The 288,358-nt window shown below is 42.5% G+C and overlaps 3 protein-coding genes across 3 annotated transcripts; 1 reads left to right on the top strand and 2 right to left on the bottom strand.

Moving 5' to 3' along the window:
• Positions 1 to 26,406: 26,406 nt before the first annotated feature.
• DNAJC30 (DnaJ heat shock protein family (Hsp40) member C30) lies at positions 26,407 to 27,607 on the bottom strand. Its single transcript, XM_073616575.1, has one exon. It carries the CDS (start codon positions 27,504 to 27,506, stop codon positions 26,643 to 26,645), a length of 864 nt encoding a protein of 287 aa, XP_073472676.1. The 5' UTR covers positions 27,507 to 27,607; the 3' UTR covers positions 26,407 to 26,642.
• Positions 27,608 to 27,849: 242 nt separating this feature from the next.
• BUD23 (BUD23 rRNA methyltransferase and ribosome maturation factor) lies at positions 27,850 to 49,778 on the top strand. The gene is made up of 12 exons (XM_073616576.1): positions 27,850 to 27,969; positions 30,220 to 30,257; positions 30,352 to 30,447; positions 30,556 to 30,638; positions 36,187 to 36,283; positions 36,458 to 36,554; positions 38,469 to 38,519; positions 40,515 to 40,600; positions 41,142 to 41,187; positions 42,842 to 42,903; positions 43,702 to 43,791; positions 49,232 to 49,778. Exons 1-12 carry the CDS (start codon positions 27,922 to 27,924, stop codon positions 49,284 to 49,286), a joined length of 849 nt encoding a protein of 282 aa, XP_073472677.1. The 5' UTR covers positions 27,850 to 27,921; the 3' UTR covers positions 49,287 to 49,778.
• A 21,038-nt stretch (positions 49,779 to 70,816) lies between these two features.
• STX1A (syntaxin 1A) lies at positions 70,817 to 277,321 on the bottom strand. Its single transcript, XM_073616574.1, has 10 exons — positions 276,928 to 277,321; positions 156,932 to 157,009; positions 153,015 to 153,114; positions 99,842 to 99,916; positions 92,875 to 92,948; positions 91,961 to 92,069; positions 83,169 to 83,242; positions 80,145 to 80,282; positions 77,439 to 77,549; positions 70,817 to 71,960 (listed from the first exon to the last, which is right to left on the bottom strand). Exons 1-10 carry the CDS (start codon positions 276,955 to 276,957, stop codon positions 71,883 to 71,885), a joined length of 867 nt encoding a protein of 288 aa, XP_073472675.1. The 5' UTR covers positions 276,958 to 277,321; the 3' UTR covers positions 70,817 to 71,882.
• Between the last annotated feature and the right edge of the window lie 11,037 nt (positions 277,322 to 288,358).

Below are 288,358 nucleotides of genomic sequence, written 5' to 3'. Positions count from 1 at the left end.
AAAATTTTCAACAGAGAAACCGACAACCATAAAAAGCTGACATTGTTTCTAGAATTACCCTCTGTGTTGCTGTTAGAGAGATTTCCCCAGATTTCCTGTCCTGGAGATATCCTTTTTCGCAGCCAGGAAGTGAAGGAATCTGATAGCAGTAAAACCTGACAGGAGTTCTAATACATCCCAACTCGATACAAAACTAAAATAAAGTTTTGGTTGTAGATTTAAATTTGCGGTACAAATATCGCAGTATTCGCATAATCTTTGTAATGTTTGTCAAATTTCATTTTCTATGTTTGCCCCTATGATTATCAGCTTCATTTTCCTGATTGTGGTATTTCAGGAAAATACCGCATTATGGCAAACTGATGGAAATGACAATTATAGGGAATGCATAAAAAATACATTTTCATATCAAAAACATTATTTATTCACCACAGTTTGTGTGAATGTTAAGACTTTCGCACAGCAAGATTTGTATAAACTCATAGAATCTGAGTGCATTTCTGGCAGATTAACAGGTATTTTTCTGTATTTGCAGGATCTGTAAAGATATAAAACACTGAGAAATGTTCACGTATTGCAGGGATGTTGTGCAAATGTTTTTTTTTTTCTTTACTTACACTTTACATTTATTATGAGATGTGGGAATGGTCGATGAAAAACTGGATCAATTTAAAAAATAACTACTGAAAACTAATGAGAAAACCCATTTCTCTAGCGTTCATAATCAACCTGAACAGTATTCAGAAGTATACATTTCATAAACTCTGTGTGGATTTGATTCTTTTATGTGTGTATGAACTTCTACATGAATGAATAGTCTTTATGGATATTTGTCCTTCATTACTTTGTAGTGAGCTCAGAGATCCGTAGGCTTTATTAATCAGTGTCTGAAAGAAGAACTATAATTGTCACCTGTATTAACCAGAGCCTTCCTTTCATTCTGTTATAATGTACTGTACTAAGAAAATGAAAGGGAGAATATGACATTTGCCAGACAAAGATTAATAAAGTGCAGTGTGAGCCATAAGTATAAAATGATTGCCATTCTGTATGCGTGCTGATGAATGTTGATGTATACCTGTGCTTTGCCAGTGTGATTTGGTGAGTACACAGTGACGTCTGCCAGAGTGCGGCAGAATCAATGCGCCTAGAATGTTGGTTTGGTGAGTGCAGGGTATGTGCAGTGAGGCTCTGCAGATGTGGGTTCAGATGCCTCTCCTCTTGTTTCTGTGTGTATACTGCGTGTCACTCAGTCTGCGCAGTAGTTTGGTTGATGTAACTCTTTATGATCCTCTGATATATACAAATAAATCCTGTTTCTTTCTCATTTTTGTTTCCAATTTGTTCTTGTCTGATTTCTTTTGGAGCAAAAACATAGCTAGAGAATGCACCCCAAATAGTCCTCTATAGAGGGATTTGTAACAGTGTTGTCTAGGTCTCTAGGTCTCCTCTGCTCACCTGTATGGTCTGGCCCATTTTCATTTTCTGTAATTGCTGCTCAGCTGTTTTTCCTCACTCACTGACTAATTAGTTTGGTTAATGATCTGTGAACTTCAAAAAAGGTTGCCTCAAACAACCATTATTCTGCCTCATTCCGCCTCTATAAATAGTTCTGCAAACTGACCACAAGTGACAGAAACCACAATGGTAATGCCTAGTACACACACAATCAAAAAAATGGATGGAAAATACTGCTTTCAAAGTGATTGTATGGTGATCGTTGGTACAAAGCTTAATAAAGGCGATCACGTCAGTTCATGCAAAATTATCTGAAGGGACAAACACGAAAAGGTTTCTCATACGATACCGGAATAAACGATTTTCATTGAATCAGTACAGTATTATTCTGAAAGAAATTGGAAGACCAAGACCACGCATACTCATAGACTAAAGATTACATTGCTATACAACACATTTTCATCACTTTCGAAGTTGTATTCTGTCGTTTGAGAATTTTCATAGCTTTAGTAACCTTTTAATTTTCAATATGGGACTAGCATGCAAAAAAAACAAAAATGGATGATCATTTTTCTAATATTCTCATCGTGTGTATGAGGCTTAAGACTGCACTGACAACCTCTCCATGGGTTGTTTTTCACAAGTATGGTACTAGTAAAAGAAAGTGTAGAAAAGTTGTAAAACAAAGAACCACAACAAGTTCCTTATTTTTTGTAGTTTTTGGGTTTGCACATTGCATAGTTCTATAAACATGTTAATATAATTCCTTGAGCTCTGCTTTATCCTAATTGTATAGTACAGGACACATGCTTGATATTCATAGACCCTGGGATATAGGCTGGCACCTTTTAGGTCAGGGGTCTCCAAACTCTAAGCAAGGGGCTGGTTTACTGTCCTTCAGTGTTTAGGGGGGTCGGGCTGTAGCCAGTGGGAGTAGACTATGCCCCTGCATCAGTGCACCATCATTGGTTTCAATGGGAGAAGTAGTGCCCCATTGATGGTGTCAGTAGAAGGAATCATGCCCTATCATTGGTGTCAGTTGGTGGAATAGTGCCCCAAGGGCCAGATAAAGGCAAGCGAGAGGCTACATCCGGCCCCCGGGCCGCAGTTTGCACACCACTGTTTTAGGTGATTGGACACTGGTGAAGCTTTTGCTAGTATCCTAAAGGTAATGGACCTCTTCTCCGCTATGGAGAAATCACTCAGTGCTTAACTCAAAGACAACTCTTACCTGTCTTCTAATACAACAGTAGAGGCAGTGCAACCTCAGTAAAACCTTGGGAGGCATAACGGGACCCCACTCCATGAGGACAGCCTTCAATGTTGCTTCAGGCAGTGGATCCTGCATGGGCACTCACCTCGTCGCTGCAACATGTGTAGTTAGTTGCATGATGCTATACAGGTCCAGAGCTGTAGTCCATGCCCTTGGAACCTAGATCATGAAGACTCCTTTGTGGATATGCCCACTGTGATAGGCAAAGCCTGGACCCAATAGGAATCAGTGACATGGACAGGTCAGGCAGAGTCATCCTGTTTCTTTCACTGTTACTGTCCCACAGCAAATATGATATAATATCTCTTTTACTTTACACTGTTTATGCTTATCCTGAATAGTATGCGTTTAAACTATCAGGAAACCAGGATTGTGTTTGAAACTTAATCACTCAGTGTTAAACATTTCAAACTTGGCACTAAGCTGCTTAGTTTCAGGTAGCTGAGCAAGTGTTACATCACATCACGGGTTGCACACTTTACTGCCACTTCCACCTAGAGTCCTTTATAAAGTACTCCTCCCACCCTTTTCACACAAGAACTTCACTACAGGACAGTTACCTCTGGGTTGCTGCGTCCTCCTCCGAACGCTTACTCCATTTCCGCACACTACTCTGTAAGTACCTGACATGGACACACAGGGGATCACCCTCGCTGATCGTAATGGCAGAAAGCAGGTGCAAGAGAAACACAGTAAAAGCTCTGCTGAAGGCCTGCAAAAAACGGCACACTCAGAGTGAAGATGCTTCCCTTGCACCATAGGATCCTATTTTATCCCCGGTCTCTGGCTCTGATTCTAGTTCTGTCTCAGGCACATTACAAGTAGCCTACCTACCCAAGGCAATTTTTATGCAACAATTCCTCAGACAACAAACCTCTTTATTACAGCCATCACTGTTCAGAGCACAAAAGTGCCAGGCTCCTTCTCTGTCTCTACCTGAGTCTGTCCAGATATGCTTGTTATAGAAGAGGTATACATGGAGGGGAATGAAGAGGACCCAGAAACTGTGTTAGAGGAGGCCGTGGAAAATTTCTCACCCCCTGTACACCTTATGTTATGGCTTCATGCAATATGCTTGCCAATGTTGAAATGCTTACTGCATTGTTCCCCATGGTTGTTCTATGTCGCGCCATGCCCCTTTGGGTACTAAGAGACCTGCTAAGTCTAAAAAGACATTTCCTTTTCATGAACAAATAAAATGGGCAATCACGATTGGGTCAATCCAGGAAAGATTTTAACCCTTAGAATCATTGCTGAACTCTATCCAGTAGAAAAAAAAAGTTTAGGAAAAGGTGGTCTGTTCCAGTAGTGGATCCTGCCATTTCAGTCTTAAACATCTTACTGTACCTATAGAATATATTCCTTAATTCAATGATTTTTCTGACAAAGTTTGAGATGCTCATAAAGGTTTTCTTTACTCTTGTAGACCCAGCTCTGCAACCAGCTTTTGCTGCAGTTTCGTTTTCAAATCCCAGCTAATTGAACACAATCCTGTATTCCACGGCTGTACTGTTTGAACAATTACAGAAATTACATTGTGCTTTACTCTTTTGTGTGGATGCTCTAAGCTAATTACATATCCCTGCTCTAGAACAAGTCATGGCACAAATCTCTAGACTGGCTCTGATTTCTATTAGAATATACAGAAGCTTGTGGCTCAAAGCTTGGTCAGCTGAAGCTGCCTGTAAGCCACCTCACATATACAGTATACCCCTTGAAGGAGGGTATCTCTTTGGTGAGGCACTTGGCATTCGTCAAAGGAGGAAAGGTCCTTCTTCCACAGCGCAAAGTTCCAAAATCTCTTCCTTTAGGGGCTTCTACCTCCTCAAAACACAAAGCATCTCAACACTCTTCCCATGCTTCAACTGTTAAGCCAAAATTCAGCCCTTCCTTTTGGCATAAGACATGGAACACAAAATCCACCAAGTCTATCCCAAAGCCCTTTTTCCAATGAAACACCCTTATTTATTATAGAGTTGGGAGATGTCTGTTATGCCACGTACACACGAGCGGAATGTCCAACAGAAAAAGTCAGACGGCAGCTTTTCATCTTCTATTCCGACCGTGTGTATGCCTCATCGGACTTTTTTTTTCCAAAATTCTGACGGACCTAGAAATAGAACATGTTCTAAATATTTCTGACGGAACCAATTCCTATTGTGAAAACCGCTCGTCTGTATGCTGTTCCGACGGACCAAAAACGATGCATGCTCTGAAGCAAGTATGACACGGAAGCTATTGGCTACTGGCTATTGCACTTCCTTTTTCTAGTCCTGTCATACGTGTTGTACGTCACCGTGTTCTGGATGGTCGGACTTTGGTGTGACCATGTGTAGGCAAGACCACTTGAGCGGAATTCCGTCGAAGTTCCGTCGGAGAAACCTTCAGAGTTTATTCCGATGGCAAAACTGGTCGTGTGTACAGGGCATTACAGTTTGCCTAAGGATCAAAGACATCTCAGATATGTGGGTTCAATCAGTAGTTTCAAATGGGTACAAATTGGAGTTCCAAAACCCAAAACAGGGGTATTTGTCCTATCCTGGACCTAAAATCGCTAAACAAGTACCTCCTAGTTCCAAAGTTTTGTATAGAATCTGCAAGGTCCACGTACGGAAAGGTTTCTTTACAATAAGAGCTGTGAAAATGTGGAATAGGCTCCCTCAAAAAATTCTGGCCAGCTCAGTGGATTGCTTTAAAAAAAAAAAAAAAAAAAAAAAAAAAAAGAGTTGGATCCATTCCCAAATGCAGAAAATACAATGGGATATTAACATTTACTGTATAGGTAATAACACCAGAGAGTGTTGATCCAGGAAATATCTGATTACCTCCTGAAGAATCAGGAAGGGTTTTTTTTCACCGCACTGGAGCAAATTAAACCATGCTTCATTGAGTTTCTGATTTCCTCTGGATCAACTGTGGGTAAAGGATTGTGTATATGGAGGTTTCTGTTTATTTATTTTGTTTCTATTGGTTAAACAAGATGGACTTGTGTCTTTTTTTCATCCTATGTAACATCCTATGTATCATCCTATGTAAGGTCAGTTATTGCCTCTCTGAGGCAAGGGGAATATCTGGCATCCATAGACATCCAAGATGCCTATCAGCATTTTCCCATTTACTCACCTCATCAGCGCTTTCTGCAAATTGGTGGCAGCAACGCATCTCAAAAAAGATGAGACATGGCCATGTTGTTTACTACAGTGTAGCATCCCCTTGTCTTTTAACAACACTGGGAAAATGTCTGGGAACTGAGACCAGTTTCTGGAGTTTTAGGAGAGGAATGTTGTCCCATTCTTATCTGATATAGGATTCTAGCTGCTCAACAGTCATGCTGTTGACATACAGTAAATGCAGTATGACGTTTAGCAATGTCCTGCTGAATTATGCAATGCCTTCCCTGAAAAAGATGTCATCTGGATGGGAGCATATGCTGCTCAAAAACCTGGATAATATATCTTTCAGCATTGATGTAGCCTTTCCAGATGTGCAAGCTGCCCATTCCATACGCACTAATACACCCCTATACCATCAGAGATGCAGGCTTCGGAACTGAGCACTGATAACAAGCCAGAAGTTCCCTCTCCTCCTTAGCTTGGAGGACACAGTGCCCATGGTTGCCAAAAAGAATGTCACATTTTGATTAGTTTGACCACAGAACAGTTTTCCACTTTGCAACAGATCATTTTCTGTTTCAATAGTTTTTATTCATTCAGTTTTAACAAATGGTTAATATGCAAAAGTTCTGCCCACTCGGGCTAGTATTGAAGTTGGAACAGGTATTCACTCATAAGAAGACCAAAAATAAAGCGACACAAGTAGAAAAAATGCAACAGTAGTAAATTCAAGTGTGAAGGATACCGTCAGGATCCAGGGGTCACAGAGAGGCTCCCCACAACTACTGCCCCCCCCCCTAGGCCCGCAACAGACCATTTTAAATGAGCTTTGGACCAGAGAAGATGGCAGTGTTTCTGGATCATGTTCAAATGGGTAGCACTCTCGCCTAGCAGTAAGAAGGGTCACTGGTTCGTATCCCAACCACGACACTACCTGCCTGGAGTTTGCATGTTCTCCCTGTGCCTGCGTGGGTTTCCTCCAGGTACTCCGGTTTCCTCCCACACTCCAAAGACATGCTGGTAGGTTAATTGGATCCTGTCTAAATTGTCCCTAGTATGTATGAATGTGAGTTAGGGACCTTAGATTGTAAGCTCCCTGAGGGTAGGGACTGATGTGAATGTACAATGTATATGTAAAGCGCTGCGTAAATTGACGGTGCTATAAAAGTACCTGAAATAAATAAAATAAATAAATATTGTTTACTTTGCATGATAAAGCTTTACAGTGGAACTTTAGTCAGAAAATAAGTCCTGTTAGATCACTTCAGGTTGGCCCCTTTTACAGGTATAGCTACGCAAAACATTAATAATAAGTGCCTATAGTGTTTAAAATTTAGTAATACACTGTCTCACCCAGCTTTGCACATGCTCAGTTGTGCTCTATTTTTAGGCAGCCTAAAGATTTACTACTCATCACGGGCTCTGGGCTTCAGCAAAATGCCAGCCTCCAGCAAGAATAAATAGGAACAATGCTGGAGGCAATTTGCAGCATACACTTTGGTAGCATAATTAATAATGTGTAATGTATGTTTCTTGCTAAAGTACATTATTTTTATCAAGTTGTTATGGGTTCCACTTCAACTTACATTTTTGGATGGCACGGCGAACTGTGTTAACAGACAGTGATTTTTTTTGGAAGTATTCTTTTTTTTCCCTTTTTTTGGAAAATCAGTTTATTACACTTTTCAAAAGGTACACACAAAACATAGTGCAAAATTACCCACACGGGGCGAGGCCATACAAAAGAAGGCCCAACATAGAATAAACAAACATAACAAGTTAACAAAAAACTAAATAAAACCCCAGTGAGGAATATGAGGACAGTACAAAGATTTGAAGGCTCAAACAGCATACAAAGAAGTATATCATGAGTAACAAATCATTGTAACCCTAAATAAGGCACTATAGCATTGCCTGAAATGCTAATGTACTTCATCCGCCTCTATTGTGGCCAGGAAGGTATCGCCCAACCAACAAGACCAGATTTTCTGGAATTTACGGGGGCACCCCATATTAGAATAGGTTTCTCGGTAAAGGGGCAAATTAGTGTTAATCAGCTGCATCCAGAAAGACAGTGTAGGAGGGAATGTTTGCTTTCAGCACATTGTGATTGCTTTACAAGTGTAAAATAAGAGGAGGCTAATAAGGGTCCTCTTGGCCACTGTCACAGCCAGCTGTTCCACTAGTCCTAGCAGACAATATTGTGGGTTGAGAGGTATAGTTCTGTGTTGTGTGACCAATCACTGCCAAAATGTCTTGCTCATATTGCACAATAGCCGGACAGGTCCAGAAGATGTGAAAAAATGTTGCCAGATTGATACATACATCTCCAACATGTTGGGGAGAGTTAGGTGACCATCTTATGGAGTCTGTGTGGGGTAGAATAGGCCCTATGCATTATTTTAAATAGAATTAGTTTGTTTCTGGCTGAGACTAGATTGGAGAAATCATTGTCGTCCAGTCTAGGGATATCCACAGTCCATTTCTGGTGCAGAGGGGATAGCTAAGGACTAGCAAGCACCAACAGATAACCATACAGCTCAGAAATGGGCTTTTCCAGGCATGGCGCTTGGAGAATAGCCTCCAACTCAGAGTAGGAATGGGATATTGGGTGACCTAAGAATTTGCAACGGAAGGCATGTGAAACCTGAAGGTACCTAAAGTAAAAATGAGAGGGTAGGTTAAATTGAGATCTGAGAATATGAAAAGGAGTTCCCAGCAATATGTTCCAGTGTCTTAATGTTGTATTTGGCCCAGACTTGAGGGTTGGGACTAGTAAGAAAGTGTGGAAGAGTGGGATTCAACCATAAAGGGGTATGTGAAGACAAGGTAGTATGGGGAGGAGATTCTAGGGCAGTTCCTACTTTCCAAGCCCGAAGCGTGGTGCACATAGAAGTGGTAAGGTCATGTGAGGCTTTAGGACCTCTGAATACCAGAGACTGCAGGGCCTCCAGTGATCTAACTATTGCCACCTCCAATACAACAGAGGTGTTGGGTAAATCAAGCTGCAGCCACCAGTAGACTGTTACAAGATGAGTTGCTAAAAAGTATTTAAAGCAGTCTGGGTGGTTTGGATGGCAAGAATACACAGAAGAACGATACAAGAAAGATCTGAATATCCCATATAACCACGATGATGCAGTCACTGACCTTGAACCGGATATCCTGAGGCCCACTTGAAGTGGGCCTCAGAAAGCATTGCTAATAACAAAGCTAGCAGAAATGATGGTATTCCAGCTGAGTTATTTAGAATCCTAAAAGATGATGCTGTTAAAGTGCTGCACTCAATATGCCAACAAAATTGGAAATCTCAACAATGGCCACAAGACTGGAACTGGTCTGTTTACATTCCGATACCAAAGAAGGGCAGTGCCAAAGAATGTTCAAACTACTGTCCAATCACACTCATCTCACACGCTAGCAAGGTTATGCTGAAAATTTAACAAGCTAGGCTTCAGCAGCATGTGAACCTAGAGCTGCCACAAGTACAAGCTGGATTTCGAAGAGGCAGAGGAACTAGAGGTCAAATTGCCAACATTCGCTGGATTGTGGAGAAAGCAAGGGAGTTCCAGAAGTATGTCTACTTCTGCTTTTTTGACTACAGTAAAGCCATTGATTGTGTGGATCACAAGATTTGTCAAATACTGAAAGAAATGGGAATACCAGACCACCTTACCTGTCTTCTAAAAAACCTGTATGCAAGTCAAGAAGCAACAGTTAGAACAGGACATAGAACAACTGACTGTTTCAAAATTGAGAGGAGCGTGGCAAGGATGTATATTGTCACCTTACTTATTTAACCACTTGACGACCGCCTCACGACGATTTACGTCGGCAAGGTGGCACGGACAGGCAAAATCACGTACATGTACGTGATTTGCCTTCCGCGGGTGGGGGGTCCGATCGGAATTTCCGTTCCGGCCCGAGGAGAGAAGACAAGTGAGTGAGTGCACAACACACACACACACAGTAGAACATGCCAGGCACACAAAACACCCCGATCGCCCCCCCGATCCCCCCCCAATCACCCCCCCCCCCTGTCACAAACTGACACCAGCAGTTTTTTTGTTTGTTTTTTTTTTTTTTCTGATTACTGCATTGGTGTCAGTTTGTGACAGTTACAGTGTTGGGACAGTTACTGTTACCCCCCTTTAGGTCTAGGGTACCCCCCTAACCCCCCCTAATAAAGTTTTAACCCCTTGATCACCCCCTGTCACCAGTGTCACTAAGCGATCATTTTTCTGATCGCTGTATTAGTGTCGCTGGTGACGCTAGTTAGTGAGGTAAATATTTAGGTTCGCCGTCAGCGTTTTATAGCGACAGGGACCCCCATATACTATCTAATAAATGTTTTAACCCCTTGATTGCCCCCTAGTTAACCCTTTCACCACTGATCACCGTATAACTGTTACGGGTGACGCTGGTTAGTTTGTTTATTTTTTATAGTGTCAGGGCACCCGCCGTTTATTACCGAATAAAGGTTTAGCCCCCTGATCGCCCGGCGGTGATATGCGTCGCCCCAGGCAGCGTCAGATTAGCGCCAGTACCGCTAACACCCACGCACGCAGCATACGCCTCCCTTAGTGGTATAGTATCTGAACGGATCAATATCTGATCTGATCAGATCTATACTAGCGTCCCCAGCAGTTTAGGGTTCCCAAAAACGCAGTGTTAGTGGGATCAGCCCAGATACCTGCTAGCACCTGCGTTTTGTCCCTCCGCCCGGCCCACTCAAGTGCAGTATCGATCGATCACTGTCACTTACAAAACACTAAACGCATAACTGCAGCGTTCGCAGAGTCAGGCCTGATCCCTGCGATCGCTAACAGTTTTTTTTGTAGCATTTTGGTGAGCTGGCAAGCACCAGCCCCAGGCTGCGCCAGATTAGCGCCAGTACCACTGACACCCACGCACGTACCATACACCTCCCTTAGTGGTATAGTATCTGAACGGATCAATATCTGGTCCGATCAGATCTATACTAGCGTCCCCAGCAGTTTAGGGTTCCCAAAAACGCAGTGTTAGCGGGATCAGCCCAGATACCTGCTAGCACCTGCGTTGTGCCCCTCCGCCCGGCCCAGCCCAGCCCAGTCCACCCAAGTGCAGTATCGATCGATCACTGTCACTTACAAGGCACTAAACGCATAACTGCAGCGTTCGCAGAGTCAGGCCTGATCCCTGCGATCGCTAACAGTTTTTTTGGTAGCATTTTGGTGAACTAGCAAGCACCGGCCCCAGGCAGCGTCAGGTTAGCGCCAGTACCACTAACACCCACGCACGCAGCATACGCCTCCTTTAGTGGTATAGTATCTGAACGGATCAATATCTGATCCGATCAGATCTATACTAGCGTCCCCAGCAGTTTAGGGTTCCCAAAAACGCAGTGTTAGCGGGATCAGCCCAGATACCTGCTAGCACCTGCGTTTTGCCCCTCCGCCCGGCCCAGCCCAGCCCACCCAAGTGCAGTATCGATCAATCACTGTCACTTACAAGGCACTAAACGCATAACTGCAGCGTTTGCAGAGTCAGGCCTGATCCCTGCGATCGCTAACAGTTTTTTTGGAAACTTTTTATTGAACTGGCAAGCACCAGCGGCCTAGTACACCCCGGTCGTAGTCAAACCAGCGCTGCAGTAACACTTGGTGACGTGGCGAGTCCCATAAGTGCAGTTCAAGCTGGTGAGGTGGCAAGCACAAGTAGTGTCCCGCTGCCACCAAAAAGACAAACACAGGCCCGTCATGCCCATAGTGCCCTTCCTGCTGCATTCGCCAATCCTAATTGGGAACACACCGCTTCTGCAGCGCCCGTACTTCCCCCATTCACATCCCCAACCAAATGCAGTCGGCTGCATGAGAGGCATTTTTATGTCCTCCCGAGTACCCCTACCCAACGAACCCCCCCAAAAAGATGTCGTGTCTGCAGCAAGCGCGGATATAGGCGTGACACCCGCTATTATTGTCCCTCCTGTCCTGACAATCCTGGTCTTTGCATTGGTGAATGTTTTGAACGCTACCATGCACTAGTTGAGTATTAGCGTAGGGTACAGCATTCCACAGACTAGGCACACTTTCACAGGGTCTCCCAAGATGCCATCGCATTTTGAGAGACCCGAACCTGGAACCGGTTACAGTTATAAAAGTTAGTTACAAAAAAAGTGTAAAAAAAATATATATATATATATATAAAATAAAAAAAAATAGTTGTCGTTTTATTGTTCTCTCTCTCTATTCTCTCTCTCTATTGTTCTGCTCTTTTTTTACTGTATTCTATTCTGCAATGTTTTATTGTTATTGTTATTATGTTTTATCATGTTTGTTTTTCAGGTATGTAATTATTTATACTTTACTGTTTACTGTGCTTTATTGTTAACCATTGTTAACCATTTTTTTGTCTTCAGGTACGCCATTCACGACTTTGAATGGTTATACCAGAATGATGCCTGCAGGTTTAGGTATCATCTTGGTATCATTCTTTTCAGCCAGCGGTCGGCTTTCATGCAAAAGCAATCCTAGTGGCTAATTAGCCTCTAGACTGCTTTTACAAGCCGTGGGTGGGAATGCCCCCCCCCCACACCGTCTTCCGTGTTTTTCTCTGGCTCTCCTGTCTCAACAGGGAACCTGAGAATGCAGCCGGTGATTCAGCCAGCTGACCATAGAGCTGATCAGAGACCAGAGTGGCTCCAAACATCTCTATGGCCTAAGAAACCGGAAGCTACGATCATTTTATGACTTAGATTTCGCCGGATGTAAATAGCGCCATTGGGAAATTGGGGAAGCATTTTATCACACCGATCTTGGTGTCATCAGATGCTTTGAGGGCAGAGGAGAGATCTAGGGTCTAATAGACCCCAATTTTTTCAAAAAAGAGTACCTGTCACTACCTATTGCTATCATAGGGGATATTTGCATTCCCCGAGATAACAATAAAAATGATTAAAAAAAAAAAAAAAAATGAAAGGAACAGTTTAAAAATAAGATAAAAAAGCAAAAAAATAATAAAGAAAAAAAAAAAAAAAAAAAAAGCACCCCTGTCGCCCCCTGCTCTCGCGCTAAGGCGAACGCAAATGGCGGTCTGTCGTCAAACGTAAACAGCAATTGCACCATGCATGTGAGGTATCGCCGCGAAGGTCAGATCGAGGGCAGTAATTTTTGCAGTAGACCTCCTCTGTAAATCTAAAGTGGTAACCTGTAAAGGCTTTTAAAGGCTTTTAAAAATGCATTTATTTTGTTGCCACTGCACGTTTGTGCGCAATTTTAAAGCATGTCATGTTTGGTATCCATGTACTCGGCCTAAGATCATCTTTTTTATTTCATCAAACATTTGGGCAATATAGTGTGTTTTAGTGCATTAAAATGTAAAAAAGTGTGTTTTTTCCCCAAAAAATGCGTTTGAAAAATCGCTGCGCAAATACTGTGTGAAAAAAAAAAATGAAACACCCACCATTTTAATCTGTAGGGCATTTGCTTTAAAAAAATATATAATGTTTGGGGGTTCAAAGTAATTTTTTTGCAAAAAAAAAATAACTTTTTCATGTAAACAATTAGTGTCAGAAAGGGCTTTGTCTTCAAGTGGTTAGAAGAGTTGGTGATGTGTGACATAAGCTTCTAAATGTTGTGCATAAAATGCCAGGACAGTTCAAAACCCCCCCAAATGACCCCATTTTGGAAAGTAGACACCCCAACCTATTTGCTGAGAGGCATGTCGAGTCCATGGAATATTTTATATTGCGACACAAGTTGCGGGAAAGAGACAAATTTTTTTTTTTTTTTTTTGCACAAAGTTGTCACTAAATGATATATTGCTCAAACATGCCATGAGAATATGTGAAATTACACCCCAAAATACATTCTGCTGCTTCTCCTGAGTACGGGGATACCCCATGTGTGAGACTTTTTGGGAGCCTAGCCGCGTACGGGACCCCTAAAACCAAGCACCGCCTTCAGGCTTTCTAAGGGCGTGAATTTTTGATTTCACTCTTCACTGCCTATCACAGTTTCGGAGGCCATGGAAAGCCCAGGTGGCACAAAACCCCCCCAAATGACCCCATTTTGGAAAGTAGACGCCCAAAGCTATTTGCTGAGAGGTATAGTGAGTATTTTGCAGACCTCACTTTTTGTCACAAAGTTTTGAAAATTGAAAAAAGAAAAAAAAAAAAAGTTTTTTCTTGTCTTTCTTCATTTTCAAAAACAAATGAGAGCTGCAAAATACTCACCATGCCTCTCAGCAAATAGCTTGGGGTGTCTACTTTCCAAAATGGGGTCATTTGGGGGGGGGTTTGTGCCACCTGGGCATTCCATGGCCTCCGAAACTGTGATAGGCAGTGAAGAGTGAAATCAAAAATTTTCACCCTTGGAAATCCTGAAGGCGGTGCTTGGTTTTCGGGGCCCCGTATGCGGCTAGGCTCCCAAAAAGTCCCACACATGTGGTATCCCCATACTCAGGAGAAGCAACTAAATGTATTTTGGGGTGCAATTCCACATATGCCCATGCCCTGTGTGAGCAATATATCATTTAGTGACAACTTTGTGCAAAAAAAAAAAAAAAAAAAAGTGTCACTTTCCCGCAACTTGTGTCAAAATATAAAATATTCCATGGACTCAATATGCCTCTCAGGAAATAGCTTGGGGTGTCTACTTTCCAAAATGGGGTCATTTGGGGGGGGGGTTTTGTGCCACCTGGGCATTCCATGGCCTCTGAAACTGTGATAGGCAGTGAAGAGTGAAATCAAAAATTTACACCCTTAGAAATCCTGAAGGCGGTGCTTGGTTTTCGGGGCCCCGTACGCGGCTAAGCTCCCAAAAAGTCCCACACATGTGGTATCCCCATACTTAGGAGAAGCAGCTGAATGTATTTTGGGGTGCAATTCCACATAGGCCCATGGCCTGTGTGAGCAATATATCATTTAGTGACAACTTTTTGTAAATATTTTTTTTTTTTTTTGTCATTATTCAATCACTTGGGACAAAAAAAATAAATATTCAATGGGTTCAACATGCCTCTCAGCAATTTCCTTGGGGTGTCTACTTTCCAAAATGGGGTCACTTGGGGGGGTTTGTACTGCCCTGCCATTTTAGCACCTCAAGAAATGACATAGGCAGTCATAAACTAAAAGCTGTGTAAATTACAGAAAATGTACCCTAGTTTGTAGACGCTATAACTTTTGCGCAAACCAATAAATATATGCTTATTGACATTTTTTTTACCAAAGACATGTGGCCGAATACATTTTGGCCTAAATGTATGACTAAAATTTAGTTTATTGGATTTTTTTTATAACAAAAAGTAGAAAATATCATTTTTTTTCAAAATTTTCGGTCTTTTTCCGTTTATAGCGCAAAAAATAAAAACTGCAGAGGTGATCAAATACCATCAAAAGAAAGCTCTATTTGTGGGAAGAAAAGGACGCAAATTTCGTTTAGGTACAGCATTGCATGACCGCGCAATTAGCAGTTAAAGCGACGCAGTGCCAAATTGGAAAAAGGACCTCTGGTCCTTAGGCAGCATAATGGTCCGGGGCTCAAGTGGTTAACTTATATGCACAGCACATCATGCGAAATGCCAGGATCCACAAATCACAAGCCGGAATTAGGATTGCCGGGAGAAAAACAAAAAAAAACGGCGGAACTCTGCATTAATAAGTGATTAAACAGTACTGACTGGCATATTCAAGGCTTTGGATATCTTTTTATATCCTTTTCCATCTTTGTAAAGTTTTATTACCTTGTTACGCAGGTCTTTTGACTGTTGTTTTCTACCTCCTCATGGCTCAGTTTCTAGCCTGCTTAGTGGATCCATGTGAGAGCTAACAAACTCATTGATTATTTATACACAGACACTAATTGTGATTTAAAAAGCCACAAACGTGGGAAATTAACCTTTAATTTAAATTAACAATTAATTTAATTTAACCTGTGTGTGCCACTTTATGTGTCTGTACCAAGGCCAAACATTTCAGGGTATGTAAACTTTTTATCAGGGCCATTTGGGTGATTTCTGTTACCATTATGATTTAAAAAAGGATCCAAAATGTGATAATAAATGGCTTCATGAGATTGCTCAGCTTAAATAAAAGACAGTTTTTTGGCATGATCAGTCATATTTTCATTATTAATGCCAAAATTTCACAATTTCTGCCAGGGTATGCAAACGTCTGAGCACGACTGTACCTAGATTAAGGTTTGATCTAGGCCAGTGCCAAGGTTAGTGTTTGGGTCAAGTAAGGGTAATTTTTTTTAGATTAGCAAGTCAGTCAGTGTGTATTAGGTAGGACAAAAAAAAAAAGCAAAATGCACACTATTGTTTTTGGGCTGTACTACGGGTACAAACAACAAATCACACACATATGTGGTAATCGCTGCAATCGTCGGGAGCAGGAATATTTATTTTAGGTTGTTCTTTGGTGGTAGGTTATGGCAGTAACCAGAAATATACAGCTAAATTTAAAGAAATATATATTGTTTTTACTATCTTGGTCCAGTTTTTCTTTGATAATCAAATAATTAAAAAAAAAAAAACAGGAGATATCCATAACCATTTACTACCAAATGAAAGCAGAATTTGTCCTGAAAAAAACAAGGTATAATACACCTGGATGCACAAAGTAGTTGGGATATGTACCGTTTTACTAACACAAAGTTGCAAAATTGTGCTTAGGCATTAAGATTTGTTTTACCCTTAGCAATGAAGGGGTTAAAGAAGGCAGTCCATAACCCTCTATTTCTTTTTTTGAGCCATTTCCTGGTGGACTTGCTAGTGTGCTTTAGATCATACACTATATTGTCAAAAGTATTGCGACACCTGCCTTTATACGCACACGAACTTTAATGGCATCCCAGTCTTAGTCTGTAGAGTTCAATATTGAGTTGTCTCATCCTTTGCAACTATAACCGCTTCAACTCTTCTGGGAAGGCTGTCCACAAGGTTTAGTGCATTTGTGAGGTCAGGCACTGATATGGACGAGAAAGCCTGGCTTGCAGTCTCCACTCTAATTCATCCCAAAGGTGCTCTATCGGGTTGATGTCAGGACTCTATACAGGCCAATCAAGTTCCTCCACCCCAAACTCGCTGATCCATGTCTTTATGGACCTTGTTTGTGCACTGGTGCTCAGTCATGTTGGAACAGGAAGGGGCCATCCCCAAACTGTTCCCACAAAGTTGAGAGCATGAAATGGTCCACAATGTCTTGGTATGCTGACTCCTTAAAAGTACCCTTCACTGGAACTAAGGGGCCAAGCCCAAACCCTGACAAACAACCCCACACCATAATCACCCCTCCACCAAATGTTTTAGACCAGTGCACAAAGCAAGGTCCATAAAGACATGGATGAGCAAGTTTGGGGTGGAGGAACTTGACTGGCGAGTAGGGTGGAGACTGCGAGCCAGGCCTTCTCATTCACATCAGTGCCGGACCACACAAACCCCCAAACATTCTGAGTTGTGCGCAGAATCGCTGCGATTTTTCCCACGATTCCAAATCACAGCAAAACGCACAACACATATTTAGGTGCCATTCATCATGAATTTTGCTGCGATTGTCAAGCTACAAAATGTGTGAGAATTGCAGCTAACCACAAGTGCAAAATCCCAGGAATTGGTCCCTGAGCATCTTTGGATCATTGGTCATGCACAGGGCAGCTCATTCAAGTGAATGGGCTGCCCTATGCGTGACACGCGTTTCCGTGTGAGAATCACGCTAACAAAACCACGAACTTGAGCGCAAGCTCCTGCTATACGTAGTGCAAACAAATGCCTTAGAACGGTTCTCTTTACAGCAGGGGTCTCAAACTGGCGGCCCTCCAGCTGTTGCAAAACTACAAGTCCCATCATGCCTCTGCCTGTGGGAGTCATGCTTGTAACTGTCAGCCATGCAATGCCTCATGGGACTTGTAGTTTCGCAACAGCTGGAGAGACGCCAGTTTGGGATCCCTGCTTTACAGGGTGCAATTGCTATCTAATCTAGGGCTGCAACTAATGATTACTTTCATAATTGAAGGCTGGAAAGCACTTGGGCTTTCACACTGAGACTGCAGGGAAGCCGTTTTGCAGGCACTTTACAGGCACTATTTTTAGCCCAAAGGCACCTGAAAAACGCCCCAGTGTGAAAGGGGTCTAACTGTTAGATTTTATGAGATGAAGGAAAAAAAAAAAAAAAAAAAAAAATGGTAAAAGAAAAAAAAAAAATTGGCCTAACATATCGGCCCAAAAAAAACAGTCGGGATCATATATCGGCCATTGCGATTTCTAAATATCGGCATCAGCCGGTCGACCTCTACTCAGAACCCCAAACATTATATTTTTTTTAGCAGAGACCCTAGGGAACAAAATGGCTGTTGTTGCAACTTTTTATGTCACACGGTATTTGTGCAGCAATTTTTCAAACATGTTTAAAAAAAAAACAAAAAAAAAAAAAAACAGTTTAATGAACTAAAAATAAAAACACTAAAGTTAGCCCAATTTTTTTTATAATGTGAAAGATGTTACGCCGAGTAAATAGATACCTAACATGTCATGCTTTAAAATTGCGCATACTTGTGGAATGGTGCCAAACTTCGGTACCTAAAAATCTCCATAGGCAGTGCTTTAAACATTTTTACAGGTTACCTGTTTAGAGTTACAGAGGAGATCTTGAGCTAGGATTGTTGCTCTTGCTCTAACGTTCGTGGGGATACCTCACATGTGTGGATTAAACGCCTTTTACATATGTGGGTGCAACGCATGTATGTGCTCTATTCTGTGTGTGAGCATGTAAGGACGGGGGCGCTTTACATATTTACATAGTAGGTGAGGTCGAAAAAAGACACAAGTTCAACCTATGTGTGTGATTATATGTCAGTATTACAGTGTATATCCCTTTATGTTGAGGTCGTTCAGGTGCTTTTCTAATAGTTACAAGAAACTATGTCCTCCGCTGAGACCACCGCCTGTGGAAGGGAATTCCACATCCTTGCTGCTCTTACAGTAAAGAACCCTCTACGTAGTTTAAGGTTAAACCTCTTTTCTTCTAATTTTAATGAGTGGCCACGAGTCTTGTTAAACTCCCTTCCGCAAAAAAGTTTTATCCCTATTGTGGGATCACCAGTACGGTATTTGTAAATTGAAATCATATCCCCTCTCAAGCGTCTCTTCTCCAGAGAGAATATGTTCAGTGCTCACAACCTTTCCTTATAACTAACTTTACATTTTTTTTTTTTTTATTGTTTATTTTACACGTTTTCTTAATTTTTTTTTTTTTGGATCACTTTTATTCCTTTTACAAGGAATATAAACATCCCTTGTAATAGGAATAGTGCATGATAGATCCTCTTTATGGAAAGATCTGGGGTCAATAAGACCCCACATCTCTCCTCCAGGCTGGAAAGCCAGAGATAAAAAAAACAAAACAATCTCGCTTTCCAGCCGAGTACATGGCAGTGTTTACAACTGCCAGGCCGGACATGACATCATAACATTGTGTCCGGGCCTCCAAGAGTCATAGAGACAGTCGGGGACCATCTGGTTCTCGGTATTCTCTATGGTGAATACCATAGATCGCACAGGCAAGCTGGTAGAAGCACCGGAGTTGGCTAATTGCCAGCTCCTATCTCTCCAAAGTGACTCACCTGTTAATGATATCCTGCTTGTCAGTCCTGCCTACTTAAGCCGTCCAGTCCAGATGATCTTTGCCTTGGTCACATCTCTAGAGATACTCTCCTGTGTTCCTGTTAAAGACTTGCTTGGCTGACATTCCTTCTGGCTGCAGATCCCGCTTGCTGTTCTACTACGCTCATCTCTGGCTCCCTGATGTTTTGCCTTGTCTGACTATCCGTTATGGTTCCTGAACTCTGGCTGTGTTTTGACTATGTTTACTCTGTTTACCATTATTTAACAAGTGTGATTTAACTGTACTTCTGTCTCAGTCCGATTCATGGTTTCTGACAACAGTCCAGAGTTCCCCTTCTCTTAACTGCAACTAGGGAAAGGGCCCAAAGTCTCAGGACTGAGATTGCCTTATGTTAGTTGTACAGAGGAAGATTACGAATGCCTAATCCAATATGGAATTTTTACTTATTTGCGGAGCGGTCCAGATAAGTGATGCCTGGTGTCTCCTGAAAAGTGTCATCTATTACTTGCCCGGTGGGACACAAGGGATCTGTGTAACCCACACTGGCTACTTTTCTACCCAGGTCTGACAGCAAATTTACCTTGGCATTTTCTCCACACTGCAGGCTCAGGGCCACAACTCTACATGCCATGTTCTCTCCAGGGCAGTCTCCGTCAGGGAAGGTTTTCTGGAGCAGTCGTTCCACATACTCTCCCGGTCAACGTATTCTATCCAGCACAGCATTACACAATAGCTATAGCATGTAGCCTCCAAAGCTCACACATTATTTAATAATACATTTATAAACCGCATTCACCCTGCAGGTCAGAGCCATGTCCACTGTTAGGCCCCATTCACATATGGGCAGTTTGGAGTTATGCGCAGAATCGCTGCGATTTTTCCCACGATTCCAAATCACAGCAAAACACGCAACACATATTTAGGTGCCATTCATCGTGAATTTTGCTGAGATTGTCAAGCTACAAAATGCGTGAGAATTGCAGCTAACCACAAGTGCAAAATCCCAGGATTTGGTCCCTGAGCATCTTTGGATCATTGGTTATGCACAGGGCAGCCCATTCAAGGGAATGGGCTGCCCTATGCGTGACACGCGTTTCCGTGTGAGAATCACGCTAACAAAACCACGAACTTGATTGCAAGCTCCTGCTATACGTAGTGCAAACAATGCCTTAGAACGGTTCTCTTTACAGCAGGGGTCTCAAACTGGCGGCCCTCAAGCTGTTGCAAAACTACAAGTCCCATCATGCCTCTGCTGTGGGAGTCATGCTGTAATGCCTCATGGGACTTGTAGTTTCGCAACAGCTGGAGAGCCGCCAGTTTGAGACCCCTGCTTTACAGGGTGCAATTACCATCAAATCCAGGGCTGCAACTAATGATTTTTTTCATAATCGATTAGCTGGCCAATTAATCGGATAATAACCTTAAAAAAAAAAATAAAATAAAAAAGTGTGGTGTATAATTTAGTTACTATGTAAAGTTTAAAAAAAAAAAAAAGGCAATGTATTCTTAAATATCTATATGCAGTGGTAAATATAAATAACCAACTATATGGTTAGGGAGCAAAATCTCTAATCCACTCTGAGCTGAGAGTAACAGACAGAAGAGACATACTGTATATACTATTAGAGGCCGAATCTGGTAAATATCAGATGACTCAGAGATCAAAAGTGTATTATGTATGACAGAGTCAAGGTGGCTTGATAAAAGCTCCCTGCACCTGCTATCACGTATGCTGGCCATACAAAAACAATGTCTTCCTTCAAAATATGTTTTTCATTTTAAGAATGTTTGTTTGATTTTCTAATCGTTATTGGGGTTAAATTGACATTCGTATTCAACCACAGTGACGGGAAAATTCAAAGGAGCAGAATAGAAAACTTCTTGGTCAAAGGAATTTTCGGACAGTGTATGTGGTTTTCATTCACAGATTACATTCATTTTAAAACTGTTAAAACTGAATGTTAAAAGCAAGTGAAATTTTCAAAACGAGATTCTTTCATTCAGTGAATTTACAAAAAAATTTGGTATGAATATTCTCGTCCGAAAATCAATACGTGTATGGCCAGCATAAGGCTCGGTTCACACCTATGCAGTTTGCTTTTGATCTGCAGTGCTTTTTGCTGTACGTTTTTGCAAAACAAATAATACATTCTGTATGCAGGCAAACTAAAGGGCTGACCAACTAATCGATTATGAAATTAGTTGACAATCATTTTCATAACTGATAATTTGTTTTAGCCCTAATCTAATCTTCAAAATGTACATTTCTGTACTGTGGCCACATTAGGCAGTATAAATTTCTCTTACAGTACCAAGTAAGATGACCACCTGAAATTCTTTAATCACTTATATGTTTACAATTTTACATTACTGAATATTTTTGGATGCAATATTTACAGGTATGACAATAGTCAAAGTGCAGCAGCAGTGTTGTCTAAGGATGCAAGAAAGGCACATCTCAGTTGTACATCCCTGACATACAGTAGCTAACTATGATAAACTCATAAAACATGTCACCCATGTTATAATGAACATTTAGTAAAATACTGTTTGATAAACAGGTCACTTATAACGTGGCTTCACTGTAAGGCCAGAAATGCAAAAGGGATTTATCATGAAGCATCAGATGGTAACTGCCACTCTTAGGCCTCATTCACACCATGGTGCAAAGACATCAATTTTTCTGCATGCGTTCTGCAAAGGCTCAAAGAAAACAATGGTTCTCTATGTGCCCTGTTCACACCACAATGTGTAGATTTTTTCTGTGCAGGAATCCACAATGTCTATGTAGTTTTCTACACAGGAACAAAACTGACATGAAATCAATATTGGTGTGAACAGGGCACATAACTGATGCACATGAAAAATGGGGCATCACACTGGTGTAGTGGGTAGCACTCTCACCTAGCAGCAAAAAGGGTCGCTGGTTCGAATCTCAACCACGACACAAACTGCCTGGAGTTTGCATGTTCTCCCTGTCCATGCGTGGGTTTCCTCCGGGTACTCTGGTTTCCTCCCACACTCCAAAGACATGCTGGTAGGTTAATTGGCTTCTGTCTAAAATTGTCCCTAGTATATGAATGTGAGTTAGGGACCTTAGATTGTAAGCTCCTTGAGGGTAGGGACTGATGTGAATGTACATTGTATATGTAAAGCGCTGAGTAAATTGACAGCACTTTATAGGAGTACCTTAAATAATAATAATAATATTATTAACTACTGTCAATGTGCATAAAAACTGACTGAAACACACACATGAAAACTGATGTAAACTCATGTTTCTGCAAGTAAAATCTGCATGGTTTTCCCATCAGTTTTCATGCACGTATGGTGTGAACGAGTCCTTGGACTCCCAAGTCACATATTAGTGACTATGAAATTGAAAGGGACTCCAGTTTTCTTCACCGCCCTGAGCCATCAAGCTGCCTGGAAGTCATAGAATGGCATATTGCATCTGACGTTCTAAAGATTTCTTTTATTTATTACACCCAACAATCTTGCAGCACCATACATAAATCTCAACCTATGTACTTTGGACGCCGAAGAACGTCAGGTTATAAAAAGTGCTTAGTGCCCTAAATCAATACAATGTGATTTTTTTCCCCCTCAAACTAGATGTAGCTCTGCTGTCATCTGTCTGTGCTGTAAATAACACAGTACATAAAATAATATATCATAACCAGTCATGTAATATTTTTTGTTTGTAAAGTAAACCTGTCACAAACCAAAACATATGATAAAAACATGCACAAGCAGAGATTAACGGTAAAAAATTAAACGTCTAAATGTAGATGCAGAAATGTAGGCAGATAAAATCATATACAAATCTCGGCTGCCCATCACACACATTACAACCAGACTGTACAATCCTTTAGCTCTTCTAAAAATGATGAGGTTCAATGGCCTGCTTGACTGAATAAAAACTGATTGGTGGGTATTTGATTTCCACAAGTACTCGCTCCAATTTCCGGTCAGATCGCCGCTGTAATCTAAGTGGACGTTGGAAGTTTGGCACCCCCCCCAGCCTGCGGGACAATCATTAGTCCAGTGCAGTTTGCGTGTTTTCAGCAGAGAGCAATTTGAAGTCCGCTCTCTGCTGACGTCACACAGATCAGTCCAGGCACCGCATCATCCCGACTCCGGGAGTCTGGATCCGCCAGGTGCCTGGACTGATGGGTGTCTCAGCAAGCCGCTGAGACGGCTGCTCCCCGCCCCTCCACAGCTCAGCGCTCCAGTGAGTGTGAAGGAGCAGAGCAGGAGAGCGGCTGATTGACATCGGTGGTGTTTGGTGGCTCGGATGTCAGTGAAGAGGCACCGAGGGACAGATGCAGCATCAGTCCCATGCTGTATCCACCTAGGTAAGTATGAGTCTACAATAACCCCCAAACCCATACTTCTCTTTTAAGAATACATAGTTTAGGTAAATCTAAATTTGATTTTACAAATACTGTAAACGTATATGGTGATCTAAAGGGGCCAATAATAAGACAGGGCAGGCTGAGATCCAAATGTAAATTGAGCTGTCTATTCTCTGGGCTACTGAACTTCCTGGCATACAGTTTCCACTAAAGGTAATCTCTGTACATGCATTTTTCATTAGAGTGAGTTGCTCAGGTTTGTAACAGGTTTACTACCAAGAGTAGGCAACTCGTGGCTCTCAATTTTTCACTTGTACTAAAAGTCCCAGCACCTTAAAAGCCACGTACAACATCTAAATGCCTTAGGGATCATGCACATGGCCAATTAGGGTGAACACTGCCCAGATCCGCGTATCCCATGCTGTGGTGAGAACAGCCAGGTGTTTCTGACAAGCTGAGGACAGGATACCTGTACAAATCAATGACGACCTGACACTATCCACTTGTAATCTCACATGAAGTAATTACATGTGAACAGACCTGGACAGTGTCAGCCTGTCATTGATTTTTACAGACTTCTTGTCCTCAGCTGATCGTAAACATCTGACTGTTCTCTCTGCAGGAATACACTGATCTGGGAGGTGTACAGGCCTAGTGAGTGGTGCATGTGACCCCCAAGGGGGTAAGAATAATTGGCAGCTGCCACCACATGCTGCAACTAGCATTTTTACTACACAATATGCCTCCATGAAGATGTACCAATGCAGACCCTTTTCTGTGTCTCCAATTACAGCCTGCATGTCTATCGTCAAAGACAACTACAGGGAAAAAGAAGCCACTGGACTAGTTAACTGTTAAAGTAAACTGCAAAATGCATTGGACACTGGTGCCTGTGTTGGAATTATGCCAAGTGTGACAGCATGAGGCTGGAATTTCATCCACATCAGTTGCCAGCACATCTGGGTCATGCTCTGCCCGCAGGACAGCCTGTTGACTAGCCATCAAAAGACAACTTGTGCCAGCCTCGCTTTTTTTTCTGTCTAAGACAACAGGAGAGGGGATAGAGACACGCACTGGATACAACATGCCTCATCTTGATCAATCTGAAGAGGTCAGCAGGCAACAAGTTCTCAGACAGTTTGCTTATTATTTTATGTGGTCCCAAAAAAAAAGGGCAGCTGGCATCCACAAAAATCAATGCATCCAGCAGACAGCAGCTGCTTAGAGTTAGAGGTGTTCCTCCCCAGTCCACCTAAAGGTGCATTTGACCAGAGGAATAACTTCTTCATGAGTGTTCTTCACAGGTGTTCCAGCAGAAACAATAATTTGTTATTTGTTATGGCAGCGTAGATGTGACAGCAGAATCAGAATTTCATTTTCGGAAAGGTATTTTCTGTTAGGCTTAATGCAGGCTGGGCTTAAAAAAAAAAAAAACCAAAAACACCAGTTCCCTTGGCAAAAAAAAAAAAATAGAGCATTTTTGTACGGAAGTTTAGGAGTGTTTTGCGTTATTTCTGCCAGAAAGCTCCAATCAAAAACACAAACCAGAAGGGTTTTTTTTTCCTGTCCCTAAAACTGAGCTTAAAATATGCTCCTAAACTTCATAAATGTGCATGGATACATAGGATAACATTGAACTACTACACACAAAACTCCTGTAGAAGCAGTGTTCTTTAAGCCAGTGTGCATGGACCCTTAAAGTGGAACTCCAGGAATTGCAGCACTTTTAAAAAAAATGTGCTGGCTAATAAAGAGTTAGGTCCAACAAGGTGTATGCCACCTTCTTTCTTTTATATACATTTTTTACAGATTGCCATGAGTACAGCTATCGCTATACTTACAACTCTTCAGCACTGGACCTTCAGACCTCTAATACAACAGCTGCAGAATTGTTTGTACCTGTTCTACCTGCCCCCTCCCCTCCTCTAAACCAATCATTTGTGAAGCCATTTACAAATTACAAAGCATTCAGTGAATGGACAGTGGGAGGGAGGGCACAGCGGCTGCTATGTAGCAAAGAACCTCTCTCCTTTCAGAGCGTCAGGGGTATAGCGATAGCTGCACACCCAGTGATCAGTAAAAAAATGTAAATGGTAAACAAAAGAGATAAGTCCATGAGGTGGCATTCACATCGCTGGACTTATCCACTTATAATCCAGCAAGTTCTACTGGAGTTCCACTTTACGCTGTATTTAAATCTAATTTGATTATTTTCTTTGGCAAGCACCCACCCATGCATCTCTTTAATTACTATTCTGTACTTAGATGTGTGCCGACATAGGGAGTCATCAGGAAAAATAAATAGTGTTATCAAAGCAGTCATTTTCCTTTCCTGATGCCTCTCTATATCAGCATATATTTCCCACTCTTGTGTATTTTTTAGACTAGCCAAGTGGAACAGCAAGCATGTCAGTAGTCAAGTATTTTGTTGGCTAGTCAAGAGGCTGTCCTGGAGGGTGGCACAGCATGACCCTGACGCGAGGAGGATGGAAAAATTATGGCATTTGATTTGAACTATTTTCTGTTACGATTTCACATTTAGCCTTCTTTATTGGGGTCTGAGAGAAGGACTGTCTCTGTCTTCCAAAGTAACCAATCAGAATCTCCGTTTCATTCTTCAATCTGCACTGGAAGACAGACAAGGAAAGTCAGATTGGCCGCTATGAGCAGATCTGAAGAGACGATGTTCCCCTTAGATACTAAATGGGCTCCAAAGCAATTTCTAATCAGACAGATTTAAAGACACCCAAAAAAGCACTAGTATCCGTAAACGTTTGGCTTCGGGCTTTAAACAACTCCAATAGAGGGATCATTGGTGTGGTGAACATGGCAGGCCGTAGTCAGCCCTTGAGGAAGAAGTACAACAAGAGGGTCGGTAGGAATATGAAAACAGCAGCCAGTTCAGCTGTCTTGTTCAGCTCCGATCCTATGTTCTTCTCTTTCCTCGCCTTCTCAATCTGTTCCCGTCTTTCCTTCCAGAGTTTCTCCCTCGCCAACTGCTCTCCGTAGTGCGCCTGGTAAAACGCGTCAAAGTCAAACATCTGCTTGGTAGGGGTGAAGGAGGACGAGGCACTGGACGCCTGTCTCTGGCCAGCGGCCTCTTTACGTGATGGGCTCTTCCCACTGGGCTTCCTGGCGGTGCGGACATCCTCCAGGCTCAGGATGCCCCGGTCATACTTCTTCCTCAGGCTGGTGCTGCCCAGGACATGGTAGGCCTCTGTCACCTGGCCAAAGTGCCTGCTGGCGGCCTCGTTGCCGGCGTTGCGGTCCGGATGGAAGCGGAAGGACTGCTTGTAGTAGGCGGTCTTGATTTGGGCCTGGGTGGCATTGCCGGAAACCTCCAGAATGTCGTAGTATCCGGTGCGGGACGTGTACAGCGGCTCCCCCGACTCCACCGCTCCGTTGTTATACCCACGACGGCGACCCCCAGTCTGGTGGAAGGATGCTCTGGGGCCACTCCCCTGACTGTAGAAGCGGGCCCCCAGTGTGGCAATCTGTGGCATGTCACCTGGCACACACCTACACTGGCCCCTGAGAACAGAGGGCCACAATGTCCGCTTCCTATGGCTGCATTCAGCTGTCTCTCTGTTACCTGCACAGAATGGAGCCAGCACAGCCTCCCGAGCCCGGCCACCCGGGATAACATCTTCTATAACCGGAAACTGAGCACTTCTCTGCAACAACCTCAGCCTGACCTCCGCCATGTCTACCGGAGCAGAGGCCGGTCTCCGACAGCCAGCAGCATGACACGATGCCAAGGAAGGCGGAGTCACGGCGGCAGACAGTCCAAGCTGACCAGCAATTGGTAGTCCAGTCACATCTCCCAACAATCTTAACCAATCAAATAAAGGATACAAATCCACAGCGAGGCTTGAAGCGCACAAATCTCAACGCAGATTACAAGAGTGCACTTCCTCCCATATTTCTCGTCTCCAAATATTAGAGCCAATGGAGGCCATTTTCTTGAAGACTTTTGTAGGTCTAGCCTTGGTTATAACCCCCAATGTCAAAATTGTGGAGACAAAAATGGCTCATACATTTCGCCATCTACCGACCAGAGTGCTGTGTGCCCTGACGTACAATGTGTGCGCGGACAGCACGAGTATAGAATTTGGTATCATGGCTGGGAGTGTGAGGAGGCCGGAGCAGACTGGACCCCCAGAACTGGTGAGAGGGGGATAAACATTATTATGGCTGGACAATTCTTTTTAACTAGTTCGCCGCTACAGCAGTTTTTTAAATTTTTTGCACACATGTAAAAATCTGCGTTTTTGGGCTATAAAATGACCATTATATATTTTCTGAAAGCAGAGGCCCTGTAGAATAAAAAGATAGTAGCTGCAGTCTTTTTTTTTTTGCATGATATTTGTGCAACGGTTTGCACATTTTCAGGAAAATATAAAATAAAATGAATTTTAGTGCAGACAAACACAATCTGATACTCAATTTTTTGCTAAAATATAAAAGATGAGGCTGCGTTGAGTAAATAGATGCCAAATGTGTCAAGTCTTAAAAATGCGTGTGCCCTAAAATCTCCATAGGTGGCATTTTAAAAACCTTTACAGCTCATCAGTTTAAAGTTAGCTGTGATCTATGGTGCTAGAATGATTGCTCTCACTCTGGGGATTACGGTTACATTTTTTTAAAATACATTTTATTATAATTCTTTTTTTTTTTTTAAATACGTTTGTAAAGTTTTTTCCTTTTAATATAACAAACATATACTTACCTGCACTGTGCAATAGTATTGGGCAGAGTAACCAAAATCCTCCTCTTCTCAGGTTCCCCGACGGCACTCCTGGATTCTTCTCCTCCTCTTGTCAGTGTGCCACAATAGGAAGCTGTTTCCTATGGTGACACACCTGCAGGCTCCATCCTGAGCTGCGCTGTCTGCCTCTATAGACACAGCGAGACTCTCCACTCCCGCTGGCTTGTCGCTGGATTTGACTGACAGTAACAGGAACCAATGGCTACTGCTGCCTCAACAAAGCCTGTGAGAGCAGGGAGAAAAGGAGAGAGATGGGCATAGCGCTGGGCTCACGTAAACATGAGGTGCTAGAACATTTTTTTACCCTAATACAGCGAATGCATGAAGGTAAAAAACGTTTAGGCTTTACAGCAACTTTTTAAAAAAAATTTATGTTATTTAACTTTATTGCTTTCACACGGGGTAAACAAACCCTGATGTGATATCATTGGGCAGAAGACATGTAATCATTATGGAGACATTGGGGGTCTATTAGTCCTCATAGTCTCCCTTACTCTCCAAAGCATCTAACCGAGCAGAGATCTACTTGGTTACGTGCCTCTGTGGCTGTATCGGTCAGAAAATGGTGGCTCCGAAACCAACAAAATCATCTTTGCTTTCTGATTCATTCCAGGCAGAGGAGATGATCAAAGAATTGATGTTCTTCATCTCCTTCCATTCGTAAATATGAAGCCCTTTGATGTGGTCCCGGGCTCCAGGTAAAAGCGAGAGAGAGTCCAGGAATCACACAGCGGGGGGGAAACCATGCTGCCTGGCACTGTGAAATTGATCGATGGCTATACAGCACTTTTACAGCTGGAGCCAGCTGAGAAAAACAGGCACATTGTCATTGTGCTTAAAGGAGAAGTATGGCCAGCATTTTTTTGGTCCTGGTTCTTTCTGCTATGGATCACAGGAGTGCAGTGCACTCCTGTGACCTATTTTCAGCCGACAGCGGGCTGACATTACTCAAATGGTCTAGGATCTCGAAAGATACCGACTTTACAGTCAGGATCTACCCAGGTGCCTGGACCGGCAGATGGCTCAGCCTCTCAGGGAGCTGAGCTGGTAAAGAACCTCTCCTATGTTCACTATGCAGCCGCTTGGCATGGGATCTAGAGGACAGCGGTTATCATTGTGTTAGCGGTGCCTACTACAGTGATTCTTCATTTCCACAACAGACCTAAAGGTATGCATTGCAATATGACTATCTCCTCTGGTAGAAGTTGGACCAATGTATCAATGCAATACAAGCCATACTTGGAGTTCAGCTTAAAAGGGGTATTAAACTCTGCCAAAAAAATTAAAAAAAGGCCCCATAGTACTGGGTGCTTCCATCTTTGACCAGTCTTTCTTCTGGGTTGCATGCATCTCTTCAACCTCTTGAATGGCTGGGCCGCACATGCGAGTCACATGACCACGGCACACAGTGGATGCTGTAAGTGTGGTCTGAATTGCACATGTATGGCTCAGATTATATTACCACTGACAGGCTAAGGTATAGCATTTATGACAGGGTTTCTTTTGTTATAAAAACCCTGCTTGTCAGCAGTTTTTCCAAATTTACATTTAATACCACTTTACTATATGTATGGTCAGAACACCATTTTCTATCTGTTGTCTACTTTGGAACTGCTTCAGTTCTAATTGTTTTGTTTTATTTTTTTTAGTTTTACAATGAAGATCAAGCAAGAAAATATACACAGAAGTAAGGAAGAAATGTGTTTTGTGCACTCAGTTTGGCAGACAATTATAGCTTTATGCTAAGATTGCTATTGCTTCTTTTTTTTTTTTTTACTTAGCTCTCGTATAATAGAGATCCAGTCACAGATGTCAGAGCGTGCGGTAGAGCTCTTGTGCTTGCGAGAAGATCAGCCGTGCTACCTGCTGGATGTGGGGTATGTTGCCTCATCAGGAATTTAATAGAATGTTCTGTACATTAAATTTGTGTATATTCTGTATAATACAAACTTTTCATTACAATCCTTCTCCCATTTATTCTGTAGCTGTGGCTCAGGGCTGAGTGGAGACTACATAACTGAGCAGGGACATCACTGGGTTGGAATAGACATCAGTACTGCCATGCTGGGTAAGATGTCGTGTATTCTAAGCTTGCCAGATTTTCAAAATGAAATCTGGGGACACCCTACTGACCATGCCCAATTTTAAACCAAACCTGCAAATTGCACTCCATTTGTAGCCACACTCTCAAATTCAGGCCCCTATTTTTAAGACACCCTGAAACAATTGGTCACAGACTTTTTAGCAAGAGTCAGACATTGAGACAGACACACACTGAGTGCAGAGGTCAGGAGTGTTTATTACACAAGTCAGTGTACACAGTAGAAACTGTGCACAGTAGAAACTGTGCACAGTAGAATCTGTTGTATAGAAGTGCATGATGCATGAGGTGCAAGGGTCAGGAGTGCGTAATGCATGAGGTGCGGGAGTCAGGAGTGCTTAATGCATGAGGTGCGGGAGTCGGGAGTGCGTAATGCATGAGGTGCGGGAGTCGGGAGTGCGTAATGCATGAGGTGCGGGAGTCGGGAGTGCGTAATGCATGAGGTGCGGGAGTCGGGAGTGCGTAATGCATGAGGTGTGGGAGTCGGGAGTGCGTAATGCATGAGGTGCGGGAGTCGGGAGTGCGTAATGCATGAGGTGCGGGAGTCGGGAGTGCGTAATGCATGAGGTGCGGGAGTCGGGAGTGCGTAATGCATGAGGTGCGGGAGTCGGGAGTGCGTAATGCATGAGGTGCGGGAGTCGGGAGTGCGTAATGCATGAGGTGCGGGAGTCGGGAGTGCGTAATGCATGAGGTGCGGGAGTCGGGAGTGCGTAATGCATGAGGTGCGGGAGTCGGGAGTGCGTAATGCATGAGGTGCGGGAGTCGGGAGTGCGTAATGCATGAGGTGCGGGAGTCGGGAGTGCGTAATGCATGAGGTGCGGGAGTCGGGAGTGCGTAATGCATGAGGTGCGGGAGTCGGGAGTGCGTAATGCATGAGGTGCGGGAGTCGGGAGTGCGTAATGCATGAGGTGCGGGAGTCGGGAGTGCGTAATGCATGAGGTGCGGGAGTCGGGAGTGCGTAATGCATGAGGTGCGGGAGTCGGGAGTGCGTAATGCATGAGGTGCGGGAGTCGGGAGTGCGTAATGCATGAGGTGCGGGAGTCGGGAGTGCGTAATGCATGAGGTGCGGGAGTCGGGAGTGCGTAATGCATGAGGTGCGGGAGTCGGGAGTGCGTAATGCATGAGGTGCGGGAGTCGGGAGTGCGTAATGCATGAGGTGCGGGAGTCGGGAGTGCGTAATGCATGAGGTGCGGGAGTCGGGAGTGCGTAATGCATGAGGTGCGGGAGTCGGGAGTGCGTAATGCATGAGGTGCGGGAGTCGGGAGTGCGTAATGCATGAGGTGCGGGAGTCGGGAGTGCGTAATGCATGAGGTGCGGGAGTCAGGAGTGCGTAATGCATGAGGTGCGGGAGTCAGGAGTGCGTAATGCATGAGGTGCGGGAGTCAGGAGTGCGTAATGCATGAGGTGCGGGAGTCAGGAGTGCGTAATGCATGAGGTGCGGCAGTCAGGAGTGCGCAATGAAAGGCGCGTGCAGGGGTCAGGAGTGCGTATTGAAAGGCGCGTGCAGGGTTTAGTATTTAGTGTTTTCTTCTATAACGTGTAAAAACAGTGTTAACCACCACGTCGAATAAAACAGTGGCGCTTAATTCAAACAAAGCGCTACACTCTTACCGTGACTAATTAAGCACAAAATAAAGTGTAAATAAAATCTAAACACAAATTATATAACGACACATATACCTTCATATATGTATAAAGTGAACTATATGCATACACATATACCTTCATATATGTATAAAGTGAACACCAGGTGATAAGTGAAGATCATATAACGAGTTAAATGAATAAAATTCCACACACAAAAAAATATATACCACTGTAAATCATTAATTCGCAGGAATCTTGATCCAAGACAAAAAACATTTAACAAAAAAAAAGTATTCATTAAATATTTGTGATGAAGTCCTTCAAAAAAAATTATAATGTCTTCCTTCCAACTTCCACCACACCCAGGTGTTGAGTGGACCCACTCCCAATGAAAAACTCACTCACCAGCTCCAATTGCCCCCACTTACGTGTAAGGCTATAGTGCTTAAAGTTTCCAAACAGGAAGGATTATGGTGATAAGCCAGCCATCCAAATATATATATATATATATATATATATATATATATATATATATATATATATATATATATATATATATATATATATATACAACCCATTCCACATGTGAATAAAAGAAAAGCTCCAATAGTGTAATTCGTACAACCAGTTTATTGAACAACACACAAGCCAAATCTTCAATGGTTAAACTCACACTTTTGAAATTCAAAAATAGCAAAGTGAAACTTCCACAGCACACTGCATTCCACTGCACAGCACAGCACAGCACAGCACAGCAACTTGTATAACACTTTCTAGGGGTTGCGGTCATGGCGGACCCGAGGTATGCAGGCGTCTGCTCGCTTATCTCACCCACTCCTCGTTCGCCCCACCATGGGATCCCATAAAGAAGTCACAGGCGTGACGAAACATGTCGGGGCGTGACCGAGTGATGGTGGACACCAGGAACGAGTGACGCGGAGAGAGACAAGCGTCGCGGTTGAGCCTATCAGGAGAGGGGACCTGTCTAAGTGGTGGGGCGAACGAGGAGTGGGTGAGATAAGCAAGCAGGCGCCTGCATACCTCGGGTCCTCCGTGACCGCAACCCCTAGAAAGTGTTATACAAGCTGCTGTGCTGTGCTGTGCAGCGGAATGCAGTGTGCTGTGGAAGTTTCACTTTGCTATTTTTGAATTTCAAAAGTGTGAGTTTAACCATTGAAGATTTGGCTTGTGTGTTGTTCAATAAACTGGTTGTACGAATTACACTATTGGAGCTTTTCTTTTATTCACATGTGGAACGGGTTGTACATATATATTTGGATGGCTGGCTTATCACCATAATCCTTCCTGTTTGGAAACTTTAAGCACTATAGCCTTACACGTAAGTGGGGGCAATTGGAGCTGGTGAAGCAGTTTTTCATTGGGAGTGGGTCCACCCAACACCTGGGTGTGGTGGAAGTTGGAAGGAAGACATCATCATTTTTTTTGAAGGACTTCATCACAAATATTTAATGAATACTTTTTTTGTTAAATGTTTTTTGTCTTGGATCAAGATTCCTGCAAATTTAATGATTTACAGTGGTATATATTTTTTTGTGTGTGGAATTTTATTCATTTAACTCGTTATATGATCTTCACTTATCACCTGGTGTTCGCTTTATACATATATGAAGGTATATGTGTATGCATATAGTTCACTTTATACATATATGAAGATATATGTGTAGTTATATAATTTGTGTTTAGATTTTATTTACACTTTATTTTGTGCTTAATTAGTCACGGTAAGAGTGTAGCACTTTGTTTGAATTAAGCGCCACTGTTTTATTCGACGTGGTGGTTAACACTGTTTTTACATGTTATAGAAGAAAACACTAAATACTAAATTTTCATATAATGTGGCATCTATAGTTAAGTATTTGTATCAACACTTATCACATAATATTAATATCAATTGTGTGTATACTCCGAGGCGCAGTGGTGGTAAACAAGGTATAGGTGGGCAGTAATACTTTGTGGACCAATTGACGGTGTGCAGGGTTTAGGAGTGCGTAATGCAAGGAGAGCACAGGGGTCAGGTGCGTGTAATGCACGAAGTGCGCAGGGATCAGGAGTACCTAACATCCAGGCCAGTGCAAACAGTAGAACAAAACATTTTCTCCACCTTCCCAGTACATAGGCAGGGGTCAGGAGTGCGGGGGGTGGGGAATGCGTGACGCAAGCAGTGCGGGGGGTGGGGATTGCATGACACAAGGAGTGCAGGGGGTCTGGAGTGTGTGACGTGCGGGGTGGTTGGGAGTGTGTGACGTGCGGGGTGGTTGGGAGTGTGTGACGTGCGGGGTGGTTGGGAGTGTGTGACGTGCGGGGTGGTTGGGAGTGTGTGACGTGCGGGGTGGTTGGGAGTGTGTGACGTGCGGGGTGGTTGGGAGTGTGTGACGTGCGGGGTGGTTGGGAGTGTGTGACGTGCGGGGTGGTTGGGAGTGTGTGACGTGCGGGGTGGTTGGGAGTGTGTGACGTGCGGGGTGGTTGGGAGTGTGTGACGTGCGGGGTGGTTGGGAGTGTGTGACGTGCGGGGTGGTTGGGAGTGTGTGACGTGCGGGGTGGTGGGGAGTGTGTGACGTGCGGGGTGGTGGGGAGTGTGTGACGTGCGGGGTGGTCGGGAGTGGGTGACGTGCGGGGTGGTCGGGAGTGCGTGACGTGCGAGGCTGGGAGTGCGTACCGCACGGGGTGCAAGGGTCAGGGGTGGCTTCCCTTCCTCCCGATACAGTACTCTTCCACCTGCCAAACTCATCCAAGCACCAGTGTAGACCTTTCCTCCCTAGTACTGACCTCTACCCACCCCTCCTTCCCCTGTAAAATGATTGCCTACCTAGTGCAAACTTCTTCCTTTGAAGTCCACTCGCCAGACTTCAGATACAGCCACAGGGCACAGTGAGTGGGAGGTCAGCAGTGTCATAATGCCCCGTACACACGGTAGGACTTTGTTCGGACATTCCGACAACAAAATCCTAGGATTTTCTCCGACGGATGTTGGCTCAAACTTGTCTTGCATACACACGGTCACACAAAGTTGTCGGAAAATCCGATCGTTCTGAACGCGGTGACGTAAAACACGTACGTTGGGACTATAAACGGGGCAGTGGCCAATAGCTTTCATCTCTTTATTTATTCTGAGCATGCGTGGCACTTTGTCCGTCGGATTTGTGTACACACGATCGGAATTTCCGACAACGGATTTTGTTGTCAGAAAAATTCATCTCCTGCTCCCCAACTTTGTGTGTCGGAAAATCCGATGGAAAATGTCCGATGGAGCCTACACATGGTCGGAATTTCTGACAACATGCTCCGATCGGACATTTTCCATCGGAAAAACCGACCGTGTGTACGGGGCATGAGATATTGCGCATCAGAGCCGAGGAGGAAGCTAGGAGGAGCTTTATGTGGCCCTGTAAAGCCACTGGGGTTGATTTTACCAAAGGCTAATCCACTGCACTACAAGTGCACTTGGAAGTCCAGCCGCTGTAAATCTGAGGGGAAGATCTGAAATCAGGGGAAGCTCTGCTGTTTTTATCATCCAATCATGTACAAGCAAAAATGCTGTTTATTTATTTTCCTTACATGTCCCCCTCAGATCTGAATAAAAGTGGATTTGTCTTTAGTAAATAAACCCCACTGTGTCTGATGTCTAAAGAAGCCAGAAACTTCAATGCAGTGCCAAAACAAAAAAAAGTAGGGCTATCATGGTGTCCATATCTGCAAGAGATTGTCAGTGCCCATCACCAGCAAGGCCACTGCATTGCACCACCCAATGGTCGGAGATGCTTGTTTTCCTGGGACAGACCCCTTCAAAACAGGGACCGTCTCTGGGAAATGGGGACACTTGGTAACCATAATGTATTCTCTCTTTGCCTTTATGCTGATGATTTAGTATTTGCATTTACATTTACTGTTTTGCTCTTGGTTTCTACAGATGTGGCATTGGATCGGGAAATTGAAGGGGATCTGATCCTTGGTGATATGGGTCAAGGTATCCCTTTTCGTCCTGGGACCTTTGATGGTTGCATAAGGTAATGATGAGTGTATAGAAAGTGTTCTAATTGTGTTGCGTATATTATTGGTGGCTTGTAATCTTTATGGCATGAGACTGTCAATTCTAGTAATGGTCTGTGAAATAAAGAGAGTCATAGTTTTAGTAAGCATGTCTGAGGGTTGGCATTGACACAGATTGTTTTATTCATCAGCATTTCAGCTCTGCAATGGCTTTGTAACGCCAACAAGAAAACCCACAATCCCCCACGCCGTCTTTTCCGCTTTTTCACAACACTTTATTCTGCCTTGGTAAGTATAGTGGGATAGAAAATGCATGAGAAAAATAATTGTAATATTTAGTATCTATACAGCGCTTGACCCAGCATAAACATAAAGTAATACTAGAGTTCTGCAATATTTGCAATTACAGCACATAGTGGCAAATAACCAATTTTTGAAGCTTTATTTGCATTGTCCGTTCTGATTGGCCTAATCAGAAACCTCAAATAAAGATTGTTTCTCGTTTAAAAATTGGCTTCATTAAAAGTCATATCAGAAGGTAACAAATAGGCCAAATAGGTGAACTAAAGGTTTCACCATGATACAACAAATTGACTATTATGTTACAAATGCTGCAACTGTGAAGTTCTTGCACCGCTCACCCGCTTCTTCCTGTCTCCTCAGTCATTTAACCACTTCAGCCCCGGAAAATTTTACCCCCTTCCTGACCAGAGCACTTTTTACAATTTGGCACTGCGTCTCTTTAACTGACAATTGTGCGGTCGTTCGACACTGTCCCTGAACAAAATTTGCGTCCTTTTTTTTTCCCCACAAATAAAGCTTTCTTTTGATGCATTCGTAGGAAGAAACGATATGGCTCTTCTCATCTGACAGCACAGGGATTTGTATGTTTACACACACAAATCCCCGTGCTAGCGCTCGCGATCGCACGTGGCCGGCGGCAAACGTGCCCTCTGGTGGCCGAAAATGGGTAGAACATACCTGTATGGGATTTCACCCTGGAAGAGCCATTGTGCCACAGTATATCTGCGTGGCACGGTCGATAAGTGGTTAAAGAACCACTATTCTACCAGAATGCAAAGCGTTCTGTGAATGGGCAAGGGAGATCCTACCATTCATCTGTCCCTCCTCCATTCATAGACTGTTGCATTTTGGGAAATTATTAGTAGGAGTTTTTTGTGAATGGCCAAGGGGACAGGAAGCAGGTAGCTGTCTTGAAGGTAAAAATACTGTGGAAAGCAGTGCACTTATTCATTTCTTAGGTTGACACAGGCTTAAAGTAAACCAGCATTTTTCCCATAGAAGGCAAAGCAAAAGTTAAGCTTATGCCACCTCTCTCCAGTTATACATACCAACTTTCCCTTCTCTCTTGCCGCTCTGTTTAGCTCCAGGAAATTGAAAGAAACACCCCTGTAAGCTCTGATTCATGACTTTGAATATATACAGAGCTGAAGACTACTTGCTTGGGCTGCTGTGGCTGAACAAACGCGAACCGCACAGCTATAACCTAGCCTAAAGTTGCAATTCTTGTGTGACAGGAGTCACTTTGGGTGGGGGCTTGTGAAACCCAGCTTACCTTGGAGAGCTCTGGAAACTCCGTGTCTAGCTCTCCTGGCCCCTCTTATGTGTAAATCACCCTGTGTCCATTAGGGGCACAGGGTGACTGAGAACCCGTCTGATCTGTGCAAGTCCGACTAGTTGTACAGCCACACTGGAATATTGTGTATATATAGTGTGTTATCTCATGCTGTTGTGGACTGTTTGCTGGGATCATTTTGGGTGTGGCTGTGTCCCATTGTTCTGTTGTGTCTGTCTGCCATAGGAGAAATGTATTATGGGATGGATGTTATTGTATTTGTGTTCCTGGCATGTGGACTTGGGAGCAGGGTGGAGTGGGGAGGGGCGAATTCCTCCAACAACTCTTCCTGCTGATTTGACAGTTTACCCTGCCTCTAATCAAAGGGAGGGGGGAGTTGTTCCCTGAGTGTATACCTGTGTTTGAATAAACAGTTTGATGTTTTTCTCCCTACATTGAGTTACGGCTAATGACTGGGTGAGCTAATGGGTCTTGAATAGTGCTGGTTCTGGACAAAGGAAGCATTTAGAGTGGACATAGTCCCGTTAAGTACAGGGGTCCGTCACAACTTCTATCCCATGAGATCTGTGGAACTTTTAACAGACTTTGTACTTCTTTCCTCGCAGGCTCGTGGCTCCCGTGCAGTTCTGCAGCTATATCCTGAAAATGCTGAGCAGGTTTGGGCATTTTATTTTAAATAATACTTTAACCCCTGTATGTCTGTATCTTGGCTGAGTTCACAAACCATAATAAAAAATAATTTATTTAATTGAGGTGCATCCTAAACAGAAAAATATTTGAGGCTGACTGGTTCTGCTGCAGAATAAGGTTGGATAAATGAATCAAAATGGATTTAATTTCCTATTAATTGAAAAGTAGTTCCACTACCTTTTTAGGCAAGCTCTGAGGTAGATTTACTAAAACTGATGCTCTCACAATCTGGTGCAGCTGTGCATGGCAGTCATTCGGCTTCTAACTTCAGCTTCTTCAATTAAGCTTTGACAATAAAACCTGGAAGCTGGTTGGTTTCTACGCAGAGCTGCACCAGATTTTGCACTCTCCAGCTTTAGTAAATAAACCCCTCTGTTTCAGTCTGAATGAAGAGTTCCCTTTTTATATAGAGTAAAATCAACCTAGATATTATGGCTTTTCTTTTGATTGTAGGGCATGTGACTTTTCACACGATAAAACATAGACCTTCCTTCAAAAGGGAGAGCTCTGCTTGTCCCCCCCCCCCCGCCACCTCATTTGGCACTTTTTTTTGGGGGGGACCTGGTTTTGACAGGTACCAGCTCCCACTTCCTGGTAAGATCTCTGTCATTTACGGCCCCTTCCCCCTCAGCTGCCTTCTGGGACACACAGAGGTCCCAGAAAATGGCAGGACCATTCAGAAAGCGCAGGCTTCACTTCCTGTTTCCCTTACTACAGATGCCGGCTCCTGCACCTGAAGCCGTCTCACAAATCAGCTAGGGGTGCTGACATTATGGGATCCCTGGACAGGTAAGTGTCCTTATATTAAAAATGTTAGCAGCTACAATATTTGTAGCTGCTGACTTAATTTTATTTTTTTTACAGACTGTAACTTTACGGTCCACCCTATAGCAGTTTTACTGCTACAGTGCGGTCCCTCTGCACCAGATCACGTATATATACACAGCAGAAGCTGATCAGCGGGTGCTGCGGACTCAGATGTCCGCTGGCACCCGCCAAACATCAGGCAGGAGGGAAGGGATGGATTTTGTGTCCCTGCAAAACATAAATTCCATCTCTTCCTCTAATAAAATCACCCTACACAATGTATTAAAACGCTAGCTAGGCACAGGGTAAGCCCTTTAATCTCCCCTGATGTTAACCCCTTCCCAGCCAATGTCATTAGTACAGTGACAGTGCATATTTTTTAGCACTGATTACTGTATTAGTTTCACTGGTCCCCAAAATGTGTCAGTGTCCAAATGTCTGCCGCAATATCCCATAGTTTGTAGACACTATAACTTTTGCGCAAACCAATCAATATACGCTTATTGGGATTTTTTTTACCAAAAATATGTAGCAGAATACATATTGGCAGTTGCAGCTGGTGAAGTTTTTGTATGGGGCGCCAGACCCTGCCCTTTCTTTTTGACCCACTCCAACCCCCCCCCCCCCAAAAAAAATTACATGGCATGTAAGGGTGTGAGGAGTGCTTAAAGCAGAAGTTCCACTTCTGGGTGGAACTCTGCTTTAAATAGTTCATTTGGACCACATTGGTTGATTTCCTCTGACTGGCTGATGCGGGAAGGTGGGAGGATGACATCACAATTTCCACCTTGGCCAATCGGGGATAGCCTTGTGTTTGGTAAAATTACAAAAAGGCATCTGCTGAATAGCGAACAAGCATTCATGCTGACTCTCTTTAATTCTGGCAGCAGACGGGCAGTCGCCCATACCACTGCCGGAACACAACGCCGCTTACTATATGTAGCTAATGCTACTACAGTGAATTACAGCGCACACAGCAGCTGCACAGTTATGTAATGGAAATTGATTGTTTGGGCCAGCTTGGAAATCAGGGATTCTACTTTAAATAAACTTCATACATGTAGTGCTGTAGCTGTAAAAGATCTTTTGTTTTACAAAGTCCAGAATAATTGGCTATAATTGTCTGCTGATTTGCTGTGTATCTTCTCTTGAAGCTGGAATTAGTGACAGCCCAGGCAATGAGAGCTGGATTTACTGGAGGGATGGTAGTCGACTTTCCCAACAGTACAAAGGCTAAAAAGTAAGTTTTATTATTATTATTATTATTTTTAATATAAATATAAATATATATACATACATACATACATACATACATACATACATACATACTTTTTTTTTGCACACAAATGTTTTTGTCACATGTTTTACTTATAAGGGCTCATGCACAATGGGCAATAAAAACCACACTTTTAGGAGCGTTTGATTTTATTTTTTTCTGCCTCTAAATGCCGCTCAATGTTAAGCCCATTTGTCCATGCACACAGAGGCGTTAACAGGCGTTTAGAGGTAGAAATAAAACCCACTGCCAGCATGTTCAGGAATAGCAGCACTTTGGCAGAAAAAACACCTGATGCTCCTAAACAAGTGTAAGCGTGTCCAAATATGCATTAACGCTAGGCATGTTTAGCACTTGAGTGTTAATTCATTTTAATGGCCAGATTAAATTTTTATTCTGTTGGCACTGTTATCTTAAAGGTGCAGATCTGACGAGTCACTCCAACTGCTTATTCATTCTTTTGCATGCATTTCCACACGCTTACTGATTTGTTTCCCCCCCCCAGATTTTTCCTGTGTCTGTTTGCAGGCGTATCAGGGGTGTTACCTAAGGTAAGTTTACCCAGACAGGTTCTCTGCATTGTGTATTAAATACAGTTCACGGGCCTAAGTGGCTGCAATCCTCTGTTCTTCTAAAATAAACACTATTGCAAGGTATCCAATAGTGCTAATCACTAAAGAAGAATACATTGATCTCTGAGTTAGATCTTTGGTGAGACCTCATTTAGAATATTAAAGCAAATAATCTGTGCACTGCAAGTGCAGTTGTTCTAGAGCTAAGGGGAACATGCAAGGAAAATAAAAAAAACAGCACTTTTGCTTGCAGATGATGATAGAAATCAGTAGAGCTTCCCCTCATTTCAGAGCTTCAGATTTAGCACAGCTGCACTTGCAGTGCACAGACTATTTTCCTTTAGGAAATCAACCCAATTGTGTCCAGTTCTGCAGACCTCACTTACAAAAAGATATTGATAGGATAGAACGAGTCCAGAGACGGGTAACAAAAATTGTCAAAGGTCTGAGGGATGAAACATATCAAGAGTGACTTCAGAAACGTATTATATTGTCTGGAGGAAAGGAGAGACATGATTTAAACCTGTAAATATATCAAGGGGGTGAATAAGGTTCAAAATGGCGGTAGTTTCAATATGAAACCAAAGACAAACACGGGGACATGACCTCAAACTAACTGGAGGAAAGTTCAAAACTAATCTTAGAAAGTATTTCTTTACTGAAAGAATAGTTGATGCTTGGAATAAACTTCCAGCAGATCGTATCACAATGTTCACTCTCCTGCGCTGTGCGGTAAGTCCCAACGTGTTATCAGACTCTTGCCCTACCATGTTAGTATATGTGGATAATGCACACTTCGCTGCCTTCCAAAGACTGGGGGAGTCCAAATGAACGGAAAGCATAGAAGAACACAGAAAGCACATAGGCCTAGCACAATATCCTCAATGCATGTTTCTGTTTAGTAAAATAGAGGTGAGTATACTCACAAACCAGTACCTGTGTCGTAGCATAAAATCATCTGCTTAAGTCCATATGCGAAAATCCACAACACTTGTGGTCACATCGGCTAACGCGTTTCAAGGTTTCCCTCTTCTTCAGAGCCTTGTGTAGATGTCTCTTCGTATTGACAAGGAACTTTTTAGTCAGGATCAGTGCTTTCTCTGTTTAGTGCTTCTGTATATAGCTTCCTTATTCCCCCCTAAACTTCCAGAAGAGGTAGTAAGCCAGTCAGCAGTAAGTGGTTTCAAACATGCTTGGCACAAACCTAGATCTGTACTCCTAAAAAATTAACCAAAAAAAAATTATACATAACAAAAAAAAAATGGGCAGACTCGATGGACCACTCTGTCTTTTTTCTGCCATCACTTTTTCTATGTTTTTAAAATGCACTCATACGCTCTTTGGATGACTTGGCATGCAGAAAGTGGACAAAATAAATATGTCGAAGCATAGATATGGGAGCTGCCGTTGTAGACTTGTTTTTAAGCATGCAAGCTTTGGGGTTTTCATTCTTATCATTGTTTCACCTCTTTTGGTGTTACTAACCTATTAACAAGTGCATATGAGGTGTTCTGACAATTTCAGTGGTAGCCAGCATTTTACTGTTAGCCTGCCAGCCCCAGTACCAAGTGTCAAGCACTGTGCATGTTTGTTATGGAGGGTGACTTTATCAGTTTGTGCATTTATGTGACAGGGATTGGGTGAAGAGTCAGCTGAACAAGGAGTAACACATCAAGCTTCATTTGTCAAAGAGAGGTAATTTTGTTGTATATGTACTTAGTTTATAATTTGTATTGTTGTGCACAGGTCTGTGGTGTTTGATATACAGCAGTAATGTGCCACACTCTATCCTGCGTTTTACAGCCCATTCATAAAATGCAGGCATTGATGTGGAGCCTGCTAAATGTCCATTTTTTTTTTTTGCTTAATGCAGCAGAGCTTTATAGAGCTGTGCTTTATAAATCTAGCCTTTTTATTTATTTTTATTTTTTTCTACTTTTAATTGCAGTGGTATGGCCTTAGTAAAGCCTACTGCTTCTTAAATGAACCCCCTAGTATTTTTGTAGATGTTTTAATCTTCAGATGAATTCATATTTTGCTGTTTTGTCTTATTGATCCTGATAGCTCAATGCCTTATGTGTTTCCTTATTGCTGGTGGTTACACTGTGCTGCCAGAAGATGGAGCTGCAGAGTCGTCATACACCTTGCCCGTTGGCACATTTTCTCTTCTCGCACCTTCTGCTTATGGCAGAATATCACAGTTGTCCTTTCTCACAATTAATTGGTGTTAATTTTTCCACAGTTTTAGAAGTTTAAAATAATGTGATTGTTTGTCCATTGAATCCTTAATGATTCTCTATGTGGAATATTAGTTGGTGTGTTGACACAGATGTCTGTCTACTTATGCTGGGAGGAACAGAATCCACCTTACAGCTTACAAGACAGACCATAGTAACAGAGGTTCTACGTCATGCCTGCTATTAGGCACTGGCATGTTTTCCTGCCTCTGACATTTACATGATAACAGAATAATAACCATTTCCTGATATACAGGATGAGATTTAAAAATGCCAAAGGGAAATCTGTAAAGAAGAGCAAAGACTGGATACTTGAAAAGAAAGAACGACGCAGACGGCAAGGAAAGTGAGTAGTTGTCATTTTATTTCTGATGATGTCAAAGTCTCATGAAGTAATAATCGGGCATTCCTGTTAGCTATAGTGGGGAGGATACTGAAACGAAACCTTAAAGGGTAACTCTACTTTCATGGAGAAAAAAAATATGTATATTATAGCATATGCAATTGCAACACAAGTCATATTGTAATTGAATGTAATTAAAAATGACCTTTCCTTTTCAATCTGCAGCTCTGCAGTTTTCTGTACTATACAATGCAATATGGCTACCTGGAGGTGTTCTGTACTCAGAATATGTACAGAACGCTCCCCAAATATGTAATTTCCTGCTTGTGTGATTGGCTCACTGATTTTCCCAGAGGTCTGAACCAGTGGCAGGCCCGTCCACTAGGGGCTCAGGGGCGCCACCCCCCCATCCATGCGCCTGGCCCCCTAAACTACATACAGGGCACCGGAACATGGATTCCAAAGGGTGGTGGTGGTGGGGGGTTCTTTGAAGCACGTGATTAGAGCGAGTGGCTCTAATAGGCTTCAAAAAAGGGGTGTGCTCGGGGCACAGGGCACTGCACTCCAAACCCACCCAGTTGTGTGACAATAGCGAATGAATATCAGATCCATCTGCCACCGTGGTAAGGTCCGTCTAACGCTCCCCCCCCAGCCACCACTGGTCTACACTAAGATACAAGTCAGATTTCAGGCATCCCCCGCAACAAAAATATCATTTTTCACATCTTAAGGGATGCAGACCCAGCAGCTTTCCTCATTAGAGATCTTTGCAGGTGCAGCAGCTTGTTGATTAATTAAGAAACCACTCCCATTAGACTCACTTTTGCACATGGACACAGACAAACACACTGGGATTTCTTCAGAATAATAAAAGGTACGAATCTGCAACAACATTTGTCAGAATCCTTGTAATGTACATAGATCACCCACAGGGGGAGTGTTTTTTTCTCAACAAAAGTGGAGTTACACTTTAACAGTTTCCGTAAGAAAATATTGTTTACCCCATCTCTGTGGTCCAGTCACTGCATCGTTTCGTATTGGGGAGCAGTCATTTGTGACCTCATTAAACACGTTCTAGGCAGGGATTTTGCTAGGTCTGCAAAACATCTGGGGCTAGAGCCCATAGCAGCGGTCACCAACCTTTATGCATGCCCGCGGGGGGGTGGGGTAAGCGGTTTTTCACGGGCGATGGCTGGTGTTGGCGCTTCAATCATCATGGCACCATGGTTGATATGGTGTCAGAATGATTGAAGTGCATTATCTCTATTGTTACATTCTAATATTTATTGAAGTGGTTCAACTCACCATACTGCAGAATCAGTGGGAGCCCTGGGCTTGTCACTTGCCACATCTCCTGCCACCAGATGCAGCGTGTCACTTGCCACTGTCGCCTGCCACTAGATGTGGATTGTCACTTGCCATGTCGTCTGCCACCAGATGTAGATTGTCACTTGCCACTTTCACCTGGCAGCAGATGTGGATTGTCACTTGCCACGTCACCTGCCACCATTTGCAGATTGTCACTTACCACATCACCTGCCACCATTTGCAGATTGCCACATCTCCTGCCATCATTTGCAGATTGTTACTTGCCACGTCTTCTACCACCATTTGCAGATTGTCACTTACCACATCTCCTGCCACCATTTTCAGATTGTCACTTGCCACATCTCTTTCCACCATTTGCAGATTGTCACTTGCCACGTCACCTGACACCATTTGCAGATTGTCACTTGCCACATCTCCTGCCACCATTTGTAGATTGTCACTTGCCAACTGATGTGGATTGTCACTTGCCATGCCAGCCAGTGCCACCAAATGTGCATTGATGCTGCATTGGTGGCATGCTAACAGCACTGGTCCGTTTAGTGAGAGCGGTGATGCGGGGCGGGCAGTGAGAGATGATGTCGTCTCGCTGCTCCCCATTGTACCTCTGACATTGAAGCAAGGGGGTCTGGCTGCAAAGTGGAGCTCCACGATGACAGGAAAGACGTGACCTCCTCTCCACCATGCTGTGAGGGCGGAAGAGCTCTGATGTGTGGCGGGCAGTGAGAGATGATGTCATCTCTCTGCTGCTTGCTGCACCTCGCTCCCAAATTGAAGAGGCCCAGCTGTGAAGAGCACTGATGTGGAGCGGGCGGAGAAAGATATCATCTCTGCTTGTCCGGCCGCTCGCTTCTTTCCTCTTCTCTGCCTCTCTCATGCAGCCAGCCCGCCCACCGTAGCAGCCACCACCCGCTGGTTAAGCAGGGACCCTGCGGCAAGAGACTCGGGGCTATGGGCCCCAGATTCGGGGCTATAGCCCCAATAGCTTCCCCCTAGCAACGCCCCTGGTTCTAGGTATTGTCTTCCTATCTGTGGCATTTCCCATCTTTTGCAGTTCATTGCTGAAAGAAGTTTGGTTACCAGGTTCATCCCTTACATGTGATAGTCTTCAGTTACCAGGTTGAGGATTGTTTGCCTAACATGCAGAGCACAACAAGCCAAATGCTTCTGGTAGAATGCTAAGCTTTGAAAGTCTGCTGCCTTAGTTATTATACCACAGATCAATACAGCTGATCACTTATGGTGGCCGTACACGGTGCATTAAAACCAAAGTGGTATTCTCAGACACTAATTTAGTAAGGCAAAAAAAAAGCATGACGGAGCAATGAGCGACAAATAGTGATGGTTTCAATTGACCTAAGTTAGTCCATTGTGGTGGGAAAAAAAATTGTAGTACAGGGTGAATCTGTGGCCTTTTTTTTGTGCCCTTTACATATAGATTGATTTGATTCACAAGTATATGAAAAATGGCATTAATGGTACATAAATCCCCCCCCCTGCAACCAGTCGACTTGAGCTTATTTGAAACTGCCACAGTCTGTTGACCATCCTTTGGCCATTCCATTTTTGTCTTGCTTGACCACTGTGCAATTCAATAGTTTTGTCGAATCGATCATTCAGTTTTATCGCACCATGTATGTCCGCCATTAGATTTATACAATAACTTTTACATTGACAAATGTATATCTATTGTACAATACAGAAGTTATACATTTTTTAGGTGTGACTATAAGCACACATGTAACTTGTGGGCATAGGTTCAAATGCAGGCAGTTCAAAAATGTAAATGTTAAAATTTATTTCAGCTCAAACTGAGCATATTGTAGTATATGCTGGGAATTTTAGTATACAAATATGAACACAATGTGCTTACTAGTTGAGAAATTGAAACAAATCTCAAAGTTGAACACACACATTGATGGCATGATATGACAAAAATCCAAACCTTCCTATCTCCCTGTTGAGGGAGGAAAAAAACGTTGTCCAAAGTTCTTCAAGGTAAACTCCATCTTTTTATTTTCAATCCACAGCTACTAAAACTTTCTGAAACTACAAAAAAATCCAGTGTTCTCTCTGGCATGTTGCTTCCTTGCAGTATGGCAAACCTGGGTGTGTTGTATACTGCGTACAGAAAGGCCAAAGAAATGGTGGTGAAACAGAAGGCAAACATTCACAATATACTGTTTTTTTTTTTTTTTTGTTTTTTTTTCTAAATAGGATTTTTTTCTTATGTTATGCAGTTAATGTACTGATGATGGAACTGTGCCATAAAAAGGAATTACAGTGCCTTGAAAAACTATTCATACCCTTTGAAATTTTCCACATTTTGTCATGTTACATCCAAAAACGTAAATGTATTTTATTGGGATTTTATGTGATTGACCAGTGATGGCGAACTTTGTTTTGAAACTACATTTCCCATGATGCTCATGCACTCTGCAGTGTAATTGAGCATCATGGGAAATGTAGTTCCAAAACATCTGGGGTGCCAAGGTTTGCCATCACTGTGATAGATCAACACAAAGTGGCACATAATTGTGAAGTGGAAGAAAAAAAAATGGCTTTCCAAAGTTTTTACAAAGTGTGGCGTGCATTTGTATTCAGCCCCCTTTACTCTGATACCCCTAACTAAAATCTAGTGGAACGAATTGCATTCAGAAGTCACCTAATCAGTAAATAGAGTCCATCTGTGTGTAATTTTAATCTCAGTATAAATACAACTGTTCTGTGGAGCCCTTAGAGATTTGTTAGGGAACTTTAGTGAATAAACGGCATCATGAAGGTCAAGGAACACACCAGGCAGGTCAGGAATAAAGTGGAGAAGTTTAAAGCAGGGTTAGGTTATAAAAAAAAATCAAACTGAGCACTGTTTAATCCATCATCCAAAAATGGAAAGAGTATGGCACAACTGCAAACCTACCAAGGCATAACCATCCACCTAAACTGACAGGCCAGGCAAGGAGAGCATTAATCAGAGAAGCAGCCATGAGGCCCATGGTAACTCTGGAAGAGCTGCAGAGATCCACAGCTCAGGTGGGAGAATCTGTCCACAGGACAACTATTAGCCATTCACTGCACAAATCTGGCCTTTATAGAAGGGTGGCAAGAAGAAAGCCATAAGAAGTCCCGTTTGCAGTTTGCAAGAAGTCATGTGGGGGAAACGGCAAACGTGGAAGAAGGTGCTCTGGTCAGATGAGACCAAGATTTACCCTTTTGACCTAAAAGCAAAACGCTGTGTGTGGCAGAAAACTAACACTGCACATCACCCTAAACACACCATCCCCTCCGTGAAACGTGGTGGTGGTCAGAGTTGATGAGAAGATGGATGGATGGAGCCAATTACAGGGCAATCTTAGAAGAAAACCTGTTGGAATCTGCAAAAGACTTGAGACTGGGGCGGAGGTTCACCTTCCAGCAGGACAACGACCCTAAACATACAGCCAGAGCTACAATGGAATGGACTGATTTAGATCAAAGCATATTCATGTGTTAGAATGGCCCAGTCAAAGTCCAGACCTAAATCCAATTGAGAATCTGTGGCAAGACTTGAAAATTGCTGTTCAGACGCTCTCTATCAAATCTGACAGAGCTTGAGCTATTTTGCAAAGAAGAATGGGCAAAAAATGTCACTCTCTAGATGTGCAAAGCTGGTAGAGACCTACCCAAAAAAACTTGCAGCTGTAATTGCTGTGAAAGGTGGTTCTACAAAGTATTGACTCAGGGGGGCGGAATACAAATGCACGCCACACTTTTCACATATTTATTTGTAAAAAAATTTAAAAACCATTTATCATTTTCCTTTCACTTCACAATTATGCTGGTCTATTGCATAAAATCCCAATAAAATACATTTACGTTATTGGTTGTAACATGACAAAATGTGGAAAATTTCAAAGGGTATGAATACTTTTCAAGGCAGTGTATAGAATACCACCAACATTATTCCTGTTGGACCAATTGGAGATACTCAGATTTGCTTGATGTGTCTATGGATTGTTCTCCTTAATTCCGGTGAATTCAGTGGATTGCAGTAAATGAAATTTGCTTAAAATTTTTTACACTTATTTGAAACTGAAGTTTTGTGCTTAACTGGCGTTCTTTGTTTTTGTCAATTCAGGGAAGTTCGAGCAGACACAAAGTACAGTGGTCGCAAGAGAAGACCTAATTTTTAATTATGTGACTCACTTTCTTGTGGGATGAATCCAGCTATACAGTGTGCTGCATTGAATAGAGTATGAGTGGGTGTTTATCCATTACATAAGCCTGGAATGTCACATGGAAAAACAGGTTCCTGTATCGTTTCTGATGCATGGAAGCAGAAGTGGAATCTGCCTGTACCGAGGACAATGCAGTTTAGAATACCAGACTGCACATCACTTTATTTGGAATCTGTGCCCTATCTTACAATCACTAGAGATGTGGAATCTGTTACCTGCAATTCAGTCAATAAGTACCTTTTAACGTTACTTGGAGCACCACCTACAGTTTTAAATTCACATACTATATTATGTCTGTATGGTCATACTTCTTCTTCTTGGGGCTTCTTGTTCTGGCCACTGGAAGAAATATTGGCTTACTGTGAATTTCTTAATATACCATCTTTCATACTTGTACTTATAAAGACTCTAATTTTATGTCGAAATAAAGTCTATGGATACTGTGGACATCTGATTGTTTAAATTTAAGTGGATGTCAAACTGGTGTACCATGACGTAAGCATACAGTTGCATGGTTACTGTTTTTTTTACCAGCGAGTACCAAATACTTTTGGTCAAGTACTAGCTGATATGGAGTACTGATACCTTTGCGGTCCGATTTGAGCCCATACAAAATAAATGGGCTCAAACTAGACTGCAAAGAATCGCATGCGGTTTCCCCCCACTGTTCCTGTGTGAACCAGTAAAGAAAGACAGGGAATCACCATCTAAGTGCAGCAATGGGCAAACGGTTTATTAAAAAAATGTTGTAACAACTCACATGTTAAAAGTACATATCTGTACTATGCTGAATTCAAATCTGCACGGCCATGCTGATGATGGAAAACCGCGGCTGTTTGCGGTGCTTACAGGGCTGGAGGAGATGTATAGGCAGTCCGCCCCCAAGCTCACATCACTTCCGCCCTATATTCACATTACTTCCGCCCTATAAGCATATGTGCACTCCAAGCTGGTTTACAGGGGTCCTAGAATTTCCTACATCTCCTCCAGCTCTGTGAGCACTGCAAGTGGTCGTGATTTTCCATTACCGGCAGCCACTATGACCATGTAGATTTGGATTTGACATATAACAGATATCTACTTTTAACATGTGAGCTGTTATAACATTTTTTAATAAACCCAAATAATTTTCCAATTGCACTTAAATGGCGCTTCCCTATCTTTCTATACTGGGTTCACACAGGAGCAGTGCCGGAAACCGTATGTGATTTGGACAGGAATCATACAACATCCCTGTTCATATCGCATGCGATTCTTTGCAGTGTGATTTGAGCCCATCTATTTTGTATGGGCTCAAATCGCACCGCAAAGGTACACGTGCAAACACTCGGTATTGGCACTGATATTGGTGAAACCCTATACAGTGGTAATATATTAGTATAAAAACCTTGGAAGGGGTACCAAATATTTCAACCTTTATGGAGTTCTAAATCCAGTATGTGCAGTGCCTTCAGTTAGATTATATTAAAATCAGTTAGTTCTTTGCATTTATTTCTCCATACAAATCAGTGTAAATGTGTGTCAAACACATCTCAAACAAGCTGTACCATGTATAAGGCTATAAAGTTGGAGCATGGGTATGGCAATTTTTACATAGTTACTATGGTCCAGCTTGGACCAATGTAAATATGCATGTGCCATACCTGTGGGTTTCCCCAGGAAGCTGGAAACCACTGTAGTAGGCACTGCTACTACAGTGATCCCCCACTAGTTTCTGGTTCCCCTGCCAAGTAGCTACATTGTGAACACAGGAGGTCGCTTGCTCGGCAAGAGCGCTTTTCAGGGAACGTTTTGCATTTGCTTAATGAATGCAAAGCATTCCTTCAATGGAGAAGGTGGAGAGGTGATCTGCACCACGATCTCCACCTAGTCCAAATAGAGAATACAAAATGTTCTCTGAACGTTGCCTGTGCTGAGCCATCAAGCTCCTGCGTTCAGTAAGCAGCAGGCCAGCTGCTTGGCTTGGGACCCAGAGCCAGTGGGGATCACTGTAGTAACTTTGCCTACTACAGTGATTTCCATCTTCCATAGAGTTCCCACAGGTATAGCACATACAGTGGATATAAAAAGTCTACACACCCCTGTTAAAATGTCAGGTTTCTGTGATGTAAAAAAGATAAGATAAATCATTTCAGAACTTTTTCTATCTTTAATCACTTGTCGACCAGCCGCTGCAGTTATACTGTGGCAGGGCGGCTTTATTCCGCGAGTCGCGTCGTGTAATAGATACAGTTGGTAGGCGGCTGAGATGTCTGCCGGCCACCCATGATCGCTCCAGAGAGAGGCAGAAAGGGGATCTGCCAGTGTAAAAAAGCGGATCTGTTCTGTGATCGTCTGTTCCTAGTGATTAGGAACAGTGATCGATCTCTCTCTCTCTCTCTCTCTCTCTCTCTCTCTCTCTGGTCCCAGTCAGTCCACTCCCCCCACAGTTAACACCTCCCTAGGACACACTTAACCCCTTGATGGCTCCCCAGTGTTAACCCCCTTCCCTGCCAGTGTCATTTATACAGTAATCCGTGCATTTTTATAGCACTGATCGCTGTATAAATGTCACTGGTCCCAAAAAAGTGTCAAAAGTGTCCGATCTGTCCCCGGCAATGTCAGTCCCACTAAAAATCGCCATTCCTAGTAAAAAAAAAAATGCCATAAATCTATCCCTTCTTTTGTAGACGCTATGACTTTTGCGCAAACCAATCAACCTCAATTTTGTTTGGGTACAACGTCGCACGACCACCAATTGTCAGTTAAAGCAACGCAGTGCCGTATCACAAAAATTGGCTTGGTCAATTAAGGGGGTAAATCCTTCCGGGCTGAAGTGGTTAATGTGACCTATAAACTGTACAACTCAGTTGAACAACAAACTGAAATCTATTAGGTGAAGGGAGTTAAAAAATTAAAAAAAATAATATGGTTGCATAAGCGTGCACACCCTTAAACAAATACTTGGTTGAAGCACCTTTTTGATTTCATTACAGCACTTTTTGGGTATGAGTCATGGCATGGAATTTTTTGCAAAGAAGATTGGGCAGTTATTGCCAAGTAAAAGATGACTTGGCAATAACTGCCCACTCTTCTCTGCAAAAACATTCCAAATCTGTCAGAATTCGAGGGCATCTCCTGTGCACAGCCCTCTTCAAAAGACCCCACAGATTTTCAAATGGATTCAGGTCTGTGCTCTGGCTGGGCCATTCCAAAACTTGAATCCTATTCTGGTGAAGCCATTCCTTTGTTGATTTAGATGTCTGCTTTGGGTCGTTGTCATGCAGAAAGATGAAGTTCCTCTTCATATTCAGCTTTCTAGCAGAAGCCTGAAGGTTTTGTGCCAATACTGACTGCTATTTGGAACTGTTCATAATTTCCTCTACTTTGACTAAGGCCCCATTCACACCTGAGCATTTTGTAGCTTGAAGCCTGAAGCTACAAAACGCTGGAGGGGAAAAAATCAATAATTCTCTTTGGAAATGGTTCACATCTCCACTCCAAAACGCCTGAAGCCAGAAGCTCCAAAACGCCTGAAACTCAAACAAGTTCAGGAACTTTTTTTTTTTTTTAGGCGGATTTAGGCGTTTTTCTGCTTTTTACATTGGTGACCTTTTGACCTGTACAAAATCGCAGCAAAATCACACAACTTTCTGCCTGAAAACGCTACACTCAGGTGTGAATGGGGCCTTAGGCCCTTTTTCCAGCTGAAGTAAAACAGCCCCAAAGCATGATGCTGCCACCACCATGTTTCACTGTGTGTATGGTGTTCCTTTGGTGCTGTGCAGTGTTTTTGCGCCAAACATATCTTTTGGAATTATGGCCAAAAAGTTCAACCTTGTTTTCATCAGACCATAACACATCTTCCCACATGCTTTTGGGAGACTTCAGATGTGTTTTTGCTAAATTTAGCTGGGCTTGGATGTTTTTCTTATAAAAAAAAAAAAAAAGGCTCTCCTTCTTGCCACTCTACCCCATAGCCTAGACATATGAAGAATACGGGAGTTTGTTGTTGCATGTTCCACAAAGGCAGTACTTGCCAGATATTCCTGCAGCTCCATTAATGTTGCTATAGGCCTCTTGGCAGCCTCCCTGACCAGTTTTCTTCTTGTCTTTTCATCAATTTTGGAGGGACGTCCAGTTATTGGTAATGTCACTTTTGTGCCATATTTTCTCCACTTGATGACTGTCTTCACTGTGTTCCATGGTATCTAATGCCTTGGAAATCCTTTCGTACCCTTCTCCTGACTGACTCCTATTTAACATGATTTTTAAAGTGATCGCTTAATTTTGAACACAGCTACATCCCCAGTTATAAGAGGGTGTGCACACTTATGCAACCACATTATTTTAGTTTTTTATTTTGACCCCTCCCCAAGATTTCAGTTTGTTGTTCAACTGAGTTGTACAGTTTATAGGTCACATTAAAGATGGAAAAAGTTCTGAAACTATTTGTCTCATGTTTTTATATCACAGAAACCTGACGTTTTACCGGGGGTGGGGCGGGGGTGTAAACTTTTCATATCTACTATACATATTATGTAAAAAAAAAAAAAATTGCCATGCCCAAACTTCATCTTTAATCTGTTTACATGCACGTACCCTTTTGTAGTTTTTACTAAACACATTTCTTCAGTAAGTGCCACTGTGTTTTTATGGCGAACTGAGGGTTTCCCACTATTTTTAGCTGTTCATCTGCAACAGGTTATTCCACAAAGATTTTGTGTTATATTCTGGGAACAACATTGGCATAAGTATATGAAACCTAATAAAACACACATTTCAGGTAAATATAGAAGCTGGACTCTTCCAGGAAATGTGCTGTTAATCACAATGGTAAGGTTTGTCTACCCCCCGGGAGCATTAAACAGTACAAGAAATCACATGAGAAAAAATATATACATTTATATTTTGATTTTGTCTGCACAAGGAAGACGTCACAGGCCTTCTGCGAGATCTTGGATAAGCTGAAGATCCTGAATCTTGTGAGTTGCTCCAGGACAGCGCCGGAGTATCTATTGGGATTCTCAGTTTTCCCAGGACCTTGCCAGAAGCCCATCTTCTTCACCAATATGCCATGGACAAAAACCAGAGTGTAAGTAAGTGTATATTTTTCCTAATGGGATTAATTTTTTTTTTTTTTTGGCTACATTTTTCTCCATGCAGACTTGTAAAATGTGAATAGAGAAATGTATCATCTCTACCACATGCACATCACATCTATATGTTTTGAAATGTGTTAATTATTTATCCAGGATAATGGGATTGGGTGTTGGAAAGTGCTAAGTAACCAAAATTGTGTTAATGACACTGGCAATAATAAAAGCAGCCAAATCCTAATTCGATAATGATATCTGTTTTCATTGGTCATTTTACTGTTTTCTTGGCTTACGTGAACTTACATACTGCACTCTCCTGTCGTGAACAATGTTATTTTCAAGTAGTAGCAAGAAGAAAGATGTGTCTGACTCCACAGGTATTGTTATTGCTGTTCATTTGGTGCTGGTCTGTCTATTTGTGTGCAGGTCAAAAATCAAACAAATTAAAACACAGCCATTAGGAATTAAAAAAAACACTGGTCAAAGAATGGGTGAACAAATGCGTCTATATTTGTAATATATACAGTTTACTCTATGTGTCCATAGTGGCAAAGAATGATTTGGCCTTGTTACTTTAACATAATGCTGATGACTGTCTTCACTGTGTGAGTCCATTAAAAGTACTTTAAATGTATTTTAATAGTATCTTGATGTGTCTCAGTACTATTTCCTGGTAATTCCATGCATCTTGATATGACTGCATCAGTAAGCTGCTGTTTCTTAAATTGCAGCCCTAACCAAGGTGCCTTGCTTTGACTGCAGCGGACAAACGGGTCAGGTCTGTGTATACTTTCTAGATGAGAAAGCGGAAAAGCATTACAGTTTTTGCTGCCAGTTAAGACCATTTATATCTATATTTTTCAACACTTTAGATTTTACTTACCTAACGCTTTATCTTTGCTTACACCTCTGGTATTCATTCATAAAGTAGATGAGAATTGAGGTCAGCTTTCTGTTTGTAGTACTGTATTTGGCCACAGGGTGTCTCCTTACACAGCCCACAGCCACAAGGATGCTCCTAGTCCCAACCTGATGTAGAAAATAGCTGTGCAGGATGAGCTCAGCTAATCTCAGTAGGTGCTGCATACCACAGATATGTTCCCCATGGCTCTCTCTGCAAGAAGATATGATTCAATGCATATATCCATAATGTTTTCGTCATTGTATTCCTTTCCCACCTCTTTTCTCTGATCTCCATTACTGATTTTACACTGCAACTCAATATTGTCAAGTCCATCGTTTTATGCATTTTCCTAGTGTTTCTCTTTTTTTGATGCCTCGTGTTTGGAACCCCCTGTTGACTTTATAACAGTAAGTCCTGGTTTAGTGGCCATGTGCCTGTTACTGTCATCAGGCCAGATAATTCATTGTGCAAGTCAGAACATGATCAGCATTCACTTGTTTCACATGGCACTGGTGTTGGCGTTTAACAAAGAGCAGATATATATGTGCTGACAAGGAGGGGTGTGAGGGATAAACTGCAGCATTTGCACAAGGAAGTGGAATGGACCTGGTAAGAGAGAAATGGCTGGATGTCCCCTTTGCACTGCATTACATTTTCCAGACAGTGTCTGGCAGTACCTCCCCCAGTGGCAAGAAAAAAAAAAAACTACTTGTGCTCATTTGTATATAACACACAAACTGTAAAGTACATGTAAACTGTACATGAATGATATTCGATTTGCTAAAGTGATGTGCAGCAAGAGCATGTTAAAGGGGGCTTCCAGATTCTGATAAGCCCCCTGCCCACTGACCCCAACAACCAACGGCCAGGGTTGTCGGGAAGAGGCCCTTGTCCCCATCAACATGGGGGACAAGGTGCTTTGGGGTGGGGGGGAGCAGGGCTCCCCCTGCCCCAAGCACCCACCCCCCTATGTTGAGAGCATGCGGCCTGGTACGGTTCAGGAGGGGTGGGGCGTTTGCTCATCCCCACCCCCTTTCCTGACCTTCCGGGCTGTGTGCTTGGATAAGGGTCTGATATGGATTTTGGGGGGACCCCAACGCCATTTTTTCAGCGTGGGGGTTCCCCTGAAAATCCATACCAGATTGAAGGGCCTGGTATGCTCTTGGAGGGGGGAACCATGCTAGTTTTTTTTCATTGTGCGTGGAGTTCTCCCTAAAGATTCATACCAGACACAGTTCCTGGTATTGTCAGGGATTGAAGTCGGACGTCATGTCGTACCAGTGTGAACCCGGCCTAAGGCTCGGTTCACACTAGAACATGAATCGGCTCACAGCAGGAGTCTGGTGCATCTCCATTCACCATTTCAGGTCCAATTTCAGCCCGAATTTTGGGCTGAATTTAGACCTGAAACAGACTAAGGCTGGGTTCACACTTGTACGACAAACGCTCCGACTTTGGGAGCTCATGCTGCATGACGTGTGAAAATCAATGTTTCCCTATAAGAGCCGTCTTAACTGGTCCAACACAAGTCGGTCCGACTTTGAAAATGCTCCCTGCACTACTTTGGTCCTACTTCAGCCCATTGAATATTGAAGTTGGATCAAAGTAGGATCCTTGTCCTAACCATCTGACTTGTGACATCCGACATGGTGATTACAGTGGGTTTACTCTGGGATTGTTTTGATTGGTCAAAGGACAAGTCGTACTATCTCAAAGTCGGAGCAAAATCTTATCTTGTTCATTCAAGTCAGATGGAAGTAGGACCTATGTAGGACAGATGTAGCAGGGCAAAGTAGCATAACAGTCGTGTCGTACCAGTGTGTGAACCCAGCCTAAAACACACACAGGACTCCTGTGCAATTTGCACCGGAGCCGCTGCAGAGATGTGTGAACGGGCTCCATAGAGATCCTGTCACAATCTCCTGCTATGCGATTTGGATGCGGAGGGAACCCACATCCAATTTGCAATAGTGTGAACCCAGGCTGAATCATTTATGGACTGTATACATATTTAAAATAAAAAATGGACTCACATAAGTTTGTTATATATAGACGATTTTTACACTGTAATATATTTTTATATATGCACTATAATTTGAATGCACTATATTGAAGGAGAGCGCTGCACTTTTTTTGTGAAAATAAGTTTGAAGGTGTTCAGCGTAGATGGTTGTGTATATACTATAGTAGGAGCTACTGTCTCCACTGTGACACCTACTTTTTTTTTTTTTGTGACTATAAAATTTAGCTTTGCTCCTAAGACTTTCAATGGTGTGTATTTATTTTTGCAACATGGTCTTGAATGAACTTGTTAGGAAAAATACTTATTGTGTGTGCAAATTAACAAATCTTGGTTCAATCAATGGCCCGCATTTGTGGGAGTATTTTGTATTACAGTGTCCCATAGAAAATGTTGATTCTGAAAGGAAAGTAAAGGTTTTCTTTTCGGGTGTACTCATTTATGCTGAGCACTGTAGCTGGCAGAATAAAGATCCTGACTCCTGCACACCTTCACTACATACTTGACTTGCATGCAGCTCTTTCACAGCTTGGCCAGCAGCAGTGACCCTTGTTGCACAATAAGGCCTTGTTTACATTGCTGTTTGGGAGGAGCGGTAAAAACACATGATTGAGCCATGTTTTTACTGTTCCCCCTTAGGCTGCAACGGCAGCAGAGGGGAAGTACATATGCAGTGGCTGTAATTCTTTGCATTGCAGCATGGCAAAAATGATCCCTGTTGGGTTCGGTAGAGTCTGCAGAATGTGACCTATTCAACTGAATTGGGGTGCTCTGCAACCCCATGAGATTCACACAGTTGTGGCGCACTAATGCGGGGTTAAAGCAGACGGTGGTGAACACCAAGAAGATTGGATTGCTCTAGTAGTCCCTGTGAGTACTTACTAGAAGCTGCAGTTCTATCCCTGATGAGTACTATTAAAGCATATCTATGGTAAAAATGTAAAATCAAATATTTTCCATGTTGCATTTCAAATATTTCTAACCCACTCCTATCAATTGAATGATCTTGATATTTGTAAACTTTTTTTTTTCTTTAGGGGAGGGAGTTACAGAGGAGTTAGGTGGGATATTGGTCAGGAGGGAGGGTGAGCCAAAATCATGGGGAGGGAATGAGGGGGGGGGGGCTACTTGGGGTTTTATTTTGTACTGGAACTGTGAAATATTTATATATGTTTTTTAAAAATATTTTTGTATTAGACTATAGCAGGTGTCATATTTGTATTTACTTTGTTTTGGCTTGCAATTGAGCTTTGGATCACCTCCCCAAACCAATTTGGGTTCGGGCATGTCATTTTTTTATGTAGTTATTCCCTGGCATATACACAACTTTTGTAATACTTTATGAGGATCCCCACATATTTACTTCCTTGAATTCTGTGTATGTCTTCACTATGCCTTGTGAGTAGGCACTGCTGCATCGCACATTTCACAGAGCCTGCCATATGAAACTACAGAGGTGCTGACAGGGAGACGTCAGTACCAGAATCACTGCTTGCAGGGAGAAAGGTACCATGGGATATGTAGTCCATAAGGCATTGAAAGTAAACAGCAGCGGTGAAGCTGCAAAGCATGAAGGGAATCCAGGAAGTTTTGGAAAGAGATGGCCAGGGTACAGGCAGAGCTCACATTATGACCCCTTTAACACTGGGGCGTTTTTCAGGCATTTTAGAGCAAAAAAAAGCATAAAAAGCGCCTCTCAAGCCTCTCCAGTGTGAAAGCCAGAGTGCTTTCACACTGGGGTGTTGCGCTTGTAGGACAGGGAAAGAAAAGTCCTGCAATCAGCATCTTTAGGGCGGTGCGGGAACGGTGTATACACCACTCCCACAATTCCCGGCCCATTGAAATGAATGGGCAGCGCCGCAACACGGGCGCTTTTAACCCTTTCTTCGGCCGCTATGAGGGGATTAAAAGCGCCTCGCTAGCGGCCGAAAAGCATCGCTATAATATCGGTAAAGTTTCGCTAAAACTAGCAGTGTTTTACCGCTAACGCCTGCACTGTCCCAGTGTGAAGGTACACTAAAGGACATTTCTAAAAGTAAGCTTAAATTGGATGTAAACCAAATTTTTTTTTTTTAAATTAAGGCTTGCACCTTGTACAGTATAGGATTTCATGTTATCTGTGCCCAGTCTTGCCACGAATAGTTAATCCAGCTCTGAGCAGTCCTCTTATCTTTTTTCAGTGAGATAAAAAGTAACAGACAGAGAAATATGAGTCAGTTCTTCCCTCTTGCTGTGAGTGACAGGTGATTTACATATCTCATGCAGGAGCCCGAGAGAAGCATTCTGAGTACTTCAGATCCCCTCCTTTCTTCTCCAGCTCTCCCAGGATTGGCTGCAGGGTTGTCAACTGCCAGTAAATTTACTGACAGTTTGTAAAAATCAGTGATTTTTTTTTTTTTTTACAACTGCCAGTAAATATCAGGGGCTGATCATTTCATGTTGTGTTGACTTTTTAAGTGTAAATCAAGCAAATTACTTTGTTATAGGTATTGTCAGTGTTTCCATATCATGCTTATACTGTTCAAATATTCACTGTGTTAGTTTTCAATAGGAGTTCTGTAATTTCTCAGGTTGCCAGTAAAAAAAGTGCTCCGCCAGTAAAATTTCCATGTTTTGTCAGTAAATTATGCTATAGGAGGTTGGCAATCCTGATTGGCTGCTCCACACCCCAGCATGATTGGGCATGCTGAAGTCATGTGGTGACTTTTCTGTGTTTTGACTGGATGTTAGCGATCATAGCAGAAGTTCAGAGAAATAAGAAATACACAAGAGAAAATGCGTGTTGACAAGGGGAGTGTAGAGGTGGGCGGGGAGTCTACTGACATCACGACTCCACCCACCAAGCTCCAGCCAACAGACCCACCCACAGAATATGCAGTTTTTCGGGTCTCATAACAGACAGAGGGGAGACATTTGACAGGTAAGGATACATGCAGGAGTCATGTATATCCTTATAGATAACCAATATGGTAGTAGTTTAGAAAGGATGAGAGTGGGCTTACTTCCACTTTAAAGTGGGGTTCCACCCAAAAAAAACAAAAATACTTGAAAAATCCTAAAAAACAAAAAAAATTTGGATATTTTTTTTTTTTAACTTACCTCTAAATGCCTGTTGCTAGGGGGTCCCTCGTAGTCTGCCCCTTCCAGTGCCTGGGCTGGTGACATCACTTCCCCCTCGGCACAGGAAGGGCTCCGCTCTGCTCCCTCGCTGCTGTCAATCATCTGGGACCCATTACAGGTCCCAGGTGACTGAGCGGCCAATCACGGCGCCGCTGAACGGAGGGGGAGATGAGCGGGGCTTCGATCCCCCACATCGCTGGACCCAGGGACAGGTAAGTGTCCAATTAAAAGTCAGCAGCTGCAGTATTTGTAGCTGCTGACTTTTAATTTTTTTTTTTTTTTACCCGACCCCCTGGGTGGAACTCCTCTTTAAATTGGATTGTCAAATATAACTATTGTTTGTATTACTATTACATTGTTGAAATTATAAAATGAAAGTGTAGGTTGTGACCATCAATTTTCTTAACCACTTCAGCTCCGGAAGGTTTTACCCACTTCCTAACCAGGCCATGTATTTGCGATACGGCACTGCGTCGCTTTAACTGATAATTGCGCGGTCGTGCGACGCTGTACCCAAATAAAATTTATGTCCTTTTTTTCCCACGAATAGAACTTTCTTGTGGTGGTATTTGATCGCCTCTTTGCTTTTTATTTTTTGCGCAATAAACAAAAAAAAAAAAGACAATTCTAAATAAAAAACAATATTTTTTACTTTCTGCTATGAAACATTCCCAATAAAAAAATGTTAAAAATTGAATTTCTTCATAAATTTAGGCCAATATGCTTTCTGCTACATATTTTTTTGTAAAAAAATCCCAATAAGCATATATTGATTGGTTTATAGCGTCTACAAAATAGGGGATAGATTTAGGGACTTTTTTAAAAATAGTTTTTACTAGTAATGGCGGGGATCTGTGATTTTTAGTGGGATTGCGGCGGAAAAATCTGACACTGAGTGACACTTTTTGGGGACCAGCGACACCAATACAGTGATCAGTGCTATAAAAATGCACTGATTACTGTGTAAATGACACTGGCAGGTAAGGGGTTAACACCAGGAGCGATCAAATGTTCCCTAGAGAGGCACTTATAAACTATGTGGGGCAGTGTCATACTGAAGGAAAAGAGAGATCCGTGATTCAGCTTAGCTGAATCACAAGATCTCTTTCCCTTCCTGACAGATTTGCCGTCTGCCTGTTTACACAGGCAGACGGCTGATCCATCTCTCCTGTAAACGATCAGCGGCCGCCGAACCCGCTGATTGCCTCCCTCTGAGTCCAATCACAGCGGGAGCAGCATGCCCCCTAGACCGCATGCACGGAATCACGTACAGGTACGTGATTTTGCGCTCCCAGGCCGCACTGCCGCAAAAAATGTACGTGGGGTGGTCCGTAAGCGGTTAAAGTGGTTCTAAAGTTAAAAGGTTTTTTTCTATCGTAATGGATTCTATGTATTAAGATAAAAAAAACTTTTTTGTGCAGCAGCCCCCTCATACTTACCTGAACCCCCTCTTAATCCAGCGATGTTGCACGAGAATCTCAGCTGTCTGGGACTCCCCTCCTCATTGGCTGAGACAGCAGCTGGGCACCATTGGCTCCTGCTGCTGTCAATCAAAGTTAGTGAGCCAGGAGCAGGTAAGTATGACATGTTTGTTATTTTTAAACAAAAAATTTAAAAAAGACTATAGTATCACTTTAAGGGACTGCTAGGACTTATAGTTCTGTTTGAATTTCTGGACTTTGCTCTCTCCTTGTTGTTGGTGTTGTGGTGCAACTTGTGCTCTGAGGATCTTGAAGGGGAACCCCATGTCAAAATAAATAAAAATAAAAAAAACGACATGGGGTCCCCCCCCAAGACCATGCCAGACCCTTCGCCGAGCATGCAGCCCGGCAGGTCAGGAAAGGGGGGGCGGGGCAGCACCTCCCTACTGGACCATACCAACCACACGCCCTCAACATGGAGGGGTGGGTGCTTGGGGGGGGTGGCTCTGCACCCCCCCCACCCCATCACACCTTGTCCCCATGTTGATGGGGACAAGGGCCTCTTCCAGACAACCCTGGGGGGTGGTTGTGGGAATGAGGGGGCAGGGGCCTAGTTGGAGTCTGGAAACCCCCTTTAACAAGGGCGCCCCCAGATCCTGGCCCCACCTATGTGATGGAGTATGGGGTATACTGTACCCCTACCCATTCACTCCAAAAAAAGGTAGTGTAAATAAAAACAAGAGACGGTTTTGACAAGTCCTTTGTTAAAAACCCTTCTCCAGTCTTCGCCGCTGTTGCTGTCTTCTCCACCACTGACCCGGTCCTCCTCTGACTCAGTCTCCCATGGTCGTGCCAGCTCCGCTCTCAGCTGGTTCTTATATAGCCATGGGGCGTGGCCATCTGTTGTTACCATTGGACCCCGCCCCTAGTGACATCATGTGCTGTCATAACAGCGAGGTCTAATAGTGACGTCACCTGATGGCCACGCCCAATGGCTATAGGAGAACCGGCAGAGAGCGGAGCTGGCACAATGACTGGAGACGACGTCAGAGAAGGACAGGGTTGGTAGTGGAGAAGGCCAGAGGAAGAAGACCGGAGGAAGATTTTAATTAAAGGACTTGTCAAAACCTTTTTTGGGGGGGAATGTACCCCATACTCATTCACGTGGTGGGGGGCCTGGATTCCAATAAGCTCCCTGCTTGCAGACCCCCACAACCACCACCTAGGGTTGTTGGTAAGAAGCCATTGCCCCCATCAACATGGGGACAAGGTGCTTTGGGGTGGAGGCACAGAGCCCCCCTTCTCCAAAGTACCCACCCCCATGTTGAGGGCGTGTGGCCCGGTATAGTCCAGGAGGGGGGGGGGCGCTTGCTCATCCCCCTTTCTTGACCCGCTGGCTGCATGCTTGGATAAGGGTCTGGTATGGATTTTGGGTGGGGACATGCCATTTTTATTTTGGCGTGGGGGTTCCCCTTAAAATCCACAGCAGACCAAAGGGTCTGGTATAGTCTTGGGGGGAACCCACATCGTTTTTCTTTTTTTTTTAATTTTGGAGGGGGGTTCCCCTTCAAGATCCTCAGAGCAAAAGTCGGATCAACATGAAATTACCGTTTAAATCAACGGGCTGAAAGTCGGATCAGTAAACACACAGCTTTCATAGGGAACCATTGATTTTCACATGTGAAAAAAAAAAAAAAAAAGCAGCGCCAAACGTTTTTACAGCTGTAACGTCAGTCCTCAGAACGCGCTGGCCCTTTCTTTTTTTTGCAGCTTGAAAGCGCCTATGCCACTTACAGTACATCTCCTAAAAGCCTGTGTGTGCATGAGGCCATAGAATAACATTGAGAGGAATTTTAAAGATGAAAAAAAAAACATCTGACACTGGTAAAAGCAGCTGTAAAAAAGCCCTGTGTCCATGGGGACATAACACTCGGCATGTGTGCTCTGTTTAAAAGCTTCTAGTTTATCACACCATGCTTTGTTTTTCCTTTAAAATACAGGTACTGTCATCATCATTTTTTTTGCATATCAGCACTACTACAGCCATGTCCTGTCTCTAGGTTCCCAACAGTATGACTCAGTCTCTATTGCTACTATGGCAAATACAGGGTCCCCAGAGTCTGAGTGTCCTGGGGGACAAGGACCCGAAGCCAAAGTAACAACACCTCAAGGGTACCCCAAATGCCAGGGCCCATAATCTGTAGGCAAGAGGCTCAAATTCAGTCCCCTCCAAAAGCCTCTATCCCGGGTGAGTCTGTCACAGCGCTGGCCCTGGGTTTTTTTTGCAGCTTGAAAGCGCCTATGCCACTTTCAGCTCCTAAAAGCCTGTGTGTGCATGAGGCCATAGAATAACATTGAGAGGAATTTTTAAGATGCAAAAAAAAACATCTGACACTGGTAAAAGCAGCTGTAAAAAAGCCCTGTGTCCATGGGGACATAACACTCGGCATGTGTGCTCTGTTTAAAAGCTAGTTTATCACACCATGCTTTGTTTTTCCTTTAAGATACAGGTACTGTCATCATCATTTTTTTGCATATCAGCACTACTACAGCCATGTCCTGTCTCTAGGCATACATTCCAGCAACTTTTATACATTATTTTCCTGGATGGATTTGCTGATGGCGAGAGTATAGAACCATGCCAGGGAAATGTGCATTGCAGGACATACAGTTTCCATTTGGACAGTGTGTGATAAGGTGGCAATGCAGGAAAACAACTGGAAAACAGGGATAGAGCTCTGTCACCCTATAATCGCAGGATCACCAGATATTATATCACTGAAAACTGCAGATTTAGAAATATTAAAAATTACAATAACATGTTAATGCAATTTGATATTTTAGTTATAGTAAGATATATATATACACACACACACAGTTATACATCCCATGATTGTGCTACTTTATTTTAGGTCGGTCACTTGCTAGTTTTGTTCTCTGTTAAAGTAAATACAACTTGGATCAGTATCATTTTACCATACCTTGGGTTGCATAACTCTACCAATTACCTGAAGTTGTGTCTTTTCATAAAGGAGAGATCCAGGCAGTACTAAAAAATAACTTTTGTTCTGCCCCCTCCCCCAGTTAATGAAAAAAATGCTGTACAAAAGTAGGGGATGAACAGAGTATTACTTGCCTTACTCCACAGTCCTGTGAAAGCCAGAAGTTTAGTTCTCTAAACTCCAGTGCTGGAATGCGAGTGGCGATTCCTTGGTCCTGCATTGTATATGATGATGTCGGTGAGAGGTGGTGATAAGATTGATCAAGGACCCACAAGAAAACAGGCTTCGGGTGACTGGTCCTCACTCCTCAATTGGAACTGGTGAAGAAGAATACTGCAGGACTGGGAACCATGTTAAATATAACTGTTTTACCACATCCTCTTGAAAAATGAGCAATATATTCTCACCTGTTGGAAGGAAGGGTGCAAATAATATATTTTAGCACTGTCCCTAGAGGTGAGCCGCTACTAGCTGACACAGGGGAGCCGAATCACGTGACCGAACTAGAGCGGCCTGAAAATAGATAAGTATATACACTGCTCAAAATGGTTCAAAATGGAACAATTTTTAATCAGAGTATAACATAAAGTCAGTTAAACTCCTGAGAAATTAAGGGGGTTAATCAGTTTCAGCTGCTTTAGTGTTAATGAAATTAACAACAGGTGCACTACAGTAGATGGGCAACAATGGGATGACCTCCAAAATAGGAATGGTTTTACAGGTGGAGGCCACTGACATTTCTTTTCCCTACTCCTCTTCTCTGTTTTTCACTAGTTTTGCGTTTGGCTAGGGTCAGTGTCACTACTGGTAGCATGAGGGTGTACCTGGGTACCAAGCAGTTGCACAGGCAGTCCAACTCCTCCAGGATGGCACATCAATATGTACCATTGCCGAAGGTTTGCTTTGTCTCCCAGCACAGTCTCAAGAGGATGGAGGAGAGTCCAGGAGACAGGCAGTTACTCCAGGAGAGCTGGGCAGGGCTGTAGAAGGTCCCTAACCCATGAGCAGGACCGGAATCTGCTCCTTTGTGCAAGGAGGAACAAGATGAGCACTGTTAGAGCCCTACAAAAATGACCTCCAGCAGCCCACTGGTGTGAAAGTCTCTAACCAAACAAACAATCAGAAACAGACTCCATGAGGGTGGCCTGAGGGCCCGACGTCCTCTAGTGGGCCATGTGCTCACTGCTCGGTACCGTGGTGCTCGACTGGCATTTACCATTGAACACCAGAATTGGCAGGTCCACCACTGGTGCCCTGTGCTTTTCACAGATGAGAGCAGCTTCACCCTGAGCAATTGACAGATGTGAAAGGGTCTGAAGAAGCCGTGGAGAATGTTATGCTGCCTGTAACATCATTTAGCATGATCGGTTTAGTGGTGGGTCAGTGACGGTTTGGGGAGGCATATCCATAAAGGGACGCACAGACCTCTACAGGCTAGACAATGGCACCCTGACTGCCATTACGTATCGGGTTGAAATCCTTGGACCCATTATCAGACCCTACGCTGGTGCAGTGGGTCCTGGGTTGTTCCTGGTGCACGACAATGCCCGGCCTCATGGCAAGAGTATGCAGCCAGTTCCTGGAGGATGAAGGAATTGATACCATTGAATGGCCCTCATGCTCTCCTGACCTAAACCCAATAGAACACCTCTGGGAAATTATGTTTTGGTCCTTCCATCACCGCCAGGTTGCACCTCAATCTTTTCAGGAGCTCAGTGATGCCCTGGTTCAGATCTGGGAGGAAATACCCAAGGACACCATCTGCCGTCTCATTAGGAGGAGCATGCCCTGACGTTATCAGGCATGCATACAAGCAGGTGGGGGCCATACAAACTACTGAGTACCATTTTGAGTTGCTGCAATGAAATTTCAGCAAAATGGACTAGCCTGCTGCATAATTTTTTTCACTTTGATTTTCGGGGTCTTTGAATTCAGCCCTCTGTAGATTGATCATTTTCATGAAACGATGTGGCATCCTTTCGTTCCTAACACATTGCCCAGTCTATATCAGTATAGATATTAAGCATGATATTCTTCCCCATTGAGATCTGATGTGTTTTCAAAGTGTTCCTTTGGTTTTTTTGAGCAGTGTACATGTTTCTTACATGGGGGGGGATCATTTTTAAGATTAGTTAGGTTTATCAAGGAATTCCACTTTAGGACTCGCATATCAATAGCCTGTATCCTTGGCTCTTCAGATATGTTTTTTGTCTAACAATTCTCTGATTTGTGTAGTCATAGCCAGGATTTTATCGAGAATTGTTTATTATATTTCAGTATACCGGTGACTCGCCTACTGTTTTTTCCTTATAGAAAAAATACATGTAATGAGGTCCCAATGTTTTTTATTTGTTGGTTTTGTATCTGAAAGTCTCCTGCAGCATGTCTGCAGTCTCTGAGCACCTCCAGTATCATGTCTGCAGTCTCTGAGCACCTCCAGTATCTTCAGATACAGAGTGTTTTTTCCTGAAGCTAGACACTAGTTATTCTGTTTTTTCATTCTGTGCTCAGTCTGAACTTGGCAGGTTTGTGGCAAGTCAACTTGTCCTGAATAAATACAGGCTCTGTATTGCTGACCCTTCCATCTGATCATACCAGCTCTCAGGCTGTCATCCAGTCCAATTGGCTGCAGTTGTTTGAGTCTCTGACCTGGACCGCTGTGCCAATCAGTAAGCGGACTCCTTTATCTCCCTAGTTGTTCAAATCAGGCATGGGTTCCCCTGTATTCTTTCAATAGATGGATCTTTTTATAGGATCCTGATTTAATTTGTTTCCTGCAGCGTGAAAAATAACCATTGTCTAAATACTGTAATGTGCAGCCCTACAGATTGTTTTCTGTATTCATGGTAGAGTTATAAATTTGATGCTTTCACAAAGACTTTATTTAGGTAAAACACATATGTCAAGAACCAGGCCATCGTACTATCATTTCCTCGCTTCCACTTAACTACAGGACACAATAGTGAGAAAGTGCTACTGAGCATAGCAGAGGAGGAAGCAGGAGAACAACACTCAGCTTCTCACCTAGTCAACTTCTCAACTACCATTCCTGTAGTCACACAGGAAGATTTCTCTTCAATGGAGAGGCATTCGGTGGTGGGAGAGGTAAACATTTGCTATCTTTTTGTTTGCACTGAAAGCTTTTTGACCACATATATTTTCCTCAAAGGGTCACGCTAAAGGAGATCTGTTATTAGAGACACATGCGGGTTACCATTGCTGACCAGCCAACTGGCTCTGCATCTGGACCGTTCCCCAGACATTAGATCATCCTACAACGATAGATGCACAAGTTGCTATATGCAAGATGTAATGAGCATTAAAGCAAATGGACAGGTAAAGTTGTCATTTGTTAGCCATCAAATATTGCTATATTACATATTCAGCAGGAACCAAACAGTGGCGGAAAGAAAGCATACTTATCAGTCCATAGCACTTCAGGAGGAAACCGTCATTATACAAATTGTAGAGGGAACCACCTGGGAAGCTAGTGAAAAAGGTGCCTGCAGATGCAGTCTCCTCTTTGTAGTGGTGTTCTGGCCAGATCACTGGACCCTATGGACTTTTTGATTATTTTTGGATTCACACAACTGGAATTTGTCACAATGAAGAGATGTATCTTTATGATGATATGAAGTTCCCTGTCATATTGATTACCATATTTATATCTTCATATGGTCGACGCTGATAAACCATTGCCATCAATTAGTGTATGGGCAGCAATTTACCCAGGAGCCACGTTGGTTTTGCCATTGGCTGATTTAACCACACAGTTATATCAGAAAGATATTCTTGTTGGATACCATATACAGTATTCTGTTTAATCATGGACCTTGTGGAGTTTAGCCTTCTTGGAGGGATACATAATATATATCATGATACAAGACAAATACACATATATATACCCAGTTAGCAGTGTTGTTGGTTTTCTTCTTGGCCAGGAATTTTAATTGTTGGTTGTGTTGTGGATGTTAAGTGAATAAAAGATTCAATTTTATATATAGGTTGGACTATCCTGGTTAGCTTTATGCAGATATTTTTTTTGTCTAAAAATTCTCTGATTTGTGTAGTCATAGCCAGGATTTTATCGAGGATTGTTTATTATATTTCAGTATACCGGTGACTCCCCTACTGTTTTTTCCTTATAGAAAAAATACATGTAATGAGGTCCCGATGTTTTTTATTTGTTGGTTTTGTATCTGAAAGTCTCCTGCAGCATGTCTGCAGTCTCTGAGCACCTCCAGTATCATGTCTGCAGTCTCTGAGCACCTCCAGTATCATGTCTGCAGTCTCTGACTATATCTTGTATTAAGTTCAGTCACTGACCATCCCGTCTCATGTCTGCAGTCTCTGACCATCCCCTGTCTCATGTCTGCAGTCTCTGACCATCCCCTGTCTCATGTCTGCAGTCTCTGACCATCTCCTGTGTTATATTCATTCTCTGACAATTTCCTGTATTAAATTCGCAATCTCTTGTATCACGTCCATAGTTTTTGACTATATCCTGTTGTGTGTCTGCTATCTCTAACATTTATATTAAACATAATATTTATTGGATTTTATGTATGGCCCTTTGGTGATGTTGGGGGTTGCACTTTAGGATCCCTATATCAAGAAGTTGAGCACTACTATTTTAAAGAATATTCAAACCCAAAGAAAAAAATGTAATCCTTTACAGTTTACCAATAATTAGATATCATGGCTGCAATAGTTTTCTGTTTATAGATTTCTTTTCCTTTATTTTCACCGGGTAATCCCGCCAATAACACACTTTCTGTCTTAAAGTTGCTCCTCAATCTATGAAAGGGCAAAGGAGACACCCTTGGACAGCAGCATTGTCTGGAGAGGGTAGTTTTAGATAAATTAGTGGATTTGCATAGGTTTTTTTTCCCTTCTGGGATAAAGGTTTTAACTAAATGAATAAAAGCTGACCATTGTAAGAACCCCCGCCAATGTTAACCTCTTCCCACGTGGTGCATATATGGTGCCTCTTGGCGAGTGGGCTTTAACGCAGAGAGGCCGCATATATGTGGCTTTACATAAATTGTTTCTGTACTGAGAGTGCGCCCTGCGTGCTCACTGGCAACGACCGGAAAGCTCCCAATGCATACTTGCTATTGTGAGCTTTTCGATCATGTGACCGCTGTGACAGCCAATCACATGACCCAAATGCCCACCTCTGCCTCCTGGCATTCCGAAGCTCTTACAGGGCCAGGAGGTGGCGGCGGGGTGGGAATTAAAGTTAAATGGTTTGTCTCAACCTTCAAGACTTACTGGCAAGATCAACAGGTTAAAAAACAACTAAGGGGAAACTCAAGAAAAAGGCTGCTTTGTTAAATGTTAGCAACAGACTGTGTAAGTTTTGATTTTGCCTTTAGTACCACTTTAGACACCATAAGCGGTTTTTACTCTCCTTCCCCATAACCGACCACTGTAACTCTAAGGAACGCACTACTTCCAGGTATGGGAGTATTTACAGAGCAAGCAATTGGAGAGAACACAATTCGTGTTTTAACTTTCTGAAGGTTGAAACAGGGCACCCTGGTTGTGGTCTGAGGTGGCAAAGAAGCATGGGGAGGCGAGTAGAGGTTGCTTATGGTGGCTCGTATAATGTCAACCTGTTCATTTTCCTAGTATGAGCAAAGTATCGGTTAACCTATAGTGCAACAGTGAGATGTGACCTTAACATTATTGACCTTGATATACTGTTCATTGGGGGATAAGTGCATCACATGCATATATATTTATTTGTGTCAACTGTGTATTTTACAGCCTGTATAGAGTTCACATTTGAAGGTGTCGATGACAGTGGCAGGTATGAAAGATTTATTGTATATTACTAAACTTTCCAGGATAAATGAGATCCCTTATTCCAACAAGAAAGCTTTTTGCTAGGATCATTTCTAGAAAAGGGTTTGGAACAAAATGCAAAACCTGACATTTTACTGTTCCCAAACTCACATCATTTATTAAATGCCATACAAGGGCTGCAGACAAAATACACCAGGAAGATATAACACCAAATATAAAATCTCTCCTCACAAAGCATGCTGGTGATTAATCCCTTCAGAGTTGTGAAAATCCGGAGATCTTTGCAGCTCTAAAAAGGGGTTAACTCCTGACTGGTACAAGCCGTAAGGCACATTAGGGCTTGGCCTCCCATCATCAGCTGGAATGATGGTGCTGTCCTGCCCCACTGTGACATCTCCACAGCTTTCAGTACACAGGAGTCTCCTCACACTTTTATTTGTCTGCATAAGTGGTCTTGAGAGAGACATACACACAAGTGGACACCTTGCTCACACAATTACAAAAGAGAATGTATGCACATAATACAAAAAAGGGGAAGGTGTGCCCCTCTCCTGGAGAGGAGTTGTTAAAGGGCAAGGATCACACGAAACAGAATCCAACCTTAAAATGTTTAACCAAACACTGAACCCCTGTCATGCAAAGGGGAGGCCAACATGGTCTGTCCCAGCGCGCTGTCCCAAGTTGTTGTTTATTCAGAGGGGGAGGGCTGTGGGGGTTACATCTAAGAAGTGAGAGTTGGCTACGCTTGGCACTTTGGCCCAACACTGGTGTCTAGTTGATTGTGGAAGAGACAGATCCTGCTTCAAACCTAAAAGGCATCTGGTGGGCAAGGGGACAGAATATAAAGGCAGCGCAGGAAATCTAACCCTATACTGATCCCTATAAAGCACCAAGCTGGATCCATCGCTGGAAGTCTGTTTTTCTGAAAGGAAGAATAAAGGGGCATCGCTTTGCATCCGATTTCAAGACGGAGGTCTGACTTTGTTTCTACCCCATCCTCCCCCTCCCGCACCAAATAGTCTCTCCCTGGGCATGTGCGCTGGGTTATACACAGGGTAGTCATGCAGAGGGGCTCTCCTCTCAGGAAGCGTATTTTTCGCTGTCAGTCCCCCACCATCAGGTGCGGCTTTGCACTGTTTTCCGCATATTTCCTGCTATGTCCTGAACATGCAAACTGTGGCTGCTGTCACACCTTCTATCCAAAAATCCCTCCGAACGTTGAAGCGATGACAATACCAAGCACTACACAGCAGATTATGATCATGATCTTCTTCTGTAGAAGAAAAAAAAAGAGATAAATGGTCAGCAAACTGTTCTAACACAGAACTATTCCTATTTTTAGTTTTGTATTGGTATATGATGCAAATATACCAATTATATGATGATGCAAATATACCAAATATATTATATGATACAATTATTTTCCATAGAAAGTGAGCATGTTAATGTTTTCTAGCAATTATACTGTATAAGCCAGTGATGAACAATTTTAAATTAGGAGCTGTTGCTGGGCACTTATCCTTAGCAGGCTCTCTTCATGCTGATCATAGGTAGATTTAGTTATGCATATATATATATATATATATATATATATATATATATATATATATATATATATATATATATTTATTATCTCACAAAAGTGAGTACACCCCCTCACATTTTTGTAAATATCTTATTATATCTTCTCATGTAACAACACTGAAGAAATTACACTTTGCTACAATGTAAAGTAGTGAGTGTACAGCTTGTATAACAGTGTAAATTTGCTGTCCCCTCAAAATAACTCAACACACAGCCATTAATGACTAAACCGCTGGCAACAAAAGTGAGTACACCCCTAAGTGAAAATGTCCAAATTATATATATATAAAAATTTGAATGGGATTGCTGCACAAACTATATTTATTTGAAAAAGTTCATCAAAAAGACATCAATAAGACATCCTAAAATTAGGCATACATTATGTATGCCTGATTTTAGGATGTCTTATTGATGTCTTTTTGATGAACTTTTTCAAATAAATATAGTTCGTGCAGCAATCCCATTTAAATTTTCTCTATATCGAAGCCTGTGGAAAGGCTTGATTGCACAACCAACTGTGGCTGACATGCACTTCACCCCTTGGACTGCATATATATAATATATATATAATATATATATATATATATATATATTTATATCTTTACCTTTCAGCCTGTCTGGTGCCACACAGCCTTACTTCCAAGATCTTCTCAGGTGGCCAGCCAATATGCCCGCTACACGTAAATGTTTGAACTCATTTAAATGGAAAGCACATCTGCAGTTTGTCACCCTGTTGACAGGTTATCCACTGAACTGTACACTGTAAATACGTGAGGGTGCACTGGTCATCCCCCTAATGGAGCCACACACAGCAATTATATCTGACTCATTCCCCCACTTTATCCTGAACGAATTAAACAAAAACTGGCTAAAGTTGGACTTAATTCTTGTGGTATGCTCATAATAAAAGACTGTTCATGCAGGGGTTTAGCTAGCTTCATGCCCCCTGTGTCCCTGCTGTTGAAGGGGGTATACATTTATTTTATTTGGACACAATGTAATAATCAAAATAACAGGCTCAATAAGTAATTTGTCATTTCCACATCACAGGACATTAGTATACATGCTACCGAGCGTGTGCACGAATAGTTCAAATCAAAATTCATTAATGTACGCTTTCAGGTGTGTTCTTTTGTTGAAAGTTATTTATTTTATTCATTTCTTTACAGCTGAGGCTTTGCATTACACTGATTACAGCATTTGTAGGTATACTCAGCACTGTGGTCTTTGTGTCATCTCACACATGTGGTGTGACTGAATGGGGGGGGGGGTCATTTACTAATTTGCCAGTGAATCCTCTGTTCTGTTTGATGTGCACCAATTAAAGTACACAGGGCTAAAAAAAAAATGATGTGAATGGCTTCTCAGTGACCAAAAGTTCTAATTAAAATGGGCTCAGAAATAGTTGCTGATGCAGGCTCTTCCAAAGGCACAATATTTCCATGTGCTAAGCACAACTTTACACTTAGTGGATTCAGCCACAGCCGCAGGGCAATGCCCTTTCATTTGTTGGTAGTGGACACATGGATTATGACCAAGAAGAGTCCGTACCTTAAAGAAAGGAGCTACTGAAATCCCTCAGGAAAACTCATAAACCTGAGTGGTGTACCAGGGGACAATTCAGCAGCAATGGCTCTGTGACCACTTGTCACTACTGGCAAAATCTATAAACAGTAATGTTGTGTCCAAGTGCCAAAAAGCTGTGCAATTTGCAGAAACAGCTGTCGTTAGAAGCATGTACACTGCCTCAGCGAGTTTTCGCAGAGGTGAAAACTGTAGGCAGGAAGTTTAAAATGGCAGTTCAGGCATAACAGTGCCTAGAGTAAAAAATACAGTTGCTTCCAACCGTACTCAGGGCATCCTCAAGGTCCATTCAAAGAAAGAATCTTCAACACAGCATAGCCTGCTATATCACAAAATTGAGTCTCCAGAGACGGGGACAGGCAGGTGGAAAACTGCCACAGTTTGGGTCCAAATAATTAAAGAAGGAATCTCCAGGTATACTGGTCTGATATGAAGCAGAAACCTGTGAAACTAGACACAGACGGGTTGTCACTGTCAACCCAGGACCATTGCAAAGAGAATACTTGGCTAACTGGGAAAAAACTGAGCTTGTTGGCTATCCAGAGAGACTCCCATGATTTCCAATATGTGGTCTAAATCTACTAGCAGCAGAAAGGAATTTCCAGTTCAAGTCAAAAAGACAGCAGAATGAAAGGAAATAGCCGTTATCTTAGGGGCACTAAGGCAGGCCATAGATTATGCGATTTTCTTTCCTACAATCATGGGTTCCAGGAAAGAAAACAGCTCGATTCCCTCCTGGAGCTACTGTCCCTACCCCGCGAACACAATAATTATTGCTAGCGGCTATAGAAGCTGGCAATAATCTCATGCTAAAAATCTGACATGCTGGTTGTACCCAAGTCAATCTATGGATCAACTTGGGTACAATCAGCTTGCCCATAGATGGATTGAATCTCTGCTCGTCCCTGCTGAAGTGGCCAAGATTCTAAACCATTTATGGCCGACTTAAACAAAAATAAGCAGGTGTGCTGTGGCAAGGCCTTCCGTTTTCTACATGCCTAGTGTCCAATTCTCCTGTACTTTGCAGTATACCCTAGATTGCTTAGTTACCCTCAAACTGTGTCCCCCGATAGACCATGGAGAAATTGAAACAGGCTGCATTTTTACACGAGATACTGTGTATACAACTACAAGACAGTCATATAAAAGCGAGAGCAATGGCTATAGATAGATGATTCTATTTACTGTACACCAACACCATAAAATACAACTAGTGTCCACACATTCGGGCAACATTTTAATGCGAGAGAGTACAGGGTGTTGTTACCAAGATGCAAATGAATGGCAGTCTGACTACTGAACTGCAATGATACAATTGTTGGTACTGATATATTTCTTGTATTCTAGCAGGGCCTTCATAAAGTATCTGTATTAATCCCTTGTTTGTGTGGGTGTTCTCCAGCTGAATGATAAAAACTGCTGCAGGGGGAGTAGCAATTATTACTGTCACTGATTACTAAGTCTGAACTTGTCAGCACCTGGACGCACCTAGTCCTGCCCACTGCTTTCTAAATTGACAGCACTGCCTCCAGTTACAGACTCCCTGTGAGCTGCAGTGGCTGGGAAGGGGTGCGTGTGAATGAAAGATCTGGCTCAGTCAGGGAAGGTAAAGGATGGGGGTTTAAGTTTCACACAATAACAGGTTTTGGTACTTCAATAAGAAAAAGAGGGAGGATGGGATTATTACGGTGCCACCAATGAAATAGAACAATTTTGTTTGTAAAAATATCTTTTTTTATTTTAATTGTATCAAAAGAGCTAAAAATGTACATTAAACATACATGTGTAGAAAATTTCAAGAACACAAAAATGCAAGTACAAATCAAGGTAATGACCGTCACCAATGATGTTGAAAGGTGATCGTTGGTCACTTGTTCCCAACTAGTTTCGCCAAAACATTGGCTTCATTAGGGGAATATGTAGATAAACACAAAGAGTAAAAACACTGAAACAAAAGAAAAAAATATATCATTAAATCCACATAATCTTGCATCGTTAAGGCGAACCGTCACATCGCAAAGCGGTCAAGATACTGTTCAACCATGTCCCCGGCCTCCCAGTCCCCACACCCAGAACATACCATGCGGGAATTCCAGGACAAAAGGGGGACACCACCAGAGCACTGAGAATAGTAATCACACTCAGCCCTATCTGATCTGCTCAGGTGGGGATTTTAAAAGGCAGCCACATTTCAGCAATTTATATCTACCTGCTGCGGGATAACTGCGGGGATCTGGTGATACTTGTTAAAGGTAATAACTTTACACCCCCTTCCCTCTCAGATGGCGCCTAAGCTTTTTTACCTTTACCTTTGTTGCTATATGCGGTTATGTTAGCTGGTTTCCATGCTGACAGTATTTTCACTTGTATTGATTTTTAGATTATCTAACTCAGCTGGTGTTATCTGAAGGATATGCTGGGGAGGTTTCAAGCTTAGCCTATACATTGGCGGAACCTCATGTTTAGGGCGCCCTTTTTTTTTTCCAGCCATATGCACCTTTTTGGTAAGCACTTTCAGCATATTAAATATCTATTACGCTCCCTAAATTTGCTACAAGTATTCGCCATTGATTTATTTAACTTATATGAAGTCCAGGTCATTTCACCAATACTATTATCTTGTTATCTTATATTTTTTCAGCTTTTCTGGTTATACTCAAATCCTGCGATTTTTGTATCTCTGCGCACCATTGAGTGCTCTTTCTTGCATATAATCAGGGTATGTAATTGAGGCTGAGTTCCCTTTATTAATCAATGAATATCTGAATATTTATATGCTAATTTTCATTTTTTTAGGTGCCTTTTATTTCCCCTGTAGCTGATTACTGGGCTGAGTGTGATTACTATTCTCAGTGCTCTGGTGGCGTCCCCCTTTTGTCCTGGAATTCCTGCATGGTATGTTCTGGGTGTGGGGACTGGGAGGCCGGGGACATGGTTGAACAGTATCTTGACCACTTTGCGATGTGACGGTTCGCCTTAATGATGCAAGATTATGTGGATTTAATGATATATTTTTTTCTTTTGTTTTACTGTTTGTGTTTATCTACATATTCCCCTGATGAAGCCAATGTTTTGGCAAAACTAGTTGGGAACAAGTGACCAACGATCACCTTTCAACATCATTGGTGACGGTCATTACCTTGATTTGTACTTGCGTTTTTGTGTTCTTGAAATTTTCTACATATGTATGTTTAATGTACATTTTTAGCTCTTTTGATACAATTAAAATAAAAAATATATTTTTACAAACAAAATTGTTCTATTTCATTTATGGCACCGTAATAATCCCATCCTCCCTCTTTTTCTTATTGAAATTTTCTCAGCAGGGATGAGGTGCCGTATCTATTAGGACATACCACCTATCACCTATCTAGGTTTTGGTACTTGTTTAGACTGTCATACAAGGAGCCTTTAGTTAGACTTTAAGGACACTGAACTCAACTGCAGCAGAGATTGATGTGAAATGTTGGAAATTAAATCTTCACAGTACTGTGCAATATGTATAATATAAAGGAAAGTAATATGTACTTTCTGCACTTCTTTATTACATAAGTTTTATATATGTGTAGCAGTGGCGACTCACCCTCCGGGCTTTACTCTGGTACTTGACAGCCTTTTTGGTGTCGGAGACAGCTCTTTCCACGTAATCCACAGCATGTTCCACATTATACTCTATGCGATCAATCATCTCTCCCTGATGGTGTGCAGAAATAGGAGGGGGGAGGGGAAAAACAGAAGAGGCCGAAAAGAAGGAGCCAGAGATATTCGGAAGACATCAAGAGAAAGTAACACAGAGAAGAGAAGTTGGAGAAATACAAAAAGCGACATACAAGATAAAAGACACATGCAAGTGAACACAAGCGCGTACATGGCGCACAGCAAACATGCAGCATTGGTAAGTGCATAAATGTATCATGGAATGGGTTGAAGAAATGGTTTACAAAGAGAGGAAAAAAGATTGTGGAAGAAGAGAGCAGAAAGAACCAAGAATACCGAGTGAAATAAAGAGTGGACAGCGGAGTGACAAGAGATGAATGAGACAGAAGAGATGGAAGATAGAATAAGAGTTTGGAGTACAAAGCAGACGAGTTCAGAGTGATTCATAGACAGGAGTAGAACAGCGCAGTATAGAGACAGGAAGAACGAGTGAGGGATAACAGAAGAGGGCCAGAAAAAGAAAGATACTTAATATCATTGTTGTTAAATTGCATTCCTTTGCATGTTACCTGGTCTTCTGTGGGTGACTTTCAGCCCCACTTGCTGTTCCGATCAGCTTTAACCTGCAAAAAAACAAACAAATGGGGGAGTTTTATAAATCATTTCAACGATATGTACCAGAAGACAGGATGACCACCAGATTAGTCAGATAAGAGAAACTTAGCCACAATTGAAAAGGAACTTCAGGATTGCCCAGCTATCTCATGAAAATGATATTGTTACTTTCTCGGGTCCTGGGACTCAGAAGACTTTATAGGGTAGGTTTGGGTAAACAGAGCTCTCTTGCTACTCAGAGATTATACAGCTTGTTGACAATCATCTTATTAGCAGTACAGTGATTTCAAGGTGTTGCAATTGAAGTGACTGCCAATAATGGGTTCAATTCTCACAAGAAAGATTAAAAAACTCCATGCAGCCCTAGACTTAAAATGACCATACAAATTAGAAACCAATTATATTGTGGGGGCCTGCCTAAAACATCTATTCTGTTTGAATCCAATCAGGGAGGCCCTTAAACTACATAATTGTTGAGTGATCTAAATAAATAAAGGCTGAACACAGACGGTTCAAATCTCAGCAGGCTCAGCGGGAACAGGCCGAGATTCAAACCATGTCTGATCGATCAACTTGGGTGCGACCAGCCTGTCATATTTTACATGTGACTATAACAGCTACAAGCAATAAGGTTCCTTTAAGCTGTGGCTGATGAACCACCTATTTGATGATGCCTACAGAGTTGAAGGTTCAGCACTACTTAGCAAAGCCAGCAGCATGACACCAAATATCGTTTTAGCTGTCTTTAAGGGTGGCATTCTGAGCACCACTTTAAGGGGGGCATTCTTCCTATTGACCACCAATATAAGAGGCATTGTTCCTATTGAGTCCTGATGAATTGGTTTTAGTAAGGGTTCCTCGAGAAATGAAAATTATTTTTGGGGTTCCTCTAGGGTTAAAAGGTTGAGAAAGCCTGCACTACATCGTTGGACCCACTGTGGTGTTGTATATTGGTGATGCTGAGCACTGGCACAAGTCTGTTGAATAGACTGTTGAGAAAAGGATTTTACTGTTCAGTGATCACTGCGATTTTCAAACATGCAGCATTTTCAGCAACAACTGCTCAAACTAAGTGCCGGTTCACACAGGGGCGACTTGTCAGGCGACCTAGTTGCCTCCCGTTCTGTACAATGGAACCGTTCTAATAGGAGCGACGCAAGTCGCTCCGACTTAGAAAAAGGTTCCTGTACTTCTTTTGGAGCGACTTGAGGCGACTTGCATAGACTTCTATACAGAAGTCTTTTTGCAAGTCGCCGTGGATGTCGTGTGCAGGTCGCCTCGGTGAGGCGACCTGCGCCCCTAGTGTGAACCGAGCCTTAACCCTACATTGCCATATTTAGGCACATCTCAGTAGAGGGTAGGAAGCAATATTTTGTCAAGCAACCCTATAGAAGAAACTACCAACTGTCATTCTATTCCCTTCTTTTGCCTCCAGCTGACAGAAAACAGCTGTCGTCATGGCAAGATAAGCAAATGTAATAGGTCTATAAATCTCTCTGGCTGTGGTCATTTAAGTCTTATAGGGTTTCTCATCATTCATAAATCATTATTTCTGCAAATTTTGAGCAGTCATCGAGGTATAATCTTCCTTGACAATTAAATTGATAATACATATTTTTAAAAACTGCACAGAAAATAAGCTGAATTAGAGCCGCATAGAAAGATTTGAAGAGAATGCGAGACAGACAGGGTACTGAGAGTCACATGGTTACAAAGCAGACATCAACAGAACAACATCACAACAGGTAAGTGGTTAGTACTTACCAGCTGAGCGCTCATCCCATATGCAGCATGGGAAGTAAAGACAGGAGTGGGGGTGAGAAACCCATTGCCCAAGTGTAGTATTGACCAGAGCATTCCCATTTTTAAGTGTAAAAGCAGTAAATGAACTAGCAATCCTACTATTTTACAGTAAAAGTAAAAACATGGAATTTCATTATCATTCCTGCACATTATCAGTAATAATATACAGAGTGACATTTCCACTGATGGAATCAATGAGTGACAACGAACGTACCTGGCTCTCTACAAGCATCGCCATATCCATGAACATGTCATGGAGTTCTCGGATGCTGTTCTCCAGCTTAATGATCTCACTGTGCCGAGTCTCAATTTCATTCAGAGCTTGTTTCGTAATGTTCGAGTCCATGATGATCTGCAAGAAGACAGGAAATTATATTAATTGAATGCAAATCGGGTATTTGTTTTAGCTCAGTGGTGATCAACTTTCTTGATATGAGGGCCTCAAGTGGAATCTGTGGTGTTGGTTTATTTACATATCTCTTTGCTACATAATAGTCCAACACCCAGCACTAGCATTCTCATGCATATACTGTAAGTGTTTGAGCTATACTCTAACCTATGCATCACATTCTATGAAAGGGCAGTGCAGATCTTGTCATTGAACTGCTCTTCCTCCATTAACAGAAGGTGATGCATTGTATGGGGTGGGCGTAACGGGCGTTCGGAGAACCCGGAAGTGTCGACAGTTCCCCAGAGTTCTCCAGGAAGCGCTGGGAGGCTCTGGCCACATACTGTACTATAAACTGTACATCAGCGGCTTTACATGAATTAACACCAGACACCTCAACATTGTGAGTGTAATTCTTTTTTACATTAAAACTGTGATCCTTTTTTTTTTTTATCACCATAGAGGTACTGTACAATATTCCTACCATTGATATGAGCTACAGTACTGTATTTTGAAGTGCAGGTTAATTTTTTTTATTTTTAAGAGTACACTTTATACTGTATTTTGTATTGCCGTAATCATTTTTATATGAATAAATGGTTGTGGAACGAATCATCTGAGTTTCCCCTATTTCTTATGGGGAAATTCGGTTTGATATACGAGTGCTTTGAATTACAAGTACGTTTCTGGAACTAATTATGCTTACACTCCAAGGTATTACTGTAGATTTCAGCTTTAAAGAAAACCAGTAGAGAGGGAATATGTTAAGTGCCAATGTTAAGTCCCCTACTATGGCTTTTAATACTTATGTGTCTTTTAATATTTATTTTAACTGCTTCAATACTGGGCACTTTCACCCCCTTTCTGCCCAGTCCAATTTTCAGCTTTCATCGCTGTCACAGTTTGAATGACAATTGCGCGGTCATGCAACGCTATACCCAAATTCAATTTTTATAATTTTTTTCACACAAATAGAGCTTTCTTTTGGTGGTATTTAATCAGTGTTGGGTCTTTTTATTAAAAACAAAAATAGACCGAAAATTTAAAAAAAAAAAAAAAAAAAAAGGTTTTCTTAGTTTCGGTCAGTACATTTTGTAAATAAGTAATTTTTCTCCTTCACTGATGTGCGCTGATGAGCACTGATAGGCTGCACTTATGGGCACTGGTGAGGCGGCACTGAAGGGCACTGATGAGGGGGCACCAATATGCCACACTGATGGGCACTGATAGGTGGCACGGATAGGCGGCACTGATGGGCAAACCCGTATTTACATGTGATCGGATGTGACTGGACACAGCTGATCACATGGGTAAAGAGCCGTATCCTAGGGTCACGGCGTGACCGCCATGCTGCATGCCCTGCAGGCACGCGAGAACAGTGACATTGGGGTGACGTCATATCACACTGCCCTAGAACAAGAGGAGATCCCACTGTTATTTTACTATATGTCAGGCGGGAGGTAATTTATGTACAAAGTTAAAGTGGAAGTCCATGCTAAAACTAAAATCCCTGCATCCACAGACACCCACATTCTAACTCTAACCTATCTAGCTCTATAAAGATAAAATCACTATACATACCTTTTCTGAAGGCGATTCAACCTGATCTCCAGCGGCGGAAGCTCTGCAGAGGACACGGCCGACAACGGCTGTGAAATAAATGGGAAGGGACGTCACCCATAGACTTACTATGGGGCTTCCATTGTCAGACATGTCCTCTGCACCCGCCCACACAGTGAAGACAGCTCAGCGTGGGATCGGGTCTGATTGGTTGCAGAAAAGGTATGTATACTGATTTCTTCTTTACAGGGCTAGATAGGTTAGTGTTAGATCTATAGATGCAGGGATTTTAGTTTTAGCATGGACTTCCACTTTAAAGTGATTGTAAATGCAATTTATTTTTTTAACAACTAACAGATTTATACTTACCTGCTCTGTGCAATGGAATAACACAGAGTGGCCTTGAACCTCCTCTTCTCGAGTCGCCCACCGGTGCTCCTGGCTCCTCTTCAGCAAGTGGGCATCATAGGAAGCCACTTCCTATGGGAGCACTCATGCGGGCTTGCTCCCAAGGCCTGCTGCCTGCGTCACTGGCTTTGATTAACAGAAGTGGGAGCAAAAACTGTTTAGGCTTTATAACCACTTTAATTATGGCGGTTGCTACTGATGATCTGTCTTATATAAAATACTAATTGGCTATTATGCTGATCCAATGACTAATACTTACTCAATCACTGACCTTAACACGTATGCAGATCATGAGATCTGACCCCATTCTGACTGCACTTACTGTACATCTGTTTCTGGTTAGGGGAACAGCCAGGTAAGTTGCGTTTTTAGTAGAATGACTTCTCTTATTACAGATTTCCTTTAACTACATATAAAATACAGTATTTCCCCAGAATCTTGGCCATTCCCAGACTTTACATTTGCTTCTCACTCAGTGGAACTCACTTGACATAAGTAATCCGGTCATCTCTAATCCTATTCATTATTATGTCTCAGTTTCTGAAGCTTCAGCGGTGGCTAATATGCAAATCTCCTAAATCCAGCAAGCAGAATATGTTGTCTGTTCCTGCTCTGCTATATCATTGCTGGGAGTCAGTGGGAGTTGTTCTATGTCCTCCTCCACCGTTAAAACATCAAGACTAATTCACAAAGCAAAAAAAAAAAAAAGTAGAACTCTTACTGCTCTATGGAAGCAGAGACTTTTTATACTTTATATAGACCTGCTTGGCGATATCATGCTACATACAGATCTATTTCTTTAAGTTGTTGTTTTCTGCGCTGTATGCATGCCAAGCTACCACGACATTGTACATCACCATTACTGTTAGCTCTATAACATACCCCTGATGAGAAGATGGCGGGGTTTCCACTCTCCAGCATATCCTCCAGCTCCTCACTCGTTGTGGTTCTACCAGCTGTAAACAGAACAAAGCTTGCATTGCTTTTTTGTACCTCCATTAAAAAAATATAATGGGTTTTTTAAATGTGTTAAGAATAGCAATCATATGAAAAACACAGATGTTGGTTCAACTTTTTAAACCTTAAAGTAGAAGCCCAGTCAAAACCTTTAAACCTACTCCCCCACTCTAATGCCCCGTACACACGGTCGGACTTTGTTCGGACATTCCGACAACAAAATCCTAGGATTTTTTCCGACGGATGTTGGCTCAAACTTGTCTTGCATACACACGGTCACACAAAGTTGTCGGAAAATCCGATCGTTTTAAACGCGGTGACGTAAAACATGTACGTCGGGACTATAAACGGGGCAGTGGCCAATAGCTTTCATCTCTTTATTTATTCTGAGCATGCGTGGCACTTTGTCCGTCGGATTTGTGTACACACGATCGGAATTTCCGACAACGGATTTTGTTGTCGGAAAATTTTATCTCCTGCTCTCCAACTTTGTGTGTCGGAAAATCCGATGGAAAATGTCCGATGGAGCCCACACACGGAGCCCACGGAGCCCACACACGGTCGGAATTTCCGACAACACGCTCCGTGTACGGGGCATAAGCCCTTTGCTAACTACCCCATAAAGCAGGGGTAGGCAACCTCGGCCCTCCAGCTGTTTTGAAACTACAAGTCCCATGAGACATTGCAAGACCCTAACAATCACAGGCATGACTCTTAGAGGCAGAGGCATGATGGGATTTGTAGTTTCACCACAGCTGGAGGGCCGAGGTTTCCTACCCCTGCCATAAAGGAAAGATGTGTATACTTACCTAATCTAAGGCCGCTCCGATCCGTTCACGTGATCGGGTCCCAGCATCGGCTGCAGTGTAGAGGAGAGATGGTGGACAATGGATGCCTCATAGTAAATCTATAGGTAACGTTACCACCCAGGCTCTGCAGCTGCTGTCACTGCACTCTCTCCTTTTTACTGAAGCTGGCAGATGGGGAGTTCATGTGAACGGACTGGAGCCCCCTTAGATTAGGTATGTATACACATCTTTTGTTTACAGGGTAGTTAGCATAGTTAGTTAGGGCTTAGAATGAGGGTGGGGGAAGGTTTAAGCTTAGTTTGGGTTCAACCTGACTTCTACTTTAACTTAAATAACTTGAAGAAATACTTACAAGTGCCTGTTCCTTTATTATGTAATTTGGAATGCTGGCAATAAATTACTCTGGATTTTGAATTTCAAGCTCTGGACACACTCTTCTGGGGTAAGATGCATACTTTTGGCACTTAAAATGAAAGGGAGTAAAGGGATAGGGTCGGCAAAGCTGTGAACTCTGGTCAGGAAATCTCACCAATGGATCCCCTTAGAGATATAAATTAAAATTCCACCAATTGCAAAAAATTATAAATGCACCCATTTTTTTGCATTTGAACCTGCAAAGCATTACAACTGTGATCACTGGACTTTTCCACTAGCTCCTGGTCCATACTGAGGTACAGACATTACTACAGGTATGGAGCTGACATTACCGCACTAGTTCTCCATTGAGAACTACTTAATTTACAATTTGCTGTGAATTAATGAGGGAGCTGTTAAAAATAAACAAGGAAAATGTACGATCTCTCAAGTGGTTTCACAACATTCTTTAGTTCCCCTGCCTCAACTTTTCTTTAACTGCAATATTCTCATGCATTATCTTATTCGTTATTTACAGCTCTCCCATGCCTTCACTGCTCAATTCCTGCAGTCCTCCTGTATGGTTGTCCAATCGGAATTGGAACTGGTGCTCCACTCAGAGTGTGATAAAAAGCCCACCTCTCATCTCTACTCCCATTTCATCTTTGTGTCCTTATCTCCCCTAGATGGGCTTTGAACCCATTGGCAGCTTGACATTCTAGAACTGAACATCGATGATTGGGACGATGTTTGGGATCTACCCTTCTGGACCTTGGTCTCAATACTACTTCACCCCCTAAAGGTTCCACAAGATGAACCCATCCAGTTCATCAGCGTGTTGGAGGTGCGGTAACTCTCTGGGGGACTTCTCCCACATTTTTTGGTCTTGCCCTAGTGTTGTAGGTTACTGGGAAGAGTTGCTGGCCTTGGTTAACCCGGTTACATCTGTCACCATACAACCCTCCATGGGAGTTTGCTTGTTAGGCCTAGTTGAATCTCTAGTATCAACTGTAGCAGAGTGAACTGATCTTTTTTACGCTAGGAAGTCCATTACGATGAAGATTTACAGTTTTTATTTTTACTTTGACTATTGTTTTTTAAGGTATTTATGTCTGTTAGTATAAGCAGCACCCCCACACCTATCACAGGGTGTAACCCTTGCCTCTCTGACCTGATTTCTATAATCAATGTCACGTTTGCCTGTATGAGTTTGTTTAATGCCGCGTACACACGGTCGGACTTTACGGCGGACTTTGCCCGGCGGATTTTTCGACGTACTTTCCGACGGACTTTGTGAATGAACGGACTTGCCTACACACAATCCACCAAAGTCCGTCGAATTCGTACGTGATGACGTACGACCGGACTAAAACAAGGAAGTTCATAGCCAGTAGCCAATAGCTGCCCTAGCGTGCCTTTTTGTCCGTCGAACTAGCATACAGACGAGCGGACTTTTTGACCGGACTCGATTTCAACGGATAAATTTTAAACAAGTTTAAAATCTAAGTCCGTCCAACTTTTGAGAAAACAAAGTCCGCTGGAGCCCACACACATCGAATTGTCCGACGAAATCCAGTCCGCCGGGCAAAGTCCGCCGTAAAATCCGCTCGTGTGTACGCGGCATAACTGTTGTTTTGGTTTATGTTTATTAACTTAATAAAAAGATTTTCAAAAGAAAAAAAAAAAAAACTAGAAAGATTTAGGGACATGTGGGTGGGATGGATGTACTACTCCTGTAATTGCAGATACTTGACAAACATGTGTACTGGGAGTATTCAGGCCTTTCATGGCAACATAACTTTTCTCCAATATCTATTGATACTTGAAACTGACCATAGAGTAGAGCTCACCCACACAGTTCATTTAAGATGGCCGTTAGTCTTAGGTCTCATGACCATTACCAGTGCTTCCTGGCACATGGTACTTGTTCCATTTCTGTACATGTGTTCATGTGCACTTGTTACTTCTCCTCGTACTAATCTTATCACTACATTGAGTTTCTTGTCGATATTGATATGCTTATAGCTTAGACGACATGGTTCAGAGCACTCGAGTTTGTAATTTGGAGAGTGCTCACAATAAACCCGTTGCAGGTCATTCGACTGTATTTCTTGTCAATGCCAGATATTGTTATGTAAATCTACCTTGTATAACGAATGTCAAATGTATATCCATATATTTTTTAAACCAAATAAAGCTGCAGACATTGTCCTGGTATAATCACTTAAAGTCCAGTGACGTACCGGTACGTCGATGAAGCTAAAGTGTTAAAAGCAAGTAGCTCCTAGGGCAGAGTATGGAACTGACAAAAGGCTCAAATGATTATAATGGATTATTTTAACTCCACTCAAAACCTTGTCGTAGTTTGTCACCAACTCCAATGGCTACTTTCCTGATTTAAAGTCACAGATATCCCCAGCCTCAAGCTAGTGTTATTTTAAGCAGTAATGTTTGTGAATTGACTTATGTGAATTTCATCATAGGAACCATGAAAAAGGCGGTAAATATCATAATAGCAGTAGTAGTGGTAAAACAACACTGCTTACAGCACATGCTATATGAAAAGCATGTGGTTCACCTTGGGAAATATATTGGTATATCAGGAAAACTGCCGAGCTAGATAAAAACAGCCTTGTGAACTGAGCCTAAAATCCTGAAAGTTCCAGAAAGCCATGGAAGCAACGGAAGAGTATAGCTCTTTTCTGAGTCTTCTCTGGGGGAGTATGGGGGAATTTTATAACACAGAGATAAGCAACAATCATTAGCACCATGCAAACCTTTTGCCTACAGGGTGATCTACTTATTAGTGCTCCAACTCCATGGTATTCTATGGCATTAACAGGATATTTCTCATTCCTGATATAAATAATACACTAGCCCTGCAAACCTTAGTACAACCTCTGGCAGAGCTCAAGGGCATAATCAGTCCAGAGGGACAGCCCTCCTTCTCCTCTTCTCCCTTCCAGCATCGGGCACCTAGCACACTGTCACTTTAGATATGTGCTCTTGCAGGAGTGATGTCTCCTTTGCTGGAAACCAATCGTCATTTTCTCAGCTGACTGATGTCTTCCAGGGACATAAGAGTGCTTTAAAAATTAAGGAGCAGTGGGGTGCTATAACAGCCAATAAGTTAAAGGCTTGTCATTGTTTAATGGGAATCTATATTCTGTTTAATTTTGGATATGTGTGCGTGAGAATGTGCTTAAAGGAGATCTTTGGCCTATTTTAACCACATCAGCCCCGGAAGGTTTTACCCCCTTCCTGATCAGAGCACTTTTTGCGATTCGCACTGCGTCGCTTTAACTGACAATTGCGCGCCTGTGCGATGTTACACCAAAACAATTGACGTCCTTTTTTTCCCCACAAATAGAGCTTTCTTTTGGTGGTCACCTCTGTGGTTTTTATTTTTTGCACTATAAACAAAAAAAGAGCAACAATTTTGAAAAAAAAAAGCAATATTTTTTACTTTTTGCTATAATAAATATCCCCAAAAAATATATAAAAAACACTTTTTTACTCAGTTTGCACTATAAACAAAAAAAGAGCGACAATTTAAAAAAAAAAAAAAAACGCAATTTTTTTTACTTTTTGCTATAATATCCCCTAAAAATATATAAAAAAAAACAATTTTTTCCTCAGTTTAGGCCGATATGTATTCTTCTACATATTTTTGGTAAAAAAAAAAAAAAAATCGCAATAAGCGTATATTGATTGGTATGCGCAAAAGTTATAGCGTTTACAAAATACGGGATAGATTTCTGGCATTTTTATTATTTTTTTTTTTAGTAATGGCGGTGGTCTGCGATTTTTATCATGACTGCAACATTGCGGTGGACACATCGGACACTTTTGAAACTATTTTGGGACCATTGTCAGTTATACAGCGATCAGTACTATAAAAATGCACCGATTACTGTATAAATGACACTGGCAGGGAAGGGGTTAAACACTAGGGGGCGATCAAGGGGTTAAGTGTGTCCTAGAGAGTGACTGTAACTGCGGGGGGGATGGGCTCACTACAACATGACAGAGATCACTGCTCCCGATAACAGGGAGCAGTAGATCTCTGTCATGTTGCTAGGCAGAACAGGGAAATGGCTTGTTTACATAGGCATCTCCCCGTTCTGCCACTCCGTGATACGATCACGGGACACCGGCGGACACAGAGTCCATGGGTCCCGCGAGCACGGTCACGCAGTACGCGGCAGGCGCGCGCACCCACTAGCCCCGCAAATTAAAAGGGATGTACAGGTACACCCATTTGCCCATCGCTGCCATTGTGCCGACGTATAACAGCGTGCGGCGGTCGGCAAGTGGTTAATTAGTTTTATATAAAGTTGACTTCTGTCCATCCCATCCTGAGATTTACACAGCCCTATCACACAGCACAGTCAGTCAGCATGGAGACAGGATTTTTATCTGCTGCAGTTGAGCCAAACTTTTTTTTTTGTGTTGAATAAAGTACAGACAAGTTACTTATTTCATGTTTAGAGGATGGACATTTTGTCTATACACACTCACACATTTACCATGTCTTTTTATTATTTTTACCTGTGAGAATTGTAAAAGGACCAACACATTTTATCAGAATAAAAAAAGAAAAAAAAAAAAAAAAAAAAAAAAGTATAGATGGGTTAAAACCCGAAATTTGTTGCCTTCTTTGTCCAACTGGAGAGATTTCAGTTTACTTCCTGTCCTAAAGACACAACAGGAGATGAGAGGAATTCTGTTCCTAAGCTGTTGTCATGAGAACTAGTGTCCCCATTGGAATATTTTCCCCTCGCCTCTTGTTCTTTTAAGAACATTTTGATTTTCCATCATTTATGGTCTGACTGAGAATGGTTACCGGGACTAAAGTAGCCCATAGATGAGCTATTTTTTTTGTTACACCTGCGAGTTCATTATTCTGAAAAGATTATGGTCTTAAAAGAGGGGGAGACTGGCTGGTGTATCTTATATTGGAGGGTACTTGGGTATTCATGATGATCAGCCAGTTATTTTTTGTTTATGGCTATATGAGAAATATATATGTGTTTTAGTGTTTGGTATATTTCAATTGGATTTTTTCTTCTTCTATAAGAATGATTTAAGAGGTTATTTGGATAATTGCATTTCTAGAAGGTTGTTTGGATAATTACATTTCTAGAAGGTTTATAATTATATTGATATTTAATTGTAACTGAGAAATTGGATTGCAGTTGTTGGTATTGTAAAAGAAATGTCTAAAAACAAATACAAATGATTGCAGAAAAAAACCTGCAGGTTGAACAAAAAAGAAATGACATTCCCCAATCCACGCACTTGATGTGGATGGGGGTATCTTCTCGCTGAACCTTTGTATTCTGACACCAGGTAGACTTCCCCACCCTCAGAATACACCATTAGTACAGAGGTCAATCAGTAGATAGACTTCTGTACAAACAAAGTGCCCATACATGGATTGAAATTCGGCCAGTTCAGTAAGAAATTTTGATCCATGTATGGCCTGCTTAACAGAGGAATAAAACTACCTAGCCGGAGACACAGACAACAGTAAAACATGACAGTGGTTCGAAAGCTGGCCATAGATGGATCAAAATTGGGCCAGTTCAGCAGGGACTGGCTGAATTGCAATCCATCTAAGGCTGTACCCGTTTAAGAGCAATTGATTTAAGGACCGACTGCTCTCAAATGGCCTTGTTGGAAAATGCTTTCTAGATCGGCGCTGTAGGGCTGATCAGTGTATTCTGGTGGTGGGGGCGTCCGCACTGTCACAATACAACGACGCAACGAGGAGGATTCCCTTATCCACCTGAAAAGTGTGGATGGGGAAATCGTTTTTTTTTTTTTTTGGATCAGCCTGCTGGCTGATCAAAAAACAAACAATCGATCCACCTATGGGCCAGCTTTATTCTTCCCTTTTCCATCCAACAAAAATAAAAATGTTGGCTTTATAAACACTTTACACACTACCCAACCTGCAATGCCTCAAACAGGAGACTGTTAAGGAAATGGCCAGAGTCTGAATGTGTCAATTAACAACCTCCTTCCTGTCCAGGCCATTTTTTAGGTTTCAGCACTGTATAGTTTGACTGACAATTACTACTACTTTTTTTTGAGACAGATAAAGCTTTCTTTTGGTGGTATTTTATAACCACTGCAACTTTTCTTTTTTTTTACCATACAAAGGAAAAAAAATAAGAAAAAAATTGAAAAAAATGTTTTCCTTTAGTCTGTTATAAAACACATCAAAAATAAAAATGCCAAAATAGGAAAAAAAAAACACCCCAAAAAATCACCTCTTTTTGGAAAGTAGACATCCCAAAGTGAACTGAGTTTTTGCTACAATTTTTTGGGTAATGAACAAACATGCATGCATTGAGGTGGTTACAACATGGAGCTTGTTGCACTAGACACTTTAAATGTATAGGTCATACACAGAGAGATCAGAACATGAAGGGGTTCATATACAGTTCACACATAGTAGGAGGATTTCTAAAAATCTAACAGATTCCTCAATCCATCTACATCTAATCAGATGCAGGCGAAGTTTAGTTGAAAAAATTCCCATCTGGCTCCTTTGATTTTCTGATTCAGGGATGTTAGATGGGAAGGGAAAGAGAGGGGCACTCGTATTTTGAATTTCAGACAGTTCCTTAGGGACCAGCCAAAATTCACATATGTATGGCCAGTTTATCACCTGCTCTCTGTCTTGTTTCCATCACATATATTGCTACTGTGGAAAACTCTACATAGCTTAGTTCTATTAGATGTATTATCTTGCCTATCTATTTGATCACTATAGACTTATTACATGCAACTAAAAATCATTATACGTAAATTATATGCCACTACAAATTTTAATTCAGGCAAAAGATATCCAAGTTTCCACTGATTGCTAAGGTTTATTGCAAGTCATTGCAATTTACACCATTTAATTAAATGAAACCTACTGTGTATTAAACCTTTTGTCATTTACATAGCTCTGCAAATGTTTTTAAATAGCACAACAATTCTATGAAAATAATATGAAAGGATAAGTACTTTGAGAATTACCCTGCATTATTGAAACAGAAATTAAAGTCATAATTAAAAAAAAAGTATATGCACTGCCTCTCTCCTCAAAAAAATGTTTGGATATAGATATTCCTTTACATATAATATATAAAAATTGGCATTTTTCTACAAATATTTAGGCTGACCATACACTATACAACCTGATCTAATATGGATATGTCCTAAAATGAAATGTAAATGTAAGCAAAGTATTATAAAAATTAGTATTATTTAACACATTCATCTTTTTCTGGCATTTTCCTAGAAATAATTTGTGCATAGGTATTTCTCAAAAAATATTTAAACATTGGTATTCCACTTGCAATTTTATTCAAGTCTAGATCTCCATGTTGGTGAAAAATGTTTATTCCTGTGATTAAAAATGTCAACATTACATTGGTCATAAGCCTGAGCCCTTTCACATTCCATCACCATACATCTTCAACTTGTGGGTTCTGTACAACAAACTGGATAAGTGAACTTGTGTCAAATCGGAAGAGTCAAAGGACTAAAACTTACTGATTTCTAGCTGTCTCTGGATGCGGCCTTTGCAGCGTTCACGATAATCCGACTGCGTAGCATTATATTCCGACATCACTTCTACAAACTTACGAGACAGTGTTGAATGCTGGAAAGACAAAAAGTTAAAAATAATCAATTTGGTGGATAGAAGAAGCTCTCCAAGGATTGGTGGCCTCTTTGCTCAAGTAGGAACTGTGTGTTCAAGGAGAAAAGCAGAATGTATAAAGTCCAGATTTAATTTCATTCATAGAAAACCAACATGTTTCAGGGGATCAAAGGGTCCCCATTCATTGGGGCTTAGTAATGTTAAACGAAGCACGTATTGGGCTGATAAAATTGGAGGGATCCTGAGTGGCAATTAGTAAAATCGCTTTAGATTTTGGTCATGCAATATTTTTTACGGCAACACATTAGTGTGAAAGAGCTCAAGATCCTGCCTTCCACAGTAGTAGTGCACTTTAGCATGAGCAAAGGTACCTTACAAAATATTGGTACATGTAAGATATTGTGTGTTTTACTGCCCACATATTTTTTCTATGGCCAGCCTTTCTAATGCAGCCTGAAACGAATAAAAAAGTATGTCAAATGCATGTAAAACAAATGATAATTTTCAGAACAAGCGTTTATGGGGTTTAATATACAGCAAGCACAATTCATGTAATTTTTAAAGATATTTTTTTATGTGCTAATAGTTTAAAAACTCATGTAGCATGGCAGTAATACCAAAGCTCCTCTATATAAAAATTGTCAAGGGTTTTACACTTGAGATCAACCTTGTGGAAAAGCACCATACAGGTCCTTGTTACTTCTGTATGACAGGCATGCATGGTAAGGTCACAACAGATGGAAGTTACCAGATAAATCATTCAAGTACACAAGTGGGATTTTCAGACACAACCCTGACCTAATACCTGTGTCTTCCTGATGCGCAAATCAGCGGAGGAACGGTTCAGGGCTTCCTCTTGTTCGATACTTTGTTCAATATCTGGCAGAGAGGACACAAGGTTCTAGTTCAGACAGGAATTTCAAGTCATTTAAAAAAGGATGTCTACAATAAAAGCTGTCTCTAATGTATTTTTATTATAAAATATGGATCTTCTTATGAACCTCCAGTAGAGCACAAATGTCCCATCAAGAAGGGTTTTAAAATGCAATTTATTAATACTTTCTTCCTTTCCACCCTATCCACCTCATCACTGCTAACAGTAAAAATTATGTCCCAAGCACACACACTGCCTGCTTTACTGCTTTACCTGCCCAAGGCTGAACAGCATTTACAGCCCTCAGGTCACATAAGTCTCACTATGTGCACGAGCCAGTTGCTGCCACACAACGCAATAGCCATAGTCAACATATGGCATCCAGGAATTCCATAAATATCTACACTAGCATCCAGCACATGTGCATCATAGAGTGTATAGTGCTGGGGTCAAGTCAGGCCAGGAAGTATGTATGCATGTGAGGTAAGATTCCAAGGCTCACTTACACCTCACCATTGTAGAAGTTCCTGCAACACATGTAAGGTGCATTAGCATGTTGTGGTGCTATTCACAGTCATAGCATTCTAATGAACCAACAACGACCATGCATTACAGCGTACCACAACATGCAGTAACGCCCTTGTTAGGTTGTGGTGCGCTGCATACTGTAAGAAAAAGTTGTACATGTCCAATTTTTTTAGTCCATTCTGGTGCATTCGCAGCCCCATTCATGCAAATGTGTGCCCAAATACAACATGTGATACATTGGAGGGTTGTTAATCCTGTTGTTCGCAGTCATGAGAAGGGATACAAAAGGAAGTATAACAAGATGGACACTTTAAAGGGTCAGAATCTTTAAAACATAATATTCACAGGAAAACTGAACTATGATTAATTTATATAACCCCCCATTCCATCTGAATCTACACCTAGTACCTAAAAGGCAGGTTTGGAGAAAGTAGGGTCAGGTTTTGTTTGCCATCAGAGGGATTCACTCTGTTTTGGTGACCATTGTCACCAAGACAGAAAGTGATTGGAGATCCAAAATTTTACAGTTCACTGCAACTAAAGGTGGACATCGGTTTCAGTGACAACCATCTAAAGCCTAGTACACATTAGTAGAAAACCAGAAAAAAATATCAGTATTCTGAATAATTGTTCGATTTCTGTTTGCCAATATCCTGTTTTCAAGAGCCGATATCGACTGTTCAGAGCTAACTACGTTCATTTGACGAAACTTTCCAAAGAAAGATACTAGGAAATTTTTCTTGTTAGCAGAACAAAATGATTTTTGTTTAACGATTACAGTATTTGTCCTTAAAAAAGTGAATGAGCAAGACCGTGCATGATTGAAAACAATGATCTACCCTGAAACGTAGCTACATACATAGAAAGATTTCCCCTGTTGTTCGAAAATTTTCGTACCAGTGATGGCATTCTCGTTTTTAGCATGGTACGAACAATCAGGGGAAAGTCAGACAACCGTTCCTCTGATTTTCTAATAACGTGTACTAGGCTTAAGACAAGACTTTCCCTCACTTTGAAAAGATTTATTCTATTTTCCTGTTGTGTCTCTGTGAAGGGAAATCTCCCCAATGGGACACAGACTAAAAAAAAAAAACTAAGAGGCGTGATAACTATTCCCTACTCTAAAAAGTTTTTCCTTAATGTAGTTTATTGTAGCATAATGGGTCAAACCACTTAGCAATTCATATTCAAAAACCTTCAGCATTCCCATCTCCACCAGAAAAGCCAGCCTTTCCATGTTACAAACTATAAGGGATAAGTTCACCTTTAAAAAAAAAAAAATGCATATTTTTTTGCAGTTAAAAAAAATGTGCATTTATAATTTTTTTGTATGGAGCCTGCAGAGCATTGTACCCATAATCAGCAGAACGCAGGTTCTCCTGCAGACTCTCAGCATAGCTGTTTGCTCGTACCTCGTATGGGCAGGCAGTCACCGGAGAGCACAAAGATCAATGGACTATGAGCACAAGCGCTCTTGTAGTACGTGGAGAACTACAAGCTGCAATGGCTGACAGTATTTTTAGGCATTCATTCACAGGAAACTGTAAATAAATGACGCGGCCAAGTGGGCAGAGCCCCGGACGACCGCGCTGTTTTCAAATTCTGACAGCTAGTACGGCAAAAGGATCCCCAACTGTCACAGGGGGTGGGGTGGGGGGAGAGGCTGCAGATGCTGGAACATGTTACATGTTCCACTCTAAAAACGGATTGAACATGTAACATGTTCTAAAGGTAAACTTATCCTTTAATTTTCTACTAAGCTTATCTACTCTTCCCCTATTAGACACTATTCATTTTAATTACTGCACTTTTTTTTTTTTTGCAGCAGAGAAAAATATCCTAGCAGTAAGTATTTCCTAAAATTAAATTATACAACTAAAGCCAAACCTTTTTTAAGTTTTGGATGTTGTGGTGAGGTTTTGGAATCCCTGCCAGGTTTTTATCACTGTCTGTGTGGTCGCTGGGAAGATTTAATCTCTCTACATGTCCTGGTGACCATTTTCACTGCCAAAAAGCAATGAGTTGTCATCAGAACAGGAAAAGACAGCAAAGTCTTGAATTGGGACACGTGTTCCAGTGATAAGAGGGGATTTCCCTAAATTTGGAGTGTTTTCCTCTCACTTCCTGATGTGTCTCTGGGACTGGAAATCTCCTTTGAGATTCAGACAAGGGGAAAAAAAAACAAACAAAAAAAAAAACGACATGACAAGGGCTCAATTAAAGTGGTTGTAAACCCCTTACATAATATACCCAGTGAAGTGACTGGCAACAGGTGAAACACAGAGATGAAACAAATTCCCCTACATACTCTGTACCTGTTTATCTGCAGTCTTCTCTTCTCTACATCCGTTCAAAGTCCACAATTTATAAGCTGGTCAGCATTTAGAAAAAAGGGGCGGAGAGCTTAAGTTACACTCTGCAGAGCACAGGGAGGAGAGCTCAGAGAGCTGATAGGAGGGAAGGGATATACACCCCCTCCACACAGCACATAGGAATAGAGCTGAGGCTGTGAATTAGCTGGAGCTTCCTCCCCTGCCACCTTTTTTCTCTTGGTGTCAGGAAACATTTTCAGAAGTGATTCATGCTGATAGCAGAGGAACAAAGCAGCTGACAGAAATGACACTTAGTGCTTTTAATTGAGACAAGTACACTAGGGAATTGATTTGTTCATATTTCATGTCTGAGGTTTACAACCACCAAGATTTGGCTTTATATACACTTTAAATTCAAGCCAAACTTTCAGCCAAAATCCATGCTATGCAAATGTACGTTTCAGCGAACACAACACACTAGGACAGATATTTCAAACCTGACAGGTCCACTTTAAACTAATCTCACATTTAATACAAGAGTTAAAGTGGATGTAAACCCTTAGATATACTCAGTGAAGTGAACAGTCTCAGATGATAGACAGAGACGAAACAAATCTCCCAAATAAGTTTTACATGTATATCTGCTATCTTCAGCCTTCCACATTCTTTAGAAAGTGCACATCATGTTAGAAATCTTTCTTCCTGTTTCAGCAGTGGGAGGAGAGTCTGGGCTTACACTGTGTGAGAGCTGACTGGAGGAAAGACCCCCCCCCTCCACATGGGCAGAGGAATGAAGAAACTTGCAGAGCTGTGCTGTGAATAGACAAGCTCTCTCACTTATCTCTAAGTTACCTCCCCAACACAAATTTCTCCTGTGTCAGAGAGCTTGTCAGAGGTTATCATGCTGATAACCGAGGAATGGAGCAGCAGAAAGATACGGGACTTAGAGCTTTGGAGAGAGATAAGTAAACACTACAGACAGATGCGCCCAGGTCAGATTTCATGAATCGGGTTTACATCCACTTTAAGGCTTACATTTGTGTGGTGTGTTAACGCATGTTAAGTTGCATGTTAATGCAAACCTCCCAACATTTTGAGATGGGAATGAGGGACACCTACTAGCAAACATATGTAGGCATAGCGCATGCCCCCTGCCATGCCCCTTAAAGGGGACATAACCAAAAAAAAAAAAAAGTTAATAAAATCCACAAGTGCTTTTTTTTACCACTAATATTCCTTTATATTGGCTTTTAAAATTAACAGTTGCAGCAATTTGGAATTTGGATGAAAGGTTTAGCACTGGGAAACACTTTTTGAAAGATAAAAAGTGCATTTTATATACAACTATTTAGATCAGACCAAAATGAGGGACAAATGAGGAGGAATGAGGGACAGAGTCACATTGCGCCAAATCAGGGACAGTCCCTTGAAATCAGAGACAGTTGGGAGCTATGGTTAATGTGTATTGCATTAAGGCGGCCTATTAGCTTCTGAAGCACTAAAGGCCCGTACACACGATCGGACTTTTTGACAACAAACATGCAAATTAGCTGTTTTGGAGCAACATCCAACCGTGTGTACGCTCCATTGGACAAACCTTTTCTGTTTCCTTCAGACTTTTGTTGGCTGTGCGAACGGACAAACTTTCTGGCAACAAAAGTCTGATGGAGCAAAGTCTGATTGTGTGTACACAAAAGTATCAGACTTTTGTACAAACTACAGTACGCGGCCGCGAGAATGTTTCCAGCGCGAACCCATCGCGCTGGTTCTCGGCGACAGGGCACTATACATCTCACGCTGGCTGCAATAGGAAAAACACATTTTCCTACTGCAGCGAGCGTGAGAGGGAATTCCCCTCTGGGGGCATACCAGGTCCTTAGGTCTGGTATGGATTTAAAGGGGAACCCCCTACGCCGAAAAAACGGCATGGGGGTCCCCCCCAAAGTCCATACCAGACCCTTATCCGAGCACGCAGCCCGGTCGATCAGGAAAGGGGGTGGGGACGAGCGGCGGACGAGCGGCGCCCCCCCCCTGAGCCGTACCAGGCGGCTAGGGTTGTCGGGAAGAGGCCCTTGTCCTCATCAACATGGGGGGGTGGGTGCTTTGGGGGAGGGGGCGCCATGCGGCCCCCCCCACCCCAAAGCACCTTGTCCCCATGTTGATGAGGACAAGGGCCTCTTCCCGACAACCCTGGCCGTTGGTTGTCAGGGTCTGCGGGCTGGGGGGTTTATCGAAATCCGGGAGCCCCCTTTAATAAGGGGGCCCCCAGATCCCGGCCCCCCACCCTTTGTGAATGAGTATGGGGTACATGGTACCCCTACCCATTCACCTAGGGAAAAAAGTGTCAATAAATAAAACACGCTACACAGGTTTTAAAATTAATTAGGCAGCTCCGGGGTCTTTTTCCGACTTTGGGGGTCATCTTCTGACTTCGGGGGTCTCTCCGGCATCTTCTCCCTCTCTCCGGTGTCGTCTCCGCGCTCTCTGGTTCTTCTCCGGTGCCTTCTTCCTTCTGCCGGGCTGCTCCGCTATCTTCTGCTCTTTTGCTAGCAGAGGAGCCCGGACATCTGGATCGTCTTCTTCCCTCTTCTCTTCCAGAGATGTTGACACGACGCTCTCTCCGGCTGTAATGCTGTCTGTGCGCTCTGCTATGACTTATATAGGCGGTGACCCCGCCTCCCTATGACATCACAGTCCCGGGGCATGCAGGGACTGTGAGGTCATAAGGGGGCATGGTCATAGGATGACATGATACTCATTCACAAAGGGTGGGGGGCCGGGATCTGGGGGACCCCTTATTAAAGGGGGCTCCCGGATTCCGATAAGCCCCCCGCCCGAAGACCCCGACAACCAACGGCCAGGGTTGTCGGGAAGAGGCCCTTGTTCTCATCAACATGGGGACACGGTGCATTAGGGTGGGGGGGGCCGCATGGCGCCCCCTCCCCCAAAGCACCCAATCCCCATGTTGAGGGCATGCGGCCTGGTACAGCTCAGGAGGGGGGGCGCCGCTCGCTTGTCCCCACCCCCTTTCCTGACCGGCCGGGCTGCGTGCTCGTATAAGGGTCTGGTATGGACTTTGGGGGGACCCCCACGCCGTTTTTCGGCGTAGGGGTTCCCCTTAAAATCCATACCAGACCTAAGGACCTGGTATGCCCCCGAAGGGGAACCCATGCTGTTTTTTTATTTAAAATTTGGCATGGAGTTCCCCCTCAAGATTCATACCAAACACAGTGCCTGGCATTGGCGGGGATCCAAGTCAGATCCCCGCACCAGTGTGAACCCGACTCGCAAGGTGTCAATCTCGCCAATAAAAGTGGCGAGATTGACTCAATACAACAATACAGAAGTTGACCAAAGGGTGGTGGTAAAGAGCTGAAAAACCACATGATTTGTTGAAAGTTGGCTGGAAAAGTCCTGTCGTCTGTATGAAAGACAAACTTCTGGCCAACTCCCTTTGTACAAAAATCTAAGGGAAAGTTTGTACAAAGTCCTATCGTGTGTATGGTGCTTAAAACATCCCAAAAGTTCTGACATGCCATAACATTTTTGCACAATATGGTATGTTGCAGCGACGCATGTGCAATTGGGGTGCTATTCAAAATGGATAGCAACTCAATGGGGTTGATTTACTAAAACTGGTAGAGTGCAAAATCTGGTGCAGCTCTGCATAGAAAACCAATCAGCTTCCAGGTTTTATTGTCAAAGCTTAATTGAACAAGCTGAAGTTAGAAGCTGATTGGCTACCATGCACAGCTGCACCAGATTTTGCACTCTTTAGTTTTAGTAAATCATCCCCAATGTGTCAATGCATGTATTGTGTGCTGCTGCAAATTGCACTAACCCATGCATTCCTGCAATGCATAGATGAGAATCGGCCCTCATGTTTTATTACATATTAGAATTCACACAGTAGAAATAAAGAAAGTGATCGTTTTTTTTCACTCATCCCTAACCACAGCAGTGTATGAGAGGCTACACTGCAGAAATCAGTACTCCTCACACTTGTACATCTTGTATATGCAAGAACAAAGGTGGAGAGAGAAGTGGCGATCACTCACTTTTCAGCTTGGAGCGAACCTTGTTGGCTGTCTTTTTGATGTCCGACATCAACTCTTCCAATTCTGCCTTGGTTTCTGTGGAGAGAAGCAGCAGGCTGAGAACATGTGATGACAAGCAGCAGCTGTCCTATTATATATACAGGAAGCAATAGCAGCAAGAGGCAGGGAGAGAGTGCTGAGAGACGAACACAGCAGCTCTTTTATACCTGTGCATGCTTCAAATACACAGCATTAATATATGCATGAAGTATGGTACATTAGAATTGGATGAATGCACTATAGGATGTCATTACCTATTGCTACTGGGCATGTCATCACTTCAGAGTTTACTCAGATTCGGGCAGAGCCCTCATGTATCCCAAGATCAACATATACCCTGTCCGGTCACCTTATCTTTAGTTTACAAAGCAAAAACAGGTTTTGTCATTTTTAATCGTTATATCATTTACAAGCAGTGGTGACTGGTGCTTTTTTTGGGGGGTTGGGGGTGGTAAACAAACACCTCCCCTGCCTGCCCGCTGTCTGCCGGTCGGTTCAGCACTTACCCCATCTAGGTGGCGGGGTCATTCCTGACATCACATCACATGCCTGATGAAGGGGTCCTGCGTGGCTCCGAAATGTTGCACTCTCCTTGTGTTGTGATCATGCAATAAACTATCCATTTGGACGCTACTTTGTGTCGATCCATGGTGAGCTGGCAAATACGGTATCTACTTTGTGACTTAAACCAGTGTCCAGCTGGTTAATGCTGCAGCACCCAAACTTTGAGAGCTTATCCAGGAACGTGTGCGATGGGAATATGTAGTATTACTCTTCTCCATCAGGGTGACTTCCAACATGTGTCTCCTCCCCTCCTCCTAGGCATCCAACAGGATCGCCTGTCCTTTTAGCCAATTGGGTGATGGGTCTCAAGACCTGCTTCCTGATTGGCCGGGAGGAGGTTCAATGTTACAAATATTCATTTCCTATTGTAACACACCTGGGCGGGGTTGTTTGCATTCTCTGCGCCCCCGAGCCCACCCTATTTTGAAGCCTATTAGAGTCTTTGGATAGGGGCTGGACGCATGGATAGGGGGGAGGCACCTTTGCGTCCTTAAGCCATCCCTGTTTACAAGTTTAAAAACACACACACATATATATATATATATATATATATATATATATATATATATATATATATATATATATATATATATATATATATACATACATACATATACATATATATATATATATATATATATATATATATATATATATATATATATATATATATATATATATATATATATATATATATATATATATATTTATATTATTACTTCCATTAAAAACTTTGCCAAGCATGCGGGGCTTTCTAAAAAAAAAAAAAAAGTACAGCACTCTTTTCATACTTGTTAAAGAGGAAGTAAACCTTGATGGGTTTTACTTCCTCTTTTGTTCCCTGCAAAGTAAAAGCATAATGAGCTAGTATGCATGGCATTCTAGCTCATTATGTGCCACTTACCTGCAAACGAAGCCCGCAATGTCCCCGCTGGTGGCCGCATCCATCTTCACCCCTCTTCCTTCCGGGGCCGTGGACTCCGTGACCTCACTCCCATGCATGGGCGCGGGAGCCGACGGTCATGGCACGCTGCTGAAGAAAGGGCACAATTGTGTCCTTTCTTCAGTGCGCATACGCCGATGACGTCGGCTCAAGCGTATATGGCAAATATCTCCTAAACCGTGCAGGTTTAGGAGATATTTCCAGCACCTACAGGTAAGCATTATTATAGGCTTACCTGTAGGTAAAGGTGGTATGTAAGGGTTTACAACCACTTTAAATGTTTGTGGATAAGGCAGGCTATACACGGTGCAAATTTCTTTCCTGCAACCACAGGTTGCAGGTAAGAGCATAGCAGTAAATCGACTGCCCCCTATTTCTAACATAGGTGGCTCTGACAACTCCAGGTCCCGCTGTCAGAATGCAAATTTCTCCAGAGGGGAAGCCTCTATCCACTTTGTGTGGATGAAGGAATCTGTTATTTATCGTTCAATAAAAGGAGGATGGGCTGTGTGTCTCTGGCTATCCCGTCCAACATGAATCCATAGAAATCAAAGGCCGGCACACGATCACTTCTTATTATTAAATTTTATTTTGCACTAAAGCAGTTACAATGCTAGCATTTCAAAGATGTTGTAACTGCTTTGGTGCAAAATAACATTTCATAAGAAGGAGCGATCATGCGTCAGATTTCTATGGATTCATGTTGGATGGGATAGCCAAAGCACCGACACAGAACCCATGATCCTTTTATTGCGGTAGAGCTTGGGTGAGTTCTTATACTTCATTTTTCGTTCAGTCTCCCAGCTGAACGAAAAAAAAAAAAAGAAAAACTGAACCGTCTATGGCCAGCTTTAGAATTTGATAGACTCAAACCATGTATGGGCAGGCTGAATCTACCCAAGTTGATTGATCAACTTGGGTACAACCAGCCTGTTGGATTTTATATGCGATTATCAATAGCGGCTGCTGGGAGAACTCAATGGCTCTGCAGGAGGGATTCTCCTGTCAACACTTTTAGTATTGATGGGGAATCAAGCCAATTTCTTTCTTGCAACTCGTTGCAGAAAAGAAATTCACTCTGTCTACGGCCGGACTTAGTTGTAGCCCTACCTACCTCGTAGAGCACTGTGGAATTTCAAATAGTCATTATCTACTGGATACAATAATACCAAATTGCAGGTAATATTTCACAGAAGACCCAAAGACCAAACACAGAATGAAGCTGTCACTGCTGCCTAATCAACTGTGGCCAGGAAATTCCCTGACCTGCAGCTGCATGTAGACCTATGGCCTAATTAGGTCAATGATGTCACAAGCTTCCCTACCACTTTGTGTATATGCAACTTAGGGGCAGGAAATGTCCTGGCAGTAGTTGGCTGGCTGGCATTGACAGCTTTCTTCCGAGTTTGGTCTGAACCCAAGTTCTGACTAAACCCGAGTTTATCCCTACTGGTGACTAGTGTGAGCATCAGATAATGTGAGGGCTTGCATGGCTTAATGTGTCCCATTGATTTTAATGAAGTAATGTAGACGACACTTAAGGGCAGCCTTCATTAAATGGTGGACCGAGGTCCACACTCGGACCAAGTGATGCTCCCATCCAGACCGTCAACCCACCAATTTGTAGCGCTGGATCCCCGCTGCACCACCGTCATTGATTGTTATGACTGAAGGGGTCCTAGCAACCAATGACATCACTCACTCTGCCCTTTTCCGCAAGTTTCTCCACCAAGCTCCTGCCCCCAGCAGCACGCTTCTTCTTCAGTGACTACAATCTTTCTGAGTCATTGCGAAAACTTGAGATTTGGACCTCAGCTGCAAGAAAACGTTAGTGATCGGACATCCTTCAATTTTAATTCAATGCACCTGCTTTACAGGCTGCTAAAGTTGTGTTTGTTCGAAGGCAGCATGTCCTATTGTGGCGTGTTTGGATTGCAGACAAAGTAGATTATAAGCAACCTTTTCTCATCAAATGCTGCATTTTGCATTTGAATGTATGTGTTTGGGTAGCAAAAAAATGTTGCCATAGTCTGTTAATCTATTCTGTAAGCAATTTGTAAAGGCACAGACATTCAGGGGACTGCAATTCAGTAAAACAGAAATGCTACTGAGAGCAATTCTAGCAGCACAGTAACAGATTAACTATTCTCACATTGTGCCCAAGACAAATAGAGACCTGTATAGGGGCTTTCTACAGGCGATCTATAACGTACACAGGGAATTCCAACATATACCCAATTCAACTTAAAGTGACACTAAAGGTCATTTTTTTTTTTTAAATAACAAACATGTCATACCTCCACTGTGCAGCTCGTTTTGCACAGAGTGGCCCCGAACCTTCTCTTCTGGGGTCCCTCGGCGGTTGTCTCCGCTCCTCCCCTCATCAGATAACCCCCTAGGAGAAGCGCTCTCCCGGGGGATTGCCTTGCGGGCGCGCACCTGAGTCCAGCATTTGGCGTCCATAGAGGCCAAATGCAGGACTCGGCCCCGCCCCCCCAGCGGCCATGTCACTGGATTTGACTGACGGCAGCAGGAGCCAATGGCTGCACTGCTATCAATCTATACAATCAACAGCCGAGAACCCAATAGCAGAGAGAAGGCTCGTCCCCATGGGACAAGTTCAAGGGTTCAGGTAAGTAAAACAGGGGGTCTGGGGGCCGGTCACTGACAGGTGTTTTTTCACCGTAATGCATAGGATGCATTACGGTGAAAAAACACCTTTACAACCCCTTTAAAACGAACCCACCCCCCTCCTAACACCTATGCTAATTAACCTGCAGAAGAAAGATTTATATTGATTTTCAGGCTGCTCCAGTCTGGTCATGTGATCTCCTGTGTTAGCTAGGAGCAGCTGCAGGGGAGAGGAGAGAGTGTTCCAACAACAGCTAGTGAAGTCTGGAGTGATGACCAATGTCTTCTTTCAACCAGACTAACCAATCTGCGTGCTTCCAAATGATGTGACATCACATGTGGTAATCACATGGGTTTGTTTGTAAACAGCTGTCAGTTACATTGACAGCTGTTAATGGGATTCCTTCTCTGAACACTCTTAAAGAAAACAGTACAGTATTAAAAAAAAATGATAAAAAGTTAACAAAAAAAAAACCAAACTATTTTTTTTCAGCCTAGAATAAGAAATTTGAGCATCTTTTTAAACAGTGTATCAAAATGATGTCCCTACAAACAAACAATGTAAAAATTGTTTAGTTTAGCAAACAATTAATATACTGTTAATGTGTATGTATGTAACCCTAAACTCCAGCTCACACTTTATAAGCTGTTACAGCAGTTTTTTTTTCCTTTTGGGATAAAGATTTTGCATAAATAAAAGCTGATCATTGTAAGCACCCCTGCCATTTTAGAATGATTTGTCTCATCCCAGTAACTGATACATCTGCAAGAGAGCTTGTTCTTTTTAAAATCTGACTTACTGTGATGCCTAGATCACCAGATGAAAACAGAAGAAAGAAAGCCTAAATAAGAAAACTGATGCAGCCATCACATCTAAGAATTGGTAAGCTGCAAGATAATAAATGTTTGCTTATGGGTTTAATACCACTTTAGGCAGTGGCGGCTGGTGGAAACTTTTATTGGGGGGGGGGGGTTGTCGGCAAACAGTATGCCACCCTCCACCCCCCTCCCCAGTTGGAAGCACTTACCCCATCACAAGCGAATTACCCCTGCTCAGTGGCAGCGTCGGCCTCCCGTTCTCCTGCTCTCCATCACCGGCGGCTCCTCGGCAGCCAATTGTGAATCTTCTCTTTTCGGCCATTTGGAAAACGGGTGTCACACCGGCTTGTGCTTGGCCGGATTGAGGATCAGTGTTTCAACAGCAAATATTCATTTGCTGTTGTAACACACCTGGGTGGGCTCCAGGTCACATGCTCTGCGACCCAAGCCCACCCTATTCTGAAGCCTATTAGAACCTCTGTCTCTAATCAGGTGCTTCAAAAAGATCCCCTGCCACTGTAATTCATGTGGCTGGTGACCCGATGGGGCCAGACGCATGAATAGGGGGTGGCCACGGCGGCCATACTATGCATGAATCTATCAATTACCATATAGGGGGAGGCCTGGAGAGAGGGGGCGGCAACCGGGGCGCCCCTACTGGTTGGTCCGCCACTGATTTTAGGGCTGCTAAATTTGGCCTGAGCATTTAGTTATCAATTACCTCTGTCCAAGAAAGGGTTGATAACCATCACATTTTTTCTTCTCGTTATATAAATACGGCCAACGAATATACTTTTCTGACAGTACCCATAACCCACGCACAATTGTTATACAGTAATGATTTAATACTAGGCTGAAAAGCAGAAAGAAATATGCTATTTAGGAAATTATAGCTCAGCCATGGTAGCAGTCTTTGTGAAGATGTATGAATCATGTATTTTAAGAAATGATGTTCCATTATGTTCCAACGAAGGTAATTTTATTCACACTGCACTCTACTGAGCAAGTTGTCGCTGCATTGCAAAGAGATGGCCACAAAACAAAGGGATCACTCTGTCCATAGGACTATTTAAACCAAGGAAGATATCAGCAGAACACAATTAATAGATGAGCAGACAATAAAAGGATATTTCCGATATGGGTGGAATCACACACGCTGGGTATTTTTAGTTCTTAGGGACTCAGGTGGTTATATCTCACCAGCTTAGTTGTCTGATCTATTCCCTTTGCTATGTAGGCACACTCCAGCTGACTTCTTCATGATGAAAAAACAAATGGATGATCTTATATGAGGACAGTGAGACCTCCCACTAATAGCAACACAAATGCTGGCAGAAGACTGGGAACAATGTGAGGGGTTCTCACTGCCACAACCCCCATGGGATACGATCGTATATATATATATATAGCTGCATTGTTTTACTTTGCTGGCTAGCTTAGCGTTCAAATTTTTTGCTAGTTTTAAACGGATCTGAGCAGCTGCAGTTGCTTTTTTTGGATTTAGTGCAAAAACACACTGAAAGTCTTCAGCTGCCTTGCAAATGCGATGTCTGGGCTTATGATGTGCTGCTATACCTTTAAAGCTTCCCTGTTGCCAGACCATTCATTTCAAGATAAGATTATAAATGCATTCAACGAATTAATGAATGTTATTTACTTGTATCAGACTCCCTTGTGTAAACATTTAAAAGCCCGAGACTGGGGCCGGGCACCACCATCTTGGATGGGATGCCCCAGCAAACTCAGAGCTGTCACTTAAAGTAGAACTATAGGCAAAACTTTTTTTTTTTTCATTTTGGATAAGGCAAGGGTGGATTTTTTTTTCCCATCTGTGTCCCATTGCAGAGATTTAAGGCAAATTAAGGGAATTCCTTGGGGACCCCCCAGATCACCAGAACAGCGTCCTCATTGGAGGATTTCCCCCTGAGGACAACCCAAAATGTGGGGTTTTCTTTTACTTTCAATGCTAATAGTAACAGGACAAACGGAGAGGGTTAATCTCTCTAATGGGGACAAATACAGCAATTAAAACTGACCGTTGTTCTAATTCATCTCCACTCTATCCAAAAGTAAAACAAAAGTTTTGCCTTTACCTTTTGGCTAAGATCTAGTATCTGTTCTTATCAGTGTCCAGTAGGAGTGTTACACCATTATTCCTGCCTTATGGTGGGGATGATTGGCTGTATTGTACCCCTGCAGTGATAGAGGATCTGAAGGCTAGTACAGAAACCGGGGCACCTGCAGTCTGTCGGGGCACATTAGTAATTCCCCGGGAAAACAGGATGGGCCCAGTCCCTCCTGATTTGTGTGGATCTACCTTGTCTGGCCATTTTTGTCTTCCAGGCCTCAGGGCCTGGCCAGTGCACATGCACAGCCACTTATTTATTTTAATTCATTTTTCTCCACTGTTTGCCACTCTTTCACTTTTGTGAGTGTTTTTATTCACTAAGATGAAGGGTATGAGTCCTTGGGCTTGCCCTGACATTTAGGGGGAGGATGTGTGGCCTTTTGGTTCCTTCTTCCCCTGCCCTTGGGCGTCTCTCTTCATGAGCCGTGACTCAGAATAACATGGTCTGCTAGGCCTTCTGACTAGGCAGACCAGTAGTACCTTATGTCCCTATCAGGAGCCTTGTGCCCCAGGGTATCAGGGAGAGGTCCTACCCCTCCGGGGGGTGGATGAAAGCACACCATTAAGTGCACTTTTTAGTGTGTGTTTCACATGCATGTTTTTTGTTCACTTAATGGTTTGTCCGTTTCAGGTTTTTGCACCACCCCGGATTAAAAAAATAAAATAACGTAAAAATTATATACATATAAATAGTCGGGTCATAAAGCACTAAACTACTCTCTCCTTCCTTACTAATGCACAAAATGACCTTAAAAAAAATAAATTGTAAGCATGAAGGTCTCACTCAAAAGGTATGGTGATATTTCTACTGAAACAGTCAGTAATGGGGGAGTGAATAATTAAGTGAATGTGATTAATTGTGCTGATATTATCCTCTTATTATTACACCCTAGTGTGTAGCTCAATGAGTGGTTTAAATAAATAAATACTACCAATTAAAAATAAATTACCCTATCCATTCACCCATATAAAACACCTCTGAAATAAATACCACAATAATCCTTAATTGTATCTGCCCAAAAACATAAAATAAATAAATAAATGAATAATTTATGGGCGTCAACATTAAATGCTCAAAGTTCAACTGATAAGTTATATCCAAAATAAGTGAGTTCAGTGCCGATTTGCTGTAAAGATGTATAAAGAATATAGTGAAAGTTTTACTGTCACTCCATCGCCAATTCCGCTTTAATTTGATTTTCCGCTCATATTCTTGACATGCAAAATAAAGAAAAATACATCCATTACGCAGAGATCACAGTAGATAGATACTATATGCTAGGATACTTTGTTTCACTCACATATCCCCATTCACAAGATCGCATTACAATGATCAGCTGCATAGAGCTCTGCGCTAAGGCTCCTCATCCGTCGCCAGTGCTCACACACAGCTACTGCTGGAAACGTCACAGGCTCCTCCTCCCTACGCGTTGTGTCACAGACACGTGACTTTTTCAAGGGCCTTGCGAATGGGGATATGTGAGTGAAACAAAGTATCCTAGCGTATAGTATCTATCTGCTGTGATCTCTGCGCAATGGATGTATTTTTCTTTATTTTGCATGTCAAGAATATGAGTGGAAAATCAAATTAAAGCGGAATTGGAGATGGAATGACAGTAAAACTTTCACTATATTCTTTATACATCTTTACAGCAAATCGGCACTGAACTCACTTATTTTGGATATAACTTATCAGTTGAACTTTGAGCATTTAATGTTGACGCCCATAAATTATTCATTTATTTATTTATTTTATGTTTTTTGGCAGATACAATTAAGTATTATTGTGGTATTTATTATAGAGGTGTTTTATATGGGTGAATGAATAGGGTAATTTATTTTTAATTGGTAGTATTTATTTATTTAAACCACTCATTGCGCTACACACTAGGGTGTAATAATAAGAGGATAATATCAGCGCAATTAATCACATTCACTTAATTATTCACTTGTCATTCACATATTTATTGCAGCTATATTATTTGGTCATCTCTTATTAATCACATATTATTTGTGCTGGAGTTACCCAAGTCAGCGCTTTAGTATTTTTTAATCAGTAATGGGGGAGAAAAACAAATGTTCTTCAATCAAGATCAGAAAAACGCCAACCAACCAGTCTCATGGATCCTGCAGTTTCTACCTTCTTTATGATGAAAGTTAACCATGCACGAAAATTTTGTGTTACATAAACTCTTTTAGGCCTCATGCACACAAGACGCTGTTAAACGCGCGTTCAGAGGCAGTTGGACACTTTTTTCAACTGCCCCTGAACTCAATCAATGTTATCCTATGTGTCCAAGTACACAGTCTCGTTTTTTGGCCTTTTTAGGCAGTTGTGTTTAACCTCGTTTTTCCAGAAGCAAAAAAATGGGTTCAGACGCAAAAGTTTTCCACGTTTCAGACGCCAAACACCGCTACCGCGTTTAGCCACGTTTGCGTTTATAAGTGTTTTTAAAGGAACCCTATTTTTTTGGACCAGAAAACACAGAAATATGATGGTAAACTGCAGCAGAGAATTACATTTTGCGAGTTCCTAGCACCAAGTGGCCCTGAGATACGGGGCCCCAAATTCGGGTCGCAAAATGTCAAGCACTTTTCTGCAGCAGAGAATGACATTTTGTGACCTGAATTTGGGGCCCCGTATCTCAGGACCACTTGGTGCTAGGAACCCCAGCTTTGGATATGTTGTAGTGTTAGTTACACTGTGTTAGCACACCAAATGTGGGGTTCCTAGCACCAAGTTACCCTGAGATACGGGGGCCCCAAAACCAGAGAATAACATTTTGCGACACAACTTTGGAGCCCCGTATCTTGGGGACACTTAGTGCTAGGAACTCCAAGTGGCCCTGAGATACGGGGCCCCAAAGCTGGGTTGCAAAAAGTCATTCTCTGATCTGCAGACGCTTCTAGACGCAAACGCGGTAAAACGCAGCTAAACGCGGCATGCAAATTCGGCAAAACGGGCGTTTCTAAACGCTGGTTTCAGCTTTTAAAAACATGTGTTCAGCAGAGTTTGCGCCGGCATCTCGTGTGCATGAAGCCTTAGTTCAGTCATATGAAATCTAATATTATATACAGGAAAAATTTTAGGTGATTTCAAATTGTTCACTGTTGGCAGCTAACCTAGATTTATTTCAGCAAAGAAGAGCCAGCATGTTTACTACTAACTTGACGTTTAACACTAATTAAAGAGAATGTGAGCCACGCTGACTTAGGGTGACCTAAGTAATCCACTCGCCACAGGAGAAAAAAAAAAAAATAAAATAAAAAATCAGAAATAACATGGAACAGTGGGAATACAAAGTCCCTGAGGTGCTTAAATTTATATAGATTATGGCTTAACATTTAGAGAAATATTCAGATCTTGCATTCACTACTGTTGGTAGGGCCACTGACCCCTGGGCCTGGACCCTATCAGGTTGGCAGGGGTACCCAGGCCCAGCATGAGCTGCTTGTGGGCGGCCCCCAGTGCAGCATCATTCCAGCAGAGTGCTAAAGAATAGTGCAGTGTCCGCCTTACTTGCCTCCCCTTCCTATTGATGCATAATTGGGTGAGATTGTCCCAGAAAATGCATTATTCTGAACAATCATGAGTATTCTCAGGACAACGGAAATGTCAGTCAACTTTATCTCGCTTTTCAGAGTCCAGGCACCAGGCAGTGAGCTCTAGGCTGTGTGGACAGACAACTCGGGTAGCTCCCAGCCTCTGTGCTTACAGCAGCCCTATGTGGTATATGATGTGACACCAAGCATTGGGGTGGATGTAGAAGGAAAAACTGGGTGGCGATAACGTCTATGTGGAGATACTGGAGGATGGGCCTGTCAGGTAGGCTGTACGGGGCCCCATGATTTCAAATTGTAGCCCTGACTGCTGAATCAACTTTGTTGTACATGTTGCTCAATAAACTGTAAATGAAAAAGATATATTTGTAAATTCAATATCTTGGACTAGGAGTACAGGGCACAGGTTGGATACTGAAAGACCTGGGTTATAGGTTGCTACCTTCAGGTGACTGGACACTGGCAAACCTTCTGAACATGTCCCCCTTGGGCGTAACCTTATATCCCTACCCCACTTCAGGAGACATCAGTTTTTTTAGCAAGTAACACAGGAACAGAGAGGGAGGTGGCCTTTTTCCTGTACTGTACTCCAAGATATGGAATTTACAGGCGAGTAAAAATTCCTTTTATCTTAATCGTACAGTAAAGAACACAGGCTGGATATTCATAGACCCTGGGATGTCCCCAAGCAATGTATCAGAAGAGTGGGCAAGAACAAGGCAAACAGAACAGTGCCAATGGGCTCAGCAAAACAGTAAAGGGTCAAAGAGATATGCTGAAAGAATCTTGCAGCTGAAAGCTGCAGAGGCCTAAACATCCACCTTGTAGGACTTGGAGAATGTATGAACTGAGGATGAAAGCTGAGTAACAGACGCTGGATGTCAGAATGCAGGAAGTGCGTTCCAAGGAGCAGGGAATGACGTCAGTGCCACCGGAAATATGTCGACATGTTTCGGCAACCTACACAACTCCACTCCTGAGCTTCTCGGGATACCATCACATAAGCCTGAAGTGACCCCCAGACTGCAAAGCTGGGGGTCATCGCCATTTGGTGAGTGGGGACACATGTGGGGGTGGCGTTTCTGCACCTGAAAAGTCCTGGAGCGTCTGTGGTCCATTGCACTTCAAAAGTTTCTTCCCATTGCGGATCAGAATATTCAGTACATTTATTTGGACTTTATTTACATGTTTTTTGCTTTGTATATTCACATCTGCACTCATCTACACTTGGTCACACATGTCTAATAACATTTGCGAGCGCCACATTTGCATAATTTACATTTCTAGTGAGTAGCACTTTGTGTGTGGCAGCTGCTTTAGTTTTCTTTTTCACTGTTCTTTCACCATTCAGCACGAGTTTAAATTTGATAATTTTCGGGACTAAAGGTACACTTTAGTGACTAATAAGTCCTGCTAGATCACTTTAGGCTGGCCCCTTTTGCAGGTTAATGTAATAAATTAAAAATAAATTGCATTTACTGTTTAAAATCCAGTAATACACTGTCTCACACTGCTTTGCACACGCTCAGTTGCTCTCTGTTTTTGGACATTGCGCCGAAAATTGGAGCCACTAGAGGCCGATCTGTTGATGGTCTAAAGATTTACTGCTCTGAGTCATAATCCCGAATACCACCTTTTGACCCAGCTAGAATCGAGATCCTTTGCCCATGCCCACTCTGGCCCAACTTTGGTACTTATGCATAAAGTATGGCAGGAAGTGAGACGTATAATGAAATATGAGGGGGGCTTCGGAATATGCACCAATTTGGGGAAACAGAATTATGAGGAACTCTGCAAATTGGAGGGGTTTAAACGATGGCAAGCTCAAGGGCTTCAATATATTGCACAACTATATTCTCAAACTATCCTAAGGTCCTTTCAGGATTTACAGGAGTCCTACCATCTCCCACGACATAATTTCTTTAAATATCTACAATTAAGACATGCGATACAGACTCAGGTTAAATATGCCGAAATTGTCATAAGACCCATGCCACTTTTAACCTCTCTGGCAGCGGTTACTGAGAAGAAAGGCCTTATTTCATACCTGTATAGCCAACTAATGATTAACTACCAGGATACCTCTGCCACTCGAGCAATGAAAAGGACCTAGGGCAGTGATGGCGAACCTTGGCACCCTAGATGTTTTGGAACTACATTTCCCATGATGCTCATGCACTCTGCAGTGTAGTTGAGCATCATGGGAAATGTAGTTCCAACACATCTGGGGTGCCAAGGTTCGCCATCACTGACCTAGGGGCTATATCAGAAGACGAATGGCTGAGTATTTTAGAGAGAGTACCTTCTGTTTCACTATCACCTGCCCAATGTCTGACTCAATTGTTTATTATACACAGGACGTATAGAAAGTTGTTTAAGTGGGGCAGGAGAGACACCCTGGAGTGCCCATGTTGCCAACAATCCCCAGCTGATTTACTTCATATGTTGTGGAAATGCCCTAAATTGGTCAGATACTGGCGAGAGCTGGTGAATACAATTAATAGGGTTTTCCATACTCACGTTGACCTGGATCCTAAGATAGTATTACTGGGTTACATAGACAAGGCGTTATTTTTACCCGAATTGTTGGTCTCAATCTACAGATTATTGTTTATAGCACGTAAGACCATTGCTATGAAGTGGTTGTCTCCCAGCCCTCCCTCATTTGAGAAATGGTTTCTTCAGGTAAATGACACTCTCCTGAAGGAGCAACAGATTTACCGGAATAGGGGTACACCAAATAATTTGTATAGACTATGGGAGCCATGGCTGGCGGCCCCAGGTCTGGCACCATTTTCTTTAGTATCTTTCAGATTACTGCAATGTGGTTGATCCTGCCATGATATTGCATGCTCTCTTTACATATAAAGTAGAGAAATTACTAATCTCTACAATCCAGACGCTAGGTTGCCACACTTGGTCTATTAGATACTATGAAGGGGTTGGTCATATCTGTGAGATGACTGGGACTAATCTGTTTATTATAAATAGAAGTGCCACAGTTCTCCTATGCCTTGCACTCATATAATGCTTGCAGAGATGTTACCTGACATACGATGTTATGAAACCCTGTACTCATCTGCTCTGAATCATATATATCTGCTTGTTTGACTAAAAGCATAAATGCAGGGTTGGAAGTCTACTTGTTTCTACAATGTGATGGCATGTGACCTTTTGGGTTGGTGTTTGATACACCCTTACCTTCTTTTTGTTATTTTTCTTTTCTTTTTAAAAGTTTGTTTGGTTGTAAACATGCAAAAACTTCAACAAAAGTTATTGGGAAAAAAATAGATTTACTGCTGCTCAGGGGCTCTGAACCCCAGAAAAATGGCAACCTCTGGCAAGTAGAAACAGGAGCAATGTTTCTTGTTAAAAAATTAAGAAACAGGAGCAATGCTAGAGGCAATGTACAGCATTCCCTTTTGGTAGCATACTTATTAATGTGGAATGCATGTTCTTTGCTAAAGAACATTGTTTTTTATCAAGTAGTTATGGGTAAAGTTCTGCTTTAAGGAAAGCAATGGGGCAATCTGCAAGGTAGAAGAGGGGGGGGGTTGGAGCCTTCTGCTGGTGGAGAAGGATCCTGTGACATGTCAAGAGCTTCAAAGAGATGTCCTCCTTTAAAGAGCATAAAAATGAGGCATCTTTTGTAGGCAGCTTTAGCTTTTAACCGTGCAGGTTTAGGAGATATTTACAGTACCTGTAAAGGTAAGCTTTACAAGTGGTGTAACTAGGTTTACAACCATTTTAATAAATTCATAACAAAGTGCTTGGTGTCCGTGGATCAATTCATATGTAAAAATCATATATAAAAGTGCGTACCAAGGCCACTCCTGATGACATCAGTGTAATGAAACGCGTTTGACGGGGCTTGCTGGCAATACTTCTGCTTACCATTTCCGGTTTTTGGAACGCAGATGACGGTCTTTTGCCGGAACTACTATTGTACACTCTTATAGCCCCTGTGATGCGAGCACCATTACTATGCGAGTAGTATTTTATATGTTTTTATAAATTTAAATAAACTGTATCATGTTGTGGAGTATTGCCTGCCTTATATCACCCCTAACATGCACGCATGATGCAGTAACACAATAGTATTTATCCATCCAAAAAGAGAGCAGCAGGGATAGCTAAAAGAAAGGCTCTTTTTCATACACATACGCATTTATATCTTCAGGATCTGGTGAGTGTGGAAACAAAAGGAGGGGAGCACGGAGTGTCTTCACACAGATCATCAATTTGTTATGAAATCTGCAGCACTGCAGCACTGAGCACTTTAAAGCACAAAGGACTTTATATGTTTATGGACTTTAGTGCGTTTAGGACCAGTTCACACCACATGCAGTCCAGTGCGTTTATTTTCTGTATCAAAAACACATGGAAAGTAGGTTATATAGTTTTCAATGGCATAGTTCACACCAGTGCTTGCACCTAAACGCACTGGAACACACATGTCCTTATTAGGGTTAAGAAAAAAAGAGAAGGGAAAAATGCAGTGGACTGCATCAAAAACGCATGAAAAACATGTATGCAAAAAAGCATCTGGAACGTATCCGGACTGCATTTCTATGGTGTGAACTGGCCCTTAGGTAGAGCTGATACTGATTTGTTTACAGGCACGGAGCACTTTGCATATATGAATTTATATGATTTCTACATATGAATTGATCCACGGACGTGGAGCACTTTATGTTATGAACTGATTTATCTGTTTACAAATACTAGCACTGGACAGGTTACAAAGTATTAAAGTTAAGCACTTTATTGGGCAATATGCACATACTAAGTACACGTATTTATTAGGCAGTAGCGCTGCATACACGTGATTTAAAGTGTTTAAGTGTTCCACCAGACTTTAGTCCTGAAAGATAGGATTCCATTGAGTGTTCATCGTCCAAGTCTAATTAGCTGTGGTTTGACAAGTAGATATTGCAGCAATAGCTGGTTGCATGGCTGAACCTACAGGAGTAAAGAAATCCTTCAGAAGCGTCTTTTCTTTTTCTGTCTGCAGAATCTTGAATGTAGGCACATCTTCTATAGGACAATAAAATGTTTGTTTAAGACCGAGACTGCAGGGTCTACTACTGGAACAGTCCACTTTTTAGTGAATTCTTTCCACTGGATTAAGCCCAGCAATGATTCTAACGGGGGGAGAACTTTTTTTTTTAGAAGAAACCCAATCATCATAAACTGTCCATTCTTTGTTCATAAATAGAAAATGTCTTTTAGGACTCTATAGGTCTCTTAGTACCCAGAGCACCCTGACAAGACTGAGAAGAATCAAGTGTGAATATACTGAGGCTTCTGTGCACAGCAGAAGGGAGCATATCTACACTGGCAGGTTTACTTGCATCATGTGTGTGGGAGGCGGGAGAGATATCTTCTATGGTCTCCTCTAACACTGCCTCCAGATCTTCATCAAAGTTTTCCCTGTCTACTTCTTCTAAGGTAAGTAATTTCACTTCGGACAGATAGAGAAGGTTTAGGTAAAGAAGAAGCCTCCATCTCAATTTCATGTATCGATACACAACCTCTGAAGGCCATAGAATTCCATAGATAGTGGAAAAATGGTTTTCCTAGAAACTGGTCATTTACAAACATGTTTTCATGTACAGCCAGTTCACATTTCAAGTCTACCTCATACTTAGAAACTAGAATATACTTCACCTATTTGCACCAATGACGTTCTGTCACTCAGACTCTGAGTCACATAGTAATTTATTACTATAAAAGCATAATTATCTACAAACGCTACTACAGTGGCAATGAAATTGACAGTCGCCTCAGTTCCATCAAAAAAAAACTTGGAGATATAGCGAGAAAGCTTTGAAACGTATAATGAGAGAACTGTATGAGAAAGGGAAAGATTATGTGCTTGGTGGGGACTTGCAAAGAAATATCAGTAGTGAAAAATTGATGGTTAAATGAATAAAGCTCGAAAGGGAAAGGGAGAGACCCATTGTGACGTGGAAGGACAAAGCATGGCAGAGATTTTCATTTTAAAATTTTGAGCTGGAGCTATTCACAGTTCTAGAACATCAAATAATTCAGTGCTTACTATTAAACAAAGTTCTATAGACCACACTAAAACTCTGTTTTTTAATAAATATTATAGGAATTGGCAATCATTCAGCTTGCTAAATATATTAGAAATCAAGGACAATGTTATGATCCCGGATAAGATACTGGAGGGAATCCGACTTCTATTTAGAGGGCAAAGACATTAATGCTTAAAAAAATCAGATTGTAGTACACGGCAGTGATGATGGCCTTTTGCAGACATTGGTGAGCATAAGGAAGACATTCTTACCAAGGCACCGAATTAAAGGACTGGGTCAGATTCTACACTTCCAAGGTGGCCAAGAAAACCTGGACCAGATTCCACCTTAGACCCCTTTCACACTGGGGTGCTTTTCAGGCGTTTTAGCGCTAAAAATAGCGCCTGAAAAGCACCTCTCATGCCTCCCCAGTGTGAAAGCCTGAGTGCTTTCACGCTGAGGCAGTGCACTTGCAGGATGGGAAAAAAAGTCCTGCAAGCAGCATCTTTGGGGCGATGCGGGAGCGGTGTATAACGTAAAACAGCGCTTTTAATCGTTTCTTTGGCTGTTAGCGGGGGGTTAAAAGCGCCCCACTAGGGGCCGAAAGCGCAGCTAAAATGACGGTAAAGCGCCGCTAAAACTAGCAGCACTTTACCACCAACGCACCCCGCCCCAGTGTGAAAGTAGCCTTAGTTGTGATTTATCCAAAATGACTCAACGCTGCACTCTTTTGAAATCATAAACTACTAAAAATGTGATATAGGACAATCAAAAATAAAATCGAAGCTATAGTGTGAAGAAAAAATCCAGGTGTAGTGTACCTTATTAATTAGCATCGACTTCACAATCCTTGCTTCTTCTGTGAAAGTGAAACACCTTGTGCTACACACACCACCACCCTTAGCATCTCACCTTAACATTTGACCTTTAGAGCAGTGTTTCTCAACTGCAGTCCTCAAGGCGCCCCAACAGGTCATGTTTTCAGGATTTCCCTCAGATGAAACAGCTGTGGTAATTACTAAGGCAGCTATAGACCAATAGGTCAAATGCACCTTGGGATAGATTATGATTTGCCAAATGGTTAGACGACTCACGATTCAATTGGACTATGTATACAATCCCAAAAAATTCCAGAGGTAGTGCTCAAGAATAAAACATATAAACCATCATAGTGCTTTTCATATTAAAACCACACATTTATTAAAGCTAGGGATGGGCGAACGGTTTGGCCCGAGTATTAGTTCGGGCCGAACTTTCATTCTTCGGACGTTCAGCTAACAGCAGAACAAACAGGTCGTTCGACCGTTTGTTCGCGCCCCCCCCCCGAACTGACCACACAATGCATTTTGGCGTTGAACAGTGCATTGCAAGCCCTGATTGGCTGAAGCAGTGAAAGCTTCAGCCAATCAGGGCACAGAGCACTGTCAGACTCATGACTGTACACTGTCATCATGACTTTATCCAATCATGGCTCATTCCCGCCCCACAGTATAAAAGTATTCTTTCAATGGCAGCCATTTTCAGTGTGATTTTGGTGTGGAGAGAGATAGAACAGGGCTCTGTTCAGTGCTATTAGTGTGCTATACTGTGCTATTTTGCTTCAATTGTCAGTGTAGAATATTAGTTTAGTGTCAGTCTATGGATAGTGTGAGTGTAGTGAGGAGGACCATCATTCAGCTTTTCATAGCTAGAGTAGGGACAGCTCAGATAGTTTCAGTGTAGTGTAATGAGACCGTGTCAGTAATCTTGACATCAGTATATAGCTAGAGTAGGGACAATTCAGATAGCTTCAGTGTAGTGATGGTTGAACACAGTCTATTTGATTGTGTTACTGCCAGTTTAATGCCATATTGTTCTGTGTGTGTGTTACTGCCAGTTTAAGGCCATATTGTATTGCGTGCGTTACTGCCAGTTTAAGGCCATATCGTTTTGCGTGCGTTACTGCCAGTTTAACGCCATATCGTTTTGCGTGCGTTACTGCCAGTTTAACGCCATATCGTTTTGCGTGCGTTACTACCAGTTTAGCGCCATATCGTTTTACGTGCGTTACTGCCAATTTGACGCCATATCGTTTTGCGCGCGTTACTGCCAGTTTAACGCCATAAGGTTCTGTGTGCATTACTGCCAGTTTAACACCATATAGTTTTGTGCGTTACTGCCAGTTTAACACCATATCGTATTACGTGCGTTACTGCCAGTTTACCGCCATATTGTTTTGCGTGCGTTACTGCCAGTTTATAGCCATATAGTTCTGTGTGCGTTACTGCCAGTTTAACGCCATATAGTTTTGTGCGTTACTGCCAGTTTAACGCCATTTAATTCTGTGTGCCTTACTGCCAATTTAACGCCATATAGTTCTGTGCATCACTGTACATTTGCCGCATTATATTGCAATATATTATATTGTATCCGTGGAGTGTGTCTGTGTAGTGTGAGTACTCAAATTAAAGGGCACCAAACACCTCTTTACATTGATTAAAGTGCATCTACGTACAGATTTCAACTTCTCCTTTACATTTCCTTATAAGCACCGCTTCCTCCCTCCCTCCCAATAATGTCTAGGAGAACAACAAGGAGAGGCAGACGTTCCCTTGCACTGTAAGGGGGCCAGCAACAAATGTGTCCACAGGCAAAGGTGAACATGGTGGTCAGTCCTCAGGCAGGGCATCATTTCCTCTGTTTAGTGAGTTTGCCCGTGCTATCCAGCCACAGCATGCAGAGGAGGTGGTGGACTGGCTTACTAAACCTTCCTCATCCTCCTCATCCTCTGTCACACAAGCAGAGACAAGTGTGCAGTCCCCTGCAGTTGCCAGAGTGGATAAACCTGCCTCCTTGTCCACATCTATTCCTGCCATAGCCCTAACATCAGCCATTGAGGAGTCAGCTGAGTTATTTGACCACAGCGTCAGCCACTTGCTCCTTGATGATGCCCTGCCATTACTGGATATAGATGCTGATTCTGAGATTGAGGATGACAGGAACATGGGCCTAGAGAGAGGGAGGAACACTGGTAGACAAATTGGCATTCATGTTCCCCAAGCCGCAGAGTATTGCCAAGTTGTCTCCAGTGGTAATGATGAAGATGGAAGAGATGTAGATGATGATGATGAGGTCAATGATGCGACTTGGGTGCCAGATAGAGCAGAGGAGGAAACTGAAGGTGAGGCGGCACAACCCCAAGGAGGTCGGCATCAAGAAAAAGAGTAGAGAGCAGCCACCCTATTCCATCACATTCTGCAGCTGTTATCTCCCGGCCCACTCCCCAAAGCTCAGCTGTCTGGGCCTTTTTCAGCACATCTGCAGCAGATTGCACTGTTGCTATCTGCAAACTGTGTCACAGGCACATCAAATGTGGCAAAAACACCAACCATTTGGGTACCACATGCTTAACAAGGCATTTAACGTCCAACCACTCAGCCCGTTGGCAAGAGCACCTAAAAGCCACACAAAAGGGGCACAAATCTGTCCCTCCTTCTCCTCCTACTTACCCACTTCAGTCTGCCCCTGCAATACCAAGTCATTACCTTTCAGCAGCCTCCACTGACAGGGATGATGGTATAGCACAGGGTGTCCAAGGTCTTAGCAGCTCATCTACCAGCAGCACACCACCAGCTGTAGACTGTAGCCGGCAAATTTCTCTGCCCCATCTTCTGCAGCGGAAAAAAAAAAAATACAGTCCCTGCCACCCACATGCCCAGCGCCTGAATGCAAGCTTGTCAAAGCTGTTGGCTCTCCAACGTCTGCCTTTCAGCCTGGTGGATTCTGCCCCCTTCCGTGAATTTGCACAATGTGCTGTACCACAATGGCAGGTTCCCAGTCGATACTACTTTTCACGTAAGGCCGTTCCATCTCTCTACCATCACGTGGAAGGGAATGTTCTGGCATCGTTGGGCAAGGTAGTCAGCCGTAAAATCCACCTTACTGCTGACACGTGGTCCAGCAAACATGGGCAGGGACGATATATTTTGTTCACAGCACACTGTGTAACGCTGCTTGCAACTCGAAAGGATGCAGGACAGGGCTCAGTGCTGTAGCTTGTTGTGCCCCGTCTCCATACAGCTGGTGGTGATGATGCCAGACCTGTGAGCTCTACCCCCTCCTCCTCCTCTGCCACCTCCATGCCCTCCTCTGCAGAATTGTCCTATGAACATTAGGTACCCCCTAAGCGTTCAAAGGGCTTTTCCCAGAGTCAGGCTAAAAGGTGCCATGCAGTGCTTCAGCTGGTGTGTTTAGGGGACAGGAACCACACCAGAGCAGAGATTCTTGCAGCTCTGCAAGGACAGGCCCAGAGGTGGTTCACACCACTCCAGCTGGAGCCAGGAATGATGGTGTCCGATAATGGCTCAAACCTCCTGTCCATCCTTAGACAGGTAAAGTTGACACATGTGCCATGCCTGGCATGTCCTCAATTTGGTGGTGCAGCGTTTCCTAAGTACGTACCCAGGGTTGCAAGATGTACTAAAGCAGGCCAGAAGAGTCTGTAGCCATTTCAGGCGGTCATACACAGCCAGTGCTCGGTTGGCTGAAATTCAGCGGGAATTCCACCTGCCCGTAAACCGTTTGATTTGTGACATGCCCACCAGGTGGAACTCAACTTTGGGAATGCTGCAGCGGCTATACATGCAGCACAGGGCCGTGAACAAGTATTTGTGTCAGTACGGCACGACGACAGGCTTAGGCCGCTTCTGCTTTTTTCCCCCACCCCAATGGCTGATCATTAAGGATGCATGCACTGTACTGTCACCATTTGAGGAGGCCACAAGAATGGTGAGCAGTGACACAATCCCTGTTGTGTTCTTGCTGGAGCAGACTCTGCGTGGCATTATGGACAGGGCACTGGAGGCAGAGCAGTAGGAGGAAGAGGAGGACGTCCTTTCCTCTCAAGGCCCACTTTTTGCAGACACCATCATTCCTAGGTCACAGAACACACAGGAGGAGAGAGGGGAGGAGGATGAGGAGGAGGATTCTGGCACTTTCATATGCTTTGAAGAAGAGGAAGACATGCGTCAATCTGTAAGCGATGGCTGGCTGAGAGAAGGAAGTTCCAGATGCTGTCATCCTGAGTGACGTCGAGGAGTCTGCTTCTCAAGCCTCTGTAAATTTGAGGTGCATAGGCAACCTCATGCTTCAAAGCCTGCGAAAGGACCCAAGAATACGTGGCATAAAGGAGAAGGATGATTACTGGTTGGCAACCCTCCTTGACCACGTTATAAGGGGAAGGTCTCTGAACTCATCCCGTCCCCACAGAGTGCAGCGGATAAAATCTCTTGAGGACACATTAAAGATGATTTTATTTAATGTTTTTCCTGACTCTAGTAGGTGACAGCGTGGTGGAAAATGTCGTTTTGAGTCTTCCGTTGGTCAAGAAAGGAGCGTTGGAGAAGGTATCCGCCTAAGTGAGGCATTTCCAAATTCTTTTAGTCCTCGCCGCCCAGGGCTGTCAGCTTCCACATCCCACTGGCAGTGTCTGCATCACATGGTGGACGATTACCTCAGGGCCAAAACAGAGACGGAGAGCTTTCCAGCTGACGATCCACTGGCTTACTGGGTCATGAGAATAGACCACTGGCCAGAACTTGCCCAGTATGCTATTGAGTTTTTGGGCTGCCCTGCATCCAGTGTGCTTTCAGAACGGGCATTCAGTGCTGCAGGAGGTTTCGTTACTGATCATAAAACGAGTCTGTCCACAGACTCTGTGGATTGTTTGACTTTTATAAAAAATTAATCAGTCCTGGATTACCAGCTATGAAGCCCCTGATGCCGATATCACTGATTAAGTCTTTTTGGGATGTGGAATCTCTGCAGGACTTCGAGGCTGCCTAGCTTTGAGGGTGTTCAATCATTTCATCTGGAAGAATGTTTTTAATATAGGTTTCATGGGCACAATTAACACCCAAAGACCAATTTTTCTGCACCTGTCTGATAGGTGCATATCATTGCAATTTTTTACAGCAAGGCAAATTCTTGCTTTCATCAAGAGTACCTCTATAGGGTTACGGTGGGAAGGCACCACCGACGACCAAAGACCAATTTTTCAGCACCTGTCTGACAGGTGCATATCAATGCAATTTTTTACAGCAAGGCAAATTCTTGCTTGCATCAAGAGTACCTCTATAGGATTATAGTGGGAAGGCACCACCGACACCCAAAGACCAATTTTAACGCACCCGTTACTTCTATCTAAAGTCAAAGTGACACCAGAATGTATCCAGAAAATCTTGTTCCCAGTGCACTACATTGTGGCCTCTTCATACACACTGGCTCCCCAGCTGTTGCTGAGCAAAATAAAGGCAGCTTGCAGGAAAAATGTAATTTTTTTGGCTTTATAAATTAAATTATTGCTGCAGCAGATTCTAGACATGGTACAGATCTGCCACTTTACAGTTAGACTAAGGGGACCCCCCTCCCCCCCGGCACTATATTGGAAGGATTTTTTCTTTTTTTAGGCTTTCACTTTAAAAATCAAAAAATCACTGCTCATTTAAAAATTACGTTTTTCACAAACTTTTTTTTTATTGATCCATGTCCCCCAGGGCAGGACCCAGACCCCTATAACCATTGTATGCCCAATTATTTGCATTTAAGCCTTCAAAATGGGCACTTTTGATATTTGATGTTCGGGTCCAATTCACTTTAATTGGGTTTGTTGTTCGGGTCTGAACGTTCGCGGTGTTTGGAAGTTCTGGCCAGAACTGAACAGGGGTCCGTTCGGCCCATCCCTAATTAAAGCACAAAAAGGTGCACAGAAACTGATGCACCACAGGTTAAAAGCATGTATAATTCATTAGGCCACCACTGGGGGCATCAGATTGGGGCTGCAGCCTGTGGATATACAGTATTCACTTAAAGCGGGGTTCCACTCAAATTTTTAAACTTAATCTTACCTCCTTCAGTTAATTGCATAGATGTTCAAATGCCGCACAAAATTTTTTTTTATCGCTGTAATTACCTTTATATTGTACTTTATTGTGGCACTTCCTGTCTCTCCTCCCATGGGAGTAGGTGTGTTTATTGCCTTTCCCCGGTGCCGCACTGTCTCCTGGGAGCTTAGTTTCAGGCTTCCCAAGATTCAGTGCGGAAACAATGATGTGTGTGAACAAGCTGTGAATGAACAGCATTCACCGCATCCAGGAAATCAATGCTTGTGGGCTTCTTCAGTATGAAAACAGACAGAGGTGGAAATATTACACCCAAACTGTGAGTATTATTTTGGGGTTAGCAAAGTGTCTCAATGACCTAAAAAAAAAAAAAAAAAGATTGGTCGCCAGGCTCCCGCTTTAATGCATCTCCTCATCACTGTCCCCTTTAATTTGGATTTTGCTCTGTACTGTCCACAGTAAACCTCAGCATTACCTTCCACCCTGCTCTCCAGTAAAGATGTCTTACATCACCGGCTCCACCCCTAGGGAATTATACATGCTTTTAACCTGTGGTACACCAGTTTCTATGCACATTGCATTGTGAGTGTATTTTCATCTTTGTGTTTTAATAAAAGTGTGATTTTAATATGGAAAGCACTATGATGGTTTATTTGTTTTATTCTTGAGCACTATCTCTGGAGTTTTTCAGGATTGCATACAGTCCGATTGAATCTTGAGGAGTCCAACCGTTTGGCACATCAGAATCTATCTTCAGAATCTATCCATTTTTTGATTGTCCTACATCACATTTTTAGTAGTTTTTATTCTCAAAGTGCAGCGCTAAAGTAATTTTGGAATAAATCACTTGTTATAGGGTGTGAGGAACACTTTTTAGATTTCAGCAACAGCACATTTTTGTGTAAAACTTTTTTAGTGTGTTTTAGATCACACGGTGTGCACAGGGGTATTTCTGTTTATTATACCTTGGTTTCCCACATATGAAAGCATGCAGATGAGGCATACTGTGCCTCACCCACCTCACTATATATATATATATATATATATATATATATATATATATATATATATATATATATATATATACATATACACACACATATACATATACATATACACACATACATACATACACCTTTTCTTTCAAAGCGTCTTCTGGCCAGTCTGGTGACAACGTGGGTCCTGTCTCTTCTCCAGTGCCAGTTGGAGGTCTTTACTCCTGCACTGAACAGCATTCATGTAAAAAGGTGTGAGCACTTTTTAGTATAGTAGTGCTATGGATCCAGCTGGTGGCATGATGTTGGAAGCATGTTGAATAATGTTGACCCTTATTCAACTCTGAAAACCGGGTACATCTGTACTTGCCAAATATGCTGCAGAAATCTCCCTCCACCAAGTCTGGCTGCAGCCATTTTAACTGTGTAACTGAAGCTGCTGACTGTTCACTTCCTGGATTTACACAGAGGCACACCTCCAGCTCTGCAGCTTTCATTGGCCCTCTTATGACTCACCCCCCTCCCTTCCTGGAATACTCTCACAAGAGAGAGAGAGAGAAAGAGAGAGAGAGAGCGCCGTGCATGATGCCATAAGCCTAGGCTAGCGATGGCGAACCTTGGCACCCCAGATGTTTTGGAACTACATTCCCCATGATGCTCAACTACACTGCAGAGTGCATGAGCATCTTGGGAAATGTAGTTCCAAAACATCTGAGGTGCCAAGGTTTGCCATTGCATCACTGGCCTAGGCTAATGACCAGACAAGAAACAGGAAGTGGGCTGTATAAGGTATTTACTGGCAGGTTTTTATAGATGGAAAGATGAAAAAATGACTGAAGGTCCGCTTTAACCTGCTATACTACAAGCTGACAAACTAATGCACAGTGCATCAGCTTATTTATCTGGTTAGTCCACAACAGGCCATGTCAAGAGGGATGGACCTACTCCCACTCTGGTGGAACTGCACCCATACTCGAGGTGCATGCACAGGAAGATAAGGGGGACCAGTGCATCACAATACAATTGTTAAAAATAAGCATAGTGCATAAAATGATTTAGTCAAGGAAAATAGGACGCAAATGGTTTTAATTACATTATATTCTGTACATAATCAATTTTGTGCTGAGGGTTTAGTTACGTTTTAAATCTGCAAAGAAATAATTTTCTTGTGCATCCTTATCACAACGCAGGACTGGTACACAGAAGGCATTTCAGATTAGCAGAGCGAACTTTTTCTTGTCAACGCGTCTTTTTTTTCTAACCCCTTGCATCCAGCCAGACGTATCTTGGCTCAGCAACATTTTCAAGGCCTGCAGATTGTCCCTGAGAGAGATGACGCTGCACGGCCCAGCGGCGCTGCGTAGGAAGCTTTGTAGCAGCTGGGTGCCTATACAGTAATGTCGGGCCTCCCGCAGTGAGTCACAACCTCCCAGTGACATGTTCAGCAGCTGCCACCTGTACAAAGTCATGATTCATATACACACAAAGCCTCCGCCACCAGCCAGTATAGGGAACACCCACCTCTTGCCTGACATTGCACACGCTCCCCCCCCCCACTCCATGTACACTCATCCCCAAGCCTGGCTGCGTGGAATCCTCTTCTGGCATTTCCCTACATGCTTTTAGGATAAAACAAAAATATGTTTTGATGTCTCTTAAAAGAAATAAACAGCAACTGTTCTGTCAGAGATAATCCTGAAGCAGGGAGAGAGGCAGGGTGACAGCAATTTGTGGCAGTACAGTACTGATATGCAGTCATGTAGATGCAGAAATGGAGAACGGCACATGTCACATATATATCCTATTATTTCAAACTGCAGGAAAAAAAATACTGATTTATTTATGTGACAGTTTTGCACATTATTTTCAGCTTTCCTGTGTTTTGCTTTGTAAAACTTTCAAGGCTCTTCCGTGAATCTGGTTGTATATAATGATCAGATGTACCTGAATAATCTGAACAACTGAAGCCTTAGGAAATCTTTTAAGATACATATACAGTGCATCCGGAAAGTATTCACAGTGCTTCACTTTTTCCCACATTTTGTTATGTTACAGCCTTATTCCAAAATGGATTACATTCATTATTTTTCTGAAAATTCGACAAATACCCCATAATGACAATGTGAAAGAAGTTTGTTTGAAATCTTTGCAAATGTATTAAAAATAAAAAAAAAAAAATAAAAAAATCACATGTACATAAGTATTTTGCTCGATACTTTGTTGAAGCACCTTTGGCACCAATTACAGCCTAAAGTCTTTGAGTATGATGCTACAAACTTGGCACACCTATTTTTGGGCAGTTTCTCCCATTCTTCTTTGAAGGACCTCTCAAGCTCCATTGGGTTGGATGGGGAGCATTGGTGCACAATCTTTTTCTCTCCAGAGATGTTCAATTGGGTTCAAGTCTGGGCTCTGGCTGGGCCACTCAAAGGCATTCACAGTTGTCCAGAGCGCTCTGGAGTAAGTTTTCATCAAGGATATCTCTGTACATTGCTGCGTTCATCTTTCCCTAGATCCTGACTAGTCTCCCAGTTCCTGCCCCTGAAAAAACATCCTCACAGCATGATGCTGCCACCACCAGGCTTCACTGTAGGGATGGCATTGGCCAGGGGAAGAGCGGTGTAAGAATTTACAGCCTTTGCCATGACACTCAAAATTTAGCCCAGGTGCACCGTTTCCACTATCATTGAGATGTTTCAGAGTCACCTTTGCTAAATTCAGTTGATTGGACATGATTTGGAAAGGCACACACATGTCTATATAAGGTCCCACAGTTAACAGTGCATGTCAGAGCACAAACCAAGCCATGGAGTCCATGGGATTGTCTGTAGACCTCCGAGACAGGATTGTATTGAGGCACAGATCTGGGGAAGGGTACAGGAAAATTTCTGCAGCATTAAAGGTCCCAATGAGCACAGTGGCCTCCATCATCTGTAAATGGAAGAAGTTTGGACCCACCAGGACTCTTCTTAGAGCAGGCCGCCCGACCAAACTGAGCGATCGGGGGAGAAGGGCCTAAGTCAGGGAGGTGACCAAGAACCCGATGGTCACTCTGACAGAGATCAAACATTTCTTTGTGGTGAGAGGAGAACCTTACAGAAGAACAACCATCTCTGCAGCACTCCACCAATCAGGCCTGCATGGTAGAGTGGCCAGACGGAAGCCTCTACTCATTAAAAGGAACATTAAAGGCCCACTTGGAGTTTGCCAAAAGGCACCTGAAGGACTCTCAGACCATAAGAAACAACATTCTCTGGTCTGATGAAACAAAGATTGAACTCTTTGGCCTGAATGGCAAGCATCATGTCTGGAGGAAATCAGGCACCGCTCATCACCTGGCCACCTGACCTACAGTGAAGCATGGTGATGGCAGCATCATGAAGACTTGAGGCTGTAATTGGTGCCAAAGGTGCTTCAACAAAGTATTAATCAAAGGCTGTGAATACTTAGTGCTGTGAAAAAGTATTTTGCCCCCTTTCTAAATTTTTTTTTGCATATTTGTCACACTTAAATGACTCGGATCAAACAAAATATTTTTTTCTTACACAAAGATAACCCAAGTAAATACAAAATGCAGTTTTAAAATGGTTTCATTTACCAAGGCAAAAAAGCTGTCCAAACCTTCCTGGCTTTATGTGAAAAAGTAATTGCCCCCTAAACCTAATAACTGGTTGTGCCACCCTTGGCGGCAACAACTGCAATCAAGCATTTGCGATAACTGGGAATGAGTCTTTCACATTGCTGTGGAGCAATTCTGGCCCACTCTTCTTTGCAGAATTGTTTTAATTCAGCCGCATTGGAGGGTTTTCCAGTTAAGTCCGGGCTTTGACTAGGCCACTCCAAAACCTAAATTTTGCTTTGTTTGAACCATTTAGAGGTGGCCTTGCTGTTGTGTTTCAGATCATTGTCCTGCTGCATAACCCCAGGCCACTTGAGCTTGAGGTCACAAACTGATGGCCGGACATTCTCCTTTACGATTTTCTGGTAGAGCTCAGAATTCATGGTTCCATCAATTATGATAAGTCGTCCAGGCCATGAAGTTGCAAAGCAGCCCCAGACCATCACGCTACCACCACCATATATGACTGTTGGTATGATGTTGTTATGAAATGTTGTATTAGTTTTATGCCCGATGTAACGGGACGCACACCTTCCACAATGTAAAATTTTTGTCTCATCAGTCCACAGAATATTTGCCTAAAAGTCTTGGGGATAATCAAGATGTTTTTGGTAATTGTGAGATGAGCCTTTGTATTCTTTTTGGTCAGCAGTGGCTTTGGCCTTGGAACTCTCCCATGGATGCCATTTTTGCCCAGCCTCTTTCTTATTTTTGAATCTTACCTGAGGCAAGTGAGGCCTGCAGTTCTTTAGATGTTGTTGTGGGTTCTTTTATGACTTTCTGGATGAGTCGTCGTTGTGCTCTTGGAGTCATTTTGGTTGGCCGGCCACTCCTGGTGATGTTCACCACTGTTCCAAATTTTCTCTGTTTGTGGATAATGGCTCATGCCGTGGTTCGCTGGTGTCCCAAAGCCTTAGAAATGGCTTTGTAATCCTTTCCAGACTGATACATTTCAATTACTTTGTTTCTCATCAGTTCTTGAATTTCTTTAGATCACGGCATGATGTGTTGTTTTTTGAGATATTTTAGCGTGCTTCACTTTAGCGTGCTTCAACTGATTTTTTTTGATTCAACAGATCTGGCAGCAATCAGGCCTGGGTGTGGCAAGTGAAATTTAAATCAGCTTTCCAAAAAAGTGTGGTTAATCACAGTTCATTTATGATTCAGCATGGGAGGGGGCAATTACTTTTCCACATAGGGTCAAGCAGGTTTGAACAGCTTTTTTCCCTTAATAAATTAAATAATCATTTAAAAACTGCATCTTGGATTTACTCGGGTTATCGTTGTGTAATATTAAAATTTGTGTGATGATCTGAATCATTTAAGTGTGAGAAATATGAAAAAAAAAAACAGAAAGGGCAAAAGCTTTTTCACAGCACTATATGTACATGTGATTTTTTTCAATTTTAATAAATTTGCAAAGATTTTAAACAAACTTCTTTCACATTGTCATTATGGGGTATTGTTTGTAGAATTTTGAGGAAAATAATGAATTTAAATCGATTTTGGAATAAGGCTGCCTGTCACATAACAAAATGTGGAAAAAGTGAGGCGCTGTGCATACTTTCCAGATGCACTGTATATGGCCACACAAGGAGCACCTGGGTCTGCACCCCCCTCTGTACAGCACAGCCCAAATGAAGGCCTCATGTTATTTATTGATTTTCTTTAGGCTATATTCACACTGATGATTAGAGGCATACAGCAGATTCTTGCGGCTCGTATATGCAAAGAGCTGTGGCTGGGAAGCCTATACAAATGACAGGCGGACAGGAGCTGCGACTGTTCGCTTGTATCTGCGCATCCATCAGTTACCTGTGGTTAGGGACAGATTATCAGTCCTGGGTGCAAATTGTCTACATGCATGGTTGGACATCTGTCTCTAACCACAGGTAACCGCTGGATGTGTGCATGCACGTGAACAGCCATGGCTGCTCTTAAGTAGGCCATGTATTGAATAATTAGATTCAGCAGGGATCAAATGAAATCGATCCCTGCTGAACAGTCAAAATTTTTTATCCATGTATGGGCAGGCTGGTTGTACAGAAACCAATCTAACGAAAGACTTTTGTACAACCTCACTGTTGGAAAACTTCTGCTTTATCAGAGCCAGGGGGTATAGCTGGCAGTGCTGATCTGTGTATAATAACCCATGTGAAAGAAACTGTATGGCCCTAATCGCTCATGTGAATGAAGCTATATGGCCCTAATCGCCCATGTGAATGAGGCTGTATGGCCCTAATCGCCCATGTTAATGAAGCCGTATGGCCCTTAATCGCCCAAGTGAATGAAGCCGTATGGCCCTAAATCGCCCATGTGAATGAAGCAGTATGGCCCTAATTGCCCATGTGAATGAAGCTGTATGACCCTAATCGCCCATGTGAATGAAGCCCTATGGCCCTAATCGCCCATGTGAATGAAGCCGTATGGCCCTAATCGCCCATGTAAATGAAGCCTTATGGCCCTAATTGTCCATGTAAATGTAGCTGTTTGCCCTAATTGACTGCCAACCTAAACCAGTGCATGCAGCTGCTCAGGGCTGTAAACAATAAAAAGTTTAGTGGTCACAGCAAAAATTAGGGATGCACCGAAATTTCGGCCGCCGAAACATATCAGTCAAAAATGGCTTTTTCGGCAATTTGCCGAAAGAGAAAAATGGCCGATAATGGAGCCGAAAATGGGGCATGGCCTATGCGAGGTTCCGCCCCTGGTGCCGCCCATTTTGGGGGTATCCTATAGCGCAGAAGAGAGAGGAGAGCTGCCGCTGCCTGGTTGATTAGAGTGCCGGAAACATAACAGCTTTCATTTTAATAACTGTGTGTTCCCCGCCGCGCACCGTCACATACAGCCCCTCCCCCTTGTTTGGGGAACTTTGATAGACAGATCACCCGTCCCAGGATTGGAGAGGTGATCTGTCTATCAAAGTGCCCGGACAAAGAGGAGGGGCTGTATGTGACGGCGCACGGCAGGGAACACACAGATATTGAAATGAAAGCTGTTATGTTCCCGGCGCTCTAATCAACCAGGCGGTAGATCTCCTCTCTCTTCCCTCTCTTCCCCTGCACAGGCTGGCTAACTGGCTGCACTGGGGACACAGGCTGGCTAACTGGCTGCACTGGGGACACGGGCTGGCTAACTGGCTGCACTGGGGACACGGGCTGGCTAACTGGCTGCACTGGGGACACGGGCTGGCTAACTGGCTGCACTGGGGACACGGGCTGGCTAACTGGCTGCACTGGGGACACGGGCTGGCTAACTGGCTGCACTGGGGACACGGGCTGGCTAACTGGCTGCACTGGGGACACGGGCTGGCTAACTGGCTGCACTGGGGACACGGGCTGGCTAACTGGCTGCACTGGGGACACGGGCTGGCTAACTGGCTGCACTGGGGACACGGGCTGGCTAACTGGCTGCACTGGGGACACGGGCTGGCTAACTGGCTGCACTGGGGACACGGGCTGGCTAACTGGCTGCACTGGGGACACGGGCTGGCTAACTGGCTGCACTGGGGACACGGGCTGGCTAACTGGCTGCACTGGGGACACGGGCTGGCTAACTGGCTGCACTGGGGACACGGGCTGGCTAACTGGCTGCACTGGGGACACGGGCTAGCTAACTGGCTGCACTGGGGACACGGGCTGGCTAACTGGCTGCACTGGGGACACGGGCTAGCTAACTGGCTGCACTGGGGACACAGGCTAGCTAACTGGCTGCACTGGGGACACAGGCTAGCTAACTGGCTGCACTGGGGACACAGGCTAGCTAACTGGCTGCACTGGGGACACAGGCTAGCTAACTGGCTGCACTGGGGACACAGGCTAGCTAACTGGCTGCACTGGGGACACAGGCTAGCTAACTGGCTGCACTGGGGACACAGGCTAGCTAACTGGCTGCACTGGGGACACAGGCTAGCTAACTGGCTGCACTGGGGACACAGGCTAGCTAACTGGCTGCACTGGGGACACAGGCTAGCTAACTGGCTGCACTGGGGACACAGGCTGGCTAACTGGCTGCACTGGGGACACGGGCTAGCTAACTGGCTGCACTGGGGACACGGGCTAGCTAACTGGCTGCACTGGGGACACGGGCTAGCTAACTGGCTGCACTGGGGACACGGGCTAGCTAACTGGCTGCACTGGGGACACGGGCTGGCTAACTGGCTGCACTGGGGACACGGGCTGGCTAACTGGCTGCACTGGGGACACGGGCTGGCTAACTGGCTGCACTGGGGACACGGGCTGGCTAACTGGCTGCACTGGGGACACGGGCTGGCTAACTGGCTGCACTGGGGACACGGGCTGGCTAACTGGCTGCACTGGGGACACGGGCTGGCTAACTGGCTGCACTGGGGACACGGGCTGGCTAACTGGCTGCACTGGGGACACGGGCTGGCTAACTGGCTGCACTGGGGACACGGGCTGGCTAACTGGCTGCACTGGGGACACGGGCTGGCTAACTGGCTGCACTGGGGACACAGGCTAGCTAACTGGCTGCACTGGGGACACAGGCTAGCTAACTGGCTGCACTGGGGACACAGGCTAGCTAACTGGCTGCACTGGGGACACAGGCTAGCTAACTGGCTGCACAGGCTAGCTAACTGGCTGCACTGGGGACACAGGCTAGCTAACTGGCTGCACTGGGGACACAGGCTAGCTAACTGGCTGCACTGGGGACACAGGCTGGCTAACTGGCTGCACTGGGGACACAGGCTGGCTAACTGGCTGCACTGGGGACACAGGCTGGCTAACTGGCTGCACTGGGGACACAGGCTGGCTGGTCTAACTGGCTGCACTGGGGACACAGGCTGGCTGGTCTAACTGGCTGCACTGGGGACACAGGCTGGCTGGTCTAACTGGCTGCACTGGGGACACAGGCTGGCTGGTCTAACTGGCTGCACTGGGGACACAGGCTGGCTGGTCTAACTGGCTGCACTGGGGACACAGGCTGGCTGGTCTAACTGGCTGCACTGGGGACACAGGACGGCTGGTCTAACTGGCTGCACTGGGGACACAGGACGGCTGGTCTAACTGGCTGCACTGGGGACACAGGACGGCTGGTCTAACTGGCTGCACTGGGGACACAGGCTGGCTGGTCTAACTGGCTGCACTGGGGACACAGGCTGGCTGGTCTAACTGGCTGCACTGGGGACACAGGCTGGCTGGTCTAACTGGCTGCACTGGGGACACAGGCTGGTCTAACTGGCTGCACTGGGGACGCAGGCTGGTCTAACTGGCTGCACTGGGGACACAGGCTGGTCTAACTGGCTGCACTGGGGACACAAGCAGGCTGGCTGGCCGCACTGGGGACACAGGCTGGCTGCATCTGACGGGCACTGGTGAGGCTGCATTGATCTCTTGTATCATGTCTGCAGTCTCTGACCATCTCCTGTACCATGTCCCCAGTCTCTGACCATCTCCTGCACCATGTCCCCAGTCTCTGACCATCTCCTGTATAAAAATATTTAAAAAAAAATAAGTTTCAGTATTGGTTTCGGTTTTTAAGCCTAGTGTATTTTTCATTTTTGGTATCGGTTTCGGCACTGAAAAACCCATTCAGTGCACTACTAGCAAAAATTAAACAGTATTCTGCTTTCGGCAGGTGGTACTGCTGCCAAATGCAACTTATTCAAGTGAATAGGGCCGCTCTGCAACCAACATATCGTCTCCTCACCAACTGACAAATGCCCTCTAAAAAGCGATCTGCTGCGGACTGCTTTTAAGAGGGGCGGCAGTATTGCCACATGTGTGAATGAGCCCTTAGAATGGCATGGCTGTATGAGGGCAGAGGCCTAAGGAGAACATTTTGCTTAAAACAGGCAGTTAGAAGGCCTTTTAAATGTAATAATATTCTCCCACATGAGCAGGAGGGGCACAGTGCTTCTTCACCTCTGAGTCTCATACAACACAGGGTGCCTTACAATGAAACAATTATCCTGCTTTAATTGCTAATAATGACAGCCATTGGCACAGCTCCAATAAACTCAATTCACTGCCTTTTATGACTGGGAGTAAAGCACCAGGAGGCCGAGTATAATATACAAGCAAATGCGCCTGAGCGATATGTACGCACGCCCACTGGGGAAAAAGTGAATGAATACCAGGGTGTAATATAATCACACATGTATGGCCAAAAAACCTGGAGCAGCAATCCGCCATACTCTACTGCATACACACCGATTATAATAAAAGGAGAAGGGCATGTTCCCTTTGCAAAGTGAATATGCACTTAGCTACATAAATGAGCAGAAGCTGTGTTCACTTTAAATATATAATGATGTGCAAAGGAAATGTAAAAAAAAAAAAAAAAATAGGATATTTTGCACACGATTGAATAACTACCATACTATACAATTTATTGACTAAGCTGAGTGAACATTCGCTTAACTAAGTGAACAGCCTCTTCTACTCCTTTAGTAAATCAACCCCCTTGACTGATCAAGCTTCACTAGTTATAACATGAAACAAGCATTCATGTGCGATATGTTTGGCATCAGCTGCAGAAATGTTCAGGGTTTGTTCACATCTGAGTGCTTTAACAGTGCTTGGGATGATTACGACATACTGTACGAGAACTAGAGCATTTATTCAATGGCTCAGGCAAGATCTTGGCAGTTACATGTGTGTGCATTCCCGAATGGCTGCATGGAACAGTTGGGGGGGCACATTACAAAGAATACAACGATCCTCTAAGGATACATTATTATCGCACGGAAACGGCACCTTGAACACCACAGGTCTTTTTAACGCATGGCTTTCAGTGCTCAGATGTGAACAGCATCGAAGAAAGCCAGGAAATGACTCAAAAACAGAATTTACTATAAATATCTATGCTTCATGTTAGGGCCCTGTCCTCCCAGTGATTAAAGCTGGACTCCAGCTAAAAAATGATAATGAATAAAGAATAATAATAGTATTACTAATAGTTAATATTTAAAAAAAAAAAAAAAAAAAGCTTTTGCTGTAATACTGACTTTCAACTAGAAGCCATCAAGAGCAATTATTCTTTTCCACCACTAGATGTCCCCAGTCTTTTGGGTAAATGAGAGCAAGCATTATTCAATGAACTGCCCCTGAGTTCAGACTGTCATGGATCTGCTTCCTAGGATGGCATCATGACGCAGCCTTAGATCTTATGGCTCATTCACACAGGCGACCAGAGGACAGTAAAACTGGGCAGCTGAACCATGGTTTTAGCTCCCCTGACCACCCACTTGAACAAGGGAATGCAGCTGCTCAGGGCTGTACAAATGCTGCGTCAAAACTGAGATGACATGTCTCATTGAGGGGGGGCAATATCACCGCCAAATGAGACCCATTCAAATGAATGAGACCGCTCTGAAAGGCACACAGTTGAAGTGCAGTGGCTTGGCATTTTTCAGGGTTAAAAGAGATTGCAAAGAGGAAATATGTAGCCAATGTAGATCGCTTTTCAGGGGGGCAGCAAGGGCTGCCACACATAAGAATGCACTGGCTATACACACTTTTTTTTTTTCATTCAGCTGGATGGATTAATCTCCCACTGCAGCAATTGTGTTCTGACTAGTGGCGGCTTGTCCATATATGGGGCACAGGGGCGCCGCCCCCCTAATCCATGTGCCCTGCCCCTAATCTACATACAGGGCACCAGACGCATGGGTTCCAATGGGGTTTTTTTTTTTTTTTTTTTAGAAGCACATGATTAGAGCCCGAGGCCCTAATTGGCTTAAAAAAAGGGTGGGCTCGGGGCGCAGAGCCCACCCAGTTGTGTGACAATAGCAAATTAATAATTGCTATTGTCTTCCTGATTCTCCTCTCGGCCCATTAGGAAGCAGATCCTGAATCACCCGATTGGCCAAGAGGAGAAGCAATCCTATTGGCCGCCTAGGAGAAGGAAGGAGGTGACGCACGGCAGAAGCTGCTGTGATGCAGAGGAGGAAGCCGTCGCCCGGAGGAAGCACTGCCCATGACCAGCGGGGCTGGTGACCCGACCGACCGGGGGGTGTATTGTTTGCCACCCCCCCCAAGAAAATACCACCAGACACCGCTGATTCTGACAGCTGGCTGTCAAAATACACAAACAGTGCCTTGAACTGGATGCAGCCGCTGTTCAGCTGACAATTTTTTGCCCAACTCCTTCAATATTTCAGTTGAAGGATGTCAGGCAGGAGAGTTGCCAACTGGGCTACCCACTTAGCAAATTTCCGCCGATTTATCAAGAACCAGATGAACTTCACCCTGTGAATGGCCAGCTTTAGTGTTACTGCACTGAACAGCAGTCACACATCATTTTGTTCAGTGCAACAGTAAGGACTGGTCGCCGCCACAGCTGCAGAGGGGCATGTGATGTTATTGGATCAGCCAGAAGACCCTAGTTCCCCATACACACGAGCGGATTTTCCATTGGAAAAGACTTGGATGGTTTTTCCGACGGAATTGCGCTCAAGCTTGCCTTGCATACACACGGTCACACAAATGTTCTCCGAACTTTCGACAGCCAAGAACGCGGTGACGTACAACACTACGACAAGCCGAGAAAATCAAGTTCAATGCTTCCGAGCATGCGTCGAATTGTTTCCGAGCAGGCCCGGGAATTTTGTGCGTCGGAATTTGTACAGACGATCGCATTTTCGAATAGGAACTTTTCCCGACCGAAAAATACAGAACATGCTCTCAATCTTTTGCTGGCTGGAATTCTGCCAGCAAAAGACCGATGGAGCGTACACACGGTCGAATTTTCCGTCCAAAACCTTTCATCAGAGTTTTGCTGGCGGAATTTCCGATCGCGTGTACGTGGCAGTAGAGCTTGTTCAGACTAGTGGTCGGGGGTGGTAAAACCCCACAATTGAGACATACTTTTACCGCCACCCAGCCGTAGAGGCAGCGGCCGGGGGTGTACCCATTTGTGGCCTCGCAAGGAATGATACCCCCTATCGCAGTTGTGGCGCACTAGTGCAGGGCTCCAGGGGTTAAAGCAGGCAGCGAGGAGGCGATACACTGCCTGTCATATGCTCTCAGAAGAGCTATCTGAATGTGTATCACTCTTCAGAGAGCAAAGCAAGAGTGAATGAGCCCTTAGAAAAAATATATGTATATATTTCTTAATTTAGTGAGGGGGCTCAAAAGGGAGCGGGGTGTCTTTTTTTTTTTTTTTTTAATAGACTTCAACTTCAAAGAGCAGACGTCAGATCTTTGTTTGCATTGAGCAAAGAACAAGGTGCAAAATACAATACCCCAGTGCCATTCTGTAAATGCGTTTTATTGATTTGAATTTTCTAAAGGAAATCTGACAAACCGACTGGTTGCTATGGGTTACAACAGCCTGCCCATCAGAACTGCGCTTTCACTGTCTTCCTAAATAAATTCATATGCTTGATGATGGATAAGTATTCCTCACCCCAAGAACATGACATGATCAGATAGCTAATGTTCTAAACGAACATCCTGACTCATCCCTAAAGTCTACAATACTAGACATCTGCTGCGGTATTTCCAAATGGCATCACTAAGCAGAGCTGCCAGCAGTAGTTCTCAAGTACAAATTGAATTTGTGTGTACTGTTTACACTGTAAATAGGTTGACGAACTCACGAGTATAGCTCTTTGTATGGAGAATATTTATCTACAGGTCTGAAGACATATGTCTTGTAGTGCTGTGCCAACTATTCTCACAGGATTGTATCTGACAATGAGAAGAAACAGCCCCATGGATAAGCTAATATATAAAAGACTACTTATAATGGGCAGTGGATACCCCTAGCCACTCACTGATGGAAAACGCAATGCTCAATCCACACTGCGTTCTACATTCTACATGCCACTAATAAAATACACGCCGCGGTGCCTGCAGGAGTGCTCTCTGCATAATGCTGCAAAAAAACACTCAGTAATATAAGGACTGGACAGTCACGTGACTTTGACCAGTCATGAAATTTTCTTTTTCCAACACATAAAGCTCAATTCATAAAGTTAACTTGCCAGGATTCTTTCCACAAAAGTGACAGTTATTTTCAGTCCAAGGAGATTTGCAGTGGAAGTACCAAAAATTGATTGTGCAGGGGACTTCTAAGGTACAAAGAAGAGTGAGCAAGTCCCCAGTAACATTACCGGCAATGTATTAACAATGTTGTAGAAAATTATCAAAATTTATTAAACCTATTTAAATAATAATAATAATATATATATATATATATATATATATATATATATATATATATATATATATAGTGTGGTTGTAAAGGCTGCGTTAATGTAAAAATGCATTAAAGAAAAAACCTTCTGAATGCAGCTCCCCCCCCCAGCAGCGCTGGGACAAGGTCATCCTGCGCCCAAGGCAAAGATGCCAAACTGTGCCCCCCCTCCATTCATGACGTGCAACCTTGTCGGATCCTTCACCCAGTGGTCACTGACCTGTTAAAATCACTGCCGCTGTCACTACTCTTGTCAGCCTTGGAACAGAAGGAAGGCGCCCCCATCCCTATAGTAAACCATTGCTCCCAGGGCAACCGCCCATCCCATCCACCTCTTGTCCCAGCCCTGCTCCCCCCTTAACCACACCCTGACCAGCCGTCGTCATTATACTGCGGCAGGTTGGCTCTACTGCGCGAATCGCCGTAGCTGTATGTCGGTTCATGCTATAGATACAGTGGGCGCCGGAGCCGATGCGCGCGACTAGCGGCTGCGATGTCTGCCGGCCACACGCGATCGCTCTACAGAGAGCCAGAATGGGGATCTGTCAATGTAAACAAACAGATCCCCTTTCTGACAGGGGAGTAGAGAGAGACCGTCTGTTTCTAGTGATCAGGAACAGCGATCTCTCTCCTCCTCCAGTAAGTACACTCCCCCCCCAGTGAACACATTTAACCCCTTGATCGCCACTAGTGTTAACCCCTTCCCTGCCAGTGTCATTCATTCATTCAGTAATCAGTGCATTTTTTTAGCACTGATCGCTGTATAAATGTCACTGGTCCCAAAAAAGTGTCAAAAGTGTCCGATCTGCCCGCCGCAATGTCGCTAATAAAACTGTCGCTCTTTTTTTGTTTATAGAGCAAGAAGTAAAAACCACAGAGGTGATCAAATACCACCAAGAGAAAGCTCTATTTGTGGGAAAAAAAGGATGCAAATTTTGTTTGGGTACAACGTTGCACGACCGCACAATTGCCAGTTAAAGCGACAGTGCCATATCGCAAAAAATGGCCTGGTCTTTAAGGGGGTAAATCCATCCGGTCCTTAAGTGGTTAAACTTACCTGAGCCCGATTTTGATCCAGCAATGTGCATGAGAGCTATGGCTCATTATGCTATAGCCTCTCCCGCCATTGGCTCCCGTTGCTGTCAATCACATCCAGTAAAGAGGGAGCAGGGGGTGGGGCCAGGCCACTCCGGAGTGAGCCTGCACAAGTGCCCCCATAGCAAGCAGCTTGCTAGGGTGGGCACTCAAAGGGGGGGGGAGCCAGGAGTGTTGGCGGGGGACACGGGAAGAGGAGGATCGGTGCTGCTCTTTGCAAAACCATTGCACAGGGCAGTTATGTTTAATAAAAAAAAAAAAAAAGATCCTTTACAATCACTTTAAAAGAGTAACTCCACTTTCATGGGAAATAAAATCAGCAAATAAAAAAAAATATATATATGTATACAGTTGCGACACGGGTGATTGAATGCGATTAAAAATTACCTTTCCTTTTCAATCTGCAGCTCCATAGTTTTCTGTAAATGCAATGCAATATGGCTCCCTGGAGGCGTTCTGTACACAGAATGTTCCACAGTTGTAGAATGCTGAGAAACACAACATTCTGGTGCGAACATGACACAAAAAAGCAGGAAAAAGGCAGCTTAAAAAAGTTTTTTACATGCGTTTAGATGCGTTAAGCAATTGGGCATTCATTAGTTCCATTGACCAGCATATTAACTTATTCAGGCCTTAGGAATGAATGAATGCTCAAGTGCTAAATGCGCCTAGCGTTCAGGTGCATTTAGATATGTTTACATATTGTGGAGCTGTTGTAGCACAGCCCAATTCACTTGAATGGGTGGCGTTTGGCAGGGTTTCAGTTTTACCGTGGCCACAAAGGAAAGCACCACGTCCGCAGCAAGCATACATCTCCTTCTGCAGCAGGTATACATCCCCATCCGCAGCAAGCATACATCCCCGTCTGCAGCAGGCATACATCCCCGTCCCCTGCAGGCATACATCCCCGTCCCCTGCAGGCATACATCCCCGTCCCCTGCAGGCATACATCCCCGTCCCCTGCAGGCACACATCCCCGTCCCCTGCAGGCACACATCCCCGTCCCCTGCAGGCACACATCCCCGTCCCCTGCAGGCACACATCCCCGTCCCCTGCAGGCACACATCCCCGTCCCCTGCAGGCACACATCCCCGTCCCCTGCAGGCATACATCCCCGTCCCCTGCAGGCACACATCCCCGTCCCCTGCAGGCACACATCCCCGTCCCCTGCAGGCACACATCCGTCCCCTGCAGGCATACATCCCCTGCAGGCATACATCCCCGTCCCCTGCAGGCACACATCCCCGTCCCCTGCAGGTATACATCCCCGTCCCCTGCAGGCATACATCCCCGTCCCCTACAGGCATACATCCCCGTCCCCTGCAGGTATACATCCCCGTCCCCTGCAGGCATACATCCCCGTCCCCTGCAGGCATACATCCCCGTCCCCTGCAGGTATACATCCCCGTCCCCTGCAGGTATACATCCCCGTCCCCTGCAGGTATACATCCCCGTCCCCTGCAGGTATACATCCCCGTCCCCTGCAGGTATACATCCCCGTTCGCTGCCTTTCAAGCTTAAAGTAGTAGTAAAGTCCCATTGGACACTTCTACCTACAGATGAGCTTATAATTAACTGTGTGTTTTTACCCCCCAAAATACTAATGTAAACGAGTCAGCTTTCAGTTCGTTCCTAACAGCTTAGAAACACCTGGCGTTTGTTTACATTAGAGGGTTGGTAGGTTGCCAAGGTTCTATGAGGACACAGCCAGCATTTAATACCTGACAGATCCTTCCCCACAATTATTTGGTATGATGGAGGCTTTGATTGAGAAACCGATGCAATTAAAACTGGAGCAAGGGGCATGCAGAGATTTGATCAGTTATGAATTGTTAAACCGAGTTAACTTCTATATTAGAGTATAAATTGGTGACAAATAAAAATAAAAAAGAAAAGATCAATTCGGGTTTTTTTTTTCTCCTGTGTAATGCAGCTAAAAATGCTGTTCTTTCTGTTCCATTGCAGCAAACAAATTACACAAGGCTGCCCACACAGAAAGTGTCACTTTGAAAACAATGCTTAAACTTGGCACTTAAAAAGGTAGTTTTACCAAACAATAGCACAAAGAAGTTCTTATTACTTCAATAAACAGCAAGTTATTTTCTTGTCACTTGTCACTACTACAGCAGATAATTGCGGTGTTTTCTGTGACCTGTAGCAATGGCAAGGACCTCCGGTGGGCCAGAGTGAAACATTATGTGTCAGCCCAATTCCTGGATTCAAGGATTTTTTTTTCTCTTAAAGTGGTTGTAAAGGCTGGAGGTTTTTCACCTTCATTATCTGTATTAAAGTAAAAAAAAACTTTTAGGATCAGCTCCCCTTCTGTCCCCCTTAAATACTTAACAGAGCCGGATCTTAATTCAGCGCTGTGCCCGAGAGCAGTGGTGCTGCTCTCTCTCCCCCTCCTCATAGGACTGAGTGGGAGCATCTGGAGCCATTGGCCCCTGCTGCTGCCAATCAAATCCAATGAGGAGGGATTGGGGAGTGGGGTGGGGCAGGGCTGAGTCACATTAGATACATACAGTGTGGCTCGGGATCGAGCCTCCATGAGTACCCCCTCCAGCAAGCGGCTTACAAGGTCCTTGAAGGTAGGAGGAGCCAAGAGTGCTGGTAGGGGACCCCAGAAGAATAGGATCAGGGCTGCTCTGTGCAGAACCAGTGCATAGAGCAGGTAAGTTTAAACATGGTTGTTAAATAAAAAAAAAAAAAAATCCTTTACAATCACTTTATTATATACAGTGGGGAAAATCATTTTTTGATCCCCTGCAGATTTTGTAAGTTTGCCCGCTTACAAAGAAATGAAGGATCTATAATTTTTATCATAGGTGTATTTTAAATGATAGAGACACTGGTTGATTTACTAAAACTTGACAGTGCAAAATCTGGTGCAGCTATGCATGGTAGCCAATCAGCTTCTAACTTCAGCTTGTTAGGCCTGATTCACACCTATGCAGGTTGCAGTTTGCGTTTTTGAATACACGTTTTTGATTCATTGAAGTCTATGGAACCATAAACCAGGAAAAAGTCTCTGGCGTTTTCCGTAAAATGCAGAGATGTGAACTACATCTATAGGAAACCATGTTAAATGGACTGTAGTGTCTTTCTGCAAAACTGAAAATGCACCAAATAATGCATAGGTGTAAACCAGGCCTTAAAGTGGAGTTCCACCTCCCCCAACCCCCGCAAAAAAAAAAAAATTAATGTGCTTACAAATAAAATTAAAAAAAAAAAAAACATTTGGAGAAAATTTTTTTTATTCACCTCTAAATGCCTGTTGCTAGGGGGTCCCTCGTAGTCTGCCTCCTTCAGCGCCTGGGCTCCTGACGTCACTTCCCTCAGAGCAGAAAGGGAGATCACCTCTTTCCCCTCCCTCTTGTCAATCATCTGGGACACGTGACAGGTGCCAGATGATTGCACGGACAGTGGCGGCGCACGGCGCGGCTCGCGCATGCGCAGTGGGTGCCCAGCTGTGAAGCCACACGCGGGCACCCACAGTTAAAATGCCGGCGCTGCCGAGTGGAGGGGGGAAGAGCGCGGCTTCTATCCCCCGCATCGCTGGACCCTGGGACAGGTAAGTGTCCGATTATTAAAAGTCAGCACCTGCAGTATTTGTAGCTGCTGACTTTTATTTATTTTTTTTTTTTTTAAGTGGGAACCCCGCTTTAAGCTTTGACAAGAAAACCTGGAAGCTGATTGGTTTCTATGTAGAGCTGCATCAAATTTTGCACTCTCCAGTTTTAGTAGATCAACCCCAGAATATCAACCAGAAACAACACAAATGTTATAAATTGAGTTGCAGTTTAGTGAGTAAAATAAGTATTTGATCCCCTGACAACCAACAATAATTCTGGCTCCTACAGACTGGCTACTGTATGTGCTCATGTGGTACACAGATTAGTCCTGTCAATTTAACACGGACTGTGGAAAATGTTACATTTCATTTGGCAATCAAGGTCCCGGAGTCTGGAGGAAGAGTGGAGAGGCACAGAATCCAAGTTGCATGAGGTCCAGTGTGAAGTTTCCACAGTCAGTGATGATTTGGGGAGCCATGTCATCTGCTGGTGTTGGTCCACTGTGGTTTATCAAGTCCAAAATCAGCACAACCCTCTAGCAGGAAATTCTAGAGCACTTCATGCTTCCCTCTGCTGACTAGCTTTATGGAGATGTTGATTTCATTTTCCAGCAGGACTTGGCACCTGCCCACACTGCCAAAAGTACCAACACCTGGTTTAATGATCATGGTATCACTGCTTGATTGGCCAGCAAACTCGTCTGACCTAAACCCCATAGAAAATCTGTGGGGTATTGTCAAGAGGAAGACGAATGACACCAGCCCCAACAATGCAGACAAGCTGAAGGCTGCTATCAAAGCAACCTGGGCTTCCATAACACCTCAGCAGTGTCACAGGCTGATCGTCTCCATGCCACGCCGCATTGATGCAGGAATTCATGTAAATGACCCCTGTCCAAGTATTGAGTGCATACTATACTGTACATCAGGGGTCGGCAACCCGCGGCCTGCACCTGGCCTGCCACCGCTAAATGTCCGGTGATTAATTCACAGGCACCTGGCATGCAGGCATTTTCACTGCTCGCCTCTTCATTGGACAGCGGCGAGCGGCTGGTCTCACTGCTGGAGTTAACTTTTTACATTAAACGGCAGGTGATTGTTTGCCAGGTGTACACCTGTGTAAAGTAGGAGAGTTCTACCTACACAGTGTGTTTTTGTGTATGTGTGTGGGGAGGGTGCAGATGACACTACAGTGGGGGGGGGGTGCAGGAGACAAAGGACAATGCTTTGGGGGGCACAGGAAACTTGCTATGGGGGAGGGGGGAAAAGGACACTATGGGAGTGATGTGAAGGGGTACAGAGGCACTGCAATGGGGGGGACCCTATTAGGGACCCCTTCTCCCCTCGGGACAGGGACCCTTTCTCACCTGGAGATAGGGACCCCATCTCCCCTGGGGACAGTGATCCCTTCTCCCCTGGGGACAGGAACCCCATCACCCCTGGGGACAGTGATCCCTTCTCCCCTGGGGACAGGGACCCCATCACCCCTGGGGACAGTGATCCCTTCTCCCCTGGGGACAGGGACCCCATCACCCCTGGGGATGGGGACCCTATCTCCCTCAAAGGCAGGAACCCCATTTTCCCTGGGGATAGAAACTCCATCTCCAGACCATGCTGGCTGGCAGGGCTGGCGTCAGCCACCCTTGGGTGCCAGGATGGGGAAGGGGGCAGTAAAATCGGAATCCCCAGCCACATGCTTTTCAGGGTGAACTGGCTTTGTTTTCTATTAGTGAAGTACCTTAAAGTGAGGTAAGCCTGTACTGTTATTAATATGTTAGGATTATTATCTTCATTTATTAGCAGGTGAATTTGGCTCTCCAGGCATTCAGATACATTGAATCCGGCCCTTAAGTGGAAAATGGTTTCTGACCCCTGCTGTACATAGACATACTTTTCAGTAAGCCAAAATTTCTGCATTAAAACCCCTTTTTTTATTGGTCTTATGTAATATTCTAATTTTCTGAGATACTGAATTTTGGGTTTTCACTAGCCACAATAAAAAAAAAAAGAAAAAAAAACGTTTTGAATTGAATTACTGAAATAAATTAGCTTTTTGATGATATTCAAATTTTTGGAGATGCATATGTATGTACATATTCATGTATTCATATTTTTTTTACCAATAGATCCATTATGTATCTAAACAAATGAACAACATATTTTTTATATGAGAAAACGATGCTCTCTGAAAGGGCCCACAGAAATGAATGGAATGTTAAAGGCACAGTGGGGCACAAAATGGGAAATACAAAGGCACCGCAGGGGAGATCACTGATCTAAAATCACTTGTTTTAGTACGGTGATCTGTCAGGTTTTTTTTCCATTAAAGTCTGCTGGGTTGAACAAAAAAAAACAAAAAACTTATAGTGTGTACCAAGCTTTATGCTTTAGAGATTCCATCTTGTATTTGTTATACATGTAAATTTCTCCTCTATAGTTGCCTTTGCTTCAACTACCTTCTCATAGGTACACAGAGATAATATTCAGTATCATAGCCAGCACTGATCTGTTTGCTAGACATAGAACTGTATTCTGTTTCAGCCATATAAACCTGAGAAAAGAAATTTAAAGTGGTTTGTAAACCCTCAAATATACCCAGCAAAGTGACTGGCCTCAGGTAATACACAGAGATGAAACACATCCTTCTACCTACCTTGTATCTGTTTATCTGCAGTCTTATCTTCTCTACATCCATTAAAAGTGCTGAATTGTAAAGCTTTTCTGAGTGTTCAAAAAAAAGGCGAAACCTGGGGGGTGAGGAGATCTCCAAGAGCCAATTGGAGGGAAGGGACACACCCCCTTCACACAGCACACAGGAACAGAGCTGAGCCTGTTAATCAGCTGGAGCTCCCTCCCGTCACCTTTTTTCTCTTGGTGTCAGGAAAACTAGTCAGAAGTGATTCATGCTGATAGCAGAGGAACAAAGCAGCAGACAGAAATGTCACTTAGTGCTCTTAATTGAAACAAGTACACACTATAGAGGGATATGCTTTGTTCATATTTCATGCCTGAGGTTTACAACTACTTTAAAGCCGGCCATATATGGATCAAACTTCGGCTGGTGTATGGGCAGGCTGATTGTAGCCAATCCATCGATCGACTTGGGTACATCCAGCCTGTCCGATTTTTCTACATGCAATTGCTACCAGCAGCTGTAGCTGCTAGCAGTAATCATTGTATTCTGCCATCCGGGAAGGCTTCCCGCAACACCCCCAACCGGCAGAACACAATAGCACTGGGAGAAGCATTCCCATGGTAGAAGGAAAGAAAATAGAATCATCAATGGATGGGCTGCCTTACTTAAAGCCATCCGGTGTGTAAAGTCTCCTATGTACACATAAGGACATTTCTGTTTTTCTTTTTTATACAACAGACAGTTTCTACTTTAACAATGCTTAAACACATCTAGCATTTATGCATGTGGTTCTTTTCTGCTCTTCAGCTCCTCTCCTTAACGCGCCTTTGCTGCTTTTTTCCTGCCTCTTCCAATATGCCCATGATTGCCCATGTGTGCAGGAACACCTAGGCTTATATAAAGATGCTTTTACAGGCTGGGAAAAAAACACTCAACGGCTGTAACAGCTGCGTTTTGTAAGCTCCATGTGCATGAGGCTGGGACTGGGATTATACTGGGAGAGGAAGGCCATCAGTGTGAACCAATTATGCTCTATTGCATTGCATAACACTTTTAGCCTAACATGGGCAATTTGTCCAAAGGAAAGGACAGCACAGAAATAACCCCATTGTTATGCTGCTGGTACTTCATTGTCCAGTTAGAAGCCTGAAACTACGGCATTTTTTGTACATTCTATACAGTGGAACCTCGGATTGCGAGTAATGCGGTTTACGAGCATTTTGCAATATGTGTCATTTTTTTTTTTAAATTCTGTCTCGCTTTGGGAGCGTTCTCTTGCAAGACCAGCAGGATTCAAGCGTCTGGGGTGTGCAGGACCGCATTTGGCAAGAGGTGGGGGGGCGCCGGTGATGCTCGGAGACGCTCGGAAACACGCCGTTTCAGAGAGTCCGAGGGTCCCTGGCGCCCCCGCACCTCTGGCCAAATGTGGTACTGCATAGACAAACAGTGGCTGTGGAACAGATTATCTGAGTTTCCATTATTTCCTATGGGGAAAGTCGCTATGATATACGAGTGCTTTGGATTACAAGCTTTCTTCTGGAGCGAATTATGCTCGTAATCCAAGGTATTACTGTATTTATAAAAAAGCATCAGTACCAATTACAACTAGCACCAAACAACAGGGGTCTTATTAATTATTACACAGGTAATAATGGAAACAACCATGAGGCACAAGGGCATTCCATAACCCTGCACATAAAAGGCACTGGTGGCGTGATTTGTATGGATATCCAATGCTATATTTTTATACAATGAAAGTAATGAGAAGAGAAGAGAGAGGAAGAGGAGTCAAGTATTGAAGGAAATCTAGTTGGGGAGCACGGATGGGGGTGAACTGTAATTACAGCAAGAGGGAATGGAGGAGTGGGAAGACAAAAATGAGGTGAGGGCTGGATCTCCAGCCTTAAAGTAAGGGAGGAGAGGGGGGCAAGGAGGGGATGGAAATAAAATGAAAGTTGAGATTGAAACCTGACATGTGGAAGTAGGGGAGGGTTATTGACAGACTTAATGGTCACTGGTCTAAGTTGGGAGGCAGTTACACAACACAAGGTTAGGCTATTCCCTGTAGGGACTACACTGGGGGACTAAACCCTTCTGGCTACACAGCATGGCAGGGGTGTGAATCAAAAAAATGGCTGAACAGAATCATAAATATATTTTTGCATGTACAGTGGTAATACATTTCATAATATATACCATCTCATCCAGCTGTCTAAAAGAATCAAAATTATTGCTAAAACAACAACAGTGGTCACATCCACATGCGTTTCCTACTTTTTCACATCTGCATCATCTAAGCCAATAGTTCTGGGGTCTTATAACAGTGCATTTTTGCAGATTTCCTTACAAGAACATTGTAAACATTCTCAACTTAGTTCTATGACTAAATGCACCTGTGTTCTTCGGACAAAATCCAGAAAACATGCACTGTCTGTACAGACCACACTGGTCAATCAGCCCAGCTCCTTTCACAGAGCATGGTGCTTTTCAAAGCAGTCCTTTAGAAGGAGAGAAACTAACATCATCAGCACAAATCAATAGTTTCATCTAGTTTAGGGGTCTCCAAACTATGGTCTGTGGGCCAGATGTGGCCCTTTGCTTGCCTTTATCCAGGCCTTGGGGCAGTATCCCTTCCACTGATACGGGACACTATTCCTTCCACCAACACCAATTAAGGGGAACTAATTCTCCCACTGACACCAGGGATGGGCACTATTTATTCCTCTCACTGACACCAGTTATAGGGGCACTATTCTTCCCACTGAAACCAATGATGTCATTTTTTTTTTTACTCCCAGCGATGCATTTTCCACTCCCTCTACCCACAGTCCAGCCCCCCTAAAGTTTGAAGGGCAGTAAACTGACCCTTTGTTTTGACAGTTTGGAGACCCTTGCTCAAGTTGATCGGAAGCTGTTTAGTGCAATAGCTGTTGCCATGCTTTATCTAAACATAGAAGGAAGGACACATTATTTTTAGCTCATAAATGATAATGCGGATATATCTACTATACATTGCAATTCAATGCTCATTCAAGCAGTACTCATAATGGCAAATTTCTTTTTTTTGTAATTTCTTTATTTTATTTTAGCACGAAAAATGAACAATCTTTCCGTAATTAACATTTCACTCCTATATATTTACAACCAAAGATAAATCGTTACATTCAATGCCATTTAATCTTGCCCATTTCTGGAATTATGTCAAATGGGGGTAGAAGAAAGAAAAAAGAAAAAAAAAGAAGGGGGGAGGACTTCCCTTCTAGGTTCTATTTTCAGAATTGTACCCCGTGCTCGATCGGGGGGGCGACGCTACACCCAGATCCAGCTCGGGTGCAACTACTATCCCTCCTAATATTCCAGCTAAGGCTACTATTTGTAGTCCATTTTCCTCCTTTTCCTTACCCCCCCTCCAACCCCCCCCTATTGAACCATAATACACCCCCCCCCCCCGCAAGGCCCCCATCCCCTCTAGATTGCATCAATTTGTTTTTTTCCCTTCCTCTGAGGAAACAAAACAGTTCCATGTGACCAAATAAATTTCTCTTTTCTTTCTGGTTGTCCAAACTAGATCTTCCATTCGGTTTACTTCCTCTAACTTTCTTGAGCCACATACTCACTGTGGGAGGTTGTATCTGTTTCCACTTAAGCGGGATGGATGCTTTAGCTGCATTCAATAGATGGCACAGAATAGAGTTCCTATAGGTTTTCCCCAGGATCTCTGACAAATGTAAAAGAAATAAAGCCGGGTCTTCCCGTATTTCAGCTTCACTAAATTTTTGAATGATCTCCCGGACCTCCCTCCAGAATATCTTAATTCTGGGACAAGACCAGAAAACATGTAACAGAGTCCCCTGTTCTGTATGACATCGCCAGCAACTATCTGATATGTTCGGGAAACATTTAAGTATATCTGGGGTTCAATACCATTGAGAAAAAATGTTGTAGTTTGTTTCCTGTATTTTTGTGCATGTCGCTGTTTTAAATATGGATTGTATCATGTTAGTTTTTTGGTCCTCCACAAAGGTCCTCCCCAGATCTATTTCCCATTTTCGGAGGAAAGGCAGTTAGAAATTCTCAGATGGTTTAACCGATTCCCGACCGCCTCACACAGATATACTGCGGCAGAAGGGCTTGTACAGGCAGATTAACGTACCTGTACGTTTCCCTTTAAGAGGCGGCTTGCGTGCATGCCCGCCGGGAGCTCCGTGACCGTGATTGCGGGTCCCGCGGACCCGATGTCGGCGGGGTTACCCGCGATCGTCTCACGGTGAGGAAGAACGGGGAGATGCTAATGTAAACAAGCATCTCCCCGTTCTGCCTAATGAAACTGTCACTGATCACCGCTCCCTGTAATCGGGAGCGGTGATCAGTGATGTGTCACACACAGCCCCTCCCCCCTACAGTTAGAATCACTCCCTAGGACACACTTAACCCCTACAGCGCCACCTAGAGGTTAACCCCTTCACTGTCAGTCACATTTACACAGTAATCAATGCATTTTTAATTGCGCCGATCGCTGTATAAGTGTGAATGGTCCCAAAATCACGGCAAAAGTGTGCAATGTGTCTGCCACAATGTCGCAGTCATGATAAAAATCGCTGATCGCCGCCATTACTAGTAAAAAAAAAAAATATATCAATAAAAATGCCATAAAACTATCCCCTATTTTGTAGACGCTATAACTTTTGCGCAAACCAATCAATAAATGCTTATTGAGATTTTTTTCCCCAAAAATATGTAGAAGAATACGTATCGGCCTCAACTGAGGAAAAAATGTTTTTTTTACATATTTTTTGGGGATATTTATTATAGCAAAAAGTTAAAAAAAAGCGTTTTTTTCAAAATTGTCGCTATTTCTTTGTTTATAGCGTAAAAAAAATGCAGAGGTGATCAAATACCACCAAAAGAAAGCTCTATTTGTGGGAAAAAAAGGACGTGAATTTTGATTGGGTGCAACGTCGCACGACCGCACAATTGTCAGTTAAAGCGACGCAGTGCTGTATCGCAAAAAGTGCTCTGGTCAGGAAGGGGGTAAATCCTTCCGGGGCTGAAATGGTTAATCAATAGCGCATACATTTTAGAAATCGCATGCATGATTGGTTCCGTTTCCATACAACATTTCTCGAATGGCAGCAAACTACGATCCAGGGAACCTGGCAGTCCCCGCCTAGTATATAAGAAATGTCTTAATTGCGCCGCCTGCCAGAAATCTAATTGGAAAGGGTCATTTCTGTCTGTCAGTTCCTGCCGTGTTGGCCAGCCGCCTGGTCTCAAAGTGCGAGGCCTGATTCAATCCCTGTTTAATCAATACGTCAAAGGGTCCTTTCTGTATACCTAATAAAAATTGCGGGTTCTCCAATATGGGTACCAGAGGTGAGTCCTTTGAGGATAGCTTACCCTTAGATAGAAGATTATAACAGATATGTAGAGTAGGTCCTATTGTTGGGTGTGACTTAGTATTGATGCCAGGTCCCTAAAGCACCAAGGCGCTCTATGCAATAACTCCCTACTCTGTGCTAGCTCTAATCTTGGCCAAATTTTTAGATCACCATGTCGGCACCAGTCCAACAATCAGCCTAAATGAACTGCCTGATAGTATTTGTACATATCGGGGACCGCCAACACCCCATATTGTTTTGGCAGTGACAAAAGTGTTCTCCTGATCCTTGGATGTCTATGCGCCCAAATAAATTTTGTAAATAGTGTTTGGATGTTTCTAAAAATTTTTCTAAGGATTGCAATTTGTACTGCCTGAAAGAGGTATAAAAACCTTGGTAAAATATTAATTTTAATTATATTACTTCTTCCAAACCAGGAATGCAATCCCTTATTCCATCCCTCCAGTAAGTCACGTACCTTACTTAACACTGGCAAAAAATTGAGCTCATATATTTTTGAGGAGTCTGCTGAAATACAGATCCCTAAGTTCTTCAAAAATTGGTCCGCCCATTTAAATTTATAGTTTGACTTTATTGACTTTGTCATTTACTTCGGGACTACTACCGCCAGGGCCTCCGATTTAGAGAGATTTATCTTAAAATAAAATATTGTGCTATACAGCTCGATTTCCCTAAAAAGGTTCAGGAGTGAGATTATAGGGTTGGTCATTGAGAAAAGCATATCATCTGCATATGCTGCAACTTTATGTTGGATTCCTCCTACCGCTATCCCCCGAATATCTCTGTTGAGCCGTATTCTACACAAAAGGGGTTCCAAAGTCAATGCAAATAATAATGGGGACAATGGACAGCCCTGCCTTGTCCCGTTCATTATCACAAAGGGATCGGAGACTACTCCGTTTACCTTAACTTGAGCTGTGGGTCCTTTATACATGCTTGCGATCCATCTAAGTATTTTTCCTCCTAATCTTATGTGACGGAGAACCGCAAACATAAACCCCCACCCGATCAAAAGCCTTCTCTGCATCTGTTCCAAGCAACACACACGGAGTCTTGGTCGAGTTAGCTATATGCATTAAATTCAAGACTTTGATGGTATTATCTCTGGCTTCTCTTGTTGGTACAAATCCCACTTGATCTTGATGGATCAAAGAGGGTAGTTGATGTTGTAACCTTAAGGCTATAATCTTACTGAATATTTTCAAGTCAACACTCAATAAGGATATTGGCCTATAACTTCCACATTGCTTTGGATCCTTACCTTCTTTTGGTATCACCAATATCGTAGCTTTCACAGACTCTGAGTGGAAGGAGGCTGTATCCCCCAACTCATTAAACATTTTAACCAAATAAGGTCCCAGTACAGGCAGAAGTAACCTATAATATTGGACCGAGAAACCGTCTGGTCCTGGCGCCTTCCCAGTCTTTGCTAATCTTATTGCCCTCTGTAGTTCTTCTAATGCAATTGGTGACTCCAACTCCTCCTGCACAATAGTTGTCAATCTCGGCATTCCACTTGATGTTAAATACTCCTCCATCACCAATCGATCTGGTGCACCCAAATTCAAATTGTAAAGTGCGGAGTAAAAATCACCAAACGCATCGGCAATCTGTCTGGGCAACCCAACCTCCTCTCCATCCCTTTTCTGAACTGAGGGTATAAACGTCCTTGAGTGCATTTCACGCAGGGCTCTTGCAAGTTGTCTACCACATTTATTGCCCGAATCATAACTACATTTACGTCCTATTTGTAATGACATTTTGGCTCTATACTGTAAACGTTCAGTCACTTGTCTACGAGCATTTAAGAGTTCTCGTTCTACTTCCATAGTCGGAGCATGTTTATGTCGTGCCTCTAGACGCTGAATTTTTGACAATATAATTGTTAATTTTGCTCCCATCTCCTTCTTAATTCTTGCTTCATGCTTAATTAATACATAATGCTTTATGCGTTTTCCAGATTACTCCCGGTGAGCCTTCTGAACTATCGTTTGTCTGAAAGAACCATTTTACCTCCCTCTGGACATAATGGCAAATTTTTAAGGCTGCAGGAAAGGTCCACTTTAGCTATTAAGGAAAAAGAAAACTTACTCTCATCTGGGTTGGGAGAAGCAAGGATAGCACTGTGCTTTCTTTTTACTTCCTCTACATTCTCAGAAATTTTGTCAATGAAACCTCTGATTTCCTCCACCTGCAGACAAAGAGATAGACAAGACCACCATGTCAAACTATCCTTAGTCATATATATAGGCTATCACATCCTTCTTCTGGTACATACAAGCATTGGCCTGTAAACTCATATGAATTAGCAATTCTTTAAACAAAGTTAATTTATAGCGAAGTTATCAGCATTCTTGTCTTGTAGCCCTGGAGTCCAGAGTTTATTTACTGTACAGCAGGGATGAGCTCAGGTTTGTTCGGATCCTACAAAAGATAAATAATCAAAAGGGGGTGCACCACTCTCTATTACATTATCCCACAAAGTTTATTAAAATAACAGCATAAAATGTACTCACAAGTGCATAAATCAGAAATGCTCATCAAGCTAACCATCTATAGCGTAATAGTCACAGACTCTGTAGGCTCAATGGAACAGGGTGGACCTCTTGAAGATCCAAATTGGCTGAAGTGTTTAGAAGGATATACCTTCTTCATCATGTCCTTCAAAACACGTCAGTCAATTAGGATCTTTGCCGTTTCTGTGGAGCCTTCTGACTTTGTGACTTTTTGGCTGTGGATGATTCGCTCGATGAGCATTTCTGATTCATACGTTTGTGAGTACATTTTATGTTGCATTTATTTTAACCACTTAAGGACCAGCCTCGTTTTGGATTTTAGGTGTTTACATGTTTAAAACAGGTTTTTCTGCTAGAAAATTACTTAGAACCCCCAAACATTATATATGTTTTTTCTTCTAACACCCTAGAGAATAAAATGGTGGTCATTGCAATACTTTTTTTTGCACCGTATTTGCGCAGCGGTCTTAAAAGCGCACTTTTTTTGGAAAAAATTCACTTTTTTTAATAAAAAAAATAAGACAACAGTAAAGTTAGCCCAATTTTTTTATATTGTGAAATATAATGTTACGCCAAGTAAATTGATACCCAACATGTCACGCTTGAAAAATTGCCCTCAAAAATCTCCATAGGCGACGTTTAAAAAATTCTACAGGTTGCATATTTTGCGGTACAGAGGAGGTCTAGGGCTAGAATTATTGCTCTTGCTCTACCGGTCGCGGCGATACCTCACATGTGTGGTTTGACCACCGTTTTCATATGCGGGCGCTACTCGCGTATGCGTTCGCTTCTGCGCGCGAGCTCGTTGGGACAGGGGGGTTTTAAAATTTTTATTTTTTTATTTTTATTATTTATTTTGCAATATTTTATTTATTTTTACACTGTTTTTAAAAAAAAAAATGGTGTCACTTTTATTCCTATTACAAGGAATGTAAACATCCCTTGTAATAGAAAAAAGCATGGCAGGACCTCTTAAATTGAGATCTGGGGTCAAAAAGACCTCAGATCTCATATTTACACTAAAATGCAATAATAAAAAAAAAAGTCATTTAGAAAAATGACATTTGAAAAAATGTGCCTTTAAGAGGCGTGGACGGAAGTGACATATTGACGTCACATCCGCCCAGCAGTCTACTGGAGACGAGTGAGCGCCATCTTGTCCTCACTTGTCTCCAGACACACCACAGGATAGGATGCGATCGCCTCCGCCGCTACCGACGGCTCCGGTAAGCGGCGGAGGGCACCGTATCGCAGCGGGAGGGGGGCCCCTCTCCCGCCACCGATAAAAGTGATCTCGCGGCGAATCCGCCGCAGGGACCACTTTTATCTGGCAGCACAAAAACGGGGATACCGGGGTTATGGCAGCTAGCTGCTGCCATAACAACGATATCCCCGTTCAAACTTAGGACGTACATCGTCGTGCGGCGGTCTTGAAGTGGTTAATAAACGTTGTGGGATAATGCAGTAGACTGGTGCGCCCTCATTTGTTTATTAAACTTTTGTAGTGGCTACAGGACATCCCCAATTCTAGAGGGCAGCAGGGCTTGGAGTGATATTGCTTATGATGTGGAGTCCACAATAAAACTTGAACCAGGCTACACATTTATGCACAGGGAATTTGTTTGGTTTTCATTCTGATCCTTGTTTGGACCCACCTGTGTGAGCCTGTCAACAAGTTGTCACCTATGCTGGGCCACACATCTGTGGCTGGAGCATTCCCCATGCCACAGCCGAAAGTATTCAAGGGGCGTGTATATGTGTGGCAGTAGGGCAAGGAATGCCTTGGTTGCTTCTGACTGAACTAGTGATAGCTTCCTGACGGGTTTACTCAGGTGGCTTCAGACTAGGATCCGAGCACACCTGAACTCATCCGTACTGTATGATAGAGACTCTCCACAGTATATGGACTTTGTATGGTCTGTTTTTGTTGGCACAGGTTTCTTTAAGGTGTCTTTTACCTACTATAAACCACAAACATATCTTATCCCTGCCGTAGGTTAATCAGCTTCTGAACATATAGGTCCTACAGGTGTGAATGTGGGTGTACATACAGGGTTGTGGCAAAGACATTAGACCGTAACATCCCGAGACACATACTGATGTAAATGCATCTACAGTATGTTCTCTCTTCTGAGTAATATATCTTAGCAATAAATAAACATGTTCCACAGCTAACAATCTGACTGCATAATCTTCACAATTTCCTTGAAATATACTGACAACTGTAATTCGAGGGCCAATGTAAAAAGTCTTTTCAGTGCAATGTTCTGGAAAAAAAAATTAAAAAGACAGGTGCATTTTATTGGTCTATAAACACACATTTAGGGCCCATTGATAATGAATGGGCACAATCCATGGAACATATGTCAACATTCCTAAAAATGTGCGCCAACATGTGCTTGAAAACACATGCACAAATGCGAATAGGTCCTGAAAGATTGAACTGGAAAAAAAAAGGAATTGTACAACAGATGTACAATCCAATCCATCAGATAACCATGGGTCCAAATTTTCCAACCCACCCATTTGTTACCTCTCTTTGATTCAACTTACAAAAAAATGGCTTCAGATCAATTTTTGTAGATGCGATTGCAACATCTGAAGGTAATCTTAAAAGACCCACTCACGGCATTGCAGTGTGTTAATGTGTATTACATAATAAAAGGCCATTCATTTGAATGCCCCACAAAATCTGCATAAACCTTTACTGGCACAGCATGGCATCGCAATGCACAACAATGCATTGTTGCATGTCGAGCTGCAATGCACATCTGTCAACCAGGTGAGTTGGGGTGACATTCAGAATAGCACAGCATAGTTCCAATGCATGTAAGGTATGTTGCCGTACGTTCCCAAAGCAATGATGTGAATGGGCCCCCCAGAGAACCTCTTCAAAAAGGGAATAAGTCTGGGTTCACACCTATGCAAATTGGATGCAAGTTTCACCGCATCCAATTCGCAAGGTAGGACATTGTGACCGGCTCTCTATGGAGTCGATTCACATATTTCCGCTACGGGTCTGGTACAAATTTGCACTGGGGTCCTGTGCATCTTTTGGTCCGTTTCAGGTCCGAATTCAGCCCAAAAATTCAGGCTGAAATCAAGCCTGAAATTGTGAACAGAAACGCACTGCACCCCTGCTGTGAGCCGCAAGCGGCAATAGTGTGAACCCAGCCTAAACGACGGAGCAACAGATGCTTTTTCATTTTGACAGATGAATTTATTGTCCTATTAATTTTAAGCTGGAAAGTAAGTAGTGTCTGATGCTCTAGAATGGTGTAGCTTCTGGGATTATTCCTGCCTGAGCCCAGGTGCATCCATGAAAATAGCTGGCTGACTAATTGCCTATCTTTCAGTCCTTATTAAGCCCATATCACCGAGAAACCAGCGGTCTACTGACAGACAGGCTGGCATTGTTCTGATGTTTTCTCCTAATGCAGCAAGAAAAATTGGACTTTCTAGCTTCAGATATCTACATGGTGAATATCATACCTGTTCAAAAAATTCATCCATGAATTTGTCTCGATCCAGACTGACAGCCACTTCATCATCTTCATCACTGTCTTTAGCCTGCAAGACACAAAAAATCCGCAGTTTATTCATTTTGCATTTATTAATATTACTGTTTTATAGATAAAGTCGAAAAATGTTTTGTGGGTTGATGGGTGCACAGAATCTGAATTGCAGCTAGCTGCCATATGCAGGGCATTTTTGCCAATTTCCAGCATTCCGTGCTTCTTTAATCCTCTACTGATGTCAATAAAGTTGCTCTTTACAATAAGAGATACATGGCATGATTAATATACTTAATAGTGTTGTAGTTCTCATGGAGACTGAAGGATAGAAGCAATATACAACTGGACATTGCAACCCTCCAGGCAAGAGATGGTTGTGTGGAATGCCATCATAGCAGTTCTACCAGTAATGGCCATCTTTTCTATTTTACTAAATAAACAAACCAACTATATTAAAAAGTAATTTTTATATCTGGGAAATTAAATACACATTCTAATCAAAATTTCAATCAAACATTTACCCTTTTATCTCTTTTTCAAACAAGCACTCTTCAATACAACACGCATTGTTAATTAAGGCTCCCAGTGGCGTGTTGAGAATTAGGATATGCCATAAGAAAGATACATCTATAACAATGACCTTGACATTGAATTCATTTGTAATAGATGCCAGAAATTCATTTGTACCTTAAACCACATGCTTATTTTCAGTAACACATTAAAACATTCAGGCTTCCATGACCTAGTCCGCCAGACTAAAGCTGACTACTAGTAGATTTTCAAATGGATTGTTTATATGAATATTATTATTTTTTTTTTTTTAATCTTTATTTAAAAGAATGCGGTTTATACAAGTAAACAAGGAATACAACATGGCAATCAAGCGTTTCCGTTAATAGTTATTCACAAAAATTCAAGCAAGACAATGTACATTGGTGTGATAGCATTCAGGGTTCCATTGGAATGTGCTGGTGATGCAGAAAGTCGTGAATTAGCGACTTCAGTCTGCTTTATCTAGCAGTACAGAAGAGAAATCCCTCTAACCGGAAACAAGAATAAAATTAAACTAAACGTAGTTCCAATGGAGCTGCACCAATTATTCAGTATAACGAACTGGGGGATAAGTGACCTCTCAAGGAGTAAGACCTGCTTGTCCCTAATGGCCAAATATTACGCTACTATGTTTTGGTAATCTAATTCTAAACGCCGTATTCCCTATAAAGTACGGTTCTCAACCCTAGGAACATGGGAGCGATACCAAAATGGGATGCCGCAAACCAGGGGTTTTTCTTAATTATGGGGAAGAGGGGTAAATGATACCAGTGGTGTCAGAGAAAGAGAGAGAAAAAAAAAAGTAAAAGTAAATAAACAAATAAAAATGGGATAGGGATAAAGAGGAGCAAAAGTGGGGGAATAAGAAGGAAGGGGGGTGGGTGTGAAGCCCTGGCGAGGCCGATGACCTGTGACCCCAAGCCATCCAAGGACAGGGTGCCTAAATATAGGACTTGTACTCGTCTGAGAATTGAGACAGGTCCCAATGTGTCCATCGGGTGTTATGTTCCTCCTCCTTTTCCTTCATAGCAGCTGTAAGGCGCTGAATATCACAAACTCTAACAAACCACTCTCTAACTGTCGGGGGGGGGGGGGGGGGGACTGCTGTTTCCACATGCTGGGGATACACGCCTTGGCCGCGTTCAAGAGGTGTTTCAATAGGGATTTGCGGTAACGCTTGCTGGACATTGGAGTCAGATTCAGGAGTATAGCTGCTGGGTTGTCCTGGAGAGCCACGTCAGTAAGTTTGTGGATGATTCCCAAGACCTGTCTCCAGAAGGGAGTCAAGACCGGGCACTCCCAGAAAATGTGAAGTAATGTGCCGTTCTGTGTGCCACATCTCTAGCAGAGAGGACTATGTCCTGGGAATATGGATGCTAACACAGAGGGGGTCCTGTACCAACGCGTCAGAATTTTGTAGGTGATTTTATATGAATATTCTTATCAGTACATTTGATCATGTGAGTAATGCCATTCAAAAGTACTTTAAAAAAAGTTTGATGTTAACAATTGTAAAACAAGTGCTGCACTTAAAAACATCCATGCCCCAAAACATGTCCGAAACGTGCTGAAACACGTAGGCAAGATCAGACATTTGTGAATTTGTGACGTCATCACGCACCCTGCAGTCCAGTGACGGCCTGTTCGATTCCTGGGACTGGCTTGCATTACTATAGGCTTTACCTATTTTATGCTTGTGAGTAGATCGGCTGTTTCCATCAAATTTTTGAACCATACGGTTTTACATATGCGGTATCCTTGACATTCTTTTCATGATTATTGCTGAGCCTTAGAGGACATTTACCAGAGACCTGCATATGGGGAATGTTATACTGTGCTAGAGGATCCCTTTTATACAGCCATACAGGTATATTGAATTCTCTTAATTATAGGGTCAATTTATTCTGATAGGTGTGGTTTAATATATCCTGAATTATTCAATGTCAAGGCCATTTTGACTGTTTTTAAAGCACAGCACTTGCGACTGTTATAAATTTGTTCATTCGAGAAAACTTTTTCATCCTTCTCATTCAATTTTTCTCTCACCGAGGTCAAAAGCGAATGTCGATTTGACCTCCCTGACAATTAAAAAAAAAAAAAAAAAAAAAAAAAATACTGCATTACCAATTTAAAGGATAAGTTCACCTTTTGGAACATGCTACATGTTCCACCCGTATTTAGGGTAGATCATGTAACATGTTCCAGCAGCTGCAGCCATCCCCCTCCTTCCCCAGTGACAGCGGACGAGGATCTTCTCCGGGCGCCCGCTGTAATTCCCAACAAAGAACAAATCCTAGAAGCCAGGATCCCTAGAAAAGGTGCACAAAACCTGAAGTTTTCATCAAAACGTTATTGGCTGAAACAGAATACAGCCATTCTAGAAACAATTTACATTAGTGATGTTATACTCATTTAAGAACCTGTAGCTGTGGCAGTGAAAGTTTCTTAGAGTTGCCACCAGGGCACAGGTTAGTAAACCGGCAGTAATTAAGACCAGCTCTGAGCTGGTTTACGTAGGTACACAGGTGCTCAGAGTGGCGCATGTCTGGGCTGGGGAGAAGTTATGTAAGTGTCAACTTCCTGCACAGGAGGGCTGTATCCCTAGCCCCATTCATATGTCAGCTGGAAGATTCCCCAGCCGTCAATATGGTAATGCTCATGTTTGGGAAATTACCAAAGTCACTGGGTGGGTGGAGCTCGATGGGGAATTTAGAAACTAGTTTCCCCATTAGGTCTGCCTTACTTTTCATTGACAGTGGAAGGCAGCGGGCAGATTAGGAAGCTGCCACTTGATGTAATAGCAGCTATGGATCCAACTACTGCAGCACACTGTCATTCAACAGCAAGGTAGACCTGATGGGGAACTAGTCTCTCACATCAGGCTCTGTCCACCACACTACAAAACACCTCAGCTATGCGCCTGTCAGTGTGAACAGAAGTGGTGGTCGGGGCAGGAGCGCACTGAGGAACAAGTGTCCAGCATGAACACTGACTTCGGTTGGGCTCCCAAAGATTCACGCAACCGTCTCTGACACCCTTTATGAAATCCCCCCAAGTAGCTTTAGGCAGTTTCTGCAGATTTAATGGCTGCACCTTCAATTCTCTAGTTCTACCTCATCCTGAAACTGATGCTCTGCATGCCAAATTCTGGCCCAACCATCAGCATGCCACAACAGAAATCTAACTTCACCAGACCAAACAACAATGTCTATAATTGTCTGGTAGCCTTGTTTTTCAGTTGACAGACATAGACCCCTGCATGGGCCTTTGCACTTGTAGCTCATCTGTTTCAAGGGCTTATGTTTAATGTGCTCGGAAATCATCTTCTGCAAACCACTGCTGCTAAAAAGAGGTTGTATTAGCAGTTGCGTGGACTTTTTGTTAGGACCGGCCATTCTCCCCTCACCATGGTCATTAGCAAGGTGCCTATTTGCCTGAAAGTTTCCACTTACTGGATGTTTTTGTTATTTTAAACATCTATTAAAATTTCAGGAGGTCATCTGTTTCTGAACCTAAAACCACCCCGTCACCAACAGTTCCATGGACAAAGTTGCTCAGGTCATTCATTTTACCCATTCTCACTGAAGAGCAGTGTACCTAATAATGTGTTCATTGAGTACCCATATCTTTTTCTAGCTAACATTGTACAATATGCTTTTTGCCTTAGAGTATGAACAGGGAATCCTCTTGGAAGCCTAAGGGATGATATTTGTAACTCGGAAAACGTAGCTATATCACCCAAGATACAATGTATTTATAGCTATACCCCAGAGATCAACAATATGAGCTGCACTGTATATTAGCCCAAGGGACTTCGTAATTCTCCACATGATTACATAGACTTGTATGGATACTGTATAGGAGGCTAGTAAAGCTAGCAGGAATGATGTCATAGCTAAGTCTTGGTGAATGGCACAAGAATTATTTGCTTACACAATTTGATTCCCTGCAGAAGACAGATGCGCCAGTGACTACATGAGTATCATGGGAACAAAACAACTATTTACAGTGTAGTACAAAAGCTCATATTCACGTATCAGCAGATCATGCACATCCCTTTACTAACTGCTCTAACCTGTGGAAGTCCTTCAAAGCCCATTGACACTTTTTGTTTTGTTTTTTTTACTCAGATGCACACAACCCATATTCAGTGTCCACTTGATATTTAATATGTATACCCATGGTAGACAGCGAATTTGATGATGAGACAACAACGTTAGGAAATAATAAATAAGGTTAAAAGTGGAGGATACCCATACTACACTTAAGTTTTGGGATCCCTGGATTGCATACGACTTTCAAGTGAACATAGAAAGGACTTTACTTTCAGTTTGATCGTGCCTGGAGACTTGACATTTTTGTGACCTAGCTAGACCAAGTGGGAGAGCCCCCCCCCCCCTCAATTTTTCTCCTTTCTTCACTCTCCCTCTGCAAACGTTTGCAGATTTTCTCTCCTCAGCCCTCCCCCTTCTTTTTTCTTCCCCTTCTCTACACCACATTTTAAGGTGCATTGTTCTCTTTGGTTCTTACCTCCCTATGCATACCTAGGTAACAGTTTTGGCTCATCCTGGCTAATGCATGTAACTGAGACACTGTAGTTCCTGATGAGATGTGCCTTTCTTAACCACACTGTTTGTACTAACCCAATGTGCCTTTACTTGCTGTTGATTTCTCCTTATTGTTAAACTTGGAAAAATCAATAAAAAAATCTTTGTAAAACAAATACAAATTTAAAAGGACAAGGCCCATTTCACCAATGTAAAATTTAGCCATCTACATAGAAACATATGACACAATGATTTTCAGTTCATGCGATTATACATAGGAGGTGCCCAGGACTAACGCATTTCGCTATTAATTTGCTTCTTCATGGTCCACACATTTTGCATGTCTGAGAAAGTCCATTTTGACAAAATAAATGTGTCCTATAAATAATAAAGCATGGTACAACAAACGACATCACAGAAAAATACTATACATATGAGAGAGAGAGAGACAGACAGGCAGGCGAAGGCAGAGAGAGAGAGAGAGAGAGAGAGAGGCAGAGAGAGAGAGAGGCAGAGAGAGAGAGAGGCAGAGAGAGGGGGCAGAGAGACAGAGAGAGAGAGGCAGAGCGAAAGAGAGAGGCAGAGAGACAGGAGAGAGAGAGGCAGAGCGAAAGAGAGGCAGAGAGAGAGAGAGAGAGAGAGAGAGAGAGAGAGAGAGAGAGAGGGGCAGAAAGAGAGAGGCAGAAAGAGAGGGGGGCAGCGAGAGAGGCAGAGAGAGAGAGAGAGAGAGAGAGAGAGAGAGGGGGGGGCAGAGAGAAAGAGAGAGGCACAGAGAAAGAGAGAGGCACAGAGAAAGAGAGAGAGAGGCAGAGAGACAGACAGCAGAGATACAGAGACAGCAGAGAGAGACAGGCACAGAGAGAGAGAGAGGCAGAAAGAGAGAGAGGGGGCAGAGAGAGAGAGAGGGGGGGCAGAGAGAGAGAGAGAGAGAGAGAGAGAGAGAGGGGGGGGCAGAGAGAGACAGGCACAGCGAAAGAGAGGGGCAGAGAGAGAGAGAGAGGGAGAGACAGACAGACACAGACAGACAGAAAGGCAGAGAGAGACAGACAGACAGAAAGGCAGAGAGAGAGGGACAAGCAGAGAGAGAGAGAGACAGGCAGAGAGAGAGAGAGAGAGAGAGAGACAGGCAGAGAGAGAGAGAGAGAGAGAGAGAGACAGGCAGAGAGAGAGAGACAGGCAGAGAGAGACAGGCAGAGAGAGACAGGCAGAGAGAGAGAGACAGGCAGAGAGAGAGAGAGAGAGAGAGACAGGCAGAGAGAGAGAGAGAGAGAGACAGGCAGAGAGAGAGATAGAGACAGGCAGAGAGAGAGATAGAGACAGGCAGAGGGAGAGATAGAGACAGGCAGAGAGAGAGATAGAGACAGGCAGAGAGAGAGAGAGACCCCATGGTTGAAAAACATGTATGGAGAAGAGGAAAAAAAACATGATATCTATTCTGTATAGAACAACAAAATCTAATTTCCCCTCCACCCTATTGTGATTTTGGGATGTAAGGTGTTTAAGATAAGGATAGCAATAATCTATCACAAATAGACATATGAAGACACCAAAAATAAAATTGTATAATATATGATATTGGTTACAAATTGTGGCAACCTTACTTGGGAAAGCAAGGCTAATTATGGGGAGGAGTTGCACATTATGACAGATAATTGGTTGTGACTGTGGAATACATGTACATCTTTATCTCAACTGATCCCTCTTCCTTTGTTTACATTCTTCCTGCATGTGAGTGGGTGGATGTGACAAACAGATCAGCTATTCTCCAGCCTTCATTTCTAGGTCCTCATTAAACATGGCAGGTGTCTCTTGCACAATAAATCAGCCTGTTTAGTGAGTGACTGTGCACCATACAGCAGCAATACAAGTAGGCCCCTTGTGTTTAATTCTTCTCATATATCCTTTCATTCGCTTACCTTACAAAAAATGGTAAATCTGACACTTTGAGATCATTTGAAAACCAGCTAATATAAGATAAAATGCCCTGTCCCTGCAGATCTCCCCCCATCTCCTCCACTGAGAATAGAAGCTATGTAGTTAAGCTGAGGCTATCCAGCTCATGACCAGTTTCTTCTTTGCTACCATGCTGCTTAGTGAATTGGTTTCAGCTCCCCCTGAGACCTGTTAGCTACTTCTATTATCCATCTATTTTATATGACAGCCTACCTTCACATCACAGCGTTCTGCCTTGACCTGCTCAGATGTACATCTGGAACATCGCCGACTGAACCAGGAGATAGGAATTGATCATTTGCAGTGCTCTATGGAGATGTGCCTGTTCTGATGTGTGTATGGGATAACTCATTCTAGTTATAACCCCTTCTAAACTGGTTATACCTAGACATGCTTTAGTCAAAAATTGATTTATTGCTTAGAATAGAGGCATTCTAAAGTCTATAGTTTTCTATACTGATCATCTATGTAGGATCTTGCTGGCAGAAAGATCCTGCGTAACAAAACATCTATTAGTCCGTAAAGTGCTTGAATTTACACGTGTAAATTAGATGCGTAAATGTCCGTACAGTATTTAGGTACGCAAAATCCTACTACCATTCCATTAAATTTATGTCCATGTACATGCCTTTATATGCATACGCTAGGAAATTACTGACCTCAGATGAAAGTTTTTCTATCTTGATTCTACAGGTCTGAATGCAGCATGTTTACTAATGTTAAACGCACTTTATGCATGGGTCCATTGAAAAACTACAGATCTGCCTTCTGGTTCATAAAAAAAAAAAGTAGTACTGATAAAAATGCAGATTTTTTTGTGGCTGTATGAATAAACCCATACGCTTAAATTTAACTTTATAAAAATGCATTTCAAGATGAAATCCCATGCTCTTCTATTTTCTATGTGGCTGGTTCACAGCTATGTGCTGCGGTTTAATGTGTATTTAAGGGGTAACTATAAGGGGTTCATTCACACCTTGACCTTACTATGGTAAACTGCAATGTGTGTGTGTGAATGGGCTCTACAGTTTTTATTCAAACTGGGCGGCACAGTGGTGTAGTGGTTAGCAGTAAGAAGGGTGGCTGGTTCGAATCCCAACCACGACACTACCTGCCTGGAGTTTGCATGTTCTTCCTGTGCCTGCATTTGTTTTCCCCCCACACTCCAAAGACATGCTGGTCGGTTAATTGGATCCTGTCTAAAATTGGCCCTAGTATGAGTGATAGGGACCTTAGATTGTAAGCCAGGGACTGATGTGAACGTACAATATATAATATATATTTTATATATATATATATTTTATATATTATATGTAAAGCGCTGTGTAAATTGGTGCGCTATACAAGTACCTGAAATAAATAAAATAAAAATAAAGCGGACCTGCAGCCTTTTCTAATGTTCTTCTCTCGTACCTCCTACCACTCCCTATAACAAAAGTTAAAAAAATATAGATTTTGTTTTAACTAAACCTTTTTTTTCCACCAAAATCGGAAATCCAAGTCTTTAATTCTTGCTTAGGTGAAGATGATGTGCCTGAACCCTGAGCATGTGCAGGAACATCGCGAGTCACTCTGGGATCCCTTGAGCGTTTCTGCGCAAGCACGCGGTCCCACAAATTTCCCCCTTCTACTTCACGCATCCCTACAGGCAAATGTCGTGGGGTCTCTGCTGGCTTATAAGGGCTTGGCGTATCTGCTATTAGAAATGCACAGAGGGGTCTGGCACATGGACACACACATTGTGGGATCTGTCAGGTCTTGCAGACCAGGCAAAGATCCCTGTAGTGAGTCTGTGCATGCACTAAGTCTCTGCGCCAGAGAGGAGTAACATAGAGAGAACTTACCCTACAAGTAAGACAACATTGTACTCCATGAACGAATAAGTATGTTTTTTTCTTTCTTTTTTACAAGGACATGTTGCAAGATTTAAAAACTATTTTTGACAATAAGGGTCGAGTTCCTGAAGTAAGTCTGCAGATTTGCCAGGTCTCAATTCATGATGGTGATGCCAGATAGGAACAGTGTAGGGAGAACGTTCCCTACAAGAAAAGGATTTGCTAGAGATTTTATGTATATTTGTGATTCTCCCCCCCCAGCGTATTTTAGCGCTGCCCATTGTGACAGTTATGTGAGGATCCAAGACAAACTTGAGACAGTTCTGCAGAAATCGCAGTTTTTCTCTTAAAGCATACTACACCAAAGAACAAATTTTAATATATTGCAGAATACCTGGATGTGATGGCTACATTGGTTCTTTTTTCAGCTAAGAACATTTTCAGCAAGTAGAGAAAATACTTGCCAGTGTCTTTGTCATTTCCTGTGAGCTTAACTGGAAGCATCAAACAAATCTTTTTTGAGTAAACTACAAATCCCATCATTGTACAATACCTCTATAGAGATAAAGAAAGAAAGGAGTTTAAAGGGTGCCACTCATAACGCCAATGTAAAGGAAAAAAGCACTAGAGTATGTCATATAGTGAAAACAATTTACAAAGTTTATTAAACATACATCAAAACATGTTTTAAAAACTCCATAACGGATGTGTGACAACATCCCAAAAGGGGTATACTGAACTCCTATATTCTCCCTGACTACAATATCTAGCCGACACATTTACATGGTGTACCTTAATATTGAAGATACAGTATCCAAAGTGATATAAAGGTATTAACGGGCTGGATGAAGGAGCATCCAAACAAAGATCTTGATCTGTACGCGCTTCCCTACACGTTTCGCACCCGAGCAGCGCTGCTGCATCCTTTAACACAGACAGCAGGACTTGGCCCCGCCCCTGGGCGGATGTTGACACCTGAACATTTTTTACCTTAATGCAAGGAATTCATTAAGGTAAAAAATATTTAGGCTTTACAACCACTTTAATGAGAGCGTTTAATTATATTTTAAATATGATTGTGCAGGCTTATTTCTAATTTCTAATTGATATCCAATTTAGTTTCTTTACACCATTGACCATTTGTTGCCTGGCCTCACAAATTGAGACTGATTTAACTAAAAGAACAAAATTATCCAATCCCATAAAAAGGAAATTCCTGTTTACATACTTACACATAATTGTGTATTCACAGTGAACAGAGATTTTGCTATTCACATGATTGGATAATTGAAGAGAACATTCACATAATTTATTATCATGATCTACCAACTTCTAAGTAGGCCCTGTAGGAGGTTAGGCAGTTGATAGACATTTATAAATGAGGCTTCATATTACTACATACCTCTGACAGTTACTCGGTCTTTACTGAAATAACGCATCCTCTAATTCACAACTGATTTAATAATTTGCACATACACTGTCATGGCTTGTAAATGTTGGATAAAGTGATGAAATCAAAAGTGGAAGGGAAGCGAGTTGATCTATAATTTACACGTGGAATGGCTGTCATGGCAAAACCTTTGGGCTTTAGGTGGCGAGCAATCAAATCTGGTTTGTGGGCTATTATTGGTTTTGGATTTTAAAGCCACTATGCAAAACTATATTATATCTCTATATATAGATATATCTATATCTATCTATCGATATAGATATATATAGATATATATATACATATACATATACATACAGTTACAGTATCTCGCAAAATGAGTACACCCCTCACATTTTTGTAAATATTTTATTACATCTTTTCATGTGACAACACTGAAGAAATGACACTTTGCTACAATGTAAAGTAGTGAGTGTACAGCTTGCATAACAGTGTAGATTGGCTGTCCCCTCAAAATAACTCAACACACAGCCATTAATGTCTAAACCGCTGGCAACAAAAGTGAGTACACCCCTAAGGAAAAATTTCAAAATTGGGACCAAAGTGTCAATATTTTGTGTGGCCACCATTATTTTCCCAGCACTGCCTTAACCCTCTTGGGCATGGAGTTCACCAGAGCTTCACAGTTTGCCACTGGAGTCCTCTTCCACTCCTCCATGACGACATCACGGAGCTGGTGGATGTTAGAGAACTTGCGCTCCTCCACCTTCAATTTTTAGGATGCCCCACAGATGCTCAATAGGGTTTAGGTCTGGAGACATGCTTGGCCAGTCCATCACCTTTACCCTCAGCTTCTTTAGCAAGGCAGTGGTCGTCTTGGAGGTGTGTTTGGGGTCGTAACCATGTTGGAATACTGCCTTGCGGCCCTGTCTCCTAAGGGAGGGGATCATGCTCTGCTTCAGTATGTCACAGTACATGTTGGCATTCATGGTTCCCCCCAATGAACTGTAGCTCCCCAGTGCCCGCAGCACTCATGCAGCCCCAGACCATGACACTCCCACCACCATGCTTGACTGTAGGCAAGACACAATTGTCTTTGTACTCCTCACCTGGTTGCCTCCACACACGCTTGACACTATCTGAACCATATAAGTTTATCTTGGTCTCTTCAGACCAAAGGACATGGTTCCAGTAATCCATGTCCTTAGAATCTTTAGAAGACCCCCCCTCCACCCCTTCAGGCTCTGCAGCAATGCTGACAGCACTCATACGTCTATTTCCCAAAGACAACCTCTGGATAGGACGCTGAGCATGTGCACTCAACTTCTTTGGCCAACCATGGCAAGGCCTGTTCTGAGTGGAACCTGTTCCGTTAAACCACTGTATGGTCTTGGCCACCGTACTGCAGCTCAGTTTCAGGGTCCTGGCAATCTTCTTACAGCCTAGGCCATCTTTATGTAGAGCAACAATTCTTTTTCACAGATCCTCAGAGTTCTTTGCCGTGAGGCGCCATGTTGAACTTCCAGTCAGTGACCAGTATGAGAGTGAGAGCGATAACACCAAATTTAACACACCTGCTCCCCATTCACACCTGAGTCCTTGTAACACTAACAAGTCACATGACAAGGGGGATGGAAAATGGCTCAATGGGCCCAATTTGGGCATTTTCACTTACTGGCGCACTCACTATTGTGGCCAGCGGTTTAGACATTAATGGCTGTGTGTTGAGTTATGACGGACCCCCTTAAATGTTTCACTCTTTGTTATATTACAACCATTTGCTAAAATCATTTAAGTTCATTTTTTTCCCTCATTAATGTACACACAGCACCCCATATTGACAGAAAAACACAGAATTGTTGACATTTTTGCAGATTTAATAAAATAGAAAAACTGAAATATCACATGGTCCTAAGTATTCAGACCCTTTGCTCAGTATTTTGTAGAAGCACCCTTTTGATCTAATACAGCCATGAGTCTTTTTGGGAAAGATGCAACAAGTTTTTCACACCTGGAATTGGGGATCCTCTGCCATTCTTCCTTGCAGATCCTCTCCAGTTCTGTCAGGTTGGATGGTAAACGTTGGTGGACAGCCATTTTTAGGTCTCTCCAGAGATGCTCAATTGGGTTTAAGTCAGGGCTCTGGCTGGGCCATTCAAGAACAGTCACAGAGTTGTTGTGAAGCCACTCCTTCGTTATTTTAGCTGTGTGCTTAGGGTCATTGTCTTGTTGGAAGGTAAATCTTCGGCCCAGTCCAAGGTTCTAAGCACTCTGGAGAAGGTTTTCGTCCAGGATATCCCTGTACTTGGCCGCATTCATCTTTCCCTCGATTGCAACCAGTCGTCCTGTCCCTGCAGCTGAAAAACACCCCCACAGCATGATGCTACCACCACCATGCTTCACTGTTGGGACTGTATTGGACAGGTGATGAGCAGTGCCTGGTTTTCTCCACACATACTGCTTAGAATTAAGGCCAAAAAGTTCTATCTTGGTCTCATCAGACCTCATTTCTCACCATCTTGGAGTCTTTTAGGTGTTTTTTAGCAAACTCCATGCAGGCTTTCATGTGTCTTACACTGAGGAGAGGCTTCCGTCGGGCCACTCTGCCATAAAGCCCTGACTGGTGGAGGGCTGCAGTGATGGTTGACTTTCTACAACTTTCTCCCATCTCCCGACTGCATCTCTGGAGCTCAGCCACAGTGATCTTTGGGTTCTTCTTTACCTCTCTCACCAAGGCTCTTCTCCCCCAATAGCTCAGTTTGGCTGGACGGCCAGCTCTAGGAAGGGTTCTGGTCATCCCAAACGTCTTCTATTTAAGGATTATGGAGGCCACTGTGCTCTTAGGAACCTTAAGTGCAGCAGAAATTTTTTTGTAACCTTGGCCAGATCCGTGCCTTGCTACAATTCTGTCTCTGAGCTCTTCAGGCAGTTCCTTTGACCTCATGATTCTCATTTGCTCTGACATGCACTGTGAGCTGTAAGATCTTATATAGACAGGTGTGTGGCTTTCCTAATCAAGTCCAATCAGTATAATCAAACACAGCTGGACTCAAATGAAGGTGTAGAACCATCTCAAGGATGATCAGAAGAAATGGACAGCACCTGAGTTAAATATATGAGTGTCACAGCAAAGGGTCTGAATACTTAGGACCATGTGATATTTCAGTTTTTCTTTTTTAATAAATCTGCAAAAATGTCAACAATTCTGTGTTTTTCTGTCAATATGGGGTGCTGTGTGTACATTAATGAGGAAAAAAAACGAAAAAAACGAACTTAAATGATTTTAGCAAATGGCTGCAATATAACAAAGAGTGAAAAAATTAAGGGGGTCTGAATACTTTCCGTCCGTCCCCACTGTACACTGTTATACAAGCTGTACACTCACTACTTTACATTGTAGCAAAGTCATTTCTTTAGTGTTGTCACATGAAAAAAGATATAATAAACTATTTAAAAAAATGTGAGGGGTGTACTCACTTTTGTGAGATACTGTAACTGTAATAAATATAAATATTATATATATATATATATATATATATATATATATATATATATATATATATATATATACCCGTATTTATCGGCATATAACACGCACAGGCGTATAACACGCACATTCATTTTAAGAGGGAAGTTTCAGCAAAAAACTTAAATTTTAAATAAGGAACTTTGAAGCAAAATAAGGGTCAGTGCCCATCTGCAGCCTCACCATTGCCATCAATTCAGCCTGATTAATGCCCACCTGCAGCCTCACAAGTGCCATCAATGCAGCCTTATTAGTCCACATCAATACAGCCTCACCATTGCCATCAATGCAGCAGCCGCGCCATTGCCATAAATGCAGCAGCCTCGCCATTGCCATAAATGCAGCAGCCTCGTCATTGCCATAAATGCAGCAGCCTCGTCATTGCCATCTATTGACTTCCTATTACAGAGGCCGCCAAGTAAACAGGAGATTCTCACTGTATATAACCTGATGGCACTCGCCCCCCCCTTGCCTCCGAGACAGCTGAAATTGAAGTATTGGCGTATAACACGCACACGCTATTTGCAACCGATTTTCATGGTGAAAAAGTGAGTGTTATACGCCAATAAATACAGTATATATATATATATATATATATATATATATATATATATATATATATATATATATATATATATACACACACACACACACACACATATACACACACACACACACACACACACACATATACACATATACATACACACAAATATAAAAGTTTAGTTTTGCACAGGGGCTTTAAAATCCGAAATCAATAATAGCCTACAAGCCAGATTTCATTTGATCGCTTGCCACCTAAAGCCCAAAGGTTTTGTGTGGGCTATTATTGGTTTATAATTTTAAAGCCAGTGTGCAAAACCACCGATACATACTATAAACATGTATATCATTATACATGTTTTATGGGGAAGCTACATGGAAACCACTTGCTCCCTAAGGATCTATTAGCCCACATAAATCCAGCCTTCTAAAGGGTCCTGTGACCCAATTCCCAGAGGTTAACGAATGAGAGATTGCACTAGATGTGGCATTATTAGAACACAGACACGTCCATAAATACTGCAGTGTTTCCAGGGAAGAACTACAGTGCAGCTCTTGGTGGATTACCAGAGAGGAGCTGTCACTGGCTTCTTGATGTTATGTGGGAAGGCAGTGTCGCTCCCACCTCCCTCACAATACAACAAGAGAATTACTGGCCGTGAGAGAGCAGAGCTGACACTGTCATATATCATCCTCTCTACAAGAACTGAACTGCAGATGAATCTTTCCTCCCACTTATGTAGAACTGTGTATGCCGAACAAGAGGATGGCATGCCAGGGCAGTCAGCTCTACAGAGCACAAGATGAGATGAGAAACCATAAAACAAAGCATCACAGAATCACTTTAGACTGCAGCCAAGCAGGTGTCCCTTTAAAGATGGAACCCGTCTATTCCTGTCATGGTAGTCATTACTAGAAGCCATCGGGGGTGACATTTTCAACTGTCCATTAAAAGAAAAAGGATTTAAGCAAGCGATGATTATATTTTAGAGCTTCTCTGAAGAGTATTTAAAAAGCGTTACATTAGATGCAGAAGTGCCAACATTTCTAAATGACTGTACAAAAATGAAAAAAAGAGCAGCTTTTCCCGCAATACTTACCCTAAGGCCTCATGCACACTGGACTTAAAGTGGTTGAAAAAAAAGAAAAAACTAACACCTGCAAGACAAAGGCATAATGAGCTAGTATGCATAGCATACTAGCTCATTATGTTATACTCACCTGAGATTGAAGCCCACGCTGTGGTGCCTGTACACCGCTCCGGCGGCCGACATCACTCCCAGGGGTTACTTCCGGGTATTGCGGCTCCGGCGCTGTGATTGGCCGGAGCCGCCATGACGTCAGTCCTGCGCACGCGCGCAGCAACGGCACATACATGCCATTGCTTCAGTTTGTGTCAGTGCGCATGTGCAGATGACGTTGGCACATGCAAATACAGGGGATATCACATAAACCCTGCAGGTTTAGGAGATATCCTGGGTAGCTACAGGTAAGCCTTATTATAGGTTTACTTGTAGCACAAAGTGGTCTGTAAGGGTTTACAACCACTTTAATACGCTGTACAAAGCTGTAGCTGTAGAATGAGTTTTGCAGCGTTTTTGCAGTAGCGTTTTTTTTAGCGTTTGCAGTTTTTAGCTTTTTTTTTTAGCATAACTATACTCCCACAAAAGCTTATGGCTCAAAAACGCCAAATAGCAGCATTTTAGAGCGTTTTTACAGCTGAACAACTCCTCTCAAAACACACTAGTTCTGGGGGTTTTTTCCCAGCCAGAAAACGTCCCTGCCAAAAATTCTGATAACAGCTTATGTGTGCATGGATACATAGGATAACATGCTGGAGAGTTCACTGGCTGCAGAAAAAAACATTCAAAGCCAAAAACAGCAGCTGTAAAAACATCCAGTGTGTATGAGGCCTAATCTGGAGCAGTACTTCTTTACCACTAGTGCCTTGTTTCCACTGAGCGGATCGGTTCAGTTCGGTACGGTATGCTATTTTGGGTGTTTCCATTATGAAAGCGGCCCATACAACCGAACCGAACCGTTCCATTCAGGGTCCTGCTTCAGATGTGGGGCCATAGAAAATGGAACGTTTCGGTTAGGGCTGAGCTACGATACATTCCACTGATTGGCTGACAGAAAACCCTCTGATGTGCTATGCTGAGGCATTTTTTCTAAACCCTGTATGGCCCCTTGTGGTCCCAATTGCAGTGGAAACGCTCACCATAATAGACAGGACCATTCTAGGCCATTCAAACTGTACCGACCCGAACCGCTCAGTGGAAACGAGGCATAAATGTCCTTAGTCTTTATTTTTAACCAAAATTCAGATTTTAAAGTGGGAGTACACTCTTATCTCTGACTTGTACCTATAGGTAAGTCTATAATAAGGCTTACCTATAGTTACTGTAAATATCTCCTAAACGTGCACTGTTTAGGAGATGTTTACTGTATATGCAGCCGATGACATCATCAGTGCATGCGCTTTGAAGGAACGGCCACCCAGGCCATTCCTTCAGAGTCATGTCCTGTGATTGGCGGCTCCCCCACACATGCATGGGAGTGAAGTTATCGCAGCTCCGGCCAGTCACACGGCTGGAGTCCACGGACCCGGAAGGAAGTAGGATGAAGATGGAAGCGGCCTCCAGCGATGACAGCACTTAACTGGAGGGCTTAGTACTAGCACATTAAAAAATATTCGGGAGGGAGGTGAAGGGGCTGAAGTTCCTCTTCAAGTACCAGACAAAATTTTGCTCAGTGTACATCTAGTGTTGGAAGGTTGCATGTAGGCCATGGGTTCCAACACTGGTGGAAGCGGTCATACGTTAAATTTTTTGCATGGAACATTGCATTAGAGATCTCCTATGATCCAAGTGAATCTGGGCGGTGTGGGGGACTTCCAACATCTAGTAATGTTTTTAGTGACCAGCAAGATATGATTAGTATTGGATCTATCAATTTTATTGAAGTCTTCACTTTCTATATGTAGTATAGTGAGTTTGAAGGAGATACTGGGTTGCCTGTAATTGTGGAGATAAAGAGTAACATTTTGTTTCCATAAGGACCTTAAAGACTTAACAGTACTAATCAGTGAGCCTATAGTGTAGCTTATGCATTTTTCATCACATGCTTAGTTTGAATTCACCAGAAATGAGAAAGGTTTGCTTTAAGCTGTCAGTAATTGCTAAACAAACACGTCTGCAAACAGGACTCACAGTCACGAGTGATACACAATATTCTGACTCAAGCTTTTCCCGACTCCCCCAATACAGACTGCTGTACGTAACTATATTCTACATGTGACATAGAATTATTTCCCGACACTATTTCTAGCATACTTGCATAACAAGCAAATGTGAGTCAATGAGGAAACCTTTCATTATTCTGCCTCTTCCACATCTATGTGTCTTTGGGTTCTTTCAATCCTTCCACTTGTGTCTTGTGGGGATGACTGAACATGAAGGCATTGTTTTACTATGTATAAGTGTGTCCATAGGCCAACTAGGAGAGAGTGTTGATTTACAGACAGGCATTCCGGATGTATAGTATGATAGGAAGTGTCAGTGTAATGGGGCTTTCCATCGTCATTGAGAGCAGTGAAATGTGCGATTTGATGGCGGTTCCCTTCCTACAATGTCATTTTTTTTAAAAACCTGTGCAGCAAAGCTCTGTATATTTTTACCCATTGATAAAATCTAAATTTTATTTCTAGACCCCCTCCACACTGAAGGCGGTTTTCAGGCGTTTTAGCGTTAGAAATAGCGCCTTTAAAGCACCTGAAAACCGCCTCCCATACCTTCCCAGTGTGCCTTCACGCTGGGGTGGTGCGCTTGCGGGACGTTACAAAAAGTCCTGCAAGCAGCATCTTTGGTACTTTACTTTACTGTTAACACGGCGCGGCCCCAGTGAGAAAGTGCCCTAAAGCTTTATTATTTGTAATGTAACGTGTAATTTACACTTGCCTTCATAACATCTTTCAGTAGATATTCTACTGGGGGTTCTGCACTCCCATTGCTTGCATGCCTCCAGTCTATTCATCCCTCTCTGCATACAGCCACATAAAGGATAGATAGACAGCAACTTTATTCAGAATCAAGCATTGGACATAAGAGGGAAATGGGAAAAAGCACAGAAACACCAGCATTTACCACAGTCTGTATAGTCAAGGATGCCAGAGATGTGCAAGTATAAATTCCACTTGGATTCACAGAGTGGGAACAGCAAGAAAAGTGCCCCTTACATTGGTGGTCAGTGTAGAGACCTCTTGCTTTGGTAGTCACTGTAAAAATGAACTCTACAACTGGATGACTGAAAAATTTTACTCTTAACCAGTTCTGGACCGCCCTATAGCAGACTCATTGCTACAGGGTGGCCCTCCTGTGCAGGATCATTATATATATATATATATATATATATATATATATATATATATATATATATATATATATATATATATATATAATTCTGATTCTGCAATACCACCTACAGGGGGGTGCGTGTGTGCCGCCGACAGTCCGCTACTGCTGTGATTAATCTGAGCAAAAGCTGATCTGTGGGTGCCGGGCACTGGATGTAAACCAGCACCCGCCGATCACCGGTGAAACATGCAGAACAGAAATCTGCCTATATACTATATAAACAAGGCAGATATCCATTCTGACATGGGGGGGATGGATTTTGTGTCTCTGTGAAGCAGGGTATAAAATCCATCTCTTCCCTTAGTAAAAGCAGCACACACAGTGCGCAAAAACACTGGTTAGGCACACATTTAACCCTTTGATTACCCTAGATGTTTAACCCCTTCCCAGCCATTAGTCATTTGTACAGTGACAGTGCATATTTTTTGCATTGATCACTGTATTAGTGTCACTGGTTCCCATAAAAGTGTCAAAAGTGTCAGTTAGTGTCTGATTGTCCATCGGAATATTGCAGTCCCACAGTAAGCCGCTGATCGCCACCATTACTAGTATAAAAAAAAAATCCCATAAATATATACCATGTTTGTAAACGCTAGAACGTTCACGTAAACCAATTAATATACATTTATTGGGATTATATTTACCAAAAACATGTAGCAGAATACATACTGGCCTAAATTTATGAAGAAATTAGATTTTAAAATTTTTTTTATTGGATATGTTTTATATCAGAAAGTAAAAAATATTGTTGTTTTTGTTTTTTTTCAAAGTTGTTGGTCTTTATTTGTTTAAGACGCAAAAAAATTTTAAAAAAACGCAGTGGTGATCAAAAACCACCAAAAGAAAGTTCTATTTGTGGAGAAAAAAATTACAAATTTTATTTGGGTACAGCGTTGCATGACCACGCAATTGTCAGTTAAAGTAATGCCGTGCCGTATCGTGTCGGGGGGGGGTTAAATCTTCCAGAGGTCAAGTGGTTTATTTTGGTGGTAGGTACAATATGTTTACAGCAGCATTTGCATCCAAAGATAAGTATAAATTGCAGTTAGATCCCACGAAACTCTAAAGTATAACTTCCCAGTGTTTTTTTTTTGTTTTTTGTTTTTTTATGTAAAACTTCCTTTAACTTTTTTACCCAGGAAGAACACTTGAAATAAAATTTTAGGACTCAGGGAACCACTGCAAAAAACTGTCCATGGTACATTAATGTGATTAGTAAGTTGCAGAGAAAGAAAACATAGAAACAAACATGGTGCATCTTACTCCCACACTGCATCATTTATCAAAACCCTCTGGCTTTCTACCCCCCCCAAAGAAATCCACTTATATTCGTAAGTTAAGGGTTGTAATAATAATGAACATAAATAAACAGGCAATGAAAACTGTCCTTACAATAGAGATTAGAGAAATGTCCCCTAACATTGGTGGTCAGTGTAGTGCCCTCTTGTACTGGTGGTCACTGTAAAAGTAAACTTCTACAACTGCATGTCCGTGGAAGATTCTGCCCTTCATTTTTGGTGGTGGGTGAAACACATATGTAGCCAAAGATGCCAGAAATAAGTAAAAATGACATTTAGATCATTAGATCGTAGAAAACTATAAACTAGAACTTCCCAGCATTTTACTTAAACTAGTCTTTCTCTACCCCTCTACCCTGGAGGAACACTTGAAATACATTTAAAGACTCAGGGAGCCCTTGCAGAAAATATCTGGCAAACCAAGATACATTAGTGTGGTCATGAATGCTACTGCCAGACTCATCCACCTTACAAACTGCTCAGTGTCTGTTACCCCTCTCTGCCAATCCCTCCATTGGCTGCCACTCACCCAATGAATTCAATTCAAAATACTAACAATAAGTTACAAAGCCATCCACAACTCTGTCCCCGGGCTACATCACTAGTCTAGTCTCAAAGCACCAACCTAATCACCCTCTTCGTTCCTCCCAAGACCTCCTGCTCTCTAGCTCCCTCATCACCTCCTCCCATATCCGCCTCCAGGACTTCTCCCGAGCCTCGCCCATCCTCTGTAATTCCATACCCCAATCTGTCAGACTATCTCCAAATCTATCCACTTTTAGGCGATCCCTGAAAACTTCTCTTCAGAGAAGCCTATCCTGCCTCCAAGTAACAACTGTATTTTCATTTTCTTCATTAGATCATCCCCCACAGTTTCTTACCCTTTTGTATCACTTGATCCTCCCTCCTAGATTGTAAGCTCTAACAAGCAGGGCCCTCTGATTCCTCCTGTATTGAATTGTATTGTAATTGTACTGTCTGCCCTAACATTGTAAAGTGCTGCGCAAACTGTTGGCGCTATATAAATCCTGTATGATAATAATTAGGCTGCATAAAAAAGGAAACCTAGAATATGGCGTATGAAGACTATCTGACTACCCTCAGCAGACCATTTAAAATCTACTGCTCTATACCTCAAAAAAGTATTTTCACTTATAATCATAAAGTAAAAGAATAGTAATAATAATGCATGAAAATAAGAACAGACAATGAAAATTTCCGTGTGTCCTCACACGTGGTTAGTGGAGAAATGTCCCCTTACAGTGGTGGTCAGTGTAAATGTGATCAATACCATTAGTGTCGAATGTAGGTGGGAGATCAATTTGTCACTGCACAAGGGACCCCAAGCAACCTTCGGAAGAACTGTAGGGTTCCAAGGAATCCTGGTTGACCTAAACTAATAAATTTGCTTGCTCTCCTAATAGACTAAAAATGCATTCTTAGGCTAGGTGGTTTACCGTTTCAGGTCTGATTTCAGCCCGAATTTGGACCTGAAACGGACCAAAAGACACACAGGGCTTCCGTGCAAATTCGCAGCGAAGCCGCAGTGGAGATATGTAAACTGGCTCCATAGAGAGCAGGTCAAAATCTGCTATTGCGAATTGGATGCAGGGAACCCACATCCAATTCGCAATGGTGTGAAACCAGCCTGAGGATTCATGCAGCATGACGAAGAAACTTGTAAACAACTGGGCAGAAGCAGCTTCTACCTTCAGTGAGGACTACAAGTCAAAGCTGATAGTAACCAGAGATATAGGCAACTGAAGTTCTACACAAGTTTCAACTTTACTTGTTATCCATCCCCTTGTTCTCCTATGGATCCAGCCCCTGGCATCCATCTTTCCACCACACAGACATCATAGCTGCAGGAGATTCTGAACAACAATGAGGTTAAGCGTGTTTGACATGTGTGCCCAACGCTATAGGTTGGGTTCCATGTCCTCACGGATGCTGTACGGCTGATTGGGGGACAGATCATATGAATATATATGTTGTTTTCGGTTGTAAATATATGTAACAAGTGGTGGATTAAGTATAGCCAGCTCATACAAATAAGAGGTCCTGAAGAAGCAGCAATGTATTTCCGCAAAAAAAACCATCAACTCCGTATATAGATAAAAGGATACTGGAATAATGACAATAGGAACCACCAACAGTGATTTCTGTTATTATTTGTAAATAACACATTTGATCGATTTTATACGGCTTATGGAGAATATACTCTATGTGTATAAATAAGGGTGTTTTTGTAATGCTGTAATAAATAAACCTGTAAAAAACTAAGTATTTTTTTACATAAATAAATTTTGTGTCAGTTGGTGATGTATAACATACAGTGGATGCATAGACTTTGCATGCTGGAACGTCCCAAAACTTGGTAATAATGTGCTTTACTTCTAACAACTACAAAGCAAAGGGAAGATTTAAAGTGGTTGTAAAGTGGATTTAGACTGGTTGCATTAAGGTAAAAATAAAAAAAAACTTCTGCTGTCAACCCCCCCCCCCCCAAATTAATATTACTTACCTGAGCTTGATCTTGAAATGGTGCTGTTCTCTCTCTTTCTCCTTTCCCAATGGGCTCAGTGAGAGCAGCAGGAGCCATTGACTCCTGCTGCTGTCAATCAAATCTAGTGATGAGGGAGCAGGGGGCAGGGCTGAACCGCACTGTATGCGTCAATAGACAAACACAGTGCGGCTCGGGATTCAACCTGCATGTGTGCCACCATAGGAAGTGGCTTCCTATGGTGGAACACCAACAAGAGAAGAAGCCCTTAGCGCTGGCAGGGGGACCTGAGAAGGGGAGGGTCAGGGCTGCTCTGTGTAAAACACAGAGCAAGTATGTATAACATGTTTGCTATTTAAGAAAAAAAATAAAACTTTACAATCACATTAACAAAATGTAGAAAGAATGCGGATATAAAACAGAATAAGACAGTAATGCAGATCATACCTTTCGTTCTGATTACATTGGTTGGAACATATTAGGTATAAGCCAAGTAAAGTTTTCAGAATATTTGTGTCTATTTTAGAATTTTGTTAAACAGGTTTTAAGCCCACGTGTCCAGTACATTATTTAGGGTGGAAGCTAAAAGGTCACAATAAAGTATCCACATGGAGGCTACAAAACTTGTGTAGTAGTGGTCTTCCAGCATTTATTGCTTGAAATCCACATTAGTCTGGATGCAGTGGCGGCTGGTGCTCAAAATTTTATGGGGGGGCGCAAACAAACTAAAAAATTCTGGAAAAAAACATCAATTGCAGCCTCACTGTGCCATCAAATGCAGTCACTGTGCTGATCAAATGCAGTCACTGTGCTGATCAAATGCAGCCACTGTGCCCCATAAAATGCAGCCCCATCAAATGCAGCCACTGTGCCGATCAAATGCAGCCACTGTGCCCCATAAAATGCAGCCCCATCAAATGCAGCCACTGTGCCCCATAAAATGCAGCCACTGTGTCCCATAACATGCAGCCTCTGTGCCCCATCAAATGCAGCCACTGTGTCCCATCAAATGCAGCCACTGTGTCCCATCAAATGCAGCCACTGTGCGCATCATATGCAGCGCCTGTGCCCATCATATGTAGCCTCTGTGCCCATCATATGAAGCCTCTGTGCCCACCATATGAAGCCTCTGTGCCCATCATATGAAGCCTCTGTGACCCCCCGCTCGCCATCTGACTGGCACACACTTATCCTATCCTGGTGGCGGGTGACGGCGGCGAGCTGTAGGATCTGCAGCAGGTTAGAGCTCCTGTGTCCTCCGTGGCTCTCTGTCCTCCCATTCTTCCTTTCTGTTAGGTGTCCAATCAGGGCACCTGTGTCTTCAGCCAATCAGGTGACGGGTTTTAGATCTGCGCCTCCTGATTGGCTGAGATGCGGTTCAGTGTTAGCAAAGAAAATATTCATTTGCTTTGCTGACACACCTGGGTGAACTGCGAGCGCAATGCTTTGCGCTTGCAGTTCACCTTTTTTGAAGCCTATTAGAGCCTATGGCTCCAATCAAGTGCTTCAAAAAAAGAATCAAATTCAGGTGCCCAGCGTCCAAAAAGGATCCGGACACTTGAATAGGAGGCGGCTACAGTGGCCATGGATAGATTCATGCTATGCAGGAGCAGCTCCCGTGCGCCCTAAATGGACGCACCGCCACTGTCTGGATGGCAGAGGAGATATTCCATATATTGGACATCCAAGAAGCTCAGAAACAGAAAAGTGCAGCGGCAGGCAGCAGGTCCCGGAATTGCATGAGTGCTGCAGATATGAATTTCAGCAACCAACAAGTGCCCATACATATCTGCTAATCAGGCTGACCTTAGAGGCAAGACTTCAGCACTTCCTGTTAATTTTCTGAGGGCTCTTCATACTTGCAGCAATATGTCTCCCCCCCTCCAAGAGACACACCGCCATCTGCTCATTCAAGGACAGACACCCCCCACCCCCACAACCAGGAATACCTATCCATTTGTACTCCCTCATTGTCTCCCCACAGTAAGTCAACACTGTGAGTCAACACTGGATAAGCTTTGGTGTTGGATGTTGAGGAAGCTTACCTAGGTTGATAATTTTACTAACCCCCCCCCTCCCCAACGTGACAGTATTCAGGCCTGATGTTTTGGCCTGATGTCCAACCGACGACTTCCTCCAGCGCCCTGCAGTTTCAAGCCCGGGACACCGGAAACCACCGGCGCCACCGAGATAGATCCTACAACGCTTGCCTGGATGTTTGATCTTGGACCCTGTCGCCCATTTGACATTCTTACCTTACCTTACGTAAGTAAATTACCATTTATTAAACATGTTAACTTATTGCTGCACCTAGATTGGCGCTGCTTGTTTCTCCCAGAGGTTCTTCTACCCTTCAGCATGCTGCCTTCCCAATGCCGGCTACACTCCCTGTGGTAAACCACCCAAGCTATGGACTCCCACCAAAAATCTTTACACCTCTATCAGAAGTCCTTTTTATGCTAATTTTATTTATTGACTCTCTGATATTTTACCTTTCTGGATTTTTGGACTACATATTCAGATCTCAAACATTTTTACCCCACCCCCATCCCGCAGATGATACAGCCTTGTATGGTAAAAATACCTTACCTAATTGGTATACCTTACTGGGGTCAGGAGCACTATCACTTTTTCCTTTAAGGCTGCATTCAAACCTGAGCAGAACAATATCCAGGTGTTATTATTTGAGCGTTTTTGCGAGTGTATACAAGTGGTTTAAAAGCATATTGCAAGCATTTTACATGTTTATTCAAGTTTCAGGCATTTTCTTTTTGTAGTCAATAGAAAGCACTAGGGGAAGGAGATTAGTTCTTATAGCCCATAAAACACCTGAAATACGCCTGGGAAAAAAAAATGTTTAAAAATACTAAATTCAAGCATTTTTAAGGCATTCCCACTGAAGTCTATGGGTCCAAAAATGCCCGAATCTGTCTCAAAAGTAGCTTCAGGTGTCAAGCTACAGGCACCTCAATACTCATGTGAGAACAGTCACCATTGAAATACCTGGCATTAAGTATATTGAGCATTTTGGAGCTTTGGAGGTACAAAAGCTCAGGTACAAAATCAGGCCTTAAGATAACTACAATTTATCCACCACTTCCATCAAACCTGTACAACCAGTTTCTACTTCCAAGTTTGTTGTGGAGTTTCCATTTTTTTATTTCACATCATATAATTATACTAAAAAGTAGAAATTGCTATTGTTAGCTAGAAGCTATTTTTGACCTTCCTTGTCCTACAGTGTAAACTAGATTATCCAGTAAAAAAAAAAAAAAAATTATATATATATATATATATATATATATATATATATATATATATATATATATATATATATATGCGAGTTGGCACTGAAGGTGTTAAGCCTATTGAAATGCTCTGTGTTGGTTAAGGAAAATGAAACACCATCTGTCCCAGGGAACATCTGGTCTGGTTCCCCCGCCCCGCACTTCCCTGGCCTCCTGCTGCAGGTGCTCAAAGACACACCAGTCCAAGCAGACAATAATTACAACCAGGTAACAGAGAACAAAACAGGCCTCTCCCCAGTGAAGACTAGGCGAGCACATTCAATGACATCTAATCACACACAAACATCATCTTAATAGACGTACATTTTCCAAAGTCCCCCCTCTGGCTTGGTGTTAGCTTTAAATGTTTAATATCTATTTTACTTATAAAATCATCCGGTATTTTTAGTTATCTTTTCCTTCTGTTAGCCTGACCCAGTATGTGCCCAGAGCTTACTCGTACCAGTGCACAAAGATTTCACTGGTTAAATACTGGTTACTGGCTAAATTCAGTACAGTAAAACCTTGGATTGCGAGCATAATTCGTTCCGGAAACATGCTTGCAATCCAAAGCACTTGTACAGTGGGGACGGAAAGTATTCAAACCCCTTTAATTGTTATATTGCAGCCATTGGCTAAAATCATTTTATATGGACTATAAAACTGAAGGACCTATGAATAAATGGTTGTGGAGCTAATCATTTGAGTTTGCATTATTTCTTAAGGAGAAATTGGCTTTGATATACAGTGGGGACGGAAAGTATTCAGACCCCCTTAAATTTTTCACTCTTTGTTATATTGCAGCCATTTGCTAAAATCGTTCATTTTTTTCCTCATTAATGTACACACAGCACCCCATATTGACAGAAAAACACAGAATTGTTGACATTTTTGCAGATTTATTAAAAAAGAAAAACTGAAATATCACATGGTCCTAAGTATTCAGACCCTTTGCTCAGAATTTAGTAGAAGCACCCTTTTGATCTAATACAGCCATGAGTCTTTTTGGGAAAGATGCAACAAGTTTTTCACACCTGGATTTGGGGATCCTCTGCCATTCCTCCTTGCAGATCCTCTCCAGTTCTGTTACGTTGGTGGACAGCCATTTTTAGGTCTCTCCAGAGATGCTCAATTGGGTTTAAGTCAGGGCTTTGGCTGGGCCATTCAAGAACAGTCACGGAGTTGTTGTGAAGCCACTCCTTCGTTATTTTAGCTGTGTGCTTAGGGTCATTGTCTTGTTGGAAGGTAAACCTTTGGCCCAGTCTGAGGTCCTGAGCACTCTGGAGAAGGTTTTCTTCAGTTTTATAGTCCATATAAAAAGATTATAGCAATGTGACCAGGTTGTGCAACTATAAAATGTTCACCCACAAATGGCAGCCTCCATAAGGGGATTAGAAGCAAAATTCAGCAGGAGCTACAGAGTATAAAAGAGAAGATAGGCGACCCTAATGCCGTGTACACACGATCGCACATTCCGACAACAAAATCCATGTTTTTTTTCCAAAGGATGTTGGCTCAAACTTGTCTTGCATACACACGGTCACACAAAGTTGGACGGAAATTCCGAACGTCAAGAACACGGTGATGTACAACACGTACGACGAGCCGAGAAAAATGAAGTTCAATAGCCAGTGCTGCTCTTCTGCATGATTCCGAGTATGCGTGGAACTTTGTACGTCGGAATTGTGTACACACGATCGGAATTTCCGACAACGGATTTTGTTGTCGGAAAATTTGAGAACCAGCTCTCAAATTTTGTGTGAAGGAAATTCTGATGGAAAATGTCCGATGGAGCCTACACACGGTCCGAATTTCCGACAAAAAACTCCCATCAACATTTTACGTTGGAAAATCCGGACGTGTGTACGGGGCATATGTGTAGCAATATGTTGCTAAATGTTGTACCTTCATTAAATGTAATCATATTGCTACACTTTAAGGCGCCTCTCTTCTCTTTTATACTCAGTTGTGACATGATGCTACTTGTATATCAAGATATCGCTTGTATATCAAGTAAAAATATATAAAAAAAATGTTGCTTGTCTTGCAAAACGCTCTCAAAGTTACTCTCAAATCAAGGTTTTACTGTATCTACATTGGAAAAGAAACATGCAAGTCAGCCCAAGGATTCACCCCTGGCCTAATTCAAGCTTTTAACTTCCTGCCACATTAAAAACCTCCACTGCAAAACAGACACAGAAAATAGAATTATTGTTTGTTTTTTTGTTTTTTTTATGGATTGGCCCATTAAAACTATTATTTCAATTTTTGTTAGGTAAAGGAAGATAAAAAAAACTTGAGTTAATAGTTCTTCACACAGAAACCATTATGGGGACCTCCAATCTCACAGTTGGGATTTTTTATGTACTTTAAATTATGTTTGTTGCAACAGGAGATACTGAACCAAACAACGGCCGGTGGAAACAACCAAAACTCTTGGATGGACCAAAATAAAAGTTAAGAATTACAGTGGCCTCACCACTGACTGGGAACCCCAGGCTCCACGTATCTCTGTAATGTCACTTTGGGTGAACTTAACCTTTAATATGTAAAGAAATATGCAGCTCTGGTTCTTATTAACAAGAACCAAAAACAGGGGACTGTAGTAACCAAATCAACAAGCAACATGCACACACATGCACTTTTTTTTTTTTTAAATATACGTTTTTATTAATTTTCAAAAAACAGACAACAAACAAAAATGAATACTTGCAGCAATTAAAGAAACTATATACATAGAAAACAAAACACACACACAAAAAAAAAAAAAACCCCCGCATACATACAGTTTGATTTTAGAGAAAAGTGTTATCTTGTGTTACATATGTACACCTAGAGCCCAATAACTAATGGAGAGATTGCAAAGAGTCATATTCCTCTAGGAGGCTATTGAGGCTGTAGAGGGGTTCGTGAGCCATTTAGACCAAACCTTTTCATATTTGAGGAGACCACCCCTATTTATATATGTTTCTTTGTATAATGGTAAGCTATTATTAATGAGTTGTTTCCACAAAGTCAGCGATGGGGGGGTGGTTTTCTTCCAGCTGAGAGCTATAGCTTTACGAGCATAGAACAAAAGCAGCCCCACCAAAGTACACCCTACTGTCATAGGAATAAATTGCTCTATCAGACCTAGAATACATATTGGCATTGATCGTTGCAGTGGGATATATGTTATTTTGAATATAAAAGCTAGTATTTCTTCCCAATACCTTACGATAGCTGGACAAGTCCAGAATATATGGGTAAAGTCTCCAGGAATCTCCCCACATCGCCAACAACCAGGAGCAGAGTCTGAATTAATTTTATTTAATATATGGGGGGTGTAATATGCCCTGTGGACTATCTTAAACTGAATAAGTCTGTCTTTCAAGGAGACGAGAGAGTTGAAGGGAGAGTCCCATATATTATCCCAATCATCCTCATTAAGTTCAGGGATATCCTTAGACCATTTTGATCTTAATTTCTCTAAATCAGGGAGAGAGGCAGTTGTTAAGTGAAGATACAATTTAGATGCAGCATTCTTTGTGCAATCCAACCTAAGAAGCTTCTCTAAGGCAGATTGGACTAGTTGTAGAGGAGAGCCAGAGAATTGACAGCAGAAGGCATGGGAGTGTTGAAGGAAACGAAAAGAATACGACTGAGGGATATTGAAGTCGGAGATTAGTTGGGAAAAAGAAATCAAAGATTTATCCAAAATGATCTGTGTCACTGTTTTTATCTTAAAATTAGTCCAAGCATAGGGGTCGGGTAACGAATAGAAATGCTCCAGAGTGGGATTTAACCAGAGGGGAGCATTAGGTGATATTCCCTGTAGGGGATATCGTTCAATTTTGAGGCCCTCTCCCCATACACGTAGCGTGGTAAGCATAGAGGGTGTCAATGAATATGGAGCACGAGGGCCCCGAAAGATCAAAAATGTCAGCGCCTCTAGGGATCCCAGCACTGCTGCTTCTACCTGAGTAGCGGAATTTGAGGTATCTGGGTTAAGCCACCAGGCCGTAGTTACTAGCTGAGAAGCCAAGTAATATTTATGGAAATCAGGACATGCCAGGCCACCTTGGGAGGTCGGGCGTACCAATGTCACCCAGCTATACCTAGGGGGCGGGCTTTGATCTCCATATGAATGCTGAGAAAATACAATGCAAAGAAAGATTTAGGGATCCACTGGGGAGAGTGTCTAAATAAATATGTGAATTTAGGTAATACATTCATTTTTTTTAAATTTATGCGTCCTAACAATGAAAGGGGTAATGACTCCCATGCCTTCAGCCGTTGAGTCTCCTGGATCACAGGTGTTAAATTTAGGGATATATAGTCTGAAACCTGTCTGGAAACCACCACCCCTAGATATTTAAAATGCTCCACCCATCTTAGGGGGGTATCCATATCGGCAGTAGCACGAGCCGCAAAGTCTATAGGAAATAGAAGTGACTTTTCCCAGTTTACTTTAAGGCCTGTGACTGCGGAGAAAGAATTGAGGACCTGTAGGGCCCCCTTAAGTGATGGTCCTGCGTCAATAAGAAAGAGGAATAGGTCGGCCGCATACAAGGCGACCCTTTCCTCCAGCCAGCCAACACGCAATCCCAGAACATGGAGGGAAGTACGGAGAGCCTCCGCCAGCGGTTCCATCGCTATGGAGGGGGGCTGGAGAGAGGGGGCAGCCCTGTCGAGTACCCCTTGACAGAGGAAAAGACTGTGATAAGCTACCTCCCAACTTGATAGCTTAGGTGGGGTTTTGATAAATTATCTGTATCCATTTAATAAAGATCAGGGGGAACCCCATCCTTCTAAGGACCTCCCAAAGAAAAGGCCATTCGATAGTATCGAAGGCCTTTTCAATAATTAAGGAGGCCACCACCCTAGTACCTTCATTCAAATGCTTTGCATGTATATTAGTGAACAAACGTCTCAAATTTACATTGGTTGACCTGTTGGCCATGAAGCCAGTTTGATCAATATCTACAACAGATGGTAATAGTGGCTGTAGTTTGATGGAAAGTAATTTAGTCAAAATTTTAAAATCTGTATTAAGTAGGGCAATTGGCCTATAGGAGGCACACAATGAAGGATCTTTTAGATCTTTATGAATTAGTATAACATGGGCATGGCTCATAGAAGTTGGAAGGGCTCCATCTGTCAGGCCTTGAGAATAAAGTTGTGCTAGCTTGGGAGCGAATATATTCCCATGTGTCTTATAAAACTCTATGGGGAGGCCATCCGGACCCGGAGACTTCCCCCGCGGAAATGACTCGATTGCTCTCAGTACCTCTTCCGGGTTATTGGCCCCACCAGAGATTCTCTTTCTTTATCAGAAAGCCAGCCTAATGCCAATGGGTCTAGCCAGGATGCCAAATACTTGAGCTGAAAGTCAGAAGGCAACACAGAGGTGTAAAGAGAACTATAATATTGGCCAAAGACCTCTAGTATATCTGGTAATAAAGAAACTGATGCACCTGAGGCAGACACCACATTGGGAATCACTGTTGGAGGATAATCCGGCTGTGCCAACATCGCTAGAAGATGACCATTACGGTCCCCCTGTTCAAAGAACATTTGTTTATTCTGATGTAGATCTAATCTGGTGATCTCTGTGAGATGGAGATGTAGCTTACGTTTTGCAGCATTCAGGAGGTCAAAATGGGTATTAGTAGGGTCAGTAGTATAAATATCAGACTGACATTGCACAGTTTGCTGTAGCGCTGTTGCAACGGCTGCCTGTTCCCTGCGAATCCCAGCAATAGAGGAGATATATTGTCCCCTGGAAAAGGCCTTGAAGGCATCCCATATCATTGCAACAGAGGAGGATCCCTCATTAAACTCCCAATATTCCGCCAATCGTGGTGAGATATTGGTCGTCAGGTCTACATGAGAAAGCCAGTGGGTCCCCAATCGCCATAGGGCTGCAGTTCTAAAGGATGGGGCATGAATTTTAAGAAGTAATGGCGAGTGATCTGAGAGTCCGCTGGGTAGATATGATACATCTAATACATCAGACAGCATAGTCGGATTAGCAAAGGCGAGGTCAATACGAGAAGAGGTTTTATACGTGGCAGAAAAACAAGAATAGGCTCTAGTCTCAGGATGTTTCCACCTCCAGACCTCAGTTACGCCCATTACTTGAGCCCAGGTAAGTAAATCTGTAGAAAATTGTAACATGCACTTTTTAATGAGAAATATTAAAGAGTTAAAATGCTTCATGTATGTGAATTCCATGGCAAAAAGACATTTTACTAAAAAGACAACTTACATGGCATCATTTAGAGCGAACCAGGACACTGGTGCATGCTGGGAACTTTTTTCTATAGGTTTTGAAGCATGAACATACAGTACGGTTCCTAAACAAAAAATACTTACCAATATTTTTAGCTAGATGTAGAAGAATTCAAAGTAACAATTACTTATTTATTGGCATATAACGCACTTTTTCACCCTAAAAATCGTGTTCAAATAGCGCGTGCGTGTTATATGACAATACTTCAATTTTAGTTGTCTCGGAGGGGACAGGGAGGGGGGCGGGACGAGCGCCGCCAGATTACATACAGTGAGAATCTCCTTTTTAATTGGTGGGCTCTGTAATAGGAAGTTCGTCTCCTGGGCCGCCATTGGACCACTGTTCTGTCTAACATAGGAGATATTCACTGTATGTAATCTGTCGGTGCTCGTCCCACTCCCCTCCCTGTCCCCTCTAGGCTGCAGATGGGCATCGATCAGGCTGCACTGATGGTAATGGTGAGGCTGCTGCATTGATGGCAATGGTGAGGCTGCTGCATTGATGTGGACTGATGAGGCTGCATTGATGGCACTTGTGAGGCTGCAGATGGGCATTGATCAGGCTGCATTGATGGCAATGGTAAGGCTGCAGATGGGCACTGACCCTTATTTTGTTTCAAAGTTCCTTATTTAAAATGTAATTTTTTTCCCTGAAACTTCCCTTTTAAAATGAATGTGGGTATTATACGCCTGTGCGTGTTGCACACTATCAATGAAGTTTTAAAAATATCACCTGCATCCAACCTAATTGAACTTTAATGCATATAACAACATTGGTTGATTTCAGATCTCCCATGCAGCAATCCCGTGTGAGCGATTGGCCCTGAACGCAAGCAAGCCAGAGTCCAGGGTCAAGCACTCTCATTCGATTGCTGCATAAGCAATTACATGCGAGAAGCCGCGATTAGCTGCTGGAGCCAGCAGCCTGTCATTGTTTTTAATAGGGCTGCTTCTCACAGCTAATCATGGGAATCTCCCCCACTGGGCTTTTCACATGCAATCGGTCTGTGGTGCATTCCCAGGTGTGAATGCACCCTTATTAATTAAATTAATAAAAACTAAAAAAAAAAAAAAAAAAAAAAACACAGCAAATGAGTGCCTTTTCCAAAAGTTTATAGATGTATACAGATTACAGAAATATATTGTTTGCTCCAGGATTTCACCTCAGCAGGTTTATGTCATATGGGTCAAGGTTTGGAGATTTCTTTTCAAAAGTAAAGGTTAATCCATCCAACACATAAGTAAAATTCCTTGCCCTCTGTGATGTTGGGTTCCCTAGCAGACAGATATAAAAACAACCTACATAAGGGTGCCTTCCACATCTGACATTCTGTAAGCTGGGGGCAGTGAGGGCAGTGAGGGCACTCAACTCATTCCCCAAACTCAGAATTGCAAGTTACAAGGTTCTTCTTCTACCAATTTTTAATTTGTTTTTGAATTACAGAGCTCCATGTTGCCAAGAAAGTTTCGGCAACGCTAGGTAGAGAATATTCTTTTCCATGGATGTAGCTTTACCACTTCAAATGGAAAACTCCTTCAAATCACTAAATCATAGTAACATAAGGGTAGGAAGTTGGCTTTAGGGTATTCTATTTTTCTATTCTCTGTTACAGATAAAATATTTAAACTACAGGAAAAAAGATATAGCCATAGTTAAGGAAAAATGTGGCAAGTAATACGTACATCACACTTAATTATACCATGTCACAGTTTAAATAACGGTTACATGTTATATACAATGAATAACATGTCTCAGTATAACTGGTAATTATAGTAACATAAAGGATGCTTGCAGATATGAAAAATACTAAACAAAGTGCTCAAGAACAATATGACAATCAGCTTAATACGTTTTAGAAAAGGTAACAGTGTTTTATACAATTTAATGCACTATTTTTATTACATGAACATAATGTAGAATGCTACGGACATTTGTAGTTTAGCACACACTGACACTACAGTGCCTTGAAAAAGTATTCATACCCCTTGGAATTTTCCACATTTTGTCATTTTACAACCAAAAACGTAAATGTACTTAATTGGAATTTTATGTGATAGACCAACACAAAGTGGCACATAATTGTGAAGTGGAAGGAAAATGATAAATGGTTTTCAATTTTTTTTTACAAATAAATATCTGAAACGTGTGGCGTGCATTTGTATTCAGCCCCCTTTACTTCTGATACCCCTAACTAAAATCGATCACATAAAATCCCCAAAAAACACATTTACGTTTTTGGTTGTAGCATGACAAAATGTGGAAAATTTCAAGGGGTATGAATACTTTTTCAAGGCACTGTATGTATAGGAATAAAGACTACATTTGAGGAGATTTGCTAAAACCAGTGCACAGAGAATCTGATGCAGCTGTGCATAGTAACCAATCAATTTCTAGGTTTAAGCCTGACTGCGTGTTAGAAACCATACGAGTTCAGCTGAACTCGCACAATTTCAAACCAGCAATGCAGTCCGACTTCGGGGGCGATTTGACAGACATCTGTATGGGTTCATGCAAATCGCCCCTAAAGTTAGCAAAAGTAGTACAGGAACTACTTTTGGGAATCAGTGCGGTGTCGCACCGATTCGAACTGTGTCATTGCCGGCAATAGCCGCCGATTTGGCATGCAAAAACATAAATTTAACAAGCTGAAGTGATAAGATGATTGGTTACTATGCAGCTGCACCAGATTATGTGTGCACCAGTCTTAAAAAATCTGCCCCATTACTTTTTTAAAGTTGTTATTATTACAAACAATTGCAATTTTTCAACCACTTCCAGGCCACCATATAGCAATATGACGTGCGCAAAGTGGTTTAGTTATCCTGACCAGACGCCATATGATAGCGGCAATCGGTGGTGCAGCGTGTCATTCTGACACACCGCAACTCCGATCTAAGTAAAGAGTCTCTGACGGAGACTCTTTACCACTTGATTAGCTGTGTCCAATCACAGCTGACCACGGCGTAAACAGGAAAACCCGCGTATGAGAGGGCAAATAAGATGGGGGAAAGCCGGGAATCCCCATTGGTAGTAGACAGAAGTAGACCGCAGTTTATCTGTCAGGGGTTTAAGGGCCCTACGATGCTCCAAGGTTTCCCTAGCCAGATCAGGAAAGAAAGACAGGGTAACCTCATTGGATTCCAGGGTGGACGCCTCCCTTGCCTTCTGCATGATGAGCTCCTTCTCCTCAAAGTAGTGGACCCTGCATATGACGTCTCTCGGGGTGTCAGAAGAAAGGTTGCGGGGGTGGAGGGCTGCCGGGTTGCCCAGCAGGCCGTTAAAAATACCACGGATAGAGGCGGGGAGATCAGGCAGGCCTCTAATCCGTATATTGTTCCGCCTGTTGCGGTTCTCCTGGTCTTCAATTTTGTACAAGGCCATTCTGTGAGCAATGGATAGATTGCAGTAGTCTGCAGGTCTCTAATGGCTACCGCGCTATGATCTAGGCGCAGCTCTGATTCCTCCTCCACTCGCACCAACACTTGTGATAGGTCACAGAGGACCGCGGAGACCTCTTTCTTTATGGCCCTCTTGAGGCTGAGTAACATGGAGGCTATCTCCGATTTGGTAGGAAGTCCGCTTACCAGTTCTGCGACTTCTGAGTGCCTAGGAGAGCTCCTATCTTCGTCCGAGCCGGCAGAGGAAGCTGGAGACTGGCGTCTTTATTCCGGCCTGCGTCGGGAGGCAGAGCCACGGCCTGTGCCACGCGGAGAGCAGCCTAGGCCACCTGTGTCAAGGAAATCCCCCGGTTCCGTGGCCAGGAATCATTTAATGGAGCCCGTAGAGGGTGTTTTTCTTAGGTAGGGTCTTACCCCTTCTCTTGCCCATAATGTCCGTGCTGTAATAGCTGTTAGATATTAAGGTAATGCTGTTAATTCAGGTGCCCGCGCCGGAGCTCACAGGAGAAGCGTCCTCACTGCTTCATGCCGAAACCCCCTGCTCCCTTATAAAACTGACTGAACTATACCACCAAATGCTTCAAAAAGTAAAAAAGTAGTAGTCACTAGTAGTCACAAGCGAAAAGTCTTGTTAACCCCCTAATCCAATAGTAGTGACCACCTTTTGAACCTTATATATCTACATGGGGTTAGCCCTGGGACTTTGAATGAGGTGAATATGGTTAGTCAAAAAACATATCATGGAAATACAAAAATAGATTTATTACAATTGTTGTGCATCTGAAACACAACAGCAATAAATGCAGGCCAATAAAATATGCATACTATGTGAACATAAGACAATCCACGTACATGGTAAAACAGTGTGTACCAATATACAAACATCAGAAAAATGTGCAAGCATCAGTAATACCCAAGGTATTACTGCATTTACTGCAGATTTTGTCTTCAGATTTACCAAAACCATGTAGTGCAAGTGCCTGCCTGACTGCATACAAATTGAAACTCTTAAGGTTTGACCTCATATTATATGGGTTTTGGTAAATCTGAAGACAAAAATCTGCAGAAAATCTAATAGTGTGTATGGGGCTTAAGTTTCTTCACCCTTTTTTCTTAGCATTGTGCAATTGGGTTAGAATCTCGTAAAGGCAGAAGGTTTATTTATCTGAATGCATTATAATGCATACAGATAAAAAAAACCTGTGTGCAGCAGCCCCCTTCAGCCACCCAATACTTACCTGAGCCCCATCTCTATCGAGCGATGTCCACATGTCCCTTGGTCGCCTGGGACTCTCCCTCCTAATTGGTTGAGAAATAGCAGCACCATTGGCTCCCACTGCTGTCAAAGTCAGTTAGCCAATCAGGAGGGAGAGAGGGGGTGCGGCCAAACCGCAGCTACTTATAAGAATGGACACACAGAGCTACAGCTCTGCTTGGGTGCCCCATAGCAAGCTGCTTGCTGTGGGGGCACTTGACAAGAGGGAGGGGCCAGGTGCAGTGAAGAAGGACCAGAGAAAAGGAGGATCCAGGCTGATCTGTGCAAATTCACTGCACAGGGCAGGTAAGCAGAACATGTTTGTTATTTAAAAAAAAAAAACACAAGACTTTAAAATTACTTTAAGTTTGTATAGCTATCTGTGTCCTTGTAATTTATGCATACTTACTGTCCCTCTGTAACGAAGGCCGACCATAGATGGTTTGAATCTCGGCCAGTTCAGCCGCTAGCAATAATCACTGTCTTCTCCTGGTGGGGCCAGCCGGGAGAGTACAACAGCTCAGAGCAACACTGTCTGTGTTGAAATTTGCTCCGTCTATGGCCTGCCCAAAGCATAGTACACAAGATCAGAAAAGTGCTTTTGAAGGAATCCTACGATAATCTGATCGTTAGTACATAACATTCGGTAGCCGACTACGTCAGTTCATCCAAAATTATCCAAAGGGACAAACATGAAAATGTATCTCATAGGATTTTCGTTTATGCAGTACAGTATTCGTACTGCAAAAAAAAAAAAAAAAAATCGGAGGACCAAGACCGTGCATACTCGGAAACAAAAGAATACAATACAACACATTACGTCACTTCCAAAGTTGTATTCGGTCGTATGAGAATTTTCATAAGTTTAGTAACCTCTTCATTTTCGATATGAGACTAGCATGCAAAAAACGGACGATTATTCGTCCGATATTCTCATTGTGTGTACCAGGCTTAAAAGACATGCAGTGAGGGAAAAAAGCAATAGCAACTTTTAGCACCTACTCAAGGAAAGAATAGGGTAGCCTTATCTGTCTCGCTGTTTGTGTCTCCTGGGAGATTTCCCCTGCACTTCCCCCGTCCTGGTGATACCTTCTGAGTCAGGGTGTGACTCTTTTTTATCAACACAATTCACAGGCGTAAAAGAAAGTATATTCATTTTTGAGATTCTACAAATATATTTTCACCAATTCTATAAAAATGATATAAAAGAAAGAATTTTAAAAAAATTAAAGGAATTCCTAATACATTTCAAACCAAGTCTAAGACACTTCCCACGGCTTTACACTACATACATATTACACCTCCTACATCTTCTCCTGACCTTACAATATACTTCTCAGGCAACAGACTAATGGGATAAGAATCTTTCTAGCTATTAGTGAACAAAGTAGCTTACAGAGGATGAGGTAATTAATGCAATTAAGTAAACGGAGGTGCTAGCGGCGGAAGGCTTGTGTCTAGGGTGCCATTGTCCAGTTATGACAAATCCAATAAGGAACGTTTAGGGTAGAACCATTGTTCATGTTTGGACAGATTCATTGAGCCAAGTCACAAAGGGCAGAATGTGGTTATCTGCTAATTAAGCCTTTTGTTGAGCATCAGTAAGATGTGTGTCATGTGGTACCAATGAAAGACATGGTTCGATGACAATAGGATGACAGCTGTAAACAACCAAGGTTCTTCACTCCAAAAATAATTCATGATAAAATCTTCAATTATAGGCTAAATGTCTTCCAACGATGTACCATCTGCATGATATTTATATAATCTACACATCTCAGCCCCTTCTTTTCTTTGTTTTAACGCCCACAGATGCTGCAGCCAGCATTAATTTCAATGTGGCAGAGCCACATGGTCCAGTGCTCCTATACCAGGCTTTAGAGATTACTGCAAGTAAGCCAGAATTAAAAATCTTTTTTTAATGCCAAACTTTAGGCAAAATATATTTTTGCTCACCCCTCTAACTCAATCCTGCCAGGAATTATGCTTTACTTACCTGGTGAAGCCTGTCACTCGAGTCCACTATCCAGGTCCCGTGCTGATAGTTTCAGCACACTGGGACCACTACACTAATCCAGTGCCGCATGTTAACCCTCGTCACAAGCCGGTTCCCTTCACTCCTCCCGATTTGACCTCAGTCTTCTGAATCCTAAGAGAACCCCTCAGCTGGCCAGGCCAATGGAAATTTTCTACTGTCAGGCAGGCAGCCAATGACAATGATACCAAGAAAGAGGGCCCCTCTGGGAAGTAAACAGACAGGAGAAGGACCAGCGCTGGATGAACAAAGGAACTTTTAGAAATGTTTTGTACTGGTAATCTTAAAATAAATACTTTTAGATAATTGCAGGCTTTTTATTCTTTGCATACCTTATTTTTCCCCATTCTTCTTACGGTGGCTGTTTTCACTAAGGGCAGATGAATCCATCTCCCTTTACTTCTGGGAACTCTGCCTGGAACTATGGGCCTGCCTTTTCTTTTTAGTCAGCCATTCCCGAAAATGTAAATGTCATCTTAGCGGCCGATTTGCCACTGGATTACATTTACAGGTGGAGAGGGGTCCCCCCCCCTCCCACCACCTTCTGCGGCTCTCTCTGGCTGTCCTGTCCCACCGGGAGACCCGAGTGTTCAGCCGACGGTTGCGCTCACTTATCATAGAGGTGTTCAGAGACCTAATAGTCTCTGATCACCTCTATGGTATTAGAAACCAGAAGCAACCTGTATATGTGTCACTACCAGTGTCAGTGTTTTGTTTATCTATTGCCTGCTTGTACAAGCATCACATCAGACCAATCTTGGTCTGATGTGATGCTGTTAAGGTCAGAGGAGGCATCTGAGGTTTACTAGACCCCCAGATGTCTCAGTAAAGAGGACCGGTCACTGCCAATTGTTCTCACAAGGGATGTTTACATTCCCTGTGACAGCGATACAAGTGATAAAAAATGTAAAGAGACAGAGTAAAAAAAAAAAAAAAAAAAGAATAATAAAAATTTTTTAAAGTGACCCCATCCCCCTGTAGGCAAACACACAGGTTGGTCTTGCATGCATACGTAATCGATCTGAGATATCACCAACGTTATAGAGAGAGCAATAATACTAGTGCTAGGTCTCCTTTGTAACTCTAAAATGGTTATCTGCAAAAATATTTTGAAAGCATCACCTATAGGGATTTTTAAGTATTGTCATTTGTCGTCCGTTCCATGAGCGTGCACAGTTTTAAAGTGTGACATGTTAGGTATCTGTTTACATGACGTAACATCATCCTTTATATTGTACCAAAAAATGGGTTTTATATTGTGTTTGTGTACACTAAAATTCATTAAAGTTAATTTTTTTCCAAAAAAAAAAAAAAAACGCAGGGCAAATACCGTGTGAAATAAAAAAAAATTGCAACAGTCACTATTTTATTCCCTATGGCTTCTGCTTAAAAAGCATATAATGTTTTGGGGTTCTTAGTAATTTTCTAGCAAAATAATTATAGTAATATTTACATATAGGAGAGAAGTGCCAGGATAGGCTTAGAAAGCGAGTGGTTAAAGGGCCCCCTTCTGTTCCATTTTTACTTACTTTACTAGCACCCCCTCACTGCTGCATCTGGGTATGGGGGAGACTGTGACCTTCTACCATGTTTTAGTGCTTGGGTCTAGTATTTAATCTCTAGGGCCAAGGACTGTCACAAGAATAGGGAATATACCTCAACGCTTTCCTGACACAAGCGGACACCTTGGATTTTTTATACAAGCGGACTATTTGGCTTTGGAATTTTAAAGTGATCATTACTGCACTCCTTCTTTACATCTAACAAGTCACCATGCTGCTTTGACATAGCCAACTTGAACAGAGGCACTATGGATATTGAGTATTACAGAGTGTTTACGGAAGTTGCTTCCTGGCTTGTTTGGGAGTTCTCCATTGTATACCATTTGTGGCTATCCGAGAGGACGCACAGGCTCCTATTGAGTGGATCTGAGATCTAATTGAGCGCTGTCTGACCCCCCGAGTAAGGGTGGTCATTGGCTCTCTGGTTAGCCTTCAACTGTCTTTGTGTGGAGGGTGACACACTGGTGACTCTTCTGTGTCATACTTACTACACGGATCCTTTATCCTCAGCGGATCTTTGGATTATTCTATGGGACTTCTTTTTATGGACTTTAGTTTGATTATTTCCCATGTGAATATACTGATTATAATGATTTATGCACTTTGTAGCACTTTAATTTACGTATTGCACATTTGGCGCTGCACTTTGTTTATATATGTTCTATGTGCCTGGTATCTGGGTATAGTGTACAGCTGCTTGTTTCAGGTTCTGAGCACATTTTTTCTTTACCTTGGTTTTAGTGCCAGGTTTGACGGAGGCAGAAGCTACAAGGAAGCACTGGTATAACTGGATGAGGGGTTTACAAGTACATTGTCACTTTGCACTGCATTGAAAAGGTGCATGGGAAAGGTGACCATTATCTCTTTAAATAGCACTTTTACTTTATAATGGAGCAAGGTTTGCTATGAAAAAAGTAATGTTGTCAGTGTTTTAAGATACACTGAAAAAGATCAACTAGATGTGAATGCTCAAAATGTGTTAATGCTCTCAAAAGTTGTTTTTTTTATACATAAATTATATGTACATAAAAAGGCATACATATTTGCTCATTGCTTAGACAGGTTCTGCTTCCTGGTAATCTTTTCACCTCACTGATAAGGACTATTTTATAAAAGAAAACCTCTGCAGTCTCTAATGAAATGAGTTAATGCACCAGGCAATATCAATGCTTGCAATGCGAGTGCCAACATGGAAGCAGAACAGAGACTAACCTACTAAATAAGCGCTGTGCAAAATGTTGCAGCTTGTACACTCAATGGCCACTTTATTAAGTACACCTTGCTAGTACTGGGTTGGACCCACTTTTGCATTCAGAACTGCCTTAATTCTTCGTGTCAAAGATTCAACAGGGTGTTGGAAACATTCCTCAGATTTTGGTCCATATTGACATAATAGCATCACGCAGTTGCTGCAGATTTGTCGTCTGCACATCCAGGATGCCAATCATTCCACCACATCCCAAAGGTGCTCCATTAAATTGAGATCTGGTGACTGTGGAGGCCATTGGAGTACAGTGAACTTATTGTCATGTTCAAGGAACCAGTGGTGAGATGATCTGAGTTTTGTGACATGGTGCATTATCCTGCTGGAAGTAACCCTCAGATGATAGGTACACTGTAGTCATAAAGGGAGGGATATGGTCAGCAACAATACTCAGGTAGGCCGCAGCATTTAAACGATGCTCATTTGGTACTAAAGGGGCCCAAAGTGTGCCAAGAAAATATCCCTCACACATTACACCACCAGCATGAACCGTTGATACAAGTCAAGATGGATCCATGCTTTCATGTTGTTTACGCCAAATTCAGACCCTACAATCTGAATGTCACAGCTGAAATCGAGACTCAGACAGAGCAACGTTTTACCAATCTTCTATTGTCCAATTTCAGTGAGCCTATGCGAATTGTAGGCTCAGTTTCCTGTTCTTAGTTGACAGGAGTGGCACTCGGTGTGGTCTTCTGCTGCTGCAGCCAATCTGCTTCAAGGTTCGATGTGTTGTGCGTTCAGAGATGGTATTCTGCATACTTTGATTGTAACAAATGGGTTTTTGAGTTACTGTTGTCTTTCTATCATCTTAAACCAGTCTGCCCATTTTTATCTGACATCAACAAGGCATTTTCGTCCACACAAGGCATTTTTAAAAGCGGCGGACTGTCCTCTTTCAGATAAAAGTGGTCGAGATCACTTTTATCAGTGACGGGTGACTAGCATTTTAGTGTAAATATGAGAAAGAGGTCTTTTTGACCCCAGATCTCATATTGAAGAGGTTCTGCCATGCTTTTTTTCTACTACAAGGGATGTTTACATTCCTTGTAATGGGAATAAAAGTGACCCAAATTTTTTTTAAATTTACAATTTTTTAAAAGGACTTTAACTGTGCCAAGTTCAGAAAGGATCCTCACAATATTGTCAGGATCCACCTGGCTGTCTGACTGACAGCTGGCTCCGCCGATCAGGTAAATGCAGATTTTGACACGTATGTGAGAAGTGTTATAATTGTCTTGAGAAGCAAGTGGCTAAGGCTGGGTCCAAACTCTTCTGGTGCTGTGTGTTAACGTATGTGCATTTGCATGCGTTTTTGTAATGCACGTGCGGCACAGAAACACAAGTCCCAAAAAAGTAACATGTACCATTTTTTGCCAGCACACCACTGTGGTGCACTGCATTGCTTTAGTGCATTGTGGTGCTAAAAACATGCTAAACGCATGTAACATGCACATTACTGTCACATACCACAGTGGAAAAATGTGAACCCAGCCAAAAAGAACTAGAGAGGTCAGGGGTGGCTTGTTTTGAAGCTCTCTTACTGTTTGTCAGGAATATATAAAAATAGTTTAATGTGTATGGGCACAAGCATATCTAAAAACAAAAATGTAATATATTTCAGCTTATCAGGCTTTACATATGGTGGCTGCATTTGTTTTCATTTTTTTTCTGGTCGTTTTCCCCTTATTGTTCAGATGAGGATCCTGCCAGTAACAAACTTTCTTTCCTAGGGGTGACAACGCTCACTGTACTGTATCAATGGAAGAGCAGTGTTGTCACCATAAAACAGGAATTGTTTTAGGGCTACAGAACACCTCTCCCTCTCTTCATAGGGGGGGGGGTAAGGTTAATGTAGTCCATATAGAGATTTGGGAACAATGATAACCGATTAGGATCCTGGCAAAATGAACAGGTTTTTGTTATTTAGCCTTATTGACTATATCTAACAAAAATACTTTCCGTGGTATATTTAACACACTAAAAGGGGGCAAATAGGTGAAATTCATTGCTAGCACTCACATTCACTTTAAGAACATAAAAAACCCCTTAATTTCCCCTTCACTACAATGCATCTTGCCAAAACAGGGAAATTTCACCAAAATGCCACAATTTTTGCCTGCATTTTAGAACACATCTAACAAAAACACTTTTAGTGGTACAGTGGGTATAGAAGAGGATCACCCCCTTTAAAATAATCACATTTTGTTGCTTTGCAGCCTGAATTGAAAACAGACACCATTTTTGTTTTAACCAGCTGTATTTACTGAGTGCAAATTATAACATCCAAGTAAAAAAAAAGAACACCAACTGTCAGTCACCCCTCTCTGCCCCTTCCTTACTCACTGGAGCGCTGAGCTGTGGAGGGGACGGGAGCAGCCGGCTCAGGCTCTCAGCAGCTCGTTGAAAGGCTGAGCCGGGTGACGGTCCAGGCATGTGGGCAGATCCCGACTCCATCGACGCGATCTTGCCAGAGCCTGGACTGGCTCTGTGAGGTCAGCAGACAGCCGACTTCAGCCTGCTATCTGCTGAAAACGGGTCACAGGAGCTCTGAACGAACTTCACTCCTGTGATCCAAAGGAGGAACACGGCCAAACAAGATTTGGCTCTACTTCTCCTTTAACCAGCTGCTGCCTAAACTGGCTTTGCCGCGTCTGCACTTCTTTATGTGATAAGATCGCAAGCTCCACCGTGACAGGGGATTGCTGAAGACATGTCCTCTAACAGCTGGATTTCTGTTTCATTAATAATAGAAACCGTAATTATAAAATCGTTTTGGCAACAACAGAGTTAACTAGGCACAAGTGTCAGGTCTGTATTTCATTTATCAGGCTTCCATATCCCTCATGTATCACTAAAAGACTCTCATTTGTACACTTCCTCCAGATCTGCACTTTCTTCTTCTTCTTTGGTATACAGCCATCTGTTCTCAGTTTTTGGCCTTGCCTCCCCCAAGAAGCGAGGGGATTGCCGGCATCCTCTGTGCAAGCCTGCAGGATCTGCTCTCACCAAGCAGGCCTCTCTTGGCTTTCAGAAAGAAAGCAGCCTGTGACCTACTTCCAGCATAGCTGAAATCCAGCATGACAGGATCCTCCTATGGAATCAGCTCCATTAGTGTGTGTAGAGAACGCGGCTCTGTGTTCACAGCTGTATACATTCATTTAATTTAAACACTTCATAGCTTTGATCAATACGAACAGAGGTAAAACAGCAGAAACATAAACTCCACCGTAGCATCGATAAATATGGAAAAAAAAAAAAAAAAGAGCAACCGTAGCACAAGCTTGTGTACTCAAAACACAGCTCTGCACAATGAATACTATCTCTAACCCATGACACAAATGATTTATTTAAGAATATCAGTGTGTTTAAGATGACATCGTAGACAAAGTTGTCAATAATGCAGTCAGTGCTAGCCTCTGGCTCTTCGCTCCAAATGGGGCATCCTAATTGATGGTCCATTTTGGCCTTAAAAAGAAGGAAAATAAGGTTATTGTCTGGGGCTTTACCTAAACTGAAACAAGCCAGATTTTATTGTGTAAATGCTTCATATATAATAAATCACAGGTTGTAATTTATTTTAGTGAGAAACAGGAATAAGGATGTATAACTCAAATATAATTTGCCGCTGATTTCCATAGTCAATCACGCTCATAATAACAAATTAAAGCCCAACTTCAATTTAGGATTTGTTTTTTAATTAGTGCCCCAGCAGGTGTTTAAAAAAAAAAACAAAAAAAACAGCTATTGCTGCAATAATTGCCTCCTCTTCACAGTTGTCCCCTACAGGCTCACCAGCTAATGGATCCAGAGCCTTCCGGGTTGAATGACAGCAAGCATCACTTAACTACCTTCCGATCGTTTCAGGACATCATGGGCCCCACCTCGAAGGAAGGGGGTGTTGCCATGATGCTCTGCACATTGAAAGAATGGCAACAAGACCATTGTGCCAGCAACACTCTCTTCGTTACTGAGGACCGCCCAGCACCAAAGAAGGGAAGAAGACGAATCTGTGGTGTCACCTGAATGGCGTGCAGACAACTGAAAATGTCAATACATGAATAATGAGAAAACACAAACGAATATGGGGTCCGAGGGTGGAGTAGGGTATAAAACGTAATACATTACTACACTAGATATCTAGCTAGAGTAAATTGGTCAAAATATATGTTCAGCCAAAACCTTTTTTTTTTAATGTAGGCAAAAGTTAGAACCCCTGCCATGATTTTACTGCTAACCAGTGGGGGGGTGTGGGGCTGGGGCGGAATTTCCTCACACTTAGATAGGCTACTCAACAATTGCGGCATAATGAAATAAACATGGTTATCATATATATTGAGAGCATTCAGGCGAGATGGATTTGGAACTTCAAACAGCAGACCTTTGTTAAGTGTAAAGAACAAGAACAAGAGAGAGACAATCCGCATATGTCAACGCATCAGTGGGATCTTTAGTAAGGGGGTATTGAAGGATGGCACTTAACATTTGATAAGTGTTGGACCATAGGTTGCTCATTGGACAAAACGTCACGTAGGGTGGAGCCCGGAGATCTGACGTCACCACACTACATGTGCTGACCACGGCCATTTTGTTGGTTGGAAACAAATGTTAACCAAGGACTTTTTGTGTTCCTGAAATGCTCGTTTTAATTCTCCAAATATGAGTACCCTGTATGCTTTTTACTTAATAAAATCATCTTGAATTAACATACTGCCCTATGAGGAGCTGCTTTTCTTTTATCCTACATATGAGGGCCCGGCGTGTTGGTGTGTGGTGGAGGATTTCATAGTTCACCTTAGCTTGTCATATTTACACTGTGGGTGATGCCATTTCTTGGAACATGGACTCTTTACGCTCAATCACAGTGGATGTTTATAGTGGAAGCTACCGAGGAAATATTCAGCACTTTAGATTTGCTGTTGCTGATCCCAAGGCCTAAGATTTTACTATAATCATGGACGGTTTATCATAGGCATTGATAGGGTCTGTGAGGATAGGTAGTGTGTCATCCGCAAAGAGGTTTAGCTTATAATTGGTGCCTACCTGTTCTATGCCAAGGATATTACGATTTTTTTTTTCTAAACATATGAGCTAAAGATTATATGGCCAGTGTGAAGAGAAGGGGGGGGGGGGGGCAGCAGGAATCCTTACCTGGTACCAAAGATGTTGGAAATGGGGTCATTTTAATCCAGAATATCATAGGCATGCCGAGGGAGAAGAGTATAATAATGAGATTCATTATTTGGAGCCAAAATCCTATTTCCCTAGAACAGAAATAGGATAAGGCTTTGGAGACAGTGTTGAACACTTTCTGGGTTTCAACTTAAAGTAACATACTGTAGATGGGATGTTTTGCTTTCTAGCTGTGTAGGTAAGGAGAATCAGTTTTTGGATGCTATTGCCTGTCTTGTGGGCAGGAAACCCACATGATCTTATGTATAAAAGGTGTCCTTTACCAGTATTTAATCTAGTGGCCAAAACTTTAGTTAGGCCCATTTCACAAGGATGGACTGATCGGGTCCACCTGTCAGTTTTTCAAACGGTCCATTTCCATCAGACAGGCCAAAGAGGACAACAGGCTGTGTCCACTCTGCATTAGTGAAGCGGACATGGACCTGTCATCCACCTGCTCAGCAGGGATCAGCGAAGAGATCCCCTACTGGGCAGGTGGATCCACTGGCAGACTCCGCCAGTGTGAAAGAAGCCTTAGGAGTTTAAATGTACACATCAGCCTTTGTCAACCTTTTTAATACAGTGGAACCCCTGGAATAACTTTCCACTCTTTGGAAACCTCCACTAATAATTACTAGATCTACAGCTTAAGGTATCTTAACACAATGGTCATTGAGAAGATGGCTTCTTACATGTGTGGCCACTGCAAAGAATCTCCTCCTTACAGATAGCTAAAAAGCTCACTGATGTCAGTGTTTACTTATCTGAGTGGCAGAAATTGGTGATAACTCAAAGAACGCGCAGTATACTCTGGAGGAAAGGCTGGTCTAGAGTGAGCAGAGAAACGGGCCTGTAGTTAGAGAATCTGTATTTGGTTTGAAGAGCATACAGATACTGGTAGGCTAATCAGGGTGAAGGCTATAATGTTTTCTTTTTTAGCAGAGTTGAAGGTTTCCATAAGCATAGGGGCTAACGTCTAATACTTTTTATATGTAGCAGTGAAGCCATCAAGTCCTGGCTTTTTATTTTATTTGGTTAAAATTTCTTTAAGGCTTGCAAATTTTCAGGGATTGGGATTCCCTGTTCTAGTACGGTTCAGAAAGTCAGGGGTATGGTGGGAAGATTATTTATTTTGGGAGAACAGATTGTCTGCAGCACGGTGACTAAATTTGGTAGATGAGTTGTAGAGTTTGGTCAAATGTCTTTTGAATTCAGAAAGAATCTTCTCTGTTAGTTGTATATGTAATTTGATAAAAAATGTAGGGTCTAAGGGCTTAGTTAACACTCTATACTATTTTTTGCCCTTAAGGTACAATTTAGGACACATTCTATATGCTTCGAATGTTGTTTACAATGAGTGTCATGTCCAAATTAACACGTGTTTGCCAGTTAAAATCTGCAGCACTAATTAAAGGTATCTGGCTGTCAGAAGCTAGTATGATCAAAACTTGTTAGATAAGTATTTTTCTCAATAGTACTTAGTGATACCCATTTGCTTTTAAAGTACATGTGACTACATTGATAAAATAAATTAAATTGGTAAAATAAATAAATAAATAAATAAAACGCAAAACACATCCCAGGTGTTTTCTGTATTGTATACAGATTTTACCAATGGCCTCAACAATTTGATAATTAGATCACACAGCTTATCTAGTTCATTTGAGCTGAGCCCTCAGCCATTGTTCACATTCCTTCTTCCTATGAGTGTGCAGAATGTTCATGATGAACAGCCTCTCTTTTGCATTCATTACAAGAATTTACCAGGAATAAACCATTTCCTTGACAATCATGCTCTTTTACAGCAGCAATAAATCTCTCAGGTTCTACTGGCAAGTGACTTTAATTGATTTAGAAATGAGAATGCCATCTCTTATGGTGTCTAGCTTGTTGTCAATAACAGATCCCTAGGGTAAAACCGTTACTCTGTATCTTTTACATTAAAAATAGACATTACAAAATGCAAGTTCTAGTATACTTGCATTGTTTTTATGGTATTTTTCAATGGGTTACCACAGTTTCTCTCTACTTTTAGTACCATCCATGAATAATCATGTCTCCCATTGCTCTAATAGAGGGTCTGACACATTACACTGAATGTGTGTTCTTAAGATCCTCTGGTTGTGGTTATAACATTTGATTAACAGAGACTTTTTGTTCAGATTCTCCTATGTAAATTATCATCCATTGTTTATCATCTGAGTTTTGACCAAGGAGAGTCTTGAAAGTGCATGCCAGACAAAATACTAGACAAGTGTTTCATAAACTATAGGTTTGGACCCAAATTAGGTTGTGGATGTTTCCTCAAATGACTGTATATTACATATATTACATGTTGCCTAGTTTGCGCAGAATTGGTAGCGAGTGCTATGACGTACTTTATTTATCCATGTTTTAAATGACTGCAGTTAATACTCACAAAGTGGTCCTTACTATGGGATGAAAACCTGTGAAACAATAAAACTAATATGACTGACAGCACAGACAAGTATGGGTGACTAGAGTACAAGCAAGGCAAGGGTGGAGGGATATATACACAGGCAAGGTTGTAAGGTGAAGAAAAATTAGGCACTAGCTGGAAATGTCAAAAAGAATATATAACAAAGAATTCATATCAACTTTACTAAAGCCGAAATGTGGTATATGGTCAGTGTTATTGGTCTTTGCTGACATTTTGGTAATACAGGATTTCTCTTCTTGGGCCCAAGTATGGTAACTATTTTCTTATTTGGGTTCATGGAGTAAAACACACATTAATTCATGTAAATCAAGAAAAAATGTGGCCCGGTGTTAGCTGAGGAATAGATTAAAAATTGTACTTTTGGTAATTTCTTAACACCTTTAATCAATGACTACATTGGGAATGGTAGCAAGCTTTCAAGGCACAGTGAGACTTTGTCAGGCTGGTTATTATGCTGAAGATGACATCTGTCTTGAAAGCCTGCTAGGATTTCCACTACAGTCACCCATTAAATGTATTATCCTCGGTTGTGGTATTTTGGTCAGAGCTGTGAGTAATAGATGAAACACTGCTGTCTGCTTTGTTTTAGAACCTTTTGGAAAACACTATCTCCATTTATTGTTCTCTAGAGTGGGGACCAGAGCACCATTCGGCCTGTTGTAGGCCACGGTCCCTGAAGCAGGTCACCATGGGAAGGAGGTTACGTTGCAAAGATCAAAGGATGTGGGAAAGGTGGACAATATTTTCATTTTGCCTTCATGTCCAAGGAAAGGGAAAAGCAGCATCCTCAAGAGTCATCGCCTCTAGGATTACCACGGTGATTAGTTTGCCATACAAGGAACAAGGCCTTTCTCCTCCAGAGCAGATGTGAGCTTCGACCAGAGGGGTGGCAGGCTCTTTGGCAGCTTTTACCAAGATTTCGGTGGAAGATACATGCAAGACAGCTAGCTGGAGTTCTTGTGCGAACTTGGTTCGGAATTACAAGCTAGATGTGTGGGCAGCAAGTTCAAAGGTTGGGGCAGCGGCAGTCTCAGCTGCCTTACAAGAGAAATACATTATTTTTGTCTTTAGCAGCATTTCTTAAATGGGGTGTTTATTTTGATTGTGTTCTCTCCAGCCCATTAATTCTGCTGGTTATATCGGATTGTATGCTGATGTAAGATGGGCCAGGAATACGGAAAATTGTTACCAGATACTTACCATAATTTTTTTGTTTCTGGTCTATCCTCACGTCAGCACAAATTTTTTTCCCCACTCTGATGGCCTGTCCCAGGCTAGTTATCAAACACTGGGGGAGAGAAGGGGACTTCCATTTATTGCGCTAGGAAGAGGTGGTCCTGAGGGTTCTGATGGAGGAGTTAACCCATTATGTGCTAACGCGAGGACAGGCCAGGAGAGAAAAATGACGGTAAGTATCTTAACAATTTTCCATGTTAATTTAACCACTTGCCGACCGGCTCACGCCGATATACGTTGGCAGAAGGGCACGTACAGGCAGATTAATGTACCTGTACGTTGCCCTTTAAGAAGCAGTTTGCGGGCCTCTGTGAGTGTGATCGCGGGTCCCGCGGACTCAATATCCGCAGGGATACCCGCAATCGTCTCACGGCGAGAAAGAATGGGGAAATGCTGATGTAAACAAGCATTTCCCCGTTCTGCCTAGTGACACTGACACTGATCACAGCTCCCTGTAATTGGGAGCAGTGATCAGTGTCGTGTCACACATAGCCCGCCCCCCCACCCCCCACAGTTAGAATCACTTCCTAGGACACACTTAAACCCTACAGCGCCACCTAGTGGAAAACTAGAGGAAGAACAAACAAACGAACAGTGAGCATGCTGAACAGTGCACTTGCAGCACATTCAAACTACTCGGTGGAAGAGTAGTTTGATGGAGATCTGTGAATGAATGACCTGCTGTTTTCAAAAAGTGACAGCAGCTGTCACAGAGCGAGGAGCGCTAGTGGTGTGTGCATAGGAACATGTAACATGCTCCTAAAGGTGAACTTATCCTTTAACTGAATGTGTATAGATGCAAAATGTTTATGTTTTTGGAGGTCCTGCATGGCAATTGTTTAGGATTGGAGGTAAAAAGACTCTTTTTGACAGACACTAGGTCTTGGCATTTACTATGTCTAATCTTCTTGAGTATGTTAATCTCTCTACTTTCTAGCCTCAACCTTTACTTTGTAACTCTTTTCTTTTAAAGAACTCCAGGGAAAAAAAAAAAATCCTCCCTTGCATGGGGCTGTGCCCGCACTGCTAGGCTTAATTGATTATTTTGTCCAGGGGCTACTTACCTGATCCTTCAATCCTCTGGAAAACAGCACTCCCCTGCATCCAGCGATGGACTGTTCCTGCCACCCTAACATCCAGAGCCGGTCTGTAGGCGTGATGACATCAGCAACAGTCCTGTCCCCTTGCATGCCAACGGTCTTGTGCATGGAGCAGCAGGGACTGGTCTTGCGCTTGGGGATCAGCGGATTAGTCAAGTATATCTCCGCTCACCTCACCCCTGGGTAAATTTAGCAGTTAATCCATGCAATGTGGGCACAGCCCCACTGCATGGGAAAATATTTTTCTTCTTCTTCTTTAAAACTGTTCACCATAAGCAGAAGTTGTTTTCATTATCAATATCATAGAGCCTCAGCTCTACGTTTACAGCTTGTAATCGCTAGTTTGAAGAGAAATGTGTACAGCATTTAAAAAGCACTTGCAAAGCTTTCAGCAGCTTTCTTGAAACATCTAAAGCACCATTTGTCTCTAGTCTGTTAGGCTTGAACACAGATCCTAATGAGAGATGTGTCAGCTGTTGCTTTCCACAAGGTGTTAGCAGTGACAGCCAGCACTCCCATTAAAATGGCGTTCAACGCTCTCAGAACGGAGCTAAAGTGTGCTTTACAGGCTTTAAAAAAACTGCCTGAAGGTTTTTTGAAAACTGTAAATTGGCCAAGGAAAGCACTGTGAACATTTACAGGAGACCGCACTTACACCACTACCATAAGAGTCTTCTAATCCTCTCCTTGCGGTATGTGTGACATCCTTGGAAGTTCTTACGAACCTTCAGTAATCTGACTTGGTAGCTAAACAAAGATCCTGGGAAAAGGAGGGGTATGTACGCTCAAAAGTGTTTGGAATTCTAGTTTGGAAGTAAGCTGATGGACGGTTTGTTGTGCCCGGTCTTTATTTTTTTTTACCGGACTGCCATGTAACATGGTATGACACAGGTGTCAAACAGAGGGATGGTTGATTTGATACAGCATCACTGATATGCCCCTTAGTTGAAGTACTGTCAAGCAAATTTGACAAGTCCAGAGTTTAATGCTAGAAAACATGTAAAAATACCTTACAAATATTTGCCAAAAGCTCTGTACCCTTTCTAAGAGCTACAGATTGTTTTTATACAACTGCCTAAATGTGACTAATGCCGCGTACACACGAGCGGACTTTCCGGCAGAAAAGGTCAGACGGAACGAATGCGTTGGACATTCTGATAGTGTGGGGGCTTCATCAGACCTTTTCTGTCGAAAAATCTGACGGACCTTAGAAATAGAACATGTTTCAAATCTTTCCGACGAACTCTATTCCTATCGAAAAAAACGTTCATCTGTATGCTAGTCCGACGGACCGAAAAACAATGCAAGAGCAGCTATTGGCTACTAACTATTGAACTTCCTTTTCTAGTCCGGTCGTACATCATCGCGTTCGAAATGATCGGACTTTGGTGGAATCGTGTGTAGGCAAGTCCGTTTCGTCGGAATTCCGTTGAAAAGTCCTTCGCAGTTCAGTCCGATGAGAAGTCCGCTCGTGTGTACGCGGCATTAAAGAAGTATGTGCTTGGGTGCGTAGATGCTCTTCCCAGGTGGATGGAGGCGTGGTCAGTAAATACAGCCAATGGTACTGCCAGGAAGCTATTGTCGGAAATACAACCCCAATTTCAAAAAAGTTGGGACGCGGTGTAAAATCTACATAAAAACAGAATGCAGTCATTTTCAAATCTCATAAACCCATATTTTATTCACAATCAAAAATCTAAAACATATTAAAGCGGGGTTCCACTGTCTCCAGTGTTTTTTGTTTTTTTTTTGGCAAAATGACAAAGATTATGATATTTAAATGTATAACTCAGTTGTTCCGTTTTTAGTGATTTCTGCTGTCCATTTTATCACAATAAATAAACGTATACATTTTTATACTGCCGGTTGTCATCTTGCATGTGGGCATATGAAGCCCACAGGCATCCTCTTCCGGGATACTGTGCTGCTGATCGACCAGCATGCACCGCCCGTTCTATGCCTGATCTTGCACATGCGCAGTAACCTCAAATTGGAGCGCCGTCAACAGCTCAGGGTTGCGATCACAACGGGCGTCGTCGTAGGAAGTCCCGCCACGTTGTGATGGCAACGTAGATAATGGCGTCACTTCCGATATTGAAATCCCACGATAACTCGTGCCAGGCCTCCACACTGACTCATGGGAACAATGACACAAGCTCCCAGGAGTCAGTGCGGCTAAAAGGAAATTACGAAATAGCCACACTATACACGCCCATATCTGCAAACTCCACATACAGGAAATACAGATGAAGATCTGCAAAACTAAGGTACAGTAGAAAAAAAAAATTGTTCCGTTTTTAAATTAAAACATTGAGGGAATCGGCTTGAGCCAATGTTATAAAATCGGGTGGAGCTCCGCTTTAATTGTTTAAAATTAGATAATGTACCATTTTCATTAAAAAAAAATGTAATTTTGAAATTATTGGCAGCAACAGGTCTCAAAAAAGTTGGGACAGGGCAACAAAAAGCTGGGCAAGTAAGTGGTACTAACAAGGAAGAGCTGGAAGAACATTTTGCAACTAATTAGGTTAACTGGCAACAGGTCAGGAACATGATTAGGTGTAAAAAGAGCATCTAAGAGTTTTTTCTAGAATTGGGGTTGCAGTTTGTGGATTTTGGTAATAGCATCACAGCAGATTTGAGAATACACAAGCAATTCTACACCGCATTTCAACATATAGAAAGGTGGTTCAGTGGAGTGCTTCTTTACTTTGAAAAATAAAAAACAAAGGTTTGCAAGCAGACAAGGCTAAAATGGACCCAATCCCTGAGCCTGGCACCAACATCCACAAGGTACTACACACCCCATAAACCTCTGAACTTATTTCCTTCTGAGATGCTTTTTGGACAAGCTCCAAAGACTAAACTTTATTTTATTTATGATTATTATTTTTCTGTTATGTATGTGGCTTTTGACTGAACTTATAATACATTTGCATTGTCCACTAACCTGTGATCTGTATTTTTAAGCATTTATTGACACGATCCTAAGGACACACCACACTGCCCCAGTACTGGTAACTGAAGTGGTCAAACAGCACCTTGCCAAGCCTCTGCAGCTTTTCTGGGATGGGCCTTTCCAGATTCTGTTGACTACTGCTAAATCTGTCAACTTGGAGGGTAAACCCACCTGGATCCACACCTCCCTTTGCCATATTCTGATGTCAGCACTCCAGTTTCTGTGAATGGGTTACCTGTCAAGAAGTAGTAGTCACCATTCGGTGAGAAGGCCATCTCTTAACCCAGATGGAGCATTTCAACAGGGAGTTGTTGGTCATTTGCTGCTGTTAATGAGCTGCCTTTACCCGATGCTGCTTAAGCCCAACTGGCTACTTGTGTTTCTGCCTTAAGATGAGAACTTTGATGTTTGTGTTGTTTCTTTTAAATGTCCGAAGAACGGGCAACGCTTTGTGCCATCTTCATCATACTGCCATAAGAGATTTAAACTTATATGACTATAGATTGTGTAGCCATGTGTCAATTACTACTCCTGGGGGACTGCCTTTGATAGGCGTTCCTTTAAATTATTCAGAAAGATTTGGTTTTCTACATCCTGCTGATTTTGCCTCTGAATTGTACTGGAACATTTTATGCCATACGCTGACAAAGATAGAAGACATAATTGTTCAAATAATTAGAAAAGTTGAATCTTCTGATGCACTGGCAAAATCTCTTTAGAGATTCCACTGACTTAGGGTAACTTTGCAAAGAGTAGCAGATGATTATTTGCTGGCTGCACTAGGAGGTTTGTGTGCTTTACTTCTATTTCTGATAGTTCAAATATTGTAGTGGGTTGCCCCCAAAAAGATGGGTTGGTTTATTTTTTAAACACCAATTGTTTGTCTTATATGAGAGATTTTTTTATGTATTCTCACGTATTTTTCATTAGTGCACTTCAAAGACCCCTTATTTTCTTTGTCCCATAAAAAGGAGATCCTTGGGCCATAATAGTCAAGTGTTTTTTTGTCTTTGTTTTTGAGGTGTTAAAGCATTTCTAATTTGAACAAAAAGAGGGAGCTGATAAAGTAAATTATTTATTGTATGCTTTATTTATGATTTGATAATATTAGGCGCTTATATGTTAATGTTAGGTTCTTTATATAATAACAGGTTCACTTTTTAGAATGTCTTTTGTTTGTAGAAAGATGCTAATAAAACAATGTTCTTGGAAGGCCTTGTTGTGCAGTCTGTAGAGAGACTTATATTTTACAAGAGTCTAGGTCACAGTCAAGATAATAATGTATTCCAAAGTAACAGAAATGAATGTCTCTTGTCCTTGTCAATGTGTTGCCTGTGCAAATCATTAAAGTGACACTAAAGGTTTTTTTTTTTTTTTAAATAACAAACATATCATTCTTACCTGCTCTGTGCAATGGTTTTGCCCAGAATATCCCCGATCCTCCTTTTCTCGAGTCCCCCCATGCTCCAGGCCCCTCCCTCCAGCCGAGTGCCCCACAGCAAGCAGCTTGCTATGGGGGCACCCAAGGAGGATGCTCTGTGTGTCCATTCACAAACAGAGCGTGGCTCGGCCCCGCCCCTGCTCTCCCCGTATTGGCTCTCTGGCTGTGATTGGCTGAGACAGCAGCGGTAGCCATTGGCTCCTGTTATTGTCAATGAGGGAGAGCTGAGGCTCTTGTGCACATTGCTGGATCAAGAAGGGGCTCAGGTAAGTTTTAGGGGGGTTGGGGGTGCTGCTGTACACCGTTTTGTTTTACCTTCATGTATAGCTTTTACAACCACTTTAAGTAAATGCAAATATTTATGAAGGTTCTACATGGCGATTGTCCAGGACTGAAGCTTAAGGCTGGGTTGACACCATTGCGAATTGGATGCAGGTTTTCTCCGCATCCAATTCGCAATAGCACATTTTGACCGGCTCTCGATGGAGCCGGTTCACATATCTCCAATGTGAATTCGCACAGGAATCCTGTGCGTCTTTTGGTCCGTTTAAGGTGCGAATTCAGCCAAAAATTTGGGCTGAAATCGGACCTGAAACGGTGAGCGTGGATGCACCGGACCCCTGCTGGGAGCCGCACCGTTATTAGGTGTGAACCCAGCCTAAAAGCCTCCCCTTTTGCTGAAGACATGGCTCTTTCTATGCCTCTGTCCTTCATGCACATCCTAATCTCTATTCCTAAATCTTGACTTTTACTTTGTAACTCTTCTCTTCTAAATAAATTTATAGTCATTCACCGCGAGCAGAAGTTGTTGCTTTTCTTATCAATGTCTTAGTGGCCCAGCTCACCTAGGCTTCAGCTTGCAATTGCTAGTTTGAAGAGCGATGTGTACAGCATCTACAAAGAATTTGCAAAGCTTCTATCAAACTTCAAGCAGCTTTCTTGAAGACTTTAAAACACCTTTTGGCTCTAGTCTGCGAGACCTGAACACAGATCTTAATGAGAGATGTGTCAGCTGTTACTTTCCACAAGGTTTTAGCAGTGTCAGCCAGCACTCCCATTAAAATTGTGTTCAACACTCCCAGGCTGGAGCTAAAGTGTGCTTTACAGGCTTCAAAAAAGAAGATTGGAGCTTGAAGTTTCCTTAATGCTAGCTATGCACACTGCTCCTTAGACTAACTAATACAAGCTGAAGCCTGTGTGAACTAGGCGTACTGCACAGCAAGACCTGGCATCTGGGATAGGAAAGCCACTTTGCCCGAAATAACAGCATTCTGTGGGGTTTTTTTTGTTTTTGTTTTTTTAACACGGTGGTTTAATAAAAAAAGTTATATCATTTTTTGATGGATGTTTATACAGAGCCTTTAATTTACTAGCCTAATTAGCATAACACAACTTTATAGTGGGAGTATGATACTATAATGTATACCAAGTTTTAAAATATAAAGCCCTCCTACTTCCAAACTTTCATTAACCGCTTGACCTCCTGAAGATTTACCCCCTTTATGAGCAGGCCATTTTGTGCGATACGGCACTGCGTTACTTTAACTGACAATTGCATGGTCATGAAACGCTGTACCCAATTAAAATGTATTTCCATCTTTTCCCACAAATAGAGCTTTCTTTTGGTGGTATTTGATCACCTCTGTGTTTATTTTTTGCGCTATAAACAAAAAAAGATCATTTTGAAAAAAAAAAAAAAAAAAAACAAAACAAAAAAATCTATATTTTTTTACTTCCTGTTATAAAACATATCCAATAAAAACATGGAAAAAAAAATCTAATTTCTTCATAAATTTTGACCAATATGTAATCTGTTACATATTTTTGGTAACAAAAATTCCAATAAGCGTATAATTGATTGTAGATGTTATAACTTTTGCCCAAACCAAACTATGAGATATTTTTATTTTTTACTAGGAATGGTGGCGATCAGTGACTTATAGCAGGTCTGGGATATTGTGGCGGACATTCTGACACCGACACTTTTTGGGGACCAGTGACACTAATACAGTGATCAGTGGTAAAAAATATGCACTGTCACTGTACTAATGACACTGGCTGGAAAGGGGTTAACATCAGGGGCGATCAAAGGGTTAATGGTGTGCCTAGCCAGTGTTTATGCAAACTGTGAGAGGTGCTTTCACTTGGGGGAAGAGATATTGCAGGGACACAAATTCTATCCCTTCCCTCCTGTCAGAACGGCGATCTGCCTTGTTTACATAGGCAAATCGCCATTCTGTCTGTGTCTCTGCCTAGCGATCGGCAGGTGTCGGAGGACATCAGGTACCGTGCACCCATCGTTTGGCTTCTGCTGCGTATAATAACAGTGGAAGCATGCGTGCCCCCTACCCGGAAGAATCGGATCACATAGGGCGGACCTTAAGTCGTTAAACGGCCAATAAAAAAAAATCCCGTGCAAACATAATGGACTTATTTAATATAGCTGAATTCCAGGCACAAAAAATGTATTGAAATATCAGTAGCCACAAAGGATAAAAATCCACTTTGTATGCACCAAATGAATTTCCAAACCCAGTTATCACTTTGGAAAAGTAGCCATGATATCATTATAGTACTGCACATAACCCATGCATTGAGCAGAGCTGTGAGGGGGACCCAGCAGGTCCTTCCACTATAGGTGCCTGCAGAAAGCTACAGGAGGGGGCGGATACAAGACCGGTCACCCTACCCAGGGAAGGAGCAGCATTCACCAGTCCTTTACACAGGAAAACCATGTTCATGTTACATTTCTGCATGTGGAAGAAATACCAAGATTCAAGTACGAATACACACCACTCCTGTTTATAGGCAATATTTGTTTAGTCCAGATCTCAGCAGTAATAAAAACTTGAAACGTGTTATACAAATGTGTCTGTTCACTTTGCCCTCCCATGCAACCCTGCCTTCCCTAGTATACTTTGGCTTAAAGAGGTTGTAAACCTCCAACCCCCCGCCCCCCAAAAAAACTAAAAAAGCTGCAAGAAAGGCATAATGAGCTAGTATCATACATCGCATACTAGCTCATTATGAAATACTTACCTTAAAACAATAATCTGAATCGGTGCTGGCACACCAAGTGCACGGCTGACATCTTTCTCCTGAGTTACTTCTGGGTTCGCGGGCTCCGGTGCTGTGATTGGCCAGAGTCGCAATGACGTCACTCCCATGTATGTGTGCGGGAACCGCTGGTCACGGCACAGGCCCTGAAGAAACGGCACCAGCGGGCCATTTCTTCGGTGCGCATGCACCGATGACGTCGGCAAAAGCGTATATAGTGAATATCTCCTAAACTGTGCAAGTTTAGAAGATATTTACAGTACCTACAGGTAAGCCTTATTATAGAGCATTCAAGAAGTAGTAGTATCACCTCCTAATGCTTGGCTCTCACTGCTCTACTGTCCTTTGAAAATCCTAAAATCGGAGATCCACCATGGATAGCTTTTCAAGAAAGGGAGAGTGGGTAGAGAGTGTAACTAACAGTCACTGAAGTAATGAATTATGGGAGCATTTCTAGAAGGGAAAATATAGCATGGCCAATGACACACAATATGAGAAATGCTGGGAATTTTATAAATGAGCAGGATCATACAATCAACTGATTTTGGACCTTGAAGATTATGGAAAACAGGCTTTAAAAGTTGAAATTTTCCTTCTGCATTATAAGCCTTTTCCAGTACATTTCCACTGGAGAAAATGAAGGGCCCAGAGAAAATCAAGGCTGGATTATTTCACATACTTGGTATAGGTATACATCAAGCTGGAAGATGAAGGCTGTAAAAAAAAAAAAAAAAAAATAGGCCAAGCTATAAATATATTGATTAAAATGCCAGGTTATTTGTGCTCCATTTACAGGCAGGAGATGAAACGAAAAGAAATGCAGGCTTTGGGAGAAAAACCCTTGTAAGGTGAGTGATTAGACAGGGATTGAACATGTACCTCCCCCAGCTGATCTGCTACAAGCTTTACATGCAGCCGCTGTGTGCTAACGTGCCATGTGTCATGTGCTGGGGAGGAAGGAGCAAAGGGGAACAGCTTTGTTCTCAAATGCCTTTTAGTAGGTGAAAATATGGGTCAAAGATGTAAATAAGAATTGAGAAACAGAGGCGTTCTGGGAAGCACATATCACATCTAATTTGGGCTTGAACACGGCCCTTTCAGCACCTTGGACAGCACCAGATGATGTGCATACTAGTTGTACAAAACATTAGCTTGAGGCGATTGTAGCCGTCTTAGTGCACTTGCGACAGAAACAATTAAAGTGATTGTAAGGCTTTGTTTTTTTTGTTTTTTTGAATAACAAACATGTCATACTTACCTCCACTGTTCATTGTGCACAGAGTGGCCCGATCCCCGACTCCTGGGGTCCCCCGGCGGCGCTGGTAACTCCTCCCCGCAATGTATAACCCCCTAGGAGAAGCGCTCTCCTTGGGGGGGGTTACATTGCGGGCGCGCTCCCGAGTCCAGCATTTGCGTCCATAGATGCAGAATGCCGGACTCGGCCCTGCCCCCTGGCGCCTGCATCATTGGATTTGATTAACAGCAGTGGGAGCCAATGGCTGCGCTGCTATCAATCTATCCAATCAAGAGCCGAGACAACGGGCAGAGGGGAAAAGCGCGTCTCCGGCGTGGGAATTACAGGACTCAGGTGAGTAAAATGGGGGGCTGGGGGGGCCGGTCAGCGACAGAAGTTTTTTCACCGTAGCCTCCCTGGCGGTTTTCCCGAGTGTGGCTCGGGGTTAAAATTCAGTACCATTAGCGGTAACCCCGAGCCACACTCGGGATCGCATTGCAGGATCCTGGGGCGGCATTACTTACCTTGTCCCCGGGATCCTGCGATGTCACCCGCAGTGTCCGAGGGCTCCGTCCTCCTCCGAAGCCTCTCCGTGCCAGGCTCCGTTCCCTGCGAGCGGCGCGACACACGGGGGCGGAGCCTGGCGGCAAATTCAAAAAAATGTCAAAAGCATAACACATACAGTACTGTAATCTTACAGATTACAGTACTGTATAAAATGATTTCACATCCCTTTTGTCCCCAGTGCTTTGTCCCATGCCCTGCATGCAATTTTACATGATATACACTGTTCTTTCTGCCTGGAAACTGGAGATTGTCCATAGCAACCAAAAAGTGTCCCTTTACGTCAAAAGTGGCTTTAGACCAGCTAGAAAACAGCGATAGTAAATTAGAACACTTGCAGAATTGAGCGATAGTGAATTGTGGGGAAATTTATTACTATTTTTTTTTTTTTTTTAATTATTTATTTTTATTTATTATATTATAATTTATGTTTTTGTGTTTCAAACTTTATCATACCCGGGATATCTACTAGACTCTGGTTTGGACAGATTTAAGTGTGTTATTGTTAAGATTTACAGACCTACAATATAAAACGCCAAATTTCCATGCAAAATAATGGTACCGCTTTCAGCACCTAAAATCCGAAATAATCATACCGCCAGGGAGGTTAAGGCATAGGATGCCTTAAGGTGAAAAAACATGAGGGTTTACAACCCCTTTAAGTACTGTCCATGATACATTTTTTATTTGCACTAACATACAATTTTTGCAGGACAAGCTTTTGGGGTGTACCCCCTTCAAGGTCCAAGCACTAATAAACTGTTTAGTAATGCTTGGAACTTGAAGAAGGGGGTACACTCTGAAAGCTTGCACTGCCAAAAATTGAGTTAGTACAAATAAAAAAAAAGTATCACAGATAGAGGTACAAAACATTAGAAAACACACTTGCTTAGGCCGTTCAAAGCGCAATGGCCCAAACTAATCAATCCAAATACTGATCTGACTACATTAAACTGAAATGCGACTGCTTGCTATGGATTACTACACTGCACACATCATTATTGTTCCTTGTACTGCCTTGTTAAATAAGCTCTGGTGTTTTTCTTACAAAACTCTAAAAGGAGTCTAAAACACAATTCAATCAGGATACATCAAGTGCTCATTATTATTGATTATGGCATGTGAACAGCTTGAAAATGAATTTCAGATAGGTATAAAAGACACAAATGAACGCAGCTCTGTATTCACTAATATATCATTAAAGATTAATTGCATGTATGGATATTTTATACATGGTTACATTGGTCCTGGCTTGGTACATACCTGGCTGATGCACCTGGAAGCTGGGAATCAATGAAGCAGACACAACCACTCCAGTGATCTCTACTTCCTTCTGGGTCCCGTGTTGAGCAGCCGGCCTGATGCTTTGTGAACACAAAAGGTTGGCCACTTGGTATGGTTGCCATTCTGAGAATTGCTATGCTTTTTTGAATGACTGTAAAGCGTTCTCTGACTGGACTATTCCACATAACTTGCATAGATCAAACTGGCAGTGAAGTGTTGGTCTGCATGCAGTCTTGAAATGTATGGCAGATAATAAGCCACAAAGAGAAGTGTATCCTATTGCCAGTTGTACGCTTCCATGTTGGCACCATCTGCTTCGTAGCAGGAAGTTAAAACCACATTGGATGGCTTTTTGTTTTTTTTGGCTTTATTTACCTTGTTGTTTACATGGGTTAATCTGTTTTCTTCCCGTTTAGCACAGCTAAAGGTACGCCATTGCCTACGGCACCTTGGCTCCTGGGAGATGTGTGTCATCATTCCCAGGAGTCAGTGGGCATCGCCGCCTGTTAGCATTGCATTATTTCCCAACACGAAATGATGCAAGGCGGTGATAAGCGCCGTTGTGATGGCAACCTGATAAACAATCCATGCGCCGTGCCTTGTGCTTTATTCGCATGCGTGAGATTGGGAGGTTCATGCTGGGTAGCCAGCGGAAACCTTATCCTGGAAGAATACACTAGTGTGCTTCACATGCCTACAATTAGGATGGGAGCGTGCTGGCAAATCGAGAATAAAGGTTTGTTTTCCGCAAAATACATAGCTACAACAGCGGCACTGCATATAATTACCTTGTTAGACAGATATTAGTAAGAACACCACTGGTGTCTTAAAAAAAAAAAAAATGTAAGGCTGGAACTCCGCTTTAAGATACCAATTCTATAGTGGTGGCATTTCAACGGTCACTGCATCCGCACAAATACAGGAGTAATTCAGACTTTTGAGGAACCACCTATACATTTTTTTACATAAAAAATATATTTATTCTACATAAAATAATTTTATACACATGTGTGGTACCTCAAAAGTTTGAATTATTCGAATATATGAATTATTTCTGGATTAGCTGTATACCTCAGATGCATCCTGAGGTTTCTGGAACAGAAGGACAGTAATGCATTACATAGATATGATATGGCTAGCCCTAGTGCAGCACCACCGAAACCTACACCCCGTCAGTCTGACAGCTAATCGGAAAACTTGCATTGTAACTAGTATAAAGCTGAGGTGTTGCGTTTATCCACATTGTCTGTTCGTTACAAGAATTCAAAAACTGTGGCAGGGTGTTGGCCTAGGGGACAGCAGTAAGGTAATTATGGCCGGAACGTATTTTCTAGCCACACTACTTAGCATCCATCAATTAAAAATCAGATGCTGATTGCCACCGGATTCTGCTTATGGCTTCTAAATGCTTGGATTTTTGAACAATTAAATTAGCAGCAAGCATCTGTATGTTTTAATCTTGCCAAAATATTCAATTTTTGTAAACCGTATAAATTATCAAGGCATAATTGAATTATACAGGCAGGCATTGGATGGGGGAGGGGGTGTGAAAGGCAGCAAACTAGGCGGTAAACTATATCACACTGATTACAAGAAAGCTCCAAGTTAAACATAATTATTTATTTAAAGCGGAAGTAAAGTCTACTATTAAAAAAATGTTTTAAGGCTTCCCCAGGTGGGTTATGCCATAATGTACTAGTACGCACAGCATATTAGTACATTATGGCAGACTTACTTGTCATATGATGTCATTCAGTATAGTGCTGAGACCGATCCAGCAGATCCCCGGCGCTTCCATCTTCACCCGGTTTTCTTCCCAGGTCCTGTGCCTTTGGCCACTTGATAGGCCAGGCCGCAATGGTGCCTCTCCTGCGCATGCGCATGGGAGTCACATCGCTGTGGCACGGATCGGGCCCGTAAATGTTCACTGAGCTGTGCATGCACAGCTCAATAACCATGAAATGACAGATGACAGGCAGAAGGATACATTTATGGCAGAAGAGACCAATAGGGTCTCTTCTGTCATAAATACCCTGACTGTCAGCCACTTGTTTACAAAACAAGTGTTCCAGGATCACACCAGTTGACCATGCTAGTGGACTAGCACACTACAGCAATGACGTAAACAGGCTGGGCTCCCTGTATGTGTCTAAATTATTTATTTCCAGTTTTGGAAGAAGTTTGGCTTCATTTTAATGACACCAACAACAGCAATACCCCAGATGATGTCTATTCAGACGAAAAAACATGGAAATCGCCCTGGGAATTTGAGAGAGGTGAGAGGGGTTAGCCAATATTCATAACAAGAGTAAAAGAATCAAAATGTATTGCAAAATATCATGCATATATAAGCAACAGCAATAAATATAAATTTGCCAAGCCGATAGGTGTACATACACAGTAAAAGAATAACAATCCACATACAGTTGTACAAAAAATGTTAAAAAAAAGAGCAAGAAACAAGCATCGATGATACCCTACGCGTTTCGCAAGACCACACTCGCTTCTTCAGGGGTGGATGCATAATTATAGTATCTGCAATACAGGTAATAAGATCAATAAAGTATATGTTAACAGTGGAGGCATATGGGGTGAATGGTCAGAGAGGTCTACAAAAAAGACCTCATACTCACCAACAAACATACAGCATGGGAGCTGAGGAGGCGGAGCAAACAAAGGCCACAACAGGGGGACATCCGGTGGACCAACATGGCATGGGTGGTGGTGTGTGTCCCTATGGTTTCAACTTGTCCACATTGGATGACCACTACAAAATATATGTAAATATGTAAATGTATACGTGTCATAAGACACAGTAATGGCAAATAAAGCTCATTAAATAAAGCTACCGCTGTCTGGATACTCAGCGACTGGCAATTTGGCTCAGCCCATTGGTGAGTATGAGGTCTTTTTTGTAGACCTCTCTGACCATTCAGCCCATATATGAAAAAAATTGGTTCACCACAATCTCGCCCCAAGTGAACTCAAAATATCAGCGCTAAAGAAAACCCTAATCATAAAGTGACATATAGTGAAGAGTGAAAAACAAAAAATCAACCAGTAATATAATTATATCATCACTCCTCCCTATTAATGTGCATCAAATGATATGATCAAAAATTCACAGAAATAGTGCGCAAAACCAATTATGTGAATAACATATCTGTGCACACAAAAAAATTAAATATATAATTCAAAATATATATGTGTAAACCAATGTGAATCAATCCACAAATATAAATAAGTGTCCACAAAAAGTCCAAAAAAAATCCAAAAAATGTGTAGTTCCGTGACGTGATACAGTGCAGATCTTCACTTAAAATAAATCTTCCACCGCACCTCTGTGACTGTGAGTCCACTCCCATAAGCCCATATGCCTTGACTGTTAACATATACTTATTGATCTTATAACCTACTATTGCAGATACTATAATTATGCATCCACTACTGAAGAAGCGAGTGCGGTATCACGAAACGCGTAGAGTATCATTGATGCTTGTATCTTGCTTTTTTTTTACATTTCTGTACAACGGTATGTGGATTGTTATTCTTTTACTGTGTATGTATACCTATCGGCTTGGCAAATTTATATTTATTGCTGTTGCTTATATATGCATGATATTTTGCGATGAATTGAGATTCTCTTACTCTTGTTATGAATATTGGCTAACCTCTCTCACCTCACTCAAAGTCCCAGGGTGATTTCTATGTTTTTATGTATTGTATCAGGGATGGAGGTGTTATAGGGGTGACATCAGACCCTATTATTTTTCTATTCTGACGAAACACAACAAGCTCTGTTGGTGCCATTGTGTTATACTGACTGTCATTTGTGAGTGTTGATTTTACAATAAATTTTTATACCTATGGTTTTACGCTATGTGGAGCCTTTTTGTTTCTTTGAGTTATACCATCTGAGTGTCACTAGGAGATGTTGCCGGTCCTCATCCAGTCATCAAAGATTGAATTGTATCAAGGATGGATTTTCTCCTATTGAGACTAAGAAGAGGTGTTTGGAGTTTACACCTCCTGCCTGGTTGACCCATTGGGCATAAGCCTTATATAGAATCCACATGTTCCGGTAAGCCTTTTCAATATTAGTGGTATTGGACCCATTCTACGCGTGTTATTCCTGCTGCTGGCATTGGGATTAATTTTCCTTTTTTCTGGATTACTTTACTGAACATTTATTTTTCACTTGTGGATTTACTGGACTCTTTCTTTTTTCAAATACGTTTTGAGGTTATCTCCCTCTAGAGATTATATAGATATAGATAGATATAAGCATAAGGTCACATAATTTGTATGTTACTGTATAAATTGACATAGTGAGTGCACAAGAGACTTTGATTTTTGGCCTTTAATGTTTGGTCTATTCACTAGATTGTCCTGTAGTCATACGGGTTCTTTACTTTCAGTAAGCGCTGCACATACCCTTTCCACTTAGAACAGCAATATACGCAAAATACCTTTTTTAAGAGCAACAGACTCTGAAATGCAAAATATTAGGGATACACCAATAGATCAGCTGCCGAAAATAGGGTTATCGCCATTTGCTGATATAAAAAATGGTGCCGATAATGTCCACTGAAAATGTATGTGATTTTACCATGATTCTCATAGGTCATGTGACTCAAAAAATACATCAAAAATGCAACATGGGTACGCTTTTTGTGTGTTTTTGCTGCATTTTTAATGCATTTCAATGGGGAAGTGCATTACACCGCAATGGAAGCACAACATGTGACAACATACATAGACTTTAAAGCAATGTATTTTTCTTAAGCTTTTCTTAAATGCAAAAGCGTTTCAAAAACTATTAAAAAGTCGAATACAATACAATTATATATAAAAAAAAAATCTATATACTGTATATATATGTTAGAAACTGTCCATTTCGGTTTCGATTTTTGGCTAAGTGCATCTTAAATTTTCAGGCTCTGGTTCTAAATTTTGATTTCGGTACACCACTACAAAATGCATTACCTTGATTTTTCACTCCAATGTGCTTTTCACATACTGTACATCACAGATTTATCTTGCACCATTTAAAAATTGTGGGTAACTACTTCAAATATTAATGCAAAGATGCTGATGGTGAGGAATGGACACAAGAGGTTAACCTAGGCTTGGATTAAGTGTCTTCATCTGGTGCTGTTAAGATAAAGAAAGGCTCTTAGTGTGAGATGAGCCATCTTATCTAGCAGTATTCCACATCCTTCTTCCCTATTTTAAATCTCTGTACAAGACTCCAGTACTTCATTTTTGACTATAAGTCACAGAATCAATGAAAGTACAGAGAAAACCAATATGCAGCGGCACCATTGGTGCTAAGCAGAAGGAGTTTTAATCCAGCATTTACACATTACAATACAATGGAAAGAGCATAACAAAGGCTCTACTGCTGTATTTCATGGAACCATAGATCCTTTAAGCCAGGGGTGTCCAAACTTTTTTCAAAGAGGGCCAGATTTCATGAAGTGAACATGCGTGAGGGCTGACCATTTTGCCTGACTTTTTTTGAACCATTAAAATTAAATGCAAATTAAATATTTTATGCAAAGTTTATTGCAAATGGAATACTATTCATGTCGTAACATTGATGACAATATATGATGATATATAATACATATATCTTCTCTTCTCAGGGTAACAATGAGCTCAGGTGTGTCATGTTTAAAAAAAAAAAAATTATATATCTCTTCTTTAGCCTCTGACCAATCCCCAAGCACCTTTCGGGGGTAAGGATGAGCTTGAGCGTTTATTATTTTTTTAAATAATCTTTTCTTTAGCCAGCCTAATCCACCAGTGCCTCTCACTGACTGAAAGGAACCGCGTTCCGGTTTGATGTGGCCCCCACTTAGAATTTACATATATATCCATCTGTGCCCCCCCCCAAGTATATCCATCTGTGGCCCCCAAGCTCGAGCATGTTATGTTTTTTTTTTTGCTGTGAATATACCTATCTTCTTGATCTGAACAAATCCCCGAGCGCCGCGCTCATTGTTAAAAGTCGATGTGCCCGAGCCTGCAAGAAAGAAAGCTGACAGCACGCAGCGCACTGTGACATTTCCCCGATCTGTGGACTGCAGATGCAGAGATCGGGAATAGTCACAGTGCTTGTGATTGGCTCTGCACGCTGTCAGCTTCATAGCGGCTCGGGCACATTGACCAGCCACCCCCCCCCCCATCAACAATGAGTGCGGCGCTCAGGGATTTGTTCAGCTAAAGAAGATATATTCACAGCAAAAAAAACATAACACGCTCGAGCTTGGGGGGGCCACAGGGCCACAGATGGATATATATGTAAATTCCAAGTGGGGGCCACATCAAACCGGAACGCGGGCCGGACTTTGGACATGCCTGCTTTAAGCTTTGAAACCCAGTTGGGTTTACTGAATAACATAGCACCTAGTCAGAAACAATATCTTAACTCATGACTACAGTAAGATGAAATTTAATAGGGGTCTCCAAACCTTTCAGTACGAGTGCCACATTGAATATTTTATACATATTTGCGGGCTGAAAAAAAATGAATCAGAATTATATGAAATAAGTTTTACTTGGATTTTTTATTTTTTTGTAATCAGCATTATACGATCTAGAACAACATAATTAGCTTCAGTAAAACAAATGTAAAATAAAAATTCCAAATGAACTTGAATCCCCCTTACATCAGATTCCCCATCAGAGTCTCCACTTACATCAGAGGGACAGATAGAATCTTGCAGTGGGCTGTATTTGGTTCACGGGCCAGAACCCTGAATTAAAGTATAAACTCTCCCAACAAAACCCATGTTTTCCCAAGACATTGTATAAATAAAAAACAACTTTAAAAAAAAATTTCCAAAAAATTCACATATACAGTTACAGCCCAGGGCATGGCGCTGTGCAGTTTCTCTACTCCCTATTTGTGCACTCATGGCATAGCGGTGGGCGCACCCTGCAAAGCAATGATGGAGGGAACATAGATTAGCCAACAGATAAGCCACTGCCTGTCACAAAGGGTGTAGGGGGTGCAGAGGAAGAAGGTTTCTGTGCATTACAAAGCTGAACATGCTAAACGAACATTACGACATGACAATATTGCTCCAGCTTAGAGATCTACTTGAGCAACGGTGCCACCTTTACACAAAAGGATGCTGCCAAAGCTGTAAATGGCAGGATCAACGGAATGAAAAAAAGGACAATACACAGGAAGAAGGTAAAAACAAATGCATGTAATGCAGCGGATTCTAGGTTTAAATACAATTTAATGCACTCTGCTCATCCTCTTTGCTCTGTCTCACTAAATATTATGTAAGAATTCAAAGGCTGAAGCCAGTTAATATTGATAATTTTCTTTTTTTCCCTTTTTTTTTAAATTTTATTTTTTTTATTATAAATGTTATCAAGATGAATGGCACATCACATTCTTCGATTTCTTGTATCCAACAGCAAGGTCTCTGCACTTGATTGCCAGGCCTATTTCCATGCCACAGCCTTTACAATTAAAGTGATTGTAAAGTCTTGTTTTTTTTTTTTCTATAAAAATAACAAACATGTTATACGTACCTGCTCTTTTGCAGTGGATTTGCACAAAGCAGTCCGGATCCTCCTCTTCTCGGGTCCCTCTTCTGTGCTCCCTCCCCTCCTGTCGAGTGCCCCCATAGCAAGCAGCCAAGCCAAGTTGCAGCTCCGTGTGTCCATTCAATGGCGCCATTGCTGTGTCTCAGCCAATCAGGAGAGTGAGCCACGGACGGCCGAGACACTCATGGACATTGCTGGACAGAGATGGGGCTCATTTAAGTATTAGGGAAGCTGAGGGGGGCTGCTGCACACAGAAGGCTTTTTATCTTAATGCATAGAATGCATTAAGATAAAAACCCTTCTGACTTTGCGACTCCTTTAAGTATTAAACTGCCTGTTTTCTTTTTATAAAAGAGAGAAAACATCAGGAGAAGTAAGACTCTGATGTAGGAAAATAATTTAAACGTTAGAGCAACAGTAAAGAGCATTTCAAGCACTTGTAAGAAGACTGCTGTTACTGTATTGCTTCATATGCTCTTCCAAAAGCCTGTATTGACAGGTGTTGAGACCGTGTTCAAAATGCATTCGGCTGGCATTTGACATCAGTTTTAGATCCAACACAGACAAAAATTTCCCAGCACAGTCTAGCTGGTAAGTGTGCTGGGAATGTTTTGTCTGTTTGTGATGTGCATTGCTAATCCATGTATACCTTATTGCAAAGGCCAGTTATAAGTTGGGGTGGTTGCCATCTTTTTGTATACTTTTTTGCTGGATTTGGCATGGAGACACATTGGAAACCTCCAGCCACCATTGTGCTCTTGCTGGACATCCAACATGTTTCTGAGCATTTAAGGAAGGAGCGGTCTGCGGTTCAGCAGTAAAGTAATTTTTCAGCAAAGTAAAGCATGGAGACATGGATAGATAGGGGAGTTTGCTTAACCTCCCTGGCGGTATGATTATTTCAGATTTTTGATGCTGAAAGCGGTACAATTATTTTGCATGAAAATTTGGCGTTTTATATTGTAGGTCTATAATTCTTAGGAATAACTCACTTAAATCTGTCCAAACAAGAGTCTAGTAGACATCCCGGGTATGATAAAGTTTGAAACACAAAATCAAAAATTATAATATAATAAATAACTATAAATAATTATAACAAATAAAAATATAATAATAATAAAAATTATTCAATAATGTAATCAAATCAAAAACACAGAAATTTGCTCAATTACAGAATTGTCGCTGTCATTACTTTAAGTGTCTAAAGACGGATTTCCCCACAAATCACTATCGCTCAATTCTGCGAGTGATTCTAATTTATTATCGCTGTTTTCTAGCTGGTCTAAAACCACTTTTGATGTAAAGGGACGGTTTTGGTTGCTATGGACAATTTCCAGTTTCCAGGCAGAAAGAACAGAATATATAATATAAAAGTGCATGCAGGGCAATGGACAAACCACTAGGGACAAAAGGGATGCGAAATAAATGGATACAGTAATGTAATCTGTAAGATTACAGTGTACTGTATATGTATTGTGTTTTTTACTTTTTGAATTTGGCGCCGTTCTCCGTCCCCGTGCTCGCAGGGAACGGAGATCGGCGCTGTGATGAATCGAGCGGAGGACGGCTCGCACGCACAGCGGGGAGGACATCGCAGGATCCTGGGGACAAGGTAAGTTTGGCTGTACCTGGATCCTGCGATGCGATCCCGAGTGTGGCTCGGAGTTACCGCTTTTGGTGCTGAAAATCCACCCCGAGCCAGACTCGGCAATACCGTCAGGGAGGTTAAAGAGCGTCTTTGGTTTGTGTTGCTCAGATGCAGTATAGTTCAACTTTAATTTGTAAATCTTAACCCTAAGAAGGGACATCCTGGCTGTCTGGATTACCATACCAAAGTAGACTACTTCCTTTATGCTCTTACCATTCTCAATACCAAACAGAAGTCAAAAAATGTGGAACAAACAATCAAGGAATTCAGCAGTGATGTGGTCATTCTTGCAGCTCCATCCCATAATAGAAATACAAGTTTTGGATGGAGCATGTTTGAAGTATATTGTGTCCATAATCCATACAGTTTACCTACTGTATACAAAAAATAAACAAAGGAAGGAAAGGGGAAAAAAAATCTGTAATTGAAAAAAACAAACCAAATTCCTTTTGTTATACAAAAGAATAATGAATCCTCTTGTTCCATCAAGAAATCCATGCAAACAAATATGATAAATAATCAAAGGTTACTTTTCATGATAGTGTGCCACCTCTACCTACAAGAATAATTCAGCATTAATGTGTTTCTATACACAGGATTTGCCAAGCACAGTCCGCCTGTTCAATTGAGTTTACAATTTCCTTGAGATAAATTGACTTGTCCAAGGTCACTATTGTTCTGCTCTCAGTTTCTTTTTTCATAGTCAGTGATCTTAGCCACTGAGTCACTGTATTATCTAACATAATATATGCATCTTCAGGGTTTGCCTTAAAGCATAAGTATCATGTAAAGCTAAACAATGTTACACGTAAATTCATACAAATCATATTCCATAACAGCATCATTAGCGTGATGTTTATGTATTATTCGAGGAATAAGAATAAAATACATCTTTTAAATTCATTAGTGACTCCTGAACTCTACATATATGTTAATATAGTTTTTTTTTTAATTTTGAGAAAAAAAAAAAAAAAAATAATTATATATATATATATAATTATATATATATATATATATATATATATATATATATATATATATATATATATATATATATATATATATATATATATATATATATATATATATATATATATATATATTTTTTTTTTTTTTTACATACACACACACACACACATATTTATATACATACACAGCATAATATAATATTAGGGCATGTTCACATCAGTCGGGTCTGTGTAATTAATGAATCCATATTACAATAAGACAACCTTTTTATATTACTGGGCTCTCTAATGCGCCACAATAGACTGAAATTTGTACCTGCTGAATTTTTGCTAGAACAGCACAATGCTGGTGTGTTGTGGTGGCATTAACAATGAATGACACTGCATCACACCAATGAACAGAATGTGTGTTACCACAGTACACACACACACACCAATCAGTTCACTCCACAAACACGTCACGTGTTCCCATGCACTGCATCAGGTTGACCACAACAGACCATAAATCAGACCTTCCAAATATTGTGATGTGCTGCAATGCAGCTATGTTTTGAACATGCCCCATTCAAGTGAACAGGACTGCATTGGATCTGCAATGGAAGCGGTTGCAACGGGGCAGGATTTTCCCCAAAAAGCAGGCATCCAGGAGGTGGCACAACTCCTCCAAGCTGCCTATCAACTGGCTATGAAATATGATCCACCACAGATTGCTTTTTAAACAGGTGATAGGGACTGCTGTCTGTGTAAATGAGGTCTAATGCCCTGTACACACGACCGGTTTTGCCGTCAGAATAAACTCTGAAGGTTTTTCTGATGGAATTCCGCTCAAGCTGTCTTGCATACACACGGTTACGCCAAATTCCAACCGTCAAGAACGCGGTGATGTACAACACGTACGACAGGACAACACATCCGACGTCTCGTATTTGCTTCAGAGCATGCGTCATTTTTGGTATGTTGGAACAGCATACAAACGAGCTGTTTTCCCAATAGGAATTTGTTCCGTCGGAAAAGTATAGAACATGTTCTCTAAGTCCGTCTGAATTTTCGGCGTAAAAAGTCCGATGGGGCATACACACGGTCGGAATATATGATGAAAAGCTCCCATCGGACTTTTTCTGTCGGAAATTCCGACCGTGTGTACGGGGCATTAGACACTTTTGTTCATGTTCAAAAAGCTAATTTTATTTAGTCAATTTCATAATACACAAGACTGATTTATAGATCTGTCACATCTAATTTTTCAATGTCTGGACAGGAGACACTAGAAGAACAATGACAGTGATTTACTAAAGCGTATGCATGTATGCCAGCACATTGATTGCGCACAACCAGATTATATCCCTGTGGTATTTGCTATGCCCTTGCTATGTGCACAGATGCACACGCAGCAGTGTACGTACCCCAAATTTAGAATCTATGGACGTATGTTTTGCTATGGATTGTACGCTGGATAAAGGCAAGCTGAAAAAAATTGATTTCCTACCGTTCTTGGGTCTAACTACTGTCAATATGTTTAAAAAGGACACTGTCATACGTGGTATCCTCTGGTTCCTCAGGTTGGTGCCCCCCCACCCAACCCATCTTCTCCCATTCCCAAACCCTATTCCCATACCCTACATCTATGGCTTTTTCCCTACTTAGAAAAAGTTAAAATATGAGTGGCTTTACACCACATGCCAAAGTATACAGGTGCTCTTTACTCTAATATTGTCTGTCATTGGATTATGTAGACTTGGATCATATCATGTGGTCAGCTGCCCTGCGCTTTTTCATTGTTTGGAATTTCTTATGTGACCGCTAGTTGCTTTTTCCTGTTCTGATGAAACGCTCAATTAAAAAAAAAGAAAGCCAGACCCAAGCACCGTCATAGGGAAGGAGGTCACATACTCCTTCATACCTGAAAGTGGTGGGTATTCTGAACAGCTATGGCGGAGGAAAAAAACAGCAGCAGCGAAGGGGTGTTGTAAAGAGCCTTAATAGAAAGACAAGGGGGTTGATACTGCACACGAGAAACTTTGGGGCTGTCTACTGAAGTTCACACACCAAATCAATGTAGGAGAGTCCATATGGTGCTGATTGAAATGGGGATTCCAATAATAAATACCTGTAAATCTGCTACCTTTTTGATCCAATAGCACAGAGTATTTTTTTTTCAGAACTGCAGATATACAGTACTTGATGTATGTGCACTCCATTACTTAGAGCTGGTGACATTAGATTTTTTTTATCCAGGTAAAAAGCAGACACATGCACGCCTTGGTACATGCTTATTTACATGGCATATTAGGACCGCATTATATGAACTGGATTTGAATATGAACTGAACTGAATATAAATATCTGATCAGCTAGGCAGGTTCAGGGAAATGAATGCTGTGCTCATGTACATCCACATACTCATGCAAGCCCGTGATGCAAACATACCATGGCGATTTGTCCCTAGTCTTGTTCATCTGATTCAGTAAATCAACCCCCATGGAATCATTTTAAACAGGACTTTTCATAAAACTATGCTCTAAAAACTGTTAGAGTTGTTGGAGCAGAATTCAAAAGAAAGAAAAAGCATATAACTCTATGACTAATGTAAAAAAAAAAAAAAAAAAAAAAAACAGAAGTCAAACAGCCTTGCCTGATCAGAGATTTTTCAGTCAGACAATTCAGTTTTAATTAGCATCACTACTGAGATAAAATCTTTGTGAAGTCTGCAGGGCCTGACACTGACTGAGCAAATACATTTGACAGTAATGTTAAGGGCTGGCTATTTAAATCCTCTATGAATAGCCCCCTGTACATCCTGCTTGTTAACTGTATTCTGAATTTTTCAAGACAGGCCATGTGATGGACAAGTGACTGATATGCCCTTGTGTTTGACAGCAATATCCTTTTAATCCAGCTAGATGTATTATTAGACAGAAATGTTGGTAATACTTGTTCTTATAAACCAACCAAACCTATTTAACATCCACATTTTTTGGTTTCTCACCTTAGATGTAACAAGTTGTTAACTTGCCCTGTTATCTCCCACCTCAACAACTGCAACTCCCTCCTCATTGGACTACCGCTATACAGCTTATTCCCCCTTTAATCTTCCATGAATGCTGCTGCCAGACTCATTCACCTTACCAACAGCTTAGTGTTCGCCACCACTCTCTGCCAATCCCTCCACTGCCTTTCTCAAATAAAGTTCAAAACACTAGCAACATACAAAGCCACCCACAACTCTGTCCCAAGCTACATCACCAACCGTGTTTCAATATATCACCTAAACCATACTCTTCACTTCTCCCAAGGCCTCTTACTCTCTAGCTTCCTTGTCCTTTCCTCCCATACTCTCCTCCAGGACGTCTCTAATCCTCTGGGATTCCCTATCCCAATCTACCTGACTATCTCCTACTATGTCTGCCTTTAAACAATCTCTGAAATCTCTTTTTCATCTACAACTATTGTGAGCACATGTCATGTACAGGACTACCATGCATGTGCCACCCCGGAGTGGGTGTGCAGGGTGGGTGAGGTCCATGTTCCAGTCGCAGTTAAGCACACATCCAGGATAGCATCCCACATTGGCTACAGAGCATCATCCCATAATGGTAGGGATACAAAAAGGAGGGGACAGGTCACCTCCATTTACCAGGAGGAATACCTGTACACCCCCTCTGTAGGTGAGAGGACCTAAGGGGAACCAATCCTGAAAGTTAAGTGAGCTGGATAGATGCATTAGAATTACATTCTTATGCCCCGTACACACGGTCGGACTTTGTTCGGACATTCCGACAACAAAATCCTAGGATTTTTTCCAACGGATTTTGGCTCAAACTTGTCTTGCATACACACGGTCAAACAAAGTTGTCGGAAAATCCGATCGTTCTAAACGCGGTGACGTAAAGCACGTACGTCGGGACTATAAACGGGGCAGTGGCCAATAGCTTTCATCTCTTTATTTATTCTGAGCATGCGTGGCACTCTGTCTGTCGGATTTGTGTACACACGATCGGAATTTCCGACTATGGATTTTGTTGTCGGAAAATTTTATATCCTGCTCTCAAACTTTGTGTGTCGGAAAATCTGATGGAAAATGTGTGATGGAGCCTACACACGGTCGGAATTTCCGACAACAAGGTCCTATCACACATTTTCCGTCGGAAAATCCGACCGTGTGTACGGGGCATTAGAAGAGGAAATCTGTTTGGTAGTGGGATTAATAGCCGCTTGTTTTGCTATTAGCACAGGGTTTTAGCTCCAGTTGTTACTTTAGTTGGAGATATTTGATTATATATTAATATTTAATTAGACTCACAAATAATATGGATGTACCATGGCTTATTTGTTTTTTCAGTAATAAGAGGTCCAGGTATTTTAGGATGATATTGATTTACTGTATACGAATCATTTGTTTACAGACCTCAATATATCTAGAGGATGCCACTCATATATAGCCAAGAACCTGATGGGATACAGGGATAGGACTTCATTTGAGGAACTTCAACATAGCTAAAGTACTGCCTCTAAGGCTCGGTTCACACTGGGGCGACTTGTCAGGCGACCTAGTCGCCTGACAAGTCGCCTCCCGTTCTGTGCTATGGAACCGTTCTAATCGGAGCGACGCAAGTCGCTCCGACTTAGAAAAAGGTTCCTGTATTACTTTGGGGGTGACTTGGGGCGACTTGCATAGACTTCTATGCAGAAGTCGTCTCGCAAGTCGCCCCGGCAGTCGTTTGCAGGTCGCCTCGCTGAGGCGACCTGCAAGTCGTGCCGCCCATGTGTGAACCGAGCCTTAGACTTTATGCATACATACCTAATGATCTTTTGGTTGTGAAATGAATATGGAAGGAATCTCATGCAGGCATCTCACAGTTATGTGGATGTATGAGCACTAATTTTAAGTATGCAAGCACCATGTTTGACTTTGCCTGTGACTGATCAGTTTCTTTATTGTGTTATATTTCTAGACTTAAAATTTGTAGTATCTGAAGGTACTTCCTATGTATCTTTTCTAGTTTCCCTACAGTTCATGGGGCAGGCTTTGAGTGCAGTGTCTGAGAGACTGACAGTTGTGCACACATGTAAGTGAAGTCATAATGTGATATGTGGTTTGAAAAAAAAACTGAAATAAGTAACATAACATTTTTAATGTATTTTATGTACATTAAAATGAATGTTTTTATATCTTTTATTTTATTTTCATTTTGCGTGTGAATCTGATTGAAGTAGCACATGAAAAGTCCCAGTACCGACTATCAATGTCAGAGTTTTGTCTTTATTAGGGCTAGACTTACACTTACATTTGCCTCAAAACATGGCTTTGGACACTCTTTGTTAAAGCTCTCTGAACGCCAGTCAAAGCCCCTGTCACTAAATAAAATGGTTAGCTTATAGTCCCTGTTTACACCTTGTTTTGCTTGGTGCTTTGATAAGGCTTCAGTGGGGCTTCGATGAGGCTTTGGTGGAGCTTCGATGAAGCTTCGGTAGGGCTTCATGTGAACTTTGCCATAGATTTCTATGGAGGTTTTGAAGCACCACTAAAGCTATATGGGGTATAATTTTTGAAGCAAAGCAAAAGCAGGTGTAAACAGGACTGTAAGCCAACCATTTTATTTAGTGGCAAGGGCTTTGACTAGCGTTTAGAGAGCTTTAACAAAGCCTGTCAGAAGCCTTGTTTTGAAGCAAGTGTAAACTAGCCATTAATGTGTGTTGAAGCCGAAGCAAGTGTAAATGAGCCCTTAGGGATAAGAGTCAGTCCATATGCTTTATTTGAATTGATCTATGAAAACACATCTATTTAGGGAAGCCTATTCTGCCTCTGCCTAACAGCTGGAATTTTACTTTCTCCATCTGCTCATTCCTCACAGCTATTACATGTTGTTTTACTTGCACTTAGTTTAGATTGTAAGATATCATGAGCGATGCCCTCTGAACCCTCCTGTATTAAATTGTATTGTAGCTATACTTTTTTATAGTGCTGTGCAAACTATTGGCGCTATATAAAATATTAATAAAAATAATAATTATTAAAACTATAATAAGTGTATGGTGGGAACTGTTTGAACAACCATGTTCTACTATACTACCTCTTATAAACAAGTGACATCATCCTCAATGACTGTTTTGCTAACCATGGGAAAAAGAAGGTCACAATGAAGAACTACCTAAATAGAACATGCCATCTTTAATACTCAGAGGCATTACAGTAATTTGGAGAATACTTAAAATTAAGGTAACTTAAAAGAAACACAAAAGGCAACCAACTTCTGATCTCTCCAATTTTAAACAGGTTCTAATTGCTTACCATGGGATACAGAAGAAATAGCACCCAAGAAACAGAACTCTTTATTGAATAAAAAAGTGACCAGTGACCTTCATTGAAACACTGTTTTACTCATTACTAGAGTGCCAAAATATTCTTTAGAGCTTAAAGTGGTTGCAAGGCTCAAGGTTTCTACCTTCATGCATTTATTGCATGAAGATAAAAAAAACCTGTGTGCAGCAGCACAACAAGATCCCCTAAAACTTACCTGAGCCCCATCTCGATCCAGCGATCTGCACGAGAGCCAGGGCTCTGCCAGGTCTCTTCCTCCTCATTGGCTGAGATAGCAGTGGTAGCTATTGGCTCCTATTACTGTCAATCACAGCCAGTGAGCCAATGAGGAGAGAGCAGCGGCAGTGGCGTGAATGGACACACGGAGCAGCGTCTTGGGAGTAAGCCTGCTCGGGTGGCCCCATAGCAAGCACTAGGCAGGAGTGAGGGGTCTGGAGTGCCTGCGGTAGACCCGAGAAGAGGAGGATCGGGGCTGCTCTGTGCAAAACCAGTCCTGCACAGAGCAGGTAAGTATAACATGTTTTTTTTAAAACAAACACAAACCTTTAATGTCACTTTAACAGAGGACATAAGTCATTTTTGTACTGGTCTGTACCCTACTGAAGCTTATGGTCTACTGTCCTCACATAAACATACTGGAAACCAGTTGAGTATGTTTGAAGGAAATAATAGGATGAACTAGGCAAAAAGCCCATGGTGATGGAGAGAACATACTGTATATGTTCCATGTAAATAGGATATTCCTAGGAAGGGAGCCTAGAACTTCAGTACTGCAAGACATCACTGCTGAACACTGAGCTACTTTGCTGCTTGCATTGAACAGGCGGTGTATTCAGGTGAATGGCAGAAAACTGCTAGAAAGGCCACAAGGTAAATTATAGAAACATGTGAATGCCACACATTACAAGTTCTATTATATCAGTATCTACCATTGCTATGAATTAAATTAAATAATTAAATATAGCACAATAATCTAATTAAAGCAGCATATGTGTTTAATTTATAAATGTCAGACAAAAAAGTATTCTAAATAAGGTCCTCAGAGACCTTTTCTCTATAGTTAATATTAATTGTACTCATTCAAAAGGAGAAGTCGCTGGTGTACCCAAGTACATCAATTCAAAAAAAGCAATAAAAGCAAGGACAGCAAGTCTAAGACAGGTTTTTATTGCTTTTTTGAGTTTATATAATTTATAAATGAATACAGTTAGAAAATGTATATTCAGAGCTTGTGTATAAACATTTCTATTAATATAATTTTTTGAAAATTACAACCAACCTTGTGGACATATATCTTTAAAAAATAATAATAACTTGTCCCCACCATTGTATTAAAACATTAAACCTGTAAAAAAAAACATTTTCTGCAGCCTAATTCCAGCTGATCACAAAAGCTATTTTAGCCTTATGTGTCTTTGTAATGAATGTTTAGGCCAATTCACAAGGGAGAGAACACAGACAGACAATGCTATGAAGGTGTACCAGGGATGAGCTGCTTAGCCTACTTTCTCATCACCTAAATGAGAACACTATGTGGATCATCCTCTGTACTGACAATACATATTTTGTGAAAGAATTTCTACTCTATTTACTTCACTCACTTCCACTCTCTACTGTTTAAGGGTGACCAGCCTGTGATATTGATTGCCAACAGGGTTGGGTAACTATCTTAACAAATGGTAGGTGTTATATATTGCCCTGGGGTGCGCCATCCTGGATTTGTTTTTTTCTGGATTTAATAGCGCTTTTACTTCATTACCAGAACGACACTCGGTTCAGAAGAAGGGACTGCCCATCACTGCCACCGAGGAAGCAAAGGTGATGTCATGATGCCACCAGAATACTGAAGGAATTACAGTATGTATAGGAGTTTTTTTTTTCCATGGTTTCAATGAGGGCTTGGGGGGGTTCAAAGAGGCCTTGGGTGTCCTGCAAGCTGCAGTTATGCTTTAAAAGGCAACTAGCTACCAGTAGGTTGGCCAACTCACCTACTTCTTATAAATCTTGCGTTTCCCACAGTAGGAAAACTCTTCAATCTGGTCCCACAAGACCATAACAAAGGTATCACTCAAGGTAAAAGGTGACATTCTTTCATACAGCTGCTGTGCCCCAATTAAACATTTTTTCTAAATTATGGAAAATTCATCAGGAAGTGTGACACCATCACTTGGCCTTATAACAGTTGTGACAAGAGGCGGTACTGGACATTCTCTTGGGGGTCACTTTAATACACTGCAAACTAAAATAACAATTTTAGTTGGAGCGGGCTACAAGACTGTTTTCCTATATTAATGAGGATTCTCCTTTTTCCCCTCATTTACTAGTGACATTCTTTGCTTAATTTCCTAAACTGCCCAAGCAACGTGAAAAGGAGAAGCCGATTCGTTGAAAAAATGGACCAACATTCTTTGGTTCATAAAAGACCATAAAAAGGATCCTTTAAAATGACCTGTTATACTCAACCAAGGAGAAGAGCTTTCCTTTAGGCACATAGTAGTCCATGCCTTAACGATATCCGTTGTAATATTTCATCAAATAACTATCTTTGCTATACACACACACACACAAATTTATCTGGATTTGATTTGGGATTTGTACTGCGCCGAATGCGCTCCGTTTGGAGCGCATCTAGGCGCACAAAGACCCTAAAATCAAGAGAGATTTCCAAAAGAATGTTAAAAAAAGGAGCCTAGGGTGCCCAATATGAAAGAGTAGAGTAAAAACATAGAAGAACCGTGGGGGGGGGGGGGGGAACTAATCCTCCAGATGGGGGAGGAAAAAGAGCATACAAAATCCATGTTTTTGTACGATTTCTATTCTTCATCAGATTATCCGTAGGCCTGGGTAAAGATGAAGGTTTTTAAACCCTTCCTGAAACTCAGGAGGGAGGGTAAGGACCTTAGAGATGCTGGAAGGGAGTTCCACAGCTCATTGCCCTTTGTAACCAGGCGTCTGTTACCAGTAAATTTTAGTCTGCTGATTGTCAGTTCTGTGAGAAGCAAGTTGGCTGATCGGAGTGGTCTTAAAGTATATAAAGTAGAACTATAACCATTTTGGAAAGTAACGGAGGGTTATGTGTCCCATTGCAAAGATTTCCCTCCACTTCCTGTCTCATAGCCAAACAGGAAGCGAGAAGAAATCCCTGCAAATGAAGGGACTTCCTTGAGGACGCCCAGGTCACCAGAACTAGTGTCCCTATTGGAAGATTTCCCCTTTATTACTTGTCTGGGGATATCCCAAAATGTGGGGTTTTCTTTTACTTTCAATGATAATGGTAAACACAAATAGAGAGGGTGAATCTGCTTAACAGGGGCACAGACAGCATACAAAGCTGGCAGGGGTTCTAATCCCTCTCCACTCTACCCAAAACTTAAATATACTTTAAACTTTTATTTCTGTACACATACAAATACGGAATACAAATATGGGTCTACACACAATGGCCTTTTGAAAGGAAATGTTGAGGATTTTTTGTTGGCATTTCATTAGGTTTGTTATAATGTTCAAGACTAAATACAATAAAATTTTACATATATACTTATTTATTATTATGAAGTAAATATGACATTTTGCACATTAATATTTCAGATTTAGCAGTTGCAGCCAGCAGGAAAACCACTTGAGACCATTCTTTACCATTCGGAGTTATTTTACTTATGTGAATTGAATAGCTGTTTAGTTCTGCTCACAACAAACAGCTGAATGAGTCCTAGCATGGGGACCAAGTTGATGAATTACTTTAGCAGTCTGCTGCTTTGTTTATTGTCCACTCATGGGCTGGGGTTTGGAGGTGACCTAGATATATTTCTGAACTGCAGTACTGTAGAGAACCATATTCACAAATCTGGATTTATGTAAATATCAGCACTGTATTGAGAAAAAAAAAATAATTTCTAAATCCTTGGTGGGTAAAACAGCTTCCATATTTGTAATTCAACATAAAAAAGGTTTAACCTCTGCATACAGAAAGTCTTCTTTACAGTAAGAGCCATGAAAAACGGAGATAGAATTCCACAAGTGCTATTTCTTTCCAAGTCAGTAGATGCATTTCTAAATGAACAGAATATGATTACTAATAATTATAGAAACTAACACAGTAGAATGTTGATCCAGTATTTGCCTTTGAGGATTAAGGAGGATTTTTTTCCTATTCAAGCAAGTTGGATCATGCTTTACAAGGATTTTCTTGCCATCTTCTGAATCAACTTCAAATTTTGGTTTCTGAGGAAGATAGTTTTTTTTTTTTTTTTAAATTTGGTTTAACTTGATGGACATGTTATCAAATAACCATGCATTTGAGCTCATTTTTAAACTGTATTAAAAGGAGCCGTAAAGGCAGGAGGTTTTTTATCTTAATGCATTCTATTCTATTCCCTAAACTGCCTGAAGTGCTGCTACATGCTCAATGCTTATGCCCACCACCCCAATATTTAAAATAATGGCTTTCTGAAAGTCCGTATTTGCATAAGGCTAGGCACACCTCCTATGTAAGTTCACCTTACAGATTTTTCTTTAACCACTTGCTTACTGGGCACTTAAACCCCCTCCTGTCCAGACAAATTTTCAGCTTTTAGCGCTGTCGCACTTTGAATGACAATTGCACGGTCATGCAACACTGTACTCAAATGAAATTTTTATCATTTTTTTCCCACAAATAGAGCTTTCTTTTGGTGGTATTTGATCAACTGTGTGGTTTTTATTTTTTGTTAAAAAAATAGAAAAAGGCCAAATTTAAAAAAAAAAAAAAAAAAATGTATTTTTTTTTTATATTTTGTTATAAAATTTTGCAAACAGGTAATTTTTCTCCTTCACTGATGTACGCTGATGAGGCGGCACTGATGGGCACCGATAGGTGGCAGTGATGGGTGGCAATAATGGGCACTGATTGCTTACACTGATGGCAGCACTGCTAGGTGGCACTGATTGGCACCACTGGTGGGCATTGATAGGTGGCCATTGTGGGCATTGATAGGTGGCACTTGTGGGCACTGGCAGGCTCAGATGAGGCATATGTGCCTCCTTCCTCTTCAGGACCGATGTCCGTTTAATATAAGCCGGTGAACGGCTTTTTTTCTCCTCACGCTGACAAAAAAACGATTACCGAGCTTTTGTTTATATCATGTGATCAGCTGTCATTGGCTGACAGCTGATCACATGGTAAGGGGTTCGGCTATGGCCTGGACCTCAAGTGGTTAAAGGTGAACTTACCCTTTAAAGATAGGTATGATGTAGGTATTAGTTATATTGGCTCAGCTTGGGCTAATATGTGTGTGTTTGTGTGTGTGTGTACGTGTATATCTAGATCTAGATCTAGATCTAGATCTATATATACATATACATATACACACACACACACACACACACACACGCACCTGGCCTATGCTCCTGGAAGCTGGAAATCACTGAAGTAGACACTGGTACTCCAGTGATCTCCACTTGTTTCAGGGGCCCATGCTGAGTGGCTGGCCTGATGCATTCTGAATACAGAAGGTTGGGCGCTAAGCAGAGGCACCATTAAGAGAATGCTTTCTCAATGATCACAAAGCACTCAGTGATTCGACAAGGAGGAGAGCATGACATAACTGCCCTGATTCTTTACCTTGTCCAATCAGAGAATGCTTTTCATTGTATTGAACATTTTCTGAATGGCAACCCTGCCAAGCATCTGACCTCCTGTGTTCAGAATGCAGCAGGCCGACCACTTGGCACAGCAGTACCCAGAAGCAAGTGGAGATCACTGGATTAGTGGTGTCAACGTCAGTGATTTCCAGCATCCAGGGACATAGGACAGGTATGATATACAGTTGTGCTCATAAGTTTACATACCCTGGCAGAACTTATGATTTCTTGGCCATTTTTCAGAGAATATGAATAACATAAAAACTTTCTTTTCTTTCACTCATGGTTAGTGTTTGGCTGAAGACATTTATTATCAATCAACTGTGTTTACTTTTTTTAAATCATATTGGGAAAAGAAACTACCCAAATGACCCTGATCAAAAGTTTACATACCCCAGTTCTTAATACCGTGTATTGCCCCTTTAACATCAATGACAGCTTAGCTTGAAGTATTTTGTGGTATTTGTGGATGAGGCTCTTTATCTTCTCAGATGGTAAAGCTGACAATTCCTCTTAGCAAAAAGCCTCCAGTTCCTGTAAATTCTTGGGCTGTCTTGCATGAACTATACATTTGAGATCTCCCCAGAGTGGCTCAATGATATTGAGGTCAGGAGACTGAGATGGCCACTCCAGAACCTTCACTTTATTCTGCTGTAGCCAATGACAGGTCAACTTGGCCTTGTGTTTTGGATCCTTGTCATGTTGGAATGTCCAAGTACGTCCCATGCGCAGCTTCCTGGCTGATGAATGCAAATGTTCCTCCAGTATTTTTTGATAACATGCTGCATTCATCTTGCCATCAATTTTGACCAAATTTCCTGTGCCTTTGTAGCTCACACATCCCCAAAACATCAGCGATCCACCTCAGTGTTTCACAGTAGGAATTGTGTACCTTTCATCATAGGCCTTGTTGACTCCTCTCCAAATGTAGAGTTTTTGGTTGTGGCCAAAAAACTAAATTTTGGTCTCATCACTCCAAATGACTTTGTGCCAGAAGGTTTGAGGCTTGTCTCTGTGCTGTTTGGCGTACTGAAAGCGGGATACTTTGTGGCATTTGCGTAGTAATGGCTTTCTTCTGGCGACTCAACCATGCAGCCCATCTTTCTTCAAGTGCCTCCTTATTGTGCATCTTGAAACAGCCACACCACATGTTTTCAGAGAGTCCTGTGTTTCACCTGAAGTTATTTGTGTGTTTTTCTTTGCATCCCAAACAATTTTCCTGGCAGTTGTGGCTGAAATTTTAGTTGGTCTACGTGACCGTGGTTTGGTTTCAACAGAGCCTCTCATTTTCCACTTCCTGATTAGAGTTCGAACACTGCTGATTGGCATTCTCAATTCCTCAGATATCTTTTTAAATCCCTTTCCTGTTTTATACAGTTCCACTACCTTTTCCCACAGATCCTTCGACAATTCTTTTGCTTTCTCCATGACTCAGAATCCAGAAATATCAGTGCAGTACTGGGTGAAAGATGCAAGAGTCTGTCAGGAGTCCAGAAACACATTGACCTTATATACACACACACACTAATTACAAGCGAACAGATCACAGGTGAGGATGGTTACCTTTAATAGCCATTCAAACCCCTTTGTGTCAACTTTTGTGCATGTTATCAAGCCAAAATCACCAAGGCATGTAAACTTTTGATCAGGATCATTTGGGTAGTTTCTGTTGCCATTATGATTTAAAAAGAGTAAACAAAGTTGATTGGTAATAAATTACTTCAGCCAAACACTAACCATGGAGTGAAAGAAATGTTTTTGTGTTATAATTCATATTCTCTGAAAAATGGCCAAGAAATCATAAATTCTGCCAGGGTATGTAAACTTATGAGCACAACTGTATATACTTAAACAAGTAAAAAAGGCGCAATATATAGGTACCTCAATAAACTGTTCCTAATAGTCCAAGGGCAAGAAATATGCATATAGATATGTGCGAATAATATATGCACAATGTCAATTAGGGCTGCCACCTTGGGGGACCGGAAGCCGCGTCCAATGTGTCTAAGAAGAAAAGCAAGGAGAAGGGGCGCCTCTGAATATATATCAAAAATACTTTAATAGTAAAAACAGTATCCACTCACATGTAAGACTGAGAAGTAGAGTTCTGGCACATCTCCAAGCAGAGGAGAGAGGAGGACTACAGGTGACAATAGGTCCTTGCACTGGCATCACATCCATCAGGGATGAGTGGTAGCAAGGTCTGTAAGTAGTCTGATAAAATACACACCAACAAGGATGGAGTCACACGTGGGACCGTCAAAGGATGGTGTGGGTTCCAAGAGGAGAGTGTGGAAGGGACGCCAGGGCCGGAGCCAAAACCTCAGCTGTGCAGCAAAATCGGCAACTCCTCGTATGGCATCCGTGATGGGAAGCAACACGGCCGTGCAGTCGGAGCCAAACTGAGGCTTGGAAGGCAAACACAGATTGGGCGCTGGGTGGTGGCGTCACTAATGTGCGACACGCTTCTGAGTCGACTCGCTATGGATGGAAGGGATAGCGGCACTCCTTTTTCAAGCATCTTGCCTTCCAAGCCTCGGTTTGCCTCCGACTGCACGGTCGTGTTACTTCCCATCACGGATGCCATATGAGGAGTTGCCGATTTTGCTGCACAGCTGAGGTTTTGGCTCCAGCCCTGGCGTCCCTTCCACACTCTCCTCTTGGAACCCACACCATCCTTTGACGGCCCCACGTGTAACTCCATTCTTGTTGGTGTGTATTTTATCAGACTACTTACAGACCTTGCTACCACTCATCCCTGATGGACATGATGTGATGCCAGCGCAAGGACCTATTGTCACCTGTAGTCCTCCTCTCTCTCCTCTGCTTGGAGATGTGCCAGAACTCTACTTCTCAGTCTTACATGTGAGTGGATACTGTTTTTACTATTAAAGTATTTTTGATATATATTCAGAGGCGCCCCTTCTTCTTGCTTTTTTTTTTACAACTGTATATACATAGCTGGACCAACATAACAATGTAAACATATGAATATATCATACCTGGAATTTATCTTTAAGGTGCCTGTAGTACAGCATCAACATTACTTTGCTTGGTAGGCATTACTGGTTTCTTTTAATAATGTCTCTAGTTGTAGAGGTTTTCTCTGAAGAGGTGTGATAATTCTTCACCCAACACTGAAATGTGTGCTATATGTAATCTGCTGCTCTCATCCAATATAAGTAACTCCGGGCCTAGAGCTACAGCACACAATCATACTTTAATCACAGCGTTTAATATCACCGCCTGTCAGTATGGTGCTTATTCCACGCACTCACAGTGAAATTAATGCAATAAAGACACGTAGGGCAGAAGAAAGGAAACGTCAGGCACCAAGAACTATTGTGTGCATTGAGCCTATATTCTTGATCCAGCTCTGCCCTTGGATGCTTACACCATTATATAGGCTTAATATACCAAGAGATTCCAGCAGAGATAAGAGGTGTTAAAAATGTCTCTTTTGCTGTGAAAATATCGATGTACCACTTAACCAGATGAGAAAATTATTGGGGGTTTAGCTCACTTATCGCTGTTTGTTAGCAATATTTAAATAAATAGTTAATTTGCCGCATTATACAGTAAAAGTAATAATGTACTAGAAATTGTAAATCGTGCTTCTTTCTAAACAAAGCTCTTAAGGCAACTTGGCATTGTACATGTTTTTACTGCCTTCAACTGACAAAGTAACAAGAATTTATGCAGTTTATATTTTACAAAGGGAAGGCATATTAAGCTAAATTTAGAAGCAAGTGAATGCACCTCCAAATTACTGAGTATAGGTGTTTCTGGTGTAGGAAACTACCAGTGGCGTAACTAGAAACTTCAGGGCTCCAATGCAAGAAACCATGAATAACCCCCCGGACAGGGCCCTTTCACCCGAGCCCGATGGCAGAACGCCAGGGCCCGGTCACAAGCGGTGGGTGGCTGCATATAAAAAGGAACCGATTTCTCCACCCCCCGCAGGCATTCAGTGGCTGCAGGAGGAAAATGGCGAGATCGGTTCCTCTATGCCAATGTTTCTCAATCTTTTTCCAGTCAGGGCACCCTTAAAGTATACCCCTAGGTAAATAGGGCTGCACTGCAACCACGCCACAGCTGTATGCATTGCACGCAGTTGCAGCATAATGATGATGCATTTAGGCCCGATTCACACTTATGCATTTTTAGTGCTTTTTGCATTTTGTAGATTTGCACTACAATCCATTTAACGTGGTTTCCAATGGAACACGTTCTGTACTGCAGATCTGCAAAATGCAAAAAAGCACTAAAAATGCATAGGTGTGACAAGGCCTTAGGGGGTTAAAACAGGCGGTCAGGAGGCTCTTTAACGGCTATCGAATGCCTCTGAAAAGCGATCTGAGCATGGATTGCTTTTCAGAGAAACAGCCATTTTTTTTGCTGGTACTATGAACAAACGGGAAAAAAAAATAGTTCTGATTGCACACATATAGGGGGGGGGTTCAAAAAGCGATTACATAAAATGTGCGTGCATACCTCTAAACACACACACATATATATATGTATGAGGCAACAATAATATTGATACCAAAACCAGAAAAAGATAGAAAAGATTGTGCGTCCTATAGACCAATATCTTTGTTAAATAATGACTATAAAGTATTGGCAAAGATATTGGTGAAGAGGCTTAATGGAGTAATTTTATCCATTGTATCAGAAGATCAAACAGGATTTATGCCGGGGAAGTCCACTACAAATAATATTAGAAGAACTCAGTTGATGGTTAAGCTGAGGGAGTACTTCCCGGAGTCGAGTGCCTTGGCATCGTTGGATACGGCCAAGGCACTCCACTCCATAGAATGGGAGTTTCTGCAAGCAGTGTTGAAGAAAAGTGGTTTTGGGGAAGGATTTAGAAAATGGGTGAGAATACTGTATAAACAACCATGCTCAAATTTCTTAATAAATGGAGTTTTGTCTCCTAGAGTGAAATTGCAAAGGGGAACAAGACAGGGGTGCCCGTTGTCCCCCCAATTGTTCTCATTGGCAATAGAAGTACTGGCTAATAGATTTATACAATCTAAAATATATAAAGGGATTAGGGTGGGGGGCAGGACTGAACATATAGGATTATATGCAGATGACATCATACTATATATGGAGGATGTGCATAGTTCCCTAGGGGAGGCAATGAAAAAAATAGAAACATATGGGACACTATCGGGGCTTAAAATAAACTGGCAGAAATACTCATTGATGTTATTAGGGCCAGGAAAGGAGAGGAAACTGCAGATCCCATTAAAAATAGTGGAAACATTTAAATATTTAGGAATAAATATCACATTGGAACCAGAAGAAGCTCTTAAAGCAAATATAGACCCCTTGGTAGAATACGTGAAGAATAAATTGGGAGTGTGGAAAAAAATTACCATTATCAATGGCAGGGAGAATACAGTTGGTTAAATCTATTATACTACCGAAGTGTCTGTATGTGATGGCGCATTCGGAGGTAAAGATACCAAAATATATATTTAAAAAATTAAACTCCCAGCTAACTAGGTTCATCTGGGCAAATGGGCGATGTAAATTAAAACTCTCTACGTTACAAAGACCTAACACTGCAGCAGGGTTGGCAATACCAGACCTATATTTATATTATCTGGCGGGGCAATTAAAACATCTAAGAACCTGGGTAGTTCAGGAACAAGAAATGAGAGAAAAGGAGAAATACTTGCTAGATAAAATGCAGGTAGGAGATCTACTGGTAGGACTTGAAACAGAATTAAGAAAAGGTTGAAGTAAAAATCCCCCTTCTAAAATTGGCCAGGTCAGTTTGGAAAGAGGTAAAAAAAACTGACGGGTTTTAAGGACACCCCACCAGAAATGGCCTTATGGAATAATCCAACGTTCGAAAAATTAGAAATATTTGAAGACAGTAATTTTTGGAAACAGAAAAAAGTAACAGCCATTGGCCAGATGTATAATAACGTAATAGTGTCATATGAGAACCTGTGTAAACAATATAACTTCCAGAGCAAACAATTTTATAAGTATTTACAGCTAAGGCCTCTTTCACACGGGGCAGATCAGTCATGATCCGCCCCGTGAACATCCGCTTGCTCAGCGGGGATAGCTCCGCCGATCCCCGCTGAGCAGGAAGATGACAGGTGCATCGCTGCACACTGTGCAGCGACGGACCTGTCAGAGCGCCGCTCTCCCCTATGGGGGGATCGGATGATGACGGTCCGTAGTGTCCGTCGTCATCCGATCCGATCCGAAAACGGAGGAAAAAGTAGGTTTTTCCTCCGTTACACTTTTCGGATCGGAGCGGGTCGGATGTCAGCGGACATGTCACCGCTGACATCCGACGCTCCATAGGGATGACTGTATGTCCGTTTTTCATCCGAAAACGGATGGATGAAAAACGGACATACGGATCATCCGTGTGAAAGAGGCCTAAGACATTTATTACAGGTACAGTTTGGAAGAAAAGAAGTAAAAATTTCCAAATATCCCCTTATAGGCATACTAAGATCTCAAGGACCAAGGGGATTGATATCTAAGTTGTATTCATACCTACTACAGAGTAAAATAAGTGGGGACCCGGTGTCTGTGAGGGACAGATGGCAGAGGGTCATCCCGGGAATGAGTGACCAGGACTGGGATGAAATCTGCTCCTTGCACTTGAAAGTATCGCCAGCAATGAATAACAGGATAATTCAATTAAATATAATACATCAGACATACTTGGCACCGAACAGACTGTATAGGATGGGGAGGATGCAGGCGCCAGACTGCACAAGATGTGGGGAAAGTGGGGCGGATTTTATTCACATGATGTGGCAGTGCGGAAGTATAGGGAGGTATTGGCAACAGGTGGTCAAGAAATTAGGAAAAGTCATAAATAAATCTATTACGGCCACTGTGGAACTATGTGTGCTGGGTGTGGTAAAAGAAAGAGGGTGTGGATATACTAGGATATTTTTGCAAGAAGTATTATTCCTAGCTCGAAAACAAATAGTGGAAAAATGGATCCAGCCAAATCCTCCTTCAATAAATCAATGGGTGAGAGCAGTAAATCAAGTTGTACCACATGAGAGAATAATGTATGAACAAAGAGGAAAATTGCGATTATATGATAAGATTTGGGCAAAGTGGAACAAATCATGCTTAACAACAGATATAAGATATCCTGAAAATATAGTATAAAATGAGTAAATAGGGGAAGGTATTAGTGACCATAAGATGGATGAGAGGGAAGAATGAGTTGTAAGAGTGAACGGATATGAAAATAGATATTTATGTTAATATTGTGGAAGGAAAGAAAGAGAAAAGATAATGTAAATTATGTTAAACAATTTGTAAGTAAAAATTTTGTAATAAAGAGTTAAAAAAAAAAACAAACAAAAAAAAAAACACACATATATAAAACACACATAAAGAACACATGCACACACACAGACATACATGTATAAATACATACACACACACATATATATATAAAACACACATACAGTATCTCAAAAAAGTGAGTACACCCCTCACATTTTAATAAATATTTTAATATCTCTTTTCATGTGACAACACTGAAGAAATTACACTTTGCTACAATATAAAGTAGTGAGTGTACAGCTTGTATAACAGTGTAAATTTTCTGTCCCCTCAAAATAACTCACACAGCCATTAATGTCTAAACCGATGGCAACAAACGTGAATATACCCCAGTGAAAATGTCCAAATTGGGCCCAAAGTTTCAATATTTTGCGGGTCCACCATGATTTTCCAGCACTGCCTTAACCCTCTTGGGCATGGAGTTCACCAGAGCTTCACAGGTTGCCACTGGAGTCCTCTTCCACTCCTCCATAATGACATCACAGAGCTGGTGGATGTTAGAGACCTTGCGCTCCTTCACCTTCCATTTGAGGATGCCCCTCAGATGCTCAATAGGGTTGAGGTCTGGAGACATGCTTGGCCAGTCCATCACCTTTACCCTCAGCTTCTTTAGCAAAGCAATGGTCGTCTTGGAGGTGTGTTTGGGATCGTCATCTTGTTGGAATACTGCCCTACAGCCCAGTCTCTGAAGGGAGGGGGGTCATGCTCTGCTTCAGTATGTGACAGTACATGTTGACATTCATGATTCCCTTAATGAACTGTAGCTCCCCAATGCCAGCAGCACTCATGCAGCCCCAGACCAATGACACTCCCACCACCATGCGTGTACTCCTCACCTTGTTGCTGCCACACATGCTTGACACCATCTGAACCAAATAAGTTTATCTTGGTCTCATCAGACCACAGGACATGGTTCCAGTAATCCATGTCCTTAGTCTGCTTGTCTTCAGCAAACTGTGCATCATGTTTAGAAGAGGCTTCCTTCTGGGAAGACAGCCATGCAGACCAATTTGATGGAGTGTGCGGCCCATGATCTGAGCACTGACAGGCTGACCCCCCCCCCCCCCCCCAATTGATTACTGTGTAAATGTGACTGGCAGTGAAAAGGTTAACCAGGAGGGGGCGCTGCAGGGGTTAAGTGTGTCCTAGGGATGGGCTACGTGTGTCACGACACTGATCACCGCTCCCGGGAGCGGTGATCAGTGTCCTGTCACTAGGAAGAATGGGGAAATGCTTGTTTACATCAGCATTTCCCCGTTCTTCCTCTCCGTGAGACGATCGCGGGTATCTCCGCGGAAATAGAGTCCGCGGGACCCGAGATCACACTCACAGCGCTCACATTGCAGCAAATTTAAAGGAACATAACTGTACGCCCATTTGCCTGTTCATGCCATTCTGTCGACGTAAATGTTCGTGCGGCGGTCGCAAGTGGTTAAAGACTGTGTGTTGAGTTATTTTGAGGGGACAGCAAATTTACACTGTTATACAAGCTGTACACTCGCTACTTTACATTGTAGCAACGTGTCATTTCTTCACATGAAAAGATATAATAAAATATTTACAAATATGTGAAGTGTGTTCTCACTTTTGTGAGATACTGTCATTATAATATATATATATTTATATTATACACACACACATATATATATATATATATATATATATATATATATATATATATATATACATACATATACACACACACACACACACACAATATTAGCAAAAGTATTGGGACTCATGCCTTTACACGCACATGAACTTTAATGGCATCCCAGTCTTATGCTGGCCATACACTATACGAAAAATCGGCCAAAACCCATTTTCGAAAAACGAACATTTGGCCGTGAGAGCAAACTATAGTGACATCATGTAATGGTCGATAAATCGTTCAGTGGACATAACTGTATCCATTTTTTGTTTTTTAACATATAGCTAGTGCAAACTGTTCGGACAGGAAGCACATTAACCTTTCAATTTATCGTTCGTTCGGCAGAAAGTTTCCAAACATCCTTTGTTTTTTTTGGCTCAAAAATGTCCCAATGATTTTTGATTTTGTACCCATTAACTGGCCCGAAAAACGAACGAACAGGCCAAATGACCGAATTTCGGACAATTTTTTGCATATGGTATGGCCAGCATTAATTAGTCCGTAGGGCTCAATATTGAGTTGGCTCACCCTTTGCAGCTATAACAGCTTCAGCTCTTCTGGGAAGGCTGTCCACAAGGTTTAGGAGGGTGTCTATGGGAATGTTTGACCATTCTTCCAGAAGCACATTTGTAAGGTCAGGCACTAATGTGGACGAAAAGGTCTGGCTTGCAGTCTCCATTCTAATTCATCCCAAAGGTGTTCTATCGGGTTGAGGTTGAGGTCAGGACTCTGTGCAAGCCAGTCAAGTTCCTCCACCCAAAATTCACTCGTCCATGTCTTTATGGACCTTGTTTGTGCACTGGTGCACAGTCATGTTGGAACAGGAAGGGGCCAACCCCAAACTGTTCACACAAAGTTGGAAAGTGTCCAAAATGTCTTGGTTAAGAGTTCCCTTCACTGGAACCAAGGAGCCAAGCCCAACCCCTGAAAAAAACAACCCCAGACCATATAACCCGCTCTACCAAATGATTTGGACCAGTGCACAAAGCAAGGTCCATAAAAGACATGAATGAGCGAGTTTGGGGTGGAGGAACTTGACTGGCTTGCACAAAGTCCTGACCTCAACCTGATTAATTCATCCCAAAGGTGTTCAGAGTGGAGACTGCAAGCCAGGCCTTCTCATCCACATCAGTGCCTGACCTCACAAATGCGCTTCTGGAAGAATGGTTAAATATTCCCACTTCTAAACCTTGTGGACAGCCTTCCCAGAAGAGTTGAAAATTTTATAACTGCAAAGGGTGGGCCAACTCAATATTGAACCCTACAGACTAAGACTGGGAAGCCATTAAAGTTCAGGTGCGTGTAAAGGTAGGCATCCCAATACTTCTGGTAGTATTGTGTATGTACACACACACACACGTCACATCCTGAGAAAGTCAAATGACGAAACGTGTAGAGCGAAAGCGACCTCATCGCTGTGGGTGTTCAATGTGCTAAAACATGAGTATGTTTGTGCGTTAACTGTGGTATCTGGGAGGATGAGGAGTGGAGTTCGGGATCTTGCATGGATGAGGAAGGTTCCTGGGAAGTGGAAAACAACACTTGCTAACTTCCTGGCAGGCGTGCATTTCTGACAGGCTCGTAATTAATATTTGGTGAAGTTTTAATTTACCTATAATACGGTGAGCAGTGTCTGACTGTTGCTTTAAGTAGTTTATAGTGATGTCAAAATTTATTTTTCTGGTACATACTACATCCACAATTGGAGAACGCGTCCGTTTTTTTTAAAATAAAGGTTTCTTAACTTTTCTTGTGCGGTCATGCTCTCTCACCTAAGTGAAAATGACAGTGTCCCTGTCTGCCTCTTGGGCTGCCCATGTCCCAGTTGCCAGGAGGCAGATGTCCTGGTGGGCAAATACATACTATGGCATCCCACAGCTGAAAACAAACAGGGGATTCAGGTATCTACAGGGTCCCAGATACCAGAAGTAAGTAGTGTGTCTGCGTGCACGATTCCCCTGCACATGTAAATGTGCTGCAGGTCTCTGCCAGGTCTTCTGCTGCACATCCACACAGATGCAGGATATGTTAAGATGGTGGCACAGAGGAGGCATGAAGTTCCCAGGAGAAGTTCCTCCTTAAGGTGGTTGTAAACCCATACATATACCCAGTGAAGAGACTGGCCTTAGGTGATACACAGATGAAACAAATCCTCCTACATAAGTTGTACCTGTTTATTTGCAGTCTCCTCTACATCCACTGAAAGTAATGATCTTTATTAAAGCCTGTCTAAGAGTTCAGATCTTTATTAAAGCCTGTCTAAGAGTTCAGAAAAAACGGGGGCGAAGAGCTCCGAGAGCTGAATGGAGGGAAGAGACACACCCCCCTCCACACAGCTAACAGGAACACAGCTGAGGCTGATAATCTGCTAAGAATTAGAGATGGTTGTAAATAGATTCTGCAAACTTCAGAGCCAGATTGCGACCCCAAATAAGGCACAGGTTCACTTCTTCCAACCAGAAGCTTAGAAGCATTCAAATCAATGGAATGTCAATTATCTTCCTCTGGAGATACAAGATGAAAAATTCTTTACAGTCTGGACAAATGTCACAAACATGTCCTAATTAATTTGGGGGGTGCCTTTGGGCTGAATCCCTCTGATAGTTCTACAATGAAACTTCCTTTTTTGATATATGAGGTGTGCCCAGAAAGTAATGAGAATGATATTTGAAAAATTATTTTATTGAAAAAAAAAAAAAAAAATTACAATTGAACATGGTCTCCTTTAAAGTATGTACCTTGTGAGTGTACACAACGCTCCCAGTGATTTTTCCATTCTTCCTGGAAGTCTTAAAGTGGCATGGCATTCAGAGACTTCTTAGTTTGACTTTTGATTTTCTCATGCGAGCTTTCTTGAGGTGACATGGGCGTGTTCCATTCTGATCTTTGTTTCTTTGTCTCGGGATCCGACTCAAACACCCAGGATTCATCTCCAGTGATCACAAAAAGGAGAAAAAGAGAAAAATCAGGGTCTCATTCAAAACGGACCAACAGGTCTTGGCAAACGAATTGACGGTGAACTTGACACGTGACAAGTTCTTTGGAACATGTTTTACATACACTTTTCTCATGTTCAAATCCTGAGTCACAATTTCATGAATGTTTGACTGGTAATTCCGTTTCCTTTGCAATCATTCTGATAGCCATCGGTCACAGTTCTGTTTTTGATGAGGAGCATCCTGATCACTGTTCATCTTCAACACTTCTTGTCTGTCACTGAAGGCTTTGTGCCATAAGTACACTTGTGCAGATGATAGCGCAGCTTCTCCATAAGCTTTCCTAACCATTTCCAAAGTTTCTGATGCACTTTTACCCAATTTCAAACAAAATTGTATTGCGTACCGCTGCATTAAACTCACTAGCATTTTCTTAATATGAGGAACTTAAAAAGGATGTCACAAAAAAGAAATCTCTCAACTCTGACAGGGTTGGTTTGCAACTGATTAGTGTTTTAACATATACCTGGCACCCCACCCCAAGTAATCTTGGCCAGCCTCTCCTTTCACAAAGCCCTTCCCAAGCATATGAACTTCATTCTCATTCTGGACATCGTACAATCCTTGCTCTCCTCCCCCACATAATCTCACTCCTTCTGTTATAGAACAAAGCAACGGGTTTACCTAAATGCCCCCTCACTTTTCTTTGCTACCCTAATACCCCTTTGCCCATGTGCCCCCTCCTCTCCCCCAGTTAATCACTCACGTTCCTTTTCTAACTCAATGCCCCCTTTGCCCATATGAGGAAGGACAAGACCTGTAAGCTAAACATTGCTCTGGTCAGAGTTCCCACAAGACTAAATATGTTTAATGGTATTAGCTTTCACTGGTATAAACCTGTAATGACATTAACATTAGATTTGGGTGTTAGGGTTGTCCCTGCTGCAGGAGATTCGGAGGTAGGTGAGGTGAGTATGCAAACAAGGGTTTAAGCTCACAATATGAAGGGTTATGGTTAGGGTTGGAATTACAAGATTTCTCAACTAGGGTTCCTTCAAAGTTTGCTAGGGGTTCCTTGAGCTTAGAGAAGTTCCCACTGACACCAATGATCTTTTTACCTATCTTTCAGAGGGTAATTCTTCCCAATGACCACAAGTGTAAGGAGCATTCTTCCCACTGACCATCACACCAATGAATCTTACGATATAATCATTTTTGGCAGGGGTTCCCTGAGACTGGAACGTTTTTTCAAGCGTTCCTCTTTGTTGAAAACATTGAGAAAAGCAGGCTTGGAGGGTTGTTTACTTTTAGGGTTGGGGTTAATCTGGATTATTGTTAGAGTTGGGGGTTATGGGGAGGGTTTGTGTGAAGTAGGTCTTGGAGTAGAGCATAACACACTATGCAGAAAGCTAACACCATCAATATCCCTGTTCTGAAAACATGTGCGTCATACATTACAAAAAGAAATCTTGAAACAACCAGAAAACCCATAACCTAAGCCATAAACGTGGCAATTTAATAGGGTGATCACATTTTTTATTCCATTTTTGACAAAATTGTGACGTAGCTGAAGACATAAAATTGTGATTTTGTTAGGCCGCATAAAGATGGGACCAAATCTGTTCTGCTCAAACCCAGTATAAAAGCCTGATCAGTTTCAAGGAAATTACTGTAGTTTTTTTCTGTTTTTGATTTAATGTTTAAATAAACAATAATAAAGTTGTCAACTTATTGCAGTTACCACTTCACAATCGACTGAATTCTGGTGGTCGATGGTTGTGGTTGGAAGAGATCTGCCCACTCCATACCATAAATTGAGCAGGTCAGATTGTTAACTTTTTACATGTCTGTTCTCTAGCAAAATGTGTATTCGTTCTTCCCAAAAACCTCACCACTGCTCCTCCTACTCATCTGACATGCAAGATAAGCTTCCTGTAATGTCACCACTAAAGCCTGCATTCTCTAAATATTGACACGGAGGCAACCTCCATTATGGCTACCTAATAAGTACACTTATGCCCCGTACACACGGTCGGACAGTGATCGGACATTCCAACAACAAAATCCTAGGATTTTTACGGACAGATGCATCAGTCTTGCATACACACGGTCACACAAAGTTGTCGGAAAATCCGATCATTCTGAACGCGGTGGCGTAAAACACGTACGTCCGGACTATAAACGGGGCAGTAGCCAATAGCTTTCATCTCTTTTTTTATTCTGAGCATGCGTGGCACTTTGTGCGTCGGATTTGTGTACACACGATCGGAATTTCCGACAACGGATTTTGTTGTCAGAAAATTTTATATCCTGCTCTCAAACTTTGTGTGTCGGAAAATCTGATGGAAAATGTGTGATGAAGCCTACACACGGTCGGAATTTCCGACAACAAGGTCCTATCACACATTTTCCGTCGGAAAATCCGACCGTGTGTACGGGGCATTAAAGTGATATTAAATTGAATTTGGAAAAAATGCTGACAGGCAGGGTTTTTTTTATAACAGAAGCGACTCTCGTGGTCTCTTCTGTCATAAATGTCTCCCTCTGCTTGTCAGCAGTAACATTTATGGCACACACTGTGTGCTGTGGTGATGTGACCACAATGTGAAGGAGTGACATCATCATGGTCCGGCCATTTAAGCAGCGGAAAAGACAGAACCCAGACGGAAGACAGGGAGAAGATGGAGACACCCAGGACCAGGGGGATCAATGTCAGTACAACGCTGGATGGCTCTGTTTGACAGGTAAGTCTGCCATAAAGTGCTAGTAGCGATGCGTACTAGCACAGTACAGCATAACACTGCGGGTGGGGCATTTTTAAATTTTTTTTTGGCAAAGTTTAATAAATACAGTAACAGTTAGTGCCGGTTCACACAGGGACGGCTTCAAAGTCGTCTGACTCTGAAGCCGCCACGCACAGTGCGACCTCAGCGAGGCTTGCAAACAACTTCTTTAATAGAAGTCAATGCAAGCCGATCCAAAGTCGCCCCACAGTAGTACAGGAACCTTTTTCTAAGTTGGAGCGACTTGAGTCACTCCTGTTAGAATGGTTCCATTGTACTAAATGGAGCGCAACTTATCAGGCTGACAAGTCACCCCGTGTGAACCAGCACCAAGTATCAACTGTGGGAGATTTAAAAAAAACATGGGCAGCAGAAGCAAGTATGCCTAAACTTTTCAGTTGCAATATAAAAAAAAAAAAAAAAAAAATGCATAGAAATGGCAAAGCATGACTTGCCAACTTATTTAATAATTCAATTGCTGATTTCCTAACACGTATATGAGCAGTCAAGGACTGTAAAACAGCCACCTGCATAAAGACACCCTAGAATCCAGTCATGTATCATTCAATAATACATGACTTCTAGTCAATGTTTGGACTAACTAAAGGCAGATGTGGCTGAAGTAGTCAGGTTGTTATTGATGTCTGTGCCCCTTTAGGAATATCCATTCCTTCTATTCTGATCAGGAATCCCACAGCGAATGGAAGTGAGGGGTAAATTCAAAATCTGGAATTGCTAGCAGAACAGAAATACAGAGGAGATCTTCCAATGGGGACACTTGTTTACATGACAACTGTTTAAGGAATATCTATAACATTGCAAAGACATCCTCCTACTTCCTGTTGAATCTACGGGTCAAGAAGTGAAATCTCCCCATTGAGACACTAATGGTTAAAAGAAAAAAAAAAAAAACTAAATCTATCCAAAATAATTTTAAAAAGTTTTGGCTTTTGATCATTTAACTCCACTTTAAATTCACATAGTGGATGAAAATTGGGAAAATCTGCATTTCATTCTTTATGCTTCCCCACCCACTTGTACCTTTGTGAATACAAAAACTTTGAAGCTCTTTGAATCAATGGATATCAGCTGATGAGTCATGGTAAATTGCATGTAAAAATTTTCAGTTTGTTTCCCTCTAGTAATTAGGGCTCTTACTAAGCAAGCAACATTAACGATAAAAAAAAAAAAAATGCATTGACTTTATTGCTGGAGGAAGCTCTGAGGTCACACTGACATAATGGAAAACACAGGAAACGCAAGAGTACGATGGCAGTGAATATTAACCACTTCACTCCTCCATATCCACAGGACAGGGACTGCAAATGATCCCTCAGAGCTTACGTCAATAGCTCTAATAGAAAGGAAGCTCACAAGGCATTATGCTATCAAGTTTAGTTTCTGATAAGACATTCTGTACATTTACATCAACAGGTAGGAAATGTATTTTTCCCTTTGTTAAGCTGACTCAGTGCTAGTCATACACTGCCATAAGCTCCGATTTTTCTGCACATTTTCCTATACTATTGCCCTATGCACACCCTATTGCCAGGACCCTGTTTTTTTTTTGCACATTATGTCTAGCAAAGCTAACTAGATTTTTTTTATCCTGAACATATTCTGCTGTTTACCATTCTTTAAGTACCATCTCAGATGTCATTATCGTCATCCCCAACCATTTCAGTGGCCACAGACGCCACATACACACCATTTGAACGGGTAAATCTTAGCTGCAGGCTGGCGTCTGTGACCACTGAAAGGGATGGGGTTTACTTTTCCAGTATAGTCTTGAGAAAATGGAAAATCTCATTGGTTGGTTTGAGGAGCACAATTCTTTATTCAAACATATGAACAATGTGTTCCATTGTCAAGCCCATAATCAAATGCTAACAACCTACCATTTATATTGGAAAAACAAATATGTCCATTATTCTAACAAGAACTCTGAAAACTGCCACTTCTTTGGCATTTATTGATAAATTACAGGTAGTGCAGACTCCAATACCCTTTGGACTTTCGCTCTAGTACATAAGTGGAAGAGGGAAAGATGAATGACTGAATATAGCATGCTTGTAGGCTTCTGACATACTGATCAACGTAAGAGAACCTACAGAGATTAGTTCCATTAAAGTAGACCTATGCTCAAATGTTGAAGGTAAATTAAAGTGTAAGTGGATGTGGATAGAGTAAGGCAGGGTTATAATCCCTGTCAGTTTTTCTTTCCCCATCTATATCCCATTGAGGGGATTTCCCTTCACTTTCTGTCCCATAGCTAAAAACAGGGAGAATAAATCTCTCCAAAGTGAGGGAATCTCGGGGTGTCACCAGAACTATTGTCCCCACTGGAAGATTTGCCCTCTTTTAGTGTTCTGATGTCAACCCAAAAATGTGTGATTTTCTTTAACTTTCACTTTCGATGATAACAGTAAACGGGACACAGAGAGGGAGAGCAAAAAAAATTGAAAAGCGTTGTAATCCCTCTCCACTCTATCCAAAACTAAAAAGAAAGTTTTGCCTTTAGTTATACTTTAACACTCTTACATAAAGAGTAAAAATACGGGCTGAAATATTTTACTTTTCTGGAAAAATACTGCTCCGACAATCCTCCAGTGCTATTCTTTCAGCATATGAAGTCTACATGCTCCTCTTTCTCTTGCTTTTTCCCTTTATTCTCTTTCTTGTTTATGCCTAGACACTCTAGGACACATCACCTTTCCTCCCACGCTGCTTCACCCCACGCATACCTCCTCCGTTATTATGTCTTAGGAGCGCAAGCTATGTATTTAGTTGACAAAGCCTTTACCTTGTTTCTCTTAAAGCAGTAAACTTCCTTACCTACCAATATGTTTTTTGCTTGCATTGTTCTTTGAGACTCATGTAAACTTTTCTATAAGCTTATCGATATGGTAGGAGGACCACACACTTTCAATCCAATATCAAACCTCATTCTACAATCCACAACCCAAGGCACGCCCAGGGCTCCATCCAAGAAATCCAAACAGATCAGCACAGAGGACTTGTAATTGTTGCCCATTTTAGTCACATAAGTCACACGTCACAGTGCAGAAGTAGTGTGTATTGAAATGTCACACACTCCGCTTCAGTGCTTTCGTCATATACAGCTTCCTTCCAGTCTGAATATAGATATCAGATATTCCAACCGCTTGCAACCAAGAATTAGGCAGGACTAGTTTTGGCAGCTGAACATTAACTATTTATTGAAACACAGGTAACACTCCCCCCTCCCTTTGCATTCAGGGCGGGGTAGACTGTCCAATCAGCAGGGAGAGCTGTTGAAGGAATTCCCCCCTCACAGCAAACGCACATACACATCCCATAATACTTTTCTCCCAAGGCATGTGGTTGTACAGCGAGTCAGATTAGTACAGATCAGACTGGGGTTCTTGGTCTTCCTGTTCCCCTAATAGGCACAGGGTGACTTAGATATAGGAGGTGCATGGGGAGCTGAAACGAGGGTTTCCCAACCTCTCCAAGGGATTCTGGGTTCCACGGGCCCCCCGCCCAAAGTGACTCCAGTCACATAGTGTAAATACGGACTTCGTATCCACACCGTGGCAGCTTTACTTCCAGTTCAATCTTTTCTCCAACCCATCCCTGCAATCCTCTAGCAATAGCTATTCGTGTTTGGTTATACGGTAGGTCCATTTTAACAATGACTGGAAAAAAAGTTTCATGATCTGCAGTAATGCTAGCAGCATATGTATACCACCAGCAGTAAAAAAAATTTACTACAGGCCCATTGTAATGAGGGTATGTTGCTCTACAGGTATAACTTCTCACCCTCTACCCAAAAAGGCATGTTTACTTGGAACCCTCATAGGACCGTAGTTTGAGATTTGGCAACATTCTTTTACTAGCGCCACCAAGTTTGTTAATACTTGAATTAGGCCACATGCACACTAATGTCTATAGCAGGGATATGCAATTAGCGGACCTCCAGCTGTTGCAGAACTACAAGTCCCATGAGGCATAGCAAGACTCTGACAACAACAAGCATGACACCCAGAGGCAGAGGCATGATGGGACTTGTAGTTTTGCAACAGCTGGAGGTCCGCAAATTGCATATCCCTGGTCTATAGGCTGCAAGATCCCTGGCATAAATTTTTGAGCCCAGGAGCCCACAGGTACCATGTACAGACTCTCATACAAGTGAATGGCTGCATGTGGCTGTACTTATGTAAACATAATGGTTTTTGTGTCTGCGTTTACTTACACATGTGCATATGGTGTATTGTCCCAAACTTGAAAGTGGCAAATTCAGGGAAAATGAATTTCCCCTTCAGGTGTAAAAACCGATGCAGAAGCCATCAGCATTTACCAGAATACGGCCACATACCTGCAGCTCCCCGGCTGTGGGAAAGCGCCAGGGATTTTACGCTTGAGGACTTTGCACCCTCTAGACATTTGTGTGCATGAGGCCTTATATACACCTCAACTGCTTCATGAAAAAAAAGGTTTAACCAGCATTCATCAATAAATGTGTGCCAGGTTTTTGGAGGTTATTAGAAGGTATATACAACCAAATTGGCATACTGGGTAGTGAAATTTTCCAACATTAGGCCCACCAGTTTTGGAAAACATTATACAAAAGTACCAAAGCACATGAGGTATTTCAGGGATGGCTAAGCAAACTATGGCCCATATGCGCCTTCTTCCATGGTGACCATGGGAATTACAACTGACCAAATGACTGGATATAGCAAGAGAGGACTACCAGCAAGTAGTATGTAAGTTCAATGGGCAAACATATCAAAGATTTTTGTGGTTGAAACACTGTAATGAATTGCCCTAAAAACAGTCCTAAGGTTTTTTGGGGAAATTCCTTAGGACTGTTTTTTGGGGCAATTCATTTCAGTGGTTCAGCCAAAAGAATTTTGGAAATGCTTTTTTTTTTTTTGGTTTTATTTCTTCCCTTAAAATAGCAGCTAACATAAAGGTATGGTTAACCTGAGCTACATAAAAGTCCTAAACATCATGTACAGTTGTGAATGTTATCTTCAGCCCTTTCACATAACTATTTAAACACAGATTTTTCTTTTCGGTAAAGTGGCCTACTTACGATACCTGTCCTTTTTTAGGTTCCTGAGTTTGTCAAAAACTGCAGGAAATGACTGATGCACCATGCTGGGTGTCAATACACCTGAGATGGAAAGAGCTGTGATTTTGGTCTAAACTGGCTCACTTTCCCATAAAGAGCAGTAGTGATCACATAAACATTGCAAAACTGTAGAAGCTCCAATCATCTTGAAAGGAGTTTCATCAGGCATGCCACAAGACTATGAAAGCGGTAATAAACCCCTAAACTATAAGATATTGCAGCTTACCAATCATTAGATGTGGTGACTGCATTAGTTTTCTTCTTTACTAGACGTTTTTCCCTCCGTTTTCTCCTGGTGATCTGGCCAGTAACACACCTCCTGTATTAGAGTGCCCCCACTCTGGATGAAGCAGCACAGGGAGCACCTTTGGACACAAGCATTATCAGTCTGCAGATTTAGATGCACTGACAGACTGAAGCCAAACTCCAGCTAATACTTTATAAGCAGTTACAACAACAGTTTTATTTACCTTTTGGAATAAAGGTTTTACATTAATAAATAAAAGTTGATCAGTGTGAGCACCCCTGTCAGTCAGCGTTAAATGTTTTTTATCATCCTTGTAACTGCTACTGAAAAACAACAAACTTACTGGTTGGAACACCAGGTGAAAAAGGAAAGAAAGCCTAAAAAAGAAAAAAAACAAAAAACAAATACAGCCATCACATCTAAGAATTGGTAAGCTGCAATATAATACATGTTTGCTTTTGGGTGTAATATCACTTTAAATTTCTGGATTCTTTCAAGATACAAAACTGAATTTTAGCACAAAACAACTCCTTTGACTAACTGTGCTTCCTGTAAGACCAGTCAGTGCTGCTCTCTCTCCTTGTGCAGGGTGACTGGTCTTATATCCGCCCCCTCAGTAGTTCTCTGCAGGAAGCCTGTAGTGGGTGGGGCCTGCTGGGCCACACCCACAGCTCTTTCTGCACAGGATTTGCGCATCCCGGTGATGATGCTACTTTTACAAGCTAATAACTGGTTTGCAAAGGCATTTGGAGACAAACAAAATGTATATCCTTCGTGGCCATTGAGGTATATATTTAAAATGTAGGTTTTTGTGCCCAAAGTTCAGCTTTAATGTGATTGTAAAAGGTGTTTTTTTGTTTAACAAACATGTTATACTTACCTGCTCTGTGCAAAGGTTTTGCCTTGAAAAACAGCAACAGTTTTGCATAGACCAGTCCCAATCCTCCTCTTCTGTGGCCTCCCGCCGGCGCTCTGGGCCCCTCCTTTTTTAATGTGACACCATAGGAAGCGGCTTCCTATGGTGGCACACGTGCAGGCTCGCTTTTGAGCTGAACTGTATGTGTACAGTACACAGTATAGAAGAATATGCTTTGTTCATGTTTCATGTCTGAGGTTTACAACCACTTTCATTAAATGAGGACAATAAAAACTGCAAAAAATGAAATTGTTTTATCACCAACAATATAAAATAGCCAGATTCCTAAAACATAGATACATTGTAGGTGAGGTTGAAAAAAGACACAAGTCCATCAAGTCCAAACTATGTGTGCGATTTTATGTCAGTATTACATTGTATATCCCTGTATGTAGTCGTTCAGGTGCTTATCTGAAACTTTCTTGAAACTATCAATGCTCCCCGCTGAGACCACTGCCGGAGGAAGAGAATTCCATATCCTTGCCGCTCTTACAGTAAAGAACTCTCTACGTAGTTTAAGGTTAAACCTCTTTTCTTCTCATTTTAATGAGTGGCCAGGAGTCTTGTTAAACTCCCAAAACAAGTTCTTCTGTTTTGACCATGGATCTTTTAAAACAAGCAATGGAAAATGCATATTTCTAATCTCACAGGTTTATTTAAAGCAGGCCTGGTCAGGAGGGGGGGGGGATAAAACTTCCAGAGCTGAAGTGGTTAAGACAGACTTGCCTATAAAAACAGACCCCTCCAAATACACACTTACCGCTGATAGGGACTCTATCTTCATCCGGTCTTGTTTCTGGGGTCGCGGGCTCTGGCCATTTGAATGGCCAAGCCACAATGACGTCACTTCCATGCATGTGCCCCGGAGTCATTTTCTCATGGTACAGTACTCAATGGAGAGCACACTCGAGTGTGCCATCCCTTCACAGCACAGAGTGCATGCGCTGGTGATGTCATCGGCTTCTACACATGTGAATATATATTCACTGTACCTACAGGTAAGCCTCATCATTGGCTTACTTGTAGGTACAAATTTTTTAAAAAACGTAGTTTAGTATCACTTTAAGGAAGCATATGTAACAATTTTATTGAATTGTGATTGGTTGCTGTGGGCTTTAATGCAAACTGTAACTTTACAAAACCCTACATTTCACTAACAGTTAAAATAAAAAAATTGCGTGTAAAGCCACATGTACAAAGAACTCATCTTCTGAAGGCTTTACTATGGGCTCAGTGATTTTAATCCCAACGATCAGATCACTGAACCAATGAGGCTAAAAATGACTGCTGGCACCTTTTTCCTTCCACTTTGTTGTCACAAAAAAGCCCATGTGACTCTGGCTACTATAAATCCCCTACTGGCTCTTGGATCAGACTAGCATGCTGCTAATTCAAACCTTAGAAGATGATATAAAAAAAATTCAGGGGGTTACTTCCAGTAAACAGGCCTTTCAAGTGATAAAAAAAAAACAAAAAACGATTTATCAGACCAGGCCACATTTTTCTATTGATCCGTGGTCTGGTTCTGATGCTCATGTGCCCATTGTAGTCATGGGCATGGGTGCCCTGAACGGTCTGTGGCTACCACTGATAAAACTTTATTGAAATGTAAAACAGCAAAATATATACTCACAAACAAGCATGGGTAACAGGCATTGACAATGTTACAGGTGCGCAATTTTAAACATCGACAGATCAGGGCCTGACGTCAAGTGGGTGTAGCGATGGCTGATCGCTACACCCACTTGACGTCAGGCCCTGATCTGTCGATGTTCAAAATTGCGCACCTGTAACATTGTCCATTCCTGTTACCCATGCTCGTTTGTGAGTATATATTTTGCCGTTTTACATTTCAATAAAGTTTTATCAGTGGTAATGCACTAGGTCGGTGAATACCTTTTTTTTCGCCTGTGAATACCCATTATTCTGAGGAGGGCTGCAAGACGGCAGATACCACTGAACGTATTCGGTCACACCACACACTGAGGAACTAGACACCTGAGCGCAGGTGTTTATTGTGTCGGTCTGTGGCTACACAACCCCATACACAACAAACTACGAAGCCCATTTTTTTTCTTTTGCTTACAACACATCAACTTCATGAACAACATGTTCACTTACTGCCCAATATACCTCATTGACTTGAAGATGCCATTCACTTAACCTGTCAGTGATAATAAGGTTATGGCTAATCAGAGTATGCGGTCATTGCTAATCACATTCTGAAAATACCAGTTGCCTGGTAGAGCCAGGATGAAGTTAGAGACCTTAATTTGAATGTTTTTACCAAGTCTGTTTCAGAAAGAAGGGAAGACATTCGTTTCTTATGACAGTCAGGCAAATAGCATTAAAAGAGGGACACGTTACCAGTTTCCAGTTAGCACAGGTCCCATTTAAAGCTACAGATCTAAAGTAATGCGCTTCGTGTTCATGGGCATTAGCTTTCTTCTTTTTTTTAATATACCTACAAATAGACAGATGACTACTAGCATGTAGTTGTTTATTATGGATTATGGCAACCATTCCATGTTGCCTTGCTACAGTAGATATAAAAAACCCCGCCTGTGAAGTCAGTCCTCCATCAAATACAATGACGCTACTTTGTGGAAGCAAGGAAGTATCTCTGCTACAGCCAATCACATTTCAGATGTCATTCGTCCCCCCCCCCCAAAAAAAAAAAAAAAAAAAAAAAGTTATATATATATATATATATATATATATATATATAAACTTTTTTTTTTTTTTTTTTTTTTTTTTTTTTTTGGGGGGGGGGGGGGGGACGAATGACATCTGAAATGTGATTGGCTGTAGCAGAGATACTTCCTTGCTTCCACAAAGTAAAATATATATATTAAAAAAAAAAAAAGTTTTATATATATATATATATAAAACTTTTTTTTTTTTTTTAATATATATATATTTTTTTATATATATATATATATATATATATATATATATATATATATATATATATATATATATATATATATATATATAAATCCAGGCAGCCTGCAAAGTTTTATCACAACATCACAGATAAGTAACCAAAGAAATTTTTCTTCTTAGATCAAAAGAAATTAACTTCTGTGTGTAGATGAGGGAAGTTTAACCACTTAAAAACACTAAACCTTTTTTCTGGCACTTGCTGCTTACAAGTTACAATCAATATTTATTGCTACAAAATTACTCAGAACCCCCCAAACATTATATATATTTTTACCAGAGACCTTAGAGAATAAAATGGTGGTTGTTGCAATATTTTATGTCACATTTTTTGCGCAGCGGCCTTTCAAACGCATTAAAAAAAAAAAAAAACGCTTTAATGAATTAAAAAAAAAATAAACTAAACAGTAAAGTTAGTCCAATTTTTTTGGTATAAATGTGAAAGATGTTATGCCACGAGAATCGTGATCTTTATTCTAAGAAAAAAAAAAAAAATTGTGATTCTCATTTCAGCCAAAATCGTGCAGCTCTAATATATCTGCTGGAATCTGACTGATTCCCTGTCCTTCCTTAACCTCTTACCGACCGCCCGCCCGCCGTCCTTATATGGCGACAGTATGGCACTCCTGCACAAATCGCGGTAGCTGTAAGGCAGCGCACGCAGGCGCTGTTGCAGGCAGGAGCATGCCGTGTGTCGGGCGGACTTGATCTCCGCTGGCGACCCGCGATTGCCTTGTATACAGGCAGAACAGGGAACTGCATATGTAAACAAGGCATTTCCCAGTTCTGCCTAGTGACATGTCAGAGATGTTCCCGATCACTGGGAACAATAGATCTCTGTCATGTCCTAGTGAGCCCATCCCCCCACAGTTAGAACACACCTAACCCCTTGATCGCCCCCTAGTGTTAACCCCTTCCCTGCCAGTGTCATTTTTACATTGGTCAGTGCTAAAACAAATTCACTGATCAATGTAATAATGTCACGGTCCCCAAAAAGTGTCATTTGGGGTCAGATTTGTCTGCTGCGATGTCGCAGTCCTGCAAAAAAAAAAAAAAAAAAAAAAAAAAAAAAAAAAAAAAAAAAAAAAAATCGCAGATCGCCACCATTAGTAGTAAGAAAAAAAAAAAAAAAAGTCCTTAAATGTATCCCCTATTTTGTAGACGTGATAACTTTTGCACAAACTAGTCAATATACCCCTATTGCGATTTTTCTTACCAAAAATATGTAGATGAATATATATCGGCCTAAACCGATGAATTATTTTTTTTTTGGATATGTATTATTTTTTGCTATTTTTTTTTCTTCAAAATTGGCGCGCTTTGTTTGTTTATAGTGCAAAAAAAAAAAAACTGCAGAGGTGATCAAATACCACCAAAAGAAAGCTCTATTTGTGGGGAAAAAAAAGAACATCAATTTTGTTTGGGTACAACATCGCACGACTGCGCAATTGTCAGTTAAGCCGTATCGCAAAAAATGGCCTGGTCATTAAGGGGACAAATTCTTCCGGGGCTGAAGTGGTTAAAGAGTAGCTCCATTTTTATTGAGAAAAAAACCCTCCCAAACCCCCCCTTCTGGGTGATCTCTGTACATTGCAGGGATTTTAACAAACTTTTGTTATTTTGAAAAAGCAGGTTTGTCTGTCTGTGTCCATGTTCAGAGTGAATCTTATTAGAGTAATTTTATACTGTACAGTAAAACCTTGGTTGGTTTAAAGTGGGGTTCCACCCAAAAAAACAAAACTAACTGAAAAATTGTAAAAAAAACAAAAAAACAAACAAAATTTGAATTTTTTTTTTTTTTTTTACTTACCTCTAAATGCCTGTTGCTAGGTGGTCCCTCGAAGTCTGCCTCTTCCTTTGCCTGGGCTGGTGACATCACTTCCCCCTCGGCACAGGAAGGGCTCAGCTCTGCTCCCTCCCTCCCTCCTGTCAATCATCTAGGACCCATTACAGGTCCCCGGTGATTGAGCGGCCAATCACGGTGCCCGGCGCCGCTCGCGCATGCGCAGTGGGTGCCAGGCTGTGAAGCCACAGCCCGGCGCCCACAGTTGAAATGCCGGCGCCGACGAGCGGAGGGGGGGGACAAGCGGGGCTTCAATCCCCCGCATCGCTGGACCCAGGGACAGGTAAGTGTCCAATTAAAAGTCAGCAGCTGCAGTATTTGTAGCTGCTGACTTTTAATTTTTTTTTTTTTTTTTTTAATGGAGCCCCTGGGTGGAACTCCTCTTTAAGAGCGTTTTGCAAGACAAGCTACATTTTTAAATAAATTCTGACTTGATATACAAGTGATGTCTTGATATACAAGTAGCGTCATGTCACAAATGAGTATAAAAGAGAAGAGAGGCGCCTCTAAGTGTAGCAATATGGTTACATTTAATGAAGGCACAACATTTAGCAACATATTGCTACACTTAGAGGCGCCTCTCTTCTCTTTTATACTTTGTAGCTCCTACTTCTAATCCCCTTGTGGAGGCTTCCATTTGTGGATGGGCATTTTATGGTTACACAACGAATCACATTGCTATAATCTTTTTATATGGACTATAAACTGAAGGACTTATGAATAAATGGTTGTGGAATGAATCATTTGAGTTTCCATTAATTCTTATGGGGAAATTCGCTTTGATTTACAAGTGTTTTGGATTACAAGCATGTTTCTGGAATGAATTATGCTTGCCAATCCAGGGTTTTACTGTACTTATCATTCAGCTTCTTCACCTGCAGGGCTCCAAGGAGAAAAGTGGCAGGGCATGCATCCCTTTAGACACGATTTGCCTTTGGGAGACCTCACTAAAAATGAAATTTTTGTTGCAGGGGATGCTCAAAATCTGTATCTTAGTGCAGACTTCTGGGGAAAAATATCAGTGAGCCAATCACTCAAGTAGGAAATGACATATCTGGAGGGTGTTCTGTACACCATCTGTCTACAGAACATGTCCGGGTTGCCATATTGGGAGTTAAAGACAATTACAATACTGCAGATTAAAAATGAAAGGTAATTTTTAATAACATTCAATTACAATATGACTTTTGTAGCAGTTGTATATTCTATATTCATTTTTTTTCTTTGCTTCTTTTTTTCCCCCACGAAAGTGGGGTTACCCTTTAATCAGCTCTGTATTACATTCTAAAAGGAGTCTAAAGTGATTGTCATTGCAACAGCCCATGCAAATTAATGACAAACAGGGCACACGGCAATTTAATTAGCCTCCTGTACCACTTTGTTGAATGTACATCACGTGCAGAGAAAAGCTGTGCAGCCCTTTCCAGTGTATTCCAGAAGAGTAATTAAAATATCTTGCAATGAATCTTACATGACAGGTACAATAATAATGGGACCCTACTGCATAATATCAAAATGTAACAGGCTGGCTATACCTAAGTGTTGTCAGTCAAAACCCAGCCAACCAGGCTAAGGGTATTAAAGATTGCAAGGTCTACAAAGAATGTGCTGTGCATGCAAATCGCTATGGCTTAATTGGCATGCAAATCGCTATGGCTTAATTGGCATACAGAGCGAGTGGGAGTGTGTTTATTAACTGCTGTATGTAGGCTCTGGGCATTGTTTTATTAAATGTCGGGGGTGATACACCAGCAAACGCTGCTTATGGCTGCGTGGACCATAAGGAGGTGCATTCGCCAGAGCAAGCAGAAGTTGGAGACACAATGGGGAAAAAAAAAAAACGGGCCGTAGCAATCAGCAGAGGATACATACAGCACTGTATTTACTGTCACATAGGCTGTGCTGGGGAAATCACTGAAACATGCATGCAAACACTGTGCTGTCATTTCATGGGGAGAGCAGCTATGAACGCTGTGCAGATGGCAGGAACATATAGAGGATAGTATGCAGATTGTCTTACTAAGGGATTAGAACTGCATTTGGTAAGAACACTGTGGCTACTAAATTATTTGAGGCCATGTCCCTACTTCACATCCAGCGCTGGGGTTTTAGCTGTGCTGCCATTACTTGTCTCTGCTGGGGTGAGCCATTGAAGTAAACGCCTGGCTTGGTTTGTACATTATGTGCAAAAGTTTGCATCAGCGCGGCGAGAAGTAAAGCTTAACAAATGCAAAAGTATGTCCTGGGCCACTGGACTCATTACACCCTTTCCTACTTGAGGTTAAAGGGGGTGTTGACCATGGCTTTTAGAGTAGGCACTGGCACACAGTAAGTACAGGAACACTATGGGGGTTATTTACGAAAGGCAAATCCACTTTGCACTGAAAGTGCAGTTGCTGTAAATCTAAGGGGTAGATCTGAAACAAGGGGAAGCTCTGCTGATTTTAGCATCCAATCATGTTCAAGCTAAAATGCTGTTTTTTATTTTCCTTGCATGTCCCCCTCGGATCTACACCGACTTTACTTCCAAGTGCACTTTCAGTGCAAAGTGGATTTTCCTTTAGTAAATAACCCCCTATGAGTCCAAGGCAGTGCATGACATCTCCTGAACTATCACTATTATTTCTATCCGACAGGTTTATGGCTCTGCCTGAGCATACACTGACACTGGGGCTGTGAAAGAGGAGAGAGCTGTACATAGAGCAGCAATGCCCACGCCTTCCCCTCTGCTGCCCATTCAGGGAAGCCTTTGTATTTCGTGAATGAGCTCACATAATACAGGGGCTTCTGTGATTGGGCAGGCATAGCAGCTGCACAGACTCTAATGTTAAAGATGCTTAGACCTGAAGCATCGGGGGGGGGGGGGGGGGTGTCGGCCTCCCTGGCGGTTATTAGCGGGCTTCCAGGAGTGCAATGAAATTGTGAGATCTAAACAGAGTTAAGCCCAGGAGATATCATACACTTCCTTGTACTAAAAGCAGAGTTCCACCCAAAGTGGATTTGTCTCATTTGTCCCCCCCCCCCCCCCCTGCCACATTTGGCACCTTTCAGGGGGGTGGTGGGGGTGAAGGACAGGACACGACACCTGTCTTTGACAGGTATCCTGTTCCTACTTCCGGGAGCCACAGCTGTGGCTATTGATGTCAGCGATTGGCTCCGTCCTCCTCCCCTGTCGCCGGGCCAGTAGGAGAGAGGAGTGGAACCTCGCACATGCGTAGTAGGGTTCCAGGGCGTGAATCCAAAAGGCTACACTGCCAGGTACCCTTACCCGCAATGGCGGCGGCATGCAACCGACAGCTGATGGAAACATCAGCTGCAGTGCCAACACCGCTGGACTCCAGGACAGGTAAGTGTCCTATTATTAAAGGCCAGCAGGTGCAGTAATTTGTAGCTGTTGGCTTTTAATTTTCGCAGTGGTGGGCAGACCTCCGCTTTAAGGCCCCATTCACATCTGAGCGATTTTCTGCTTGAAGTTTAAAGCTCTAAAATGTTCAACAAGCCAAATCCCATTTATTTCAATGGCTCCTGTTCACATCTGAGCGTTCTGGCACCTGAAGCAAAATGCCTGTTGCTCAAAAAAGTACACAAGCTAACAGTTTTCAAGTGAGGTTGTCATATTTCATTGATGTATAAGACTGATGTGATTTCTTCTTTTTTTTTTTTTTTTTGTTCTTTTCTGGATATCGGATTGGGATTGTTTTTGCTTCTTTCTTTGTAACTTTGAAAAGGCCAAAGATTAAAAAAAATAATAATAATAAAAAAGGAAGGAAGTACATGAACTTCTTTTTGGCAAATTGGGCCCCATGGACTTCTAAAAACCCTCATAAACTTATAAAAGACGGTCTGCTCAAGTGTAAATTCAGCCTTGCTCAGTGTGCCTTCACTAGAAAAGGAGCTGAATTCCTTTAACCGCTTCCGGACCACCCTACACATATATACTGCGGCAGGGCTGCCCTTCAGCGTAAAATCACGTTCCTGAACGTGATTTCATTTCCTGGGTCTAAGGCGCACCGCTGACGGCGATTGCTCCCGAGGCAGACAGAACGGCGGTCTGCCTATGTGACAGGCGAAGACAGAGATCTTGTGCTTCTGCTAAGCAGGAACACGGATCTCTTTCTTCTTACAGTACAAGCAACCCCCCCACCCCCCTGCAGTTGGAAAGCACTCCCAGGGAACACAGTCCTTTGATTGCCCCCGAGCTTAACCTCTTCCCTGCCAGTGTTATAGTACAGTTACAGTGCATATTATTTAGCACTGATCACTGTATTAGTGTCACTGGTCCCCAAAAAAGTGTCACTTAGTGTCTGATTTGTCTGCTGGCAATGTCGCAGTCCCGCTATAAGTCGCTGATCGCCGCCATTACTAGTAAAAAAATAAATAAATAGAAATTCCATAAAAATATCCCATATAGTTTGTGGACACTATGATTTTTGCGCAAACCGATCAATATACACTTATTGAGATTCTTTTTTAACCAAAAATATGTAGCAGAATACATATTGGCCTAAATTAAAGAAGAAATTCGATTTTCTTAAATTATTTTATTGTTATTTGTTTTATAGCAGAAAAGTATATAATATTGTTTTGTTTTTTTCAAAATTGCCTAGCGCAAAAATAAAAACTGCAGGGGTGAGTCTGTGGGGAAAAAAAACCCATACATTTTATTTGTGTACTGTGTTGCACGATCGCGCAATTGTCAGTTAAAGTAACGCAGTGCCATATTGCAAAAAATGGCCTTGTCATAAGGAGGGGGGGTAAACCTTCCAGAGCTGAAGAGGTTAAAGATAGTCCATACCAATGATCGATAGCTGGCAGGCTTTATCCAGTTATATCGTTCCCACCAAACTCTTTAGGCTACAAAACACCTCCCCCATGCTGGAGAGATGAGGGAAAGGGAGGTGTTTTGTAGTCCTTTCCTAGGGTGACAATGCTGCCCTTTCATAAATACAGTACAGCGAGCGAGTGTTTAACAAGTAGATAAAACCTTGTGAGCTGCAACACTCCTACCCTAAAGTCAAAAACTAAAGAAATATAAAATGAAATAAAATAAAAAAAATATATAAAATATAAAACAATAAATAAATAAATATTTAAAAAAAAAATAAAGATAAAACTAAAACTAGAAATAAAAATAAAAATGTGCATCACACAGAGCAGGTGCACTTTAATTATATTTTATGTTTGATTTTATTACCTTTACATTATAGGATATATGCATTCAGTTATTAGTTTAATAGTTATCTAATTTATATTTATTTCATTTATTTTTAGCGCCGCGCATTTGTCAGGGAGTGAGCGTTGCAGTGAGGAAGTGTTCCTGGCAGGATCACCAGGTGAAAATAAAGGAAAAAAAAAAAAAAAAAAAAGTTGTTGTTAGGTTTAGATTTTCAACACTTAAAAGGGGTTGTTAAAGGAATTTTTTTTTTTTTTTTTAAATAACAAACATGTTATACTTACCTCCACTGTGCAGCTCGTTTTGCACAGAGTGGCCCCCAACCTGGTCTTCTGGGGTCCCTCGGCGGCTGTCTCAGCTCCTCCCCGCAAGAACTGATCACCTTCATGCGAGCTCTCTCGCATGGTGGTGAGTTCTTGCGGGCATGCTCCCGTGATACAGCCGGTGGCTATAGCCGCTCACTGTATCACTCAGCCCCGCCCTCCGGCGCGCCGCGTCATTGGATGTGATTGACAGCAGCGCGAGCCAATGGCTGCGCTGCTTTCAATCCATCCACTCTAGCCAATCAATGGCCAGGATGAGCGGCGAAGAGAATGTCAGGGGGTGAACGCAGCAGGTTTAGGGGCTCAGGTAAGGGGCTGGGGGGGCGGTATTATCGGATGTTTTTTCACCTTAATGTATAGGATGCATTAATGTGAAAAAACACAAACCTTTACAACCCCTTTAATGTGGTCTAGGTATGTTTGTGACACAGGGGTCATACAAGACAGCATATATCTGTACAGCTCACATAAGACACCTAGAAACTAATAAAAGCACAGTTCAATATTCAACAAGGGAGTGCAATGAGCACAAATGATGCACAAAGTGCAGTGTTTCATAGGGGATCGTTTACAAAAGCCAAAGACTGTGCACTTTGCAAGTGCTGTTGTTCATCTAGTAAATGAAGTGAAGCTTCACTTTACAAAGAATTCCCAATCACATGCAAGGAAAATAAAAAAAATAAAAAAAAACAAACACACAGCATGTTCGTTGCACATGATTGAATGATGGAAGTCAGCTGAGCTTCCCGTCATTTACTAAGCTCTGGAGCAACTGTACTTGCAAAAGTGCACAATCTATTTGCCGTTAGTAAATCAACCCCATGGCAACCAGATTTCAGTGCATCACAGTCAGATTAATGAAAGTTGAATTATAGCCAGTCACTACGGATTACTGATTTTATTTGCATATTCCATCTTGATTTAGTGAATAAACCCCAGCAGTGTGTGGCAAGCATTAAGGTTCATACAGATGTACTATGTGGTTTTGGTTGCTGATCAATTCAATTAGACTCATTAAGTAGAACCTCTAATAATGATGGCTGCAGTACCCCTAATATCTGAACATGCTTGGCTTGGGCTGTTTTGCATTTTGTCAGATGCACCCTACTTTATTTTCATGCAAGCAACGCACTTTAATCAATCGTTTTTTTCAATGAAGCCTCGGGTTAAACGCATCATCAACATCTCACCTGTCATTGTGGGGGATGTGGAACAAACCATTACAAATTCAAGGAAGCAAACATGCACAACATACAGTAATGTATATAAGGTAAATACTTAAATACACCTGGACACATTATTGAATGGCAGATATATCTGAATGCATAATCCAAGTGCATCTGGAAGGCATATATATCTGTGAGTGCAAAGAACATGTAAAGCAGAATGATCCCAGGACCGCAGCGATCTGAGTGGAAGTTCATACCACCCTCCCCCCCCCCCCTTCACCCGCAGCCTTCTGGGACATATCACAGGTCCAAGAGGACTGCAGGACCATTCACAAAGCTCGGTGTGGCTCATTCATGCACAGGAAAAAAACTGGATGTGAAGCCACAAAGCTTCACACCTGTTTTTCCTTATTTTAGCTACAGGCGCCTGGACCCAAGGGAGGGGTGATACCATGTTTTACCGCACCAGGTGACACCAACCCTAGTGACACCATGATTTACTGCACCAGGTGACACCAACCCTAGTGACACCATGATTTACCGCACCAGGTGACACCAACCCTAGTGACACCATGATTTACCGCACCAGGTGACACCAACCCTAGTGACACCATGTTTTACCGCACCAGGTGACACCAACCCTAGTGACACCATGTTTTACCGCACCAGGTGACACCAACCCTAGTGACACCACTGTCAAGGTATACACCTCAAAATGACCGCCAATGTGTCGGAGGGTTCTCATTTATCCAAGCCATGGTATATTTAGTAGTAGTAGTTAGCATATTCAACTGAACTTGTTCTGGAATCTTTTGGGGGTTTATACTCCCAAACTGGTGTAGGCATCTACAAAATATCCTCAATATTACAAAACAAGTGTAGCTGAACGAGACTTACTACTAGATATACCATAGTTACAGTACATAATTAGCCTGGTTTAAAAAAAAAGATCTAGTTCAACCAATAAAAAGGAAAAAAAAAAAAAAAAAAAAAAAAAAAGTACAGTCCTATATAAACAATCCTGTAGCCACAGTTGATCCAGAACAAGGCAAAAAAACGTGACCTGGAGAAACGAGAACCCTCACAACCATACTGGCCATCATCATTTTGGTGTGTATTCTCTGAAACTGGTGCGAGAACCTATGAAACGCCTTCCATATTAAAGAACAAGTCCAGTTGAATGTGACTAACTACAACTAGATACACCATGACCTAGATATAGGAGTACCTTCACAAACATTCAGTTTGGGGTGTATACCCTGAAACTAGCACAAGAACCTACAAAATGTCTTTACCATTGCTGAACAAGTCCAACTGAATGGAACTAATTTTATACCATGACCTGAATAAATGAGAACCTTCAGAGACATATTGGCCATCATTTTGGGGTGTATACTCAGATACAGGAACCTACAAAACATCTTCAACATTACAGAACAGGTCCAGTTAAACTTAAGCAACTAGTACTAGCTATGTCATGACCTGGATAAATGAGAACCTTTAGGCTCCATTCACACTCCAAAGTTGCGCGACTTTATACTCTCTGGCCCTCAAGTCACAAGAAAGTCATGCAGGAACCTTTTCTAAGTCGCATAGATTGGAACAGGTGCCACTGAAATGGGCTGCGACTTGTCATGCAACTGTATGTGTCCAAAGTCGCATGACAAGTCACACTAGTGTGAACAGAGCCTTACAGACATAGTGGCATTGATTTTGGGGTATATACCTTGAAACTAGTGCAGGAACCTACAAAATGTCTTCAGCATTGCAGAGCCAGTTATGATGTAACTAACTACCTTGATATACACCATGACCTGGATAAATGAGAACCTTCACAGACATGTTGCCATCATTTTGGGGTGTATACCCTGAACTAGTACAGGAGCCTACCAAACATCTTCAACATCACAGAACAAGTCCAGTTGAATGTAACCAACCGCTACCAGCTAAGCCGTGACCTGGATAACTGAGAACCTTCAGACATACTGATGATGATTTTGGGGTGTATACCATGAAACTAGTGCAGGAACCTACAAAATGTCTTCAACATTGCAGAAAAGGTCCAGTTGAAATGTAACTAACTACTACTATATATACCATGACCTGGATAAATGAAACATAATGGTCATAATTTTGGGTTGTATCTGCAGAAACGGGTGCAGGAACCTATGAGATGTATTCAACATTACAGAACAAGCCCAGCTGAATCTACCTAACTACTACTGTAGTAGATATTGTATTCAGCCTCTCAACAAGGTCTCTGTGGAACCCTGAGATTCCTCCAGAGGTTTCTAGGGGTTCCTTGAGGAGAAAGTAGTGGCAGATTGATATCCTGCCTACACAGGCCACCAATTTTGGGGGGGTCCCTACAACTTTTAGGCCTCATGTACACGGCTGTGATTTTAGGAGCTTTTTTTTGCCAAAGCCCTGAACTCAACTCAATAAAAGCCTATGTGTCTATGTACACATAGGCTTTTATCAGAGCTTAGGAGCAGCAGGGTTTAGGGGCAGTTAAACGTTCTCTCTCCTGAATGCAGAAGAATTGCATTCAGGAGAAGAATGTTCTGGCCAAAAATATATATATATATATATATATATATATATATATATATAGCATTTTTTTTCACCCGTGTGCAAGAGGCCACCGCTATACCTGTTACTGACTATACGTTCCACTTTAGCTATGTAATATGAGGATCTCTTGGATCCATCCAATTGATTTGTATCCCATCAGTCACTACATCTGAAGGCGATCGTACGATCAGATTGTCCCATGTCGCGGTCAGCACAGTATTCTCCATTGGATGGAGCAGAGATATTCAGGTCATCTGTTCCAGTCTTCCCAGCAATCACATCTGTAGACGTGTGGGGAGACCTCGGAAACACTTCACGTAATTGCAATCTAGGGTTTTTTTTTTGTTTTTTGTTTTTTTATATATAAGCAACAGGCATCTGTTCTGCAATGATGGACTATGTACACCCTGCACTGGCAGCACAATGGCAGAGGTGCCCATCACATGATGCCCAGAGCTGGGTGCACCATGGACAGGTTATGGAGTACAAGGGGTTAATCAGCCAGCTGCTGGAGGGAGGGGGGTTAACCCTTCCTCTGCCAGATGCCCCCCCAGCACCCAGAGTGGGCTCACCCACAGATTACACTGGAGGCATCACCTACATCCACAGCTGGCTACCCCCAACATCACCCACCCACCGACCGACCGACCCACCGACCTCCCTGTGCAACAGGTCTACTCACAGCACGGAGCTCCCGGGTGCGATCCTTCATCCTGACCTCCTGGCCGGTGATTTGCTCTTCCCGGAACAAAGACTGACAGCTGCCTCTTCACTGCACCGCACGACTGTCACTGATCGCCGGGCACAGACTGTGCGAGCATCTTACAGAGACAGCCCGATCGTCCGATCTCTTCCAGCCTCCGATCACACTCTCTACATAATAATGGGGGTCCCTGCAGGAGAAGTGGGAGAGGGGTTACATCAGCTGCATGCTGCTCCCTCCCAGATCTCTCCTCTCCAGCACAAAGCCGACTCCTCTCCGCAATCACATCCCGTCTGCTGCCCTCCTCGCTGTGCTCTCCCCTCCTGGATCACATCCTCCCCTCTCATCCGGGCATTGTGGGAGGGGGCGGGGCCTACATCACCCGGCTGTCCTATCATGTGTGCGGAAGAGATGGGACTGCGGGGAGGGAGCTGTCCGTGGTACCTGATCACCGACACGGCTCCTTCCTATCCTGTGTACAGGAGGACATGGATCCTTGTTCTCATCATCATTACATGGCTGCATTCATTGACACACAATACACAGCCAGCTCATCATCACCTACACTGACTGTCCAAGGGCCCCAGGTGCATGGGGATCTATAATAATCTTACATTACAATCATTCTTGCCAACTGTCCCGAATTTGCCAGGACAGTCACGCTTTTTACTTAGCTGTCCCAGGATGGCAGCGTCCCACAATCTGCATTGTGCCCTCCTGATCCCAGTATTTATTGTTTCCTCCAGATCCCAGAATTGTGCCCTCCCGATCCCAGTATTGTGCCCTCCCGATCCCAGTATTGTGCCCTCCCGATCCCAGTATTGTGCCCTCCCGATCCCAGTATTGTTTCCTCCAGATCCCAGTATTGTGCCCTCCCGATCCCAGTATTGTGCCCTCCTGATCCCAGTATTGTTTCCTCCAGATCCCAGTATTGTGCCCTCCCGATCCCAGTATTGTTTCCTCCCGATCCCAGTATTGTTTCCTCCCGATCCCAGTGCCCTCTCGATTCCAGTATTGTTTCCTCCCGATCCCAGTATTGTGCCCTCCTGATCCCAGTATTGTGCCCTCCCGATCCCAGTATTATGCCCTCCTGATCCCAGTATTTATTGTTTCCTCCAGATCCCAGTATTTATTGTTTCCTCCAGATCCCAGTATTGTGCCCTCCTGATCCCAGTATTGTGCCCTCCCGATCCCAGTATTATGCCCTCCCCATCCCAGTATTGTGCCCTCCCGATCCCAGTATTGTTTCCTCCAGATCCCAGTATTGTGCCCTCCCGATCCCAGTATTGTTTCCTCCCGATCCCAGTATTGTTTCCTCCCGATCCCAGTGCCCTCTCGATTCCAGTATTGTTTCCTCCCGATCCCAGTATTGTGCCCTCCAGATCTCAATATTGTTTCCTCCCGATCCCAGTATTATGCCCTCCTGATCCCAGTATTTATTGTTTCCTCCAGATCCCAGTATTTATTGTTTCCTCCAGATCCCAGTATTATGCCCTCCTGATCCCAGTATTTATTGTTTCCTCCAGATCCCAGTATTTATTGTTTCCTCCAGATCCCAGTATTGTGCCCTCCTGATCCCAGTATTGTGCCCTCCCGATCCCAGTATTATGCCCTCCCCATCCCAGTATTGTGCCCTCCTGATCCCAGTATTGTTTCCTCCCGATCCCAGTATTGTTTCCTCCCGATCCCAGTGCCCTCTCGATTCCAGTATTGTTTCCTCCCGATCCCAGTATTGTGCCCTCCAGATCTCAATATTGTTTCCTCCCGATCCCAGTATTATGCCCTCCTGATCCCAGTATTTATTGTTTCCTCCAGATCCCAGTATTTATTGTTTCCTCCAGATCCCAGTATTATGCCCTCCTGATCCCAGTATTTATTGTTTCCTCCAGATCCCAGTATTGTGCCCTCCTGATCCCAGTATTGTGCCCTCCCGTTCCCATTATTGTTTCCTCCAGATCCTAGTATTGTGCCCTCCCGATCCCGGTATTGTTTCCTCCAGATCCCAGTATTGTGCCCTCCCGATCCCAGTATTGTGCCCTCCTGATCCCAGTATTGTTTCCTCCAGATCCCAGTATTGTGCCCTCCCGATCCCAGTATTGTGCCCTCCTGATCCCAGTATTGTTTCCTCCAGATCCCAGTATTGTGCCCTCCCGATCCCAGTATTGTTTCCTCCCGATCCCAGTGCCCTCTCGATTCCAGTATTGTTTCCTCCCGATCCCAGTATTGTGCCCTCCAGATCTCAATATTGTTTCCTCCCGATCCCAGTATTATGCCCTCCTGATCCCAGTATTTATTGTTTCCTCCAGATCCCAGTATTTATTGTTTCCTCCAGATCCCAGTATTATGCCCTCCTGATCCCAGTATTTATTGTTTCCTCCAGATCCCAGTATTGTGCCCTCCCGATCCCAGTATTGTTTCCTCCAGATCCCAGTATTGTGCCCTCCCGATCCCGGTATTGTTTCCTCCAGATCCCAGTATTGTGCCCTCCCGATCCCAGTATTGTGCCCTCCCGATCCCAGTATTGTTTCCTCCAGATCCCAGTATTGTGCCCTCCTGGTCCCAGTATTGTGCCCTCCCGATCCCAGTATTGTTTCCTCCAGATCCCAGTATTGTGCCCTCCTGGTCCCAGTATTGTGCCCTCCCGATCCCAGTATTGTGCCCTCCCGATCCCAGTATTGTTTCCTCCAGATCCCAGTATTGTGCCCTCCCGATCCCAGTATTGTGCCCTCCCGATCCCAGTATTGTGCCCTCCCAATCCCAGTATTTATTGTTTCCTCCAGATCCCAGTATTGTTTCCTCCAGATCCCAGTATTGTGCCCTCCCGATCCCAGTATTGTTTCCTCCAGATCCCAGTATTGTGCCCTCCCGATCCCGGTATTGTTTCCTCCAGATCCCGGTATTATGCCCTCCCGATTCCAGTATTGTGCCCTCCCAATCCCAGTATTGTGCCCTCCCGATCCAAGTATTGTGTCCTCCCGATCCCACTGACACCAATGATGGGGCACTATTTCACTGACACAAACGACGGGGCACTATTTCTCCCACTGACACCAATGATGGGGTAATATTTTTCCCACTGACACCAATTATGGGACACTATTCCACTTACATCAATGATGGGGCACTCTTTCTCCCACTGACACCAATGATGGGACACTATTCCACTGACACCAATGATGGGGCACTATTTCTCCCACTGACACCATTGGCATGGCACTATTCCTCTCACTGACACCGATGAATGGGCAGCATTCCTCCCACTAACACCAATGATTGGGCACGATTTCTCCCACTGACACCAATGATGGGATACTATTGCTTCCACTGACACCAAAAATGGGACACTATTCCTTTCACTGATACCAACAATGGGACACTATTCCTTCCACGCATAGGCGTGCACAGGGGGTGTGCCGCGTGTGCCTGGGCACACCCTAATCATCCTTTGCAGAGCAGATTCCCCCTGCTGATATTTCACCAAAGCTTCTAAAAAATTGTAAAAAATAATAAAAAATATAAATAAAATTGTAAAAAATAATACATAAACAAAATAATAAAAATAAAAACTACTGACACTGTCCACTGACACCATCCACTACCCTACTACTTTTTTACATTTTTACATTTATTTAAAGTGTGTGTGTGTGTATATATAGATAGATATATATATATAGATATATATATATATATATATATATCTATATATATATATATAGATCTATATAAATATATAGATCTATATATATATATAGAGAGAGAGAGAGAGAGAGAGAGAGAGAGAGATCTATATCTATATAGATCTATATATAGGCATGCATGTGTGTTTGCGTTTTGGGGTGCACACCCTAATGCAATAGGCTGCGCACACCTATGCTTCCACTGATACCAACAATGGGGCACTAGAGTACAATAGTCAGGAGTATGCAATATACAACACAGTGAAGGGAATTTATCAGAATTGGAGCAGACAGAATCTGGAGCAATTGTGCATGGTAACCAATCAGCTTCTATCTTCAGCTTGTTCAGTTAGGGCTTTGAAAATGAAAAATATAAGCTATTTGGTTGCCATGCACAGCTGCTCCAGATTCTAGCTGCTCTAGTTTTGATAAACCCCCCAAAAATGTATATACTGCAGGGGACAGGAGTGCAGAATGCACAGGCCACTTTACAGAGTACAAACAAAATGACCCCCTATTCCCAGTACAAATCACCCCACAGTACAGAGCTCCCCTAACATCCCTAAAAAAAACCCTCCCTGCCTACCCCTAAGTACAGAACCCCCAGCACAAACCCCTAAGTACAGAACCCCCAGCACAACCCCCCTCAGTACAGAACCCCCAGCACAAACCCCTCAGTTCAGAACCCCCAGCAGATTTCCTCCTGGGATCAGGAGGGCACAATACTGGGATCAGGAAGAAACAATATCGGGATTAGGAGGGCACAATACCGGGATCAGGAGGGCACAATACTGGGATCAGGAGGTCACATTACTGGGATCAGGAAGGAACAATATCGGGATTAGGAGGGCACAATACCGGGATCAGGAGGGCACAATACTGGGATCAGGAGGTCACATTACTGGGATCAGGAGGGAACAATACTGGGATCAGGAGGGCACAATGCAGATGATGCAGTGACTGTCCTGGGAAATTCGGGACAGTTGGCAAGTATGAAGTAATGCAAGATTATTATAGATCCCCATGCACCTGGGGCCCTTGGACAGTCAGTGTAGCTGATGATGAGCTGGCTGTGTACTGTGATCATTGATGTGAGTGTCCCATCATTGTTGTCAGTGGGAGAAATAGTGCCCCATCGTTTGTGTCAGTGAAATGGTGCCCCATCATTCGTGTCAGTGGGATCAGGACGACACAATACTGGGATCAGGAGGGCACAATACTGGGATCGGGAGGACACAATACTGTGATCGGGGGGACACAATACTGGGATCGGGGGGACACAATACTGGGATCGGGAGGGCACAATACTGGGATCGGGAGGGCACAATACTGGGATCTGGAGGGCACAATACTGGGATCGGGAGGGCACAATACTGGGATCGGGAAGGCACAATACTGGGATCGGGAGGGCACAATACTGGGATCGGGAAGGCACAATACTGGGATCGGGAGGGCACAATACTGGGATCAGGAGGGTACAATACTGGGATCAGGAGAGAACAATACTGGGATCAGAAGGGAACTGTACCGGGTTTAGAAGGTTAGATTTATTTAACAAAGCGCATTTTGACCTACCTTAAAAAGTGGTGAGTTGCCATCTACCTTTTGAGCACTCATGGTGAAGTCTTTGAAGAACACTCTAATCAGAAGCATCCAATTATTTCTATAGTGTTGGGATTGTCACATTTGGACTTTTCATATGTTTGCGTTTATTTCATGATTTATAACCATTGATTTCTATGGTGGATTCATCACTTGATTGATAGTGCCAACACCTTTACTTTTTGTTTTAGTATGCATATAGTTTTATATTCTTAAAGGGGCAGCTACTTCACTAAATCATCACCCCAGGCCCAGCTACCAGTCACATATTCACCTATATTCTTTCATTGTTTCACAGGCTTCTCTTGATGTTGTGCAACAAACTTTAAACAATCTTCAACATGCTTTTTCTTCAGCAGTGGAGTCTTGCGTGGGGAGCGTGCATACAGGACATGGCGGGTGGGCGCATTACTTATTGTTTGCTTTGAAACAATTGTATCTGCTAATTCCTGGTCTTTCTGTAGCTCTCCACAAGTGGTCCTTGGCTTTTGGACAACTCTTCTGATAATTCTTTTCACTCCTCTGCCAGAAATCTTGCGAGGGGCACCTGGTCATGGCTGGTTTATGATGAAATGATGTTCTTTTCACTTTGAAATTATGGCCCCAACAGTGCTCACTGGAACAATCAGAAGTTTAGGAATCTTTCAGTAACCAATGTCATCAGTATGTTTTGCAACAATAAGGTTGCAAAGGTCTTGAGAGAGCTCTTTGCTTTTACCCATCATGAGATGTTTTCTTGTGTGACACCTTCATAATGAGACATCTTTTTATTGACCATCAGTTGAGACTGAACCAGCTGATATTCATTTGCACTGACAAGGGACAGGGTTGCTTTCCAATTACTGATAGATTTCAGCTGGTGTCTTGGCTTTCCATGCCTTTTTGCACCTCACTTTCTTCATGTGTTCAATACTTTTTCCCTATGTTATTTCATTTTTATTACACATAACTTAATATCTGAACTTATTTGATTTGTATGTGTGGATTGGATGGGTTGTTACTGACCTGTGGTGAACATTTAATGTCAATAGCACCTTTAGAAATATATTTACCTAGAAAAATGGTGACGTGTTCAATACTCATTTTACCCACAGTATATCTGAAAATTGATCAGTCCTGATGGCTCTCATTTCTTGAGACCTGAAAATGCCAGGACAGCACAAATACCCCCCAAATGTCCCGGTTTTGGAAAGTAGACAGTCTGAGGTATTTAGTAAGAAGCATGACACATTTATTGAAGTTATAATTTTTTTGTCACAATTTTTTTTTTTTTTTTACATACTTACCAGCACAGTAGAGTGTCATCATATAACTGGTGTGGCGGTGACCAGGGACACTGACTGATGACAGTATGTAAAACAAAAAAACTAAAATAATATATTTTTTTTTAATATTTTTTCTTTTCTTTTTTTTACATTTATTTTTTACATACTGTGACCAGAACAATACAGTGTTATCATAGTAACAATGTACCACTCTGGAGAGCTGATCAGGATTTTTTTTATATGCTATTATTGCTTATAGCAGTGAATTTCACTGCTATAAGCAAATATTTTTACTGAATGACAGTGTATAGACACTGTGTATTGTTGTGATTAGCTGTGATTGGCCACGGCTAATCATATGGTACAAATGGGCTGTGATTTGCCCTGTCTGTACAATGTGATCACTGTAACCAATCACGGCTACCAACACAATTGTATACAATGAATGGCATGAAAGGAAGCCATTCGTTGTTTACAACTGTCATGTGATCTGCTGTGATTGGTCACAGTGAGCACATGGTACTGGCATTGGGCTGATACACTGATCAGTCATCTGCTCTGTCTGGTTGACACAGCAGGTGACAGATCGCCTTCTGGTGCGGCCCGCAGAGACCGCACAAAGCGGGTTCTCGGGAGGACGTTATACAACGTCTTCCCAGACAAGTAGGGTTCCCACCCACCATAATTTTTCAATGGCGTGGTCAAGAAGCAGGTAAGGGGGCGTGGCAAGGGGTGGGTCCTATGCCTATATACTTTTTTTAATAGGCGTCCTTTGTTCCCATCTCAAAAAATTGAGAGGTATGTGCATGATCCCCTCCAGTGGGGTATTTAGGTTTTGTGCCGCCCTAGGCCTGACTAAACTCGTACACCCGCTAATTTAAATATGACCCACCACTTCTTGTCAAGTCCACACCCCTTCCTGTTTAAGACCCTGCTGCCAGTGCAGCCTCACCAGTGCCCATCACTGCAGCCCCATCAGTGCCCAACAGTGCAGCAAAGCAGTGCAGCCTCATCAGTGCCGCCTTATAAGAGGCCACAAGTGCAGCCTATCAGTGCAGCATATCAGTGCTGCCTTATCAGTGCCACCTCATCAGTGGCCATCAGTGCAGCTTCATCAGTGGCCATCAGTGCAGCCTATTAGTGCCCATCAGTGCAGCATATCAGTGCAGAATATCAATGCTGCCTTATCAGTGCCGCCTCATCAGTGGCCATCTGAGCAGCCTATTAGTGCCCATGTGTGCAGCATATCAGAGCATATCAGTGCCCATCAGTGCAGCTAAATGGTGCCGCCTTGTGGCCATCTGTGCAGCCTCATCAGTGCCCATCAGTGCAGCATATCAGTGCTGCCTTATCCGTGCAGCCTCATTAGTGCCGCCCATCAGTGCAGTTTATCAGTACCCATTATTGCCACCTCATCAGTGGTCATCAGTGCCACCTCATCAGTGGCCATCAGTGCTGCCTTATCAGCGCTGCCTCATCAGTGGCCATCAGTGCCTGCCTCATCAGTGGCCATCAGTGCCGCCTATCAGTGGCCATCAGTGCTGCCTATCAGTGGCCATCAGTGCCGCCTATCAGTGGCCATCAGTGCTGCCTATCAGTGAAGCTTATCACTGCAGCTTATCAGTGCCCATCTGTGCCGTCTCATCAGTGCCCATCCATGCAGCCTCATGAGTGGCCATCAGTGCAGCCTATTAGTGCCCATCAATGCAGCATTTCAGTGCCCATCACTGCAGCCCCATCAGTGCAGCTTATCAGTGTCGCCTCGTGGCCATCTCTGCAGCCTCATCAGTGCCCATCTGTGCAGCATATCAGTGCAGCCTCATTAGTGCCCATCAGTGCAGTTTATCAAACAATGATGGGTACTGGCCATCATTGCCGCCTTATCAGTGGCCATCATTGCTGCCTCATCAGTGGCCATCATTGCCGCCTCATTAGTGGCCATCAGTGCAAAATATCAGTGCTGCCTTATCAGTCCCGCCTCATTGGTGGCCATCAGTGCTACCTCATCAGTGGCCATCAATGCAGCCTCATCAGTGGCCATCAGTGAAGCCGTATTAGTGGCCATCAGTGCAGCCATATTAGTGGCCATCAATGCAGCCGTATTAGTGGCCATCAGTGCAGCCTCATCAGTGCCCATCAGTGCAGCATATCAGTGCTGCCTTATCCGTGCAGCCTCATTAGTGCCACCCATCAGTGCAGTTTATCAGTACCCATTATTGCCACCTCATCAGTGGTCATCAGTGCCACCTCATCAGTGGCCATCAATGCTGCCTTATCAGCGCTGCCTCATCAGTGGCCATCAGTGCCTGCCTCATCAGTGGCCATCAGTGCCGCCTATCAGTGGCCATCAGAGCCGCCTATCAGTGGCCATCAGTGCTGCCTATCAGTGGCCATCAGTGCTGCCTATCAGTGAAGCTTATCACTGCAGCTTATCAGTGCCCATCTGTGCCGTCTCATCAGTGCCCATCCATGCAGCCTCATGAGTGGCCATCAGTGCAGCCTATTAGTGGCCATCAATGCAGCCGTATTAGTGGCCATCAGTGCAGCCATATCAGCGGCCATCAGTGCAGCCATATCAGTGGCCATCAGTGCAGCCTTATGTCACTGGATTAGTAAGATTACTTCTATCTTGTAAGATATTTGGACTTGTGTTTGCTGCCACTGATTGTAATCATAGTATTATTTCACTTATTTGTATAATAACTGGGAAGTCCCTAGTCATTTTACAAATAAGTGAAATAATCAGTGGCAGCAAACACAAGTCCAAATATCTTATAAAATAGGAGTAATCTCACTAATCCAGTGACATATTCTGATAGCACATATGTGGTAAACAGGTCCAAAATATTATTGCTTTCATATACAATTAAGTCTTAATTGTATGTAGCACTAACTCACGGTGGAGCTGCTAGTTTAAGTGGGTCTGTTACCTTCACCTTGCTTTCCTTGGTTTCACCGACACCGGTCTAGGGGTTCCATTGAGTTTACTTCTGGACGACACATGCACCAACACTGGAGTACGTTTTCAATGCTTTATTGAACAGACAAACTTTAGGAAGTTGCAGGAAAGAGGTGGAAAAGGAAACTCTCAGGAGAAACTCAAATATCTTCTTGCAAAATCTTAGTGACAAATGTCCCGGTAGAATTCAGATAATTATATGGAATGCGCTCCCCTCATGGGACACACTCTTTGCTCGTCTGGATAGGCCTCTCTCACCGGTCTAGCAGCCAGTACGTAGCACAAATCTAAAGTCTCTGCCACAGACTAGTTTGGGGGGGTAAATCTGCACAATCCTCTACCACAGGATGTATCAGATTCTCTGCAGTGAACAGTCAGTCACAGTGCCTGAACCTTTAAGCCGAACCGGCAACACTATGCTGTATGGTTACTTCTTTTGGATACGTCCTCCAGCCGAGTCACCAGGCCCCTCTATAGACCAGCACACTGCGTGATCTCTCCAAGACGGGTCCCTCCCCTGGGATCTCCTCGGCCGTCCAGCTTCGTCACACAGGACCGACAGCTCAGGACCATTCCTTGGCCGCGGTGGTAGGCCCCAGACAAGCCTCTGGACCCACCCCTGCGCCGTAGCATCGTGGGCCTCCCGATTGGAGGACCACGAGGTAGCTCCTTAACGTATACCTGTCGGCCAGGAAGGCCAGCAGGTGGCTGTAAAACGAACCCCTAGAACATGGCGTCTGTCCCATAAATACCCTCTTCCCAGAATGCAACTCAGAGGACCACCTCCACCAAGCTTGTCTCCGAGACAGAGGAGCATCTATACACTTTGACACGTTGCCTTTCCAACACTGACCAGTGGTAACAGCGACACCCACCGGTCAGCACGGAAGCACACACAACGTCAGCCAAGCTGGAACAGAGGCGAACTTTTAACCTTCTTAACACACAATTTACTAAATTTACCTAATCTGCAGTAGATTGTAAATCTACCAGCACTACATACTCCCCCCACTACAATAGACGTTGTCCCCAATGTCTGTCCTGAACACAGTAACAGTAACTCTCAAGCCTGAGAGTAGCATTTGAGTTTCTCATAACTTTAGATAGACAAAGAGAGAGAAAGGACAGTTTAAAGACATTATGAGATTTATATCTTATAAAACATTATGTTCACAGCCGCGAACAAAACCACAATACAGTTTTACACATCCTCACTAACTAACTAGCTGAAAAGCCTCCCAGCTATACATACGATTCGATAATCCCTGAAAAAGAAACACATTTTAACCCCTTCCTGCCGACCGTACGCATATGTGCGTACTCGGCTTTCGGGGGTTATACCGCGATGATGCCCGCAGCTGCAAGCATCATCCCGGTACCGTTGTTTCGAGCGGGCGATCGGCTACCCGTATATAACAACCGATGCGGCTGAAAGCCGCTCGGCTGTTATACCGGAGGAGCGGGAGGGGACGTCCCCCCCTCCCGCCGCTCTTACCGGGCCTCCCGTGCGATCGAGAGGCCCGGTGTCCAATCGGCTGCCTCCAGCGGCTGTGGGCGGGCTGGAACGAAGCTGTGGGCGGCTTCGTTCCAGCCTTCTCAATGTAAACGCGGAAGCGACGTCATGACGTCACTTCCCGTTTACTTGGCTGCCAATGGCGCCGAATTTTAAAAAAATACACAGTATTCAGAATCGCCGTTTTCGGCGATCTGAATACTTTGAAGTGCAGATGAGGGATCGGGGGTCTTTTAGACCCCCGATCCCTCCATAAAGAGTACCTGTCACCACCTATTACTGTCACAAGGGATGTTTACATTCCTTGTGACAGCAATAAAAGTAAAAAAAAAAACATTTTTTTTTAAAACACAATTTATAAGTCTAAAAATAAATAAAATAAATTAAAAAAATT

The sequence above is a fragment of the Aquarana catesbeiana genome, linkage group LG02 (assembly GCF_042186555.1).
Source record: "Aquarana catesbeiana isolate 2022-GZ linkage group LG02, ASM4218655v1, whole genome shotgun sequence".
In the NCBI taxonomy this organism is placed as follows: Eukaryota; Metazoa; Chordata; class Amphibia; order Anura; family Ranidae; genus Aquarana; species Aquarana catesbeiana.
This window is presented reverse-complemented; position numbering and strand designations above follow the sequence as displayed.

Coding starts and splice junctions, on each gene's coding strand:
- DNAJC30 (XM_073616575.1), bottom strand. CDS start 27,506: ATGGCGGAGGTCAGGCTGAGGTTGTTGCAGAGAAGTGCTCAGTTTCCG.
- BUD23 (XM_073616576.1), top strand. CDS start 27,922: ATGGCTGGGAGTGTGAGGAGGCCGGAGCAGACTGGACCCCCAGAACTG. Junction 38,520..40,514: donor ATCCTGAAAATGCTGAGCAG/GTTTGGGCATTT, acceptor CTTCTCTTGAAG/CTGGAATTAGTGACAGCCCA. Junction 43,792..49,231: donor CGACGCAGACGGCAAGGAAA/GTGAGTAGTTGT, acceptor TTGTCAATTCAG/GGAAGTTCGAGCAGACACAA.
- STX1A (XM_073616574.1), bottom strand. CDS start 276,957: ATGAAGGATCGCACCCGGGAGCTCCGTGCT. Junction 92,070..92,874: donor TGCGCATCAGGAAGACACAG/GTATTAGGTCAG, acceptor TTGTCTTTCCAG/CATTCAACACTGTCTCGTAA. Junction 83,243..91,960: donor CCAGAGACAGCTAGAAATCA/GTAAGTTTTAGT, acceptor TTCTGTTTACAG/CTGGTAGAACCACAACGAGT.